We start from the raw sequence: 278734 nt of genomic DNA, 5'->3' as shown, positions 1-278734 counted from the left end.
CCAGAATTTACTTTGTAGAAAAGTAAGTTCTAGAGATGATTACAAAAACCAAAGACTTTTTTCCCATTCTTTCCCCTTAAAGAGAAAAAAATAAGGTTTCAGTATAATTAGCAGTTCTTGACCTATGGGGTCACAACCATTTGGGGATTGCATATCAGATATTCTGCATATCAAATAGTTACATTATGATAAATAACAATAGCAAAATTACAGTTATAAAGTAGAAAAGTAAATTTGTGGTTGGTGGTCACTACAACATGAGGAACTGTATTAAAGGGTCATAGCATTAGAAAGATTGAGAACCACTAAAATGATGGGAACCAGGTAGGACCTCCTCAAGATTAGATCCAGAGCTACATACTTTCATTTGATGGCTAAGCTGGTACTTCATTCAACATGGGATCCTGGACAAAGAGTATTTAATCAATTTCTTCTCAGTTAAAATCAAAAGTTCATATAACACACACACACACACACACAAACACACACATACACACACACATACACACAAACACACACATACACACATACACATGAGATTATAATTAAGCAATGGCTCTTGTCAATGCTGTAATTATCCCAAGAAATGTATAAACTATGACTTCTCCATCACTGAAACCAGCTCAGCAGCCAACACATTTGTACACAGTGCCATTGAAGGAGCAGTTTCTGATGACATCAAAGGTCTTCCTTAGATGGTTACTTGAACTTTTCATTAAAATAAATACTAGAAAATGGGTTCTTGAACCTTCTACTAATATAAATAATAGAAATTAGAGATCAGATAGCAAAACATAACTGAATAGTGTAAATAGTGAAATGAATAACTCTGCAATGGGCCAAATATTTGCTTCCTCTCAAAGTGCATGTGCTGAAATCATGACACTCAGTGTGAGGGTGTGAGCAGTGGGGGCTTTGGGATGACGTGGGTCATGTAAGGTCATGTAAGGGAAGCCTCTGTAAGATTAGTGGTCTTATAAGAAAGACCCCAGAAACCCTCTTGTGAATTTTGTCTCCCTTACCCCCCCCCCCCCCCGACTTCACTCCGCACCTCCATGCTTCATGTGTTTCCTTCTCTTTCTTTCCTGGTACCATGGTTAGAACCCACAGCCTCAGACATGATAGGCCAGCAATCTAACATCTGTGTCACCAGCTTCTCCTGCCAATGTCTTCAATGTGAAGATCCATGAAAAAATCAGGAGTCTGAAACCAAAAAGTGGGTTCCCACAAAAGCTGATCATGCTAGAACTCTGATGTTTGGCTTTTAGCCTTCAGAACTTTTAGAAATAAATATATCTTCTTTAAAAGTTATCCAGTCTCTGGTAATTAGTTGTATGATCCTGGATAGTCTGTAGAACCCAGAATCTTGCTCTGATTTATGCTATACTCCTTGAAACCATGCTTCTTTCAGCGTGGATGAGTTAGTTTATGATGATTATGCCTTTATGTTTCATAATGATTATATTTTATTTGCTACCATATCATTCTTATGTCTGTTTAGGGTTTAGACTTAAATGCTTTGTACAAAATAGTCCTGCTTCCTGGAAGAAATTAGATGAAGTGGGTCACTTGGAAGGGCATTATTATTATTATTCAACATGTTGAGTTGCCTTCTCTCTGTGCAGTGCTCCAGCTTCCAGGTTTATGATCTGTCAGCCAAGTTACGGTATACACTTCAGTGATACAGCTGTCTTTAAAATGCTTATTCTGCCATAAGTAACCCATCTCCTGTATTCTTATAAGTGACCACAATAAAACACATTGGTTCACCAATTTGGACTTTTGGTGGTATCTGTACTTTATTCTGTTATAGGCTGCCTACAAGCTCTACTTATAAAAAGCTCCTGAAAACACTTGCAAATTGGGGTTTACTTTCAGGGAAAACTGAGTGATTGTTCCTGAACCATAGAGAATCATGTTTCACTCAAGAATATTAACCTGTCCCTAATTTTCTTCAAAGTGAATGATGTTTTGGTTGGCAATTTTGATATCTTAACACAATCCACCTTGAGAGTTGCCTGGACCCAGTTACAAAGAGGAGCCATTTGTGCACAACCTGATGGAGTTGTGAAAGTAAGTCATCTCCAGGGCCTACTCTTTCCTTTGGTTTGATAGACATAATTGGTTCATCCTGAGCTAGTTGGATAGTTTCATTTTTCACACAGAGTGTTCATTTTTAACCAAAAATTCAATAATCAAACTTATTATCAAAGCAAAGTTTGCTACAAAAGTATCAAATCAATCTAGTGCATTGTTAAGGACAGCACTTCAAAAAATAAAATACAGTAGAATATAATATATACCTGTGCACTGCATGTTCTGTAGGTCAATATCATTTCATGAACTTTTCTTCAAATACACATCAATGAAAAAAGAATGTGTGACATTATAAGTATATGTTATATTAAAACAACATTAAAATATATACTCTATAGATTATCTCAGTAAGTATTTGATGGAAATAATCTTACTAGAAGTCATAAACTCAGGTAATTAAATGTCAGTTTGATTAACATCCCAGAGTAGAATCTAACAGACACATCACATGATTCATGAAGTGGAGCAAACTTCTAAAGAAGGAAATAAGATTTTCTTGATCATCAGAGTGTTCTGGAATACATATATTTTTGGTCATGACAATAGGTGCATAATGATCTATTTGTTCTACAAATCTCACATTAAAAATAGCTATGGGGAAGAGTTCTCATCACTGTTGTTATATTGGAAGAACAGTCCCAGCATCAGAATTATCAGCTTCTTTCAGTCCTTTTCTCTACTTACTTCAAGGTGATGCTGTAGGCCAACAATATTCACAGATACATTTCACACGTTAGCTCTGTGATCTTATCCACAAACTTATTTGAACCAGCCCAGGTTGTTCTTTAGTTTTGGTATTACCTATTGATTAGAAAATTGATCAATGGCCAACACTGGTTAATATTTGCTAGAGATTACAAGCTAACCAAACCGTAAAGCTATAAAAAATACATCTAAATGTTAATGATTATTTTAAGACCTACTCATACAGTTTTTTTTAAAAGTTGCTTATTTACTAACCAAGGGGCACCAAAGTACATCTGATGAATGTGCTCATGTACTGCTACAAGTCCACATAGTTATTGACATGGGAAATACAGGAGGATGATAAATCACAGAACTTTCTATAGAGGTCAATGTCCTACAATAAGTGGACAGAATGCAAAAGATTTTTCCAACGTGTCTTTTATTTCCTAACTCTTGTGAACATTTCTTTCTCAGAAAATTCATCATAATATAAAGTTGTTACTGATATTTAATATTTTTTGATCTTTTAACTTAACTAAATTTGTTTCTTCACTCCCCTTCAGTGTGTGTTCACGTGTCCTAGTATGTATGTCTGTGGGTGTGAAGTTTTTATGTTTTGAAATTTAAAAGATCGTCTTACTCACAAATGGAAATCATTTGACCGCCACTTTTTTATTTAAGACCCTTCATTTATTTCTCTTGATAGGACTTTGAATAGGACTTGCAATATGACACCGAATCAGACCAATGGCAGTGAACAGACTGTCCTGTGTCTTCTTCTAGAGGATAGAACACATATTTACCCTCAGCTGGATGCTGGCTACGAGTTTGATAAGTTTCTATGGAACAGTTTTCTATGATTCATTTGTTGATTTGTTTGATCATTAAAGGATGCTAAATTTTATTAATTTAAAAGTTTAAAAAATTTTTCTGAATCAAATAAAAAGATTCTTTTTTTCTCCTTTCTGTTAAGCAGTGACATTTTGCATTCATCGTTTTATATGGTAGTTCATCATTGCAAGTAGAATGTTCACAATCTAACAGTAGATCAAAATTCTGGCTCAGGTAGGTAGTAGTATCTTTATTTAAACATGCAGCTAGGGTTCTGGGACACACCTTCCAGAGGTAGAAAAATATGGAACTGAGTAAGAGATATGAAGCTTTTGTATATCCCCACATGCTTCTGGTTGTAAACAGGACTTTCAGCTGAGAAGCCTGTCTTTCAAGATCTAAAATAGATATTTTCCTTTGGACTTCATACACTCAAAATTATTTTTGAAGTATGTATTTGTCATAGATATAATAATCAGAATTCTATTATACATTTAGAGAAAAAACAAATGAAGCACTAAGATGAGCTTTCCCATCTTCACAACCTAAAAATTATTACACATAACTCAGCGATTAATCTTGATTGTCAAGGTGAGGAAATTTGACACAAACATGTAAAAAAAATCTTTAGATATGTCTGTGTGGAAATTTCTAGATTCAATTAATTGAGGTGAGAAAACCACCCTGAATCTGGATGGCAATGTTCCATGAACTGAGTGCCCAGAGTGGGAGAAAAAGAAACAGAGGAGAAAGAGGGCATTGAAGCACCTTTAGTCCCTCTCTGCTTCCTGCATGTGAAGGCAATGTGATCCAGCTAACTTGGGCCTCTGCTAACATGATGTCTGCATGATAAAGCATACCTTTCCTTGTCAAAAGAAACCTTTTCCTCCTTCATATGATTGGGTGAAGTGTTTGTCAGAGCATGAGAGAGAAAATTAATACACATGTAAATGGTTAAATAACAAGGGACTGATATGCTTTCATGTTAATGATATGTGGATGGTCAGTTCTTGCCCATAGCCATATTAGTGTGCACATAAAATTGTCGATCTCTGCTTGCCTTGCTAAAAAATATATGAAAAAATTTTAACAAAAGATTTTTAAGAGCAATCTTTGTTTGAAAAGCCAACAGGTAGGTACCTGATGATTTTTGCTTGCTGACATTATGGGCAGTGAATCTGAGGGTAATCCCTTCTGCGATCAGGGTAACAGTAACGTACCACTTTGTAGAGAATGAGCTGGGAAGTCAGCTGTACATTCATAGTGTCTGTTGATGAGCATTGATAGCATTGATGATTGCTTATCGTGACAACCCTGCCCCAGTATATTGTTGAGCAATGCTGCATTCAAATCACTCTGTCAACAGACAAGAACTGGGGTCATGGTAGTTTGCTAGTAAAGTCCTTAGTGAAATGACTTCGCTATTTTAACACTTCCTCTTCTTCAGCCCCAGAGGCATACTTGATGGTAGATTATTATTATTGATATGTAGTTTCTTTCAAAAGGAAAACATTTAGCCTTAAGAGTAATAGTGAATTAATAAAGGAATATTTTCTAAGATTGTGTTGCTTTTGTTTATACTAAGCTATAGGAAAGGGAGTTCTTTAAAGTGAGAGTCCTCCAGATACATACTGAACATGTGCCATGTAAGTCATTTATAGGGACAAGTAAATTCAGTGCATGGTCAGTACACACCCCACAAGTCTTCCCTCACTCACGCTTTCTTCACAAAGTCAGATGAACTCTGTGAAGTGAAGACCCACTGGCTGTTCAGTGGTTCCCACTGCTCTTTGGGAGGTGAAATGTGAGGTTCTCGGCAGGCTTTGCTAAAGCAGCTTCAGAGTAGGCCTAGCTCACCTGGGGCTCATTTTGTGACTTCTCCCCCCATATATACTGAGCTTCAGGTCACTTCCAGGAGCATAAGCCTCTGTCCAACTAATAAATTAATTAGTTACCTTGTCTCGTGGTTTTGACATCTTGACTATGGTATTATTCATGGAGAGCTTCATCACAGGGCATGGAAAGGTTCTTCATTGATCATGTTTATTCGCAGTTATAAAGTTATAAGTTTGTGAAATTATGTCCTGCTGCAATTTTATTGGCTGCATGGATGGTGCTCTTAGTTACCACAGTGCCCACTTCTGTCCCATGAAATATTCAGTTAAGACTCTTGACTATATCACAGATTCTGAAAAGTTTTGCTCATTCCCATGTTTTACATGGGTTTTTTTACGTGGATATTATTATCTCAACTTTGACCTTCATTTCTGAAATTCACTCTTCCTCTTGGCCTTTTCTGTTGATGGTGCATTGCGTTGTTTATTTCACTGATTGATGTTCATTTCACTGTAATTTTTGGAGAATCTCCAAATTCTTGGTGAAGATTTTTTCTTACTTTTGAATTTTGTTTTCCAAATTACCAATCACTTAACATGATCTGCTTACTTTCTTTTCTTTTTTATTTTGGACTTTTTTATTACATATCTTCTTTATTTACGTTTCAAATGTTATCCCTGTCCCACATTTCCCTCTGAAAGCCCCCTATTTCATTCCCCCCTCCCTCTGTTCACTAATCCACCCACTCCTGCTTCCATGTCCTGGCATTTCCCTACACTGGAGCAATGAGCCTTCATTGGTCCAAGGGCCTCTCCTCTCATTGATATCCAACAAGGCCATTCTCTACTACCCATGAGACTGGAGCCATGGGTCCCTCTATGTGTACTCTTTGGTTGGTGATGTGAATTTTTCTTCATATCATTTAGTTCATGAACTGAACTTTCAGAAACACAGTTGGTGATTAAGTCCCTGGGAGCTCTGGATAGACTGGTTGGTTGTTATTGTTGTTTCTCCTTTGGGACTCGAAAACCCTTCAGATCCATGGGTCCTTGTTCTAGCTCCTCCTCTATTGGGGATCTTGTTCTCAGTTCAATGGTTGGCTAAGAGCATCCACCTCTGAATTTGCCAGACACATGCAGAGCCTCTCAGAAAACATCTATATCAGACTCCTGTCAGCAAGGACTTGTTGGCACCTGCAACAGTATCTGGTGTTGGTATATGGGATAGATTTCTACATGGGGCAATCTCTGGATGGCTTTACCTGCAAGCTCTGCTCCACATTTTGTCTCTGTATCTCCTCCCGTCGGTATTTATTTATATATTCTAAGAAGGACCAAAGAGTCCAGCATTGGGCCCCCCTTCTTCATGTAGTCTGTGAATTATATCTTGGTTATTCCAACCTTCTGCACTGATATCCACTTGTCAGTGAGTGTCTACCATGAATGCTCTTTTGTGGTTGGGTTACCTCACTAAGGATGATATTTTCTACTTCCACCATTTGCCTAAGAATTACAAGAATTCATTGACATTAATGGGTGAGTTGAACTCTGTTGTATAAATGTACCACATTTTCTGTATCCAGAAAAAGAAAGTCAGAAACAGCTGATAGCAAAAAGGGATAATGTAGAAAAGGTAAGTACACAGTCTCTCCCTTAGGGCCTCAAGGACAAATATGTTATTATTGTCATCCACTAAACCTGGTTTCACGTCTCTTGGTTCAAAAATCTATGATTTTACCACTTTTATTTCTTCAATATAAATGAATCAATCAATGTCTTTGAAAATGCCTTGATTTCTGATTTTCTTATGGTATATATTTTTGGATGACAGCTTCCTCTGTGAATGAAACATTCAATCCTTTAGGGAATCAACTTAAGACAGAAGATAAACCACTCAAAAGAGTTTCAGGAAGTTCCTGAAACTGACCATATTCACCAGGTCCCTCTCCACAAAAAGGAAAGAATAAAGACTATGGTGAGTCACTCTATTACAAGCTAGGCTGCAGAAGAAGGCTCTCAGATGAGGTGAACTGCAAAAAAACTTTGAGATATCACTGGATGCCTGAAAGATGCAAAAAATAGCCAAGCTTCCTGTCCGAGATTTAGACTTAAGTGGGTCACTTAGACTAATGGGTTATTCAACATTTTAAGTTGCCTTCAGTCTGTGCTCCAGTGTGCTCCAGGTCCCAGGGTTAGGATCTGTCACCAAGTCTAGGGTACATATGTCAGTGAAACAGCTATCTTTGAATTGTTTATCCTCCTGTAAGTAACTCATCTCCTGTATTCTTATAAGTGACCCCAGTAAAACACATTGCTTCACCAAGTTGGACTTTTGGTGGTATCTGTACTTTGCTCACTTCCAGGACGCCTACAACCTATACCTATAAAAAGTTCCTGAAAATATTGGGGCTTGCTTTCTGGGCAAACTTAATCCATGTTCCTGAATCATAATGAATCATGCTTCACTCAAGAATATTAACCTGTGCCTTAATTTCTTTGACATGAGTGATGTTTTGTTTGGCAATTTTGATGACTTAACACAATCCACCTTGTCTGTAAGAGTTGTCTGGTTCTCTCTGGAGGAGAACATCTATGAGCACACAGGGCCTATGATCAGAGGAACTGCTGGGACATGAGTTTTCCAGCATCCTTTTCCACCTAGGAGCCAGGTGGCTCCATAGCCTTCAGTGCAAGGCCCACCGGGATCTCCCAGCAGTGCTTTCACTTCTATGTGCAGAGGTGAGATCTCCACTTTTTATCTGGAGGGGAACAGCTAGGAGCACACCAGGGCATAGGATTAGTGGAGCTACTGACACAGGAGTCTTCTGGTCGCCATTTGAACCAGGGAGGCAGGTGACTTCATTGCATTCTGTGCACAGACCCAGCCAGAAGAGAGTCAGTCTCACAGGAGTATGGACACAAGCTTACAGGCCCACAGGAGGGAGAAGCTCCAGTCAGAGAGAAGACCAACTAACGCCAGAGATAACGAGATGGTGAAAGGTGAATACAGGAACCCTACCATCAGAAACCAAGGCTACTTCCCAACATCAGAACCCAGTTCTCCCATCACAGCAAGTCCTGGATACACCAACACACCAGAAAAGCAAGAGTTAGATTTAAGATTGTATCTCATGAGGCTTATAGAGGAATTCAAGAAGGAAATAAATAACTCCCCTAAATAAATATAGGAGAATATAGGTTTACAGGTAAAAACCCTGTAAAGAGGAAACACAAAATCCCTTAAGGAAATACAGAACATAGGTCAACAGGTACAAGTTCTCAAAGGGGAAACATAGTCCCTTAAATAATTATGGGAAATCACAAACAAATAAGTAAAGGAACTGAACAAAACGATACAGGATCTTACAATGGAAAAAGAAACAATAAGAAATCAGAAAGGGAGACAACTCTGAGGCTACAAAACCTTGGATAGAAATCAGGAGTCATAGATGTAAGCATCAACAACAAAATGCAAGAGATAAAAGAAGAAATCTCAGATGCTGAAGGTAGTATAGAAACTTTGACTCTACAGTCAAAGAAAATGCAAAAGGCAAAAGGCTTGTAACCCCAAACGTCCAGGAAATCCAGGACACAATGAGACGAGCAAACCTAAGAATTATAGGTATAGAAGAGAGCAAAGATTTACATCTTAAAGGGCCAGTAAATATCTTCAGTAAAATTATAGAAGGAAACCTCCCTAACCTAAATAAAGAGATGCCCACGAACATACAAAAGCCTACAGAACCCCAAACAGACTGGACCAGAACAGAAAGTCCTCATATCACATAATAATCAAAACACCAAATGCACTAAACAAAGAAAGAATATTAAGAGCAGTACGGGGAAAGGACAACTAAATATTCTTATAAAGGTGTATCAGAATTACACCAGACGCCTCACCAGAGACAATGAAAGCTAGAAGATCCTGGGCAAATCGCATACAGACCCTAAGAGAACACAAATGCCAGCCTAGACTAGTATACCCAGAAAAATTCTCAATCACCATAGATGGAGATACCATTTATTCCATGATAAAAACCAAATTTACCTAATATCTTTCCACAAATCCAGCCCTACAAAGGATAATAGATGAAAAACGCCAACACAAGGAGGGAGACTACACCCTAGAAAAAGCAAACTCAAAAGAAAGTAACCACACAAACATAAAAATAATACCCAAAATAACAGGAAGCAATAATTACTATTCCTTATCTTATTCCTATCTCTTGACATCAATGGACTCAATTCCCCAATAAAAAGGCATGGATGAACAGAAGTATTTTTCATGTAAATCTTCAATTTTATACAAGTAAAGTTTGTAATTCATTTTCCAATTAATTTAGAAATGTTTTTATGTCTACCATTTTGCCTGTATTATTTTTGATAGTAATCCTCAATTTTAATATGTTTTTCTATATGTTTTCAATTTTATCAGAAATATTTTCCATATAAATCTTCAATTTTATCAGAAAAGGTTTATAATTCCTCTTTCAATCAACTCAGAAATACTTTTATGCCTATTTTATCTGCATAGTTTTCCATAAAATAGTCAATTTTAACATGTTTTTCTACATATTTCTTCAATTTTATCAGAGATAATTTCCATGTAAATCTTCAATTTTATCAGAAAAAGTTTATAATTCCACTTTCAATCAACTTAGAAATATTTTATGCCTACCATTTTTCTGTATAATTATCCATGATAGTCTTTAATTTTAACAGGTTTTTCTGCATATTCCTGAAATTTAATCAGAGATATTTTCCACGTAAATCTACAATTTTAGCAGAAAATGTTTATAATTCCAGTTTCAATTAACTTAGAAATATTTTTATGCCATTACATTTTTCTGTGTAATTTTCCATGACAATCTTCAAATTTAACATGTTATTCTACATTTTTCTACAATTTTATCACAAATATTTTCACCCAAAATCTTCAATTCAATCATAAAATATTTCTAATTCCTTTTTCAATTAATTTGGCAATGCTCTTTATGTCTACCATGTTACTCTTTAATTTTTAATGACAATTGTCAATTAATGTGTTTTTCTTTATTCTTTTCAGTTTTGTCAGAAATATTTTCTGTATAAATCTTCAATTTATCATAAAATGTTTTTACTTCCGTTTTCAATTAAAAAAAAAAAGAGGGAAAAAAAAGAGTTATGTGGACCCAGTTACCAGAAGGAGCCATTTGTGCACAGCCAAAAACATTGTATTTTCTGATGGTGTTGTCCAGGTAAGGCATCTCTAGGGTCCACTCTTTCCTTTGGTTTGGTAGAGAGATAATTGGTTCATCCTGAGCTAGTTAAAGACAATTTCATTTATCACACAGGGTGTTTACTTTTAACCAAATAATCCAATAATCAAAGTAATTATCAAAGTAAAGTTTACTCAAAAAGTGTCAAATAGCCTAGTGGGTTGTTTAGGACAGCACTTCAAAAAATAAAATATAGTAGAATATAATATACACCTGTAAACTGCATGCTCTGTTGATCAGTACCATTCTATGAACATTTCTACAAATACACAACAATGATAAAAGAATGTGTGGCAGTGTAAGTATATGTTATATTAAAGACAGCATTAAAATATATACCCTATAGATTATCTCAATAAGTATTTGTGGGAAATAATGTTGCTAGAAGTCATAAACTCAGGAAATTAAATGCCAATTTGATTAACATCCCAGAGTAGAATCTAACAGAGAAATCACATAATTCATGGAGTGGAGCAAACTTCTAGGGAGCAAAATAAGAATTTCATGATCAGCATGGTGTTCTAGAATATATATGTCTTTTGGTCATGGCCACAGATGCATAATGGATTATTATTTCTACAAATCTCACAGTAAAAATAGTTACAGGGAAGATCTATCGTCAATGTTGTGATCTTGGACAACCAGTCCCAGCACCAGAACTGCGTCTTTCAGTCCTTTTCTCTACCTAAGTCAAGGTGATGCTGTAGGCCAACAACATTCACAGGTACATTCACAGGTAGCTCTGTGATCTTATGTCTGAACCTATTTGGACCAACCCAGGTTATTTTTAAAAGACCTTTCAAACCTCCCATGCTCATGGATCTGCAGGATTAATATAGTTAAAATGGCCATTTTGCCAAAAGCAATATACAAATTCAATGCAATACCCATCAAAATCCCAACTCAATTCTTCATAGAGTTAGAAAGAGCAATTATCAAATTCATCTGGAATAACAAAAGACCCAGGATAGCTAAAACTATTCTCAACAACAAAAGAATTTCTGGAGGAATCAGTATCGCTGACCTCAAGCAATACTATTGAGCAATAGTGTTAAAAACTGCATGGCATTGGTACAGTGACAGGCAGGCGGATCAATGGAACAGGATTGAAGATCCAGAAATGAACCCACACATCTATGGCCACTTGATCCTCGACAAAGGAGCTGAAAACATCCAATGGAAAAAAGATAGCCTTTTCAACAAATGGTGCTGGTTCAACTGGAGGTCAGCATGCAGAAGAATGCAAATTGATCCATCCATGTCTCCTTGTACTAAGCTCAAATCCAAATGGATCAAGGACCTCCACATAAAGCCAGACACTCTGAAGCTAATAGAAAAGAAACTGGGGGAGACCCTTGAGGACATCGGTACAGGAGGAAAGTTTCTGAACAGATCACCAATAGTGTATGCTCTAAGATCAAGAATTGACAAATGGGACCTCATAAAATTACAAAGATTCTGTAAAGCAAAGGACACCATCAAAAGGACAAATCAGCAACCAACAGACTGGGAAAAGATCTTCACCAACCCTATATAAGATAGAGGGCTAATATCCAATATATACAAAGAAATCAAGAAGTTAGCCCTCAGAAAACCAAATAACCCTATTAAAAATGGGGTACAGAGTTAAACAAAGAATTCTCACCTAAAGAACTTCGGATGGCTGGCGGAGAAACATCTTAAAAAATGCTCAACTTCATTAGTCATCAGGGAAATGCAAATCAAAACAACCCTGAGATTTCACCTTACACCAGTCAGAATGGCTAAGATTAAAAACTCAGGAGACAGCAGGTGTTGGCGAGGATGTGGAGAAAGAGGAACACTCCTCCACTGCTGGTGGGGTTGCAAATTGGTACAACCACTCTGCAAATCAGTCTGGTGGTTCCTCAGAAAACTGGGCACGTTCCAAAAGATCCTGCTATACCACTCCTGGGCATATACCCAGAGGATTCCCCAGCATGTAATAAGGATATATGTTCCACTATGTTCATAGAAGCCCTATTTATAATAGCCAGAAGCTGGAAAGAACCCAGGTACCCCTCAACAGAAGAATGGATGCAAATAAATGTGGTATACATACACAATGGAGTACTATTCAGCCATTAGAAACAATGAATTCATGAAATTTTTAGGCAAATGGATGGAGCTGGAGAACATCATACTAAGTGAGGTAACCCAGTCTCAAAAGATCAATCATGGTATGCACTCATTAATAAGTGGATATTAGCCTGGAAAACTGGAATAACATAATCCACACATCAAATGAGGTACAAGAAGAACAGAGGAGTGGCCCCTGGTTCTGGAAAGACTCAGTGTAGCAGTATAAGGCAAAACCAGAACAGGGAAGTGGGAAGGGGTGGGTGGGAGAACAGGGGAGGGAAGGGGGCTTATGGGACTTTCGGGGAGTGGGAGACCAGAAAAGGGGAAATCATTTGAAATGTAAATAAAAAATATATCGAATAAAATAAAAATACATCAGAAAGGAAAAAAAGACTTTTCAGTAATACATAGTCATCCTTAGTTTTGATATTATCTAATGGATGCATGTCCAACTTTGGTTGACAACTGCTAGACATTACAAGCTACCTAAACGTCAGTGCCCCAAAGATGACATCCAAATGTTAAGATTATTTTAAGACCTACTCATACGGCCTTTTAATGAGTTACTTATTTACTGACCAAGGGGCACAAAAGTACATCTGATGAATGAGCTCATGTACTGCTACAAGTTCACCTAGTTATTGACACGGGAAATACAAGAGGATGATAAATCACAGGACTTTCTACAGAGGTCAATGTCCTGCAATAAGTGGCCAGAATACAAATGATTTTTTCAGAGGTCTCTCATATTCCCTAACTCTTGTGAATATTTTGTTCTCAGAAAGTTCATTATAACATAAAACTGTTGTTGATTTTTATATATTGACTTTTAATCCCATAATTTAACTAAATTTGTTCTCCACTCCTCTTTAGTGTGTGCTTGTGTGTCCTTGTGTGTGTGTGTGTGTGTGTGTGTGTGTGTGAAATCTTAATGTTTTGAAATTTACAAAACTGTCTTACCTATGAAAAGAAAACATTTGACCACCACTTTTTTATTTAAGGTTTTTCATTTATTTCTCTTGATAGTACTCTGAATAACTTCCAGTATGACACAGAATCAGAGTAATAGGAATGAACATCCTACCCTGTGTCTTCTTCTAGAGGACAAAACTCACATTTTCCCCTCAGCAGGATGCTGGCTAAGAGTTTGATGGGTTTTTATGAAACAGTTTTCTATGCTTCATTTGCTAATTTGTTTGATTATTAAAGGGTGGTAAATTTTATCAAATCCTTTTCTGAATCAAATGAAAAGATGCTTTTTACCCCCTTTCCGTTAAGCAGTGACATTTTACATCCATTCTTGTATATGGTAATTCATCATTGCAAGTGGTACGGTGAAAACCTATCCGTAGATCAAAATTCTGGCTCAAGTAGGTAGTGGTATGCTTATTCAAATAGGCAGCTCTGGTTCTGGGACACACCTTCCAGAGGTAGAAAACCTGGGGCTGAGGAAGAGAAGAGAAGCTTTTGTTTATCTCCATATGCTTCCAGTTTTAAACAGTACTTTCAGCTGAGAAGCCTGTCTTTCAAGATCTACAATAGATACTTTACATTGGACTTCATACACTCAAAGTTGTTTTGAAGTATGTATTTGCTATAGACATAATAATCAAAATTCTATTACACGTCTAGCAAAACCAAATTAAGCATGAAGGTGAGCTTTCCCATCTTCAAAACGTAAAACTATTGTACATAATTCAGAAATTAATCTTGATCATCAGCGTGAGGACATTTGAAACAAACATGTGAAAAAAATCTTTGGGTATGTATGTGTGGAAATTGCTAGATTCAATTGGTTGATGTGAGAAAACAACCCTGGATCTGGATGGCAGCTTTCCATGGGCTGTGAGCCCAAAGTGGGGGGAAAGAAACAAAACAGAGGAGAAAGAGGACAGAGACCCACATTTCGTCCCTCTCTGTTTCTTGTGTGACCCAGCTACCTCAGGCCTCTACTAACATGATGTCTGCATGATGAAACGTGGCGTCGAACTGGGTCAAAAAAAAAACCCTTCCTTCCTACATGTGATTTAGTGAAGTGCTTTGTCAGAGCATGAGAGAGAAAATTAATAGGCATGTAAATAGTTAAATAACAGGGGACTTGGATGCTCTCAGTTTAATGATATGTGGATGGTCAATTCTTGCCCATAGCCATATAAGTGTGCACATAAAATTATTGATCCTTGTTTGCCTTGATAAAAAAAAATATATGAACATATTTTAACAAAAGATTTTTAAGAACAATCTTTGTTTCAAAGGCAACAGGTGGGTACCTGATGATTTTCACATACTGGCATCATGGGCAGTGAATCTGAGGGTGATCCCTTCTGTGATTAGGATAACAATGACCAATGACACGCCACTATTGTAGAGAATGAGCTGGGAAGTTAGTTGTACATTCATAGTGTTTGTTGATTAGCATTAACACTATTGATGATTGCTTATCGTGACAACCCTGCCCCAGTATATTGTTGAGCAATGCTGCATTCAAATCACTCTGTCAACAGACAAGAACTGGGGTCATGGTAGTTTGCTAGTAAAGTCCTTAGTGAAATGGCTTTGCTATTTTAACACTCCCTCTTCTTCAGCCCCAGTGGCATACTTGATGGTAGATTATTATTGATATGTAGTTTCTTTCATAAAGAAAACATTTAACCTTAAGAGAAATACTAAAGTAATAAAGGAATATTTTCTAAGATTGTGTTGCTTTTGTTTATACTAAGCTATAGGAAAGGAAGTTCTTTAAAGTGAGAGTCCTCTAGATACATACTGAACATGTGCCATGAAAGTCATTTATAGGGACAAGTAAATTCAGTGCATGGTCAGTACACACCCCACAAGTCTTCCCTCACTCACGCTTTCTTCACAAAGTCAGATGAACTCTGTGAAGTGAAGACCCACTGGCTGTTCAGTGGTTCCCACTGCTCTTTGGGAGGTGAAATGTGAGGTTCTCGGCAGGCTTTGCTAAAGCAGCTTCAGAGTAGGCCTAGCTCACCTGGGGCTCATTTTGTGACTTCTCTCCCCATACATACTGAGCTTCAGGTCACTTCCAGGAGCATAAGCCTCTGTCCAACTAATAAATTAATTAGTTACCTTGTCTCGTGGTTTTGACATCTTGACTATGGTATTATTCATGGAGAGCTTCATCACAGGGCATGGAAAGGTTCTTCATTGATCATGTTTATTCGCAGTTATAAAGTTCTAAGGTTGTGAAATTATGTCCTGCTGTAATTCTATTGGCTACATGGATGGAGCTCTTACTCTATCTCAGTGCCAACTTCTCTTCACATGAAATATTTGATTAAGACTTGAGTATATTCCAGATTCTGGAAAGTTTTGCTTATTCTCATATTTTTGCATGGGTTTTTTACATGGATATTGTTTTTCAACTTTGATCTTCATTTCTGAAATTCACGCTTCTGCTTGGCCTTTTCTTTTTTTTATTTTATTTTTTTTATTTTTTTAAATTTTTTTTATTCGATATAATTTATTTACATTTCAAATGATTTCCCCTTTTCTAGCCCCCCCACTCCCCGAAAGTCCCGTAAGCCCCCTTCTCTTCCCCTGTCCTCCCATCCACCCCTTCCCACTTCCCCGTTCTGGTTTTGCTGAAAACTGTTTCAATGAGTCTTTCCAGAACCAGGGGCCACTCCTCCTTTCTTCTTGTACCTCATTTGATGTGTGGATTATGTTTTGGGTATTCCAGTTTTCTAGGTTAATATCCACTTATTAGTGAGTGCATACCATGATTCACCTTTTGAGTCTGGGTTACCTCACTGAGTATGATATTCTCTAGCTCCATCCATTTGCCTAAGAATTTCATGAATTCATTGTTTCTAATGGCTGAATAGTACTCCATTGTGTAGATATACCACATTTTTTGCATCCACTCTTCTGTTGAGGGATACCTGGGTTCTTTCCAGCATCTGGCAATTATAAATAGGGCTGCTATGAACATAGTAGAACATGTATCCTTATTACATGGTGGGGAGTCTTCTGGGTATATGCCCAGGAGTGGTATAGCAGGATCTTCTGGAAGTGAGGTGCCCAGTTTTCAGAGAAACCGCCAGACTGATTTCCAGAGTGGTTGTACCAATTTGCAACCCTACCAGCAGTGGAGGAGTGTTCCTCTTTCTCCACACCCTCTCCAACACCTGCTGTCTCCTGAATTTTTAATCTTAGCCATTCTGACTGGTGTAAGATGAAATCTTAGGGTTGTTTTGATTTGCATTTCCCTAATGACTAATGAAGTTGAGCATTTTTTAAGATGCTTCTCCGCCATCCGAAGTTCTTCAGGTGAGAATTCTTTGTTTAACTCGGTACCCCATTTTTTAATAGGGTTGTTTGGTTTTCTGGAGTCTAACTTCTTGAGTTCTTTATATATATTGGATATTAGCCCTCTATCTGATGTAGGATTGGTGAAGATCTTTTCCCAATTTCTTGGTTGCCGATTTTTCCTCTTGATGGTGTCCTTTGCCTTACAGAAACTTTGTAATTTTATGAGGTCCCATTTGTCAATTCTTGCTCTTAGAGCATACGCTATTGGTGTTCTGTTCAGAAACTTTCTCCCTGTACCGATGTCCTCAAGGGTCTTCCCCAGCTTCTTTTCAATTAGCTTCAGAGTGTCTGCCTTTATGTGGAGGTCCTTGATCCATTTGGATTTGAGCTTAGTACAAGGAAACAAGGATGGATCAATTCGCTTTCTTCTGCATGCTGACCTCCAGTTGAACCAGCACCATTTGTTGAAAAGGCTATCTTTTTTCCATTGGATGTTTTCAGCCTCTTTGTCGAGGATCAAGTGGCCATAGGTGTGTGGGTTCATTTCTGGATCTTCAATCCTGTTCCATCGATCCTCCTGTCTGTCACTGTACCAATACCATGCAGTTTTTAACACTATTGCTCTGTAGTATTGCTTGAGGTCAGGGATGCTGATTCCCCCAGATTTTCTTTTGTTGCTGAGAATAGTTTTAGCTATCCTGGGTTTTTTGTTGTTCCAGATGAATTTGATAATTGCTCTTTCTAACTCTGTGAAGAATTGAGTTGGGATTTTGATGGGTATTGCATTGAATCTGTATAGTGCTTTAGGCAAAATGGCCATTTTAACTATATTGATTCTACCGATCCATGAGCATGGGAGGTTTTCCCATTTTTTGAGGTCTTCTTCCATTTCCTTCTTCAGAGTCTTGAAGTTCTTGTCATACAGATCTTTCACATGTTTGGTAAGAGTCACCCCAAGATACTTTATACTGTTTGAGGCTATTGTGAAGGGGGTCATTTCCCTAATTTCTTTCTCAGCCTGCTTATCCTTTGAGTATAGGAAGGCCACTGATTTGCTTGAGTTGATTTTATAACCTGCCACTTTGCTGAAGTTGTTTATCAGCTGTAGGAGCTCTCTAGTGGAGTTCTTTGGGTCACTTAGGTAGACGATCATGTCGTCTGCAAATAATGATAGTTTGGCTTCTTCCTTTCCAATTTGTATCCCTTTGACCTCCTTAGGTTGTCGAATTGCCCGAGCTAGTACCTCAAGTACAATATTGAAAAGATAAGGAGAAAGGGGGCAGCCTTGTCTGGTCCCTGATTTCAGTGGGATTGCTTCAAGTTTCTCTCCATTTAGTTTGATGCTGGCTACCGGTTTGCTGTATATTGCTTTTACTATGTTTAGGTATGGGCCTTGAATTCCTGTTCTCTCCAAGACTTTAAGCATGAAGGGATGCTGAATTTTGTCAAATGCTTTTTCAGCATCCAATGAAATGACCATGTGGTTTTGTTCTTTGAGTTTGTTTATGTAGTGGATTGTATTGATGGATTTCTGTATATTGAACCAACCCTGCATTCCCGGGATAAAGCCTACTTGATCATGGTGGATGATCGTTTTGATGTGTTCTTGGATTCGGTTGGCAAGAATTTTATTGAGTATTTTTGCATCGATGTTCATAAGGGAAATTGGTCTGAAGTTCTCTTTCTTTGTTGGATCTTTGTGTGGCTTTGGTATCAGCGTAATTGTGGCTTCGTAGAAGGAATTGGGTAGTGTTCCTTCTGTTTCTATTTTGTGGAATAGTTTGAAGAGTATTGGTGTTAACTCTTCTTTGAAGGTCTGGTAGAATTCTGCACTGAAGCCATCTGGTCCTGTGCTTTTTTTGGTTGGAAGACTTTCTATGACTCCTTCTATTTCTTTAGGCATTATGGGACTGTTTAGATGGTCTAGTTGGTCCTGATTTAATTTTGGTATTTGGTATCTGTCAAGGAAATTGTCCATTTCCTCCAGATTCTCCAGTTGTGTTGAGTACAGGCTCTTGTAGTAGGATCTGATGATTTTTTGGATTTCCTCAGTTTCCGTTGTTATATCTCCCTTTTCATTTCTAAGTTTGTTAATTTGGATACTTTCTCTGTGCCCTTTGGTCAGTCTGGCTTAGGGTTTATCTATCTTGTTGATTTTCTCAAAGAACCAGCTCCTGGTTTTGTTGATTTTTTGTATGGTTCTCTTTGTTTCTACTTGATTGATTTCGGCCCTGAGTTTGATGATTTCCTGCCTTCTACTCCTCCTGGGCGAAATAGCTTCTTTTTGTTCTAGGGCTTTCAGGTGTGTCATTAAGCTGGTAATGTATGCTCTCTCCATTTTCTTTTTGGAGGCACTCAGGGCTATGAGTTTTCCTCTTAGCACTGCTTTCATTGTGTCCCATAGATTTGGGTATGTTGTGTTTTCATTTTCATTGTGTTGTAAAAAGTCTTTAATTTCTTTCTTTATTTCTTCCTTGACCAAGGTATCATTGAGTAGAGTATTGTTCAGTTTCCACGTGTCTGTGGGTTTTCTGTTGTTTCTGTTGCTATTGAAGACCACTTTTACTCCATAGTGATCAGATAGGAGGCATGGGATTAGTTCTATCTTCTTATATTTGTTGAGGTCTGTCTTGTGACCAATTATATGGTCGATTTTGGAGAAGGTACCATGAGGTGCTGAGAAAAAGGTATATTCTTTTGTTTTAGGATAGAATGTTCTATATATATCTGTTAAATCTAATTGGTCCAAAGCTTCAATTAGTTTCATTGTGTCCCTGTTTAGTTTCTGTTTTCCTGATCGGTCCATTGAGGAAAGTGCAGTGTTGAAGTCACCCACAATTATTGTGTTAGGTGCAATGTGTGCTTTGAGTTTTAATAAAGTTTCTTTTACGAAAGAGGGTGCCCTTGCATTTGGGGCATAGATGTTCAGGATTGACAGTTCTTCTTTTTGTATTCTTCCTTTGACCAGCAAGAAGTGTCCCTCAGGGTCTCTTTTGATGACTTTGGGTTGAAAGTCAATTTTATCTGATATTAAAATGGCTACTCCAGCTTGTTTCCTGAGACCATTTGCTTGTAAAATTGTCTTCCAGCCTTTTACTCTAAGGTAGTGTTTGTCTTTGACCCTGAGGTGTGTTTCCTGTAAGCAGCAAAATGTAGGGTCCTGTTTACGTATCCATTCAGTTAGTCTGTGTCTTTTTATTGGGGCATTAAGTCCATTGATGTTAAGAGATATTAAGGAATAGTGATTGTTACTTCCTATCATTTTTGACGTTATTTTTTAAATTTGAATGCTTAACTTCTTTTGGGTTTGATGAAAGGTTACTATCTTGCTTTTTCCAGGGTGAAGTTTCCCTCCTTGTATTGGTGTTGTCCTCCTATTATCCTTTTTAGGGCCAGGTTTGTGGATAGATATTGGGTAAACTTGGTTTTGTCATGAAATATCTTAGTTTCTCCATCTATGGTGATTGAGAGCTTTGCTGGATATAGCAGTTTTGGTTGGCATTTGTGTTCTCTTAGAGTCTGCATGAGATCTGCCCAGGACCTTCTAGCCTTCATAGTCTCAGGTGAAAAGTCTGCTGTGATTCTGATAGGTCTTCCTTTATGTGTTACTTGGCCTTTTTCTCTTACTGCCTTTAGTATTCTTTCTTTGTTTAGAACATTTGGTGTTTTGATTATTATGTGACGGGAAGTATTTCTGTTCTGGTCCAGTCTGTTTGGAGTTCTGTAGGCTTCTTGTATATTCATGGGCATCTCTCTCTTTAGGTTAGGGAAGTTTTCTTCCATAATTTTATTGAAGATATTTGCTGGCCCTTTAAGTTGTAAATCTTCACTCTCATCTATGCCTATAATCCTTAGGTTTGGTCTTCTCATTGTGTCCTGGATTTCCTGGATATTTTGGGTTACAAGCTTTTTGCATTTTGCATTTTCTTTAACTGTTGAGTCCATGGTTTCTATGGAATCTTCAGCATCTGAGATTCTTTCTTCTATCTCTTGTATTCTGTTGTTGATATTTGCATCTCTGTCCCCTGATTTCTTCCCAAGGCTTTCTATCTCCAACGTTGTCTCCCTTTGAGTTTTCTTAGTTGTTTCTACTTCTGATTTTAGATCCTGGATGGTTTTGCTTAGCTCCTTCACTTGCATGTTTGTGTTTTCCTGTAATTCTTTAAGAGATTTTTGTGTTTCCTCTTTCATGAGCTCAGCCTGTTGACCAAAGTTCTCCTATATTTCTTTAAGAGATTTTTGTGTTTCGTCTTTTATGACCTCAGCCTGTTGACCAAAGTTCTCCTGTATTTCTTTAAGTGTTTTTTGCATTTCCTCCTTGTTGGCTTTTGTATTCTCCTGGATTTCTTTCAATGATTTTTGTGTTTCCCTTGCAAGGGCTTCTAACTTTTGATCCATTTTCTCCTGAATTTCTTTAAGTATGTCCTTCATGTGTTCCTGTACCAGCATCATGACCAGTGATTTTAAATCCAAATCTTGTTTTACTGGTGTGATGGGGTATCCAGGACATGTTGGTAGAGGAGAATTGGGTTCAGATGTTGCCATATTGCCTTGATTTCTGTTAGTGACGTTCCTGCGTTTGCCTTTTGCCATCTAGTTCTCACTGGTGTTAGTTTGTCTTGTCAGTGCTGGACTCACCAGTGCAAGCTGCCCCTTCCCAGTTGGCCTCTGGTGCACAGCTTACCTCCTGCACTGCTTGTAGACTGGGTGCTGCTGTCCAGGCTGTTCAGATCCCAAAGCAGGCACCCGAAGGCTCCCGCTGGGGCCCGCTGGATTCACTGGAGCACACTGACTTCTCCCAGCTGGCCGCCCAGAAACCCAGCTAGCCACTTGCAGGACTTGGAGATGTGGTGCTGCCGCCCAGGCTGATCTGGGCAGCAGAACTCCCAACCGGGTTGGTGCACACAAGGCTAGCCTAGCTGCTCAGGCCCTGAGTCTAGGCAAAAGCCTGGCAGGCCAATGTCGGTGCAAAGTTCCCCTCAGCTGTAGGTGTTAATTGGGTCTGTCAGGTGGCTAGGATGGTGGCGTGCGCGAGTTCCCTGAGAGTGCTGGGAGAGTCTGCTGGGCTAACAACCTCCTGGCTGGGTCAGCACACAGATGGCCCAACGAGCAGCCCAGGGCCTGGGGGCAGTCCAGGGCCTGACCGTCTGAGACCCCTGCTATGTCCGCCTTGGACTATGCCTGTTAGCTGGTTTGGTTTTGCCTGCTAGGTCTCTTTGGCTTCCCGTAGGCAAAATGGCGGTGGTGTGCAAACTGGCCCGGATAAACAACCTCCTGGCCGGGTCGGCACATAGATGGCCCACCGAGCAGTCCTGGGCCTGGGGGCAGTCCAGGGCCTGACCGTCTGAGACCCCTGCTATGTCTGCCTTGGGCTATGCCTGTTAGCTGGTTTGGTTTTGCCTGCTAGGTCTCTCTGGCTTCTCGTAGGCAAAATGGCGGCGGTGCACGCCGGCTCAGGCAAACAAGCTCCTGGCTGGGTCGGCACACAGATGGCCCGCCGAGCAGCCCAGGACCTGGGGGCAGTCCAGGGCCTGACCGTCTGAGACCCCTGCTATGTCCGCCTCGGGCTATGCCTGTTAGCCGGTTTGGTTTTGCCTGTTAGGTCTCCCTGGCTTCCCGTAGGCAAAATGGTGGTGGTGCGCGGGCCGGCCCGGGAGGAAAAAAACCTCCTGGCCGGGTTTGCACCCCGGTGGACCTCCGATCAGCCCAGGGCCTGGGTGCAGGCCAACGCCCGTCGGGCTTAAACCCCCGCAATGTTGGTCTCGGGTTATATTTGCGTACCTCAGTCTGATTTCTCTGGCGACCGAGAACCAATATGGAGCCCTCGTAACTGACTGGCGGGAGGCAGAGTTCTGATGTGGCTTCTGTGTGGTGAAAGGCACCGTAAATCCGCCGCTGCTTGCAGCCTGGCTGGCCAGCGATGGCCAGTGGTCGTGGGCGCCGGGTCTGCCTGGACCCTGTCCGCTTGGTTCTACTGCTGATGGCCCTTCCTCTGGACCAGCCGCTGCTGTTGCTGCTGCTGCTGCTGCCGCCGCTGCCCCATCTCCCTGCTTGGCCTTTTCTGCTGATGGTATATTGTGCTGTTTATTTGAACACTTGATGTTCATTTCTTATATTTCCACTGTTATTTTTGGAGAATCTCAAAATTCTTGATGAAAATTTTTCTTACTATTGAATTTTTTTCCAAATTACTAGTTGCTTAATATGCTCTGGATTATTTTTTTGTCTTTCTTCATTATATATTTTCTTTATTTATATTTCAGATGTTATTTTCTTTACATGTTTCCCTTCTGAAAAGTCCCTATCCCCTGTCCCCTGTTCACTAACACACCCACTCCTGCTTCCATGCCCTGGCATTCCCCTACACTGGTACAATGGCCTCTCCTCTCAGTGATGTCCAACCAGGCCACCCTCTGTTACCCAGGTGGCTGGAGCCATGGGTCACTCCATGTGTATATTTTGGTTGGTAGTTAAATCCCTGGGAGCTATGGAGAGGCTGGTTGGTTCACATCATTTTTTCTCCTATGGGACTGCAAACCCCTTCAAGCTCCTTGGGTCCTTTCTCTAGCCCCTCCATTGGGGACCTTGTGCTCAGTTCAATGGTTGGCTGAGAGCATCCACCTCTGAATTTGTCAGGCACTGGCAGAACCGTTCAGTAAAGAGCTATATCAGGGCCCTGTCAACAAGCACTTGTTGGCATCCACAACAGTGTCTGGGTTTGGTATATGGGATGGATTCCCAGGCGGAGCAGTCTCTGCATGGCCTTTCCTTCAGTCCTTGCTCCATTTGTCTCTGTATCTCCTCCCATGTATGTTTAGTTCCCCCTTCTAAGAAGGGCCTAAGTATCCACATTTGGGTCTTCCTTCTTCTTGAGCTTCCTGTGGTCTGTGAATTATAACTTGTTTATTTTGAGCTTTTGGGCTAATATCCACTTATCAGTGAATGCATACCATGTGAGTTCTTTTGTGGTTGGTTTACCTCACTCAGAATGATATTTCCTAGCTACATCCATTTTCCTACGAATTCCATGAATTCATTGTATTTAATAGCTGAGTTGTACTCCACTGTATAAATGTACCACATTTTCTGTATCCATTCCTCTGTTGAGGGACATCTGAGTTCTTTCTAGCTTCTGGCTGTTATAAATAAGGCTGCTATGAATACAGTGGCATGTGTGTCCTTATTACATGTTGGAACATCTTCTGAGTATATGCACAGGAGTAGTTAGGTCCTCAGGTAGTACTATGCCCACTTTTCTGAGGAACCAACAAACTTATTTCCAGAGTTGTGTTACCAGCAAATCCTACCAGCAATGGAGGAGTGTTCCTATTTTTCTACATCCTCGCCAGCATCTGCTGTCACCTGAGTTTTTGATCTTAGCCATTCTGACTGGTGTGAGGTGGAATCTCAGGGTTGTTTTCTCTGCTTACTTATTTACCAGCATCTTGAACAGACTCCCTTCCTTTATCCTCACCTTTGAGTTCTCTCCATGATCACTTCCCTTTAAAGTCAGGGCTCCAAGCACTTGTCGGCATTGCTGTGACATCATCTTTTGATATCTCTGATATTTTAGGGTTAAAAAGTGGCTAGCTTCTGGGGAGTACAATCACAAATTTTTGTGTCCTAAGTGTTGTGTTTTGTTACATTTTCTGTTCACATGTTCTTTTGGGATGAACATGTGCTCCCTCTGGCTTTGCTTGTCTCTTCTACTTTCTATGAACCGTCTTGCTACTTTGTCATTTGGATCTAGTTGCTAGCCCTGCATATGTGTGTGCTGTGAAACTGTTCCTGGGGACAAATGAGTGTCTACTCATCCCAGATAGAGAACTCATGATCAAGCCAAGTAAGGATACCATCAAAGCCTAATTTGGTGAACCAAAGATGTTTATTCTGATTACTTAGAAAAATATAGGTGAGGGGTTACTTACAGAAGCAGAAATGAGTCAAACATAACTTCATCACCAAAGCCCACTAGAGATCATGAAAACTGAAAATTTGCAGTGAACTGCATAGCCTACAGGCAACCCAATGCAAATAATTATTTGACTGGGTTCCCAGAATCAACTTGCAGTAGAAGGCAATTGTATACTTTACCAGTGATTCCATTAAGGTTTAGAAAATGTTACAGGCATCTTAGAACAAAAGGAATGGCAAGTGATGAAATGAAAGAAAGTGAAAAAAAGATGAAAAGAAAATATGAGTCAAAAAAAAAAAAAACGTGGAGGGGATGGTAAGAAAAAAACCACTGCAGCAACCAATTCAGAAAAGACAGAAGCTTAAACTCAATTAAGAATTAAAGTACACATCAAAGAAGAGTATAAATGTATGTTAAAATCAATAAAATGACTGCATGTATTATATCTGCAGCCAGTGTTTCTTCCCAGACTAGAAAGTGTGGTGGGTTCTTTTCCTCCTGGATTCTCTTTTGTAGCAATCTCAGTACAGTTAGGCAGGAGGCTGCTGTTCTCAGTAACTCAAGCATGTCATTGTGTCCTTCTTGACAAAAGAGTTGTATTAGAAATCCTCTTGCTAATAGAATTTCTGAAACTGAGCGCCACCCTATGCCTACCCTTTAAGTTTTATCTTCTGTGTTTTGTAGGTTGCTTTTTTTTAATTTTTTATAAATGAGTCTTTCTGTCATGGACAAATAATATGGGTATGAAATTCCTATGTATCTGTGTTTACCTTTCCCACTGAAAGGTCTCTTGATGTTCACAACCTCTGAAATACCAAGTCATGCTCAGTTGTGTATGTGCCAAATTTCTGTTTAGTTAACTGTGGCAATAGTCGGGGCAGTACCTCTTACTGTATTATATCCAGCGTACTTGTCTTGTAACTTTTTTACTACTGTGATTAAACACCATGAGCAAAAGCCACTCGTGGAGAAGAGGGTTTAATTTATCTTTTTTTAAAAAAGAAAACATTTATTTAATCTTTCTTTTTACCCTCCAGATTTCATCTCCCTCTCAGATCACCCTCTGACTGTTCCCCATCCCATGCCTCTGCCTATACCTACAGTGCCCTTCCCTGTCTCCATGAGGATGTTCCCTCCCTCCCACTCCCCACCCCAGCAGACTTCTCCACTCCCTGGGGCCTCCAGTCTCTTGAGGATTATCTTCTCTAACTAAATCCAAACCTGGCAGTCCTGTGCTGTATATGTATTGAGGGCCTCTTATCAAATGGTATATGCTGCCTGGTTGGTGGCCCAGTGTCTGAGAGATCTCAGGGGTCTAGGATAGTTGAGACAGCTGGTCCTCCTACAGGGGTCACCCTCCTCCTCAGCTTCTTCCAGCCTTTTCCTAATTCCACAACAGAGGGCAGTCACTTCTGTCCATTGGTTGGGTGTAAATATCTGCATCTGACTCTTTTAGTTGCTTGTTGGGACGTTCTGATGGCAGTCATGATAGGTCGCTTTTTGTGAGTGCTCCATTGCCTCAGAGCAAGCAGCTTCCCTGTCACACACGCTTGTCGTGATGCTTGGCAACAGTTCAAAAGCAGTGAGGTGGACTATGACGATTAAACCTGAAGAACTGCGGGCAGAACTGTGAGCAAATCAGCCTTTCTCCTGCGATGTCACTACTTTAGTACTCAGTTATAGTCACAGAGGCCTAACTAATCTGGGATAGCAGGCGAGCACATCTTTATTTCAGCTCAGCTAGAAGCAGAAATTTCTTCTTTTTTTACCTTTAGATACCTCCTTTTTCATTCATATGTATACATTGCCTAAAATTATAAGATGTTAAATAGGCACTCCAACTAAAGCTATGAAAAATCCCACTTTATAAATCCTTCAGTCACACTCATACTCATATATGTTTTTTATTGGCATTGTTCTTACTGCATCTCCAAATTCATACCAGGAATAATGTTACCTGAAAATAATTCTCAGTTAGGTTCATTTTCTGTATTTCAGATAGAATTTGCCTCTGGTGGATTATATCTGATATTGTACATGTGTAAATGTGCAGTTATTTTGCCCTTATTTTTACCATATAACTTTGATCACATTAATTAAAAATAATGTAGAAAATACAATTCCATGGTCTAATGCAATATTCTCCTTGGCGAGAAATAACAGGACAGCAACTCTGCTACCACTTTAACAACTCATCCCCATGCTACATTCTTCTTTTGCTGTTGCTGTGCAATCAAATGCTGATCTAAAGACTAGTTCTTTGAACTTCTCCGTTGTTACTCTAGGCATTTTCTTCTCATTGGCTTCATCAGTATTGCTGCCTTTACTTTACCAAAATGTCCTTATAATTGGGTTTCTACTGCATCAAGGTTATAAAACTTCTTGAGTCTGAATCTGTTCCTCTGCATTTGACTCTGTTCCATGTCTCTGGTCCCTCTGGGACCCCAGCATGTGTAATGGATCACACTACTGATGCCAGTCTCATCCATCCTCTCTTATCTGCTTTTAATTGTTCTTTCCATGATTCACTCTGGAAAGCTTCTTCTACCCCAATCAGCTCATCTTGTCTGCCCTCAACTATGTACTATTTGTCACAAAGATTGATCCACTCTATTCTTGACATAGATCATTGGGTTCAGAAAATAGCTCCTTGTTGAGGTGGGCTTTGTTTATTTGTTTGTTTGTTTTTTGGCTTCAATTGTTTGTTTTAATTACCATCTATCTTCTCAAAATTGCACATCAACATTTTAAACATGGATATTTGATAATTGATGTAATTCTACCTAATTTTGTTTAGATGATCTACCGATTTACATAGTTTTGTACATGCTTCTCTCTTACCATATGGAAAAAATGTGCTGGACATTAATTTAAAATTTTGTTTGTAGGGGTAAGCAGAGAGTTAGGATGATGTGATCTCCAGAACAGTATGTGTTTTTGATGCTACAAAGCTCCCAATGTCTCCAGTTATTTCATACATCTGTTGTCACTGGTATTCTGAGGTCAAAGTAAGAGACACCCATTAGTATTGTTCTTCACTCTTTGCATGCTGTAAGCTAAGTAGCAGAAGGTTGTAGGGGTGTAGCATAGCATCAAAGGTACTTGACCCTCTGTAATTAATTAGAATCACCCTGAGATCTATATCCTTAAACCTTGTCTTAGTTAGGGTTTTACTGCTGTTAACAGACACCATAATCAAGGCAACTCTTTATAAGGACAACATTTCATTGTGGCTAGCTTACAAGTTCAGAGGTTCAGTCCATAATCATCAAGGCAGGAGCAGGGCAGCATTCAGGCAGGTATGGTGCAGGCAGAGCTATGAGTTCTACACGTTCATCTGAAGGCTGCTGTGAGAAGACTGACTTTCAGGCATCTAGGATGAGGCTATTAAAGCCCATGCCCACAGTGACACACCTACTCCTAGGTACTCCTAATAGTATCACTCCCTGGGTCGACCATACACAAATCATCACAAACCTCACATTCCTCTTCAAAAATCTCCATGCATCCATGAAATGTGCTGTGATGCGGAATCTCAACTTAGCACATTTCATAGATGTTAGAGATTTGTTTAAAAAAAGGAATTTATTTTGAGTTACAGTTCTAGAGTTCATAATCATAGAAACAGCATAGCAGCAGTCAGGCAAGCATGGTCGTCCAGCTCTAGCCCAGATTATTGGTTCTGCCATTATCAGAAGTTACAGCAGCTCTTCCTTTTTGCCTGGAATTCTAGGGTAAATGATACTTCTATATTGCCAGGCTATTTTTTCCCACTCAAAGTCTGCTGTTCTCTTTTTTGGATGCTTTATTTTTGTTGTTATTATTTTTACTATGCTATGTTTAAAAGTATTTCTATGGTATTTGTTGACACTTAAATTTGTTTTGTGACCTGCATTCATTTTGCAGATTTCTTAGTTTTATGGGGAACCATCTTATTCTTTTTTTTAATATAAATATTTTTTATTCGATATAATTTATTTACATTTCAAATGATTTCCCCTTTTCTAGCCCCCCCCCACTCCCCAATAGTCCCTTCTCTTCCCCTGTCCTCCCATCCACCCCTTCCCACTTCCCCGTTCTGGTTTTGCCGAATACTGTTTCACTGAGTCTTTCCAGAACCAGGGGCCACTCCTCCTTTCTTCTTGTATCTCATTTGATATGTGGATTATGTTTTGGGTATTCCAGTTTTCTAGGTTAATAACCACTTATTAGTGAATGCATACCATGATTCACCTTTTGAGTCTGGGTTACCTCACTTAGTATGATGTTCTCTAGCTCCATCCATTTGCCTAAGAATTTCATGAATTCATTGTTTCTAATGGCTGAATAGTACTCCATTGTGTAGATATACTACATTTTTTGCATCCACTATTCTGTTGAGGGATACCTGGGTTCTTTCCAGCATCTGGCAATTATATATAGGGCTGCTATGAACATAGTAGAGCATGTATCCTTATTACATGGTAGGGAATCCTCTGGATATATGCCCAGGAGTGGTATAGCAGGATCTTCTGGAAGTGAGGTGCCCAGTTTTCGGAGGAACCGCCAGACTGATTTCCAGAGTGGTTGTACCAATTTGCAACCCCACCAGCAGTGGAGGAGTGTTCCTCTTTCTCCACACCCTCTCCAACACCTGCTGTCTCCTGAATTTTTAATCTTAGCCATTCTGACTGGTGTAAGATGAAATCTTAGGGTTGTTTTGATTTGCATTTCCCTAATGACTAATGAAGTTGAGCATTTTTTAAGATGCTTCTCTGCCATCCGAAGTTCTTCAGGTGAGAATTCTTTGTTTAACTCTGTACCCCATTTTTTAATAGGGTTGTTTGGTTTTCTGGAGTCTAACTTCTTGAGTTCTTTATATATATTGGATATAAGCCCTCTATCTGATGTAGGATTGGTGAAGATCTTTTCCCAATTTGTTGGTTGCCGATCTGTCCTCTTGATGGTGTCCTTTGCCTTACAGAAACTCTGTAACCTTATGAGGTCCCATTTGTCAATTCTTGCTCTTAGAGCATACGCTATTGGTGTTCTGTTCAGAGACTTTCTCCCTGTACCGATGTCCTCAAGGGTCTTCCCCAGTTTCTTTTCTATTAGCTTCAGAGTGTCTGGCTTTATGTGGAGGTCCTTGATCCATTTGGATTTGAGCTTAGTACAAGGAGACAAGGATGGATCAATTCGCATTCTTCTGCATGCTGACCTCCAGTTGAACCAGCACCATTTGTTGAAAAGGCTATCTTTTTTCCATTGGATGTTTTCAGCCTCTTTGTCGAGGATCAAGTGGCCATAGGTGTGTGGGTTCATTTCTGGATCTTCAATCCTGTTCCATTGATCCTCCTGCCTGTCACTGTACCAATACCATGCAGTTTTTAACACTATTGCTCTGTAGTATTGCTTGAGGTCAGGGATACTGATTCCCCCAGATTTTCTTTTGTTGCTGAGAATAGTTTTAGCTATCCTGGGTTTTTTGTTGTTCCAGATGAATTTGATAATTGCTCTTTCTAACTCTGTGAAGAATTGAGTTGGGATTTTGATGGGTGTTGCATTGAATCTGCATAGTGCTTTAGGCAAAATGGCCATTTTAACTATATTGATTCTACCGATCCATGAGCATGGGAGGTTTTCCCATTTTTTGAGGTCTTCTTCCATTTCCTTCTTCAGAGTCTTGAAGTTCCTGTCATACAGATCTTTCACATGTTTGGTAAGAGTCACCCCAAGATACTTTATACTGTTTGTGGCTATTGTGAAGGGGGTCATTTCCCTAATTTCTTTCACAGCCTGCTTATCCTTTGAGTATAGGAAGGCCACTGATTTGCTGGAGTTGATTTTATAACCTGCCACTTTGCTGAAGTTGTTTATCAGCTGTAGGAGCTCTCTAGTGGAGTTCTTTGGGTCACTTAGGTAGACGATCATGTCGTCTACAAATAATGATAGTTTGACTTCTTCCTTTCCAATTTGTATCCCTTTGACCTCCTTATGTTGTCGAATTGCCCGAGCTAGTACCTCAAGTACAATATTGAAAAGATAAGGAGAAAGGGGGCAGTCTTGTCTGGTCCCTGATTTCAGTGGGATTGCTTCAAGTTTCTCTCCATTTAGTTTGATGCTGGCTACCGGTTTGCTGTATATTGCTTTTACTATGTTTAGGTATGGGCCTTGAATTCCTGTTCTCTCCAAGACTTTAAGCATGAAGGGATGCTGAATTTTGTCAAATGCTTTTTCAGCATCCAATGAAATGACCATGTGGTTTTGTTCTTTGAGTTTGTTTATGTAGTGGATTGTATTGATGGATTTCCGTATATTGAACCAACCCTGCATTCCCGGGATAAAGCCTACTTGATCATGGTGGATGATCGTTTTGATGTGTTCTTGGATTCAGTTGGCAAGAATTTTATTGAGTATTTTTGCATCTATGTTCATAAGGGAAATTGGTCTGAAGTTCTCTTTCTTTGTTGGATCTTTTTGTGGCTTTGGTATCAGCGTAATTGTGGCTTCGTAGAAGGAATTGGGTAGTGTTCCTTCTGTTTCTATTTTGTGGAATAGTTTGAAGAGTATTGGTGTTAACTCTTCTTTGAAGGTCTGGTAGAATTCTGCACTGAAACCATCTGGTCCTGTGCTTTTTTTGGTTGGAAGACTTTCTATGAGTCCTTATATTTCTTTAGGCATTATGGGACTGTTTAGATGGTCTAGTTGGTCCTGATTTAATTTTGGTATTTGGTATCTGTCAAGGAAATTGTCCATTTCCTCCAGATTCTCCAGTTGTGTTGAGTACAGGCTCTTTTAGTAGGATCTGATGATTTTTTGGATTTCCTCAGTTTCCGTTGTTATATCTCCCTTTTCATTTCTAAGTTTGTTAATTTGGATACTTTCTCTGTGCCCTTTGGTCAGTCTGGCTAAGGGTTTATCTATCTTGTTGATTTTCTCAAAGAACCAGCTCCTGGTTTTGTTGATTTTTTGTATGGTTCTCTTTGTTTCAACTTGATTGATTTCGGCCCTGAGTTTGATGATTTCCTGCCTTCTACTCCTCCTGGGCGAAATAGCTTCTTTTTGTTCTAGGGCTTTCAGGTGTGTCATTAAGCTGGTAATGTATGCTCTCTCCATTTTCTTTTTGGAGGCACTCAGGGCTATGAGTTTTCCTCTTAGCACTGCTTTCATTGTGTCCCATAGATTTGGGTATGTTGTGTTTTCATTTTCATTATGTTCTAAAAAGTCTTTAATTTCTTTCTTTATTTCTTTTGACCAAGGTATCATTGAGTAGAGTATTGTTCAGTTTCCACGTGTATGTGGGTTTTCTGTTGTTTCTGTTGCTATTGAAGACCACTTTTACTCCATAGTGATCAGATAGGAGGCATGGGATTAGTTCTATCTTCTTATATTTGTTGAGGTCTGTCTTGTGACCAATTATATGGTCGATTTTGGAGAAGGTACCATGAGGTGCTGAGAAAAAGGTATATTCTTTTGTTTTAGGATAGAATGTTCTATATATATATCTGTTAAATCTAATTGGTCCAAAGCTTCAATTAGTTTCATTGTGTCCCTGTTTAATTTCTGTTTTCCTGGTCGGTCCATTGAGGAAAGTGCAGTGTTGAAGTCACCCACAATTATTGTGTTAGGTGCAATGTGTGCTTTTAGTTTTAATAAAGTTTCTTTTACGAAAGAGGGTGCCCTTGCATTTGGGGCATAGATGTTCAGGATTGACAGTTCTTCTTTTTGTATTTTTCCTTTGACCAGCAAGAAGTGTCCCTCGGGGTCCCTTTTGATGACTTTGGGTTGAAAGTCAATTTTATCTGATATTAAAATGGCTACTCCAGCTTGTTTCCTGAGACCATTTGCTTGTAAAATTGTCTTCCAGCCTTTTACTCTAAGGTAGTGTTTGTCTTTGACCCTGAGGTGTGTTTCCTGTAAGCAGCAAAATGTAGGGTCCTGTTTACGTATCCAGTCAGTTAGTCTGTGTCTTTTTATTGGGGCATTAAGTCCATTGATGTTAAGAGATATTAAGGAATAGTGATTGTTACTTCCTATCATTTTTGACGTTATTTTTAAAATTTGAATGCTTATCTTCTTTTGGGTTTGATGAAAGGTTACTATCTTGCTTTTTCCAGGGTGAAGTTTCCCTCCTTGTATTGGTGTTGTCCTCCTATTATCCTTTTTAGGGCCGGGTTTGTGGATAGATATTGGGTAAACTTGGTTTTGTCATGAAATATCTTAGTTTCTCCATCTATGGTGATTGAGAGTTTTGCTGGATATAGTGGTTTTGGTTGGCATTTGTGTTCTCTTAGAGTCTGCATGAGATCTGCCCAGGACCTTCTAGCCTTCATAGTTTCAGGTGAAAAGTCTGCTGTGATTCTGATAGGTCTTCCTTTATATGTTACTTGGCCTTTTTCTCTTACTGCCTTTAGTATTCTTTCTTTGTTTAGAACATTTGGTGTTTTATTATGTGACGGGAGGTATTTCTGTTCTGGTCCAGTCTGTTTGGAGTTCTGTAGGCTTCTTGTATATTCATGGGCATCTCTCTCTTTAGGTTAGGGAAGTTTTCTTCCATAATTTTATTGAAGATATTTGCTGGCCCTTTAAGTTGTAAATCTTCACTCTCATCTATGCCTATAATCCTTAGGTTTGGTCTTCTCATTGTGTCCTGGATTTCCTGGATATTTTGGGTTACAAGCTTTTTGCATTTTGCATTTTCTTTAACTGTTGAGTCCATGGTTTCTATGGAATCTTCAGCATCTGAGATTCTTTCTTCTATCTCTTGTATTCTGTTGTTGATATTTGCATCTCTGTCCCCCAATTTCTTCCCAAGGCTTTCTATCTCCAAAGTTGTCTCCCTTTGAGTTTTCTTAGTTGTTTCTACTTCTGATTTTAGATCCTGGATGGTTTTGCTTAGCTCCTTCACTTGCATGTTTGTGTTTTCCTGGAATTCTTTAAGAGATTTTTGTGTTTCCTTTTTCATGACCTCAGCCTGTTGACCAAAGTTCTCCTGTATTTCTTTAAGAGATTTTTGTTTTTCGTCTTTCATGACCTCAGCCTGTTGACCAAAGTTCTCCTGTATTTCTTTAAGTGTTTTTTGCATTTCCTCCTTGTTGGCTTTTGTATTCTCCTGGATTTCTTTCAATGATTTTTGTGTTTCCCTTGCAAGGGCTTCTAACTTTTGATCCATTTTCTCTTGAATTTCTTTAAGTATGTCCTTCATGTGTTCCTGTACCAGCATCATGACCAGTGATTTTAAATCCAAATCTTGTTTTACTGGTGTGATGGGGTATCCAGGACATGTTGGTAGAGGAGAATTGGGTTCAGATGTTGCCATATTGCCTTGATTTCTGTTAGTGACGTTCCTGCGTTTGCCTTTTGCCATCTAGTTCTCACTGGTGTTAGTTTGTCTTGTCAGTGCTGGACTCACCAGTGTAAGCTGCCCCTTCCCAGTTGGCCTCTGGTGCACAGCTTACCTCCTGCACTGCTTGTAGACAGGGTGCTGCTGCCCAGGCTGTTCAGATCCCAAAGCAGGCACCCGAAGGCTCCCGCTGGGGCCCGCTGGATTCACCGGAGCACACTGACTTCTCCCGGCTGGCCTCCCGGAAGCCCAGCTAGCCACTTGCAGGACTTGGAGATGTGGTGCTGCCGCCCAGGCTGATCTGGATCCAGAAGCGGAGGGAGTAGAGCTGAGGGCTTCCGCCTGAGGCCTTGCCCCAGATTGTGTCTGTGGAGCAGATGGAGCCCGTGTGCACCCCCAGGGAGTGCCGATGGTGTATGCTGCTGTGATCTCCCCTGTGTTCCGCTCACTCCACTGGGCAGCCAATCCGCCAACCGGGCTGTCGCACACAAGGTTAACCTGGCCACCCAGTCCCTGAGTCCAGGCAAAAGCCTGGGAGGCCAAGGTCCGAGCAAAGTTCCCCTTGGGCTATGACTGTTAATTGGGTCCGCCAGGTGACTAGGATGGCGGGCGGGGGCGCCCGCGCTCCCTGAAAGCGCCGGGAGAGTCTGCTGTGCTAACAATCCCCTGAGCCGGTTGACTCACAGATGGCCCACCAAGCCGCCCAGTCCTTGGGGTCACTCCTGTGCCTTTTGGGGCCTAGACCCTCGCTTTGTTAGCCTCAGGCTATGCCTGTTACAGGTCTGCCCGCCAGAGCTCTCTGTCGTCCTGCAGGCAAAATGGTGGCGGCGTGCGTGCAGGCCTGGGCAAAAAAACCCCTGGCTGAGTTGGCACCCCGATGTCCCCCTGACCAGCCCAGGGCCTGGGTGCAGGCCAACGCCCGTCGGGCTCAGACCACCGCGGTGTTGGCCTCGGATTATGTTTGTGTACCTCAGTCTGTCCGATCCCCGGAGTCCGGAACCAAGATGGATGCACCTCTCCTGACTGGTGGGAGGCCGAGTTCTGAAGTGGCCTCCGTGCAGGAAAGGCACAGCACAACTGCAGCTGCTTGCCGCCTGGCTGGTCAGCGAAGGTCAGTGGTCGTGGGCGCAGGGCCTAACTGGTCCCTGTGTCGCCCTGGCTCCACTGCTGAGGAACCATGTTATTCTAACTGTGTTCAATCTAACTGCTTTTGATCTCTTTGAAATACCATTTTCCTGCGCTTGCACTGCCTCTTTAATTAACTTAGCAGGTCTCTTGTTCACCTACTCTGCTTTCAGATGTCCTTAATTAGCTGCTTAGATCACCCGCTGTATTTTTTTTTTAATGATTTTCTTTTGCTACAGGCTTATGTACACTTCTGGTAATTTCTAATGCTCCGGTTACATTTTTTTTAAATATTGATTTAACTAAGACAAATTGTCCAAAACCATTGCTTAACTAAAGGATTCTAGGGAGCATTGGTTATATTGTATCTTTATGCACACATGGTAAAGAAGAAAGACTGAAGTTTTCCTCTGGACTGACATTAATGAAAACACTAAAGTATCTCTTTAGACAGTGGATGTGGCAAAGGCCCATGCAGCCTCATTTGCATGAAGATATGTTTCACAAGACACAGCAGCAGCAACTTCCAAAATCTGAATGTCTAAAAGGCTTATTTGCTTAAATAACTCATCCAAAGATGTTTTAGAGACTTTTTCCACAGATCTCCATGTGGGCAAGGAGACTCAAACTAAGATTTTTCTAAATGTTCTCAACTTACATGGAATCAAAAGTAAATATAAGATATAGGATTATATCTCTTGCTGGATGATTGTACAGGAAGAAGGAACCGGTGTAACCTTAACTTCCTGATACCCCTTTCTTTGCAGTTGGGAGTCATTATAGTACTAAGTACCGAAACGCCAAGAACCCTGTCAAGAGTTTCATCTGTGTTAATCAAACATCAAGCAAGGAAGAATCTTTTTCCACACAGTCTTGGCTGAGGCCTTGGCCACACCCCTGTCCAGTCATTCAGAGAATGTTCTTCTATTATATTCATGAGTGCATAGGAATAACTGAAAGCTGTGAGTCTTAGTCCTCTCTCCTCTCCAAAGTTTTACTGCTCTTCTTTCCTGGATGTTCAGACCTTGGTCCCTCAAGGCTGAATACCCTGAAGAAGATAAGAACTTGATTTTCTCCAAATTTTCAGATTCCTTCATGGTTTTATCTTCTGCAATTTCTCAACTTTTATTATTGGGCTAATTATGTGTTTGATAGCAACACATAACTTTATTTTTTTTTAGATATACTATGGAGGTTGAATTCTCATGTAACCTAGTATGCTGTGGTAGATGAAATGGCAATTGTTTTTTTTCAATTAGAATAAAAATACAGTCATTAGGAAAGAACTTGATTGATCCATAGATTATAGATTATGTACTTGTTTATGATTATGTACTTGTTATGAACTTGATTGGTCCATAGATTATAGATTATATACTTTTTTGGTTTTACAGTTTGGCAAGTTGTCCATCTGAAAAGCATTCACATTTTGAATGCTGTCATGCTGTAGCTTTTTCTTGGTTTTACACTCAGATGTATATTTTGGGTAAGGTCTCTGTACATCTATGTAGGCATGAATTTTTTTTCAACCTGCTTTAATAAGGGTTCAACCCCTCCTCTTTCCCACCACCTGTCATCCACCAGAGGTAGTAGAAGAGAACAATTATTAGGACACCAGGGAAGAAGACCTGTTTAAAAATAGTTCTTCGGGGGCTAGTCCAATCTTCGTTGTCAGGATATCAACAGTTCAGTCAAGAAGAAAACACCAAATACTAATCAATAGCTGCATTCCAGTCCACTCTGCAGTCACCACACACAAACCAACAAGGGCAGTTCAATCCTGAAGAAACCGCAAGACTCACCAACTGGCCCAAGGCTGCAGAAGCAGCCAGAATCCATAGGACCCTCATGAGTTCTTTGGCAAGTTTCTCTCCATGGTATCATCACCACAGGTGGAGCCCTCAACAGCGTAATATAAAGTGAACTGATACATGCATGTAGTCAATGAAGAATACCAAGGGCAAGAAAAACAAACCAATGTTATATTCCTTCCTCATACATCTTGTCACACGCCTGCTTTAGCAAAACATCCTTTCACCTGTGTGCCCCAGCAAAGCATCATTTGACATAACTGATTTTCCAAAGAAACCAGAAGTTTTCCCTTCAAATCTGATCCTTTTTCTCTGCACCTGTCCCTTTCACAGAACTTCTGGTCAATCTAATATTAAAAGTTATCAATCACCTCACTTTGTAAATCCCTAACATGAAGTTTTCACTTTCATTTAAATTTCCAAGGCTAGCTTCAATCAACTTAAATTCACTTGTGTTCAAATGCTTTTCAGCATGTCTCAAAATCATTTTTTTCTTTCTATATATTCTTTATTTACATTTCAAATGATTTCCACTTTCCTGGATCCCCCTCCCCAAAAGTCCCATAAGCCCTCTTCCCTCCCTCTGTTTACCAATCACCCCCTTCCCATTTCCTTGTCCTGGTATTCCCCTACATTGCTACACTGAGTCTTTCCAGAACCAGGGGCCTCTCCTTCCTTCTTCTTGGGCATCATTTGATATGTGAATTGTTTCTTGGGTATTCTGAGCTTCTGGGCTTATTAGTGAGTGCATACTATGTGTGTTCTTTTGTGACTAGGTCACCTCACTCAGGATGACATTCTCTAGCTCCACCCACTTGCCTAAGAATTTCGTGAATTCATGAATCACGGTTCTTCCTGTATCCTGATCACAGTCTATCTCTCAATCAAGTGAAGATGCTTCTGCTAGGAAAGACCTTTCCCTCCAAAGATGCAACAGTGTATTCCTGCATGTTTCTGCATGAAGACAAGTTCCTCAGATGCAAGGGTCATAAACCTTATAAACACAGAACCTATTAAAATGATCTGTAAACACTCCAAACTCTTTGTTCAAAGAACTTGGTTTCTGCAGTCCCAAGTCTCAGAAGGACTCTGGTGAGTGCATTTAGCATGAACATCCTGTTGTTTCAGCTATGAACTGAGCTTTGCAATTCAATTCCTACAACCTGCAAAATGCTCAGAGGCACTCCGTTAACATACACATTTGTTGCAGTATTCAGCGCTTGGGACAGACTCATCTCTGAGTCATGGAACTGTGAATTCTTCACTGTTACTTGACTGACATACCCTAGAAGAGGAACTGACATCAACAGCACTGGCCTACCTTCCTTCAGCTACTATTGGAATCAGTCCAGAAAGTGCGCCTAGATGGACTGCTTACTTATGTTCCCTCATACCTGGGCTGTCTTTGATAATGTGAGTGGAAATTTTATCTCAGCCAGCATACTGGAGGTCACACAGAGAACAAAATGGAATTTTCATAAAATGTTTAAAGCAATAAAGATAATTTTAAGTCTGATGTTTGTGGGTTTTCATTAAATATTTAGAAGAGTAAAGTAAAATAAATTTATAACCATTTTTAAATATTTTGAATAGATTAACTTAAATACCTGTTTGATTTAAGCCTTGTAATATTATAAAAATATTTATATCACTTATGCTTTTTCAATGTTTTCATGACTATTAAAAGAGTTTGAGGAAATACAGCATAAGCTTAAAAAAGAAAACATAACTTAAAGAATGCCTCATGGAACTGCAGAATCTATCCACACCTATGCATTTATAAAAAGCTACACATAGAGAGGATGACATATTATTCTTTGGGGTTAGTGAGTGAACCTACCGACTCATCTGTGTCTCCTTTAACTAATGATAAAGAGAATTATCTATCAAAGACCAACATTCTAGCTTCCCTGAGGCTTCAGTGATGCCATTTCAGTTTTCTGTTTCATATTTCTCCAAAGAGTGTCTGAAGGAGATGGAAACTGGCAGACATGATCACCCAGAACCATTGTGACGTGAAGTCTTGCTTAGAATTTATACCCAAGTTTAAACTCCACTAACTAGTTCTAAGGTCCATACATCTTTTTGTGCCCACTCCCTGACACGTACTAAATCATCAATGAACATTTTTAAAGAATTCATAGAGGCCATCCTTCTATACAGACTGGAAGTGATAGAAAAGTCGTTCCTTTTTGTGGCCATTCCTATTTGAAATAGTGAAGCCAGTCTACCTGGCATGAGACTTATTTGCTTAGAAACAGTATCTTAATCTTTTTCAGTTTTACACTCTACCAAGGTCATGAAAAGTTTTTTGATATTAGGGTTTTCCCAAGCTTAAACAACTCTTCTAGAGCCCACCTGTCTGAACTAATTTCCTCTGACATCCTTGCTTGCTGTCACTCCTCAACCAACAAGCCTCCTGCTGACTTCATAACCAAAGCTCAGTTAATTGAAAACAAACAATATCATTGACTTTCTGAGAATTTTTAGGATCTGATTTTAAGAAGTAAATGGCAGCTGTTTTATTTTAAACAATATCCTCACATGCTCAAGTTCATGTGAGTAAAATTATTAGTCATGGGTCAAGATAACTCTATATCTCAATGCTAGCAGGTAATCCAGTCTCTATTTTTAAGATAATGACCCATGTTTGCATAGAACAAAGGGTGATATCCATTTATTGTCTCACCTATTGTCCTTTCATTCCTCAAACTGCCTTTGAGTGTACTAGGCAGCAAGGAGAATGCCCAGCCCTGTAAATTACCTCTGCACACTCCAACGAGCCCTGGTGTCCATAAGCAAACTCATTTCAGTATCTCAGATGCTCTTTTCTCCCCGAAGTGCCTATTCTGGCTCTTGGGAATCCTGAAATTATCACAACAATGAAGGCCTAAATGTGTCACCCAAAGTTCATATGTTAAAATGTAATCTCCAGTGCAGCTGTGTGGAGAGGAATGGCTCTTAACATGACGAATTTAACTACCATTCATAAATGTTATCAGAGAAATGGTTTAGCACAAAAGTATCATCTCTTTTAAAAATAACTTTATATCTGTGTTCATTCTCCTATCCCTGTGTGCCATGTTTCAATGTATGATACAACAAGAATATGTGTCCTTGGACTTGGATTTCCTAGCCTCCAGCATTGTGAGCTTGTTATAATAACTGCTTGTTATTTCTAATAGCTTTACATGTGTATATGATTGAACATAAAAGCAACTTCAAAAAGAAAAGTTTTTGAAATTTGAGAAGAGCATTCTGTCAAGGTAGAGAAGGCACAGTTCCTGCAGTGAAGGAATGCGAACATTGCTGGAGAATGGGATCATAAGCAGGTATCTGTAACCAGTCTTTACAAGTTTGCAGGTTCCTTCTTCCACCCTTCTTCACTTTTTCCACCCTTTCAACCCCCAAGACTAGATAGTAGAGGTAAAAAGGATAGAGGGTAAAAGGGTGGTATTATTTTTGGACTTCTCTAATCCCCACTGCCTCTCAGGGACCTAGTATTTATACATCCACACAATCACAGAAACTACCTGCACCTGGCAAAAATCACTTCTCTGCTACAGCATGGGTCAAATCACAGTCAGCTGCTGTGGACAATCTGAAGCAACCCCCATACTCCCACATCTGGAATTAATATAAAATCATATTCTTACTTGTGTTTTTATTAAAGAGACCAAAATTCTCACTAGAGGTAGCCTAAACATCATGCTCCACATGAACCTATGGAAAACATTTCACATTAAAAATTAAGTAATCTAATCTATTATATTCTGCTTATGAAACTGATTAAAACAAGCACATATTATTAGTGATATCATTCATGGTCTCGTGGTCATATTTTTGTCACCAAAAAAAAGCAAGTATTGAACACATACCATGTCCATGCACAGGATTTTTAAATTTCATTAGTCATTTTTGAGAATTCAGTACAATATATTTTGATAGTATTCACTCCTTTCTCTCTATCTATCATACACACACAAAATACACACACACACACACACAAAGTCCAGTCCAATTTGTGCTGACCATACATTCTTGTCTGTGTGACTTTCCACTAGAGTGTAGTTCACTTCATACAGGCTCATTCTTAAAGAAAACTTACTCTTCCTATCCTAGCAGCAATCAGTGACTGATAGTTCCTCAGGAGTGGGTAGGAATTTGTGTCAACCTCACCTCTCCACACTGGGTTTTGGTCTGGCTTGGGCTTGCACAGGCCATAAATATGTTGTCTCAATAAATATGGGTTCGTATGTAGAACTACCCTCCTGTGTCCAAAAGAGATTGTTTCCTTTTTCTCAGTTACCACCTCTGACTCTTATAATCTTTCTGTCTCTATCTCTCCCCCATCCTTCAACCTCTGGAAGAGGGGTCATGATAGAGATGTTCTATTTAGAGATGAGCATTCTGTAGTCTCTTTTTCTCTGTCTCTTGAAAATGAAAACTTCTCTGCCGAGGGCTGAGAAACTCATTAATTTATGGGAACAATGATAGGCTATGAGAACCATGTCCCTTTGGCCTATGACCTATCTAGCCACAGATTCTTGGCCCAACAAAGGTGCTAAATCTGTTTCATTTTGTGGAGCATGACTTAAATCCAATCACAACCACTTTGTGATTGGATAGCCTATCAGGGATTTATCTTCAGACAAGACTGATCCCCACCCAATTACCTATAGCCCTTTATCCCCATCCATGTCAGCATGTCAACTAGTGTTGTATGTCTTGTTTAGGCAGCCACATTTTAGAGATTTCATGAGTGCATCTTCTCTTTATATGCAGAAGAGACATTTTGAAAGCCCAAAAGATCAACAGACTGAGCTTATGCAGAAACTCCTAGTACACACTACATATGTTCATTGGTTCTTTTCCTCCCTCCTCTACCCTCTAGTTAACCATGTTGTTCCTCTAGACAATATGCAACAAATATTATGGTAAGTATGATAAGGTTCTAGCAGGAGACGTGAGAAGTGCATATCAAGGTGTCTACTCTGGATTTCAATGTGGGTCACCATAAATAGAGAATAAACAAAGAAAATACAATTTATATTTACAATGGAGTTTTCAACTGTAAAGAACATTGCCACATTGTTAAATATCACATGTTCTCTTATTTAAGTGGCCTAGATTTTTTTTATAAATACATAAAACCACGTATGTATATATGACATGAAACCAGAGTTGAAACTGTCTACCAGAATAAACAAGATTAACTGGAAGTTAGAGGAAAGAGGAAAAGAAGTATGTGGACTTATCAGGGATCATATCCAAAGAATATTATGTACTTGTATGGAAATATCCTTGTGTAGCTCAGTATCATGAATAATGAATACAAGTCAATTAAAAATATTGCAAAAATCAAAAGAAATAAGTGTCTCTGAAGATTCTGTAAGAATCATCTCCGCAAAAGTTAATAAATTCACATGTATGTGATACATGTGTGAGAATCCCAGAGTCCTCGTCTCATCCTCTCCTGTCCATTCATCTGTTTACTTTTATTGGACATAAAACTGGGATGTCATGTTCAAAACTCATGTTTATGGTACTCAAAAAAATACTAATGGATTAGAGTTATGTATCCTACATTGAAATCAAGGCTAGTCATCTTTAAACTCTATTTTAAAGGTAATTGAGAGTAAACTAGTAATAGTATGACCATGTGAGAGAAAGCAGTTAAAGTGATGGGGACACTTAGAAAGACCTGAGGGAGAGCCACAGATTTCAAGGAGGCTTGAACCAAGAGTTGTTTTTGAAGACACACCAGATAAGCAAACAAAATTCCGGTGCAACCAACAAAGGTCCTTGAGGATAACAGAACAAGTTGGTGGTACACATTAAACAGAATATTGCTACAAGGCAACGGTGTGCCAACAGGTGTTTTCAGAAAGTGATGTTCCTGGAGGTTCAAGCTTAGTCATAGGAAATATAAGCAGAAACGAAGAAATGTGTTCATTTTCTCTTTAAAATTAGGGTTTGAATTGCAATCGGATAAGATCTCAACAGCTGGTTTCTGTACTGCTGTCTAAAACATACCTCATAAAATAAAAATATATAAAGCAAAAGCAATACAATGAAAAAATTTAGGGTACTTTTTTGCATTTTTTTCTTCTGGACAGGGGACAATTCTGAACAAAACAAAACTGCACACAATTTCTACAAGCAATAAATAGCCTAGGACGGCCAAGGTACAGTTTTCATTCTCTAGCTTTGGCTCCATGAAGAACTTTCCGAGAAGTTTCAGCGCCACCTTGTGGTGACATATTTCAGACCCAGGCTGAAGTCCCAATTCTAGGCTGAGAATAAAGCTTGTAAACCAGGAGAAAAAAAATTCTTTTTCAAAGAAGGAGAAAACAAAAACAAAAACAAAGAACAAAAAAAATTTTAATGAATAGACTAATGAATAGAATAAGCAAACTATTTACTGACAGAAATTCCAGAAATTCTCTTACCAGAAATATTGCATTTTAGAGCCTCTCCCCAGTAGACTGTGAACGCTTTATACATACTAATTAAAATTTTAAGTATTTAAGGTGTGTGTATTGCGTGTGCACACTTGTGAGTGTACTAAGCCTTCTCCCCAGCCCCCAAGATCGAATATGTTCAGATGTGATGTGATAATTCAGGTTTTCAGCTTCTGTATAACTGAGATTCCTGTGCTCTTTGTGAATAACAGCTACAAAGAACTACTGTTTGATACATGTATAATGTGTACAAGCAGTTAGACTGTTATCTAAAGAATGGTGGTAAGAAAAGTTCTTGCATATGACCTGCACTTTCAATATATGCTAAGAATCAGAGTACAGGAGAACCTGAAGCCTGACATATCTGCTCTCTTCGTTATATTATAGCCCACACCAGGGAGCTTCACATTTGTATAAGTCTGTTATTGACTATTACTGGCATCTTGGTTCGTGATATATTTTACAGGAGGAAATACAAGGAAAAACGAAGTATAGTTCCCATGCTGTTGAAAGCATAAATTTGGAATGCCTCTCCTGATATTTGCTCCTCCGTGTTCATTCCTATTCTATTTATACTACCAAGAAATTAGAAATAGCCTAGGTGTCCATCAACTGATAAATGGATAATGAAAATATGGTACAATTATACAATAGAATATTATATGGCTGTTAAGAAAAATGTAATTATGAAGTTTTCAGATAAACAAGAAATTAGAAATAGCCTAGATGTCCATCAACTGATAAATGGATAATGAAAATATGGTACAATTATATAGTAGAATATTATGGCTGTTAAGAAAAATGTAATTATGAAGTTTTCAGATAAACAATTGAAACAAAAATACAATCATACTGAGTGGGTATCTAAAGACCCAAGAGACAAATATAGCATGTTCCTCTTTTATGCAGATGCTAGTTTTTAAACTTTTTGTTTGTTTGTTTGTTTGTTTGTTTTTCAAGACAGGGTTTCTCTGTGTAGCCCTGGCTGTCCTGAAACTCACTTTGTAAACCAGGCTGGCCTCGAACTCAGAAATCCGCCTGCATCTGCCTCCCAAGTGCTGGGATTAAAGGTGTGCGCCACCACCGCCCGGCCATTTTTAAACTTTAGACTCTAAAACTTAGGAAATTTTGTTTCAAGAAGGAACTAGAAAGGAGAAGGAGATCTTGCAAGGAAGGAAAACTAGAGTATAGTATTATAAAGAGATTAAGGGGAAAGTGTCAGAGGAGAATAAACAGGGGCATGAGAAAGGGTAAAAGAGGGAATACGGGAGGAGATGACTAACACTAATGGCCATTTGAAAAGGCAATGGAAACCTACAACTGTAGATGTGTCCTCAAATAAACACATATACTAAAGGAATTTAAATGAAGGCATTGCTTAGCGGGATGACAATGCCCCCCCACCCCCAGAACACCAAGTAAAGAATCCAGTTACAACAGCCAATTAGAATGTTCCGTCATTGACCAAAGAGATCATGGAATCCCCCTAAAAATCACAGCCTCTTGGTATTGCTATTGGCTACCTTCCACAGCCTGGTGATAAGGTTCTATTGCCAAAGACACCATTTACTTATGCCATTGAAGATGGAGACGTTGAAAAGCTTCATCCTCCTGACTAGTGTTCACAGTGCTGGGAAGCACTGCCAGAGAACAGCAATCCTCACTCTCATACTGCTATAATACACAGGTGTGATTTTGGCGAAAATATTATGGGAGTAGCCAAGTTTGGGAGGCAATTTAAGACCTCCTTCAGAAACAGAACCTATATTTGGTATTCCTAAAGTGGCCAACAACCTGACAAGTTTGTTGTTCATGGGCCTTGTGGGAAAAACTAATACTCCCATTTTGCTAAATGAGAAAAGCAATATAATGACTCCTAATGACATCGCTATGAATTTCCATAGGTCAGTATATCACTAAACCCTACTCCTTCATCAGAGAAGTTTATTTTTACCATAGGTGGTAATTAGCACAAAGATCCACAACTGAACAAGGTTTAGAGAGTGAGAGACTTTGGAAAACTCAGCCCTCAAACCAGATGTCTTCATCAAAGCATTCCCCTCAAGGCTCAGAGATCTGTCTGGAAGAGAAGGAGAAGAGAGCCAAAGGTTATGAATGACTCTGAGGGAACAATGTCTTCCAGACACAACAGGACTCACAGAGACTATGATAACACACATAAGTCCGATATAAGTTCAAGCCGGATAAAGTCCCAGCAATGAGAACTGGAGGTGAACAAAACTTTCTAGCCCTACCAAGAAGCTATTTGAAATTGATAGCTGCTGGTAAAATCAGTTTTCTCTATTAGAACATCACTGACACATCACTACACATCACGACAGCCTAGTGCCCAGAAGTAGTTGACTAACACAAAATAGACTCAATGCTTTTTTGTTTTGTTTTGTTGTTATTGTTGTCTTTTGGACTTTTTGTTTGATTGATTGATTTCTAGTTTGTTTTGTTTTGGTTTGGTTTGGTTTAAGAGAAAGACTATGAAGGTGATGCATTGGGAGGAGCTATGGTGGGAAAATATGATCAAAATATTTTTCAAATGGTTAAGAAATACAAAAATATTAAAATAAATAAATAAATAAATAAATAAATAAATAAATAAATAAAATGCCTCTTTTTTGTTTTATCACTTTTCAGTCTGGTCATGTTACTACTCTATCCTGCTATGAATTGTTTAGTTTACACAATGGTAGGAATAGAGCACTGTGCAGAATATTCTACATTTTATCAATGTGTGCAAATCATAAAATAGTGGGGTTCATGTGACATTTTCACACTGGAAATGTACTTCAATCGTATTCACCTGTTTGGCCTATTTGTTACCTCTAGTGCTGTTCTCCTATCTTCCTATTCCATAATAAATACAACTCTTCTATTTTTTTTATCATTTCCCCTAGATTTCACCTATGAAATATTCTAGACAAAACTTGTATTTTTTGTTTGTTTGTTTGTTTTTTAATCTGGCTTATTTCAGTAACAAGATCATCTTTTATTTTTTATAGTTTATTATAAATAGCATGACTTGATTCTTCTTTAGGAATCAATAAAACTACATATTATGTGTTAGTGCACCTATGTGATTATTGTTTTCACTTGGACTTTTATTCTGGAATGAATTACAATGGAGAACACAGGCTTTTGATCTGGATCTTGAGGAACAGTGGCCATACATGGCTTAGGTCCAGGCATGGTAGTACATGCCTTTAATCCCAGGAGATAGAGGCAAGCAGATCTCTGATTTCAAGACCAGCCTAATAGAGTGTAATTAGAGAAAAGCTTAGATCCAGGTGTGGTGGTATATGCCTTTAATCCCAGCATTCAGAAGACAGAGCCATGCAGATATCTGAGTTCAAGGCCAATCTACAGAGGAAGTTCCTAGACAGCCAACCTTAGTCAGGGAAGGAGCTAGAAAACAGAAAGATGGCTATAATGTGATAGAACAAGGGGGCCATATTCCAGCCCCAGCAAGCTGCAGAACTCAGCAGCTTTGGCCATGTGGCTCTGACTTTTAGGGTCAAGAATAAAAGCGACAATTGATGCTAGCTGGAGATAAGAAATTAGTGGTGATTAAGAAGAGACCAGAATCACTAAGGTAAAATTTTCTGGAAAATGTTTTCTTAGAGCACAAAGAAACTGTGTTCCAGAGTTAGTTTATACCTCATGCTGCAGCTGAATGTGTAAGACCCTCCCAGATAATACTGGTTTTGAAAGCATACAGCGGTCATGGAGAGCAGCTAAGGCTTGGCACTGTGAGAGGCCATGGAAGGCCATTGGTGAAGGTTCAACTTCAGTCATAGTTGATGGCCCAGAACTGAAAGGGTCATGGAAAGAAGTTGAGTCTTGGTGTCATGAATAGAGCTATGAGAAGCTATTGGTGATGCACAGTTGCAGCAGAAGACTCTATGTCAGTACCATGGGATGACCACCAAGAACAGCAGCAGCAGTGGAATGGAGTCAACCAGAGCCCTGCAGCAGCTCAATCACATTGAACTTACTGTATCCTACTTTAGCTATCATTAGTTGTGGATTGTTTAAATTGTGCAGGCATTTGTGTCATTTGTTTTTGTGATGGTTTATTGTTTGTATTCTCTCTACAGAAAGGGGTCTGCTGTTTGATTCTGGGTTCCAAAGACTAATCCAGTGACTGGCATCCATTTCCCATAAACTTTTCTAAGCCTAAGGAATCCTTACCAGATGAGGATATACGGATATCCATTCATGCTCTCTCCAGATAAGGTAAGTGACATGTGTCTATCTCTACCATTGGTGAAGAGGAAGGTTCAGTAAGAAGCTTGCTGCCAAGCCTGAAAATACACATGACAGCAAAAGAGAATAGACTCCTCTGCAGATTGTCATCGACCTTAATGTGTGCACTTGAGTGTGTATACAACACACACACATACACACACAACACTCAAAAGAAATAATATAAATACATAAGTAATGTGGGAAATGGAAATAATTACCCTTGTTGAGCTGTGGGAAACATAGCTCAGTAGTCAGCCAGGCCCTGAATGTGACTCCAAGTTTCCCTTCAAAAGTTCTTACTGGATTTAACCAAGAACACTTGGTATCTACACTGACTGGTTTTGTGCAAACTTGATACAAGCTAGAATTATCAGAGAGGAAGAAGCCTCAGCTGCAGAAATGCCTCTAGGAGATCCAAATGTAAGGCATATTCAAAATTACTGATGAGTGGGGGTGGGCACTGCCCATTGTGGGTGGTGCCATCCCTGAGCTATTGGTACTGGCTTCTACAAGAAAGTAGGGTGAGCAAGCCAGGGTTAGCAAAGCAGTAAGCAACATCCCTCCATGGCCTCTGTCTTCTGCCTCCAGGATTCTGCCCTGTTTGAGTTCCTGTCCTGACTTCCTTCAGTGATGAACAGTACTGTAAAAGTGTAAGCTAAATAAACCCTTTCCTTTCCAACCTACTTTTTGGTCATGGTGTATTCTCACAGCAAATGAAACCCTAAGACAGGAGCACTTGCTATTTTATAAATTTTTTTTTTACAATTTGCTGTTCTTGTTTCTGCCCAACCTCTAAAGTCTGAAATGTGGATAAAAGTTACAGAATTCTGAAAACTGAGAGGATAGTTAGTGTGCTTGATCTTAGGGCCAGCCTCCTTACTGGTGCTGTAGTGTTTCATGGTTCAGCACATATATCAGCAGCACAGACCACACTCCAGGACCTTGACAAGCATGTATAGGAAAAAAAATGTACTTGTCAAAAAGTGTTTTGTTTGGTTGCAAATGCATAGGTCTGAGAAATGGTACATGTTAGCCCTGAACCGTGACATTGCTTCAAGACTATGATTTGTGCATCCCAGAGAAAGAGCCTGGCATCCTAATACACCCTTGATCACACCAAAAAAGAGCAGGCAATGCAAAAGTTGCCATGCATATCTGTAGCACTTCCTTCACGCTCCACACTGTAGGCCACACCCTCAGCCAGACAATGAAGACATCACAAGACAGTATTTTCCTTGATGACATTTCAAGAAATTTATTGGACCATGGCTCTAGACTGCTGGCAAGTTTTAAAGGTCATTACTGTTGTTTTGCTAAAATTAAAAATTAAAATCATGCAAACTTCCATCTTACAACTTGAATCTACAGTTTCTGATTGGCATAACAGGCTTCCCATGTGGTTTGCCCCGAGGCTCTTGCTTCCCTCCTTCTGTCCTTCATTCCAGAACCTGTCTGGCCTTGGTTTCTTGTCAAGAAAAAGCCAGAATCATTTCAAGTGGACCACTGGCTGTGCTTTCAAACAGCCACCAGATGGTTGTCACAGGGTATTGATGCTCTGTGCCCTGGACATAGAGCTTTGCTTCCAAAGCACCACATCTGGACCACATGTGCTCCACTACCTCAGAATCTCCTTCCAAACAACTCCATCAGTTTTTTTTTTAAGATTTATTTATTATTGTATGTAAGTACACTGTAGCTGTCTTCAGATGCACCAGAAGAGGAGGTCAGATCTGCTCATGGATGGCTGTGAGCCACCATGTGGTTGCTGGGATTTGAATTCAGGACCTTTGGAAGAGCAATCAGTGTTCTTACCCCCTTAGCCATCTCTCCACCCCCGTCCATCAGTTTTATCTTCAAACCCTGTATCCAGTGGATTCTAACTCATCCCAATCCACATGAGTTCAGCAGCTTTCTATCACTCTAACAAAATACCCGAGGGAATCAAACCATTTACATCATATTTGAGAAGAAAAGGGGGTAAAGGGGTGGAGTGCAGAGCCCAACAATGCATTCTGTGAACTCTCCCATGTTGACCTAAATACTCCTCTGGAGGCCCAGCCTCCCACAAGTATTGACTTGGAGACCAAGCCTATAATGCACGTGGCCCTTGGGAGGCATTTAAAATTCAGTCTTTTCCAGACTCCCCACACATCTTTGCTGCTGGGGAAGCAAGCAGAACCATCAAAGTATTAGAAGATTTCCAATGACCTAAATCATAGTGTTCAGAATGATTATTAAAGCCCTCACCCAAAAGACTTGCATAATTTCAGAGTACCTCAGAATAAAACCCAATAGAAATGAACAGGAACAGGAGCCACAAATACAAGACATAGGCCCCTGTGAATTTCTTGGTAATCAGATTATCAAAAAAAAAATGTAATTAATTTCACCTTTGTGTTTCTGAACTAACCAAATATATACAACATAGTGTCTCTTCATAATGAAACCTAGCTTCAAATCTTATTAAATATAAATGTAAAGTTAAATGTGTCCTGGGATTTATAGTGTCCAGTATGTATTTTGTTTCCAGAACACACCTTAAACTTCCAGCCATGTTGTAGGTACTTAATAGTCATAGGTGACTGAGGAAGACGATACTGGGCAGCCCAAGCTAAGTGCGGGACAATGACCTTTAAAAGTCATGTTATGTAACCTCCTTGTCATTTTCAGAGATTCAAATGCAGAAACAATATATATTTTCCAAAGGTCAATGAAGCTAGGGCAGAGACTAGCCTAGACTCTGAGACACTAATGTTCAGTTGTCGTCCCTGTAATGTATTAATGTTCTTTCTCCTAAATTTAATGTAACTCTGCCACTAAATGTTCCCATTTAAAAATAACTATAAATGCATCAAACATATGGGCAATTATTTTATTAAACCTTTAAAAAGTTAGGCTTTTACAGTGAGCAAATTCTTCCTTGAATATCCTTCTGATTTAAAATTCTCTGAAACTATTATAAATTCTCATTTACTCTGGTGTTTTTATGTGAGTAGTGTGTTTAATGAGTAGTATACATTGTTCAGTGGTGTATGGGTACATGTGGCCATGCAGATACATGGGGAGGCCAGAGGAATATGTTAAGTGCCTTTCTCTATAGCATAAAACAGGGTTTGTGTTCTTGATGTTTTTGTTTTGTTTTACCTCTTCTCTCATATATCATATCTAAGCAGCAGTTTGCCCTCCCTTTCCTCACCAGTATCTTCCCCTGACACACACCTTCTTGCTCTCCCACATGCCACTCCCACTTCCACCTCCCCTTAGAGAAGAGCAGGCTTTCCAGGAACATCAATCAAACAAAACATAACAAACTACATTAAAAGCAGGTGCATAGCATCACATCAAGGCTGGACAATGCAGCTCAGTAGAAGGAAAAGGGTTCCACAAGTAGGCAAAAGAGTCAGAGACAGCCCCTGCTCCCTCGACTAGTATTGCCACAAGAACAACATGCTACTCAGCCATAACATATATGCAGAGGATCTAGGTCAGACTCCTACAGGCTCCCTGACCTATGTGAGCCAGCATGAGTCCTGGACAGATGATTCTGTGGGCTGTGATCTCATGGTGTCCTGGCCCCTCTTGTTCCTGGAATTCTTCCTCTTACTCCTCTGCAGGACTGCCCAAGCTCCATCTAATGTTGAGCTGTGAGACTCTGCTCTCATCAATTGCTCCATAAGTTGCTCTGGTCTCTTTGATAATTCTGCTACACTCCCATGCCAGATCACTCTGCAGGCAGCACAAACTGTAGGTGGAAGGTTTGTTGGCTGGGTTGAATTCCCAATACCTCCACTTGAGGCCTTGTCTAGTTACAGAAGATGGCCACCTGAGGCTCTGGGTCCCTCGTTACTGGAAGTCTTTGCTAATGTTACTCAAGTAGATTCAGGAGTCTCCCTTGAATCCCGGCCACAATCCCCAAAATGTCCCCTAATTCCAGTAATTTCTGCCAGTATTTCTGCCTCCATACTCCCATCCAGTTCCTCCCCAGTTCACCTTAGAAATCTATTCTATTTTCCTTTCCCAGGGAGACCCTTTTATGCTCCCCAGGCCTTCCTGTGTCTGTGGAGTGTAGCATGATTATCCTTTACAGCTAATATCCACATATAAGTGAGCACATACCATGTCTTTCTGTGTCTGAGATACCTCACTCAGGATATTTTTTAATTCTGTTTATTTGACTACACATTTCATGATGCCATTCTTTTTAAAAAGCTGAGTAATATTCCATTATGTAAATGTACCACATTTTCCTTATCCATTCTTCAGTTGAGGGACATCTAAGTTGTTTCTAGTTTCTGGCTATTATGAAGAAAGCTACAATGAACATAATTAAGCAAGTGTCCTTGTGATATATCCTTCGGGCATATATCCAGGAGTTGTCTTTAGATAGACTGATTCCCAATTTTCTGAGAAAACACCGTGTTGACTTCCAAAGTGACTGCACAAGTTTGCACTTCCACCAGCAATGGAGTGTTCCCCTTGCTCTATTTCCTCGATAGCATAAGCTGTCGCTTGTGGTTTTGATCTTAGCTACTCTGACAGGTGTTAGATGGAATCTCAACCATTTTGATTTGTGGTGCTTGCTTTTAATGTGAACTTGGCACAAATTAGGATCATCTAAGCAGGGAGCCTACCCAAAAGAACTGTCCTGATTGCCTGGATTAATGTAGGGAGTCCCAGACTGATTGTTCGTAGCACCTAATGGGAGCACCCCAGTTAATAACGGTGTTGCAGAGACAGATTTAGCCTGCTCCTTGCTCACAGGACCTTCCTCTACCTTCCAAGTTGATTGGCCTTTTGCCAGTTTGTTGCTGCCAGGGCTGATTTCTTTGCTAATAGCAGGATCTGGGTTTCCAAGTTTTTGTCAAGGAATAGGAAGCAGTTGCTCTCCAGAGACTTTCAGGCCTCCCAGAATCAGAATGTGACTACTGAGGCAAAGGCAAATTGGTTGTCATTCCCTAGGGGAGACAGCTGTTCTTCCACTACTCAGTCTGTTGAGACATTCAGCCTCAAGGCCCAAGTACCTACCAGATTCCCTGTCTCAGATTTGGCCATGCTTATTAGTTTAAGGCATATATATGCTTTGATGTGTGTGTGTGTGTGTGTGTGTGTGTGTGTGTGTGTGTGTGTGTGTCACAGATCAGAGAAAACTGGAAACTTGCTATCTCATCTAGAATGACCGGCCAGCAAGCTCTCTCTATTCCCCGGCATACCCCTGCAACCATGCTGGGCTTTTAAGCTGGGTACTGGAGATACCCGGGTCCTCATGATTATACAGCAAGCACTCTTATCCACACAGTCATTTTCATGGGCCTAAATTTTAACTAATTACTCACCAAATCTGTAAAGAGAAAAAAAAACAGAAACTCTAATTCACAAAAAGGAAGTTTGTGCGTGATGTCACCTCACCGTGACTCAATTACATTTATGCTCACTGCTCAGCGATTTGGGAAACCACCTCATGTATTTCCTTCTGAAACCACAGTGGGCATGCTTTTTAATCTGTCTTACAGATGACGTGATTGAAGCTTAATGAGGGGAATGAGCCCAATTCAAAAGACTAATGATATCTAAAAACCAGTGGCTGATGGGTGACAATAGTCAGAAACAGTTACAAAGCATTTCTTAGCAGTGTCTTCAGATTCATGTTCCAGCCACAAAATTACGGTAGTGTGCAGAGATGAAACATGGGGCACCTCTATTGTGACACAGTCCAATGGAGTAGTACTTCTGGTGAGCACAATCTATCATTCCACCAGAGATGGACATGTCTCATAGATTCATCTCATCCTGTGTTCCACTGAGATTGGTTGTGAGTCCCAAGGCTCCTTTTAAAGCAGGCTCATTTCTACCCAGTAATCTATTCAGTAGCTATTTATACAGATTGAATTCCACTCCCAATGTGCTTTGTAAGTTTGGGGTCTGTGACCCAAACACCTAATTCTTTAGCTCTCTGTTTCAGTTATCCTCACCATGTTTGACAAAATAAAACTGCAGAAAATACATCTTACTCATCGGCTGTTTGATCTGCTTTAACACATACATGATCATTGAAAACATGTATTAAATTCTCTTCCATGATAGACTTCTACAATCAAATTTAAGCAATATCCTTGTGGGAAAAGAATTTTGATCTCCAGAAGAAAAGAGTATTGCTCTTAGGATTTTAGCGCTCCTGGTCTCTGTTGACTGTGACTAATGGGACAGGCTCTGCCCACTGTAGATGGTGCCAACCTGGGCTGATGGTGCCGAGGAGACAGAGCCATCCACAATGACAATCTAGTAAGCAGCATCCTTCCTTGGCCTCTGCATCAGGTCCTCCCTACAGGTTCCTGTCTTGACTTCCTTTGATGATGAACTGTGCTGTATAAGGATAAGTGAAATAAAGCCTTTCCTCCTCAAGCTGATTATGGTCATGGTGTTTCAAAAAAAAAATCAGTGAAATCCTAACTAAGACAGAAATGTTAAGTAATTTCTGAAAAGATATGTAATATATATTATCTTTGTCTGGGTATTTAACATGAACATTCCTATATTGGCAAATATTTGATAGATTAATACATAACTTAAAAACTCAGTTGGAACAATGGTTCAGCGGACAAAGGTGGCTGCTACTAAATATAACAACCTGAGTTCCATTCTGGTGACCTATACATTGAAGAGAGAGCATCAACCTCCAGTCATTGACCTCTGACCTTCATGTGAGAGCAGTGGTAGGCACATGTCCTCACACATACAAAAATGCAAATAAAATAAGTAAAAATATAATAAAATCAAAAGAAATCACTTTCAACTGGTGAAGAAAGAAAGAAGCAACAAATAACAAATTGAGGATCTATTATCTTCTGGCTTCTAGAAAAGCCACTACTCATGGGTGGTTTTTTTCTGCGACTAACCCCTTACCTCAACCCACAGGGAGCAGTCAGATACTGAGCAGTGAGACCATTTCAAATGAAAATATGGCAGCTACATTTGTACAGTATCTAGCTCCAGGAGACTTGAGGTCAGAGTGTTTCATACTCTATGACAAATTGGTGTTTCCTCTCCTATCTGAAGCAATTAATAATTTCTAATTGTCTTTGCAATTCACCCTGCTTAAGTATAGTTTGTGTAAAATGTTTTGTATTAACTGAGGAAAATTCTCACAGAAATGGACCATGATAATGAAGTCCTCCAGATATACTCAGCTGGGGACCCATGAGTTGCTGCATCCCATCAATATGTGAAAAAAAAAAAACTATTCTAAACTTACTTAAAATGTTTTGCATTTTTAGTAATTTGTTTTTGACCATGAATTTTGTTGATGGCAATGCTGTGTTATGTAATGTTATGTTATGTAATGTTATGTTATGTTATGCTGTGTTATGTTATGTTATGCTATGTTATGTTATACCGTCGAAGGTTGGGTACAGATGTAGGGAGATGAGTCAGTGGGTAAAGTGCTTGATGCACCAACTTGAGGATATCAAGTTGAATCTCCATCAAAGTTCAAATGTCATGCAGGCACGGGCATAGGCGGATATAGATGCGCGTGCCAATAATCCCAGCACTGGGAAGGCAGAGACAGAAGAAGCCCAGAAACTGGATGGTCAGAAAATTTGTGTGGTCCAGGTTTACTGAGAGACCCTCTTCCAAAAAGTAAGGTGGAGACTATAGAGAGAGATACCCAACGTCCCCTCCAGGCTTCACACATGAATAAGTGCATGCACACACACATGTGCCTAACTCACAACATAGAATTAATTTTTAAAATAAGAATGGACTGGTCTTATCCACTGCTTTTATACTCTCAGAATTCTATCAGCCATGAGGAAGTAACTGATAAATCTGAGCAATATTCTCAAAGACTCTATGTGTAGTTACAGTTTCAGAGTTTTACAGTGAACATGAATATTCCAATCTGCTTTTACAACACCTTCCCTCCTCCTCCGAATTTGGCAAAATTTCTTGATAAACCATCAGGAACCCTAGAGCCTGCACAGCCTGTGAATTCACCTAGAAACACTGGGCATACTGTGATCTATTTATAGTAACCAGACAGTACTTTGTTACACTATAAATTACTGTATGACTTCACTTGAATTTAAACCATTTCTGCTGGCTTGCACATGATGCCAATGCAATGTTCTGAAAGAAATTTACTCAATACCTATCAACATGGAGATCATGGATAGTCAATCACAGTCATGACTCCTAAACTTTTGTTTTGAATTGTAATATTCACCTGAGAAATGTGCCCTTTGTGAACAATGGTAACACAAAATGTCAACATAAGAAAAATTAGAAAGTGTACCTGTCTTATTTGGGAACAATAATTTTGAACCAGTTATAATCTAAATAAATATAATTTTGAACCAGTTATATATAACAATATAGTTATAATCTAAACAGAAATATAACTATGAAAAATGTTTTACGTATCAAATAAAATAAAAGTTTGCATATACAGATAGCATGTTGGCTTAGCTAAAAAAATATGGATAATACTTTATTTCAAACTTCAGAATTGCTATATCACCATGATGATACCAGTTCACCTAAATGTAAAACTCTTAATAACTTAGATAGTTCCTGAATGGACCACTTTATGTAACCACAAATAAAACAGCATTGTGAGAAAAATTTTGGGGTCTTCCGAATAAGTGCTATAAAATAGCAAACATATTTTAAGTAATAAGAAAGACTATAAATATAGCAACAAGCTGAGTTAAACTGTCCTGAAATATACTGACATAGTAGTCTACACTCAGTGTTTTTACACACAACTGTTCTAAAAGGATGCAAACTTTATGATAGCATATTAAAATCTAAACCTACAACTCTGCAATAGTTAAGCTATACAATTAAAGAAGTTTATATATAGTTATGATGGTTTATATATGCGTAGCTAAGGGTGTGGCACTATTAGAAGGTGTGGTCCTGTTGGAGTAAATGTGGCCTTGTTGGAGTAGGTGTGTCACTGTGGGTGTGGGCTTTAAGACCCTCATCCCTAGAAGCCAGAATTCTGATATCAAGACAGTAAGTAGCATCCTTCCCTGACCTCTGCATCAGCTCCTGCTTGTGGACTGGCTTGAGTTCCCAATCCTGAATTCCTTTGGTGATAAACAGCAATGTGGAAGTATAAGCTGAATAAACTCTTTCCTCTCCAACTTGCTTCTTTGTCATGATGTTTTGTGCAGGAATACAAACCCTGACTATGACAATTTTCATTAAAATATTCTGAAATACTTTCTATGGCATGGGATATGTTAAGAGAAGAAGTAAAATGAAACTAGGTATGCCATTTGATCTAAACTATTGCTTTTTAACTCATTCATAACTCTCAAAGTCTTCCAAAAATTTAAGTGCAGACACATGCTGAAGGCTAAGAACATTCACCAAAACCATTCTTAATCTTCTCATATTTGAATCCTGCTGAGTTATCCTTTTGGTATATGTTCCTGTCTCTAGGTCTTGTGGGGACATATTCATATTAGAATAAGAAAACAGTACAGAAGCTCCGGCGGGCGGCGGCGGCCGCGGCGCCAGTGCAGCAGTGGCTGGTCCAGCTGAAGGGCCATCAGCAGTGGAACCAAGGCGACACAGGGTCCAGTTAGGCCCTGCGCCCACGACCACTGACCTTCGCTGACCAGCCGGGTGGCAAGCAGCTGCAATTGTGTGGCGCCTTTCCTGCACGGAAGCCACTTCAGAACTCGGCCTCCCACCAGTCAGGAGAGGTGCATCCATCTTGGTTTCGGACTCCAGGGATCAGACAGACTGAGGTACACAAACATAATCCGAGGCCAACACCGCGGTGGTCTGAGCCCGACGGGCGTTGGCCTGCACCCAGGCACTGGGCTGGTCGGGGGGCCATTGGGGTGCCAACCCAGCCAGGAGGTTTTTTGCCCAGGCCTGCGTGCGCGCTGCCATTTTGCCTGCAGGACGACAGAGAGCTCTGGCGGGCAGACCTGTAACAGGCATAGCCTGAGGCTAACAAAGCGGGGGTCTAGGCCCCAAAAGGCACAGGACTGACCCCAAGAACTGGGCGGCTTGGTGGGCCATCTGTGAGTCAACCCGCCCAGGAGGTTGTTAGCACAGCAGACTCTCCCGGTGCTTTCAGGGAGCACAGGCGCACGCCCACCATCCTAGTCACCTGGCGGACACAATTAAAAGTCATAGCCCTAGGGGAACTTTGCTCTGACCTTGGCCTCCCAGGCTTTTGCCTGGACTCAGGGACTGGGCGGCCAGGCTAACCTCGAGTGCGCCAGTCCGGTTGGCGGATCTGCTGCCCAGCTGAGTGAGCGGAACACAGGGGAGGTCACAGCAGCATACACCATCAGCACTCCCTGGGGGTGCACACGGGCTCCATCTGGTCCACAGACACAATCTAGGGCAAGGCCTCAGGCGGAAGCCCTCAGCTCTACTCTCTCCGCTTCCGGATCCAGATCAGCCTGGGCAGCAGCACCACATCTCCAAGTCCTGCAAGAAGCTAGCTGGGCTTCCGGGCGGCCAGCTGGGAGAAGTCAGTGTGCTCCAGTGAATCCAGCGGGCCCCAGCAGGAGCCTTCGGGTCCCTGCTTTGGGATCTGAACAGCCTGGGCAGCAGCACCCAGTCTACAAGCAGTGCAGGAGGTAAGCTGTGCACCAGAGGCCAACTGGGAAGGGGCAGCTTACACTGGTGAGTCCAGCACTGACAAGACAAACTAACACCAGTGAGAACTAGATGGCAAAAGGCAAACGCAGGAACGTCACTAACAGAAATCAAGGCAATATGACAACATCTGAAACCAATTCTCCTCTACCAACATGTCCTGGATACCCCATCACACCAGTAAAACAAGATTTGGATTTAAAATCACTGGTCATGATGCTGGTACAGGAACACATGAAGGACATACTTAAAAAAATTCAGGAGAAAATGGATCAAAAGTTAGAAGCCCTTGCAAGGGAAACACAAAAATCATTGAAAGAAATCCAGGAAAATACAAAAGCCAACAAGGAGGAAATGCAAAAAACACTTAAAGAAATACAGGAGAACTTTGGTCAACAGGCTGAGGTCATGAAAGACGAAACACAAAAATCTCTTAAAGAAATACAGGAGAACTTTGGTCAACAGGCTGAGCTCATGAAAGAGGAAACACAAAAATCTCTTAAAGAATTACAGGAAAGCACAAACAAGCAAGTGAAGGAGCTAAGCAAAACCATCCAGGGATCTAAAATCAGAAGTAGAAACAACTAAGAAAACTCAAAGGGAGACAACTTTGGAGATAGAAAGCCTTGGGAAGAAATCAGGGGACAGAGATGCAAATATCAACAACAGAATACAAGAGATAGAAGAAAGAATCTCAGATGCTGAAGATTCCATAAAAACCATGGACTCAACAGTTAAAGAAAATGCAAAATGCAAAAAGCTTGTAACCCAAAATATCCAGGAAATCCAGGACACAATGAGAAGACCAAACCTAAGGATTATAGGCATAGAGGAGAGTGAAGATTTACAACTTAAAGGGCCAGCAAATATCTTCAATAAAATTATGGAAGAAAACTTCCCTAACCTAAAGAGAGAGATGCCCATGAATATACAAGAAGCCTACAGAACTCCAAACAGACTGGACCAGAACAGAAATACTTCCCGTCACATAATAATCAAAACACCAAATGTTCTAAACAAAGAAAGAATACTAAAGGCAGTAAGAGAAAAAGGCCAAGTAACATATAAAGGAAGACCTATCAGAATCACAGCAGACTTTTCGCCTGAGACTATGAAGGCTAGAAGGTCCTGGGCAGATCTCATGCAGACTCTAAGAGAACACAAATGCCAACCAAAACTACTATATCCAGCAAAACTCTCAATCACCATAGATGGAGAAACTAAGATATTTCATGACAAAACCAAGTTTACCCAATATCTATCCACAAACCCAGCCCTAAAAAGGATAATAGGAGGACAACACCAATACAAGGAGGGAAACTTCACCCTGCAAAAAGCAAGATAGTAACCTTTCATCAAGTCCAAAAGAAGTTAAGCATTCAAATTTAAAAAATAACGTCAAAAATGATAGGAAGTAACAATCACTATTCCTTAATATCTCTTAACATCAATGGACTTAATGCCCCAATAAAAAGACACAGACTAACTGAATGGATACGTAAACAGGACCCTATATTTTGCTGCTTACAGGAAACACACCTCAGGGTCAAAAACAAACACTACCTTAGAGTAAAAGGCTGGAAGACAATTTTACAAGCAAATGGTCTCGGGAAACAAGCTGGAGTAGCCATTTTAATATCAGATAAAATTGACTTTCAACCTAAAGTCATCAAAAGAGACCCTGAGGGACACTTCTTGCTGGTCAAAGGAAAAATACAAAAAGAAGAACTGTCAGTCCTGAACATCTATGCCCGAAATGCAAGGGCACCCTCTTTCGTAAAAGAAACTTTATTAAAACTCAAAGCACACATTGCACCTAACACAATAAGTGTGGGTGACTTCAACACTGCACTTTCCTCAATGGACCGATCAGGAAAACAGAAACTAAACAGGGACACAATGAAACTAATTGAAGCTTTGGACCAATTAGATTTAACAGATATATATAGAACATTCTATCCTAAAGCAAAAGAATATACCTTTTTCTCAGCACCTCATGGTACCTTCTCCAAAATCGACCATATAATTGGTCACAAGACAGACCTCAACAAATATAAGAAGATCGAACTAATCCCATGCCTCCTATCTGATCACTATGGAGTAAAAGTGGTCTTCAATAGCAACAGAAACAACAGAAAACCCACATACACGTGGAAACTGAACAATACTCTACTCAATGATACCTTGGTCAAGGAAGAAATAAAGAAAGAAATTAAAGACTTTTTAGAACACAATGAAAATGAAAACACAACATACCCAAATCTATGGGACACAATGAAAGCAGTGCTAAGAGCAAAACTCATAGCCCTGAGTGCCTCCAAAAAGAAAATGGAGATAGCATACATTACCAGCTTAATGACACACCTGAAAGCCCTAGAACAAAAAGAAGCTATTTCGCCCAGGAGGACTAGAAGGCAGGAAATCATCAAACTCAGGGCCGAAATCAATCAAGTAGAAACAAAGAGAACCATACAAAAAATCAACAAAACCAGGAGCTGGTTCTTTGAGAAAATCAACAAGATAGATAAACCCTTAGCCAGACTGACCAAAGGGCACAGAGAAAGTATCCAAATTAACAAACTTAGAAATGAAAAGGGAGATATAACAACGGAAACTGAGGAAATCCAAAAAATCATCAGATCCTACTACAAGAGCCTGTACTCAACACAACTGGAGAATCTGGAGGAAATGGACAATTTCCTTGACAGATACCAAATACCAAAATTAAATCAGGACCAACTAGACCATCTAAACAGTCCCATAATGCCTAAAGAAATAGAAGGAGTCATAGAAAGTCTTCCAACCAAAAAAAGCACAGGACCAGATGGCTTCAGTGCAGAATTCTACCAGACCTTCAAAGAAGAGTTAACACCAATACTCTTCAAACTATTCCACAAAATAGAAACAGAAGGAACACTACCCAGTTCCTTCTACGAAGCCACAATTACGCTGATACCAAAGCCACAAAAAGATCCAACAAAGAAAGAGAACTTCAGACCAATTTCCCTTATGAACATCGATGCAAAAATACTCAATAAAATTCTTGCCAACCGAATCCAAGAACACATCAAAACGATCATCCACCATGATCAAGTAGGCTTTATCCCGGGAATGCAGGGTTGGTTCAATATACGGAAATCCATCAATACAATCCACTACATAAACAAACTCAAAGAACAAAACCACATGGTCATTTCATATGATGCTGAAAAAGCATTTGACAAAATTCAGCATCCTTTCATGCTTAAAGTCTTGGAGAGAACAGGAATTCAAGGCCCATACCTAAACATAGTAAAAGCAATATACAGCAAACCGGTAGCCAGCATCAAACTAAATGGAGAGAAACTTGAAGCAATCCCACTGAAATCAGGGACCAGACAAGGCTGCCCCTTTCTCCTTATCTTTTCAATATTGTACTTGAGGTACTAGCTCGGGCAATTCGACAACATAAGGAGGTCAAAGGGATACAAATTGGAAAGGAAGAAGTCAAACTATCATTATTTGCAGACGACATGATCGTCTACCTAAGTGACCCAAAGAACTCCACTAGAGAGCTACTACAGCTGATAAACAACTTCAGCAAAGTGGCAGGTTATAAAATCAACTCAAGCAAATCAGTGGCCTTCCTATACTCAAAGGATAAGCAGGCTGAGAAAGAAATTAGGGAAATGACCCCCTTCACAATAGCCACAAACAGTATAAAGTATCTTGGGGTGACTCTTACCAAACATGTGAAAGATCTGTATGACGAGAACTTCAAGACTCTGAAGAAGTAAATGGAAGAAGACCTCAAAAAATGGGAAAACCTCCCATGCTCATGGATCGTTAGAATCAATATAGTTAAAATGGCCATTTTGCCTAAAGCACTATACAGATTCAATGCAATACCCATCAAAATCCCAACTCAATTCTTCACAGAGTTAGAAAGAGCAATTATCAAATTCATCTGGAACAACAAAAAACCCAGGATAGCTAAAACTATTCTCAGCAACAAAAGACAATCTGGGGGAATCAGTATCCCTGACCTCAAGCAATACTACAGAGCAATAGTGTTAAAAACTGCATGGTATTGGTACAGTGACAGGCAGGAGGATCAATGGAACAGGATTGAAGATCCAGAAATGAACCCACACACCTATGGCCACTTGATCCTCGACAAAGAGGCTGAAAACATCCAATGGAAAAAAGATAGCCTTTTCAACAAATGGTGCTGGTTCAACTGGAGGTCAGCATGCAGAAGAATGCGAATTGATCCATCCTTGTCTCCTTGTACTAAGCTCAAATCCAAATGGATCAAGGACCTCCACATAAAGCCAGACACTCTGAAGCTAATAGAAAAGAAACTGGGGAAGACCCTTGGGGACATCGGTACAGGGAGAAAGTTTATGAACAGAACACCAATAGTGTATGCTCTAAGAGCAAGAATTGACAAATGGGACCTCATAAAATTACAAAGTTTCTGTAAGGCAAAGGACACCATCAAGAGGACAAATCGGCAACCAACAAATTGGGAAAAGATCTTCACCAATCCTACATCAGATAGAGGGCTAATATCCAATATATATAAAGAACTCAAGAAGTTAGACTCCAGAAAACCAAACAACCCTATTAAAAAATGGGGTACAGAGTTAAACAAAGAATTCTCACCTGAAGAACTTCGGATGGCGGAGAAGCATCTTAAAAAATGCTCAACTTCATTAGTCATTAGGGAAATGCAAATCAAAACAACCCTAAGATTTCATCTTACACCAGTCAGAATGGCTAAGATTAAAAATTCAGGAGACAGCAGGTGTTGGAGAGGGTGTGGAGAAAGAGGAACACTCCTCCACTGCTGGTGGGGTTGCAAATTGGTACAACCACTCTGGAAATCAGTCTGGCGGTTCCTCCGAAAACTGGGCACCTCACTTCCAGAAGATCCTGCTATACCACTCCTGGGCATATACCCAGAAGACTCCCCACCATGTAATAAGGATACATGTTCTTCTATGTTCATAGCAGCCCTATTTATAATTGCCAGATGCTGGAAAGAACCCAGGTATCCCTCAACAGAAGAGTGGATGCAAAAAAATGTGGTATATCTACACAATGGAGTACTATTCAGCCATTAGAAACAATGAATTCATGAAATTCTTAGGCAAATGGATGGAGCTAGAGAATATCATACTAAGTGAGGTAACCCAGACTCAAAAGGTGAATCATGGTATGCACTCACTAATAAGTGGATATTAACCTAGAAAACTGGAATACCCAAAACATAATCCACACATCAAATGAGGTACAAGAAGAAAGGAGGAGTGGCCCCTGGTTCTGGAAAGACTCAGTGAAACAGTATTCAGCAAAACCAGAATGGGGAAGTGGGAAGGGGTGGGTGGGAGGGCAGGGGAAGAGAAGGGGGCTTACGGGACTTTTGGGGAGGGGGGGGGCCAGAAAAGGGAAATCATTTGAAATGTAAATAAATTATATCGAATAAAAAAAAAAGAAAACAGTACAGCTGAACTTTTTGTTATTATAAATCCCCAGATATAGCCTAAATTATATGCCCCCTGGGAGCAAAGGAAATCATTCAAAGAGTGCATTGAAGTTCAGCTTATTTTTCAAGCATGGTAAATCTCTCCAGATAATTAAAGTTATTTTAAGTATATTTCTCAGAGATTTTTTTTTATTCTACTCAGAAAGAAAATAATTTACAGTCTATTTTTGTTCCCTTGCTTTGACCATAGAGACAATGTAGAACACTCTAGCTGTGTGATCAGCCCAGTGGAAAGCTATACAGAACAGCTTTGGACCCAGCATTTGGAACTGCTCCAGACCTTTGTCTATGGAGTCAATCATATAGAAATGCTTTCAGGAGCTCTCTGGAGACTGAAAGATTACAGTTTCTAAAATGCTCAAGTTAAGCAGGAGAGTATATATTAGTACTTTTAAAACACAAGGTTGACTTTCAATATGTGGAAAGACTGAAACTTGGCAATGAGTGTTTATAAGATTAAAATTCTCTCTAAAGGTAGACTGAGTTTAGGACAGGCTCACTGTTAGAGATATGTTGTCTTCTCTTTCATCCTTAAGAAGCAGATCTAGAGCAACAACATTGACTTCTGAATTTAGTGACACCATAAACTAAGTTTCTATATTACCACACAGCGCAAGAACAACCCTCATAGAAATCAACACAACCTTTATTTACTCATCTGCATTACAGTCTAATGATAACAAAAGCCTGGCATCAGTTAATCCATTTCTTATATCATAGAATATTTTCCATGCATCTAATACAAGTTTTGTCTCAACTGCGATAAGTCAAATTGATTCAATTTAATTAAGAAGTGTTTATGCAGTGTCCAACTGTGCATAGCACTGTATGAGACATATAAAAGAATGAGAAGATATAATCTATGTTCTTATAGATCTGCACTTTAGATAGGAAAGATCATCTATGTGTGTAAGAATCAATAAAAACCATGAAAAAAATCACAGAAAGTATACAGATGAAACAGTGAAGATAAAGATGCAAGATTCTAAGGAATCCTGTTAGGAGAGTGATTGAGACTAGGTGCCAATCTGGACAAAGTAACTGGAGGAACTGAGTCAGGAACTGGCAAGAGAACAGTATGATCATTCCATGGCCAAGAGAAGATTAAAGAGAAGGAGTAGGTCAAAGGGCAATAAAACTCAGCACATTAATTGCAGAGAATTGAGTTTGGCTTAGCTCTGGAAAGAGAAGCTGTGAGTTAGAAGAGGCTACTGAGGTCACAGCACAGGATAAGGAAGGCCCTGAGTGCTACCTTTCAGTGAACTCAAACTTTAGATAAACATGCTTAAACACGGCTACAATCTAAAGCTTGTAACTAAAGGTCTAGTCTCAACAAAAAAAGCAAAAACAAATACAGACAACAACAGTCTAAATTCAGGAATGATTTTCCTTGAGGGTTCAATGAGGAGGTTCTGACTAGACAGCAGTCATTTATGTTTCCTTCTTTCCTTACACTCATAAAGGTCCAGTTTGTCTAAGAACCCTGTGCCTCCTCATAGTTGACTATTGTCAACTTAGCACTAGAGGGGATATCAAATCACATGTGACATTTCTTCTGAAAAGCCTTTTTTTTTTCATACTAAGTACAGCTGCAAATACAAAAGGACTGATATGAGGGTTGGGCTCATGGGTAGAAAGACCAAAAAAAAAGGGGGGGCAAAGGAGAATGTTATATTTTTAAAGTGAGCCAATTCTCTTAAAATGAATGTGACATTTACATAGATAAGAACCAAGTCAACTCTCCCGTCCTGGTGAATTAGTAAGAAAAATACTACACACAAAGCAGTGAGTGATCACAATGAATGTCTCATGTAGATAGTTCCAAATATAGAGGAGAAAGGATATTGAATAGCTTTCCTCTCAATTTAAGAAACTAAACCAGTGTGTAAGAAAAAAGTCCATATGAGGATATGTTGACTTTTTAAAAATATTCGATCAATTTTAACCAGTAATTTGTATCATTATGCCACAGCCACATTTAAACTGAATTTGTTTGAGAACATGTCAGGGAAGTGTCAGAATCGGGACAAACACATAATTTCTATTTCTTGATCAATGAGGGCTGATGATTCCTTGATAGATGGTCATGACCTGACCATGGCCATGTTGACACATCGGTGGTAGAGCACCGAGCACCGGTTCACTGGCCGTAGCTCCGTCCATATAAAGATGAAAGTGAAGAGTACTTCTGGGAGTTCCCAGGACATTTGATAAAGTTACTGACCACCAGCAGCTGCAGCTGTTTAAGAGAGAGAGAAAGGGAAATGAAGAAGTGCAAATGAAAGTTTAACGTTCAGTTCGCATAATGGTTCTAAATGGCATGCTTCAATATCTGTTATCTTCCCAATTTATTCCACTTTATAACAATATTTGGAATTTTATAGTTAAACTATATGCCATTTTACAATGTACTTGCAAACTCTAGAATATGCTTATTTGATAATACTGTTTAGGCAATTAATATAGAAACCCATTGCTTTCAGATAAAAGAGTTCCTTTTTGTCATTAGGTACTCAGTAGGCATTCTCTGAGTAACTGTAAAAACATTATTGGAACCAGATAATTATCATATTATACATTATACCATTATTTTAAGCAATAAAGATGATAGTAAATTATCTTAACTAGAATTTGTGTCATAGAAATCAATACTTTCCACTCACAATTTAAAACACTAACTGGTAATATTAAGTTCCCTAGGAAATACCAGGATGTTTCTAACTCCTCATGTCTTTTGAAAATTAGGCAATGCTCATCAATCCCCTGAGGCAGATGTGTCCCAATAGGTAAACACTCTCCAAGTAATTGTGTGGATTAAGCAGAATCATTATGAAGAAAAATGAACTCACTGCTCTCTTGACATAGGAGACAATATTTACCTAAACTATGAAGGTAAATACTCCAGATTGAACAAACAGAACTTTTGCATGGAAGTAGGAATGCCTGCTCTGAAGGAGAGATCAGAAGCACCAGTTATTTTGGAAACAGTAAACCCAACAGGTAAACAAGAAACTTGTCAGTTTGACCAAATGGAAATCTTAAACCATTGGAGGAAAAAAAAATAAGAAGCAACAGAATTTACACAGAAAAATCTCCAAAGATCCAAGAGTTGCCAGGAACCGATTCTTCTAAAAGTGAAGAACCAAAATAGGGATGGGGGTTCAGCTATCTAAGAGGCAATTAGAATAAGGCTGAGCAGTAATACCTGGTACATGGCAGTAATTCCAGGACTTTAGAGACTCAAGACCAGTCTTGAGACACATCAGAAGTCTAAGACCAGTCTGAGGCACATAAGACTTTATCTTAGAAAATAAACAAAACAAAACAAAACGGCAATCAGAGTTTCAAATCAATTCCTTCCTTGGCACAGTGTGTAATCAACTTCCTGTACTAACAGAAGATTGATGGGCTTTTTTTTTTTCTGGGAAAAGGCTAAAAACAAACAACAACAACAAAAAGATGTTCATTACATAAATGATTTATAAGCTGAAAGTTGAGACCCATGTCCTTGTCTCCACCATTTTGCTAGACAAATCTGTTCTGCAGGCTGAAGTTTGACCCTAACTTTTCTAGGACATCAAATGTGCCTGGGAAGAAAATGTTGAAGATACTAACATGGGGCTCCTGAAGGTCTTTCCCCTCACCCCTTACATATACTCAGACTTACAAACTTGCTGTGTCTCTAAGATACCCAGAGCCACAGATAAGCTGAAGACAATTGTAATGCTAACACGTATGGGAGGAAGACAAAACAGCTTAGAGAAAAGAGACTATGAAAATAATGAAACTTCAAAAAGAGGAACTAATATTTTCATGAAGAAAAGACAATACGCTGCCTTCTAGAAAAACAGGATGTCATTTAGACACTAAGATGGTTTGGCAAAAGTCAAATTATGATAGCAGAAATGAAAATACCAAAAGAAAATTTCAAAATTAAATATATGGGAACAGTAATTGTTAAAGCAAAACAAACAAAAACAAAAAACAAAAATAGAGTATAATAAATAAAATAAAAATTTAAAGAACTGGCCCAAGAAGTCAAGTATTAGGAATCCCACAAGTAGAAAATGGATAGAACAAAGTTACTAACAAGTAATTCTGAAAATTCCATGCAGTTAAAGAACCTGAGTTTCCAGAGTCAAAAGGCCCATTGATAAGAGTCAAAAACTGCAGAGATAGAATACGCAAGAGTGTGACTTGATGAGTAGCAGAAATTTAGATATTAGATTGGTGAAATATAAAAAAATATTAATCTTGAGAAAGTTAGTATGTGCAAAAATCACATCTCAACCCAAATAAGAACATATGGGCAGAGTGCTTAGAGAGTGGATATGAAAGAGCTGAATCCTTCTTTCCACTGTAATCAATGATTAATTGATAATAAAAACAAGGGGTCAAGAAACATTCTTGAGATGACTACTTCAAGAACCAAGTAAAAGAGCCAAAAAATGTATCTTGCTGTAGTTGGGTTTTGGATGCTGAGAATGGGGCACAGGTGTCTAGAATAGGGATGCGGTGTTGTTTGTTTTAAAGGAGTTCACAATAATGTTCATTTCTGCTGCAGTGTTCCTAGGTAGCTTTGGTTAGGAAAAGACCAGTGCATGAAATGTACATCACTGTCATCACTCATGTCAGCTCGTCATCATTGATGCTATATTTCCTCATGTTTGGAGAAAAGAATTATGTTTAAAATGTTAAGTTTAAAGGGGACAAAAAGCAATGTCTTGAGTTGTGATCTTTGGGAGTACCTGGCACCTTTCCCCTTTCCTTAAACTTCTGGGCCCTGCTCAGTGCATTCTGGATATGGTGGGGAAGCTGAACAAGTCTACCTCCTGGGACAAGCCCTCATGGGCTGCAGCCACTCACTCTTCTGTTGCCCAGATCCAGTGATTGCTTCCGAGGAGAATAGGATGACCGTAGTGGTCTCAGTCTAAAATGGTCTTGGAAGTGGATCAAATACTTCCTTGGTACCAGTCAGCTGCAGTGGAAGAAACCTGTTCTTGATTGGTTCATATGGAAATGGGCTTCATGCTGAGCACATTCTAAGTGCAGGATCTAAAGTACCAGCTGAGGCTCAAGATTCAGCCATAATCCCAGCTGCTTAGGAGGATGAAGCAGAGTAGCAAGTTCAAGGCCACTTAGGCTGCACAGTGTAAGACACCAGAGTGTAAGACAACAGCCTGGGCAAGTTAGACCTTGTCTCAAAATTTCACTAAAAGCCAACAACAAAAACAAAACAAAAAAATAGTTTCTATATTTAAGGAAGGACATATGGAATTTCAGCCCAGTGATTTACTCAACACATACAAGGCCTTAGAATTTTAACCTTCAGTTTGGCAAAAACAACAACAACAACAACTAAACAGTTCTAAAGCCTTGTTCATGTGGTTTAATAAATGTCTCTTTTTAATAATTAAACTGATTTAAATTGAATATTTTCAAAATTACTTATATGAGGTTTAAGTTCTATCAAGAAATAAGTTTAAGGTTCAGAATGAAGTCATAAATAAAGTTAGAAACATTGGAAAAGATTTTCACTGAGGTTATTTGGTATCTTCGTGCTCTCATTGTGATGGTGGTAGAGGTAGGAGTAGCAGATCAAGACTCATCACTGGTGTTTACCAATATGAGTAAACACCAATAGGTGGCCTTTATTTGAACAACTTTTCACTATCATATCTCTAGGGGATTAGGTGTAGACACACCCCTACTGACACACAAATCCTAGTTGTAATATTGTGGAATAGTGTCAGTAAATAAAAACGCCTATATGCCCAGTAAATTTGCAATTAATTTTTCTTACAAATTACAGCACATAGCACGTCTATAGATGCAGGATCTCAGCAGTTGGAAGATCAACTATATTTCAAACAGTGAAGAGGGTTTAAAAGCAGTATAGCCCAGCTGCTAACATAAGGAGGGAATCCTAGCTTTATTTTATTTATTTTTTATTTTTTATTTTTTATTTTTTGGAAGCCCAAAGCCAAAAGATTTCAAGTTTAAGGAAATCCCTGGTGACAGACTGCATATAAGGCCAGCCTTGGAAACAAAATGGCATCCCAGGGCAAAATAATCAAATAAAAAGAAGGCAGAGAATAAAACTTTGTAATATAGCAAAGTTTTATATGGGTTGACAATGTGTTCAATCCTCAGTGTAAGATAATAATAAAAGGGAAAGGTAATGAGGTAGAACAGACTTCTGACAGCAAAGATGGTGACTTCAGAAGAGGATTCCTTTAGTAATCTCCCAATTTTTCCATGCATAAAACTAGTCTGGATGAGCCCTAATGTACTTGCTATTTGTATGCTATGAAGGGAAAGTATTCAGAGTTTTCTGTCATTTGTTAAGATAACCTTTCGTTATCTTAAATTTTGAAATTTTATTGAAATTTTCCATCCTTTTTTACTGGTCACCATGGAAAAGAAACCAATGCCTCAGACAAGATGCTTGGGAAGATCTGAGACAATGAATGGTGGGAAGCATGGGATGATCTCCCAAGGGCAATGCTGCCTGGCCATCAAATGCCTCCTGGGGAGAGCAAGATGTACTGTGAGGAACACAAAACAGCCAGACAAAGCCATAACTCCAACCTGCTCGAGCCGCTGCCATTTTCTTGTTTCGCAATTTGTTCTCCAAAGCTTGCTACACAATAAAAAGGAGAGAAGAGTACATAGTACATTCAGATTTCTTCTACTTGACATTGGTAAGCATCTCTCTCTCTCTCTCTCTCACACACACACACACACACACACACACACACACACACATTATTAAGGAAATGGCTGAGCCTTTTCCATATATGTATAATATTTAAATAAATTATACCTGTTTCATCTTCTTTTTGAGATCCAGATTCGCTGCTTTCTGGCCCTTGGCAGTAGCATTGAGATAATAGATTGTCAGACTAAAATTTAAAAATAAAATAAGGTATAATAAAATTTATATCATTTTTCAGTTTCCCTTGATTTTCCTTAAGATTATATTAAGCAATGACAGCCTGAAAATGGACAGAAGGTACTTTCTATTCAAAAGGTGATATCCTGCAAGTAAGAACTGGGGCCCAGAGAAGTAAAGAGGTATACCTAGAAACCAGATTTCAGTATGCCCAGTTACTGGCTAGGCTACATTGCAAGTTCAAGGCCAGGTTGGGAAACTTAGCGAGCAGCAGTTGTCTAGGATAAACCCATCAGTTCAATCTCCCAGTGTCATTGATAGAAGTATAGTTAAAATTATGCAATGAATAAGATGAGACCAGACAGTCAGTCCAAAGGTTTTTGATCTGCCATCTAGTATGACATCCACCATGCCTTATTGTCAATTTAAATACTAATCACATCTACCTTCTGAACAATGGCAATAACAACAATAAAATGACAAGTCTGGGCTGGAGAGATAGCTCAGTAGTTAAGAACACTGTCTGCTCTTCCAGAAGTCCTGAGCTCAATTCCAGCAACCACATGGTGACTCACAACCCAAAGGCTCGGAATACCCAAAATACAATTGACAGACCAAAAAAGAAGCTCAAGAAGAAGGAAGACCAAAGTATAGATGCTTCTGTTCTTCTTAGAACAGGGAACAAAATACTCATGTAAGGAAATAGGAGACAAAGTGTGGAGTAGAGACTGAAGGAAAGGTCATCGAGAGACTGGGGATCCATCCCATATACAATCACCAAACCAAGACACTATTGTAGATGCCAAGAAGTGCATGCTAACAGGAGCCTGATATTGCTGTCTCCTGAGAGTTTCTGCCAGAGCCTGACAATTACAGAGGCAGATGCTTGAAGCCAGCCATTGGACTGAGCATAGGGTCTCCAATGGAGGAGTTATAGAAAGGACTGAAGGAGCTGAAGAAATTTGCAGCCCCATGGGAAGAACAACAATATCAACCAGCTAGACACCCAGACTTCCCAGGGACTAATCCACCAACCAAAGAGTACTCATGGAGGGACCCCTGGCTCCAGCCACATATGTAACAGAAGATGGCCTTGTCAGGCATCAGTGTTGGGAGAGGCCCTTGGTCCTCTGAAGGCTTAATGCCCCCGTGTAGGGGAATGCCAGGGCAGGGAGACAGGAGTGGGTGGGTAGGTGGGGGAACACCCTCATAGAAGCAGGGGGCTGGGGTATGGGATTTTGAAGGGAGGGAACTGGGAAAGGAGATAACATTTGAAATGTAAATAAATAAAATATCCAAGAAAAAATAGAAGTGTAATGGGGTATGATGCCCTCTTCTGGTGTGTCTGAAAACAGTGACAGTGTATTCATATATATAAAATAAATACATCTTTAAAAAAAAAAAAAGAAAATAATGGTAAGTCTGCTGAAGTCTAGGCAATGTGTTGAATACCTTGAACTTCCCCGTTTGGGCTTCAGCCTTTACAACTAAGAATACAACCCTCAAAGGCATAACTTCATTAACATGATTTTTCTCCCTTAGAATACACTGTTTGCATTTTTCCCTTCCTCAAAAAGAAACTGTTTCACTGATGAACAATTTTGGATTTTAAATGACATTTAGAATTCTAGAAAAAGCAAATTCCAGATCAACAATTCTGGCGAAATAAATATCCTCATCTTCTCTTAGGGCAAAATAAAGCAGCAAAGGGCATTGAAATAAAAAAGAAAGATGGCTGGTGCTGGCTCCCTGAAAATAACTGGAGATTGAACACATTTCTCTGCCTGCCCACATGCCAGAGAATATCCTTTACGAGCCATCTGGTGCTAGCAGCATAATTATTGCCTGGGTTTAGCTGGGTTTATTTCTTATGTGGCTAGCTAGAGCCTGCCTAAAATTACATACAAGAAAACAAACATCTGGTGCAGAGACTGGCATGAAAATGTGTGTGTGTGTGTGTGTGTGTGTGTGTGTGTGTGTGTGTGTGTGTATCTGTGTGGTTGTATGTATTTGTGTAGAATAGGAATATGACAGCTTCTGGATAAAGGTGAATGTAAGTCTTTCAGAAATCATATTAAAATTCTGTGATTCCCTGTAGATCTTAAATGAGTGTGCCTCATATCGGCTTCTTTGTCTTGCACTGACTGCCATCGCCTACAGAAAACTAACATAAATGTTATGTGAATACTGAAAACGATCCAAGTGGATTTAATATAATCTACTGGGAAATTCAAAATGCTTGTAACATTCTCTAATTTACAGTAATAAAAATCCAATCCAGTTCTAGGGGCTTCTTAAAGGAGAACAGGAGACCACGAGATTTGGGGAAAAAAATCATTAATAAACTGCAATTTGGATTTTAAGTCAGGACTCAAAGGTAAATTCAACCCATTCAAGGATATCTTTTTAACCCTTTCATGCTGCTGCCTTTCTTTTATGTCCAGGATGGTGAAACTATGACTCACACATCAGATTCAGTACCATAGACTGCTTTAGTTCTTGAACCAAGAACGCATTTTACATGTCATGATTGTTTCTTTCATCTGGACTATACTATTTACTCCTGCATCCTTAAGAGTATTCCCTGAACCTACCAGATATGCCAGTTCTTTTTGCCCTTGGGCCATAAGTGTCCCAGGAGAGCTACAGATGAGGCTCAACAGATGTGTAGCCCACAGTGCTATGTTACAGTGTCAACAGTTTCTTAACAGCCTTGGACCATACCCAACAAGTGACTTTTTGTCTTTCTCATAGTCCCATTGATTTCAAACTTTGTTGGTCCAAATGGACAGAAAAAACTGAAGCCAGAAGGAGAAAGGAGTCTTTGTCCCACTGATCAACCTCTTCATATGAAAGCAGAATACCCACGTGCTAATAACAATATAACTAGTACAGCTACTTAAGATTAGTGCAGTAAAAATTAGTCACTACAGGACACCTGAAACAACAGCAGTGTAAATTCCTGGAGTAGGTTGGTACAGCTTTATGGAGTGGCATTCCAATAGTGTTGCCATTTTGTTTAAAAACAAGTCTCCTAATAAATTACAAATAGAGTATCAAACACTGCCTTTTTGTTGTATGTCTCTCTATCTGTGTGTGTTGGACAAGATTTCATCTATACTACTAAAAAGAATTGGGAACCAAAGGCCACAAGATCCTTATTAACATGCTCTCAGAAGCCACACACTCGAGAAATTGTAAAGAAGAAAATCAATTCACGGGCTGCCTGGTGATTGATGCTACTAACACGTATAACTCAAAGACTGAGTCTCAGATTCATAATAAGGCTCTATGATGTGCAACAGTAATCTTTGTTACTGTTTAATAAGTCCTGAGTTATTATCTCTCCTATCTGGAAAGTGTAAGGGTATAAAGCTGTGGACACTGGATTTATTAAAAATGAGTGTGACTATGTGCCACTTTACCATGTTAGAATGTGTCTCACTTAGGATCGAGCATGCTGGGCCTAGAAGCTACTTTGTTAATTTATAAAAATGAAGATGGGCCTTGCTCTCACAACTTTCTGTGATTATAACCACGTCAATGACCAACAGAAATGGGCACAATAACTGGGTGAGAATCCAGCTTGTGCATTTCAAGCTAGTTGGAGTTTTGGCCCTAATTTTTGTTCCTTTCATCTTTAAGTAAGTCCAACCCAACATCAGCGTTGTAAACACAGCTTCCCTGGAGGTGGCTTCATGCTTGCTGTCCTTGACCTAAAGCAATGGCAATCTCAGACTTTCTCCTTAAGAGAGGCTGACAGGTGAAATGGAGAATGTCTGACTTGGTTCTTCCAGAGCAAGATTATTTTGTACTACGGAGGTCCAAAGTCCAAAGCCAGTGAAAGAAAAATAGAAAGAGAATTCTCCTGCTAAATATTTTTTGTAAATCACTCTGACTTTGCAGGGATAGACTAAAACTGGAAGAGTCTCTGGTCCTCCGATGCTGTTGCTATGAATGCACAGTTATTAACAGCCCTCTTTAAAAAAAAAAAAAAGAATGGAGTAATTTCTAATGCTCCTTAAGCCTTTAACCCTAAACTATAGCCTAGAGAGTCCCAAGGGGAATATTAACACAGAGGCTCATTTCTGTATTAGCAGCCATCTGCTTTATGGAACGAGAGATGGAGGCTGTGCTATGAAGGGATGCTCAACATGCTGATTAGATTTAGCATTTAGCATTTATGTTTCCCCTGCTTTAGCTGTTTACTGACCATTATTTCAGTTACTTGGGAACAAATCTTATCATCCTAGGGAGGCAGAGACAGATGCAGATGGCTGTAAATCGCATGCAACAGGAACAGAAGACAGTTTGAGTCATTTAGTGCCCACCCTCCTGTAGTCAGCAAGGAATTTGCTTAGGTTCCAGCACAACACTACAGGGACAAGAAGGGACTCCAATGGAGCCTGAGATCAGACACATACACCATCACCAGAATGACAGCAATGACAAGGCCAGGGTTGGAAAGCTGCCTCAGGATCTTCGCCATCCAGCTTGGGAAATCGTGTTCCAGGGTCTCACCAATGACTTCAAACATCCTGTTTTTACCACTGGTGGTGGCAGTGGGAGATTGAATTTAAAATAAAGGTTAAAAAAAACATGATTGCAGTATGATAACAAAATATATCTCCAACACTGTACAGTTTCTCTTTAAGAATCTGATATTCAGCAGCACACCTAATACTCAGACCACGTGTTGTTAACCAAGGAATGTGATACGAACAGGCTCATCCCAATGCACATGCATAGGCAAAGCACTTAGGACAATTATTCACAGCTTCAGAAGATTTTTTAATATTGGGCCTCTAAAAGTTGATTGAGCGGTATTTTGTATGTGGCAAATAAATCACTCCCAAGCCAGCTGCTCTGGAAGGAAGCTCTGGCTGAACTCTGTATGCTGTACTCTCACTTTTAATTGGCTTTGAAAATGAACACAAGAAATAGACAGGTGGAATAAAATGTGCAAATAATCTAACATCTCAGTTTACACAGCGGCCTCTACTCGTCGCCCATCAGAACTTGGGTTCAAAGAGATCAAAACAGAGATCAAAACAGGCAGCCTTTGCCACGCATGTCTCCGCAGCTGGACAGCTCCCAGTAAAAACCACCTGAAGGTTTAGGTTAGAGAAAAATCAGCTCCTATAAACTAGAAACTGAAATCAGCTCCTATAAACTGAGTGCAGAGTATTTTAATCCACAGTAGAATGTCTAGAATTGATGAACTGTTCATTGTGCCAAGTTACTCCCTTTGAATATGTATATTGATCCTGCTATAAAGCATAACTCACAGAAAAGTGAAGTAGATGTATTTTTGGTTTAAAAGTTAGTATAAAAATTATAAAAAAAGTTAGTATATTATTTTACATGTTCACTTTTGTCTTTGAATCTTTTAATGTAGGCAAAATTGATATGCCCCACAATCCCCAGATGACATGGAGATTTTCCCCAGCTACAGATTAGATAAATACTGTCTTTTCAACAAACATAAGTATGACCCCACCCCCACCCCCACCCCAAGTAGTTATCAGACTATGAAAGATAGTATTTTCCTTCACAAAGGACAGATAAACGCTGACACATAGCATCTAACTGTAAGTGACCAATGGTGGCAGTAACTGCAAGCACTGTGCCCACTGAAAAAGCTCGACAGAAGCTTGGATCGATTATCTGACCTCAGACTGATGACCTCTGTATAGATCCATTGTGCTGTTGTTTTGAGCCCTTGAGATCATGAATTGTCAAATGTTTCTAGACATTGTATGTTATATAGAGATGATTGTTTGAGGGGAAGAAAAATATAAAGTTGCTGCAATATAAGGAGAAAGGCAGGGAATTGCAAACAATAAACTGTCCAGAACTAATAATGTACAAGTGAGGAAGGTAGCTGACTGGAAGAAACATGACTGAACAATTAGAAATAGTGTCTTCATATTGTTATCAACGAACTCATTTTTAAATTACCCAACAGTTTCAATTAAATCTGCTTAATAACATTTTAAAACAATTTTCTAGAAAACTTGACAGAAGGAACTAAAAAATTGCTTTGCTAGATAGGTGATTGGCCTAAAGATATCTTAGCTGAAAACATAACAGTAACTTGAAAGCAACTGGACAGTTCAAATCTGAGGACAAAATTCATATTAACCTCCTTCAAATTCATTGTTGCTGGTTTGCTGCCCAACCAGATGTGGGCTAGCAACTCATCATCTGCAGGAGGACAATGTTTCAGTTTCTAAGCATGACAAATCACAGGAAATGTATTTTCTAGTCTCATTCTAGAACATAATAGCTTTTCTGATCCACGGAATGGGGTGGGCATGAGGTATGATGGGGTGAGGTAAACATTGGTGTGCTCCAAAAGGAGCTGGCAGGAAAACTAATTGAACTTGACATATACCTTAATGATGTTCTACTTCAAACATCCAGAGCTCCCTGATTTCAAAATAAGGATATTCATACAGTCATTGCATCTGAATTTGCCAATCAGAAACTTATAGTAAAAGTCACACACTAGGCTCTTGTTACAATATTTGGTTCCCAGGAAATAAATCAGTGTAAGTTGGTAATGCTGAGGAATCCAGGAAGCCAGTGGGAGTGTAGCTTAAGAAGATAAATTGTTCAACCAAATACAAAATCACAGGGGTTAAGTGTCAGTTAATGGAAGATTTTTTTCAAGAGCTTCTGTTTTGAATCTTGCTCATAGACTAAGATCCCGGCTTCAAGACTGCAATCTCTTATTCAGTCTCCAGATGTCACTGTCGGCATTATTTATTTCAGCCTACTTGCCAACAGATAGGTGAGCATATGTATGCTTGCACATGCACACACAAGTACACAAGGAGCAATGCTTATCAGCGTCAGCGTCCCCAAATCTGATGAGCACCAGCTACTGCTGAACTACTCTCTGATTTAGTTCAGATTTAACATCAATTTTCTTTTCCATTAAAACAATAACTGAGCCAATTATTAGTATGAAAATATGCCCCTTTTGTATTTAGTTTTAGGCAACACATCTTCTGTTAAAAACCTTTAGTTAAATCTCTTGGGTGTGACAGCACAAAGGGAAAATTCTATTTGACCAGAGCATTGGGTCTTACATTCTCAAGGCTTCCTGCCTTCACCTTTTCTTCACATCAGATGCATTCCAATCAATGAGAACATGTGGAGGTAACTGGGGGACCCACAGTAGGTTTATGAGTACCTTTTAGGGAATGAAAGTCCATCTTCAAGATCCCAGAAACTCTGCTTTTTGATGTGTGTCACAGAGAACTACAGAAAAGCTAGCTTTAACATGAGTCAAGATACTTGCCTGAATCTGGATTACCAACTTGAGTGACAAGTAGATAGAATATGGATGTGGAACTAAGGACCACACAAATTTTCAGAAGATGGAGGCTTTTGGGATCACAGTGTATGTAACTCCCTTTCAACACATATCATTATTTTATGATGATCCTACCTATTTTTAATGAGTGGGAATTTTTTTCAAGGTTCACATGAAGTCTAATGATAGTTAATTTATGTATGAATGTGATGATGTACTAGTATCAAGACAGCATTCATGTCTAGACTAATAGAGTCAAGCCTTGCTCCTGGCTATCTCAATGTAGAAAGAGATAGATCTGGCATCTCTATTTTATCTTTATAAAATCTAGAGCAGCATAAATATTTTCCCTTTTTGTTTCTCAGTTGACATAATACATGGAAGTTGTCTGAGGTATTCTGTGTCACATGATGACATGACTCCAAGGAACCTCATTTCTACCAATGAAAATGCGTCATTTTTTTAAAAGCCTATATAGCGAGCAGACATTCTCATTTCAACCCCTAAATGAATACTATGCCCAAGTCAAATCTGAAAGAAATACAAGAGACCTGAAGGGCCCACAATCAAAAGATGGTGGGAGTGAGACAATCATGTACAGCACGGGCATGGTGGACAGGAAGAGGATAAGTAGCAGCATGCCAAGGTAGAAGTTGTTGGATCTCGAAGCTTTGAAGACCCTGGCCTCGGGAACATTGCAGCACATCACAGCCCAGCACTGGAAATACATGGATGTATGGAGTCGAAGGATGTTGATGCCTGGGAGGCTAGGTGCAAAGAAGGAACCCATCCTAGGAAGGAATCAGAACACTGCTCAGTTCCACCTCTTTATAACCGAGTTGTACATACTTGCTCATTTTATATTACTCTTCTTACCAAAATCAGAAACCATGTTGCCAGATACAACCATAAAGACTGCGTGGTTGTATTAAATTAAATAAATATTCCTTACTAGCCTACTACCACCCCCTAAACATGTTTTACTATTCCATTTGTATAAGTATTTTCTGTAATTTTTTCATAAAAATTATAGACAAAATCTGTTTCATTAGCAAATACAAGCACTATGAATTGTAACAAATGTTAAAATTCTTCTTTATTTCTTCTGACCTGAACGTAAACTTAATTCCAAATACAAGTTTTCAAATAATAGATCTTTACAGGCTCTCACTCTGCTTAAACAAACTAAAATTTGGTCTTATTTTCTACTGATAATTTTTGCTTACTGAAAGAGGAAAATAAAACCAATGTAGTCTAATGACATTGTTATCCTTGTAGTAACTATTGTGCTTGAGAGCTGATGAGAAAGATGTTGGTGGATATCTAACATTCTGCATTCATTTGATACCCATTTAAATTTAGTTTTTATTAATCTAGAAAACACTGTTTTCTGTAAGTGACTTTCAAAAACTACTATAAAATACTGTTTTAAACTAAAGTTTTTTAGGTAACGTCATTGTTTACTTGATGTCTCAGTCATTTCAGGAAAAATTAATTTCAGTTTTGTTTGATGAGAAAGTTTATTTGTACTGTAATCTGTGTTTCAATCTGTTTCAATTAGTACTAATTTCATAAATAGAATGATGACTTATTTTTAAGCTGTCCCAACTATAATAAAGCCTTTAGAATTTCGGTGTTAAAAGTTTGTACTTTCTGAGAGCACATAGTAGCTGTTTGAGTGGTTAGATTAAACTGTCAACTTGACACAAACTGGTATTGGCTGGAAAAGAAGTCTCGATGAGGGATTGTTTAGATCATGTTGACTTGTGGGCATGTCTGTGGAGAATTATCTTGATCGCACTGATTAAGTTGTAAGACCGGCTCACGTTGGTGTCACCCTTCCCTATGCAAGGAATCATGAACCATACAAGTGAAGAAAGAAAACTGAGCACATGTATTTGTTTTCATTCATTTTTCTTTGCTTTTTTTGTGATAGATGGAATATGATGAGTTTTTTCAATTTCTGCTACATTGACATCCCTGATATGATGAGCTGTTTCCTGAAATTTGGACTATAATAAATTATTAGTCCTGTAAATTGCTTTTGTCGGGGGTATTTTAATGACAATAATGGGGGAAAACTAAGGACATATGTCTAGGAAAGTGTAAGGAGGCTAAGGAGACAGGTTTTAAATTAGAAACAGAAACAATCTTCTGCTTCAATCACACTTGAAACATCCTCAAGTTAATCCTTTGAAAGATGAAATCTTGCCACAATTTCAATTATTTTGTTTGTAGGATGCCAAGCAACAAATCTAAATAATGTCATAATGAACTGACTGCAAACTTTGTAACAAGATATGTTTTAATGGGAAGATAAGATTTTAAAACAGCACTGTATATCTTTGCCAGAAACTAGCAAGAAGAAAGTTGGAACTCAACAACAACAACAACAAAAAGTTGCCAATGCTTGGTACCTGGCGCTGATCATGTCCACCTAATTCTAAAACTCAGGATTGCATATATGACTTGTTAGGACCCATAAATTATGATTACACATAAGATCCCTTGGCTCTGGGTGAAAACTTTGCCAGTCCTATGTGATTTTGTGTTCTCTTTCAGCTACCCTGAGAGCATTGCTCCAGGTAGAGGGTATTGCAGCAGTAAGCATCTCTAAAGTAAGGTTAAGGCATGGAATCAGAGTTCTTCCTCACCCTGCACCAGATATTTCCTTTAAATTTTGAAGATGTAAGGGGTTCTGTTTCACTTATATACAACCTGAGTCCAAGACAAAATTCAAAAACCTAGATTTTCCTAAAATTATCTCTCTCTTTCTCTCTGTTTCTGTCTCACTTTGTCTGTCTCTATGTCTGTGTGTGTGTGTGTGTGTGTGTGTGTGTGCACAAATACCATATGTAAGTGATCTACAGTACCAAAAGAATGTCCATCAAGGAATATTATCAGTTACTCTATAACACATTTGTGGTTGAATGTGAAATAATTATGCTAAGCATAATTATAATTTGATTACTAATTTTATTTGGAAATTAAACATGATAGAAAGAGATTGTGTGTCAAGTTAACAAGAGTTAGACTTGTGGACTTGTGACTTGTGATTTTGGTTGTCAACTTGACTCCATTTGGAAGTAACTAGAACCCAAGCAACGTTAGCATACGTGTGAATGGTTTTTATTGGTTTGATTGATAGTAGTTGGAGACCCAACCTGAATCTGCATCATTTGAAATCAGAAGAGCTATCTTAAATCTGAGCCACACTTTCTGGTGGCAACCCATATAAAAGGACATGGAAGAAGGAAGCTTGTGCTTTCTATCTGCTTGCCTTTAATCTCACTGGCAAGCTCATCTATCCTGAGCCATCCCTTCACTGGTCTTAGAACTTATTTCTTTAGAATTCCACAAACTGAAAATTCAGAGCTGTATAGGCCCTTCCTGAGACTGCAGCACCAGACCACAGCTGCTGAGAAATCTAATCTCATAGACTGAATTATCACCAGAACTTTGACTTTTCTGTGGAGATAACCAGACCCAGCCTGTTTGCTGCTCTAAAAGAAAAAATATACATACATGTATTTCCTTCTATTTGTTCTGTTCCTTAGAGAGTCCTGACCTAATACAACAGGTACTCGATAGTTTCAAAATAAACACAAACATGAGGAGCCTATGACTTGAGAGGCATAACATAGAAAAAATAAGTCCGGGCATAATAACGCCTCAATCTTAATGCTCATCTCATCTTGGTCTCTGACTTAGAATCAGTTCATCCCACTAAGTCCCTTACCCAGACTTAATGACATCATCTGTCAGATAAAACATCAGTATACTGTCTTTGTTTTATAAAATGGCTTTCTTCTCCGATGACAGAAAGCAAAGGGAAGTGTCTTTTATTTTGTTCCCCTTATTGCTACAAAGCCATGCATATATTAGGTAAATTACTCAAACTTGCAAAACTGAAAGAAAAAAAGACAGGAGAAAGAAGACAGGACTAGATGGAAGGAACCCAATGGATCTGAAACCCTTGTCTCTCACATCACTGTTTAATGCCTGCTGTTCCTTCTATATTCTGTTTTAAAACTATTATGTGCTTTTCACATTTCATCATAATATTATAGAAATGTATGGTATTTAGTATTAAACTAAGTGTGCAAAAATAAGTTCTGTTGATCATTAAGTTAAACCATAATTAAGTTAAACAAATGTTTTCACTTTAATAACATGTGTATAAGTAATTATAATCTTCAACTCAAAGCAATAATTGAATGTCTCTAGTCACACACCAATAGAATGGAACATAAAAGTCCCTTTCATGTTTTGATTATTTTGATAGAAAATAGCTAACTTGGGCACTAGTTCCTCGTGTTTATGAAGTAACAGAATCACAGTGTGTATAGACCCTGTGCAGAAAGAATCTACTATTCTTACATATTCCCTCCTACAGTTTCCTACCATACTACTTCCCTAGACCATGAGGAACCTCTTGGAAGTTGGTCAAAAGTACTGACCTTGTGGTAAGTAATAGGATAATAGTTTGCCTCTGGGACTCAGGAGTGTGTGTTTCTTTGGAATATTCACAAAACATAAATCACTTCTTGAATTGTAAAGATCTAAAGTGTTCTGTTTCATTTGTGCACAGCCTAATTGACTCTCAGACAAAATTTTGTATGTAATTTAAAACCTAGACTTTCCTAAAATTATATACCCTTGTCCCTAAAGTCCTAATTAAATTCACCCTAAGAGATCCTGCCCAGTATAGAAGAATGAGCACAAAGTGCCAATGCAGATTTTAAGCATGCAGTTTTCTACCCACTAACAAACTGTAAAAAAAAAAAATGTATTTTCTCAGTATCGTAGTATGAATAATAGCAGACTAGTCACAAAATTACAAGCAAAATCAATCCAGGTGGCAATTACAATGGCTTTTCTGACAATAAAAGTGATTTCTAAGCCAATCTGTTGTGTTAGCCCAGAAAGGACACAAGAGACATTCATTGTAAGTCTACTCCTGAGCCCTCCCCAGTTCGGAGGCACTGGGAGCATTGTATGGATGCCACAGGTAGGAGGAACAGAGTCTATGTCACTTCAGTAGCTGTGCATCTCATTCCTGCTGTGCCAGATGCTTCCTCTCTGGGAGGTAAAGATCAGAAGCCATAGGAAATGCTTCCTCCCTCTTCTGCCTATCAGTGCTCACTGGTAGACAACTGTAGCATTCCTCCCTACATAAACCATAAAGGGTGTGTTCCACGCCTTAGTGACTGCTGGAGTCATATTTGCAAAAAGTAGAAAGTAAGGGAGGAAGCAGGAGTTACACTCTTAACCATATCTGACCTGACAACCAAGAAAATAAACTTTTTTATATTATTTGGACTAGTTCACCTATGGAGGCACAAATTTGACAGCTCCCATTGTCATGGAGATTAGGGGTGGGCCATATGTTACTGTTTTCATGTGTTCATGTTTTCAGAGGACTCCAGAGGAGGAGGAGGAGGGGGAGGAGGAGAAGGAGGAAGAGGAGGGAAAGGAGAAGAAAGAGGAGAAGGAGGGGGAGGAGGAGGAGAAAAGGAGAAGAAATGCTAACTAAAACTACCCTGGCATGTGTGGTAAGACAGCATTGCAGCTGGTAGCACAAAATACTACCTTCAGCACATCCCTAGGAAGAATATGTAGCTCTGCTGTAACTGCCTGTGGGCTGGGTGCTCTGCAGTGAGAGACAGATTCTAACACATCATCCTCAAATAAATCACATGCTGCAATTCAATTTTGAAAAACTCAAAACTGATTTTCACTCTATCAACTTATCATAACCTGTCAGAATTCATAGTGAAAATGCTTCCACTTAATAAAAAATATGACAAATGTTTCATATCAAAATAGAAATTCCCTTGTACAAACGGCTCTGTTCAACACATTACAAAATGAAGATCTTATTTTTAACTTGAACTATAAGCTGTTTGATTTGGTAAGGTTTTTTTTTAAGAATAGTTATCAAATATGCTTTTTGTATGTTTAGTAGTGACAAGAAATCTTTATCAGTTTTACCAAAGCAATGTACAACAACTTAGTTCATTCCTTACAGGAGATGGTGGGATTGGTTATTGATGAGTGATATTTTCCTATTGGATCATGGAGTGACAGAAGGAAAGAAGAGAATCTTCAACTCACCCCAGTATAAAGATCATAGACTACTAAATTTGACAGAGGAGAACTCTGCTGGTTGACTGATGATTTCAAATGTGGGGAGAAATTAAACTATCCACACCATCTATCAGTACCTCAGATCATAAAGAACTGGAACTCACAGAATGGGGGTATTGCTTGACTCATAACTGCAATTCCTTTTCTAAAATAATGACCTTGCAGACTTTTCCATAAATGCTCAAGTGCCCAACAGCTGACATACCAGATCATGCCTTGGTTGAAGATCAGAGCGAGGACGTTGCCACTGATGTCGAATTCTGTGTAAGAAGGCTAGAGAAAACACGTACACTGGGTTAGCATCTTGAACTAAGGCACCCAAATAAGTGGTTTCACATCAACATGCCTAGACCCACTGCTTCCCTTAACGACAGGAGCAGAATAGTCTCTAAAATACACAACCTTTTCAACATATGGAGACTCATGTTAAAAGCCAATCATAGGGCTGGTAAAATGGCTTAATGGCTATAGGTACTTGCTGCCAAGCAATGGCAACTTGCATTCAATCTCTTACTTTCTTTGACCTGGTGAGTCTACTTGTTGGAATTTATCTTAACAATGTTATCAGAAATGCTGATAATCTAATGAAGAATGATGAACCCATTTAAGTGGCGAATATTCAGTACATACAATATACTTGTACCACAAAATAATGTTCTTGATAACTTTGACCATTTTGGGGAGACTATTATATCAGTGAAAAATGTGCTTTCACACATGTCTATAAGATGTTAAATAAAAATATATTAGTCTAGTTAGTATTTTCACATATTATTTTAAGCAACGCTATATGGTTTCTTAAGAATATATAAGAAAGCCCTATAAACATTGAAAAAGGCCAGTAAGTCACCAGCAAATGGGAATGACACAGAACTTTTGTATATTTAACATTTTCAACAAAAACATGAATTAGCTTTACAATAAAGTAAATATAGCAAAAGAAATATAACAAAATACATAAAATACTAAACCAAATGCTAGGGTATCATATCATAAGCATTCTTGTCCAGCTTAGGAAAAAGCTGCTCTTGTAAAGGGACCACCAAAAGTAGTGCAGTAGGCATTTGTCCCAGGGCAGCCCTTCCACAAAGTCTTCCTGGTAACACCTCAGCCATCCTAGTAGGAAAGCTTCTACACTGATGGATTTCCTGTTAATTGGCATGGTCAATAAAACTGGTTCCTACTTACTTTTTGATAGATTAGCTCAGCATAGACAAGCAAATAAATTGAAAACACCAAGAAGACTGCGCAAGATAGAGATGGAAAGAGGTAGATTCTTAGGAATAGTTCAAATCTTACTCTTTCTAGCTCCAATAATAACTTCATCCCTCAACACACACATACATATACCTATATACACACATACACATGTGAGCACAAATACACAAATATAAATATGCACACATATCACATGCACATACATATAAACATACATTCATACATGCACATACATACATACATATACATACATACACATAAGCATACCACTTTGACCGAAGAGTATCTCATTGTTTTTATACCTAAGAACTTAAGAGGCAGATTTAAAATAAAGTGTAAAAGAAAAGAATACCAGCATGTATTATATACACATCTGGCATTACCAAAAAACTAACTTAAATGATGTGGGGATGTATGTAAGTAAACTAGTCTGATTTGAATGCCCAATAAACCTATGCTTTTCAGGGATTCTTCTGACAAGTCTTATGAATTCCAGACTCATTTATATCATTTCCTCCACACCCAAATACTATTTTTCCTTCATAACATAAAAATGTGGACAATCTACCTTGAAAAAGATCTAGGTCATAAACAGAAAACATGGCAAAAAAGGAATTAAGATGAAACATAATAAAAATATAGCCCTGTGTGTTTAATAAAGACAAAGAAGGACTAGGTAATTTTAATATTAACTCATTCAATGCAGTTGATACATGTAAAGTATTTAGCCTGCAAATGTTTTTCTTGGAATCACAATGGTCACAAGATACAAAACAGCCTAAAGTTTATATTCAAAAATCAATAATAGCAAGTGTTCTTCACTTCAAATGCTCATGAAATCAGAGATCTACCTCAACTGACATGCACAAAACCTCAGCTTTCTACCCTAGTTCCAACATAAAGCATGTATGGAAGTGCATGCCTGTAATCTGAGCATGTGGGAGGCGAAGCAGGAAGACTGGAACGGTCAAGGTCATTCTTGGGTCTATGCGCCAAGTCATAAGCTAACCTAGGATAGGTAAGATCTGATATAGAGAGATCAAAAATAAGAACGGGGCCTGCGGCCATATTCGCTGCCTGCTGGGGCAGAAGAGCATCACTAGGTACTGTAGCCCCCGAGCTTTAGATCTCTGAGGGTACAAACCGCCAGGGGTCTGCCTGCACTCAGGAACTGAGCACATAGGCGGTTCATCTGCCAGAATTCCGGGCAAGCGGCCTGCCTGGAGAGCAGCAGAGGGAGAGAATCCCTGTGGCCATTCACTGTCTGCCAGGGCAGAAAAGCGTCACTAGGTACTCTATCACCCCAAGCTTAAGATCTCTGGGGGTGCAAACCACCAGAGGTCTGCCTGTGCCCAGGACCTGAGCACATAGGTGGTTCATCTCCCAGCTGGTCGTGGGGCCTATGTCCTAAGCAGAGAACAGCAGAGGGAGCAACTCCCCATGGCCATCTTCATGGCCTGCCAGGGCAGAAAAACATCACTAGGTACTGTATTATCCTGAGCTTAAGATCTCTGGGGGCACAAATCTCCAGGGGTCTGCCTGTGCCCCAGGACCTGAGATCATAGGTGGTTTATCTGCAAGCTGGTCGGTCATGGGGCCTGTGTCCTACGTGAGAATCAGCAGATGGAGTGACCCCCCATACACACCATCTTTGATTCATAACAGAGCAGTCTGAGAACACCTGGTTCACCTTGACAACCCAAGTATAACATTTCTTGAGGTAAGTCTGAGCAGGGCTCCAAAGGCACAAAAGAGGAAGGCAGCATATCCGTAATCTGTGTCAGAGGAAACCCAGTCATCCAGTGTCACGGAAATAGCCTTAAAGGTCCACAGTAGGTTGAAGCACCAGCCAGTGACAATAAGACTAACACCAGTGAGAACTAGATGGCTAAAGGCAAGCGTAGGAATGTTACTAACAGAAACCAAGGCATTATGGCAGCATCTGAACCCAATTCTCTAACAATAGCAAGTCCTGGATACCCCAACACACCAGAAAAACAAGAGTTGGATTTAAAAGCACTGGTAAGGATGCTGTTAGAGGAACACATGAAAGACATAAATAAATCTCTTAAAGAAATTCAGGAGAAAAATGATCAAAAGCTAGAAGCCCTTACAAGGGAAAAACAAAAATCACTTAAATTCAGGACAGTATTGGTCAAAAGTTTGTAGCCAATAAGGAGGAAATGCAAAAATCACTTAAAGAAATACAGGAGAACTTTGATCAACAGGCAGAAGTCATGAAAGAGGAAACACAAAAATCTCTCAAAGAATTAGAGGAAAACACAAACAAGGAAATGACGAAACTGAGCAAAAACTTCCAGGATCTAAAAACAGAAGTAGAAACAACTAAAAAAGCACAAAGGGAGAAAATTTTGGAAATAGAAAGCCTTGGGAAGAAATCAGGGACCATAGATGCAAATATCAACAACAGAATACAAGAGATAGAAGAAATAATCTCAGATGCCAAAGATACCATAGAAACCATTGACTCAACAGTCAAAGAAAATGCAAAATGCAAAAAGCTTATAATCTAAAACATCCAAGAAATCCAGGACACAATGAGAAAGTCAAATCTAAGGATTATAGACATTGATGAGGGTGAAGATTTACAACTTAAAGGGCCAGCAAATATCTTCAACAAAATTATGGAAGAAAACTTCCCTAACACAAAGAGAGAGAGATGTCCATGAATATACAAAAAGTCTACAGAACTCAAAACAGACTGGACCAGAAGAGAACTATCTCCTGTCACATAATAATTAAAACCCCAAATGTACTAAACAAAGAGAGAATACTTAGGGCAGTAAGAGAAAAAGGGCAAGTAAAATATAAAGGAAGACCTATCAGAATTACACCAGACTTCTCACCAGAGACCATGAAAGCTAGAAGATCCTGGGCGGAGCTCATGCAGACTCTACGAGAGCACAAATGCCAGCCAAGACTACTATACCCATCGAAACTCTCAACCACTATAGATGGAGAAACCAAGATAGTCCATGACAAAACCAAATTTACACAATATCTTTCCACAAACCCAGCCCTACAAAGGATAATAGGGGGGAAACACCATTACAATGAGGGAAACTATACCCTGGAAAAAGCAGGATATTAAGCTTCTTTCATCAAACCCAAAAGAAGATAACCACACAAGTATAAAATTAACATCAAAAATGATAGGAAGCAATAACCACTACTCCTTATTTCTCTTAATATCAAGGGACTCAATTCCCCAATAAAAAGATATAGACTAACAGACTGGAAAAGGAAACAGGACCCTACATTTTGCTGCATACAGGAAACACACCTCAGTGTCAAAGACAAAAACTACCTTAGAGTAAAAGGCTGAAAAATAATTCTACAAGCAAATGGTCTCAGGAAACAAGCCGGAGTTGCCATTCTAATATCAGATAAAATTGACTTTCAGCCTAATGCCATCAAAAGAGACATGGAAGGTCACTTCTTGCTGGTCAAAGGAAAAATCCAACAAGAACAACTCTCAATCCTGAATATCTATGCTCCAAATACAAGGGCGCCCTCATTCATAAAAGAAACTACTAAAGCTCAAAGCACACATTGCACCTAACACAATAATTGTGGGTGACTTCAACACTCCACTCTCATCAATGGACCGATCAGGAAAACAGAAACTAAACATGGAGAAAGTTAAACTAAGTGAAGCTTTGGACCAATTGGATTTAACAGATATATATAGAACTTTTCATACCAAAGCAAAAGAATATACCTTTTTCTCAGCACCTCCTGGTACCTTCTCCAAAATCGATCATATAGTTGGTCACAAGACAGACCTTAAAAAATATAAGAAGATTGAAATAATCCCATGCCTCCTATCAGATCACTATAGAGTAAAAGTGGTCTTTAATAACAATAAAAACAACAGAAAGCCCACATACACATGGAAACTGAACAATACTCTACTCAATGATATCTTGGTCAAGGAAGAAATAAAGAAATCAAAGATTTTTTAGAATTTAATGAAAATGAAGGCACAACATACACAAATCTATGGGACACAATGAAAGCAGTTGTAAGAGGAAAACTCATATCTTTGAGTGCCTCCAAAAAGAAATTTGAGAGAGCATAACACTAGAAGATTAATGGAACAACTGAAAGCCCTGGAACAAAAAGAAGCTAATTCACCCAGGAGGAGGAGAAGACAGGAAATCATCAAACTCAGGGCTGAAATTAATCAAGTAGAAACCAAGAGAACCATACAAGGAATCATCAAAACCAGGAGCTGGTTCTTTGAAAAAGTCAATAAGATAGATAAACCCTTAGCCAGACTAACCAAAGGGCACAGAGAAAGTATCCAAATTAACAAAATTAGAAATGAAAAGGGAGATATTACAACAGAAACTGAGGAAATTCAAAAAATCATAAAATCCTACTACAAAAGCCTGTACTCAACACAACTGGAGAATCTGGAGGAAACAGACAATTTCTTAGACAGATACCAAATACCAAAATTAAACCAGGATCAACTAGATCATCTAAACAGACCCATAACCCCTAAAGAAATAGAAGAGGTCATAAATAGCCTTCCGATCAAAAAAAGCACAGGACCAGATGGTTTCAGTGCAGAATTCTACCAGACCTTCAAAGAAGACTTAACGCCAATACTCTTCACAGAAACAGCCAGAATACTACCCAACTTCTTCTACGAAGCCACAATTACGCTGGTACCAAAACCACACAAAGATCCAACTGAGAAAGAGAATTTTAGACCAAATTCCCTTATGAATATCGATGCAAAAATACTCAATAAAATTCTTGCCCATCAAATCCAAGAACATATCAAAACGATCACCCACCAAGATCAAGTAGGCTTCATCCCAGGGATGCAGGGATGGTTCAATATAAGGAAATCCATAAATGCTATCCACTACATAAACAAACTCAAAGAAAAAAACCACATGATCATTTCATTAGATGCTGAAAAAGCATTTGACAAAATTCAACGTCCTTTCATGCTAAAAGTCTTGGAAAGGACAGGAATTTAAGGCCCATAATCTAAACATAATAAAAGCAATATACAGCAAACTAGTAGCCAACATCAAACTAAATGGAGAGAAACTTGAAGCAATCCCACTAAAATCAGGGAGTAGACAAGTCTGCCCCCTCTCTCCATATTTTTTCAATATAGTTCTTGAAGTCCTAGCTAGAGCAATTAGACAACATAAGGAGGTCAAAGAGATACAAATTGGAAAGGAAGAAGTCAAACTATCACTATTTGCAGATGATATGATAGTATACTTAAGTGACCCAAAAAACTCTACTAGAGAACTCCTCCAGCTGATAAACAACTTCAGCAAAGTGGCTGGCTACAAAATCAATGCAAGCAAATCAGTAGCATTTATATACTCAAAGGATAAGCAGACTGAGAAAGAAATTAGGGAAATGACACCCTTCACAATAGCCACAAACAGCATAAAGTATCTTGGGGTGGCTCTAACCAAACAAGTGAAAGACCTATATGACAAGAACTTCAGATCTCTGAAGAAGGAAATCGAAGAAGATCTCAGAAAATGGAAAAATCTGCCATGCTCGTGGATTAGCAGGATTAATATAGTTAAAATGGCCATCTTGCCAAAAGGCAATCTACAGAGTCAATGCAATCCCCATCAAAATCCCAACCCAGTTCTTCATAGAGCTAGAAAGAGCAATTCTCAAATTCATCTGGAATAACAAAAAACCCAGGATAGCTAAAAACTATTCTCAATAGTAAAAGAACTTCAGGGGGATTCAGTATCTCAGACCTCAAACTTTACTACAGAGCAATAGTGATGAAAACTGCATAGTATTGGTACAATGTCAGGCAAGCCAGTCAATGGAATAGGATTGAAGACCCAGAAATGAACCCACACACCTATGGTCACTTGATCTTCGACAAAGGATCTGAAAGCATCCAGTGGAAAAAAGATAGTCTTTTCAACAAATGGTGCTGGTTCAATTGCAGGTCAGCATGCAGAAGAATGTGAATCGATCCATTCTTATCTCCTTGTACTAAGCTCAACTCCAAATGGATCAAGGACGTCCACATAAAACCTGACACACTGAAACTAATAGAAAAAAAAACTGGGGAAGACCCTTGAGGACATGGGCACAGGGGAAAAGTTCCTGAATAGAACACCAATAGCTTATGCTCTAAGATCAAGAATTGACAAATGGGACCTCATAAAACTACAAAGTTTCTGTAAGGCAAAGGACACTGTCAAAAGGACAAAATGTCAACCAACAGATTGGGAAAGGATCTTCACCAACCCTAAATCTGACAGAGGGCTAATATATAATATATACAAAGAACTCAAGAAGATAGAAATCAGAGAACCAAATAAGCCCTATAAAAAGTGGGGTACCGAGCTAAACAAAGAATTTTCCCATGAAGAACTTTGGAGGGCTGAGAAACACCTTAAGAAATGTTCAACATCATTAATCATTAGGGAAATGCAAATCAAAACAACTCTGAGATTTCACCTCACACCAGTCAGAATGGCTAAGATCAAAAACTCAGGAGACAGCAGATGCTGGCAAGGATGTGGAGAAAGAGGAACACTCCTCCACTGCTGGTGGGATTATAAGATGGTGCAACCACTTTGGAAATCAGTCTGGAGGTTCCTCAGAAAACTGGGCATGACAGTTCCGAAGGACCCTGCTACACCACTCCTGGGCATATACCTAGAGGATTCCCTGGCATGCAATAAAGACACATGATCCACTAAGTTCATAGCAGCCCTATTTGTAGTAGCCAGAAGCTGGAAAGAACCAACGGTGTCTGGTTTATAATGATAAACCAGAAGCAATGGATACAAAAAATATGGTATATTTACACAATAAAGTACTATCCAGCCATTAGAAACAATGAATTCATGAAATTCTTAGACAAATGGATGGAGCTGGAGAACATCATACTAAGTGAGGTAACCTAGTCTCAAAAGATCAATCATGGTATGCACTCACTGATAAGTGGATATTACCCTAGAAGCTTGGAATACCCAAGACATAATCCACATATTAAATGATGTTCAAAAAGAATGGAGGTGTGGCCCCTGGTTCTGGAAAGACTCAATGCAACAGTATAGGGGAATACCAGAACAGGGAAGTGGGAAGGAGGAGATGGAGGAACAGGGGGAGGGAAGAGGGCTTATGGGACTTGCGGGGAGTAGGGACCCAGAAAAGGGGAAATCATTTGAAATGTAAATAAAGAATACATCAAATAAAAAAAATATATTAAAAAAACTATTAAAAAAATAAGGATGGGAAGGAGGGAGGAAGGAAAGGAGGAAGAAGGGAGAAAGGGAGGGAGGAGGAAAGAAGAGAAAACTGGAAGGGGAGTGGAAGGGAGGAAGAAAGGAAGGAAGGGAGGGATGAAGGAAGAAAAGAGGGAGGGGAGGGAGGGAAGGAGGGAGAACTGGAGAGAAGAAGGGAAGCGAGGGAGAGAGGGAGGGAGGGACAGAGTTAGGGAGGGGAAGGAGGGACGAAGGTAGGAAGGAAGGAAGGAAGGAAGGAAGGAAGGAAGGAAGGAAGGAAGGAAGGAAGGAAGGAAGCAACAATTTCCTCCATTTGGACACTATGAGCTCTAGATCTCCCTGTCACAGGAGGGCTTTGTCCTGTCCTCTCTATGCTTTTTGCTCAGAACTTAATATTTTGCCCAGAGCCTGTGTGATCCCAGGACACATCTGAACAGTGCTCAGTTGGGTAGTCTGCACCATTAGTGACCTGAAAGAGCTTCTCCCCATCATTTCAAGAATCAGACTTTCAACTGTGGTCTCTTTTGGTATCAGGATTTAGCCAAGCGTGAGATATCTAACAAACTCAACCCTTCAGGTTCTCACTCTTTCACTCTCCCACAAGGTCACTTTGAATGAGACACTTGACACTTAACTTAGTTGACTGGAGAAGCAGAAAGAAGGGGCTGGAGTGTTGGCTCGGTGACCAAGAGCACTTGTGGCAAAAGGCTCAGTTCAGTCCCCAGCCCTTACATGGCAAGGCTCACAGTTCCCTGTAATTGCAGTTCCAAATGATGCAATACCTTCCAGTTTCTGAGGGTACTGACACACGTGTGGTGCACGGGCATATAGGTAGATACTCACACATTCATGTAAAATATAAAAAAATAAATCTTTTAAAACAAAGCACAAAGGACACCCTGGGAATGCCCTAGACTCTCCAAACACAGTGAAGGCAGGTAAAGGAATAAAGAGTTGGCTATCTAAACTAATGGAAAACAGGAAGAACGTCAGGGTGTCCTTTGGGCCCTGGAGTCTTTACATACAGACATCTAACTTGATTTGAGGAGGAAGCTTTGTCCCAGTGTTTTCTGACTACATGAGCTGGGTCAGTCACTCATCTCTTCAGCACCCAGTCTCTTCACAGATAAACTGATAAAATAAAATAAGTACACCAGGAATCAGCATGGTATAGTCCATAAACCCAATGTGATGGCCGTCTGCTTTTGTCTCGGATTTTTTTGTTGTTGTTAATTAGGACAGAGCCGCACCTCCCCCTTCATGCATTGTCTCTCACAGATTCAGATTAAAACAGAGCTTCCTGCCAGAAACTGGAAAGAACTCAGATGCCCCTCAAAGGAGGAATGGATACAGAAAATGTGGTATATTTACACAATGGAATACTACTCAGCAATTAGAAACAATGAATTCACAAAATTTTTAGGCAAATGGTTTGATCTGGAAAATATCATCCTAAGTGAGGTAACCCAGTCACAAAAGAATACACATGGAATGCAATCTCTGATAAGTGGATATTAATTAGCCCAGAAGCCCTGAATACCCAAGGCACAAATCGCATAACAAATGACTCCCATGAAGAAGTATGGAGAGGGTCCTGATCCTGGAAAGGATTGATCTCGCATTGGAGGGGAATATAAGGACAGAGAAAAAGGAGGGAGGTGATTGGAGAAGGGATGGAGAGAAGAAGGTTTATGGGACATATGGGGAGGGGGATCTGGGAAAGGGGAAATCATTTGGAATGTAAACAAAGAATATAGAAAATAAAAATATAAAAAAAAAAAAACAACACCCAGAGCTTCCTGGCTGAAGCGGAGAGTACAGCACTTGCAATGTCTAAAATATCACCCAACCGTTTCAGAAAATGGTCATCAATTCCTTAACTAGAAAATTTCTGGCATCCCTCTGCAACCTAAAATCTCATATTTATTGACATCTAAGCCCAGCTGTTTAAAAAACATTGCTTCTTTGTAAACACTTTAGAAATATAATCCACTGTATCACAGAGTAGATACACAACACCCCACTCTAAAAAAGACACATTTGTGAGAAGGCAAAATAGTTATGCAGATATGTGGATAACTCAGGAGTGCCTTTCTTTTGGAGGTAGGCTTTCTGAAAACATGAGATTATATTATATTTTAAGTATTAAAACAATTAAGAATGCTATGTTAAGTATCAAAACAATAACTCATCAAATATCAATTAATTTATAATATAATTGTTTAATTGCCTCTGAAGTAGGGGAAATGCATTAAAAAATAAATGCATGAGAAAGGGAGAAAACAGCATGTCTCCTTGAGACCTGAGATGAGGTATTGAGAATAGTGTAGGAAGTTTACCTGTGGCCATTCCCCACACCGACCCTGTGAGCAACAGAAGGACTCATTTGTATTTGGTCAGAAGAAGACCAAGGGAATGGAAAACATATTGTTTTACTTTGCAGACATGGCAGTGGGTTAGAATCAGGCATCTACCCAGGGAAAACATATGGTTGACTGGGCAAACACCCCAGGGAAAACCATTGTGTGCCTGTAAATTGAGTTATCTGGAACAGAATGCCACCATACAGATGTTACAAAATGTAATTCAAGATCTCAGAGTCAATATACTCTGCCTTTGCAATGACCTTCCTGACCATTTTCACACAATTTCCAATTCCTACAGCTGAACAACTCCACTCTGTGCTGCAGACAAGTCTGGGTTGTGGATCCAGGGCAGCATGGTCTACAAACTGGGGTGAGCAGATCAGCTGACCTGCTGGTAAGAAAAGTTAATATCTGGGCCCTGCTCCAGAGCTATTAAATAGAACTACTATATTCTCCTAGGTCCTGTGTGGACTCTGATCTATGACTAAATTTGAGCAGCATGGATTTAGAATAAGCTTGGGCTTCAACTCCCACAATTCAACCCCTGAGGCTTTGTCCTTCAGCCTAGCTGAAAAGCAGGATCATGCTACCTTCAGATTGACTCTATCCACACACTAGGGTGCAACATCAAATGAACTCTGTTCACTAATTCTTGCTCCATCAAGGTACACCCAAGCCTTCTTACTGCCTCTGCATCATGCTGTCCTCCTCATGGCAATTTCAGACATCCTTGTATCTACCTAGGAAGAATCTTTTATCTTCTCTCCTCCACCCATTTGTGTTTGGTCCATTCTATTGAATATGTCTAATCCAGGTAGCACTTATAGTTTTAAAAGCCATAGACAGCCTTCAGTCTTTCCAGAGTCTTTAAATACCATGGGTTACAGAGAAAGTTGAACATGGTGGAAATCCAGTGAAGGGTTTGAAATAAAATAGACAGAGATTTTAGTTTTAACTTCATCTGGCTGTATGTCATCAATTTAACAGTCTTAAAGCCTTTATTTGGAGTTTATTATGGAATAGAAATAAAAGTTCCTTCACAGCATCAACAATTTATTTACTTTGAATGAGGAAGTAATTTACAAGTGTAAATTATCTGTATTACTTCAGATATGTAGTAAATTCTGTATAAAAATAGACTGTTATGGAAGGCCAAATGACAGAACTCCACTCAGATAGTCTATCATACATGCTTATGGAAAACCTTGAGCCTCTCCATCAGATCTCAAGGAAATCTCTCGTGGTTTCAATTGTTATTAATACAGAAAAGAGCTCCTTTAAAATACAAGTATAAAGATGGTTGTGAATTTGTTCACACATGCCAGCATTCAATTCTACATCTTTTGAGCTCTCTTGACTCAGTTTGTTGATAAACACCAAGCTTATTATCAGTGTAAATTAAATGCTAGCTAAAGATATTTTCATTGAATTGTTGAACAACAACAAAAACAAAATAAAAGAGAATTTTAGAAGAGAAAAAATACCTTTATCTGACCAAGCAAATCAACTTAGGTAAATTCATTATAAAGAATAAACTTGTGGCTACCATAATGGTATGGCTAATGATATCTATATTAATATAATTAAATATTAGAAGTTATTTTAATAAAATAACTTATTCTCTCCTCCACTGCTGGTGGGGTTGCAAATCGGTACAACCACTCTGGAAATCAGTCTGGCGGTTCCTCTGAAAACTGGGCACCTCACTTCCAGAAGATCCTGCTATACCACTCCTGGGCATATACCCAGAGGATTCCCCACCATGTAATAAGGATACATGCTCTACTATGTTCATAGCAGCCCTATTTATAATTGCCAGATGCTGGAAAGAACCCAGGTATACCTCAACAGAAGAGTGGATGCAAAAAATGTGGTATATCTACACAATGGAGTACTATTCAGCCATTAGAAACAATGAATTCATGAAATTCTTAGGCAAATGGATGGAGCTAGAGAACATCATACTAAGTGAGGTAACCCAGACTCAAAGGTGAATCATGGTATGCACTCACTAATAAGTAGATATTAACCTAGAAAACTGGAATACCCAAAACATAATCCACGCATCGAATGAGGTACAAGAAGAAAGGAGGAGTGGCCCCTGGTTCTGGAAAGACTCAGTGAAGCAGTATTCGGCAAAACCAGAACGGGGAAGTGGGAAGGGGTGGGTGGGAGGACAGGGGAAGAGAAGGGGGTTTACGGGACTTTCGGGGAGTGGGGGTCTAGAAAAGGGGAAATCATTTGAAATGTAAATAAATTATATCGAATAAAAAAATTAAAAAAAATAAAAAATAAATAAAATAACTTATTATCATGGAAGTTATTTTAATAAAATATAGTTCAAGTGACAACAAGTAAACTACTATAAAGTATTCTAAATCCTTCTGTAGAGTATCACAAAACAATTTAAAAGAATAAAAATATGTGATTAGTGGAAAAATTGATGAAAGTAAAAATCATTATAATAAAAATGATAGACTCATGAAAATAGGGTTTGGATGGTTTTCATCATGTGTGGAATGGAAGGGGTGCTAAAATGGATAAGATATTAAAATCTGGACAATCAGCAGTATTAAGTGGGGAAATGGGTAAGAATAAGCAAGCTGTGACTATGATAAAGATATATTATATGCTTGTTGTAATATATGCTACATTTAAATATCATGGAAAATTACATTGTTTTGTATAATTAATCTATGATAATAAAAATAGATGAATTTATGATCTAGAGGACTAAGGTGGTCATTTGGTGGTAGAGCACAAGTTAGCATGACCAAGGCCTTGTGCTCAGTCCCCAGCTCTCAAAGAAATTACATGTCATAGTCTAGCAGTTAGTAACATGAAGATGTGGTAACACAGCCAGTGAGGTTACCAAAATAGACACATAGATTATGTATCCCTATATGAACGCACATGAATATATACATACACAAATATACTTATTGAATATATAATGGGATATATAAATACATAATATTTGTACACATATAAATAAGATTTACTTCAGATCATTTATATTGCCTCACTAGGATTATCTGTATTTATTTATTTTTATTATATTATTTATTTATTTTACATCCCAACTATGGTTTCCCCTTTACTCTTCTCCCACTTATTTCCTCCAAGCCTCCCCTCCCTCTGTATCCATTCTTCCTGTTTTTATTTTTATATATTTATTTTATTTTATTTTATTTTATTTTATTTTATTTTATTTTATTTTATTTTATTGAGACAGGGCCTCACTATGTAAATCAGAGAGGACCCCAACTCACAAAGATATGCTTGCTTTTGTCTCCTGAGTGCAGCAATTAAAGACATGTGCCACCACATCCAACTATGATTTTTTTTATATTTAACTTGATTACATTTTCTAATTTTTCTACAATAATCTCACTATAGTTTTGGAATTCCAAGAAGTAAAGAAAAAATATATTGTGACAGAAATGGTCCCGTTTCCTCTCAGTTCCCGAAGATTCTTGGGAATCTCTCCTTACCTCATCTCAAATTTTCCTTCCATTCATGGCAAGTGAATTACAGAACAAATTGTCAATTAGCAAACCTGAAGCAAGAGCAGAGAAACACTGTACACTTCACCTCTGGGACCCTGTCTCATTTGTCCCTTCTGGGGAATGTCTTCCTCATCTCTTGAAATCCTACTCAACCTTCAAGATCAACTCAGATGCCTCCTCTTCCACAAGGTCTTTGTATTCTCTCTCTCTCTCTCTCTCTCTCTCTCTCTCTCTCTCTCTCTCTCTCTCTCTCTCTCTCTCTCCCTCCCTCCCTCCCTCCCTCCCTCCTTCCCTCTCTCTCTCCCTCTCTCCTTTTCTATCTTTCTCATTTCCTGTATACACACACACATACACTTCAAAGACCCAGAACAATTACTCTGTCCTTGTCATTTATGTTGGCTGTGTATTCTTCTTGATTCTCAGAGCTTGCACAATGGAAAATTGAGCAGTGAATATTCTAACAGTAGACAGGGGCATTTCTACACTTAAGGCTATTTTTCCCATTTGGAAATACAAGTCTAATATGATCAGGCTTCCTAACATGTCAACAAAGATATATTATGCAGAAGATCCCAGTTTTAAAAGTATTAGATCATTTAAAAAAATTTAAACACTGGGCAGAGAAATTAAAATCAAGGCTTCAGGTTGAAGTTGCATCCTCTCTGTGGACTTAAGCTTCCTCCTTACTATGTCCCTCAGCACCTTGAATAGATTTGACCAAAGTAGCCAGCCCCAGCCGGCTGGCTTCCAAGGAAATTAGTCAGCCAGTTGGCAGGATGATGTGATCCCCCCCAAAACAATATGTCATCCAACATTAACATTTTATAACTTGTTTTGATGCTATGCTTTCCCTTCAAAGAACCTTCCAAAGGTAATAGGAGAGAAAATTCTTTATGACTTAAAAACAGAAACTTGTTTCCTGTGCTTTGTACTAACCCAAGAGCTCTGTCAGCACACCATAAATAATAAATTTTAGTCATTTAATTACAGCTTTTATGCATCCAGGTCATGTTATATTGACTTCATATCCACAGTCAACTTTTCTACCACTTAAGAAGAAGGCATCAAAGGATAAAAATCAAACAAAAGAGAAGCCATGATCTAAGAAAAAGATGGCAATTTTTATGTCTGCCTTGGAAGAGCTGAATCAGGCACGGAAAACAGAAATGATTCCAAGCCAGAAGAATACCTCATAGCAAGCAATAGGAGAGCTATACAGGGCATCCGGGAGCTGCTGCATTACCTCATGGCCATGTACCAGAGAACATTACCTAACTGCTTTTGCCTTATCCAAGGGGGCACCTTAAGTGAGGGTGACAGAGATGATGTAATAAAAAGCACTTTCAGAAAGTCAGATAGAGAATACCTCTTCACTGATAGGGAGAGACTCATTGCTGACTTAGAACACAGAATCAGATCAATTGCCTAAAGAGAGACAAGAGTTCTTCAAGCTAGCACGAATGTCCTGATGGTATCAGGATGTGGAGGTACAAGTTCAACTGCACAGTCAGAAGAGAACACTTGCTATGTGACAAGCCTGGTTCAAATAACAGACATTTGTTTATTTGTTTTGTGTTTTAATGTGGTGGTGATGTTTCATGAATGCTTCATTGTAAGAGGAGACAGGTAATAGCAGTTTGAAAAGAAATGGCAAGTATTTGTGCATCTTATACATAAAACAAAACTGTATGTTACAATAGCATGTGATGGGCGATGTTAGACTGGTGACTAGAGAAGAACTCTGTGGAGGTGACATACTAAAGTAATACCTAATGACAAGCAGGAATTGGCCATGTCCACTTCTAGGATAACAGCATTCCTTGGAAGGAGAAATAGTAAGTGCAAATAAAATGACTTGAAAATGTCTTTAAAAGTCCACATTGGAGGAAATTAGAATATAGCAACTAGACTGAGGTAGAAAGAAAAGAAACAAACTTTCAGGTACTGAGAGCCTTTAAACGGTATCTGGGGCACATTCATAGTGCACACAAAGACATTGGGGACTTTAAACACGGGGTACCATCGGTTCTTCAATTCCCATTTTGAAGGACTAACTGAAACCAATTTTATTTGCACAAATGAACAGTGAAGGTCTATTGGCAGGTTTAGACCAAAGAACCATGTATGCTTGCTCTGTCCCTTTCCTTACGTTTGAGAGAGACTTTAACTTAGGCTTAAAGGAAAAGCTGATAATAAAGTCAATACCAGAGAAACCTCTCCTCAGCTATTGTTTCAGAAAGCTAGACTGGCCACTGGTCTCTGTTTAGTAAAGCCCTGTCAGCAAACTGGGTCTTCCTTGAAATCTCCAGTCTCCTGCTGTTGCCTCTGCCAGGCTCTTATGAGCCTGTGAGCCTCATAAAGCAAACATATTCACTGAGTCCTTTCAGGCTCTCATGCACCACATAGCAACTGGTGCATGGTAATTACCTAGTCCCACAGCAAAATTCACAGGGAGATACAAAGTATACAGTTTATAGAGATCTTGGATCAGCACAAACTAGCTTCATGGGAAGGGAACTGTCTGTAGAGCCAAGATTTCCTTCAACGATTTAACTGACAATCCGAGATCCATTATCATAAAGAGCCTGAGCTAATTTTAATTCAGTATTGGAAAATGTGATGCTCAAGTCTGGGCTCTTCTGAGTTATAACTGTACTGATGGCATCTCACAAGGTAACCTCACTCATGTAACTCGGAGGCATCCTGCCACTTGTAGATGTATCAACAATGAACAACAGACGACAAAAATCTAGCACAGGAAGAGTCAGTACCATACTTACATATCCATATTCTAAATCCCAGCACCAGCAGTAATTGCAGAACCTCACGAAGCATGCTCTGAGGAAGTCACCAATGAGGATCGTGACATAAGTGGTCAGGACATCAGAAACAGTTAGACGCACAAATTCCTGGTAGGATACAATCTTTATTAGTGCACACATTCCTGTCTTCAGATTACCTTAATATTGGTATCAAAACTGTCGTGTTTCTGTCACTGGCTGGAAAACTACAGCTAATGATAAAAGAAAAAAAGAAAACATATCTAGTAATTGAAAAATAACTTCCTCGAATTGTTACGCTCAAACTGTCTCCATCCTTGAATCACTATACTGGCATCTTCTTTTGAGTCTAAGAGCACATAGAAATATACTGGCCATGAAGAAATTTTAGATTTGTACCTGGGATTGAATTGTATGTTTTTAACATGTAAATTGTGTGGTAAGCAGAGTATACTTCAATGATGTTCTTTTATAAACTCTTGTATTAGTTTCCTTACTTGTTAGCCAAACTGATTACCAGAAAGTATGTAAGAGAGTAGGGTTTCCCTTTGGTTTACAGTTGAGGAGGATATGGCCCATTAACCAAGCTAGTATGATAGCATAAATGTGAGGTAGCTAATCACATTACCAACACTATTAGCAAGTAAAGACTGGACAGCAGTAGGGTTGAGGCTAATGCGTCCCCAGAATTCCCAACAGTTAACCACTTACTCCAGCATGGTTCTAATTGCTAAATATTCTACCACCTTTCAAAACAGCACCACCAGCTTACAACCAAGTTTTCAAACACATTAGCCTATAGAGGATACTTCACATTCAAACCACAACAGTGATCTTTTAACAATGTTTTGAAAATGAGTTATTAAGAATCTATAGAACAAGATATGTAGGATGAATGTAATTTCAACAAATTACTTCATGTAATATGGATATATGTGTATATGAGTATATATAATATGTATACTTGTATAAAAATAAAAGTTCTAGAAAAATCAAGTCATTTTTTGGTGTGGGTTTGAATTTAAATATGAAGTATATGCTTTATGAGATGGACAGGAGAGTCATTATTACCTCATAGAAACATAAGACATTAGATATTAATAAAAAGTGGCAATTACAAAGTTTCCCCACCACGGTTCATTCCTGCTGTACCTTTTCTGTTTCTCTCCAACAATTTGTGCCTTGAAGACTAAAGACACTGAATATATGAAGTTATAGTTTTGCAGTTCTGCTGCTCAAGGATGGGAATTTGGTTCAGTTGAAAGAGTGATCAGCTAGGATATCCAGAACACTGGGCTTAACCCCCAGCACTGTGTAAATCAACTGGGGTGGAATCGGTGACTCTAGCACTCAGGAGATAGATTCAGGAAGATCTGGAGTTCAAGGTCAGCCTCAGCTACACAATAAATTCAAATCTAGCCTAAGGTCTGTGAGACCCTGTCTCAAGGAAAAAATATGACAAAGTACTATTAGTCCGTATGAAGTCCTTGATTTGACCTTCATCGATCTACATGGTTTCCTCTCTAAAATAATAAGTGCATTGTCTCATAGAGTAAGTAAGCATTTGACAATCAGTTATCAGGGAATTTCCAGCCACATGCTTCAGACCTAGGCATTCCAAACTCCCAGCCTTGTAAGCCACTGTTACCTTCTTTGCCATGTTGGAGTACCATCTGAAATCTTAATAACTAACATTTGGTTTAAAATATAAATTAAATATATACCTCAATTCCCTTAGGTACAAGTTAACTATAATGTAAATCAAATAAAAGCAAAAGATTATTGAAAACTTAATGCGTATTTTTAAATTATTCTAGCATTAATGCCCATGCAAAGCAACATCCATGACAAATGACTGTAAGCAGAAGGTCATTTTGACCTCAAAGCAGAGGAATAAACAAACAAACAAAAAAATAAAAAGGAGAGAGAGCCTTTGCCCGTAGGTGTTTTCAAACTAGGACAAGTGGTTCCCCATCCTTGCAGAGGGTGGGGGTTGGGGCAGGAGATCCCTGCGTACAGCTCTCTGTATTATTCTTGCATTACTCTTCTTTGTTTGTTTGTTTTTTGTTTGTTTTTCAGTCCCAATGGCCTTCTTTCAGACCATCAAACTCCTTCCTCTTTCAGGGCACTCAACCCTGCATACAGTCTTCATCTAGTAACCTCACCTAATTTACTTCCTGTCTCAGTCTGTACCAACAGATAGCCATTATTGGAGCATGACTGGGGCAAGCCTCCTTTGCTTGGTGCACACAAAGAAGTGCTATAAAAAGCACCCAGTTCCATTCATGTTATCTTTGCCTCATTGCCAATGTACATTTGAAATCTTTTTATAATTATATTGTTAATGGCCTTGCCTCTTTCTGTAAAAAATAGGTCGTAATTTTCACAAAACTGTGATCCATATTTTAACCCATTTATACCTCTAGTATCCAACAATGCTGGGTACATGTTATCTATCCATTAAGTAAATATGGAGTGAATGAATGAGTGCTAGTAACTCCTAGCTGTTCTGGACTGTGACCTTTCTTCTTTTACATTCTCATTCTCCCTTTTGCTCCCTGGTCAATGTTAAAACCAGATGGTAGGTTAAAACCTACCATGAACTAGAGGTAGATTGGAAGAATTTTGTTTTTCTATGTCCAATCTGAATTTTAGTCTTTATCCTTTCCCAAGGTGTAACATTTACATAGAATTCCTAGGGAGGATCTGAATATAGCATTGTGAACTCTAAGTATCTATTCACAGATTGGGGAATAGACACAAGGCTATCAAGAAAAGAGAACCCTAAAATAGTTGCTCAGCCACCTCAGGAACATCATCCAAGCTCCATTCCAGTCACACTGGACAAAGCCCCCTGAAGAGCTTCTCACACTTCACAACTTTAGTCCTGGGCATTTACCTGAGATGTCTGGATAGCTTAGGTCTGTAAACCAAAAACAACCAACAGCTCAAGGAAGAAAAATGCATAATAATAGTATAAAGTGATACATACACTGGACATCAAAGGAAGAAGCCTTAGCTTCTTATTTTTCTTTAAAACACAATGTCAGCAATAGCTTCGCATGCCTACTTGGCCCACAATTAAGGTTCTGTTGTCTATCTTTCAAATATCAGTAAAGGTAATAATTACTATTTGAGAAACACTGCAGAGATGAAAGGAAATCCAATTTGTTGGAAGGTTTCATTATTTGTTTGTTGTTTGTTTGCTTGGGTTGGTTTGATTCTTATTGTTGTTTGTAGAACCAAGAGAGCTTTGAGTGCCACAGTATCATGAAAGAGGACAAAGTGACAGGTATTCATGAAAAGGGGGAGCAAACATCTGGAATAATCCCATGGAACCATGAGCTTTAAGGGTACATCTTCATAATTATGTAAACTACCTTTACTACTTTATCACTTAAGTAAAAATGGCTAAAGAGTTGGCATGTTTCCAGACGCAGTGATGGAGATATGGATACCATGAGGCTCAGTACTTACCAGCACTCATAGCTGTTGTGTCCATGTTGTCTTCACTCTCCCAAATCCCATGCACCTAGTCAACAGCTTATAGCTCCCCTTCCTTCTGTCTTTTTTCCCCTTCAAATGGGTATCAAAGACTTATGGGAGACAGAACAGCCAAATTCTAGTGTTGTATATATGTTACTTAACTTTCCCTCCTATAACTGGAATCACGGTTGGCTTAATTGTAGCCTCATGGACATCAGAGTGAAAATGCTGATGCCTTTTGAGTTCTCATTTGCTTATATTGCATTACTTCCGTAAAACTTGTGCTAATATATTGATTTTCTTATCCTACAGAAAATACTACTTAAAAATCTGTTCAAATAATTCACAAAGACTGAATAACTGATACAGCTGAACTGCTATCTTCTAGTAACACTAAAATATACTTAAACTTTACTTTATTTGATAAACTAAGATTGAATGCACATTAAGCATGTTTTCTCCAATGATATAAAATTATTAGCTTCACAAAGCATAAAAAGAATCTGTACAGAAGAGGGAGAGCTGAACCAGCATCTCTGGTTGGTTTTGCTCAGTTTTTAATTTCCTTTATTGGACAGTAAGCATTGAGATCTTATTTCTTTTATCTAGTAAGATATCACTAGTCTTAGGCTAGGGTCACTTGCATAACCATTATAAAAACAAATAACTTAAAATAGCATTTCCTTTAAGGCTTAAGGACAAATTATTAGGTGAAAATTGATATCATAAAACAACTAGAATATTATACTCAAAGAGCACTTTTTTTTTATAAAAACAATACTAAATAGAATTCCACATGAATGCCATTTGAGTCTGTATCTAAATTTGGGTGCTTTGTTAGAATATAATAGGAGGCATGGTTCTTTTCACACGATTGTAAGCTATCCTTTTATGCACAGCTATAAAAGGCTGTAAAAAGAGAAAGTATTTATATCAGTCTCCCTGAGCTAATACATTTGAAATTCAGAGCCAGCAAATGCTAAATACTCAATAAACAGCTCCCATTTTTATTAATAAATAATAAACAAACAGCCTTAGAATTTTGGAAGAAATATTCAGCCCATTGGTCTACTAAGGACTTATACTTCTCCTTATAATGTTACCTGCCCCACCATTGTTTCCCAGCAGGGACCTCGAGGTACATCTGCAGGATGAACAAAAAAGGGTGGTCCTGTGGTATTCCCAGAGAGAGATTCATTGTAAGCCTTAATCATGTTGGCCTCCCACAGGGTAATATTGGCCTTCACAAGCTTCTCCTCTTCAATCTAGAAATCAAAAAAAAAAAAAAAAAGTGGAAAGGAAAATAACACAGCACCATTTCAAAGGCAATTCTGGAAATCTACTGACTGGGAAACTGGCACACTGATGGGAAGGACAATCAAGACCCTAGACTCACCTTGTTGTTAATCTCATCCATCAAGGCAAGAATGAACACATATAAATTGCCTAGAAGAAGAGCAAAAATACGCCCCAGGAGCCACTTCAGAGCAATGAGAGGATGGTAATCTTCCAGTTCAGCAAATAAGTCAAACAGTGTGGGACAGAACATCCCCAGGAGGGACATAACCATGTTCATCTACAAGGAGACACAGTTGGAAAGATTTTCAGAGAGCTCCCTTTAATATTTTATAAAACTAAAGGTTATGCAATACATTCTTAATATTTGGTCTCTATTAAACAAAGGCAATATCCAACTCATATTCACAGGCTATGAATTCATAGGCATATGAGTTTGTGTGTTTGCCCATAATAATGCTAGTGTGCAAGTTTTATCACTCTTCCCAAAGAACACACTGTTCTATGTGGCTACTCATTCTAATATGCTGATGTATGGCACTTTGGAAATAATCTGTTTGACAATGAAGTAAAGAGAAAGAAAAGACTGAAAGCAACTCTTGCGACCTGTTCTCTAAATACCAGGCCCTAACTCTCAGCATTTAACATTTGCTTATTTCTCCCTGTACACTCCATATTTTGAGTGATTAGAACTACCAGAATATATATAGAAAACAGTTGCTATTTTTCCAAGTTTTAGTAAGAGTGCCTTATTAGGATGATCAAGAAGATATACAGCTCAGGATGATATAATATAAAACAGCATGAAATATTTCCATCTGAACCTAAAAATGTAGCATATTTTGTGCAACTATGTGCAAAGACAATTTAACATTTGTATGGGGTTATGTTTGAGTTCCCATTATTATTTTCATTTGTATATAGATATCACAGTTCCTCTAAAACAGATATTAAACTAGTTCTTACAAAGACTAATTCTTTTCTGTATATTGAGCTAAGCTGGCCTAGAATTCACTGTGCCCAGATGGCTTCAAACTCACCAAACCTCGATCTCAGCCTCCCGAGTAAAGGGATGAAAGTGAATGAGAAGCAACTATTCGTCATTTGGTGCACTTCATTTATACTGAATTATGACCATTGTGCCATGGGCCAAAGCAGACTGAACATTTCACTCACACTAGCTATTAACATTATGTCAGTATTTTGAAAACAAATATGGCAAATGTTTTATGCTGTTTTTTTAAGGGGGAAATCTCTCTGCCACTTTAGAGGTTTACATGGAACAACTGGGATACTGTTATCTCTAAATGTTTTGTTCCTCTCTGCTGTTACCACTTCTTAAGTTTCTATACTGTTTTGATGTAGAAGCATTTTTATATTTCAACTATCACTTGCCAGTCAGGATGTTTCTAAGAAACTGTACATTTATGAAGAGTCATCTCCAAATTCTTCCATCTACAAAGCTTTGCAAAATTTCCATTTGGAAAACCTAAGTATCTCATGGCATAAATCTGTACAGGCTTTGAAAATGCCCAAGTTCAAATTAATATCATGTGATACACAGAAATGTTTTATGAAAGTGACCAGGCTCTAGCAACAACTCAGGATGATTTGAGTCTCTAATTCTAAATATGTACTGTAATTACCTCTCTCCTACACACTAATTGAAAAGATTCTCTGTGGCCAAAACTGGCTAAGAGCTAGCCTTCCTCATTTGAATAGCTGAGGGTCAAAGGCTTTGGTAAGAAAGAGACTAAGATATGCCATTAGAATTCATGTGAAAAGCCTAGAAACACAAAATCAGGCAGGCAGTATGATGCTTCTTTTGAGATAGGTATAGGAACGGTAGACAAGGGAATCAGGGCCTAGCATTTCCGTTGTAGAAGTGACATCTTTGGAGGAAGCCATGTTGGGTTATAGAAAGAGCCTTAGATTTGAAATCAAACTTTCAAGTTGTCACTCTGGTTTGCCTAACTTTGCCTGCCACACAGTCTACTATGATCTATCCTTCTCTCTGTAAAATATTCTTTTCTCTTTTGCCATTCTAACTTCCCATCTTCTCTGACATCAAAAATCCAACAGCACAACAGAAATGACTGCACTGCAGTGGAAAATGTTCAGTGTGGAGGTGAGCCAGGGGCCAGGAACAGGGAGTAGGCAGAGAGCATCCTGGTCTCACACTCAGCTACAGAAGCACAACCCACAAAACATCAAGTCTCAGTTTCTAGGCACATCAAAAGCACGCAGAGACGAACTTCATTTTTTTCCCACCACCCAAGGGTGTCAGGATCTTGCTGGGCAAATTCCTGGGATCGCTTCACAGCCCAAAAGATGAGGTATCCACTTGCACCAAGTGTTAGGAACACGAAGAAGTTAGCAAGAAACCTCAGGAATCTGATGAGGTGGATGTTCTCCTCCACCTGGGCTGCTCGCTCCTCTATGATGGCTTCCTGCAGCCAAAGGCAGAATGGGAGAAAAACACAGCTGTGAGAAGGATCATTAGTTGAGAAAAAATAAGACACACAAAAAAAATCTAAGCTAAATCTGAAATCCTGTAAAGTTATCTCTAAATGAGGGTGAATATGGAGAGAAAAAGACAGGTAAGGCTGGAGGGTCATAAGTTTAGGGCCAGCATCTGCTAAATAGCAAGTTTGAAGCTGGCCTGGGCTACATTAAGACCCTTCTATAACATCACAGCATAAAAAAAAATAACAGAGAATAAACGAGAGCAAGAGAGCATACTCTGAAATCACAACACTAGGAGAATCTTCATTCCAACTGGCAGTCTCCCGGTCCTTTTGGGGGTTGGGGGAGAATGGAGGTAATGTAAGGCTTGACTTTAATGAAATAATTTCATATAGCTTACACTGGCCCTTACTTTGTAGCTGAGGTTATACTTGAATTCCAGATACTCCTGCCTCCATCTTCCAAACACTGGGTTCACACGTCTGTGCAACCATGCTCTGTTCTCCCAGTATTGTTTTTATAGCTATTTTCTAAGGCTTTAGAATCAATTTACATACCGAGCCTACATGTTTCTGTAAAGAGCTGGTGAGCACTGTCTGGTGAGCATTATCTGAGCTATCTGATTCTAATATCCAGTGAACTATTTTAACCAAACAACATTATTTTATTACTAAATTTAGAGAAGAAAAGTCACAGAGACAAAAATACAGCTGCTCTGGGTCACAGGATATTTTTGTTGTAATCAGACCCGTGTCCACCTCATGGTCTGCAGCAATGAAAAGAGCATACGTCTGATAACTGTCAAGATATTTGATGACTGATGTAAAATGCCTCCCTATGTTAGTCTTGGAAATCAAAATAAGCTTCTGGGGTCTGTGCCTTTACCTTAAAGTTCATCGTGATAGAATTAAATTTGTTGTCAGCTGTTTCAGGGTTCCCAATCAAATAGTCCCAGCTACAGAACACCTTCCAGCTGAAGTTGAAAGTGTTGTCATCGCCACCGCCATCGTCACCGATATTTTTGGTCATCCTATAAAAGTGAGAGTTTAATTCAGCAACCAGAAAGGAGAAGGAAAGGCAGGCGAGGGAACGAGGAAACAGAAGTCACAGGGAAACTGGAAATGCAACATCTGGGAAACATCTCTAAACAGGTTTACTCATATAAATAGACAATGGGAATGCTGATGTTCCCGTTAATTTTTATGGGTTTTATATTACTTAATTTTCTCATTCTGAGATGATCAAAAACTACTACTCACTGACGATTTAAATACCTATAGAGGCTGGCAGGAAGTTGACAGAATAGATTCTCTAAAGAGAGAAGGTGAGATTATTTAAAGGGTGATATACAAAGCTCCCTGAACTGTACTCTTCCAAAGAAACTGAGACAAAGACTGGATTGTAAAAAAAAATAAAAACAAAAACACAACTCCCCCCAAAACAACAACAATAACAACAACCACAACAAAACAAAAAACAATGCAATAAAAAAAGTCATAGGACCGAGGCAGGAATCATTGGCCCTGCCTTTGCTTACCATCTACGTCCCTCCCTGAGAACCATGACAGCAAAGACTTCATCCTATCCATCAGTAAGTTCCCAGGCACTGATAGCTTCCTAGATTGGTCCTTTTAAAGATATCACACATTGCTTTTAAATAAATAGAAGTCAGCTTGGCACTGGGAAAAGCTTTGCCACTAAACACATACTTCACGAATAGCTTTTTGTATACACGCTTGCTATGGGATTGCTTTCCAGTCTGTCCTTGACATTATAAAAGGGTTGACAATGACAGCTTCACTTTGTAAATACTTGCCATTCACCCTGGATCATGTTTGTGAGAGGATAATTGTGCATTTTGAAACTCCTAAGTCCAGATCCAGCTCATAAAACAGTGACAAGAAATGGAACATGGTGACCTTAGGTCTCTCATACGTCACTGCCTTTCTGTTCCAAGCACCTTTGAAAGAAGGTCAACTGCAGTTTGGAGAGGAGAAGGAGGAACCAGTCAGGTGCTGTGTTGGAACTGCCAGGAGGTCATGTCCCCATAGGCAAGGAACATGAGCCTTTCTCATGCTCTCACAGAGCCTTTAAAGGTGGCCTTAGCATCTGATGTCATCATTAGAAACAGCGAACAATATCATCTGCAGTAAAAATATTATGAAACTGTCTTGTAATATACTTAGGTTTGATAAGGTGGTATTGAAAGGAAAATTTAGCACAAAAGCCTTATCAAAGCATTTTAATTCCAGAGGGACTTAAAATGGACAAAAGATGCTACTTATTTACATAAATTAGTATTATGGGAGAGGGCTTTACTGTGTAGTCTTGGCTGTCTGTTCCCATTGTGTTCTACTTCTACTGTGTCTGTTCTACTGTGTAGATAAAGCTAGCCTTGAACACACAGACATCTGCCTGCCTCTGCCTTCAAAGTGTTGGGATTAAAGGTATGTGCTACTGCCACCCAGCAAGATTAATTTTTAATATGGATCATAAAACTATGAGTGTACCCAGACATGCTAGAGATACATCTTTGTCAGCATAAGATGGATGAATCCTACTTAGAGAACAGGAGAATAAGACTGCAGGTTGAGCAGTAATTCCCAACCTTCCTAATGCTGAATCCCTTTAATATAGTTCCTCATGGTGTGTTGACCCAGAACCGAGTTAATTCATAACTGTAATTTTGCTTTTGTTATGAATAGTAGCATAAATACCTGTATCTGTTTTTCAATGGTCTTAGGGGACCCCTATGAAAGGTTTGTTACACCCCCAAGGGGTCAGGACCCAGAAGTTGAGAATCGCTTAGTTAAAGACTAGTGTTTAAATCTCTGTTCTGGACGAGTGAGCTTGGCCTGGTCATAAAGCCACTGAACCTTAAATTTTCCATCTACTCTGTGAGAATAACTGATATGTCCTCAGCTCACTTCTCAAAACATCCTGGAGGAACAAATTGGTCCAAGGGAAGATGAAGCGCACAGGTGGTAAATAGTGGGTCACAGAGAACTTTTCACCTACAAAAAAAATGGTTTCAAACAAGTCCTAAGGGCAGATGGTCTGCAGTCCTCTTTTATTTAATAGTCTGTAAAATGGTATTAGAGTTATTTTGTAATGTTTAGGAGGTAAAGGTTTTCTCTGGAGATGGAGCTCAGTAGAGTGCTTGCCTCACATGCATGAGGCTTTGCACTGAATCCTCACTATGTCGTAAACCAGGCATGGTTGGACATGCTTGTAATCCCATCGCTCTGGAAGAAGTAACTTCTTCCAGGTCAGCCTGAGATACATGAGACCCTGTCTCAAATAAATAAATAAATAAATAAATAAATAAATAAATAAATAAATAAAATGAGAACAACAAAAACAGAACAGCCACAGGTTTTAATGATATATGGTAAGTATAGGTTAAACAAATACTGATAATTATGTAAAATATAAATGATGGTTTTGTTAAAGATTCAGAAATATGGATATTGCCAATTTTCCCACTTTAAAATTACTTGTGCTGTGCTTGCTTATTCCAGTTTATGATATATGTTGGCTTAGGATACAAATAAGCTAGTTTATGTAGAGAAAACTTTACCACCATTTACAGCTTACATATGACAATATAAGATACAGAAGGATGTTCTAGTCTATTCTATGAGAACTATTATTGACAGGCTCCTAAACAGAAGTGAATATAGGCACTCTAAGGGAACCTTGCGGAAAGGAAGCCTTTGGAAAGCCTCCTGTGCTAGGGTGGCATTAGTAAGCTCCTCATTTGGCATACCTTCATGAATTATTCAGATCTTTCCAGCAGTTTGATAGATGTGAGCTATGCCAGTTAAATCCAGACATTTTAGCTTATAGAATTGCTGTGGGTAATAACATCTAGATTTGAGAAGCAAATAATTTTTAGTTTGAGATTATTAGCCTCAAAATCTATAAAGAAACTGATGGTTTCCTATCTGCGGTGAGCATTACAACATTCATCTGTGCTAGTCTGCCTTTAAAACGTATTTATGTACTGCATTAATGACTGGAATTTCAGATCTGTGGAGATGAAGGAAAAGGGAGGAAATGATGGAAAATTAAGGCAACCAACCACCCATTTGTTGCCAAGAATTCCCATGACTTCAGATCTAAAACAGGAGAGTCCTGGGCTAACAAAGAATTCTACTTTGAATGCTCCAAATATTTTTTTTTATTTTACTTCCTAACTCAGATAATTTAAAGTAGATATTTTCTACCAAATTGTGGGTGAGCGTAAGGAAGTGCAGGCAAGGTGACAATGTTATGATATTCTCTCCATAATTTTAGGAGTCAGGTCTTGCAGAGGTTGAATAAGCTTGGCCCAGGGAGTGGCCCTATTAGGAGGAAGTGTGTCACTTTGGGGGTGGGTTTTGAGACCCTCTTCTTGGGGTCTCAAACTTCCTGGAAGTTAGTCTTCTCCTAACTGCTTTCAGATTAAGATGTAGAACTCTTGACTCCTTCTCCAGCGCCAAGTATGCCTGGAGCCCGCCATTCTTATTGCCACAATAATAAACTGAAACTCTGAACTTGTCAGCCAGTCCCAGCTAAATGTTGTATCCTATAAGAATTGTGTTGGTCATAGTATCTCTTCTCAGCAATGGAATGGGCAGGTCCATGTCTACTCAAGTGATTAATTTCATAAATCCACTATTATCCCAAAAGTATAGAGGATTTGAGTAGGAGGTGGGGGTAGAAAACATGACAAATGATTTGACATGATATCATCTGTTATTCTACCAAATGTTATTTCCAGTGTTGGCAGTGGAAGTGGAAGCCATGAGTATCCTGATAGAGCTAGGTCATTCAATCACATATAACAAGTCACCAAAGCTCCATGACAAGAGGAGGTCCAAAATCAGACTGGCCTGGCTCAAATATGAATAAATTTGAGAGAAAGTGGAGTTAGTACCTAGCCACCCTCTTAAATGGTATCTTTGAGCAAACTTGAAACACCGGTCATACCTCCTGGAACATCTATTCCAACGTGAGCTCTCAAGAAGCAAGAGTTTGCTATATAAGCACCACAAAAATAATCCATGGACAGTCCAACAGACACTAAAGACCTAGTTACCGCACTCAGAAGACAGAATATCACAATGATAATTTTATATGGATAATATGATGAAATGTTAATACTAATTAAGTAAATTATATTATCAAAATTACATATATTTTCTCAGTATTACCACTAAAAGCATTTCACATCTATTGTGCTTACCTTATTCAATACTTTGAATTTAGATAATCTGAATTTTAAATAATTTGAATTCACTTTCCAGAATATTATTTCAGTTGTCACAAGTCTATTAATGCAAAGCATAGTTCTAGGTAATGACTCTTTATTCAGGCCTAGGGGCAGAGCCCAAGGCCTTGCACATGATATGCAAGGACTCCACCACTGATTGTACTTCCAGCCTTGCATGCTGCCACCCTCTGACCCCGTGGAGTGCCCCAAGGCCTGTGTTTGTGTCAACTTTTGATTTGAGGGCATAATAGTTTAACATCAGTGTTGATTCATCTCTTATACACTTACCATTCTCTAAACATGAAATAGTATCAAAATTATATCCAGTTCTCAAAATTATTCTGATTGATTCCATAAATTAGATTAAAAACTTACGCTTTGAGGACAACCAGAAAGCTGTATCCAATGCACATAATCCCCACCAGGAAGTAAGAAAGAGGTAGCCGGAAATTCAGCCATCCGATAGTGCGTTTATTGTCGTAATAGCCATAAAAGAGGACAGAGTACTGTGCCAGGCCCTAAAATCCAACAACAAAACCACTTAGCAGATGCTGTGAAGAGCAACACAAAGGGAAAAAATGGACTCTAAGAGACTTGACCCAGCAGGTGACACAAACAGGTACAGACACCCACTGCCAAATAGTGCCTGGAGCTTTGGGACTCTTACTGAAGAATAGAAGAAAGGATTGAGGGCCCCTAAGGAGGTAGAAACTCCACAGGAAGACCAACAGAGTCAACTAACCTGGACCCTTGGGGTTCTCGGAGTCTGAACCCCTAACCATAGAACATGCCTGGGCTGAACCCAGGCCTCATCGCACATATGTAACAGATGTGTAGCTTAACCTTCAAGTGGGTCCTGAACAACTGGAGTGGGAGCTCTCCAAGAGCTGTTGCCTGTATGTACGGAATGTTCTACTAACTGGGCTGACTTGTGTGACCTCAGAGGGAGAAGAAGCGCCTAGCCTTGCAAAGTGCCAGGGTGTGGGTCATACCCAGGGGGCCCCCAACCTCTCAGAGGAAAAAAGGGGGATGGGGCAAGGTTTGTAGAAGGGGTGGCCAGGCAAGAGGCAGTGAGATCCGGGATGCAAAGTGAATAAGTAAAAATAAATGAATACATACATACATACATATATACATTTTTAAAAATAAAAATTATCTTAGGAAAAATGAATAAGAGTGACATTAACTTTGACTGAGGTCAGCCTAACATGAGCCCTATTGTTCTATTTCGTAGAGTTAATGTTTCAGTCGTCACATTGATTGACAGCTTCTTGATTCAGCGGAACTTCAGTGACATCTAAATAGATACAATTTTTAACCAAGTGTTGGCTTGGCTCCACTGTGGAGCTATTACTGTAAAATGTCCATTGAGTTAAATATCAAAGCAATCATCATGGTACCACTTAAAGAATTTGCATAACATACATGCAGGGGAACTCTCACACTGAGTGTCCATTTCCTGTCACTTCAGACATAATTAAATTGGTTCCCTCTTAACCATAGAGGCTGAGTCTCTGTATCGTTTAGCAAAAGTAAGCAGGTGAGATGATACTGAAACCAATGGGCATCCTTCGGGCACACTGATACCACTCCTTCATAAGAGCCATGCTCATTCTGTGCATATATCATCCCTCCAAATTATCGGCCCGGGTACAGTCACCATCTCTTGAAGCCATCAATGCTGCCCCCGTCCTGGCATACAGACAGAACTTGGAAGTATTCTGATGCTACTTTCTCTACTGTCACCTTTCTCTCTCACACTTTCAATCTTGAAGCATTCTTTCCATAACATCCTATCACATATCCACTCCCTTTGAGAATCGCGTAATTGTTTTGATTTATGAAATAATTGGACAGTCTGGGGGTAATCTTTTTGAAATCAGGTGACTTGCTTTTGAAACTCTTACAAAAGCCAGTTGGCTGTCTTAGATGTCATTTACATCAACCCAATGGTAGGACTGTAAGACCTGCTGTATAGAACGAGGAAATGGAGGCACAGCCAGATAGAGAGAAAAGGGGGAAAGTGCCCTGGCTAATAAGTCCTAGAAGGAGAATGAAGGAAGGGAATTAAGAATGATGACTTAAACAAACATGATGGCTAGCTCCAATATCATCTTAACAAGATCCAAAACTACTTTTTTCAACTTTTGTTTTTAGTACCTTAAGAATCAGCAGAAAATAAAATGTTCACACACACACACACACACACACACACACATACACACACCTCAAATGAGTTTGGGGATTTGACTAGGGCAAGATAAGATGTAAGAGCTATAGGCAAATAATCATCTGCTAAGACCCTCTGTACTATATAGGTCTGTGCCTTCAATTCTTTATCTTAAGAAATGAAGTCCTTCTGTGATGGTTAAGTCTGTGGGTGAGTGGTTGCCAGAAATCCTGTTAAACAGTTTCTGCTGTGTCATTGGACGTGCTTCTGATGATATTAGCATTGGTGTAGGTGAACTTAGTAAAGCGAATTGCTGTTCCCAGCATCGGAACACGATGTCCAATGAGAGCCTGAGTAGAATAAGAATGGACGGAGGGGAAATGTGCACCCTGCCTTTCCTGTCCCAATGCTTGAGCTGGGCCGTATCTTCTCATCACCTCCTGCCTTCAGCCTGCAGCTCACAGAGTGAGTTTCCAGGTGCTCATGATACTTGGAGTTAATCTACAGGCTTCAGAAGTCTCTGGCTTATAGATGGAAGATTATGGGATATATCAGCCTTGATAATTGTGGGTCAATTTTGTAAAATAATTATCTTCATATCTATTACATATGAGTATATTATAAATAATATTCTATAGGTTTTATTAATTTTTAATTATGTGTAATATATGAACACATGTATAAAATGTAAATGTAAACTATATTTCTATGTATATTGGTTATTGGTTATCTACCTGGCAAACCCTGACCAATTCAACCTATCAGAATATTTAGAGTTAAACAATCATACAAACTTCAATTAGGGAGTAAGGAGATAATCTTATGTCCAATAATAAATCAAATAGGGTGAATGGGCAGAATGCCAGTGATACAGAAATCCTCATCCCTGGGAACTGTGTACTGGTGGAAGTTTCTGGCTCCCTCTTGCATGCCAAGTTGTTTTACATTCATCTAGTTGAGGTCTCTTCTTGCCCATCCTGAGCCACTGTGCTGGTTTCTTTATGTCAGGACAATGAGAACAGAATCTGATGAGACCAGACATTTGACCTCTGGTTCAATTTAAAGGTTACATCCTCAGCTCTTTATTTGTTTATATTTTTTTATAAGCGTGGGGCAACACATATCGTTTTCTACACCATTTATTTTTCTCAGCAACCAGCCCTTACCCCTTTCCTTATGCAACCCTGGCAATCTGTAGTACTCACTACAGTAACAGTATCAGCTAATATGTTTTGCTAATAATTTAGTAGCAGTCAATCACCTTATTTCTTCTTACAGAGCTGTCTGATGAACCCTGAGACATTGTTGCTTCTGATCCTGCATTTTTCCACACCCAAATGTTTCTTTCACAAGTATAAATTCTCTAGGTATAACATCCCTAGCCTTTCTCAAATTCCTCACTGCAGCCCAAGGAGCTCAAGGAGCAGAAGCAAGTCTGAGGGGAGAGCGGCTGTGATAAGAGAGAGCTCATTCTTCCCTTCTGGGAGCAAACACTGACTTTGTCTGCCCATGCAAGCAGACACCTGCCTGGGCGCAAGGTCTGGCTGCGGAACCTACTTTTCCATAAAAGATACTGCACTTTTCACACCTGGCTTAACTTTACTGTTTCCTCTGGTTAGCTCACAACTTAGTTACATGATGGAAAAGTTATTTACCACAACATTGCCCCTCAGCTAACGCATATGAATATTCAATAGCTGCTACCCTCCCTGATACATATTTTTCAGGTGAACAAACTCGACCTTGAAAAAGTTATGAGGCAGTTTTTTTCGCCACATCTCATGCATTTGACCACTGAGCTACTCAATTCCCCCGTGCATTCTGTCTCTCAAGATGTGGATTACATTAGCATGATATCTTCACAGGGAAAGAAAAAAATGAGACATGTCATCATCATCAATCTAACAGGAAATGGTCCTTGGACATCCTATTTTTTTGAAAAGGTTTCAAAGTGTTTCACCTCCATATCCATAAATAGTATAGGCTGACATCTTTTATAATTCATAATCCCAATACTACCAGGGTTAAGAAGACATCCTGAAACAGCATGAGAAGAGAACAGAGAGCATCAGGAGCAGCTCACTAAATCAGGCCAACAGTAACTACAAGCAGCTGGGTCATCTACAGCACTTCCCAGTCAGCATATGTTCAAAGCAGTCACTTCATAAATAGTAGATTGTACCAATGTAGGGGAGATGCTCATGTGCATGGGGAAAAGAAAACATGACCGTGCGTGCTGACTATTCACAAAGCTTCCTTCTATTCACCTATTGCTACCCATGCAATTGTGTACATGAGCATCGCTAAATTCAATTTTTATTTCAAAAGCTTTACCAAATCCTTCTTAGGAGTATAGTGATGGTGAGATATGAGTTAACAGTCCTAGGAGAGGAACATCCTCCCCAGACAAGCAGTGGGCAAGCCACGAGCCTTTCCCCTTCCCTCAAAGGCTTTAAATTATAGCGGTGCACATCTGGAAGTGACCAAAATAGCAATGGCTCCTAGGCCAGCCATGGTTATATTCAGTTTGCTCTGTTAGTGGGCTCTGATTTCCCTGCGGGAGAATTCTCTGCTCCACCCCCAAATCTGTGACAGATAAACTACAGCCACAGCCAAGTTTCAGATCAGCACAGAAAATTCCCTTCTAGTTCTATGCAGTATGCTTGTGTGTTCTTGTGTGTTCTATGCAGTATGCTTGTGTGTTCTTGTGTGTTCTATGCAGTATGCTTGTGTGTTCTTGTGTGTTCTAGGCAGTATGCTTGTGTGTTCTTGTGTGTTCTAGGCAGTATGCTCGTGTGTTATTGTGTGTTCTACGCAGTATGCTTGTGTGTTATTGAATAAAACCAGTCTTGAAGGCTGCAATTGGTCTGGCCCATAGTCGCCCATGTATCGCCACAAAAAGAAAGAAAGCTAGAAGATTTTGATTATCTTGTCACTAGAAACTAATGTGTGTTTATGCAATATTTACTGAGAACTTAGAATTTGGCAAATACAGCACAAGAGATAAAGGAGAAAACTGGATTAGTGCTCTCCTTAAGAGTTCTGCATGCAAAATATCCACATTAGAAGTATTGGTGATTTCACATAATTCTAAATAAATAATAGCCCCTGTGAAAGACAAAACTCTATCTCCATAATGGTAAATTTTAAATTTCACCATTTTTAGCAACTCATTAAATTATAGTAACTGCCAAACAACTACTTTGTGGGCAAAAAAGACAGAAAGTTACAACTGGTAGACAATGAAGGTAGGTTTTATGAAGCATGTCACTGAAGGCGGTGACTGTTTTGCAGGAAGTGAGTCCGTCTACGTTTCCACACTAAGGTTTTTTTTGTTTTGTTTTGTTTTGTTTTGTTTAATCTTTTACCTCTTCCAATTAATTAAGAAGGTTGGAAGTATGAGTGAAAGAGAACGGCAAAATCACTTACTGTCCAAAAGAAACAAAGAATGTGGAGGCTGAAAGTACCCAACAGGAGCCTCAGTTAATGTCATAGAACAGCCTGGTCCTTGTGGGAGCTACCATGGGTACCACTGTGTTCCTAATCAGGCCCACTGTCTCCCGCCCAATGCTTTGCTAACCTCTAAGCTTCCTTTGTTCTTATGGAAGCACAGACCCCAAAACCTAGACCAGATGCCATAGGGCTCTTATTTGTTTATTTATTTTGTTGTTTGCATTTTAATTAGTATACAAGGTAATGAGCTTCTCTGTGACATTTTGTTTCATTGTTTCTGTTGTCTTTCCTAGCCCATCCCTGTCCCCAGAACCCCTTCTGTCTAGTCCTCTTTCTCCCCACTAGCTCCTTTGCAAGCTTCATGTTATATGTATTCTATAATCCTACTCTTCTGTCCTCTCCAAACCTATCCTAAGACAACATTTTTCCCTTTCCTGGACCCTAAACCCACATGCAAACATACATATATTTATCTTTCTGTGTCTTAAAACTTTGCTTAACAAAATACTTTTTAGTTCATTTTCCTCTGAATATTGTGATTTCATCTTTCTTTGCAGCCAAATAAAATCCCATGGTGTATATACTCCATTTTTCTTACTTGTTCATCTGTGGCTACCATCAGTGACAACAAAACCTATTAAGGCTGTGAAGGAAAGGACTCCTTGTTCACTACAGCAGGACTATAAATCCATGTAGCCACTATGGAGATAAGTACAGAGACGCTACTCTAAAAACACAAAACTAATATTAGCATATGACACAGTTATACTACTCCTGACATATACTCTGTGTCCTACCATAGTGAGACTTGCTACATGGTTTTTGATGCATAATGTGTGTATTAGAGAGATGAAGCAGGACATAGCCTCCACAATCTATTTCTTTAGCAGATTAATATCAAAGATTCCATTCCTCAAAGCTGTGACAAAAAGCATTTGTTTGGTTGTCTACCTGTGGATCGATGCCCTTGTCTCTCTGCCTCCTGAGCAGGCCAGAGATGCTGATCCATCTTTCTTTGGTTTCTGACTAGTCCATATCAGATATTTATCTTTGGAGCATTTATTTTTTTCCCTCTAACAAAAGAATATCTTCTTAAGCTAGATACTCAAATTAGGTGTTTAAAATATCTATACTGTGCTTAGGATATATAATTTAATTTAGTTTTTCTACCTGCCTGGTATATTATTAGTAAAATATTTTACATGTGGCTGTCAAGAGGTCAGGGAAGTTGTCTGGCATCTTAAAGGTAATGTGTAGTTAGATTCCATCTGGAGTGTATGTGAATCCCATGATGGTGTTTCTTTCATTAACTGCACTGTATTATATATAACTTGTGCATTTTGTAAAAAGTATTTGCATTTTCTCCCCTGGAACCTCCATGCCAAGATACTTTTTGCCCATAATTAACATTATGAGCTCATAGCCCAGTGTCGATGGCATATTTCATTCCATCATGATGATCCACAGGTGAGAATTCGCACATTTCAAACAAATTGGATTCTTTTTCCCTTCTCAGAGAATGGCCCCATGTTACCTCTGCTAGAAACCTGGTGATTTACATTGCTGACCCATTTTTGTTCATAGACTATATCTAGTCACTAGCTAAATCCTACAGTTTATGCCCCATTTTCCCATTGTTACAGAGATTCCTTCTCTGCACTGCTGCCTTTTGAGGGTTCTTCACATGACTGAACCATTCCCAGTCCTGAAGTGTCTGAGAACTTGACTTGTAATTCCAACATTCACACAAACGCTGAGTCTTGGGTTGGAGAGGTGGTTCAGTGGTTAAGAGCACTTACTGCTCTTGCAGAAATCTTAGATTAGTTCTTTACACCCATATCAGGTAGCTCATAGCCACCTGAAACTCCAGTTCCAAGGAACTTGATGCCTTCTTCAGGTTCCACGGGCACCTGTACCCACAGGTGCATGTGTAGAGAAGCAAGCAAATATATAGACGTTAACAAAAACAAATACATTGTTATAAGGTCACACACACACAAATACACATGTACACACACATACATACACACACACACACACACACACACACACAATTATAATCACAAGGGTCTTCACTGAGTATCTCTGTGTGTTTGCAAAATGCTTCAAGATCCTCCTGTATCATCTGCTGTCTCTTGGATACAGTCCGTCTCTGAACATACTGAAATTGCCTTCTTGGGCTGTACCTTCTGCTGACTTTTCAAGAGCCAGTTCTTAAAGAGAAACATTCTCTCAGGATCTTCAGATGCACTGGGCTCCAGGAGTCAACTAGCCCTCCTATCCAGTTGGGAAAGGTGCAATGGCTTCTCTGCTTGGTAAATGAAATTTCCTGGACTTGTTCAGTCCAAAGGTAACTCACTTCTCTAGGGTATAAGCACACCTCAGGGTCAAGTGGCCTAATTAATGCTTCCATATTAGTAAGACCATGTGGCTATGGGTCTCAAATTGATCCTCTAATTAGGTTTCTATAAGCAATGAACATGGAAATTTTTTATGGCTATATGCTTCTCCTTTCCAAATAAATTATTCAAAACTCAGATACGAAGTAACTACAGTTTGACAGACTTCTCTCAAAACTCTATGTAATAAAATTCCAGTAAATTTGAACACTGGACGCATAAAGAAACAGCATTGTACTTTAATATGCCCAAAAGATGGATCTGATCATTTGAAAATGTAGTGTTGCATAACAACAGTTGGTTTTCACAGCCAATTAGACTGTAGCACTGCCATGGGCAGGAAACAAGTTCGTTGCTTCAGCACTCTAGTTTCTCCCATTTGATTTTTTCCCACCAACTGAGGAAGTAGCTTCGTGACAAAGCATTTACCTATACATGTACAAGATATGTAAGGCTCTGGTTTTGATCTCTGGACACATACACATGCATGCACACATAAATACATACCATGCACACATACACACATACACACTCATACACAGATACACACGTGCTTTTCCTTTGCTCTGCACATTGAAGGTTGACTTTTGAATTTGTAAACATATCTTAGTAGGATGTGGGATTATAATCTAATATGTCGCTGTTTAAATACCAGCGAGCTGTACCAGGTGAATTCAGCTTTTCACACAGCCCTCATCACTAATCAGAATATGCTGATGGCATCCCCTCCACTCTCCTCTTATTCAGCTTACCCACCTTTAATCTGTTCAGTCCCTGGGCCTCTCAAAATTTAAGCCTGATGATGTCACAACTCATCAATAACCCACTTAAACTACTTTGAGTTACTATAAGGGAAAAAATATGTAGTGGATTGGAGAGGATCTCATATGGTTTCGCGTTCTTTATCTCCCCACCACAAGCTAGTTGCTATTCTCCTCTACTTACTAGAATGCCCCACCTTTCTCAGGTCAGGGCATCATGCAGACTATGCAGAGTGCAATTCAAAGGTTATTTTCTAAAAAATAGCCTTTCCTTCCATTCACCTCTTTCCTTTTTCTGTGCCAGGTTCCCCAGGACAGTTCTTCCAATACTCGATGTCTCTTTCAGAGCAGTTGGTATGGTTGTGGTCACATTTTTGGGTGTTATTTGACTGCTCTGCTAAATTTTTTATATTCCTGAAGACAGAGGTTTGGTTGGGCGTTGCTCACCTTTGCTTAATGCCTGTCACCTGGCAAACACTTATGGAATGTTTGCAGAATGATGCAAAAGAAGAGTCATTTCTGTTATTACACACAAAGAAAGAATCCTGTTGTCCTGGTGTAAGTACAGCAGACGCCAGCCTCCAAAGCTGTCCATCCTCATCTTTGTCTAGCTAGCTGTGGCTTGACTGAAGTGATAGAATCTGGTATTTGTTGCTAAAGCAAAGGAAGCCATGATGGAGTGTGACATTCCCAATTCCACAGGTCCTGGACAAGATGAAATCTAAAAGCAGCTTGAAGAATCTCTCTCACCAGTTACACAGGTTTTAATGAAGTCTTAGAGTAGCAGAATAAGAAACTAATGAACCAAGAGAAAAATTTAGAATGTAAAATGGGGTTTCAGTTGTCTCTTCCTTTAATGACTCTTTATGAGCCTATTGAGTAAATTGCACTAGATATTGAGAAAATGAAGCAAACATATTAGCTAAGGATTAACATCCCTCAGATACTGCTAATCAGTCATCATGTGCCTACACCACATTCTACCCTGCTCCATGCAGTCTACAACAATGTCATCATACACTCAGATGAGAGGATCCTCACCTCTTCCAGTCATAGAATAACCAAGGAAGACTCACATCTCTATCTAAATGGAAATTTACAAGCTTGGTTTTTTTCCACAAGAAGCATAGCTAGATTTGTTGGGTCATATCACCAAGGGAGGATTATGAAGAACTGCTGACCTAGTCCTGGATTAAGCCCAAACAATGGCTATGCCAAAACATTCATGTTGCCTGTATATTTAACCTGTTAAAGGTCAACAATGGAGATGCTAAGTGCTCTGATATAAACTGAAGGAGTAATGTCACTTCCAAGCCAACAGACTCCTTGGGCAGAGGTATGCTGCTTATATCTCCTTCCAGAGACAGCCTCCAGCTTTTCCACCAGAGTACATATGATGCTTCACACTGAGTCCACATACGATGCATAATGCCAGTCCATTAATTAAACATATGGGGCAGCTACAATAGAACCAGGTTATGGTAGATATGGTGGTTTGAATAGGAATGCCGCTCCCCCATAGAGTCATGTGTTTGAATGCTTGGCCATCAGGAGTGGCAATATTCAGAGGTGTGGCCTTTTTGGAGCAACTGTGGCCTTGTTGGAGAAAGTTATGTCACTGTGGAGAAATGCCTGGACAGTGTCATGCTTCTCACCGTGATGATAATGGATTAAACCTCTGAAACTCTAAGGAGCTCAATTAAATGCTTTTCTTTATAAGAATTGACATGGTGGTGGTGTTACTTCACAGCGATGGAAATCCTAAGACTGTGGAGTAATGCAGATTCTCCCAAATAGTCTTTCCTCTTCAGTTTCCTTTCCAGCTGTCAGATCCACTGCTAATTTGTGGATGTTTTATTTATCTATCTTTTGCTTCCTTCTCCTTTCTTCTCCATAAGAATTTCCCTCAAAATACCCTCTCATGTATTATAGATTTTTGCCTATTTCTCAAGAACACTAATGCCATTTGCCTTTTAAAATTGACTCTCTAAAAATAAAGATGCATTTGAACTACTGAGATATGGGATAAATTATTCTACATGGACAACACAAAAATCTCTCAGAGTGTGCAATACAATAAGAAAAGAGGAAACTGACATGAACTACATCTCAAAGTAAGCACAGTTATTCTGAAAGATTATTTATAAGAGATGTTGACACTGGTTAAGAAAGAAACCAAACCCCCATCCAAGAGCTTTCTACTATTGCAAACCAAGGTCCTTTAAGGACAAGCTTCAAGGCTGGAATATGACAGAACTAGGCTTGAGATGAGATTAAAGTAAAGCACACAACTTGACATGGAAGTCCACCAGATTTCAGTTAGAATTCCAGTGCATCCCTTAATTATCTGTGTTGTCTTTGGCAACTGTAAAAATATTAATAGCTTCTTTCTTGAAGGCTGGTTATGAAAATAAAATGTAATGTTAAATGCCAAATTTAATTTTTATGATTATGTTATCTCTTCTCTCCTGACCTTCTAAAGCCTTCTTCTAACTCCCACATCCTTATGACCTGTGGAAAAATGGAAGACAAAGCCAACTCATTGTTTCCCATCCACACTCTACAAGATGCTCCCAAGCTGAAAAACTGACTGTATTCCCTTTTATTCTAAGCATATTTCCTCAATGCTGTGATCTCAGTGTGATCTCAATGCTGTGTCTATTGTCAGCTTAAGCACCTTCCAAATTCTACCTTTCCCTCCCCTCCTTCCTTCCTTTCTTCCTTCCTTGCTTCCCCTTACTACAGTATTGAAGCTATGATTTCTCCCCTTTTTCCCACCTCATCATTTTGTCTTGAAATATCCTGTCAACAGAGATATCCTCTTTGTTACGAGTTGCTGCAGGCCGTATCTTGTCTGCTCACCCCCAACACCCAAAGCCCATGTGTTAAAGGTCCTCAGGCTGAGATTGGTGGGAGATAGTCTCTAAGGGGAGCTGCTTGTTGTGATCATCAGAAAGAAAATCTTCAATTGGTGTTGACTCTTCTTCCGCTTTTTTCTTTGAGGAATGAGGTGAGTAGTTTGTTCCACAAGCTACTCCCTACCATTGTCATCAGATGCCCAGAGCCACAAGTCTATCTGACCTTGAAATAAACTCTCAAGAACAATAAACAAAATAAATCTTTTCTCTATAGTAATTATCTCTATATAAATTGATAATCTCTATATAAATTAATATTCTCTTAGAGTGACAGAATGATGATTAACACAGACTTAAGTTCATTTTTTTCTCATTCTACTAATTCTGGTTATAAAATTTCTGCTTACTTGGTTTATAGCATACATATTACATAGTCTATTTCTTGCAATTTTAATAGAGTTCCCTCCTGAACAGTAAGACCTATCATTTGGTGCTCAATGAAAGGATCAAAACTACCTTGCTCTGTGGATGATATTTTGTGTCTCTGAGGAATCATAACACTGGTTATTCTCACATGTGTTACATGATACTTGTCTGTTACTAATTAGAAGCATTGATAAGTTGAGGAAAATGCTTCCAAGTGACAGAGCTGAACTGGAATTGGAACTCCAAGATTCCCAAATGAGGTTTAGTAAATTAGAAGCTACTTACAACATCCCACTCATCCCACCCGTTTTTCTGACCCTTTTTATTTAGCAGATTCTTCTACCACAAGAGGTCATACTTGCATCTGCTTTTAATGTTTTGTAAATGCAGACTTAAGGACTTTCTTTTCTTTCTTTGCCTGGGTAGAAAGGCCTAGCTAAATTGACATGGAAGAAATAATCTAATCTATGGCCTAACTGTCCATCTACCAGTCATCTCTAACCCAGACCCAAGCACAGTTTGTAGAAGCTGCCCTTGGCTACTTTGTAGGTTCTTCTACCACCCTTCACCTCTTTTCTTCTACTCTTTCAAACCTCTAACACTAGATAAGAGAGAAAAAAAGAGAGAAGAAAAGAAAGAGATCCCTGAATAAAGTCCAGATTGGAAAGCGGAAATGCAATTGTTAAACTACTTCCTGCTAATTAGTAGCATCAAGGGCCTTGGGGGAAGCATGATCTTCACTGTCATGATATTTAATTTCTTGTAGTCTTCTTTGCGCACAACTTGCCAAATTGCAACCATAAACAACCAACAACCAAACCACAGCAACCCTACCTCTCAGGGCCTGAGCATTTATATACCTTCTGAAGAGTCTCCAGAATTCCAAGCATCAGATAATCACAGAAACTACCTGCATCTGGTGAAATCACTCTCCTGCCAGAGTACAAGGCAAATCATAATCAGCTGCTGTGGACAATCTGAAGAATCCCCATATCCCATACCTGGGATTAAAATGAAAATATATTCTTATAGTTATGTTTCTTAAACCAAAACTCAAGAATTGTCACTACACTCTTTTTCTTCCTCGTGTCTTTGGAAGCCAGAATGCAGAGCTTCTTCTCTGAGGAAGTGTGGTGGGATTCTGGACTCACCTTGTGATATAGAGAAAATTTCTCTGTGAAGTCACTGTTTAGATGATTGAGTCAAAGCCCAGGAAAGAAAAGTAAGAAATCTGCCTTTGTATTTGAGGGGCTGGCTTGGAAATTGCAAGTTTACTATCAAAGTAGAAAATGTGATCCAAAAAAAAATTTTAAAAAAGAAAATGGGATCAAACCTCTTCCGTTCCTTCCCTTTGGTTGGACACAGAATTGAACAAAGCCAATCAATTTTCTAGAAACATCCATGAGAATTCTACTGAAAGCTAGGACAGAAATGTTGCTGCTGGCACACACGACATGGGTAGAAATTTGATTAGGGCTTGCTCAGCCAAAGACCCTGATCTCACTTTTCCTCATATTTAGAATGTTGGTCATGGGTAGATAATTTCTACAGTAACTCTGTGTATGAGATTCTCCTACTTTCCTAATTCCAACTTAAAATTCTAGTTGCTTCAGGGCCCTCTAGCAGTTCATATAGAAACAATTTCTAGCTTCAGCCTGGGCTAAGAATCACAGCTCTGTCATTTATTACCTGAAGAACTGAGGAAAAAAATTGCAAAGTTCAAGAGCCCTTAGTCTCCCAAACTACAATGTAGGAATGGTAAAAGTTATCTTTCCTTGAGTAAGGATTAGTTACAAATAAATTATCTTCTAGTTGCTAAATTCTTTGATTTTAGGTCTACACTGATATATATTAATCTATAATTATCATTGGCTACATAGATATCTAATCTATATAGCTGTTAGCCCACCACACATACTCATTACTGTTTATGCTAGTATGCAGTGAATCTTTCTATTGACACAAACAGAAAAACAGAATATTCCTGATATTAGGCAAGTTCTTTCCTTGCCAAAGTTAGAATAAAACCTTCAAATAAAACAAAGGAGACCAAGGCTCTCAAACTTCAATGCCCATAAAACTTAAATGTCTCATAAAACAATATTAATTTCTCTGTAAGAATAATAATATTCAATGAGCAATTTGCTAATTTTATTTCCCAAGGATTCTTCAGTGACTCCTCATTAGAGTCTGACTGCATTTATTTCTTTTGTTACAATAATGTAAAAGACCTCTCATTACCTTGCCTGAAATACAAATCCAGCCTTGTCTGATATAATAAGCCTTGTGCTGCTGTTCTGTTTCCTAACTGCTCCTTGCTTTCTAAGCCAAACAGAAAGACAAATACCACATGTTCTTGCTTATGTGCAATCTAATCAACAAACCACAGAGAAAAGAAATGGAATGAAGCTTCCAGAGTATAGGGAAAGGAGGAGTCAAGTAATGATAATTAAAGGACAAAAAGAGTCACTTGGGCAGGAGCAACATATATAAGATTTTTATATCTATATTTATATGTATTGCAAAACATAGCAAATAACTGAGTACTGCACACTTAAATATTATTAAGATAGTGTTCTTATCATAAAACTTATTAATATTTGAGGTCCATGATAGGTTAATTAGCTTGATCTAATCATTTCATTCCATATTAAAACACTGCAACATCACTTTTTACCTCATGGTCTAAACAACTATGCTGTCAATGTGTAATAAGAAATTTTGAACTTAAAAAAATGTTATTATAATGTCAATAAAGAATACTAAAATCAAAAAGTATAAGAATGTCAACTGTTAAAGATGTGGATGAATATTAATCCTTATGTCCTACTGTGGAAAGGTTTAATGTTCAACCACTCTGGACACCAGTAATTTACTAAAAAGGTAGGCACATATTTACTCAGTAACTCTTTTCTAATTTATCTACACAGAGAAACAAAAGCATAAGTCCACAAACAACATTCAAGTAAATACTCACAGAAGCAGCATCAAAATAGTCAAAACATTGGAGAAACACATCATTCACCAGTGAATGGATAAACAAAGAAAACTAAATGCATGCAATGCAGTGTTCTTTCTGTGCAATAAATTATGGCCCATGTGTAGCATAACCTAAAACATAATAAATAAAAGATTCCAGACTATAAATACAATGTGTCATATGACTGCATTTATTCCTACAAAAAAATGAAAAAGGCAAATCCATAAGAGAAAAATAGATGCAAAAATTGTGTGAGATTGGGAGGTGAAGGCTTGACTGCAGACAGGCACAAAAGATGGTTTATGCTTACTGCCACATAGATTAACTTTAAGTTATCAAGTCTCAGGCTTACATGGATGAATTTAATGGTCTGTAAATTATACCACAATAAAACTGAAAAATGTAAAGTCTCAAGATAAGAGGACTTTTTTTTTTAAGTCTTTAGAAAATTATCTCCTATAAAAATGCAGCCCTTCTCAAGCAGAATTAATCATATATGGTGGCTTGAAAGAAAATTACCCTCATAGGCTCATATGTTTGAATGCTTGGTGCCCGGTTGGTGGAACTGTTTGGGAAGGATTAGGAGGCATGACTTTCTTGGAGGTGATATGTCAGTGAAGTTGGGCTTTGAGGTTCCAAAGGACTCGCATTATTCCCAGTATACTCTTTCTGCCTCCTACTTGTGAATCAAGATGTATAATCTCAGCTGCTGCCCCAGCTGCCTATTTTCCTGCCTTCACTATATCATAACTGTAACTAGCCCTTTGGAAACCTAAGCCCAATTAAATTCTTTCATTTATTCCCCCTTCTAAGTAGGACTGAAGCATCCACACTTCAGTCTTCCTGCTTCGTGAGTTTAATATGGTCTGTGAGTTGTATCACGGGTATTCTGAACATTTTACCTAATATCTACTTATCAGTGGGTACATACCATGTGTGTTCTTTGAAGAAGAGGGAAGGAGGAACCTGGGAGGAAAAGAGAAGGGGGAAGGAAAAAGGGGACAGGATCAGGTGTGGGAGGAGACAGGAAGAAGTACAGAGGGTTCAAAAATTGAGAGGAGGTATGTAGCAATGGGGGAGGGGAACACGGGGTGGCCATTAGAAAGTCTAAGACACTAGGAAAGCAAGAGGCTCCCAGGACCCCACTGAGATGACATTAGCTGAAATGTCCAACAAAGGGGAGGGAGAACCTGTAGAGATCATATTCAGAGGTTAGGCACAGCCATCAGTTGAGGACTGGGCCACCCACCTATCTCAAAAATATTAACCCAGAATTGTTCCTGACTAAAGGAAATGCAAGGACAAAGAGTGGAACAGAGTCTCAAGGAACTGCCATCAGAGACTGCCCCACTTAGAGATCCATCCCATCTGCAGACACCAAATCCAGACACTATTGCTGATGCCAAGAAGCGTTTGCTGACAGTAGCCTGATACAGCTGTCCCCTGAGAGGTTCTGCCAGTGTCTGATCAATATAGATGTGGATGCTCTCAATCAACCATCAGACTGAGCATGGGCACTCTAATGGAGGAGCTAGAGGAAGAACTGAATGAGCTAAAGGGGTTTGCAACCCCATAGGAAGAACAATAATATCAACCAACCAGACTTCCCAGAGCTCCCAGGGACTAAACCACTAACCAAAGAGTACACATGGAGTGACCCATGGCTCCAGCTGCATATGTAGCAGAGGATGGCCTTTTCTGGCACCAATGGGAGGGGAGGCCCTTGGCCCTGTGAAGGCTTGATGCTAGGGCAGTGGGGTAGAAGTGGGTGAGTGTATGGGGCGTCACCCTCATAGAGGCAGGGCAGGAGGGGAAATAGGGAAGGGGGATAACATTTGAAATGCAAATAAAGAAAATAACCAATAATAAAAAAGAAAATCTCAAAGAAAGAATTCTTTCTTTTATAAGTGACTTTAGTCATAGTTCCCTGACACTGTAATAGGAAAGTAACTAAAACACTGCACCTAAACAATACTCCTCAGGCCCCTCTTATTGTTATTCTTGTTTCGGTTGTGCTAATATGGTGTGCAGCACGTTATATTGCCTATCAGTTGGAGACTGGTTCTAATGCTTTGATTCTCTCTGGAATCTGCCCATCCAGACACTGAAGGTCCTTGTCCCCGATGGGTTTTCCATTGATCAATAAAGATGCCAATGGCTAATACCTGAGCACAAGGTGGGACACTTAGAGTTGTATGAGCAGGATGCACAGGAATGAAAACAATTCACCAAGACTCAAGGGAAAGAGTATGGAACACTGTAGCAGCAGGCGATAAAGCCAACCAACCATGTAAGATTTCAGGTAAATGGCCACTGGACACTTCCCCGACTGGGCCTGGAGTAGCAGGGAAAGGTTTAGGAGTGCCCAAAGATAGTTCCTGGGTGAGTGCATGAGTGCCAGAGTCAAAGCAGTATAGCCACCCAGGAATTACCTTTAGATCCATTAATGAAAGGCAGACACACACACACACACACACACACACACATTAGTTTGCTTTTTAATGCCTTGGGTTTCTCAAAGGGTAGGCACTCCTAAACCTTCCTCCATTACCCTAGGCCCAGTCCAGGAAGTAGCCAGTGGCCACTTACCCCAAATCTCACAGAGCTGCTAGGCTTTATCTCCTGAGGCTACTGCATTCCCCTAATCTTCTTCCCCTAGTCAAGGTGAATCTATCTTCTTCCTGTTAAAAAAGTATGGTGCATCAAGAGCCACATTGCAGTCATTTCTTAAGGCCAATGCATGCTGCTTATACTCAATGAGTAAATGCCGACTTTAACAAAATGTTCAACTAAGATGACTTAAGACTCAAAATGGCAGACTTTCTACTGCTTCTGTGCTTCATGCTTCCTCGGTAGCTTGCTGTGTCTTCTTAAGAGACAGGAACTCTGTCTTAAAATCTGTGTCTTCTGGAACTGATCACATAAATTTATTTCTGTGGTTTTCAACACATCGATATAAAAAAAAAATCTCCTCACTCAGAATTGTTATTCGATGAGATTCATAAGACTAAATGTCAGCTGATTCATCTATTTGAGAAAAAATCTAGAAACAGCCAAACTTTGAAGACAGAAAACGGGATTCATGAGAGCCATCTGCCAGTTTGATGAGGACCATATTAGGAGCTGAAACGAATGTGGGGCAGCCATTTCTCATCGCAAGAAACTTAAAATTTAGAAATCAAAATATCTATAAATGCACAGATTGACTATAAAGAGAAAATCTGGGTTTTTTAATCCTTATCATGCATGTCAAATATGCAAAATTTGATTTCTCATTCGCAAGTCTCCAGAAAGTTGATTGAATTATCAATTTCCTAGACTCTGCCCCAGAGGCTTTCTATTCATAAAATTCCAAACCTCTCTGATCTTGTTAATATTTTAAAAGGAATTTATAGAATCGCACCATCACAGACATGCTTTATACCCCGGCAGCAATAAATCTGTGCCACAATAATTAAATGTTCTATCTTATTATTGCTGTGATAAAATACTGATCAAAACCAACTTGGGGAAGAAAGATTTATTTCAACTGACAGATTATAGTTCATCATCATGGGATTCCCTGACAGTACTGAAGGCAGGAGCCTGGAGGCAGGAACTCAAAAAAGTAGAAATTTATTGAGAAATGCTGACCACTGGCTTGCCTTATCTGGCTTGCTACCTTTCATAAAAATGCACAAGCCCATCTAACCAGGGATGACAGCACACACAGTAGGATGGACTTTCCCACATGAATCATAAGTCAAGAAAATGCCCTATAGACATGCTCATAGGCTAATCTGATAGAAGCAATTCGTTAGTTTAGGTTCTCTCTAGCCTGGTTTGTTTAGGTGACAAGTACAGAAAACCATAGTATTGAGTTAAACTAATGTTAGTGCTATAATAAAATACTATTTATTTTATTTATTTATAGTATTACAGTGAGTTAGTACTTTTTTTAGTATTTTGTAGAATTTGATATTTCAGTACATAATTGTTTTTTATTTAGTAGTGACTATTAAGTAATTGTGTATTCTTGTGTAGGATAGTAAAGGGGTTAATATGGATAACCAAAAATTCCATAACATTTTTCAAAAAGCATGTTTGGAAATAATTCTCACTCTTCATTCAAGGAGAGGAGAAAATTTGATTTAAATCTTTGGGATCTGAGCTCATCTTATTCCATATTTAATATTCCTATTTCATCATATTTGATTATGTAAACCATATTCATACACACAGACACACTTTGACACATACAGTCTTTTATAAACAGGAGGCAGAAATATCTCTCTTAAGACCCTAGCACTAACTCTAACCCTCATATGTAAGGGGGTATAGAATATCCAGATCACAACAACAAGGTCTCCTACAGACAGATATGTGGAGAAGTTGCAGTGGACTTACGTTGAAGTCATATAGCACGCCAAAGTTGGCTGCAGATGCCTCTTCAGCTCTTGGGACTGTTTTCCTAGGTAAGCTGCCATATGGTAAACCCCAGAGGTACTAGAGACAGGAAAAAAAAAAGAGAGCAGTTAACAAAATCTGAGCTCCACGTGTGATCACAAATGGTTTTATTTTAAAAAATACTTTGTAAAGTTTCTCATTCGGACACTGTGGGTCTCCATGTGGGGGTCTCATTTTCTGGGAATTCACTGAATCCAGAATTAAGAACAAAGGCTATAAAGACCTTACACCCTGAGTTCACTGAATGAAGAGCAGAGCAGGCCCACCAAAGCCCCCAGAAGGCTTGCTAAGAAGTCCTGTGCTCACTCCCACCATGAGAGTAAGCATATTCAGTAGAAAGGTACCAAACTGTTCATCCAAATGGTACTACCTACAGTTTCATAAGAGAACGCCCCTTAAGAGGGGAGATGGAAAGACGGTTCACAGGAAGGGACTGAAGCGTCAGGAAAAGCAACCATGTGATCAATAAGAAGATGTCTACCAGAAGCAAACACTCACATCCTGATTACAGAGGCATCTGGGCCGTCTCCAGATCAGGGATTCAGCCCTGAATCTATGCTGTGGACTACAGAGAGAACGGCGCCAAGAGTAGCAGACTAGGAATAAGGCACAGTTAGGGTCAAAGGAAGGACCCACAAGGGCTCCTCAAGCCCCCATAGCTTGCCAACCATAAGCTGCTTCACAGGCAAAATGAACTTTCCCTCTCTCTGAGGGAGTTGGTGGGCCTGACTGCAGAGGCTGACCTGCCAAAGGCTAGAAATTAGTCCCTGCTGATTCCCTTTGCACAAATGCCATGATCTTCCACTACAACCCTTTGCAACTGCTTTGGTTTCTTCCTCTGACCAGAATAGAAAGTACTTTCTTCCCACACAGCTTCACTCCAAAGTCAGAAGGCCTAGAGAACAAAAGTAATGGAGGAACCTGGCTTGAAAGGACACCTGTAAGTTTGGGACAAAAGGTCACATGCCTCAGAACAATGCTAGCTGGGGCTGCTGAATAAAGGCAGCTATGAAATAAAATGACGACGTGGTTGGAAAATGCTGGTGTTTCTGTTAACACACAGGGGACTCATCCTCCGTTGTTCCTGTTCTGGAGTAAGAAATAATTGCTCAAGAAACAGGGTGTCCTATAGTATCTGTGACCAGGCATCCAAAGGCAGGAGGCTCCCAGCTCACCCCCTTCAGTGCAGTGTGCTTTATGTCATCTTGTAGAGTTCAAAGGAATCACCAACAGCCTTCCACTTCCTTCACAGGAGCTTACACAGAATGTGAGGAAAGGACTCCTGGATCTACCTGCTGAGGAACTTAGGAGAGCAGCAGTGGGCAGAGATGGAGTGCAGTTTTTTGGGTTACCTTAAATAAAGAAGCAAAAATGAAGTCTGGCTTCCTTTGAAATGGGTGAGAGGCACACATTTGGCTACATTGCCTGAAACTTGTAACTTGGAAGAATCTATTCCCACTGTCATCTGAGCCAACCATACTCAGATATTCCCTGGAATTGTCACGGGAATTATAAAACTAGTTGAGTCACATGCAAAATCTGGGTGATAAATGAGATGTCGGTCCTAGAGCCAGACCAAATTATCCAAAATAATAAATAACTAGCAATTGTCACTGAATTACCCAACACCTAATGCAGGTATTCGAGGATATTTCAAATGGGGATGGGAAATCTCCTCTACAATGTATCCTGTGGAATGTGAAGATATTTTTGCTCTGTGGGAAGCCAGTCTCTTTAGGGCTAGAAGGCAATATTATTGTACTAAATAGGAAGCTTACTACAAATGTAGAAGTCACTGATTTATAATGTCATTCAAATACACAGTTCAAGCCATTGATAATCTAGTATTAAACAAATTGGTTTTAAAATACTGGTCCCAGAACAGGTCCTTTGTAGGTTAAACAAAGCCCCCCACCCCCAAGCTTTTGTAGAGTAAGTACCCAAAGAAGTCAAAACTTCTTCATGGGAGTGAAGCTTACAAGTCCCTGTGGTTTGGCCTCCACTCATCCTTCCCTACATCCACTCAGGGTTTTGTTTATTCTCCAGGCTGAGCCCTCTATTTTTCCGACTTTGATCCTAACACCCTCCCTGACCACTGACTCCATCAACTATGTACTGGAGACAAGTGAAACCTATTTTAGGAAAATGTAGCTAGTGCTATGCTCCTCCAGGTAAGAAAAACTACAACTCTCAATTGTGTGAAGAACAATTTTGAAAGCAAATTTGACAGAAAAAATAAGAGTTCAGTATTTACAATAAGTCTCCTCATTGACCAATAGTACTTAGCATTGGAGGTAGAAACCGATATGGTTCTGGCTAAAGCAATGAATTTTCCCACATAAAGTACATACTTAGACATAAGCACTGTATGTTATTTGTAATTCCATGAGGGTCTTATACCCTTGTACAAGGATTAAGACCTTGGGTTATAGGTACTATTTTGAAGGTTAAGCTTGTTGTAAATCCTATAACTTAAGAAATGGCCATAGTTAGTTACTCTATTTAAGAAAGAAAGAAGAGTGAACAATGGGGGAGGGGGTTGAAGTGTGGGATTCACAGAAATCACTTAAGACTTGTTTCAGTATCCCTTACTGGAAGTCAGAGCTTACCTCTGGCAACATGATGAGGCTGAACGTCAAAACAAAGAGAACCATGTTGACGCCATACATCCACCTCAGAAACAGGAAGTACGAGGCCACAGAGGAACCAAACTGACCTATTACAAAGAAAATTAAAAGGCTAAAGGAAAGTCAAAACAACAACAGCAACAATGAAAGCCAGCTTTCTCTTAGTGGTAGCCATGCTTAGAACTGGACAGATAGTTCAGCAATGAAGAACATTTCTTGTTCTACCAGAGGATGAGAAGCTTAGCTCCCAGCACCAACTGTCAGGCAACCTTAAGGTCAGCCTTAAGGCCAGCTCCAAGAGGTCAGATACCCTCTCCTGGCCAGTCAGGTACCTGCACACATCTGCTCCTCACCCAACACACACACACACACACACAAATAAAAAATAAAATATTAAAAATGCAAGTACATCGATTAACACATAGGACCACTTCACAATGGCAATTGCTTTTCTTTCTCTCAGGAGAGGACGTTCAGCACTTCTTAGGAGGTAGCATGAAGCTTTGCAGAATGTCTCTGTAAAATGCAACCTGTGCCTTCAGGGTTCATCTGGGGGAGAACTCCCTTTAGCAGATGCAAGCTGCTACACCTACAGCATGTACGGGACTTCAGTAAGTAGACACATGCAAAGCTGTAGCTCTAGTGCCCAGCCTGCTGTTGGGGACAATCATGGTGACTGCAGTGCTCTTTTTCTTGGACAAATGATCAACACACCAAGCAAGCCCTTCTCACAAACACATTGACTGTACCCTTGCAGATGGTTCAAACTGCTTGCATTTTGTGGAGATAGATGTTGAACATCATAGCACACAGCCTAAGTACCTTGTGGCAGAATTTTTCATCAATATAGAACACAGTATTAAGGTAGTGTGGCTGCGCCAAGGAGTGATGTTTCAGTGAGGTAAACTATAAATCTACTGTATGTACCCAAACACATATGAAGACTTTATAATGGGTGTGTGAGTGAGAAGTATACCCAAACAGGTCCTATAGGAAGGGAATCGAAAGGAGTTTCTTTTTCTTTCTTTCTCTTTCTTTCTTTCTTTTTTTCTTTCTTTCTTTCTCTTTCTTTTCTTTTCCTTCCTTGTTTTAATTTTTAGTTTTTATTGTTTTCCCAAGATATGGTTTCTTTTTTGTAGGTCTGGTTATACTGGAACTCTCTCTAGACAAGACTGGCCTCAGACTTAGAGATCACATTGCCTCTGCTTCCTGAGTGCTAAGATTAAGGCATCCACTACCACTGCCTAATAAGATACCAGGAGCTGCTTTAAATCTGTTTGTGTAGGAATGTGTTAGAGAAGATGATACTGAAGCAAAAATCAAAGGTAGCAACGTTCTCAGCTAAGAAAAGAGGCCCCAGAACAGAGTGAAGAATAAGGTCAAGAATCCTGGGACAGGCACAACCTTTTATCAGCAAAACAAAACTACAGTCTGTGCAGCTGGAGTCTAACAGAAGAGAGAAAGAGCAAGAGAGGCAGTTGACTGGAGGCTAAACCATGCCTGGGAAGCATGTCCTAAAGTAACTGTAGCATTTTGTTTTAAAAAGTCATAAAAGATAAAGAGCAGGTGCTAAGTAATGGGGCTGGAGGTCAGACATGTGCATGCCTTTTCAAAATCCGATTTGAGCTTTGGGGGACACAATTGACAGCATCAGGCTAGACCCTGTCAAGTCACACCTGCTCAGAGGAAAAGAAGAGATCTGTCCGATTCTCACTGACTGAGGAGAAAATAGATGCATAAATAGAACGCATCTTAAAGCTGAGATTAGTGAGGGGAAAAAAAGTAAGAATTCTAGACTGGAGAGATGGCTCAGTGGTTAAGAACACTGACTACTCTTCAAAAGGACCCAAATTTGATTCCCAGGATCCACATGGTGGCTCACAAACCATCTGTAACTCAAGTTGCAAAGGATCTAACACCCTCTTCTGGCTTCCTTGAGCACCAAGCAAACATGTAATGCACAGGCATGCATGAAAACAAAGCACGCACTTATACACATAAAATTTAAAATTAAGAAGAAAAAGAAAGAAACTCTAAAACTCAGGATGAGATGTGGTAGACTATAGAAAAGCCCCGGATTCTTTGGTGATAACTTCAGGCTCAGCATCTAGGTTCTCTGTCTCCCAGTCTTACTGATTACCACGTTCAGTCATTTACGGAAGGTCAGAGTACAGCTTCAGAAACTCTGTGTCAGTCTCTTTGATTTATTGAGCAAATGTCCTGTAGGGACCAATGGTCTTCTTTAGCCCTGGCTTTGAAACTTTCCTATTAGAGAAGCCTTCCTACAGGTAAGGGAAGGCTCGCATCAGTGGAAAGTCCAGCCTATGCTTGCAAAGGTGAGTCTGACGTCACACACACCTCTCATTCTGAAGCTTGGGCTGTTCTTTACTTGCTGTTCCATTTTTTCCCACGATACAGGAGCAGGGTTTGCTGTTGGTTTTGTCTTTTGTGGGTTTTGTTGTTGTTGTTGTTGTTGTTTTGGTTTGGTTTGGGGGGTGGGTGTTTTTTTTTTTTCAAGAAACTTGAAAAGAGGTCACTTTCTAAGCAGACATTTAGGAAAGAATCGATGAATTTGACGTCTAAGAATTTGTGTTCACATCCATGAATGAGCTTGGACTTATAGCACATGGTAATGGTTATCTGTGACCTGCCCCTGCCAAGGAACCGCAGTCGTGTTCACTGGCCTGCCAGCACAGCCCTGGAGCAGGCCTGACCCCCAGGGACATCTGATCATCTCCTTGGCTCCCAGTGGTTTCATACCATTGCACAGCTCTTATCTCTGTTCTCTGGTAACAGCTACCTGAGGCTTCTCAGTCAGGCTCACTCATCATGTTTTATTGAAGCGGTCCTCAGTTCCTGGAGGAGAACAAGCAACTGCCTCTAGGCGGCTGTGGCAAAGCCTTCTGTGCACACACATGGGAGATGCCCTAATGAAGATGCTCAGTACAGAGGATGCAATCTCCCTTCCTTCCTCCATCCCTCTCTTTATCCCTATCTTCCCTCCTTCCTTCTTTCTTCCTCCTTCCCATTTCGTTACTTTCTCTTCCTTCTTCCCATATGTCCTTCCTTCCATCCTTGCATCCTGCCTTCCTTCTACCCTCCCAACCTGTTTGTTCTTATTTAGCTTTATTCATCTTGCTACCACAATGCTTTCAGTTCTCACACATAACCATAGGCAACACGTAAATGCAAAAGCAAACTGCGTATCTGAGAAAGCATCCCCTCCTCCAACCCACATATCTACACTATAGACTAAACATCTTTTCTAAGTCTAAAGCATCCAAACTGAAACTTGGGCTCTTTGAAAGCAGTTCTATGACTCTTTCATTTGAAAGCAAACTCTTTACAGAATCCTAAGTATAAAGAAAATGAACTTCAGTAAAACTGACTCCATCAAAATGAGGATGGGTTGAGAAAAGACTCAGACATAGTCAGAGGGACTGGGGGATCCAGAGGCCATACATGTTCCATCCACATTTACCCTATAGTGGGCAAAGGTGAAATGGCAAGACAGATATACTATAGGGGATACAGTGGGGAAATTGGTGACATCCAAGGACCAAGGTACCTTTTCCTGACTCAATAAAAAAAGGGAAAGCAATCATATACATATATGTATATGTATACGTATATGTATATTCTGGGAGTTATGTAATACTTGAAGTTGCTGGCACTTGCTAAAGAAAACCCTTATTTACACAGTGTAGCTGAAAGAGTGCAAGTGAAAAATCGCCTTGCCCACCAGTATGATGATGACAATGATGACTGAAGCTTGCATCCCTAAACAGTCAGCCAGTCCAGTGTACTAAGAACTTCACCAACAGCCACTTTAGCTGCCTCTAGATGCTGATGGTGTTGAGCTGTTAGTCTCTCTCTATCGCTGTCTCTGTGTCTCTGTGTATGTGACTCTTTCTGTCACACACATACACACACACATACACACACACACACACACACACACATTGAAACAGAGAAAATGAGTGAAGCAGAGTTGATTAATTGTAATTTAAATGCATCGAATCAGTGTCCTAGCCCATCTAGTCAACAAGTCTCCATGAGCTGGGAACACTAGTAGTAAGTAATAAGCCAGGCTGCAAAGCCACACTGTGCTCATCTGCAAGTCTTTGTTTCCAAATCTAGATCCCTCTTAATCATAATGTGATCTCTCCTCAAGTAGAATTATAGTTAAATTATTTTTAAACATAGTTTGTAAAATAATATGAAATGAACATGCATCTCTAAAAGAATATAAGTAATTTCTAAGGCTACTTAAATTCACAATTTGCTCTGCACCCATAAATAGCTCATTCTTTTCATTTTTTAACACAGCTGATAACTGCTGCTTTTATAATACATTATAAATGTGTTAAAACTCTTTCATGTGTATTAAAGTGAAAATTAAGTACATGCATATTCTTGTCATGAATTTTCTTGTGTCTCTTTTAAATTAAAGATTTAGGCTTCACGTCTCCCTCTGGTTATTTATTATTAAGGAATGTAATTTGTAGACTGTCATTATACATAATTTTCTCTTGAACAGATGGGTAATAACACACACACACACACACAAGTCAGAGAGAGAGAGAGAGAGAGAGAGAGAGAGAGAGAGAGAGATCACATGTTTCGGAATGGAAAAGGACAAACAATCTGCTTTATGCTTACAATGTAAATACCATCGTTCAACTAGCATACAAAGCAATATTTTTTCAAGTGAGCCTAGAGGTAGAAAATCTAGTGACATGCTTGCTTTGTGTCTCCTGTGGTGAATAGACCAACAGGGTAATATGGGAGCTAGACTCTGTGCTTTTGGTTACTTTTGTGAATCAATTTCTAGTCTGAGAAGCACAGCTATCACAACAGATTTTTGTTACTGGGATCAATCCAGGACTCTATAAAGAAAATTGTGGGTCATGACCCCAGGATCACACAATTGATGTGTGATCATGAATAATTTGTCAATAATAAAACAGAGATTAGGGCACAGAGACAAGAAGGATTTCTGAGTTTTAGACCCGCCTGGTCTACAGAGTGAGTTCTAGGCCAGCCAGGGCTATACACAGAAATCCTATCTTGAACCGTGCTTTCCAAAATGGAGTGGCACACTACTGCTTATTTGGCATGTGGGCACATGTCACTTACCATAATCCATACCATTTTTATTCTTTAGTTTATATTTTATTGTCCTTTTCACCCAAACTGCCCACAACATTAACACATGCCGAAGTAAGCCAGTAAGGGCAGGCTTTGTTAATATCAATAGTGCTTAGAAACATACCTAGGACACAGTAGACTTTCACTAAGCATTTTTAAAATTAGCAAATGCCAAGATCATTTTGAAAATAACATGAGATATATATTCAAATGGTCCTAATATTCAAAGTAATAAAATAATCTTTCTAAAGCTCCTGTATAATTAAACTGTCATTTCTTTCAGAGAAAAGCATTCATGTTACTTTTATTGTGAAATGTATTTTATAAATATGGAACATATTTTGCCAACTTAATTCTAAAAAGAATTGGGGAATATAATTAAATAGGCACATAGTAAAAATCTGTATTCCATTTAAATTTTCCAATAATTTTCATTCAAAAGCATAAATAATTTTAAATGTCACTATGCATCAAAACCTCATTATAAATTATATATAATGTATTGTTGGGCTGGAAATGGCTTTATATAACAACCAAACCTTAAAAATTCATATGAAGCCCTGGATATAACAATAGAGGACCAGAGATAAAAATAGACCATCTCAAGTATACAGATGGCAAAGACAAAACGGCCTTAACCTTTAGAGAACAAAGCCCATGCTACATTGCTTTTCATTCTTCATTCAGTTCAGCCTCAAAGACCATCCTAGAAACATACTTTCCAGGCAGAGTGATGCCTATAAGATGGTTATTACATTCAATAGCTCAAAGATCACAGTCCTTCACATTTCATGAGCTTTACCTCAAACTATAATCTGAAAGTATATGGTGTGCTTATTACTATAATAGTACACTGGACTGCTACAGAATAGACATGTGATGAAATTACATCCTCAGAGTAAATGGCTGAGAAATACAAAACACATTCCCCAGATATAATAACTGTTCATAGATTCTGCAGCACTCATCACCTACTGACCTGGCAGAAATGCTAGTCATGTACAAAAAGCAAGAGGCTTCTAAAATCTTGGTCAAAATAAACAGCTACATAGGCTAGAACTAGGCATGCTTTCTCTCTCAGCTGTGCTACTATACTCAACTACTACAGTAGTGCTAGGTACTAGGAAGGAAATGTACATCCTGTAGACACATTATAACCAAATGAAGTAATGCTGGTGGGGTGTTGGACCCACATGCCACTGGGTAAGTCATAGCTAAAGTGGTGGCTGATAGGCCAGTTCTTCATAGCTGAGGAGAAGAATCAGTCTCAGTGCAGAAGTAGGACAACCACTCAAACAACAAATTATACATGGGAAGGGAAATAGTCCATACTTGATTAACTGACCACCTTAGATGCTTCAAATTTATTGGAGGAAGAAGGAATATACCTGAAAGAAGTGTGAGTTTCTGGTGATGTCTATGACACAATGGCTAGCTAGTGATTGTGTGTGTGTGTGTGTGTGTGTGTGTATGTGTGTTTGTGTGTGTATAAATAATTCATATATATTAATATATAATTCATATATATGAGAATATATATACATATTTCACTCCTGTATTCAATTATAATCAAGATAATTTCACCTTTCTTTTATAAAACACAAATTAATACAGCATTGCAACCAAATCAGGCTAGAACCTACATGTTCTAGTGTATTTTAAAAAGAAAAGAAATATTTCTTTGTTATTGTAATTTTTTTTACATATCTTTACAAATAACAAGTTTCTCATAATACATCTCACATCTGATCTAGAAGTCTAGTAAAGACCCAAAGTTTTTTCCATGTAAATGGATCAAGGTCTTTCTTTGGATATGTTTTCTAATTTCTAAATCATATTAATCTTTTATCTCATTGTGTTCATACCATAATGCATATGTGTGAGTCAAAAGGCACCCATGGGTCTGGCTCCCTCCTCCTGTGGGTTGGGAAGAAGGAACTCAATTCATCAGGCATAGTACTTAGTACTAAGACTTAGTACTATCGTAATGATCCATATGTGCTGATCTTTGGGACCAGATTATGTATTTCAGCTGCACCATTGAAACCTAGGGAATCTGTAATATCACTTATTTTTGGTTTTTGGTTTTTTTTTCAAGACAGAGTTTCTCTGTGTAGCTCTGATAATCCTGGAACTTACTCTGTAGACCAGGCCAGCCTAGAACTCAGAAATCTGCCTGCTTCTGCCTCCCAAGTGCTAGGATTAAAGGTGTGTACGACCACTGCCTGGCCACACTTTTTTTTCCATGTACATGAAACCCCTCCTACTAATGAGTACCGCCAGGCTTCTGCACCATGTCCTGACCGGTCTTGGCACTGGATGACTCACACTGCATCCCAGCTGTGTTTCCTCTCCGCCATAGACTCTGTAAATGGTGGGAATCCCACGCTTCTGCCCAGCACCCACTCCTTCCATGTATCTGGTTAAAGCTGCTCTGCTAGTCCAGTCTACCATGCCTCCCTCTCTCTCCCTTCCTCTCTCTCTCTCTCTCTCTCTCTCTCTCTCTCTCTCTCTCTCTCTCTCTCTCTCTCTCTCTCTCTCTCTCTCTCTTCTCCACTCACTTCCCTTAGCTCCTACTCTCTCCCCTCCAATCACTGGCCTCTCACAGCCTCAATGTGGATAGATAGGAAATATCTTGCAACAAACCTTTGGAAAATACATTTGCAATTTAATTCAATACATATTTGTTGAGTGCCAAGTGGGCTCTGGGTATAAACAAAACAAAATACCTGCTTTCATGTCTATTAAGAAAAATAAGCATAAAGTGGAGTGAGATTATATAAAAAAGATTCACTTTAAAAATAGAATTTTGGATAGGGAGAAACACTGGAAGGAAATCTGGCAAAAGAGGCATGCTATGAGGAATACATGGAGAGACATGAAAATCATGAGCTGATAGATTTTAATTCACTGCCTTTAATGACTCATTTTATAAGGGGCCAAGGCCTGAGAGACAGCCACTCTAAACATGCCCAGTCTTGTCCGTGAAATAGGTATCAGCTGTTTCGTCTTCTGTATCAATTATGCAATGTCATATTTAGCCAGCAGGAAAGCCAGCTGCAGATCTGGATAGGCACGGATGAAAGTCATTATCTTTGCTGTAACCCTAGGAACCACACCTGACAAAATTGTGGTCTTTTTTCCCCCCAAATATCCATTTTTCTCTACATACAATATTTTTACTGATGTACTCTCTTATACAGTTTTTAAATTTTAGTTTTATTCTATGCAAATGGAACTATATTAAACAAACTTTGGCATTTCTGTCTATGCTGAGTGTCACACAGAATGAAAGTTCATTATGACATCAAGATAGCAAATTCTTTGTGTTTACTCTTCTTTATAAGTTTGGATGTGAGATATTAAGTCTCATTTTTTAAAAAATGGCCCTTTTGGTTATCGTCTAAAGTTCCAAAGAGTAGGTGTTTACAGTATATTATTCACTGCCTTCCCAATATGGGTAATGTAGTCGGTAACAACACTACCTTTCCAGCCTGAGAGAGATGTACTTTTGCCTAGACTGAAACAAAAAAGTGACATCTCCAGTGTTGTCCTTGATAAGTGCGGGTACAATGACAGTTTGAATCTGGAATACATCCCATCCGTGTTGCACAGAGGTTGGGGTATCTTTAGGAGGAGAAGGCTAGATTAAGGAAGTTAAGTCACCGAGAACACAACACGGCAAATAAAATGGAACCAAGGCCCCTCCTTCCCTCTTGTTTTGCATCCTCACTGCCTTGTGCAGGGATCAAGCTACTTGACTACACAATCCCAGTACTATGTACTAAGCAGCCCTGGCCCAGAGCAACAGGCCCAGGTGACTATGTCCTGTAAACTGAAGCAGCGAGCCAGAACAAACATTCTGTCTAAATCTATTAGCTCAGGTGTTTCAGCTCAGCATCCGGCTGACTAATGCAAACCTCCACGATGTTTTGCTTTGTGAAGTCGAGTTTTGCTTTGTTAGTCGTGCTGGCAGTTTGGTTGGTTTTCATTTTCCCCAAGAGTCCCTAAATGGGGAAAGGTCTGTGAAAAGCTTATGAGACTTAATTCTCAGAGAGTTTTCCTTGTCTAATTACATCTGGTGAATACTTACTTTCGATTGCCTTGATTTTGTTTTCCCATGGGACACAAGCAGCTTTGAAGTTCTCAAAATCACGGAGGAATTTTGCCCATTTCTGGAAACAAAGTCAAATACTAGTAATGTACAATCTCTTGTGTTTCTAGATATCTGTTCTCCCATTTCCCCAAAGGCTTTCAGAGAGCTCTCTGACACTCAATACTGCTGTTTTGGAAAAAAGCAGCAGCATTCACTTCTGTCTCTATTTACCACCATTCCCACATAACTTAATTCAAAAAAGAAATATTGATTGTCAGACATGCTTACACTCACAGTTACATGAGAGACTGACCAACAAAAAAATAGCAATGTCAAGGACAGTCTGAGCAACATTGTCACATACCACACACCAGTTCTAGAACACACACACACACACACACACACACACACACACATTGATTCTGTTTTAGAGAGACTATACTGAACACTCAGAAAGATCTATATATATTACCAGACAAGAAAATCATACTTGTGTTAGGTGATTGCCATAAACTCCATGCTTAATATTCAATACATGAGAAACTGAGAGACTTATGAATAAGACATAGTATCTTCCTTCAAACACTTCTGGTCTCCTAAAGTGGTCTGTATGAACATGGGTCATTTTAATTCATGATTATCATTTACATGGGACACTTCACTTTGAGAAAAGACAATAGTAAGCTAAATAGAAAGAGATGGTATCACAGAAAAATAATGAATTCATTTTTCAAAGGTCTTCCTTCCACTTTACTCCATAGTTTTTTGGGTTATCCATGGTTAAGAGGACTAAGGAAAAATTGGAGTGAAGCAGAAAATCTTCCATATGTGTTCATTATGACAGGACAGTGTGAGAGCTAAGTAGACACAACAGTCTAAATCTAAAGTTCAAAAGATTACTCAAACCTAGGAATGGCCCAAATGCCCATCTGCAGTAGAATATGTAAATTGTGACATCTTCATACAATGCATAATGCATTACTTTTAAACATGAACTGTAACCCCCACAGCAACAAGAGCTATATTCCACAACCCCAATTATGCAATAAAGAAGCAAGAAACAAAGCTTAGTCACACACAGAATGACTGAGTGCATTTAAAAGATAAAAGGCAAATAAAGTTAACTATTTGTGTGCATTTAAATGAAAATGAAGATCTTCAATTTCCTTGCAAATTTCTCTCCCAATAGAATACACTTAGATGCAGTTTTTACAGAATGCAGAGAGGCTAATAATACCTATGTACCTCGTTCACTGTGAGAAGTGTGACCTTATAGAGAAATTCAGTGTTATGCTTGGCCACAATAGGTGCATATAAAACAAGCTTCTTTCCTATATTTCTCTAAAATCTGTATTTGTATGACTATATTATTTTCTCTTCTTTCCAGTTTATAATTGATGTTCCTGATAGAAAAATGAAAAGGGTATGGGGTGGGATGGGGGGGGGGGTATGGCCCTTAAGCAAGACACTTAGAAAAAAGCCTTAACCCTATAACCTTCAGAAAATAAAAAGGGACCAGCTGCAGTCTTTCACACTTAGAAGTGGTTAAATCATGCATATTATAAATGACATAAGAGTTATAAATGGTATAAAATCAGTGTTTGCAACTATTTAAAATTTTCACTCTGCCTTAAAGGATAGTCCTAAATCCGCCCCCACCACACACACACACACACACACACACACACACACACATAATTTTAAACCAACAGCAATAGACCATGCATTTACTATACAAGCCTTTGCTGTATGAAAAAAAACAAAAAAACAAAAAAAAAAAAACAGTTAAGACTGGGTCTGCCCACTCAGAACAGACACAGTGTTCTGTCTTTCTCTCTCGGGGTCACTGTGACACTGACCAGACTGGGTTAGGAAAATGCTTACCTTGGCCATCATCATCTTAAATGCAAACCACTTCTTTCCCTTTCCTTTCCCAAGAGCTCCTTCATTCTCACTCACAAATTTCTTTGCTTCCCTATGACAAGAAAAGAAGAGGTAGGTAGACATATGTTGACACACAAGTAGGAGACATTTAATTTTGTTGGGTCTTCTATCTTCTTTCTTCTGGTTTCTCTGCAACTGAATCTACGCTATATTTTATAACCTAAAGACTCTTTATTCTTGGAAATGTTATGTGGAATATAGAATATATTTCTCTATTCCTCCCACAGTCTGGTTTGCACCCCTCTCTCCCATATACCACCTTTGAATACCTACCCAGTGACACTTCTACCTTCATGTTAAATATGCAAACATGATTTTAGGTATCTTTGTAAAAAAAAATCTATAACCCAGAAACATTTCATGCATGTTTAATTTTTTATTAATTCTGACCAGGAAGAATAAGGCATTTTTAATCTCACTTGTTAATCACCTGGAGTCATCAGGAGGCAGGGGATTTTGTGCCAAGTGTCAAAACAGAGGATGTTCCTCCTCATGTCAAATACATATTAAATTAAACCTAATGGTGATATCAGATTCTGGAAACAGAAATTTTATTTTTTTTCTCTTAAAAAATGATTCCTTTAAAATAAATAATGAGAAAAAAAGACAAAAGAAATCAAGAAAAAGTTGAGGACAAATTGACCTGGTATATAATTTCATGAGAGCAGTTCTGGCTTAAAGCACGAAAGTCACACTCCAAAACAGATGGAGTTGAAGAAAGGGAGAGAAAGGAAAAGTTTAGGTCTCAAATTCAGAAAAGGATTTAATTTAAACTTTAAATTTAAATGTGCTTTTAATTTTTTAAACTTTGAATTTTAATTATGACTCCCAAATAGCAATACATTTTCAGTACTCATATCAGTGTCCATTAAAAAGTACCCCAATTTATCAAAATGTAGAACACGAACATGTTAGGTACATGCTTTTGATTGTTGTTAGGTACCAAATGCTGGCTCCTCTCACCCCACCCTGTTAGTATAATCCCCAGAGTGACAGCTATAGAGTGGTCACTTCAGGATCTACAGTCCTGAGTCACTGAACAAGACTATACCCTAACAAGGACACACTCTGAAGGAATATGAGCTGAGAAATACATCACTGGTCAATTTTGCATTTGTTCAAATGTCACAAAATACATGTGCACAAACCCCATGCTGACAATGCCATTTTATGGGTACCATGGTGTCTGAGGACATCAACTAAAATAAGACACAAATGACAATTAGGCTGTGAAGGGAGAACGCTTAGATAGTTGAAGAGACTGCTGTCTCACAGTGAGAATTTGCTATCCTCTATCAACCATGTGAGGACAGGAGACATTAATAAGAGCACATGACTAGTTGTCTATCTGTAACTGGGACACTGCGAGCACCCTCACTGTAGATACACAGCCAACAAACTTGTTGCTTTTGCCACCCTGTCTAATTCGATCAGCCCTATCTGGCTAACATATTCATTTTGTTTTCTGTTCCATGAAAAGAACTCTAAATTCAAGGTGGCTCTGGCTGCTCTCCTCTGGGGGGCCTAGAGAACATGTGACCTAGAGAGAAGGACAATTTAAGTAGATTGCGATTCTGCAGGTACAGTTTGATGGACACTTGAGTGGCCTCTAAAAGTGTGGTTTTGCAAATGAAAACCTTCAGGCATGACTATGAGAACTCACGCCCATGTGGAGTAAGTCTTTTAAGATAAAGGTTAGAGAAAGATTTTTATAGATGTTCCTTAGTAACCTCACTAAAGCACAGAATCTTGTAACATACTATGATCAAAAACTACCAATCATTAGCTACCTTATCTGAGATAGGAATGATCCTTCCTTACACACCTGAGGGCAAGTGTCCAATGTATGGTCTGGCATGCAAACATACCATGGTGAAATCTCTACAGCCAGCAAACAACAACCAAAGTCATTCATGAAGAGCAAGCCAATTGGTTGACCTGTGTTGTTGATCTTGGCCATAGAAGATACTCAATAAAATAAATAAAGTTGACTCCAAAATTGGAGATAGTGATTGTAAGTTCCACATTCACAAACAGTAAGGATATTTGTTTCCAGATATTAGATTGTCCTCTTCATAATTATTCTCTGAGATTTAATTAGCAATGCTCTAGAAATGTCAGAGAGTTAACTCCTCTACCTTTGCCAAGAGCTCTGATATTTGGGATGACCTCTGGGTTAGAAAGATTATTGAAAAATGATATCTAAAGCAGTTGCAACATTTTAAAATACTCAACTAAACCATGTAAGACACTATAAACTGAGAGCTCATGACTCACTTTTCAGACCCTTGCAACAAAGCAAGCATCATATTTAAGCACCATTTGTTATACAGATGTTAAGAATGGAACAGGGGCACAGGCTTGGTAAAATGTTGAACCAGAGGCTCTAAGTACAGATGAGGTTATGCTAGCTCTAAGCAGCCTTTGTGGTCTGACTCCTCAGTCTTGACCATACTTATGCTTTAATCTCATATGTCATGTTTTTCAGATGCAAACGTCCATCCTCAGGACTCCCACTTACCTACCTGGTCAGGTTCTGGCACAAGGTCCTAGTTACTGCAGGACCTTTAGCAGGTCAAGATTTACCAGCCAACAATATCTTAACAATTCCTTCACTCCTTTCCAAGGTAGTTACAGGGACAAAATGCTGGGAGTTTTGAAGTCAGTTCTATTACAATGCTTATTTCCAAACACTAAAATTTGTTCTAATGCGTTGATATGTACCATGGATTGACTTGAGCAAAACATGTATCTTGGCTTTGCTTGTTTGAAATTTTATTCATCAGAAACATTGAGTATAGAAAAGTCTACTCATCAATGCCAAAAAGCATCAGAAATACCCAGAATGCACATAGCTTGTCTCACTGCCTCACTTACAGTACCAGAAAAGCCACACCCACTCACTGTCAAGGTGACCTCCCTCACACTTGACAATTCAAAAGCAGTAACCTTTATAAAAAAACTCCCAGGAGCAACTCCAAGTCCTTCTCAAAGCATTCTGCCACATGTACTGTAGAATGTATGGATTTCTTAACCTGTGTTGAATGCTAATGCTATTTTTTTTCAATTTTTTTAAATGTGTCACTAGAAATGTTTCTCAATAATTGTGTTCTGACTATGGGCTCCCTATAAAACTTGTGTTTATTGTTCAAGTTCATATACTGAAGTGAGCTTTTTGGGGGACATATATCTTGTATCATAGCAGAACTGACTATAAATCAATTATACAGCATCATTTTCTAAATCTTATAACTCATATATAATATAACTATACCATTGTTTATTATAATAAACACATAGAGAACAAAATATCCTTGGTAATAAAATCAGATTTTCTTATTTAACTATAATAAAATGATCAATTCATAAGCATACTGTACTGCCAATGGTAAACTATCACATGCTATTCAAGCCTGTTGAAAGGGAATTTTGGAAGCAAGGGGGGTGGGGGTGGTTCTTCCTTGTCTCCTCCAAAACATTTTGGCCTGGGTATACTTGTCCCCTAGTTGTGTGATAGCAAAAAGAGAAAGAATACAAAACCCAGCAAAAGTGGAGGGTATTAAAAACATGGCATTCTTTTTAGAACAACTGGAAGGCAAACTTTTAAAAACAGGTTTTTTATATCTCTACTGTAAAAAATGTTTTCTGTGGGAGAAGAAAGCCAAGAGCTCATCCATGGAGAGAGAGTTCAATGTGGAACTCCACCTGATGTCTTCAGCTTCCCCAGTTGATTTCTGCTTCGTGTCTGTAAGGCCCTGATTTAATGATGCTAACTTTGCTCTCTCAGTCACACTACTCCAGTCTTTTCTGGGGGTGTGGCTTACCTACCTGACCCTTCTCTCTGCTACTGTTTGTTCACTTACTTTTGCTTGCTGGATACTTCTCAATCATACAAAACCAAAACCAAGAGTCCAACTATCATAGATTACTTTCTTAAATATAAATAGCACATCCAGGATTGTAGATAGTTAATTTTATTATGAATCACATTCTGTTCACCCCTCTGAATTTAGAACACTTTCTACATGAATGAACCATTAGAAATGGTCTTTTTTTTTTAAATCTAAACAGCCAGAAGTATAAGAAAATAGCTATTCTACTCTCTATTGGGGCCAGGGTTTTTAATTGTGTGAACAGATAATTATGTTAATTTTATGAATTGATGAACACTAAACCAGTAAAACTTTAGAGAGAAGGAAGTGAATATTACAGCAAAATTACAATGATTAAAAAATTAACACCAAATTCATTTAATAATATGGCATCATATTTGTATGACTCTAATACAGATGTTATTAGTTATTAAAGATACACTTTTGTTTGAATATTTGAGTTTTTATTGCTTCTTTCATTAGTTACTAATAGTTTTCTTGTCCTCAAGTGTAGTGTTAGGTTTGTCTCTCAATTACCATCTGTGGTTATCTGAATGTGAAATGTCCCCCCAAAGCTCAAGCATCTAATGCTTGCCCGTAAGCTGGTAGAGATGATTGGTGAGGTTATAGAACCTTTTGAAGATGTAATCTTATGGGAGGAAGTATGACACTCAGGGCAGGCTTTGTGGTTTCATAGCTCCACACAACTTCCTGCTCTGTTTTCTGTGTAGATGAAGATGTAATCAGCCAGTTTTCTGTCCCGCTGCTATCTTGTTTCTGCCTGCTGTCATGGCTTCCCCAGCATCATGTGCTCTGTCCATCTAGAACCATAAGCCAAAATAAATCCTTTCTTCTTTCAGTAGCTTCTGTCAGGATGGTTTATCACAGCAACAGAAGAGTAACTAATGCAGATACCACCCTATCCTGTCTGGTTTTAAGAGGAAGTGCAGACCACTTGGCAACACAAAATCTAAAATCTAACATGAGCTTCCCTTTCTCTTAATGTCCTGATTTTTTTTCTTCTCTCTCTCTCTCTCTCTCTCTCTCTCTCTCTCTCTCTCTCTCTCACACACACACACACACACACACACACACACACACGAACAAAAGGATCACAGAACAGCAAACCTAGCTACTCCCCAGCTCCTAATATCATAATATCATAATGGCCAGAGTAGTTATTTAAGTAAAATAAACTTAATTTATCAAAAATCTTGGGGGTGCTTTTGAAACCCCCAAGAGCCAAAGGTCATAGGGTGAGCTGTGTGAAGAGAATTACTGTTTACAAGGAAGAGCTTCTTTGTTTGACCTCAAATCTGAAGCTTATAGATAAAAAGAGACATCATTGTTATGTGTGGGTCCAGAAGAGGGGACTTGGCTGTACAGATCAGAGATATGGTGGAGGAACAACTTCCCTTAACATTGTGTTTATGGCTGACCTTTGTCAGGAACCAGAACAATTTCAGGCTGAAGAAAACACGTACCTGCCAATCATGTGCTCCCTGATAACAGATTCATAACCAAAACATCATGCACTATGCAAATAGATACAAGGTACAAAAGGAAAATGCACGAATATGGAAATGCAGTGTCCTTCATGGTAGGATGGCTGAATAAATACCAGAAAGCAGAAAAACTGGTCATTATAAAACAAAAAAATCAAGAAAACATATTTATCTTTTTTGCTACAGTGAATTCACTTTCTTATTTATATGTCGTTATCTGGATATTTAAAGAATCTTTACTATATGGTTAAAATAAAATTAATCTTCACACGTAAACCTTGAACTTCTACAGGTTGCAAACTATCCAAATGTCTGACTGAAAGATCCGTGCTACCCCCCTTGAACTGCTTTCAGCAAATGCCATCTACCAAGACTGTAATCTGGTCTCTGGGTCTCAGATCCCTGGTACAGTGCGCACTGCACTCTGGACTGTAACCCCAGATCTGGGGATGAATAATTGAGTATGGTCTATTTAACGACAATAATACCTAGCTTCATCATTCTTTTATGAACCCCTTGTGATAGTAATTAGAATAATAATGCTTCATGGGCTTTCAAAAATGCTTTCACAGTTAGCAGAAAGAGCACACTTTGGCCTAACTTACAAAACAGATAATTTACCTGCAGCATATGATACAACCCTGAGTGCCCAGACCAGTCAGGACATGCTATTCTGCCTTTGACATATTCTCATTCCTAAAAGGTGCCCCCATGTGGTTAGGTTAACTTGACTTTTCTTTCCTCTTGTTTTTTGGTTGATGGTTGAGGGAAGCAAGCAATTTCTTGCTCAAACAAGTGAGAGACATTTCAGAATTGGTGCTTAGGCTAGCAAGTATAATCAAATTTTTTTGTTCATGAATACTTCACAGTGAAGGAATCTGAAAACAGAAAGTCTTTTGATAATAAGTACTGAAATTTCAAAAAAAACTAATTAACCAAATTATCTACAAAACTCAGACTTTTCTAAAATATTGCTGAGAAATTAAAAACAGAGTTACAGAAATAAGAAGTTATTTTCATGCACCATAAAGACCATAGACTTCCTCCATAACATATCTTCATAATTAGGCTGGCATAATTATTCAAGTTATCCTATACTTGAAGTACTAAGCCAATATATGTGTTCTTTTAAAGGGGATTCTAATGACATTAACAAGGATAGCTGAGATGCTCAATTGCTTCCTCTACAAAGTGGCAATGGCAGTGAGGGAGGGTACTTTTCACATCTTTTAAAGGCAATAGAAGATGCTTAGCTTAGCTCATGACAACTAGCATATGCACTATAAAATAGTTAACTGTGATTAACGGCACTTTGCTAACATGGCTGCCTTTCACTCCCATTTTAGGAAATTGAACTAGGTCATGTAAGAAAACACATGGCACAGAAATGAATTTCAATGCTTCTAAAAGAGTAGGTTAACACTGGTGAGAACACTGCATGGTAGTGTAGCCATGGTTTCTTGATGCCCGCATCTTTGCTGTCTGACCTTTAAGAGTTCCCAGCTGTAACTTCAAATCACTTAAGTCACATTTTCTAGGCATGAGATGAAGCTATGAATATTTTTTCAGTGTCCCAAATAAGTGCAATGTTAGAGGCAAGAACTGGCATTGAGTCAAATATCCTTGCCTAAGACTACCTTTAAGAGGTCTTCATATGGGGCAGTGGTGGTGCACGCCTTTAATCCCAGCGCTTGGGAGACAGAGGCAGGCAGATTTCTGAGTCTGAAGCCAGCCTGGTCTACAGAGTGAGTTCCAGGTCTTTGAGACAGGGCTACACAGAGAAACCCTGTCTTGAAAACCAACCAACCAAACAAACAAACAAAAAAAAGAGGTCTTCATATGGGTAGTTTAACTTTCAGAGAGTTGAGCTGAAAAGCTGTTATATGTATAATTGGTTTTTTTGTTTGTTTGTTTGTTTGTTTGTTTGTTTTTAATGTCCCTTCAGGTAATTAGTGCTCTACATATTGAGTCTTCTTTACTACATTTGTGAATAAATTTATTTTTATATCCCTGGTTCACTATCTCACACCTCTTAAAAGAGACGATTCAATTGACCAACTGATATAGCATCTGCAAAATAAAAAGAAAAAATAATTCATATGCATTTATATAACTTCTAAGCTTATATAGTTGGCTTATTTTAGTATACTTTTAAATAAATACCATTTAACATATTTAAATATGTAAATATATACATACATAAGATATATAATATGTAAGTATGTATGTATATATATATATATACATACATATATATATACATATAATTCAGATTATCCTTGTGATAAATAAAAGAGTAGCAACTGGAGCCTAGAACATGAAGGAGCTAAAAATTGCATGCTATTGTTAAGAAGCGTTCTGCTGTCCACAGGGCTAACGTTCTGGCTCCAGTTCCCGTGTTAGCCTTTAACTCCAGTTCTGACCTCTCCTGGCTTCAGTGGGCACCTTTACCCACATGTGCCTTAGGGTTTCTATGGTTATGAAGAGACACAATGACCAAGGCACCTCTTATAAAGGAAAACATTTCATTGGGGCTGGCTTACATGTTCTGAGGTTTAGTCCATTTTTCTCATGGCAGGAAGCATGGCAGCCTGCAGGCAGACATGGTACTGGAGAAGTAGCTGAGAGATTTACAGCTGAATGGGCAGGGAGCCAGAAGAGTGACACTCGGCCTGGCTTGGGCATCTGAAACCACAAAGGCCACCCCAGCAACACACTTCCTTCCATGGCCACACCCCGTAACAGTGCCACTCTATGAGCATATGGGAGACATTGTCATTCAAGCCACCACAACATGCCTGGTTTTGTTGTTGTTTTGTTTCATTTTGTTTCTTTCCCCCCAGGTTTCTCTGTCTCTGTCTCTGTCTCTGTCTCTGTCTGTCTCTGTCTCTCTCTCTCTCTCTCAACAACAACAACAACAACAAAATTAAAGTTTGCATAATAAAAGAATAGTAGAGGGGCTGGGGAGATGGCTCATCAGTTAAGAGCACTGACTGTTCTTCCAAAAGTCCTGAGTTCAAATCCCAGCAACCAATGGTGGCTCACAGCCCTCCATAACAAGATCTAATGCCCTCTTCTGGAGTGTTTGAAGACAGCTGCAGTGTACTTACATACAATAAATAATAAATCTTTTAAAAAAATGAATAGCAGAGAAGCACGAGATACCGTTTGCACCTGAACCTCATAAAGAATGGAATGTGACCAGAGCAGGTTGGTCTTGTGGTAAAGCAGAGAGCCTACACCCAAACAACCATTTTATTCAAACAGGAGGGGTGAGAGTCCTATGCTTGAGGGCTTTTTATCTCAGTTTACTAGCCTCCTCCTCTTCTCAGGAGTTTGTTCTCTCCTTTAGTGAACTGTCTCTATTTCTACTGATAACCATGGGTCACTGGTGCAGCCTCTGTCCCAGGATTCAAGAGTTTGGAATTCAATGCTTTCTGAACCCAAGCCATGGCCTGGAACTACCCATGTTTTTCTTTCTCTTTATCTCTTTTTGGATATTGATCAAAAGCTTTAATATGTGTTCTGACTCTTTTTCTGAAGTTCCCCATCCCTCCCCCCCCATCTTTTTAATTATGCACTAGCTTGCTGATCTTTATCCCTGAACACACCTTCCCTCTCTGGTCCTAACTCAAGGGCAAGAGAGCTTCACAGCTTGCCTGACCTATTTTTTTCCTCAGAAACTCTAACTAAACTCCTCAAGCCTCCTTAGTTCATTTTCAAATGAGACTAAGAACCTAAAAGGGAATTCCAATTCCCAGGAAGAAGCATGCTTCTTAAAATGTTTATTAGCAACATTTGAGTGTTCTACCATTGCACAGGACAATCTTCCCGGGCAGGCTTTCATCTTCAGGAGTTCTGTTGGATCTCCCTGTAAAGGCATAGCACAGCCAGGCCTATGGACTGTTGAGGCCTACTGACCTTCCCCCCTAGAAAGAGTGCACAGGAAGGTTTGTGGAAAGCCACCACTCCCAACCAGAAAAAAACAATTCTGCCTAACAGAATGTTAGAGAAGCAGATAGAGGATATATGTTGGAAATGGGAAGGGCAGGGTACTCCATCCAGGCAACTACAAGGAAGCCTTAGTCCACGCTGGGTAAAGCTTTCTAGGTGTGGTTTTTATGGGGGAGGGGAATCTGCATCACTTTAAGTAAACTCTCATCTATGCTCTATAAGGAAACCCAGGAAACTCATGGGTTCTCCACAGTGAACTTTGGTGGAACTGTGTTTCTGCTCATCAGAGACTTTAGGAAGAAGAAAGATACTGCTTATGTAGCCCCAAGGGAAGGAATTTTAGCAACATCTGCATGTAAAAGGAATTTTCTTCTCTTCTGACAATAGAAATCATGGAAATGTGTTACAAACCTTAGAGAGATCAGATTCTTAACAAACTAAATTTATTATAACAGAAATACTTCAGGTTTAAAATAGATGTCTTTGTTGTCTGAGTGAACTGGTTCATTTTTTGGCCAGTCTGACGTAAGTTATGGTCACGTGGAAAGAGAGAACCTCCAATGAGACAGTGCTTCCTTCAGACTGGCCTATAGGCAAATCCATGGGAGCATTTTCTTGGTTGATGGTTGATGTGGAAGGCCCTAGCCCACTGTGGGCAGTGCCAACCCTAAGCTGGTGGTCCTGGGTTGTATGAGAAAGCAGGCTGAGTAAGCCAAGGGGAGCAAATGAGGAAGCAGCACTCTATTCTCTGTTTTAGTTTCTGCCTCCAGATTGAGTTCCTGCCCTAACCTCCTCCAGTGATGGACTGTGACCTGGCAGTGGAATGGTGGAATAATACATTTCCTCCCTGAGCTGCTTTGGTCACGGTATTTAATCTCAGTGATAGAAAGCAAATTAGACATTGAATCTCTAAAACACTGCTGATTTTGGGGACTGTCTTAAAAGTCAAAAGAAAAATTCAAGTTTTATTGCTACCATGAAGGTCAACCAAACACCTCAGGGCAATTTGAGATGAAGTAAGGTAATAAAACAGAGGGAGATTTTTTTGTTTAATATTTTAAGTATAGTAATCTTTCCAATTGTAATTAAGTCTTCCCAACTCTACTCTGTACCTAATTAAGATTCAATTTCTATATTACAAAGAATCCTTTGTATTACAGTAGCAGGGACAGAAAAATATACATTCTTCCTCTGAAGCTAAGAGCCTATCCTGGGTTTCAAATGTTGACTAACATTTCTCTGTAGAAAAACACCAAGTAACTATTAAGACTGTACTACTCTCAGCAGGAGAAATTGAAAGCTAACAGAATCAATGCCCCAAAATTTTTCACCTAAGTGTATGCCATGTTATACAAAAGTATTCTAAAATGTTCCAGAAATAGAGCAAAAGGACTATTGTGAGCTGAAGCAAATGAGAAGCAACAAATGTAAGTTCTCTGTCTTCTTATTAGGCTAAAAGCAGGGTGGATATCCAAAGGTCTTCCCTCCCTTTTATCAACTCAGAACAGTCATCTGTGAATTTTACTATAGGAACCATAGCTTTCATTGGATCCTCATTGTATTTTATTTTCAGTTTGCCACTCTATAAAGTCACTCCTTTTTCCTTTTTCCTGTCCTCTAAACATGTGTCCTGTGGTTAAGATTCTAAGTCATGCTAAAGACATTCCTTGAGTTACTTTTGTGCAAGCTCACTGATTATAGCAATAAACATTGCTTTTCTCATGTTAATGTTTTTGTTAGTTTAACTTAGGGAGTCTAAGCCAACAAACATAAAAATGGAAGGAAAAGTACTACATTATTTCTTTCTGTCTCTACAGCACACTTCAAACCAGGTTATGAATTGACATTTAATGTGAAAAATTCTATAGTCATGATTTTATAAACATTTCACTCTATATTTTTGCTAAGTTGTGTGAAAAGGTTTTATGTTTATTTGCTGATGATGATCTGACCATTTGTTTTAATGAGCCCCTTGAATACCATGAAAGCAACACTGCAACCTAGATGTTAGGGAGTATGAGGTTATGGACCTCTGGATCAATTGCTAATCCATCTAGAGATTCTTCCATGGGCTATCATGGAGTTAGTTTTTTGTTTTTTGTTTTTTGATGAGAATGTGACCTTAATGCCACAAACGGATCTTAAAATCTGAAGTTTCAAGATGAAGACAGCAAACCAAGACATTACTTGAACTGATCTTGTCAGCAAAGACTTTGCCAAAGGGAAGGTTATGCTTTTCCTTCCATGGCAAGAAAACAATTCCCAGCAGCAACATGCAACACTGAAACAGATGCTGTCCATTCCTCTGGCCAAGCATAAGGAGACCACTACCACAAATTTGAGGCAACTTTGAAGCAAGTTTTATTAAATACTGGCTAGAACAATGGATACTGGCCAGGTCCGTATCTGGAATTCCCAGAGTATGGTGCTGAATTACATTAATCAGAGGCTTATAATAGCAAAATCCATAGGGCCATGTACTTTCAATCTTCATCCAATCAGGAGCAAGCATACATCCTAGTGTTCTGGCTTATGTACCTCCCATCTAAATGTGATCAAGCACATCCTGTGCAGTTGGGGCAAACAAACCTGCATAATAAGTGGATATTAGCCTAGAAAATTGGAATACCAAAACATAATCCACACATCAAATGATGTACAAGAAAATGGAGGAGTGGCCCCTGGTTATGGAAAGACTCAGTGTATCAGTATAGGGCAAAACCAGAACAGGGAAGTGGGAAGGGGTGGGTGGGAGAGCAGGGGGAAGGAAGGGGGCTTATGGGACTTTCAGGGAGTGGGAAGCCAGAAAAGAGGAAATCATTTGAAATGTAAATAAAAATATATCGAATAAAAGAAAAAGAAATGAACATGTGGCTTGTTACCTTACATGAACAGCAGCCCCCAGCATTCCAGGAAGCTATCTGTCCTTGAGCAGCTGGGGCTTATATATTGGATATATATATATAATTGGGGCTTATACACTTTGTTTATTTATTTGTTTGTTTGTTTGTTTTATAGATCACAGTAATTTAAAGTTAAAACCTACCTTTAGCCATCAATACTTCCATAACTACAAAGAACATCCATGCAAAATTCTGGTCAAGATGCTTAATTCTGTGTGTGTGTGTGTGTGTGTGTGTGTGTGTGTGTGTGTGTGTGTGTGTGTTGTATGAAGCATTCAGTGCAGACTGACACACCAGGAGAAGACATCAGATCTTCTGAACCAGGAATCACAGGCAGTTTTGAGGCATTCAGCATGGGTTCTGGGAACTGACCTTAGACCTTCTTGCAGAGAGCAGCAAGTGCTCTTAACTTCAGGATCATCTGTTTAATCCTTATTTTAGTTCTATCAGTGTTTCATTCTCTTATTAAGCCATCATTTCTACAGCATATTAATTGTTTAAAAACCCTTTATAAAACCTGGAGAATCCAGGATGGAGAAATGGCTCAGCAGTTAAAAGCACTGACTGCTCTTCCAGAGGTCCTGAGTTCACTTCCCAGAAACCACATGGTGGTTCACAACCATCTGTAATGGGATCTGATGCCCTCTTCTGGTGTGTCTGAAGTGATCAACAGTGTACTCAATATATGAAATAAACAAACAAGCAAACAACAAACAAATAAACCTGGAGAATTCTTTTTGTATCTTAATCTATACTAAGAAGAATGAGTATATAATTTGGATAGCCTTGGGGTTGCTTGTATTTTGATGCTAATTCTGCTTTCCAGGGAAGAGCTGTGACCAAGAAATGAGTAATATACTCAGGTGACTTCTTGTGAACCATCCTCTAATGAATAAAGGAGACAATCACTGGGTGAATAGGCGGGACTTCCAGGTAGGACAGAGGAAAAGAGGAAGCAGGAAAGAGTGACACTCTTTTGGACAGGGATAGTGTGAGAACAAGATGTAATTACCAGTGTCTCCTGGTTTCAATAGTGGATCCATTAAGATTTAGATTTAATAAGACTTACAAGATTAGGATTTTAGTTGTTGTGCCCAGAGACTGAGTTACCATTGTTTCTGAACTAAGTTTGTATTGTGTTTTCCTACATGTGTTGGATTGTCTGGGTTCAAGAGAGAAAGTTACAGCATTAAAGTGTGGGTTTGCCTAATGTGTGCCACAAAGGTTGTGGGGGGTTTTGAAGCATGGGGTTGGCCTGGTAGCAATTCTCCAGTAGGAATTTAGCAAGCTGGGTGGAGAGATTTTGGAACTCTGAGTCAGAGTCTCCACGAGATAAGAACTGGCTGCCAAGACCACCAAGGCAAAGAGCAACAGGGTCAAGCAGGAACTTGCCATTATTTTTTAATATTTCTCACAACAAGTATAGGCCTAGAAAATGTTTATAATAACAGTAAAAGGATAAGAACAGTGGAGGCTTAAAAGCTGTGGGGATGCAGTTGAGACTTTGGGTAGTAAGTAAACTGAAGAGCTTGAGGAACATGAGGCTCATAGAACTGAATAGGAAGAAAAGGCAATCTAGGCATTGGTTTGCAGAATTTCTCTAACAAAGGTTGTATTTCTGCCATGTGTGACACAAATCTATAATCTTAGATTAATACATTAACACTAAACTCTTTCCAAGATCATGGATGTGACTTGGAAAACAAAGTGCTTATTCTACTTCTGGCATGTAATTTTCTAATTAAGTATTTTTTAAATGAATTCTGAATGCTGTTAAAAAAAAAAAAGGAACTCTCAGGATGCTTCCTGTGAATAAGAAGCATTCTGCTTTTAAAGACTGGCAAAAATACTTTGCTACAATACCTATTTAAACAGTTGTAAGAATTAGGATTTTCTTTTTGAAAGTGCTTCTAGTGATATCCGGGACTGTTTGGGTCTAAATTGTTCCAACAGAAATCTCCATTATCTGTTAGAACTATGTGTTCTGTATCTTGATTCATGAGTGGGCTAGCAATTTAAAATGATATTTTCAAAATCATGGTAGTCCAGTCCATTCTGCAGCAATCAGGACTGCCTGGCAAATCTGATTGCTACAAACTCAGAATGGCAGACTGTTCTCTGTACTAGAACCAAAGCTTAGATAAGGTCATCCACAGAGTACATTATGCTTCTACGTGGGCTGGTCTCTGATGAATTGACTTGGAATACTATTTCACAGAGTCCTTCCATGGCTTCCCCATTAAACTGTATTAAACCCTATGACCAAGTGTTTGTCATGAAATACAATGACGGTGTTTGAAAAACTATGAAAATCAGTTTATATAAGTCATAAATATTCAAGTAAATATCACAGTCCCTATATGAATACGTTATAGAAGTATCCTTGTAAGTTTATGTATATATATGACAAACACAATCCATACAACTATTTGAAAGCAATGATTCTTCTCATTCAAAATTTTCTAATTTTTATACCTAAAAAAGAAAATCTTAAATGTGTTATATCGGGACTATGCAATTATTTCCATTTTTTACTCTCCTCTCAGCTTGTTATGATATTCTAATCATGCTCTCCAAGCATGCATTTTCAGGATGTATACCTTAATAAAGTATAACCATTGTTTCACCCACTAACAAATTCCTTTAAACACACCAAAATACTATGCCACTTTGTATTGCTTCATCACTGCCATAAAGACAGCCTCAAAAAGGCCTAGTTGTTTTTATTATAAACTCGATTATATCTACAATATATGCCTTATCCAAGGTCAGTATGATGTTTTCCAAAGGCATCAAAAGCTCATTTTTTCTGATTATTGGTATTCATGATTAGTAGGTTCTACTGTTAATGTATTAGATCAAATATATTCAAAGTCATTTCTAGATAATCTTAAGTGATAACTAATGCATCTTGTTTTATCACCTTTCAAATTAACATTATATTTTTAGTCTAAACAGGTTGTGAAAACGAGCTGTTACTTACAGCCAAACTGCTAAAGAATGTAAGTCTAGTTATTTGAGTTTTATCAGAACTTTTTGGAAGGTAGGGAGCTCTTAAATTCTAAGAAACTGAGTCAGTGGGTTTTATCATGCATCATACACTGAAAGATAAGGTTATAAGAACTATGGATTGATTTCTCTTCCTCTCTTGCCTTCCTTCTCTTCCTTTGTCCTTTCACCTCTCTCCCCCCATCTCACTCCATTCCCCTCCCTCCTTTCTCTCCACATGCTCATGGCCAGCCACCTCTACTTCTCTGCTCTCTCTTTCTTCTCTTTCTTCTCTCTTCTCTCTCTCTTCTCTTCTCTCTCCTCTCTCTCTCTCTCTCTCTCTCTCTCTCTCTCTCTCTCTCTCTCTGCCTTTCTCTGTGTCTACTACCTTCTTAACTCCCCTCCCCATGTCCTGAATAAACTCTATTCTGTACTTGAAGAAATAAAAATGGATCTATGAATTGCAATTGTTATGGTTGTGGGTATAATTCGGCAATAGACCATGCTTAGCATGTACAGTCTCTCGTTCCATCCACCATATTAACTACATGACAGTAAGCGAACTTTTATTTATCTGGAAGAAAACATTAGGACTTTATTATCCCTAGCATTTATTATTTATGGTGCTACATTAAAAAACCCTATTTATTTGAAATTCATAGTCCTTTTTAGAAACATGAATAAAGTAATAAACTTTTTTAATAAACTGAAAGCAAACGTGGCAATTATTGAGTAAGGTTTATAACCAACAACATTGGGAAAATACCCTTGAACATTAGCATATTTAGAGTCATTTTCCATGACTCATATCTTTCCATTGTCCACTCATGCAAATTTTTTGGCAGATTTAACCAGCCCAGTTGCTTGAAACTTTAAAACGGGTACAAAAGCAATAATCAGCTGCACCACTTTCCCAAGGAAACAAGAGCAGCAGCCCCAGGGTCACCTGAAAATCCTTCCTATCCAAAGCAGGGATCAAAACACCTGTAAATCACTATGGTCAAAGGTGCAGTGGAAATGAAGAAGGTGACTCTTGAAACAGACAAAGGTTCCTGATAGAGCCAAGTCTACTGATCGTACATTTCACAGCTCATCTTAGCAAAAAAAATTTAAAAAAATAAAAATTAAATAAAATTATAAAACTTGTAAGTTCCAAGGGGAAAGAGGAACAGATTATTTTGTTGGTATTACTCATTTCTACAGCCTCTAAAAGAGAGTTTCAAAATATTTTTTAAAAGTTAGTAAAATTAACCATAGCAATTTGTTGTAGTAAAACACCAATAGTACTTTTTAAGAAGTTAAGTAATGGGCTGGTGAGATGGCTCAGTGGTTAAGAGCACAGGCTGCTCTTCCAGAGATCCTGCGTTCAATTCCCTGCAACCACATGGTGGCTTGAAACCATCTTTAGGAGGATCTGATGCTCTCTTCAAGCAGGGGGATATAAATGCAGCAGAACAATCATACATTAAATAAATAAAGTTTAAAAAAAAAAAAAGCTGGGCAGTGGTAGTGTACACCTTTAATCTGAGCATTTAGGAGGCAGAGGCAGGCAGATTTTAGAGTTCAAGGCCAGCCTGGTGTACAGAGTGAGTTCCAGGACAGCAAGGGATACACCAAAAAATATAGTAAATAGATTTGTATAAATATAGAAAAAAAAGTTAAGTACTCACAGATGAATTATCTATCAATAGACTAAATCCTAAGACAGGAAGTTACTTGTACATTTTTCTTGCTTAACCAGAGTATATAAGGTTCATGTGAGGTATTGATGTGGAAAGATACATTCTGATGCAGCATCAATGAGGCTGGAAATTGGCACAAGTGAACTCTAATATTTAATAGGAGCTTTTGGGTATTAGTCTGGAACTAATTTCTCTCAATAAAATGTTTTCTTCTTTGATTTTAAAAGGAATGAAAAAAGAGGAACTAAAGCCAACTGGAGAAAGACAAATTATTCACAATAAGCAATATGAGTGAAAATTCTAGAAGACAAAATAAAAGCTTTTATCAGGGTCTTATATGAATCTTAAGAGGTTCACCAAGCTAAGAAAATACAAGAAATGAATAATCCCAGATAAGCAAATATAAAAAGACACTATAGCAATCAAATAATAGGAATCAAGAGGCAATGCTCATTCATATCTCTTAACATCAGTGGTCTCTTCTCCAATAAAAAGACACAGACTAGCAGAAAAGATGATATTACAGAATCATCCTTCTGCTACATTCAATAAATGAAGTTTAACATCAAGAGTAAACATAGTCCATGTAAGAGGATGAGACTAGGTATTTCTAAGACAATGGGTCATTTTCTTCAAAACAAGACAAAAAAAGCTGTGAAACAAAACTAACCTAAAGAGACAGGGAAGGACACTGCAAAGGAAAAACCCACCAAGACAACATAGTAATTCATACAATTTATGCATCAAACACAAGGGCACCCAAGTTTCTTAAAACAAAAACAAAGAAGAAACACTACTACAGCTAATAACATATATTAACCCTTACACCTTAATAACACTATTCTAGCTAAAATCATATACTGTTCCACACTCTGATAATGGGAGATTATAAGACCCTACTCATACCAATAGACAGGTCATCCAAAGAAAAACTTGTTTGACAAACAAGGGAAAAAATGAAGAATCATTATGAAGTGTCCTTCCTTATCTTTTTTTGACTTTTGGATGAAAGTTGATTTTGTTAGATATTAGAATGGTGACTCTAGCTTGTTCCTTGGGACTATTTGCTTGGGACTTTTTTTTTCTAACCTTTTACTCTGAGGTAGTATCTTTCTTGGTCACTGAGGTGCACTTGCTGTATGTAGCAAAATGCTGGGTCCTAGTTACGTATCTAGTCGGTTAGTCTATGTCTTTTTATTGGGGAATTGAGTCCATTGATGTTAAGAGATATTAAGAAAAAGTAGTGATTGCTGTTTCCTCTTATTATTAGTGGTAGAATTATGTTTGTGTGGCTATCTTACTTTGCCATACAAAGGAAGATTTGTTTGTTGAAAGAATATTACTTTCTTGCTTTTTCTAGAGTGTAGTTTCCCTCTTTGTGTTGGGGTTCTCATTATACTTTGTAGGGCTGGATTTGTGGAGAGATATTGTGTAAATTTTGTTTTGTCATGGAATATCTTGGTTTCTCCATCTATGGTATTCATCAGTCAGAATGGCTAAGATCAAAATCTCACGTGACAGCAGATGCTGGCGAAGATGAGGAGACAGACAAACACTCCTCCATTGTTGGTGAGATTGCAAGCTGGTACAACCACTCTCGAAATCAGTCTGCCAGCTCCTCAGAAAATTGGACATAGTATTGCTAGAGGACCCAGCTATACCACTCCTGGGCATATATTCAAAAGATGCTCCAACATACAACAAGGACACATGTTCCACTATGTTCATGGCAGCCTTATGTATAATAGTCAGAAGCTAGAAAGAACCAGATGTCCTTGAACAGAGGAATGGATACAGAATATGTGGTGCATTACCCAATGGAGTTCTACTCGGCTATGAAAAACAATGAATTCATGAAATCTTTAGGCAAATTGATGGAACTAAAAAAGATCGTCCTGAGTGAGGTAACCCAGTCACAAAAGAACACACATGGTATGTACTCACTGTTAAGTGGGTATTAGCCCAGAAGCTTGGAATACCCAAGATACAATTCACAGACCAAATGAAGCTCAAGAAGAAGGAAGACCAAAGTGTGGGTGCTTCAGTACTTCTTAGAAAAGCTCAACCAGACTCAAAGAAGAGTTGATGCTAATACTTAAGTTATTCTACAAAATAGAAACAGAAACCATATTGCTTAATTTATTTTATATGACCACTTACTCTGATACCCAAACTACATAAAAACACCAACAAAGAAAGAGGATTACAGGCCAACTTCCCTTATGTACTCAATAAGATACTTGCAAACCAAATCCAAGAACACAACAAAAAGATTATTATTCACCATGATCAGGTAGGCTTCATCCCAGAGATGTAGAGGTGGTTCAACAAACATAAAATGATAAATGTAGTCCACCATATAAATTAATTGAAAGATAAAATCAATGTGATCATCACATCTGACACAGAAAAGGCTTTCAATAGACCAGGCCTTCATGATAAGAGGCCTGGAAGATAAAGGATACAAGGGATGGCCTCAATATTATAAAGGAAGCTACACCAAGCCCATAGCCAACATCAGCTTAATAGAGAGACACTCAAACCAACTCCACTAAAATAAGGAAAAAGGCTCTCCCCATACCTGTTCAATATAGTACTTGACATCTTAGCTAGAATAATAAGAGAACTGTTGGAGGTCAATGGGAAAGTAATTGGGAAAGAAGAAGTCAAAGTATATTTGCAGATGCTATGATAATATACATGAGTGACCCTCAATATTCCACAGAGCTGATAAACACTTTTAACAAAGTAGCTGGATATAAAATAAACTCAGAAAAATCAATAATGCTTCTATATACAAATGACAAACAGACTGAGAAAGAATTCAGGGAAGCAACACCTTTTCTATTAGCCTCAGATAATATAAAATGTCTTGTGGGTAACTCTAGCCAAGCAAGTAAAAATCTTGTATGATGAAAACTTTATGACATAGAAGAAGATATCTGAAGACAGAAATATACCCAGTGCTCATGGATCAGTAAGGTTGATATAGTAAAAATGGCCACCCTACCAAAAGCTATCTATAGATTCAATGTAATTATCATCACAATTTCAACTCAATTTTTCACAGGTCTTAAAAAAACAATTTTCATCTTCATATGGAAACAAATGCATACACACACAAAACTAGCATAGCTAAACAATCCAAAATAATAATAAAAGAACTTCTAGAGATATGACCATCCTCGCTCTCAAACTGTACTACAGAAATATAGTAATAAAAACAGCATAAGATTGGTACAAAACAGACACATTGATCAACATAATCAAATTGAAGATCCATATATAAGTCTGCACAACTATGGACACTTTATTTTTTTATAAGGAAGCTAGAAATGCATTCTGAAAAAAAAGACAGCATCATCAACAAATGGTGCTTGTCAAACTGGACACTAGCATGTAGAAGAACCCAAATAGATCCAGACAAAATTCAACTCCAAGTGCATCAAACACCTAAACATAGAATCCAATATACTGAACCTGAAAGAGCAGAGAGTATGAGAATAGCCTTAAACACATTAGCACAGGAGCCAAGTTTCTGACAAAGCAGTTACACATCTGACCAAGGGCTAATATCCAAATATATAAGAACTCAAAAAACTTTTAAGAAAACAAATGACTCAGTTTAAATGGGGTATAGATCCAAACAGAATCCTCATAAAAGAAAACTCAAAAGGCTGAGAAACAGTTAAAGAATTGTTCAACATCCTTAGTTATTACGGAAATGCACTTTATGATTTCATCTTACACTCATCAAAATGTCTGAGATCAGTAAAATAAATGACAGCTCATGCTGGCAAAGATGTGGAGTAAGGGGAACATTCATCCATTCCTGGTGGAAGAAAAGAACTGTTAGATTGTCAAAATCAGTGTGGTGACACCTTAAGAAAATGGAACTCAATCTTCCTCAAGATCCAGCTAAACAACTCATAGACATATACCCAAAGCACACTTCATCCTACCACAGAGATACTACTTACTCAACCATCTTCAGTGCTGCTCTATTCATAATATCCAGAAATGGGGAACAACCTAGGTGTCCCTCACAGAAGAACGAATAAATAAAAATGTAGTCCATTTGTACAACATAGTATTATTACTCAGCCATATTTTTGTTGTTTCATTTTGTTTAATGAAATCATAAGATTTGGAGGTAATTGGATGGTTAGAAAAAAATCATCTTGAGTGAATTATCTCAGACCAAGAAATCCATTATGTATGTGCTTCTAGATGGATATTAGCTGTTAAATGAGGATGCAATCCATAAATTAGGTTAAGTATAGACTAAGGTAATGGGAGAAACAGATAGATCTCATTAAGAAAGGGAAATAGAACCAACAGCTATGAATGGATGGGGAAACTGGAATGGAAGAATCAAGTGGGGAAGGAGAGGAAAGAGGGGGTTGAGAGAATTCAAGGAAAGACAGTTAATATTAAGGGCTATTTGAGGGGAAATATGAAGAATATTTTCCATATTTACAATAGAACTTTCCTAAATATCTTCATAAATGAAGGTGGCCTAAATGAAATTGCCAAATAGTAGGAGTGACAGACCCACTGCTAGCCACCTCTTGTCACCAAATGAAGCTTCCAATAGTGAGATTGGGTTATATATAATTGACTTGTTGTCCAAAGGGGTTTCATGGGAATGCCCAAACAACACAGGCCATTGCCAAGACTCTAGGCTGTTCTCCAGAAACTGACAGAAAGGACCAGTTGCTGAACACAATACCTTCACAACTCATTGAACATGGAGAAATTGATCTGGTGCCTACATAGAGCCTTTACTTCTGCATGCTAGTGTCTTTGGTACAGGAAGTTACTCTGCACACTACCAAAAGAGAAGCGTGCACCGAGCAAGCCACAAACCCCGTGATCTACAATGGTGTCCTACCTGAAAGTTATGCTAGGGCAATGGCGGCACAAATCTTGTGAGATAACCTATATTTAATTTGACTTGAGGCTTACTCCAGGAGATAGAACCTACATCCCACAATGCTTACGCAGCCAAGAAACAGACTAGATAGTCAAGGAACCTAGGCTAAAATCAATACTATAGTTCTAAAATAGTAATGATGATGATGATGATGATAAAATTAGCAATAAGATGACTCCTAATGACATTCTGCTAATTCTGCTCTACTCATGATCAGCACCATCATCACAGAAGCTTCCCCCTGTAGCAAATGGAATCAAATATGGAGAACAATAGTCAGACATTGTGAAGGAAGTGTGTACTCAGCTCTAAAGAGGATGTTTCCATCAAATCCCTCCCTTCACAGGGCTCAAAACCCTGTGGAAGAGGAGATGGAAAGAGTTTAAGAGCCTGAGAAGATAGAGTATACCAAGAAAACAAGATCATCTAAAACCAACACAATGAAAGCTCATATGAACTCACAGAGACCAAGGCAGTACACACAGGGACTTCAGGGGTCTGCACCAGGTCATTTATGGATATATTATGGCTCCTAGGTTAGTGTCACTATGGGATTCCAGAGTGGGAGAACAAACGCTTTCTCTTGCACTCTTTCCTTCTATTTGTTGGTTTTGTTTTTGGTTTTTTCCAATTATCGAGTGGTTTTTTTTTCATTTTATCTAATTATATTTTATTGATTCCTTAGAAGACTGTTTGTATTATAGTTTGTTTGTTTGCTGTTTGTTTGTTTGGTTGGTTGGTTGGTTGGGGGTTTTTTTGGGTTTGTTTTTCCAGGCAGAGTTTTGCTGTTTAGCCCTCCCTGTCCTGGAACTTGCTCTGTAGACCAGGCTGGCCTGAATCTCAGGGATTTGCCTGTCTCTGCTGGGACTAAAGGTGTGTCCTACCATACCACGCTGCTGATCTGCTTTTTTATTTTCTAATCAGAGAGGAATGAAGACAAGAGGGGACATGGAAAACAATTGGGAGAGGAAACTGTTGTCAGGATAAATTATGTGAGAAAATAAAACCTGTTTTCAATGAAAGGGGATTTTTTTTTTAATTATAAGCATCTCAAAACTGGTCATAACAGAAGCAGACATGGTAAGATGTACCTGGAGTTCCAGCTCTTGAGACTAAGGAAGAAAGACCTAAACTCAAGGTCAGTCTAATAGTGTGACTTTCTTACAAAAACAACTCAAAATTAAAATGAATTAAAATTAAATAAAAATGTGGACAGCTGAAAGCACTTTCACTATACAAAGTAGCAGACACTGGGGCACTTCAGTCAGCACAATACTGTCCACTGTTCACCTGGTCACCAACAGTGGAGCTGCCCAGATCAGCTGTGGCCGTAGTTCTCTTACCTTGAGAATGCAGGTCCAACTGATTTTAATTTAGCAAAAAGGGTGAAATGCCACAGGAATTTTCCCGGCAACATCAGTGCAGATAAGGTCTGTGATTGGGCAGGGGAAAAGGGGGCAGAGTTAGGAGTTGTGGGGAGAGGAGGGAGGAGAAGAGAGAGGAATGTGAGAGGAGACAGAGGGTGGCAGGAGAGAGGGAGGAATAACGGAAATGGCTTCAGATATGATGTTATCAAAAGGTTAGAAATATTGGGATAGAGATTCATCATTTTCAATTGGCTAAGTTGTTGTATTAACATCTTGTAAATTGTGATTATAATACACATACATCTTATTAGCTAGCTAAATAAGAGTCATGTTTCTACCAAGTAATTGAGGTGAGAGTTGGCACGCCGTGGGATGCACAGACAAGTGAGATAGATGCCTCAGGTCCCCTGCCAGAGAGATGGCCAGGCCGGCAAGACTGCTGGGGAACAGGGCGCACATGGAGCAGGACCCTGTTGAGATATGGTGTTATAAAACACCAGTGGCGATACCAGAGCAGGACCGTGGCCTGGTGTGGCAGGAGAGATGGTGGGTCAACTTTTTTGATATTTCCCACAACATATATTAGTTGTTTTCCTATGAACCAACTCCATGAAAAAAGGAAACATGGAGAACTCACTCATATTTGTTGATTTATGAAAAGCTAGAATTATTCCCTCCCTAAACTAAGCATTTGCAAGTACACAGACAGGAGTCATTTTAATACCCACAGAAGCAGTCTTTCTCCCCTGAGTGTTTCATAGGCAAACACAATTAGCACAACACAGGCCTTTTCTAGGTGGGAAGAACCAAATGGTGGCCTTCTTCTTACCTCAGACCTTCCTTGTACTGAACTTATTTAAACCACGCGACTTCTGAGGACAACAATTTGAAAACTACAGCCAATCTACCCTCTTGGATTTGTAAAGTGTTGAAGTTGAAGATAGCCTTAGATAACAGTCCAGTCCCTTGGGATGTTTGCTTGTGTTCATTGTTGCTTTTTGCTCTTTGTTTTTTTCTTTGTTGTTGTTGTTGGTTGGTTGGTTTTTTGTTTTTTGTTTTTTGAGGCAGGGTTTCTCTGTATAGCAGAGCCCTGGTTGTCCTGAAACTCATTTTGTAGACCAAGCTGGGATAGCCTGCCTCTGCCTCCCAAGTGCTGGGATTAAATACATGTGTCACCATGCCCAGCCAGTCCCTTGTTTTTTTAAGGCTACATCCTAGCAACAAAATAATGGTTGCAAGTTAGCTTTAGTTGTAATGCTGCGTTATACTCCAAGGCTTTAGTTTCTGATGAGTAATAAAGTACAGCAATTATTTTCTGCAAAGGTGTGTTATTTCACCCTAGGTAGTTACTAACAGGTAAGTGTGCCTGCCTTTATAAGCAAGAAGATCTTCCATTTAACCTCTGAAAATTTGTGAATAACTAAAATATGAAACATGCTTATTATTTACAATGGGAAGACATTTGTATAGATAAGTAATATAAATTACCCTTGACTTCAGATCAATGAGAAATACAGCACCATTTCCTCTTCACCCTGCACATACTCCACAGAGTGACAGACTTAATATTTTCTGCTTCTCAGAGCTCAACAGTATCTCTAGATCCTGTTCTTGTATTGGTGATTTTTAGAATTAAAAAGAAAACACTCGCATCTTGGACCATCTATGTAAAGATGTATACACATTTGGTCACAGAGTACACACATTCTAAACATTCCCACAGCTTCCTACCTACACAGTAACTGCTTGCTCATCTTCCCCGCTCACCCATTTTTGCAGTGCTGGCAATTAAACCAGGAGCCTCACACGTGCAAGGCACGTGCTCTGTCACGGAGTGACAGCCCTGGCTCCACTGCTGTCTTTTCAGTGGGATCCCTGAAGATGCTTATATTCCTAGTGCAAATGTTTCCTACAAGTTCATCCCAGAAAACATATATACAAGTAACAGTATATAAACTGAAAAGCTGTATTTACACACACACACACACACACACACACAACCATGACAACATTGAAAAATGGGGCCACAAATTTGAAAGGTAGGCTATAGTGAAGAGTTTGGAGGGGAGAATGATGTAATTATATTACAATCTCAAAAAAAATTAAAGATTTGAGAATGATTGCTGAAAGTCCAAAAGCCTTGATCCTGTCTGCAATCAATTTTAGAAATGCTATACATTTTTAGAGTCCAGAGCACAAAGGGAAGCCTTGGGTGGGATAACACAGAGCTAAACCTGTGAAGAAACACCTGTTACCACAATGGCGAGCCTAAGAGCTTGGTTCCTCAGATGTAGCAGCAACAGTGTTTGAGGCTGCTTCTGGGAAGAAAGCATAAGCCTGAAAACATTTCTCAAATAGATTTTTCTGTGTCTTAATTAGAGTTACCACTGCTGTGATGAAGCACCATGACTATAAGCAACTTGGGGAAGAAATTGTTTATTTGGCTCACACTTCCACATCACTGTTCATCATTGAAAAAGAGTCAGGACAGCAACACAGACAGGGCAGGAACCCGGAGACAGGAGCTGATGTAGAGAAGACCATGGAGGAACACTTCTTACTGGCTTTGCTTGTACATGGTCAGCTTGCTTTCTTATAAAATCCAGGTCTCACACATCAATAATTCATTAAGAAAATACACCCAATTAGTATATCAAGTGATTCTCAAGAAGAAGGAAAGGGACCTGGTCCTGGAAAGGCTTGATCCAGCATTGTAGGGGGATTACTAGGATAGAGAAATGGGAGGGGGTGGTTGTGGAATGGGTGGAAAGAAGAGGGCTTATGGGACATATGGGGAGGAGGGAATCGGGAAAGGGGAAAGCATTTGGAATGTAAAAAGAATATAGTAAAGAAAAGAAAAAAAGAAAAAAGAAAATGCCCTACAGGCTGAATGTAGGCATTTCCTCAATTGAGGTTCCCTCCTCTCAGAGGACTCTAGCTTGTGTCAAGTTGACAGAAACTAGCCAGCACACTCTGAAAGAGAAAGAAGCAGAGGAAAGGCTGCCTGTCTCCCTTGCCCTAGCAAAACTGAGGCAGAGGGACCTCCAGGCATTTATTCTATGAGGCAGTGAGCACTGGCTAACAGTGCGGTTGGAATCTATACGGGAGAAGCTAGCTCACACAGCTTCAAAGCCTGCAGAGAAACATAAATGCAACATTAATATTAACATCTTGTGCCCACAGGAAAACTAGGGAGGCTACAACCCTAGGCACCACTCGTACATAGAGCCATGGACTCCGAGTCAAGTCATCCAGGCTTGAAGAATCATCTTGAGAGTGAGCTATGGCCACAAGTGAACAGCCACAGTCTATCTCTTCTACACCACTGCTGACTGATTGTGACTAGGCTGCTCTGAATCACTGTCATGGTACCCAGCTGATTTCCCAGCTGCCCTCTCAGAAGGCAGAGAACCTGAATGCCTGCAAGAGCCAGCCAAGCTGAAAACCACAACAAAGGAATAAAAACTAGTGCAGAATCTGGCTCAAACCAAAAGTGAATAATTTACAGAGGGCAGTTCGGGCTTAACTCCAGCTGTTTCCAGTAGGAATGCAGTGTGCCCCATTCGCCACTTGTCTATAAGAAGCTGGACATAACATAATTTTTTAAACATAAAGTCTTCTGCATTTAAAAGGTATACATAAAAGAAAATTATTATTATTAAAGAAAAAGTGACAAAGTGGCTAATTTTGTTAGCGTCCATTTTACTATGATAAAAACAATAACTTGGGGGCTAGAGAGATGGCTCAATGGTTAAGAGCACTGCTCTGCCAGAGGTTCTGAGTTCAATTCCCAGCAATCACATGATGGCTCACAACCATCTGTAATGGGATCCAATGCCCTCTTCTGGTGTGTCTGAAAGCAGTAACAGTGTACTCACATACATAAAATAAGTAATTTTTTAAAAAATATTAAAGAAAAAATGAAACCACAGGGGCCAATACCTTTGTTCTGTATTCACTCTGAGTTCTCATTTTCAATTCATGTCATGGTGTTGTGGCTAAGTTTGACCTTCTTTTTACTCTGAGTTCTGTTTCTCTGTGTTTTCAAAAAGCCACTAATTTCTAGAGTCCAGTCTACGACCTCATACTCTGAAATCCACAAGACTATATTAAAAGCATATTAAAGGCATTCAACCTGGGCGTGGTCTGCTTCAGATTTTGCCAAATTGTCAAGATATCCTCTATTTCCTTCTGTTAACACTTTAAAATTAATCCATATATCCCCAGTGGGTCACCATTCTCTACATTCCTGGGACACCAGTAGCTAGGGTTCCTCCTACCTAGCCTTGTCAGGTCTCAACTCTCCCCTGTGTTCTATCATACTGCAGGGCATGCGGCAATAAGTCTGTTGTCGGTGGCACTTCCTAGACTTGTGCTGTAGCTGACACTATGCCAAGTGCTTTCCATGGCATATCATCCTATAAATGTAATTTCATGGGAAACAGTTGGGAAGAAAGATGACAGTCGTCCTCCAATTTTGTTCAGTCAATAAACTGAAGACAAGAAATTCAAACTCGAGGTTGAAACCCATGTCTATTCAACTGTCCTATTGTCCTACATGGGGATTGCAAGTGAAAAAGCTGTGTGTGCATGTATAAGTGTGTGAGGGTATGTGTGTACGTGAGTGTGTGTGCATGTGTGGATGTGTGTGCATATATGTATATGCATGTGTATGTGTGTGCATGTGTGTGAGTGTGTGTTAGTGTGTGTATTAGTGTGTATGTGTGTGTGAGTGTGTGTATGTGTGTATGTGTGTGCATATGTGTGAGTGTGTGTGTGTGTGTGTGTGTGTTAGTAAATTGTTCTTCTATAGCACCAGGCTGCTCCTTGACATTCTTCCTCCATTTTATTCTTTGAAACTCATGACTCTATTACTTCCTAATATTTGAACATTTGTATATAATTGCATGTATATATCCCAGGTTGGGGGGATTTTATGAGCTATTTATATCTCAAAATATATTTTAGGAGCCAGAAGAGACTTCTAATTTGCCAAATAGAAATACTTCAAAATCTATGCCAGTGCATTACCATCTCATTAAATGAAAAGTATTTTGACAAGTACATGGACTATGTGCACAGACATACACAGATACTACACACATACCACACACACACACACACACACACACACACAGCAGGAAAGAAGTGGTACTTACCACTGGAAACAATATTGTTTGGAGCACAGAGAGCCTTAATCCATAAGGTAAAACAAGACACAAACTCTGTAAAGGACATCCAGATCCAAAACAAAGAGTAGGCTCTTCTTTCCTTTTCTTTTTTTCTTTTCTTATCTTTTCTTTTCTTTTCTTTTGTTTCTATCTTTCTCTCTTTTTTTCTTTTAAATGAAATAACTGGGCTAAGCTAAATGTAAAATAATTTCCTGAAATAACAAACACGCCGGCTCTCGCAGACTCAGGTCTAGAGGAGAAAAGTCCTGATTGCCCCTTCGGTCCCTTTAATCAGGACCAGTTACAACTAGGTGTTCCTACCACTTGACAGCATCATTAGGGAAATGGGCTGGAAGGAAGATAGTTTCAGGAACACACCACAATATATAAAGTAGTCTAGTGGAAAAATACAACATCTGTGGCAAAATTGAGAGAGGAAGACATAGGCATCAATCCAGATGTCTTCTTTTGTACAACATGCCACCCCCAAAGTCACCACAAGGAAACAATGTTATCATACACACATGCACACATACATGTACTCACACGTGCCAACCTCTGCCCCAGAAGAGATTCTAGTTTCATTTTGCACCCAAGAAGTTTAGAAAGCCGTGTGCTGGGTGTGTTTGCACCCACCTCAACAGGCAACATGAAACTGAAATTGGGTCTCTGACATGTGACCCAGGTAGCAGACGCTTTAATCAGAATCCTGTGCACTGTTCTGTCAGTATAGCAGCCTCCCTGTGTTTTTTCCAAGAGCCACAATGGAAAAGTTCATTAAGTCTATAAACTCTACAGAGAGACAAGAGCAAGTAACCACGCAACCCTATAAAGTTCAAACATACTGTTCTACAGAGAAATAGTAAGGACAGTAACCCATTTTGAGGAAGAGATGATTCAAGGTGACCACAAAGGTTACAAGAATCCACATGCTGATTTTGCTCAAAATTGTTTTCAGATCATAACTATAAACCCCAAATCTCTCTAGCATGTGCATATATGTGGCTATAGCATCATCTATAATATACAGGTAATCAGGTTTCTGAGATTTATGTTTCTGTATGTGAAAAGGAGCAACCTACTTGAGGACTTCAATTTTCTTCTCCATTTTCCAAGGTTTACATTTGACAGTAGCAATCATTTGTCTATTCTCATCTAGCAGTGCTTTTAATCGTTCTAATTCCTCTTCGTCAATTTCTTCTTCTTCTTCCCTTTAAAAGAAAAATAAAACCAAAGGTTAAACTCTGCTACATTTCTAAAGCTAAAAGGACCCCTGTCAGATAAGCAAGCAAGCACCCTTTGCCAACTCAGCTGCCTAGAGTCAATGGGGAGTTCCTAAACTCTAGAATTCACATCTCCACACTTTCAATCTGGCTTGAGGATTATTATAACCTTCAACAATTCCATTTGCATTGTAATGCTCAAAATGGAACTGTTCTTTTATGTCCTCAACCTCCTGCTGTCAGAACAAGGAAGCTGTGGAAAGGAAAGTTACAGATCCATCAAGATACACACATCTCCCCTCTGTTCCCTTTGGCAGCTATCCTCCCCAATTCTATGTTTCATTTAAGAACCTTATTTTTCAATAGGATAATAAATTAAAGGTGAAGATGTCTTTGAAGTGTCCTTAGAAATTTTAAATTAGCCCTGTCTCAAGAGAAAAGGAGAAAAAATTGAAACAGGGAGAAGGAAATTCTGTTTCTCAAAGGAAGCCTAATCTGTTAATTATACCCAAAACTTCATTTGATAAAATTCAACTTGAAATACTTTTGGTGGAAGCAAATGCTTTGAAGCCCCCTTCAAAGGAATTTCTCTTCTCTCTAAGCAGATACAGCTTTCTTTATTTCTGTGATCTTACTGTTGAAAAACTAGAAGCTAAAGAAAACAAAATCTATACAGAAGCCACATGGCTTAGCGGAGCAATGTAATACTTTATTATAGAAATCAAACTGTTGGCAATAGATTGTTTTAATTATTAGGCTAGTGTCTCAATTTTAAACACACCCTTTCATAGTTAATATTATGGTATGAGACTGCTGCTCTGTTAACAGTCATGTGTTTGCTTTCTCAACCTTACGTTCAGACTGTGAGAATTACTAAGTGCCTTCCATCTTTCCCGGTGGCTTCCTGCCTCCCAGGCTGACACTTCCTCCCTAGCATCATTTTACTCCAGGGGCTGAAAGCCCCTCCCAGAGCTAGAAGTGATTCTATTCTGCCAATTCTAGCAGAATTCTCCCAGGGTTAGTAGAATTCCCTTCATCATCTCCCCTAGTGGAACCCAGCTTCCCTGAGTTTCTCCTTCTACACTTGACAAGCTCCTTCTAACCCTTCCCAGGATTCCAGCTCATGTCTGCAAGCTGCCCTTTACAGCTAGTGCATCCTATTTAATATTCCTGCTAGCCTCCTCCAAAGGCCTAGTTAAGAATTTTACTTATAACTGCTAACAACTCTCAGACATGATTCTCAGTATTCAACTCACTGTTGAAGTCTCTCTCCTCACTAGCCCTAGACTAAAAAAGAATTTGTAAATTATTCATTATTATTTTTTTAAAAAAAACATATTTTATAGTTCACTAAGCTTATTACTGGACACAATAGGAATATGGAAGAATATGGGGAATATTTAAAAACTATTTTTAAATGATTATAATGTAGGAAGACACATTTACAGACTTGTGAATCATGCCTTTATTACTCATATTAAATAAAATTCACATTACTCATGTAAAATAACACCTTTTAGTGATAGTCTGTTTGGAGGCAACACAAATATTATGATGGGTAGCCTTGCTTGTCATCTTGATACTTGAGAAAAAGGAACCTCAGTTAAGGAACTGCTTCAATCAGACTGGCCTGTAGACTAGTCTGTTAGGCATTTTCTTGATCTTGGTTGATGCAGGCCTGCCCAGTCTACTGTGGAGAATGCTGACCCTTGGCAGATGGACCAGGGTATAGGAAAACTAACATCACCAGCCATGGGGAGCAAATCAGTAAGCAGCTCTATTTCATGATTTTGTTTCAGCCTGATTACCTGCCCTGACTTAGTCTTAGAAAAGTTAGATATGTTTTTAAATTTAAATGTTTTAAAATAATTAAACTTGTTTCCATGTAGGTATAAAAAGGAACACAAATCAAAACATGCCTCTCCTGAAAAGAAAGAAAGCTAGCACATGGAATGGATGAGTGAAATTATCAAGTCTGGAGTCAATTTGCAGTAAAAGATCTTTAAGATTAGTGACTTAATTATTTGATACTTCCAACCTTTACCTGAGCCACCATTCCTGAATAATCCATATGTATGTACATTAACCCAGATAATGTACTTCATTGTTGAGTTCCACTATGAATCATGTGTAAGACAGTCTTCGGTAAGATAAAAGAATGAGCCAGTCAATGCCTGAATGATCTCAAAGGTTACAAATTTACAAGCCAAATCTCAAAGACAATCTAAGAAAGACTACTAATACTAAGTACTAACACTAATACTAAGCCCCTATTTTCTATGCAGCACTGAGATTCATTTTCCAGGAACATTTACTTCTCTCAGTCTCCAAACACTTTACTCCTCTTTTCTCTTCAGCCCATCTATTCTCTTATTCCACCATAATCTGTGTCTAAGTACCCTCTCCCTTACTATACTATGAATTTGGGGGTCTGCATAAATTATTTATTGAAGAAACACTCATGGATTATTAAACTTTTTTGACTAGCATTGAATTACCATCCTGAACTCAGTAACTGAATCAAAGAATCCTACAACACCGCAATGCTCCACAAGGTCACAATGACATGGGAAGATGTGCATTCTACCCCACATGACCTGAGGCTTCCATGTCTTTAAAAACTTTGTTGTTGGGGAAATCATTTGAAATGTAAATAAAAAATATATCAAATAAAAAAAGAAATAAAATAAGAACCCTCAAAAAAAAACCTTTGTTGTTAGCTGTTTATAACTCCAAAAGGATCCTGATGTACTTCAGAGTATACCCATGTAACTAAAATATCACTCTCATCAGCATTACATGGAAACTGCTTATCTAGAAACCACTTAAAGAAAGAATTCTTCATATATATATATATATACATATATATTCATATACATATATATGGCATATGTTCTATCTTCTGAAATTCAGAAGTTCTCTGTGCAAGAAAGACTTTCTATCTTAAGCTTACCAACAGTTGTGAGGCAAAGAAATATAACATACTGAATTCTTTTTACTACTATGAACATTTTGCTTACTCGTTTAAATGTGGGTCAGGAAAAGCCTGTGATATCACTAGAAATACTCTACAGTATCTACCAAGGCAGTGTGTCTTAACCATGGCCAAAGATAGCATTACAACCCTTTAGTTACTTGATTTAAAATGCGTGTGAGGGCAAGGGAAACTCCCTGGGGCTTTGCTAGAACATCAAAAGAAAAAGATTCTGAATTCATTCACTTAAATCAGTCTATCCTCAGTTGTCTGATAGGCTTTTCCAAGATACATTTCAAGAATATATTCCTTTTTAACAAAAGATTCTCATCTACAAAGACAACAATAGAAGGCGGACCCTAAAATGTTAGTCAGAACTAATCGTGGTAAATAATGCTGATACTGCACATATGAAGCGCTATAGTTTGGGCAACATAATTTGAAACCTGTGGCGACTGAGGTTGGCTATACAGAGGATTTGTGAGATGGGAAGTGACGTAAAAGTGCTTTGAGTCTTCTCAAAGCAGAAGTGAGATGAGCTGAGGTGAGGTACTCTCATAGAAGAGGATCAAGTGGATGAGCACGGAGCTGTTTCCCAGAGGCTGAACATTTTAAATGAAAGTCTTAAGGCAGAAAAATTCCAGACCAACTTACCTTCTTAGAGAGATTTTCCCCTTAGGCATAAATGAGGAGAAAGAGCAAATTCAATTATGGAATTTATGGCACACATGTGTACATTGAAGATGTTTTAGTGAGGAAATACCTCCAAGAAAGAACAAGCTTTGCTGACAGGAAAAGGATGTATAGGGATGGCATTAACCCTCAGAGCATTACACGGTACTTGAAATTGGATTGAATTTTGATTTTTTTTTAAATCCTTGCTGAAAAGAAAATACAAATAAAAGTATCAGAGTTAAATTTCAAAGCAAATGATATCATGGTGTTCAAGAGGAAAGATAAAGTTCAGGGAGGAAAAAGAATTAACAGTGGAAGGGAAACTCAAAACTAAAGCTAAAACATTAAGAACCAATCTGGTTACTTGTATTCTAGACAGAAATACATCTTTGACTCTCTACCTGATAAATTTCCATATGGTTTCATTTAATAATGATTATTTCAGGGATAGCATCATAGAGGTATCAAATACTGAAAGGTATCTTCAGGGGTGGACAAGGTAGAGGAACATTGCACCCACTGCCCCATGGTAATCCACAAAGCCCTGCAACCTTCGAACGAATGTATGGAACAGACTGGCTTGTCACTTGACTCCTTTCCAAGAGGGTCTAGGTTTTCTATGATTAGCTGTGTGCAGGCACACTTTCCCTCCCTGCCATCTGTAAATTTCTAGTAATCCAAGAAATAATCTTTTAAAAATAGCATTTAAACACATTATTCTCTACAGTGTCAGAAGTAAAAATTTTGGAGCTTAAAAAATGCTGAATATTTTTAATATAAATATGAGCTGTGTGTGGTGGCTCACACCTTTAATCTTAGCACTTTTAAAGCCAGCCTGATTTACTAGTGAGTTCCAGGCCAGCCAAGGCTTGCATAGTAAGTCCCTGTCTTCAGAACAAGAACTAATAAATTACTGGAGTGTGTGTGTGTGTGTGTGTGTGTGTGTGTTAAAATGGCACAACAAGATTAAGCCTGTCTTACTAAAAGTAATTATAATGACTGATGCTAGCCCAGTGGAATCCCCACATGCATCAGCCTTCTGTCTTGTGCCTTTACATAACAATACTGTCAGTTATACAGAAAGAATAACTTACGCTCCTCTCCTCAGCCTCCTCCGCCTTTCTTTTTCTCTTGCCTTTCTTGTTTCTTCATCCTCTGGCTCTGGTTCTGGATCGTCTTCATTGATGACATCTCTGGTCCGTTTCCTCTTTGGTCTCAAGCTCTCTCTCCTCGGTAGTTTATCTTCTTCTTCACCTGAACACAGCAGTTGATACATCGGAAAGTACTAGTTGTCTCTCACTAACAAACATCTTGCTTTTTAGTAACTGTGTCACAAACTGGTGATGGCAATCATCAGTCCCCACCCCCAGTATAAAGAGAAACACTATTCTACACAAACACACACACCTAACTCAATCTTTTCTGTGGTGCAAATATGTAAAAATGGAGTCTGTGCATTATAATTAATACTTACAATTTCAGTCTTTATTTTTTAAGATAAATCAATGATTTCAACATATTATGTATGATTTCTAAAACCACTGAAATTAGGTTCAAGTTTGGAGATTACCGTCTAACAGGTAATAGTGAAATTATAAAGCACTGTATATTTATTTATTACTATTTTTTCCTAGTACAGAGATCAGGGCTCACAAGGAAATGTCTACAAACCAAAACAGTTTTAGAGAAATTGATAAATCCTTTATACTCTTCCACCCTTGTTTCACTATTTTATTATTCATTTTAAGAGTTTGCTTAATATGACCAGGCTGGCACAAACTAGTAGGTTCAATCCATTATCCTGCTTCAGTCTTTCAAGTACCTGGGACTATAGATACGACACCTAACTCGTTTTCATTGTTAACTCCAAATAATTCTTTCTTATTTTTCTAAACCTGTATTTTTATATCCTTTTAAAAATGTATTGTTTATATATTTACTTGTTTGACAAGTAAATTCCACAAACTTTAAAGAAAAGTTAATGATTTGTCAATGAGGTCTAAAGATGGTTCAAGATGCCAAAATCAAATAAGGTGACATTGCTTCATTGCTACACTGACAGAATAAAGGACAAAGGTCACATCAATAGATGTAGAAAGGCACTTAACAAAAGTGAATATGTAAAGTTTCATGTAAAAGATTCTTACAAAATAAGATTAACAAAAATCATCTTACCATAATAAAGGTCATGTATAAATACTACCAGTATGGTCAATAGTAGGGGAAAATAAAATAAAATCTTTCCCTCTAAAATACTGAATAAACCAAAAAAAACAACTCTTGTAACAGTGTATTAAAAAAGGCTTCACTATAACCATCAGGTATCAAAATGAAAGAAAGAAAGAAAGAAAGAAAGAAAGACTCTCAATCGTACAAACTATCAGTTTGCAGATGTAATCATCTTACATGTGGAAAACCTCAAGACTCTGCAAACACGTTAGAATAAATAATTGAATTTAGTAAAGAATCCCAGAACTTACAAAATTTATATTGATGTATAAAATTCAGTTGTACATTTTATACTAAGAATGAATGATCTAAAAAAGAAATTAATAAGGCAAATGTATTTAGAAGGGCCTGAAAAGGAATAAATTACCTTTGAATAAATTTTACTGACAAAGTCCAAAACTTTTTAAGCACTAGAAAATTATTTTATTTTTATTCGATATATTTTTTATTTATATTTCAAATTATTTCCCCTTTCCTGGCTCCCCACTCCCTGAAAGTCCCATAGCCCTCTTCCCTTTCCCTGTTCCCCCATCTACCCCTTCCCACTTCCCTGTTCTGGTATTGCCCTATACTGCTGCACTGAGCCTTTCCAGAACCAGAGGCCACTCCTCCATTCTTCTTGGACATCATTTGATATGTGGATTATGACTTGGGTATTCCAAGTTTCTAGGCTAATATCTGTTTATCAGTGAGTGCATACCATGAGTGTTCTTTTGAGACTGTGTTACCTCACTTAGGATGATGTTCTCCAGCTCCATCCATTTGTCTAAGAATTTCATGAATTCATTGTTTCTAATGGCTGAATAGTATGATGACCCAAGTAGAAAGACATATCACATTCATGTCTTAAAATATTTAGTATTATAAAAATGTCCATGGTAGTATGTAATATTCAATGAAAACAAAAATACAGTCTCAATATCAATTTTTAATAGGAAATAAACTAAAAACATTCATATGAAATCATAAAAGGACCAAAAATAGAAAAAGTGTTCATGATTTAAAAGAATACAATTGGGAATCCTGCAAACTACAATACCAACTTCCCAGGCAAAATGAATCCAGTGGTGCAATAATGGTATGACTCCTGTGGATGTAACCAACTACTTCCTGATAAGAGTTGAGATACATTCCACAGGACAGGTTTCATGCCTTGTACTGTACACCTGATCAAAATCCCATGACTGGGAGGTCTTCAGTCCTTTAGGGATTTGGACCTACTACTGTCATTTTTTTTTTAAGCAGACATGTTCTCAAACTGCTTTGTAATTATATGCTCGTACTCATGGACTAATAGTGCCATAACCTTAGCCAAATAAACTTTGTTTGTTTGATGATTGATTGATTGATTTATACAGTAGGTATAAAGCAATGCATAAACTCTTTAAGTGATTAAAGCTCTGAGAATAAATGACTGTTGAGTGCTCAGCCTTAAACAAAGAAGATATCTATATTAAGCCCATTTTAGGATCATGGAACACTGCAGATGGGAGGGACAAAAAGAATGTCAGAACCAGAGTGTAGGAAGAAGTGCTGTGAAAAACTTATTCCCAGACACAACAAGACTGTTGTACCTATAAACTCAAAGCATCAGTGGCTACCTGCACATTCCACGTGCATGAAGAAGGAGGCTCCTAAGGCCCTACCCATCACTAAGGAACTATAGACAGTTACTTGTTAAAAGAAGGGAACTCATATATCTCAGTGATATAGTGGCTAGTAATTTGCCCTGATCAAGTAAATAACAGCTAACCTTGTATATCCAGAGGACTCTAACTATATGCAGCAGATCATAAACAAAAATGATATCAAAATAGGAGGTAGGTGTGGATTGGGAGAGGAAGGATTTCATTAAGAGAGAGGAGGATAACCAAAGATAATGAAGAGAATATGATCAAAACACATTACATAGCTGTGAAATTAGAGGAGAATAAATAAAAATCTAAAAAGAATAAGAAATCTGTGTCACACTATCTAATGTCAAAAAATAAATATTAATAATAAAACCAAAATGTTGACACACACACACACAAAATAAATCTATGTATTCCAATAGAAGGGAACAGAACCCCAAAGTAAACACAAATACATACAGCCAAATGATGCTCAAGAACATTCCAAATTACATAAAATAAGGTCACCAACAAATGACACTAAAAAAAACTAGGGAACTCTATGAAAAAAGAGACGCAAACCCTAGTTGATACTACATACAAATTTCAATTAAAAGTGTATTAAATGTGATGTTAAGACACACAATTTTAGAATTCCAAAAATATATCCTGGAAAGGCTTTATAATATTGATTTTAGTAATGCTTTCTTGGACATAACATCAAAAGTACAAGCCATAAAAGAAAATAATCGTAAGTAGGGCAGTTAAGAGCCAAGAAAGGAAGGTACCCTTAAGGGCAAAGTCCTACATTAATACTACTTCAATATCTCCTTTTCCTATGATTTCAGCTAAATACATTTGTGAGAAAAGCACTTTAGTGTACTAAACCATTCTGTCTGCCATCTTTAGGATGCCTTGTAAATGTGGCTGGAGATATTTTTGTCCACCATTGTAACATTTTTAATATATGCCCATGACCTTTAACTAATCATACCCAAGAATGTGTTGACTGTTTCTCCTTCTTGACTTATAACCTTAACCCGAGCTTGCTCCAGAAAGCACATCATAAACCAAGGGTGCTCAAGATTTACCGCCTCTAAAGAGCCGTCTTAGATCAATAGGTTTAGGCTCAGTGCACCAATTAGACTCGGGTTTTCTTCACTCAGAGAAGGCATTGCTTTTGTAACTCCAGTGCTCTTTTCCAAGCTGCAGACAGTAAACCTGTCTCTATTTCTCTACCTTTGGATCATGATTACCGGCTTGGCACTCACCAAGAAAAGAACCATTGTGCTTATCCATAGGACTTTATCAAAGGAAAGCTTTTATGTAGCAATGGAAACACTTTGCTAAAAGATAATCTACAGAATAAAATTTATACTTGTAAACCATGTATCTGACAAAGGACTAATATCCAAAATGCATAAGGAACTCTTATGGATAAATAATAAAAATAATAATAAACATAATGGTTTATGTTTTATGGCCTCTAATAGAGATTTCTCTAAAGAAGACTTTCAAAATGACCAACAGTCATATGGAAGTGTGTGCTCAACATCTTTAATTATTGGAAAAATGAAAACCAAATCTTCTCTGAGACATTGGTTCACTCCTTAGGACGAGTATTATCAAAAATATAGCAAGTGATGGCAAGGATATTAAAAAAAATTAGAACCCACGTGCAGTGCTGGTGGGAAGATAAATCATGCAGCCACCATGAAAAACATGGAATTCTTCAAACAGTAAATAGAAGTATATGATGTTCAAGTAGTGCCAACTGCAGGCAAGCATTTACCCAAAAGAACTAAACTGAGATCCTGAAGAGGTGTTATTATTCCATAGTCACTAAAGTGCTATTCACTACAACTGAGATATAGAAAGAGCAAAAGCATCTGTCAACAGAAACAGAAAATGTATTATGTTCATATAATAGGATATTCAGACTCTAAAATGCAGGGAATACTGCTGTATCTTATGTATGTGAACGTTGAAGGTACTACATCCAGTGAAATAAACCACGCATAGAAGGAAAATACTGCATGATTGCACTTAGATGAAAAGCCTAAATTATTCAAGTTCAGAAGTAAATAATGGAATTGTGACTGCCTGGGGCTATAAAGAGCCAGAAATGGCCTGTTTGTATAAACAGACATAAAATTACAACTGCTGAAAAATAAGTCCTAGTGATATACTGTATGATATAATGCTAGCATAGTAAGTTGTTCATATCCTTGCATTTTGTATCCATAGCTTCAATTAACCATGGGTTAAAAAGTACTTAGGAAAAAAAAAATAAAAAGCTGTCTTTACTGAATTTGTACATTTTTTTTTCTTCACCATCATTCCCTAATACTATTTCCAGAGTGTTTCCACCATCTTAGACAAGATAAACTTAGAGATGATTTAAAATAAAACACAGCTGTCCATAAGTAACAAATTACTACAGCATTTTATAGAAGGCACTTGGCCATCTACAGACTCAGGGTTTCTTTGGAATCCTGAAACCAAACCTTATAGGTACAGTAATATCATACTGTACACTTTATGCAAACATTATCAGGATACACCTCTTATTATATGTATGTTTTATAAAAATAAAAATAAGTAAATAGAGATAAATGTAAATACAGTTTACCAGTTTGACCTAGTTAACATCTTTAGAATAATCAATCTGCCTAACAAACAAATATTCAGGGAACATTGAATATCCACCTGAGTAAGTCCCATTCTGAGCTATAAACAAGCATCAGTGTGAATAAGAATTCTGCTGTTACACAGTGTTGTTTCAGTCTAAGTGGAACTAATTTGTAAAACAGCTCTTAAATATGTGAAGTCTGTGATGGTGGCAGATAGAAAGTCTCTAAGCTTCTTGGGCCTCAAATACTGGTAGGTCCACTTGGAAGAACTCTGGGTATCAAAACTCTTCTGTCTGTGATTTTATATATATATATATATATATATATATATATATATATAAATGGGGAATACAGCTCATATATATATATATATATATATATATATATATATATATATATATATATATATATAAAATAAAGCTGTATGGAGAATAGGGGAAGTTCTAAATAAATTTGCTTGAAATATTCATGAAAAATCTATTCTACTAAATCTGCATGGTTTTACCATAGGTTTTATATCTATATATATACATATATAATTCCAATTACCTGCTTTTATAATTTACCTAGTTTCTAAAGATCTAAAGTATAAGCAACAGTGAATGTTTAAGGTTGTCTATTAAATGACATTTTTTAAACAGACTTCTCATTTAAGCAATGACACCAAGACATAGTGAGGTTCCAGGCTGTGTTCATTTGGGCAGGGGGCTCTTAGTAATACACAATTGGTGGCCTGATTACCATGGGCGTGTATTAAATTATCTGCCTTGTGTCCCTTAAATGAACTCTTCTTTAGATACTATTTCATTTTTGGTTTAAAAAATTCAAAACATCTGCTCATACAATGGTCTTTTTAATATCCCTGCTCATAAGTGGCCTGGGTGCCTGGAAAGAGCTGAAACTAGTCAAAGTGAAAACAATAGAGCAAAATTTACATAGACTATCTAGGAACTGGGCATACAGGGCAGACTAACTATTTTGTTTCAGTTGAACCATCTGGTCAACCCAAACATCCTAGTATATAACCTGGAATTCACTATATAGTCAACTCTAGCCTTTAACTCAGAGATTCAGCTACCTCTGCTTACCAAGCCCAGCAAAAAATACTAGATGATATGATAGTTCATTGCAAGTCAATCCATTTTGTTATCAGCCATGGCTTCCTCCAAAGAAAGTAGAACAGAAATGGAAAAGAAAATGTTAAACATAAATGTTTACTTTCATGAACAACCTAAAAATTGTATGTGTACGTGTATCTGTACCCATATATATGTATATATTCAGGTTATTTATGTACCCATTGAACAAAAATTCTCTTCAGTGATCAATGATACTAGAAAAAGCAAGCCCACACACTTTTGTGATTTTATGTAGTAGTTCAAGGGACAAGATGGCCAGGGCATTCCCTCCCACCCACAAGAACCTCTTCCTAAGGAGCCGACTCTTGCTTACTTGAGCTTTCCTCTGTATCATCTTCTTTCTCCTCCACTTGGATTTGAACTGTTGAAGAAAGGAGACATGAGCAGTAGTTACTTGAATGCCTGTGTAACTATCAGTAACATCCTATATCTTAGTCATTCTCATCATAAGGTCTTTGTGAAGGTAAAAACACATTTTTTTTTCCTAAAAATGGAGAAATGGCTCAGAAGTTAAGGGTACTTTTTATTCTTACAGAGGGCCAAGATTCAATTCCCAGTACCCTCATGGCAGCTTACAACTGTCTGCAATTTCAGCTCCAAGAAATCCATTCTCTTCTGGCCTCCAAATATACCAGACTCACAAGAGGTATACATGCATGCATGCATGCATACATACATACATACATACATACATATATACATACATAAATACACACACACATACATACAAAATATACACAAAATCTTCATACACACAAAATAAAAAATAATTTTTAAACGTTTTTCTATTTCCATTTTGGAAACTACAATTTTACCTGATTGTGTGATAAATATAAAAAATCCAAATCTTACAAAATATTTGACTTTTTCTGCTATTTACTAATTGGTGTTTCCTCAGACTCTCTCAGGGACAAACTGACACAGAATTACAGAACTAAAAACACACCCAAAATCAACACTCAGGCGAATGAAGCAGGAAGACCAGGATTTCAAGGCCAGCCTGGGCTAAATAGCAGACCCTATCTCAAAAACCCAAAACAAACCAAGGCGTCAGAGTCTACACACCTAGGCCACTTGTGGGTAGAACAGCTTCCTCTTTCTACACAACTATAACCAAATTTATTATTTTAAAATGGAGAACAATTCATTCTAACCTATTTTACCAAATATCCAAACAACAAAACATCCTGTATAAACATGATCAAAGTTGGATCTTTCCAATTTTAGTTACATATATTTGCCTTATATCCATGCAGATAAATGTCTCTGCATGTGATTTTCCATGACCTGTTACTTTAACACTCAAGATTTCTATTTGTTCCATACCCAAACTCATGCAGCATAAAAATGCTGCTACATTTTTGTAAGGGAATATAATGGTCTTATAACAGTTTTAGAAGTATAATTATATGTTGAAAGTGTGGAATTTTGCAGAATCTTACTAATATTAACCCCTAATGTTAAACTTGAATCGATAACTTTAGGCATCACTATTTGCCAGAGGTTGAGCTCTACAAATAGTCTTATAGAAAGTAGGAGCTAGGGGCTGCAGAATAACTCAATCAATCAAGCACTTGCTGCTGATGTACAATGATTGGAGTTTAGACCCTAGAACACCTTCAAAGCCAGGCATGTGTGGCAACCTTCTGCAATTCCAGTACTCCAGATACAGAGACTGAGCTTCATAGGCTACGGGCAGATTGACTATCTGACTAGCTAGACAAATGGGAATCCCTGAGCTCAGGCTTCAGTGAGAAACTCTGCCTCAATACATAAAGTGTGGAGCAATGGAGGAAGACATCCAATGTCAACTCCAGACTGCACATTCATCTGCCCATGTGTGCACTCACTTATGGGAACATATATACACATGCATGTATATATAAGCATACCACCTATAAACATACAAGCAAAATTTAAAAACATCAGAAACCCAACGTGTAGTAATTTGTTATCATTTAAGGTGGGGTAGCATAAATCTAAAAATTCCATGAAGGCAAAAAATGACAGCGTGAGTGGAAGAACAGCTTCTGATTGTGGTTTTGATCTTCTGTGTCAAAGTCAAGTCTTCAATCACAGCACCCAGGAAGCATAGACAGATCAATCTCTATTAGTCTGTATCCAGTCCCATCCACACAGCAAACTCCAGGCCAGCTAAGACTATCTACTGAAACTCTATCTGAAAAACAAAAGGCCCTTTTTCAGATGACAGGCATATCAAAAATGCAATACACACCCAGAGATGTAAATTCCATTCACAAAGCAGATTATTGTGAAAGCACTTTTTGCTTTTAAATATTATCTCCATAAAAAGTTTAAGACAGGCCAAAATCATTATTTGTCAACATCAGCCTTGGGCTGTGGAAAGAAATGTTCTTTTGTTCAGAGTGGAACACATGCCTTCTGTTGCTAGCTGGAACTTGGCCTGCACAGCGTGGACATTTTATGTCACTACAGAAACTTTTAATAATTAAGGCAGACACAGGTGAACAGACTACATTCTATAATAGGCCATATTCCTTATTTGCAATTAACGACACCTCCAAGCTTCTTTAGTTTAATAATTTCCTAGCAAGACATTTTGATGCTGTGTGACTATTCTTGGAGCAGGTGCTTGCCAGCATGTAGAATATGGAGTCACCTGAGGACAGAGCCCATTCTCCAATTGTCTTAGTTTAGATTGCTATGGCTATGATGAAATACCATGATCAAAAGTAACTTGGAGAGCAAAGGGTTTATATGACTTATGCTTCCATACTACACACTGGTTTTCACTGTGAGTTGCAACCCCCAAAGACCATCAGAAAACACAGATATTTACATTATAATTCCTAACAGTAGCAAAGTTAGTCATAAAGTAACAATGAAAATAACTTTATGGTTGGGAATCACCACAACACAGGCAACTGTATTAAAGGGCTGCATCATTAGGAAGATTGAGAACCAGTGATATAACAGTTTATCATCAATACTAGTGAGCACAGGAATGGTAGCAGGGCAGAAACTTGGAGTCAGGAACTGACTCAGTAGCCATGGAGGGGTGCTGATTACTGGCTTTTTCTCCATGGCTTGCTAAGCCTGCTTTCTCAATCTGTGGGTTGCAACTCCTTTGGGGGGCGGCATATTACATATTCTGCATATTACATTACAAGTCGTAACAGTAGACAAATTATATTTATGAAGTAGCAATGAAATAATTTTATGGTTAAGGGTCGTTATGTATTAAAGGGTTGTAACATTAGGAATGTTGAGAACCATCGTTGTAGAACCCAGCACCACCCAGAACTACCAGTTCAGGGATGGCACCACCCACAATGGGCTGGACCCTCCCCCATCAATCCCTAATTAAGAAATGCCCTACAACTGGATCTTATGAAGGCATTTTCTGAGTTGAGGTTCCCTACTTTCAAGTAATTCTATAGCTTGTGTCAAGTCGACATAAAACTAGCCAGCACACCAATTTATCCAAAGCCATTATTTAAAAAAAAAAATGAGTAATATTGTGCTGATTTATAATGATCAACTTGTATGAATGTGATTTGATGGTTAAAAAATCAAGATAGGAAAACTATGAAGTAAGCAAAACTATGATCCAATCTTTAAGAAAGGCCACATACTAAACAAAAATATCATCAGAAGAAATTGGGTTTTCTCTAAAAGCTGGTGGGGGTGGGGCACAGTTGGAGTCCAGGATTATCTTTCTTAGTAAAGAAACGATTATTCTAACTGCCCATCAAATAAAACCCATGTATCCCTGTGGTGTCAAGTAAGAAACTAAAACTGTGGCTCCTAATGCCATGAATCTTGCAGATTCAGCTGTCCCCCTCCTTCTGAGTGGACTGGTCTGTGTGTGATCACCTCCCATTCTCATAGAGTACTGTATTTACTCTAATATTCCCTTATCTAACAAGAACATTTTTATAGTCACTGAGGTAATCCCTGATTTGTTCCCAAACCCTCAGCTAAGGTATCACCAGCATCAAAAACTAAATTAAGATTTAAGATTATCAAAATTCTTAGATCAAGCTTCAATTTAATAGAGCACCCACTGCTCTGTATTCTGTGCCTTTGAAAACAATGCTGAAGAATCAAGTTAAGTCATCTAAGGCCACACCCTGTGTAAGGATTGTTCTTCCTTTCTCCCACAATCTTTAGGAAAAGACTGCAGCCATATTTTATCTTAGCAATTTTCCACAGCTTATTCACAATCCTGTGACCCCCTCACTCATTGGCTGCTTTGAAAACTCTATTGATCTGTAAAATAACCCTTTTATCTGAGAGTAATGAGAAGACAGTGAAGGAGAAAAGACAGCAAGATCTGTCCAAATGTTGGAGGCAGTAAGGGAACTACACCAGAGTGTGCCTATTTAAAAGAAGAATATGCAGTAGGAACAGATGAACTCCTAGGCAACCCAGATCCTCATTTCATGCAAATAAAATCAGTAATTAAAAGAACCATAAAAGGAAACAACAGCAAAATGTCATATTTCAGGAGCACTGGAGTTGTTCAGAAAAGCGGATGTTGTCTGGGGCTTTCTTATTTAATCTGCAGTTCTTCTCAAAGTCATTCTTTGTATTTCAGGATGATAGCAACCAAGTGGGCAGAAGAATTCAATATTGCTTATTCCTTTGACCAAATACAGCTTGTAAAGTGATGTTGTTGCATCAGATTATTCTTTTGGAAACTGAAAATTCTATTTTTTATTAATAAGTGTATTTCCACAAATATACACAGAACAATTGCTTAGGGTGGAAATGTATAAAGTCTTAAAGAAAATACCCTTGACTTAAGGCGTGTTTTTATCTGATAAAAGAATTTTTGAAAATGCCTTTGTAATTTTTTTTTTGAGATCGAGTTTATATATGAGATGCCTATAATACATTCAGGCATGGCATGAAGTAGGTGATTGAGTATTTGAACCTGAAGTTCAAAAGAAAGATTAGGCTAAAAATCTGAACTTAAAATTATTAGCATGGAAATCTTGAAATCCTTAAGACCAGATAAGAACGCTAAGAGAGTAAAAAACAAACAGAAGTGAAGGGCAAAGAAAGCACTGAGGACAAGAGATAGGAAAGGGTAGTGTAGGGACAGGGATCTCCATTTGTGTCTCTGACTATGAACTGAAAATGGCATTGGGCCTGTCCGGACAGAAGGACAGGAATACCAATGTTTGGGTACTCTCATCCGTGATCTGATTCCTAAACATTTTAGGGTAAGCTCTTCAGAGATTAGAATGTCACAGTAGTACTTAGGGACCATTGAAGGGACCTATTTCTACTCCTGGTCAAGAAAATTAAATCTCTGGCCTGACTGAAAACCTAAAATGCAAGAATAGGCAGGTCAAGAGAACATGTTTCAGAAAGGTAGAACCAGCTAAGAGAACACCCTTCAGAAAGGTAGGACCACTCCTATGAAGATAGACTCATCTTGCAAAAGGGATAGGAGAAATAAATAGCCTTTAAGGAGATAAGGTACTTTTCTTACCAGAATTCTGCACTCTAATGCAGTCCCTAGCAACCACTGTAAGGTTCTGTTGAGTCCAAAGACATTTTTGAGTAAGGTAAGGTAATGATTTTCCTTTTTCTTTTTTCTGTTTGGTTTTTGTTTTTTTCTTCACCTTCCACTTACTTTATAAGGTTATCCAGAACTCAAGTATTTATTTCTGGTACTTTTCTTCTCTAGCACATAGCTGCTTGTCTTCCAAGTGTCTGACTTTAGTGATATTTCATGTTTTCTCCTCTTCATCTTGTTCTTCCGTGCAACTGATGAAATTTGCAGCTTGCCTGCCTTAGGGTTTTTCTTTTAAATTATAAAATTGTCATAGCTGCCTGTTCACCATAATTTGAACTAGAAATTGACCAGTGCTTTTGCCAATAATGAAGTCAATCAACCAATATGGTGGCCATAGAATCAGGGAGATATTGTAGACCAAAGTCTGAATTTGTATAGCAATAGAAGACAATAGTCTGTGGCTAGACCCAGGAATCAGTAACTCTTGGATCCTCTGAGAAAGGCAGGGATAATGGCACAAATCTTTAATTCTAGCACTCCTAAAGGGAGGAGAGAGAAATACAATCATTGAGAATCTCAAGGGCCAGCTAGCATGGGCTATGAAAAAAGACATCCTATCTCATCAAAGTGAACGGTGGGAAACTACCACTGAAAAGTTGTCCTCAGTCTTCCACACATTAGTACACACACAAATAAAAAACAAATAGCAGCAGGCCTTGCAGTGAAGAGCTAGTTTTTCTACTTAGAATATTCTATGCAGATGGGAAAGCATTTATCCAGGTACTATAGAGACCAAAAGAGGGACTCAAAATTCCCCTGAGCTTGAGTCACAGGCATTTGTGAGCCATCCAATATGAGTATTGTGAGCAGAACCCACTGGGGTCCTCTGCAAGAAGTGCTCTTAACTGCTGAGTCATCTCCCCAGTCCCTTGCACCTATGCTTTTCCTGAATAGTTTGGATCATGTTTCCTGAACTCAGGGAGGGGAAAAACACAAATCAAGGGAGCCAAAGGTATTCATATGAAATGAACTAGTATAATAAAAATAATACATCTGCAATCTAAAGCCACATATTTAATCACTATTTTTGTAAATTATTTAGGTTAACAAATGGGCCATTTCCATCTATTTTCACTACCAATACTTTGCTTCAATGAGAATTTATTTTGCAAAGCAAAATACTGAACAATTAACAAAATCCTGAAATCCCTCCATTTAAGGGAAAAGAACAGAAAACCAGGAGAAGGTAGCCATTTCTTACATCAACTCTAAACTTGTAAAATCCTCATGAATAGACAAGTTGGGGAATTTAATCTTCTCAAAAGTGCAGATCTGAAGCCATCTAGGGGACCCTTAAATCATAAATTGTGTTTCACAAGAAAGACAAAAGTAACATAAGGCAGAAACCGATAGAGAACACAGTTGATGCTTCTGTGTGTGTGTGTGTGTGTGTATAATCATGTAAACATGTGTGTGCCTGCCCTAAGTACAACTGTTTCTCCTAAAAATTAGACAAAAAAGTAAATCCAAATTTCAAAATGAATAAATTTAGCTCTAGAGAATCATTTCTAGACAGTGAACCTTGTGTATTCAAATCAAAGTCACCAAACCACAATCAAGTGTAATCTCTCTACAGAAAAAGGTCCAACTCTGTTTCTATTGATTTATTCTAACTCTATTAGTGGAAATGAAACAAAGAAAAGCCACCGTTGTTTACAAAATTGAGTGACAATGGCGTACTAGGCATCTCTTTCCTCTACTTCCTTTGATTTTTCTCTGTTTTTAGTAAGAAATGTTGTCTGTGACATTCCCTGCAGCAGGTCTGCTCCTCCTAGGAATGGGATTTGTTAATATTCTGCCTAAGCTCCACCCCACAGTTACCTGGCAACAGCCAGGTATCCTCCTCTTCACAGTTACCTGGCAACAGCCAGGTAGGCCTGGCCCACTATAAAAGGGGGCTGCTTGCCCCCTTCTTCCTCTCTTATTCCTGTTTCCCACTTGCTTCTCTCTTGCCCTCTTGGGCTCTTCCCTGCCCACCCCCTGTCTCTCCATGTGGTCATAGCAGGCTTCTACTTCTCTCTCTCTCTCTTTCTCTCTCTCTCTCTCTCTCTCTCTCTCTCTCTCTCTCTCTCTGCCTCTACTACCCTCTTAACTCCCCTCCCCATGCCCTGAATAAATTATTCTATACTATACCTTCATGTATCTGGTCCCTCAGGAGAAAGGGATGCCTCAGCATGGGCACACTGAGGCACCTTCTTCCCCCACAACTCACCACACCCCATAGAACATATTCTTATACCGCTTTATCTTTTTATAATCACAACAGGATTGAGCATGATAATTTTAAAAACCACTGAGCAAAGAGAAGAATTCCTTGATTCTCTTGTCAATAAACTATCTTAATAAACCTGCAAACTAGAAGACATTTCAAAATTCTCAGGGGTGAAAAAAACAATGAGATCATCACTGTTGAGCTTTATAAAAAATAAGCCAAGAATATGTTTGGTAGAACCAGGCATGATGCAGTGGGAGGGGGGGTCTGTGGGCCCATGCTTAGGCATCTCTTCCCCCTGAGGTACCAGCCATAGGATTGATCAATAGAGTATGGAATAGAGTTTGTTTAGGGCATGGGAAGGGGAACCTGGGAAGGGAAAGGAGGAAAGAAAAAGGGAAGGAGAGTAAGAGGGAAGGGGAGAGGGGAGGGGAGAGAGGAGGAAAGGAGGGGAGGAGAAAGGAGAGGGGAGGGAGAGGGAAGGGGAGAGGGGAGAAGAGGAAAAGGGGGAAAGGAGAGGGGAGGGAGAGGGAAGGGGAGATGGGAGGAGAGGAAGGGAGGAGAAAGGAGAGGGGAGGGAGAGGGAAGAGGAGAGGGAAGGGGAGAGGGGAGGAAAGGAGGGGAGGAGAGAGGAGAGGAGGGGAGGAGAGGAGGGGAGGAGAAGAGAGGGGAGAGGGGAAGGAGAGAGGAGGGGAGGAGGGGAGAGGAGAGGAGAGGCAGGGAGGGGAGAGGAGGAGAGGGGATGGGAGAGGAGAGGCCATCCAGGAACACATGGAGGGAGAGGGAAGGAAAGAAAGAGGTCAGGGAGAGAAAGGGCAGAGGTGCAGAGAGTAAGCCAGCAAGGAGGGGGCAGGCAGCTGCTTTTATAGTAAGCTAGGCTTCCCTGGCTATTGCCAGGTAACTGTGTGGCAGAGACTAGAAGGAATGCTAACAATTACACTTCAATATTATCAAGGCTGGAAGAGGATATAATTTGGCAGTGCTAGTCTGATGACCTTCCTACTTGTACCAGCATCTTATCTTCCTCAAGAGAGTTTTCAGTTTCATTGGGACACACATATTCAAAAAATACCATAATGGGAAGGAAAGGGGAAAACCAGTAAGCAAGCAAACAAAATATCTCAAAATCCCCCAATAAAAAATTTACATTAAAAAACAATTTTAAAATGGTCATATTTTCTAATATTATAATGTCTAAATGATACTATGAAGCTGTTTTAAGTTTCTATAGTTTTAAAATCATAAGGAGAATAATAAGCTGGTACTTGGGTAAGGTGTTTTATGCTCCAGTGTTCTTCCTTCTCTATCATGCCCATTTGTTGAGCCTCTGGGATACCCAGAAGAAAAAACTAGCAGCTGATCTCTGCCTTATTAGAAATACAATATAAAATATTGAAGTTGCCTAGTTGAACAGAAAAAAGTCTGTGGAAAAAAACATGTTTTACTATGAGATTAAAGACAAAGAGTTGTCAACTCTTAGAAGAACAGAAAGAAAACAGAAACCCCACTCAAGATATTCTTTAGAATGGAAGTAACTCATTGCTTATGTATATTTGCATTTATATGTATATCTGAATTTATACATCTGAATTGTTGCATATGTATTACTGAATACATAAGTTATTCTTATTTATATACATACACACACACACACACACACACACACACACACACACACACACGACTAAAAAAGGGAAGAGAGGGCACATTAAATCATTGCCCTTTTTCCTTTTGCCTTTATTTTACAACAAATTATAATTAAACCTAGGCTGAACTGAATAGCTGGTTTGCTTCCAAATTCTCCCACCCCTACATTGGAAGAGAAACCTAAAATGCTGAGGTGGAGTTCTTCAGATGGAGAATTACATACTGAAGTGCATGTGGGAAACTACAATTAGATACTTCATGATACCAGCCGTCTACAAAAAGACAAACAACTCTGTATGCTTTGTGGTTTGGACAAGGGTTTTTTCCTTTTAAACTACACCTATTCAACAAATAAATAGCTATTTTTGAAGGCATTCAGAGTTCTTTGTGATTGCAAAAATAAAAAATAAAAATTAAATAAACCAACCAAACCAAAACAAGAAGTAGTGAGTGTTACTCCTTTCATTGGGTTAGATTGTTTGGAGGAGGGGGAGTTTCTTATTGAAACCATGCTGTCATAATACATAATCAGAGTGTGTGCTCCAGCACTGCAATTACCTCCATGCAGGGCAGTCCCTGTAAATAAGTGTAGTGAGATGAAAATGCGTTCCCTTGGGAGCTTTTTGTGACTACAGTCTTTTATAGTAATAAGATACCAAAATAACAACCAGACGAAAGTACAAATGTGTGCTGTAAAATCTGGGACCGCTACCCTTCTATCTTCGGATTATTTCGAGCAAAAAGGAAATATTTTCTACTCTCCAGAGCATGCCTATAATATTCCAAGTGGTGAAGAATGGCTGTCAGAAATCCTGGATAAATGGAATAAAACAAAAAACACTAAGGAATTTTTAGAGGCAGGAAAGCAGAGAAGGTCCTCGAGGGGAGGATGTAGGAACACCCCTTCCCCCATCTGGATCCTTTCTTTGTGGTACTGCTTTTGTTCACAGCAGAGATGGTAATTAATGGTCATTAGCATACATTAGCAAATGTTAATCAGCATCTTCCAGAGAACAAACTGGAGTGGTGGCTGGCAGGGAGAGTGAGTCGGTAAGGAGCTGAGGATTGCAAGTGAAGACTGCATGGGGGAGGGAGGAGGGAGGAGGAAGAGAAAGAGATTGGAATGTTTACTATTCCCTTATCTCTTTGAATATAGAAATTCTGTGATGAAGGATGAGATTCTGTGGAGGTTCATTTTCTTCTAAACAACAAAAGAAAGGGAGGCATAGAAAAAGCAAATCCAGTGAGTACTAGACAATCTCTTTCTCCTGAGGTTAAAAACCAAAGATTTTTCTACCCAAGTGTGGACAAAAGTGGGAAACTTATCATTCATCTATGACCAAAATCTGGTAGTAGCTAAATGAATTCCCTCCCTAACAAACTCAGTTACTCTGAACCACACTGCTGATCTACTTTCCCAAGGTCAAGGATTTAGACAAAAGCTCCCTTTCCCTCAGGGGTTTAAAGAAACTTCCTGCTTGCTAAAAAGAGTCATTCTCCTTACCTCTGGCCAAAGAAACTTGTGGCTTTCCCATTAACATACAACTAAGGTGCCTATTGTCAAGGTCAGTGCTTGTCAGCCCAGCTCTCAAGCCCCCTTTCTAAACCCTCACCCACTTAACTCTGGAAGCCTCGGTCGCTTCTCCTTGCTTCCCCAGAAGAAAGCCTTGACAGTTTGTAATAAAGTTTTTCCCTTTTCACCCACGGAGTAGCTATTTTTGTTTCTTTACTATTCACATTATCATTCATCTATGACCAAAATCTGGTAGTAGCTAAATGAATTCCCTCCCTAACAAACTCAGTTACTCTGAACCACACTGCTGATCTAGCACTCCCAGGGTGCCTGTGAGTCCCGTGCTTACTCTGACTTTCACCTTATCAACCTTGATTCTAGAGTCCGCCTCTTCTGCCTCTTCTTCCCCCTGTCTTTCTAACTATCCATCTAGCCTCCTCGTTACTCAGTGTCCTCTCTCCCTGCTATGCTCTTTTGGGCATCTTACTGCTACAACTTTGGGGGTCCCATTAAGTGGGCAATTCTATTTACTAAGACACTTACTCCTCTCCGTCCATTGGAACCTTCCTTTTTCCAAAAGCCTCTCTAGCTCTTTCCTCCTCTAACTACTTTGTCTCTCCTCATCTACTGGGTGTTGCTACAGAATTCGCTGCTCTGTCTGCTTTTACTACAAAAACCTCAACAGTCTTCCAGAAAGCTTCCTCTTGCCATACTGGCACCTATCACATGGAAAGGGTTAATTTTCCTCTATGATTTGGGACATTTCTCTCTGACATGTCTCTCAGTCCTCTTGGGGATGCCCTGGATTGAAATTCTTGTTACCACAACACCTATGCCTCTGCTCCATCATGGCTCCATAATTCCTTCCTGGAACTTCCTCACCTCCCCACAGAAGCTGCCTACAAACTTCTAGGTCTGCAACCCATTCATGGTGACCTTCCCCACAGAACTACCTGTCCTATCTCTCCTTGTGCCCTCCTAGGGCTGTATATTTGAGTTTGCTCACCTTCCCCTAGGAGCTGCCTGCTAAGTCCTAAAGCTGCTCTAGGCCCTCATGGATTCTGAAATACTGGAACCCTCCCTTAAGAGGTAGAGTTCCTCCTTATTCCTCTTTGTCCCTTGTGACTACACTGTTTTCTCTCTCTCTTAGCTGCCCAGTCCTTCCTATGATATGTTTGGTTTCAGACTTGGGGACAAGGGAGTGGGGTGCATATTTTACATATTAAATAAACCTGGCCTCCAGGTTCTCCCAGCATCAGTTGGTCCCTACCTGCATACTTTGACAACAATCCCGAACTTTCCAGCTAGGGGCTGGGCTAAGAACCCCAGAGGTTCTTCCCTATATAACCAGATACTTTGCTTCTCCTTCTCTTTCTTCTTCTCTACTCTGCCATGTTCCCTTTCTCTCTTCCTCTCCTCCCCCCAATCCCCCTTTACTCTCCCCATGGTGACTTCCCTAGCCTCTGGGCCAGGGAAATGTCCCACAGACCCCATCCCCAGAACAGTGTCCCAATAAACCTGTATTTACCATAACATAATCTTGTTTGACTTGGCTCATTTCACCTGCAGAGAAATAATCATCATGATGGAATTCATTCATGACCTTTCCTACTTTTCCTAGGACTCAATTCCTTTCTCACACTCAGAGATGTTTTTAAAGCCCAGCTGTCTTCCTGAAAATGGCTTAGTCTCCATGTAGCTCAACAGCCAACGATGGTACACTCAGAGTTCCAAATTCTTGCATATTGTAACAACTTCTGCCACTACACAAGCAAATAATCTGAAACTCTTGTCTCTTAAGATTTTACAACTTTCCACTCTTGAATGTTTTATCTTTATGACTTCTCTGTGCTCTGCTCTCAAGGAATCTTAAAGAATATTGTGTAAACAGTCTATCTCAGATTTTGTAAATTTACTGGGTGTGGCTAAAGAATGTATAACAAAACTTAGTTTAAAACTTATAAGGAAAGGCCTATAACTTAAAATCTACATATAGGTATATATGTGACTCAGCTCTTTTCTAGAATATACTATATTTGAAACTTGAATTCAACTCTTACTTTAAAAATAGATCTACTAGGAAAACAGATGATTTAAATAGCAACCATGTGGATCCCCTCCATTTTGGCTGATTGACCTTCAAGTTGTAAGCAACACATCCCTGGCAGCCATCTTTACTAAGGTTAAAAGGGACTTGCCATGTGATTACTTAAGATGACCACATGGTATAAAGCAACAATTATAAAACATTTCAGTCCTATTGGGCCCTTAGTTTATTATTGCATCCTTTTTTAGACTAAAGCAACAACTCTCCAAAATATTTTAGACTAGTATGGATTTTTGTATGATGACAAAAATTTAAGGTTACATTTGTTAAAACATACTGTATATGTAGTTCAACTCTGGCTTACAGTATACCCTATATGGTAATAAAATGTTAAAGTTATAAAGGTCTATTCAGGTTAACAAAAGCCGGCTTAGACACACCTAACTACTAGTGTCTTTGTTAACTGTTCAAAAACCAGGCTTCTAAAACATTTAGCTAAGTAACAACATATATTTAATAAATAAAGTATATTCGACAATCAAGATTTATAAATTCCTAAGGTCTACTTAGATTCACAGTTATACTTGTCTAGTTTCTTTGTCTTTGCTCATGTCAAGCTGTAGCTATTTAGATAAAGTAAGCCATACTAAAAACTGCAATGTTCTATAATGGTGTACTATAAAAAGATCAGTAATGTTGCCAGTCTCCCTACGGACTGTGTCTATGATTAACAGTTTTATTTTGATTCTAAAAGAATGTCAATTCAAAAATTGTTGTCTTTTAATGATAAATCTAACAGGGATAAAAATGTAAAGACTTAGTCTCATTTTTTAAATTATTAAACTTATTGGAAACTGTTAAAGTTAATTAAGACATGAGAGTTAATAGTCACTTTATAAATGATAAAATTCTTTAATTTGTTCACACCAGTATTTGATGTCATGCTAAGCACTAATGTAATCGAAAGAATAGAAAATACAGCCTAACTCCAGCCTTCTAAGGAGCCCCAAACACTTCATATTCCAGAGCCTGCTCTTTATGCTTTTTGTTAGAAACTAGGTAAAAGGTCACATTCCAGAGTCTGCCCTTTAAGACCTAGGCAAAAAGGCCTTGAATAGGTAATCCTGGCCCCACAAGGTTACTGGAAATGAGCTAAGCATCTTGCTTCTGTAAACTGCTTATGCCATTATCTATCCAGGAGTTCACGCAGCTATAGGCTCCAAAAAAATAGGAAACTAATTGGTCCACTGAGCTCGGGCTCTGATAATTTAAACTGATTGGCCTAAAAACTATGGAGTGGTACAAATTGATTGGCTCACTTTTCCCGGCTCTCGATGCTGAGGAATGATTGGTTGGTGATTCTCGGGCTCTTGATGCTAAGGAATGATTGGTTGGTGATTCACAGGCTTTGCTGTGAACTTATAAAAGCTGTTCCAATTCTGTACTTGGGGTCCACAGTCCTCTAGCCCTGTGTGGTGTATGGCTGTGGAACCCAGAATTCTGGAATAAAGAAATCCTCATCTTATTGCATCGAGACTGTTTCTCACGAGTGATTTGGGTGTCTCCTGAGGCATGGGGTACTGGGGCACCCTCGGTTTTAAGGGGGGGTCTTACATTTTCTTGGTGCATTGGCCGGGAAGTGTGACTTTCCTTCACATGTGAGAAACAACTTGGAGGTAAAAGGGGATCCCCTATGGAATATGTGTGTGCCGGCTAGTGTCTGTCCTGAGTGTCTGTCCTGCTCTGTTTTCTGAATCTGAATCTTAGGAGCGTGTTTTTGGTAGGCAGCTATTCTCTCAGCTCATGGGACCAGAGGACCGTGGTGAGTAGATCACAGGCTGCGACCCTGGGAGACGTCCCAGGTGTTTTGGGGGAACTCCAGGGACTGTGGAAGATTCCCGTCTGAGTTTCAGAGAGGACACAGTAGTTCTACTGAACTGGCAAACTTATACACCCTCCCGGCCGTCTGGTTTTCTGATCTGGTTCTGTCCATCTCAGTAGAGGCGAATCCTTGTCAGTTTTGTGTCTTTGTCTACAGTTTGACCACTAGACAGACAGGTGCCGTGGTTTGTTTTGTCTGTCTCACTGTGTGTCAACGTCTGAATCTATAAGCCTTTCTGAAAATTTCAGTTTTGCTTGCAAGCTTCTGGGGCTCGGAGAGCCTGTCTGGTGTGGTGTGTTCGACTGGCAGCTGCTAGAGTCGAGACCGTGGGGGTCTGGAGGAAACTTTAGATCCTGGAGAGAGCTAAATAAGGCTCTCTTCCATCTGTAAACAGCAAGTCAGTAATGGTGGAAGACATGTTTTGCTGAAATCTGTTTTATCTGGTCCCTGCAATGTGTGCAGGGAAGCCTGGTGTCTGAAACTGGGCCCCTCTAGGGGTAAATTGTGTGATTTTCCTTGCTCGGTGTTCTTGAATCTAAAGGCCTGACGGTGGCAGGGTCAGGCTGTCTATGTGCTGTTGTTTTGTGTTGTGTTTTGCGTTCTTGGACTTAGATGGACGGTATTATTTTGACTTTAGACTGACTGAAAAGCAATTCTGGCCCCAAAATCAGGTCATGTGACTCAAGCACGCCAAAATCAGGTCACATGACTCAAGTGCGCCAACTTAGAACAAAAGGACAGACAAAATACTTGGACTCTGACACCCCCTGATGGGGAAAATAAGTCTTGATAAGAAGCTCAATGTGGCAGTTGTGAGTATTCTGGTACATTAAGTTGGTACAAATGGTTTATTTCTTTTATTTTAACTTGTTGAAATTGTTATGATCAATGTGATGTTAAACTTTGTGGTTATATTGTTCCTCTGAGAGAGAGGTCAAAATAAGGGAGACTTCCAGAAGACTAGATTCTAAAATATCAAATGAAAAATCTGTCTTTGTGATACTAAAATCTTGTTTTGAGATTTACATTACAGAAAATACCACTCCCCTTCATATCTCAACATCCATGTTCAGATTGAAGAAACAGTCTTTCTAGAGAATATAGAAATGGTCAGATTTAAAACGGAGAGAAAATGAAATTAATTTCATTTGATAAAAATATTTATAATTGTTATTAAGTTCAAGGCATAAGTTCGTATTTGATACAGGTTTTATTTTGATACAAAATCAAGGCTTTCATTGGTATAAATACTAAATTTGAAAGTACAGGATTTACACCCAGTTCTTTGTTATTATTACCGATCTGAGATGTTTAAGCCTATGAGTTTAGGGCTAAATAGAAATATAAGGCTCTGAGTTTATTGTTAGGGTGTGTTCTAGGTTTTAATCAGAAATAGCTGAAGATAGTTTAAAAGACAACAGTCCACATTACTTTACATAGATAGTTGGTTTTCAAAAACATCAAAAATCCATGGTATATGATGTTTAAGTCTTAAAAGCTGTGTTAAGCTTTCTGTATATTTTTGGTTAATATTGGTCACTCTTAGATTTCTGATGGTATTGAAGACTGTTTGTCTCATAGACAGCGCAAGCTGTTTAATCCTGAGAACGCTGATATAGATTTAAAGAAATGATTTTCAGGTGACATAAAATTTAAAGTCAGGACATGAGTCAATTCTTACAATGTTAATTCTTAAGTTGTATTGCCATATTCTTAAGCCATATTGGGGAGTCATGCCTCATGGTAGGAACTTGATATTGGCCAAGGACAATCCCTGGCTTTGGGCAGGAATCTGATGTTGGGGCATAATAGTGAAGTAGGTTGCAGTAGGAATTTTTATACTAGGGTGGAGTGCAAGGAGTATACTTGACATTGGTCAAGGTGAACTTCTCCCAGCCTTTGTTGAGCTTGGATTCCTGTGCTAGTCAGGATCCTGCTCCACCTAGGGTGGAGAAGCTCAGAGTGAAGGTTAAACTCTTTGTTCCTCCAGGTCTACGAATTCCTGAATTAAGCAGGTGACCCACCCAGCTGCCTGAGCAGTAGAGTCAAGAACCACCAGATGACTTCGCTGGAACTCCAGAACTCAGCCTGGGGTCTGGGGGGGGGGGGGGGGGGGGAGGAAGGCTTGCCCAAACTGTTAAAAAGGTCTGACTGACATTAAAGTTCCAGCAACCCAGTTTGTAGTAGCTGCAGGCAGCTACAGAATACAACATTAAGTGTTAATTCTGACAGTCTTTTAAGATAATACAGATGAAAAGGGTTCTGTTTAATTGACAGGGATGATAAACTAGGTGTTATGTCTATCTTATAGTTTATAATTTATAAAATGGTAATAATTATGCTCAATTGATATTTAGAGAGGACCTGAGACCACCTATCCTGATACCATGGTAGCTCTCTCACTAAGGGTATATTTCACAAGAGACTAATTAATCTCTTTGAGACTGTTTTATTTGTAATACAGGAAGCCAAAAAGATTACCCCTCAGACAAAAGGTAAGAGGCACCTGAAAGACCAACACCAGACTCCATTGGCAGGTCTCAAGGGCATGACAGCCCACAAATTTGACCAAGGTATGTAAGGTTAAGCAGGGACCAGATGAGTCACCTGCAGCTTTTCTAGAGCAGCTCATAGAGGCATTCTGCCAATATACACGCTATGACTCCAGGGGCACAGAATATAAAGCTACTATGACAATGGTTCTTATAGACAGGGCTAGTAGAGATATCAGGAAAAAGCTTCAGAGGCTAGACGGATTTGGTGCAGGTTGCTGAGAAGGTCTGTAGAAGGATTTAATATAGGTTGTTGAGAAAGTCTATAGAGAGATTTAGTTCAGTTTGCTGAGACAGAGAGACAGAGGAGGAGGAGAAACAGAAAATGAAAGATATACTTAATAGATAATGGTTCTCAAAACTTTACGGAGATCTGCTGAAACATTTAAAATGTTTAATAAAAAAATCTTTTTGTAATAGAAAGAAGTACTAGCCTGTGAAAGCACCCCTACAGTCTTCTCTAAAGAAGAATATGGGCACAGAGGAACTCCACCCAGAGCATTAAATGTGGCAAAACTGGATGTTAGGTGTAAAATTGCCTTTCCCCTCTCCTGCTGCCAGGACCCAGTCCAAATTGTGGACAAGCAGGGCACTAGGGAGTTGATTGCCTTGCTTTACCTAGATGGGGTAGGGCAGTCCCCCAAGCTCCTATTCCACAGGAAAGTCTGTCAGATCTTCCAGACCTGGAGGTACTAGACTGACACTTTCCTGGGACCTCTAGTCCCAATGGCCCTGGAGGAACCTAGGATGACTGTCTAGGGAGTCAGTAAGTACCATTTTTAATAGATTTAGAAATTGCTTGGTCTGAACTTCTCACTTACTCTGGTGAAATTTATCTTTCTCAGATCCCTTAGGAATTGGATGGCTAGGCCAGTGGCAGATTTGTCATTTTAATGGCAACAGCCAAGGCATCATCTGCCTTCTCAGTTCTCTTCATATGGAAAAATCAGGTCTCAGGACTCACTTTCCTAGGCCTACTACTGAGTCTAGACACAGTTTCCCTTGTTACCAGACTCCCTTACAATTGTTGCAATACTAAGACTTAAAAAGTTTAGAGTTTTAACATTAATCAGTGGCATTCTGATAAGCTATTAACCTAGCTCTAGTAGAGTTCAGATAATGTTATCACAGTCACAAGGTCAAGATTTTAAATTTCCTTTGGACTGAACACTATTTCTCACTGTGCTAAAAAAAACATCTCTGTCCAATCTATATCCAGCCTGCTGAAAAGAATGTTAACTCTTTTAACCCAAAATCATTTTAGGTTTCTTACCGTGAATCAAAGACAGGCAGGAATCTCCTGCCTTTTCTACAATTTGCATTTCAGTACAGATTACAACACATGGTGTTGTACACAACACAATGGTAATACTAACACATCTAAAACTTATCTCTTTTTGTAAACTTAAAAATTCCTTGTAAGCTTCAGGGACTTGACTTGTAACCACCTCTCACAGGTCACATGAATTTCATCTAAGTAGTGTCAGTCAGAACCAGTTTCTCCACCTGCATATTTCTAAAGGCAAGATCTCTCCTCCTTTCCCTGGTCTTGGGACTCCCCTCTCCCACTATTGGTCTACAAATTTCAAATGTACAACTAGGAAAACATTTCCCTAAACTCCTCAACTTTATCTTCTGCCCCTAATATGTATTTATTCCAGCAGCTTTCCAATCAATTACTGACTGCAAGATGCTCTAAGTTTTTCATGCATGTCCCTAGACCCAAAAGGTCCTGCAGATTCTGGAAAGTGAGTGAAACGGCCTACTCTTCCAAGACTTGGCCAGTAGTCCAGCATTTTGGGTCCCCAACAATTATGCCCTGATGTCAACAAAAGGTAGTCATAGATGATTACTTAGCATTCAGTTATCAACAAAAGTCTGAGGTATTAAATTTCAAACCCAGGACAAACATCTGAGGTGCCTATTTAACTGCCAAAGCCAACCTAGCCTGCAGGTTCTCCTAGCATCCTTCAGGCCCTAGTTGTTACAGGGTATGGCTGGCATATCATATCTTTTACCCTGAAGTCCCCAGCCCAAGGACTTGGCAGCCCTTCCCCCAGAGGCTCTTCCTTGTATAATCCAGACATTTTAGTTACCTGCCCTTTTTGTGCCTTTGGAGTCCTGGCTCCTCTGTAACCTCTTCCTTTCCCTCCCCCATCTCCTTATATGGCTCAGAGTTATGACCACTCTGGACTCACCCAGCCCAGATAAGCCTGGCTACTCTCTTTTATCAACACCAAGCTTTCTTATCCATATCTAAGCAGTCATATGCTTTCCTTTACTTATTTCCTTTTTTTATTCATAGATAATAGTTGATGTAATCAATATATACTATAAAATGTTTCTAATTCCTAGGTTCTCATACATTATAAGAGCTTTGACCATCCATCTACCTATATAAACTATTCCCTCATAGGCTCAGCAGAACTTAAGTATCTGAGATTTGCCTTAAAATGTCATCTCAAACCTAGGTCTACTGATTTTATTGCCATAGTCATTGTCAGTATTATAAGCATGTTACCATCTCTTCAGTCCAGGAATACTGAAGTAAGTTCTCTTGATAGCTGCAAGGGGAGGTTTTAATATAGTGCATGCAATTACATATAGTCATAAGTACGATTTACATCTGCTCATAAGATTGTGTTCACTTGGTCAACACATATACTAATAATTTTATAGACACTGATGTTTCTTCATATCCAATGAGGTAAATTTTGTCATCTATCTATTTTAGATATTATGACAAAAGGATTGAAAACAGAACAATTTCTATATTCATAAATGTGTATGGATTTTTCAAAAACCATGTAACTAGACAAGACAATGCAGATGTTCCTCCTTCTTGTATTCTTGCTTAGGACATTTCAAGCTTAACTAGAATTTGATCACCTTAATGGAGAATCCTATAGAAAATTATAGAACTCTTATTCTAGGAACCCAAGGTCAAAATGTTCCAGCTAATTTATCTTAACTTCTGTCAAACTGCTTGGTTCCACAAAACCTCCCCTTGCAGCTATCAATCAAGATACCAGGATGTAGTTTTTGCTTTTAAAAAATCCTAGCTCTAAATTCTCAAGACTATACTGATGTCCCAAATACCTGAGACATTATACCTAGCCAGCTGGAATAATGCCTTTCAATTGGCTATAAATTTCATCTGAGTAGTTATCTCTGTTAGGCTCTCTGTAACACTTTGGAAGCTCCTTGTAATATTTTGGAGGCCGCAGTGCAATTTCAGAGACCTCTGACACTTAAGGTGCCTTGGAACTTCCAAGAGCAGAGAAGAGTGACTGGAGATTGACACAGAGCAGATGTAGAATCTGAGATGTTCCTGGGACCCTGAAATATCCTCTCTGATCACTGACAAATCCATTTAGAGGAATTTTAATAGAGCAGCATGGATATTCTGGCAAAGGATCACATCCAAAGTCCTAGATCTGTGTGATCTGGCTGGAATGCAAATAAACTCTTAGTACCTACCTTTAAGGTAAAATTAGTTTGTAGAAGGAAGCAACCATGCTTGAAAGTGACATTTAAGCGATGAATCAAACATTTGACTGAATGAATCAGAGATGGGGTACACCCAATTCTCATGAGAATAGTACATGAAAGAGATACTATATAAGAGCAGTTCAGGGAGCCAGGCAGTGGTGGCACATGCCTTTTATCCCAGTACTTGGAAAGCAGAGGCAGAGGCAGGTGGATATCTGAGTTCGAGGACAGTCTGGTTTATAAAGTGAGTTCCAGGACAGCCAGGGCTACACAGAGAAACTCTGTCTCAAAAAACCAAAAAAAAAAAGAAGAAGGAGAAGTAGTAGTGCAGGGAAAAAGAGTTGCCAGTGAAATGAGTGCAGTGCAGTGGAATTGAGTTCATTTGTAAGTTCATACAGTTCATTACAGATCAGCAGAGGCTGTTAAATAAAGATAATAAGGAGCCAGATTAGAGCAATTTGCCAGAGTTAGAGGCCAAGCAGAGCAATTTGGTAAGAAGCCAAGAGAAGCCATATTGGATCAGTCAGCTTAGAGAGGCGTTCAAGATAGAACAGCTAAGTCGAATTAGCCAGCCAGAGTTCAGAAAGACCTAGAAAAAGTAACCTTACTCAGCAGTAAGCCTCCAAGACAATTACGTTGACAAAAAAAAGTTACATTTACATGCCAAAGGGACTCCTACACTGCTATTCTAACGAACACAAAGGTGTATCAAACATCATCTGCTCTAAATACCCCTAGAGGTAAGTTTAGTCTGTACTCCTGGCTTGGACACAAGAGGTAAGGTCATACATGAATATAGATTCTGTGTCCAGTATCCATGTGGAGTGTCACCAGACTTCCCTGGTCTACTCAAGTGTATGAGTGTGTGATAGCCAGTCCTGGTTGTCTTTACTTTGTTTCTCTGTTTGACTAGGTCTCCCTGTGTGTATCTATATATGTCTCTCTGTATTTTTGTTAATTCTGCTGGTTGTAGAAAAACATCTAAAATGGAAGGGGAAGTGAACTATCCTGAGTCCTTCACCATTTCTACCACCAAGGTGGTATACAATTTCCCCTGGCTCAAAGGTCACACATGACTATTCACAATGAAATGACCCTCTTCTAGTGGAAACTGTGGCCATGACCACAGTGATAGCTGCCAATGTTGCTATGGTGAAGCTGGATACTTCCAAACACTGAAGGTAGCATTCAGTTTCCCTGTAATAACCAATGACCTCTACTGTATGCACATCGGTCTATGTTATCCCCCAGGTATAAGCCTATAATGGAGAAGAGGGGAGAGTTCATACTGGCCTTGCCCCAATGTTAATGAAAGTCAAACAGGCCACAATTGGTTCCAATCTTTCTAGGGGCAGGAAGAGTCAATTCAACTTCCAAGGCCCTGCAGCCTTGATTGTTGAGAACAAAAACTTTAGGAAACTCAGTTCCTAGATAGACTTGACATTTGAAAAATTCTATTTCCTGGCTGGAGAGTCAAGTAGACTCCCTCACAGAGATAGTCCTTCAGAACTAAAAGAGGATGGGTTCCTCCTCACCCCACCCCCTTGTTTTGAAATGGGGAGAACATTGCATGATTTTGGAAAAGACTTGCTGGTTCTATGCTGTCCAATTAGGACAGCATTAGGTTAATTAGGAAAAAACCTTGTCATAGGCATAGAAACATTAAAGAAGGAGAAGGAAAGAGACGTAGATCAGATAATTGGTACCATGTTCTGTTTATTTGATCTCTGTGGATGAGCATCTTACTGTCAGAAATATCTAGACTTGCATCTCATTCTGATGCTGGGACCTTGCATGCTCAACTGCATGGCTAACTACATCAAACACAAAATAAACTCAGTTACTAGTCGTTAAGCCACCAGAAACAAGACAAGTCAATAATGTGACTCATGCCCATAGAACCAATAGGGAATGTGGCAGGGCATGACAGTAAATAAAGGCCATTTAAGTTTAACCAAAATTTACCAATTCTATTCCAGAAACCTTGATGTCAAGGCATCCCAGCTAACTTACCTTCTATTAAAGTGCTTGCTACACAAGGCCCTCCCCTAGCAGCTAGATTCCAGGATGTGAAATCCAGAGCCTTTGAAGGCCCCTTTACTCTAAATACTCAGGGCTGCACTCCAGTCCCAGATACCTTAGTGTGGTCGCAGATGGCTAGAATAAAGATTTTCAATGGGTCATAAACAGTGTCTGAGTGCTTATCTGTGGTGGCCTCCCTGTAACACCATGAAAATCACATTTAATTGCATAATGTAATGAGCCAATAAAATTTTATCCTTAAATATTTATATGGATATATTTATGTTCTTCCCCAAATTCCATATTGAAGTCTAAGTCCCTATTATGCTAGGATTAGTAGTGGGGTTCTTGAGAAAACAGAATACTGAATTCAACATAACAGACTTCACAGATAGGAATAAGTAAAGAACTAGATATGCAAATTGTGGTTGATATGAGCAGGGACAATTGTTACAAACGAGGATACAATAAATGGTACATGTAGATGTATTACTAACAATGGTCAACATAAGAATAAGAAAAAATGTCTATGTAAGTTGTATTTCTGAAATCATGTTGGTCACACCTCTTAAGTATTTGACTTGAGGATTATTCTTGGAGTTATCATTATCTCATTTTCTGAAGCACAAGAATCTGTGTGATTAATAAATATGTATCTCTCAAGAACTGTTTCTGGACACAATTAACATTTGGCTCCTTATACTATGTAAAGAAGGTTTTATTCCCATTGTGTGGTGGCCCTCATCTAATCCACTGAAGATCTAAATAATGCAAAGGTTAAACAGGAGCATATTTGACTTCTCTACCTAATTCTGAAAGCTAGTGAGTTACTTCCAGCCTTAAAACTCTAATTGAAAATTCATATCACTGGAGCTTCTAGTTTGCATGCTTTTGGGCTGACACTCTTGGGAATTCTTAGCTTCTAAGAGTCAGTGTATGTGTGCCTGTGCATGCATGCATGTGATTTAAATGCAATAAAATTTTCTCTATGTCATAAAATATTTCATTATTTCAGTTTCTGTGAAGAACCCTAGATAATGCAAAGAATCTCTCTCTCTCCAAGATTACATTGGTGGAATCAGACAAGTATATTAGATCTAAGACATGGGCTGGGGCTAACAATTGCTACAGTATTCGCTGAATAAGCATTGAGACCTGAGTTTGATCCTTGAAGCCACATTTTAAAAAACAAACAAACAGGGCTGGAGAGAAGGCTCAGTAGTTAAGGGCACTGACTGCCTTTCCGAAGGTGCTGAGTTCAAATTCCAGCAATCACATGGTGACTCACAACCATCGTAATGAAATCTGACTCCCGGAAGACAGCTACAGTGAACATAGATATAACAATAAATCTTTAAAACAAACAAACAGACAAACAAGTGTGATGGTGGGTAATTGCAGTTCCATCCTTGAACACTCATAATAGACAGGTGGATCCTGGAACTTGCTAGATATCCTAGCCTTATCTGTGGGCTCCAGGACAATAAGAGCTTCAGAGTCATAAAAAATAAAATAAAGTAAAATAAAATTAAAAAAAATAAAATCAGACAAACAAATGGCTTGTGAGGATTGATACTTGAAATTGTCCTCTGATCTCTATACAGAGACACAAATACATGCATTTGTATGTCCCCCATACACATGTACCTATGCAAACATGAACACTTAAATCAAAATACATACATAATTACAAAATGTAAAAAATTACAGGATATAGGCTGAAAAATCCCACCAGGGAAACATCCACAAAAGACCCGTGAGAATGGGAGAAGTAGCAGATCAGGCTTATTAGCAGGGATGAGGTGTAGAGGGTGGCACAATGGGGGCTGGGCAGGGGTGGGGAGATGGTGGGTATTTCAAGCTATTTACTTTTTGTTATGGTTTTTCAAACATTTACCAAACAAAGCAAAAGAATAGTCCACATGAATTCTACTATTACTTCTTTTGGACTAACTAATCTCTGTTTCTTGAAGATCCTGGACACAGAAAACAGTCTATGACCTTGAATACTACTAAGGACTGTGGCTAAGTAAAGATTCTTTTTCATCTCTGTCTCCTTGGTTAACTATAGAATTTGTCCCATAGAATTTGGAAAGAGGCACAGCTCAAAGGTCTCTGGTCTATAGTCGATTCTAATAGGAAGAGCCTATCTCTCCATGTTTTAGAGAACTGAAGGAACATCAACCTTTACGTTATAAGCAGTGAGGGTTGAGAAGGTCTCCAGGGATAATTAAGAGCCCAGATGAAAGAATAACATAATAGTTTCCAGATTCTTTTGGGCATCAGAGAGTATAAACACAAAAAGAACCTGAAGAAAACACATAGGGAAAATGCACAGCATAGGAAAAGGTGCTAACAGAAAGAATTATTTGTGCTGGGTTCAAAATGGGACTCCAAATGTGCACAAGCCACAATGTCCTAAACAGCAGGACTCTGGCCAGATAATCAGGAGGATTGTCCCTGGGTAAACAGAAGCCTAAAGTCGGGCTTCGCACACAGCAGGTTTCTGTGTACAAGGAAAACCATTACCTTCCTTATCTGCCCCAATGGTCAGTTACCTCAGGCAGGGACATATAGTCCCCAGTGAATCCTAGCAGCCTGCTTCAGCTCATCCCGCAACCAGACTCTCCTCCTGCTCTCATATAAAACGTGCTTGCTTTCCCACCCAGCCGCGCTCCTCTATTCTTAGACGCTAACTAGTAGCATGTTCTCTCAATAAACTTTTCTTTCTACCCACAGAGAGGTACTATTTGGAGGCTTCACTGTACCCTCATGATTTGTTAAGGGGGAAGAGGGAATGACAAAACTCCTGAAGAGCTTGGCCCCTTCAGGAAGTGGGTCTGCTTCTTTTCTGTCCTCAGAAAAGGATGCAGTTATACTGTGGCATTAGATACATCATAGAAAGAATTCTGAATGACTAAGGGTATAGAGATAATGCAAAGGACACTGCTGGCCATGCAGGCTTCAGGGCAGTGTGGGTGTTCTCTCTTACTGAAGGTGCCCATGAATGCTTCTGTAATGCATCTCTGCTGTCTCTTCCTTCCTTGTGCTGCCTATGCAGCCTCAGGGGTTCTAAGCAAACTAAATTCAATAATAAATGCATGTACTCACCACAATATAGTATCTGGCACTAAAAAAAAATTGTAATAGCCTATACAAGTTTGGGGCAAATTCATCTAAAATTCAAGAAGAAAATACATTTATAGTGTATCATGCTTATACTTTGGATTCTACAAGTAGGAAAATTGTTATCATATTTGATCTGAGATAATATTATAGGCTACTGGCTAGGAAAAATATATTACTCTAAATTCTGTCTCTTGACATTCATAGCTCCTCTGACATCCAAAGCTGCTAATGATAAATGCTAAAATAGAGGCAGCCATATTCAAACTTACGTCACCTAGCCAGCAGTCCACTTCATTGTCCAGTTGCTGTCATTAGAAGTTAAGGGAAGAATTGTGGTACAGACTTTGATCGATAAACAGGGGGTGAGCCACCATTAGGTCTCTCAGTAAGACAACAAAATCAGTTCAATTCAAAGAAAGATGCCAGCAGTCAATGGCGTATAAAAGAAGAGACGTCTACATTCTTCCTCACACAGCTTCAAATTTCTTTTCTTGGCAGTATTCTGGTACTCAGAGGACAAATTATCATGACTATGTATCAATAGATAAAAAGGAGATGTGGGGTAGGGAACACTTTAGTGAGGGCTGGACAGGCTGCCAAATCCTGGAAGTCTGGACCTTTTCCTTCCTGATACATTCTGCATTAAGATTATGAGACTTTTTTAAAATTTATGGTAATCAATTTTATTTTGATTAAATGCCAAAAGGCTGAGACTATAATTGCAAACTTCACATCCTGCAAGGAAGGACAATGGTCTAAGATTGAAACCTAATTTTCTAACAGATAGGAAAGAGAAAGGAAGGTGATGATAAGCGTATGTGTGTGTGTGCGGGGGTGGGGGGGGGTGGGGGGGGGGTGGGGGGGGGCAGCGGGGGGTGGGGTGGGTGGGTGGGGTATGTGTGGGATGTGTGTGTGTTGCATATAGTGTGTGTATGTAGTATATATATGTGTAGTGTGTGTGGGTTGGGGTGTGTGTAGTGTGTGTATGTGTGGTATGGGGGTGTGTGTAGTGGGGAGGCTGATGTGTGTATCTATGTTTGGTATGTGTGGTGTATGTGGTGTGTGTATATCTGTATGTGTGGTGTATATGAGTATGTGTAGTGTGGTGTGTATGTGTGTGTGGTGTGTGGTGTATGTATCTGTGTGTGTGAGGTGCATATGTGTGATGTGGTGTATATGTGTGATGTGGTGTGTGTGTGTGTGTGTGTATGTGTGGTGTGTGTGGTATGTGTATATGTGGTGTGTGTGGTGTGTGTATATGTATATGTGTATATGTGGTGTGTGTGGTGTGTGTATATGTGTGTGTGTATGTGTGTGTGATATGTGTGTAGGTGTAGGTGTAGAAGAAGCAGAGTTCCTTTCAGATTCCTTTTTACCCTCCTTACCCTTTCCTTTGTTTTACATGAGAGGAAATTGCTTTGACTAGTAGGAAAAACCACACCCTTCTGCCAGAACATAAGACCACACTGTGAACCTGCTTAATCATTCATTATTTCTCAGATGCTTGAGTTAAAACCAGAAGCAGTAGGTTAGCATCAGAGCTACTCAAATTTCTAATACATTTAAATGCTCCTAAAAAAACTAGTTCAGAGCTCAAAAACATACCCCAGAGAACTTCACCTCTGGTTTTTAAAAGTGGTAAAAACAACCCTTGTATTCCGTGTATGAAATATCATTATAAATATATATGTGCTTATATTGTATGCATGCGTGCATGTGTGTGTGTGTGTGTGTGTGTGTGTGTGGAAAAGGGATTTTTAAAGATATAGTGTAGAGTTTAGAATTCTGAGTTTCCTAAGCATCTATTTACAGAGCGTTAATTCTACGAAACATTCTGTGATAAAGCTGTTTGCTTATCATCAAGCACAATTATCAGTGTCCTCATGACTAGATCTGAAATTATCCGATTTTTTATTTATCAGCTCAGCCTGGCAACATTTGGAATAACGCTTAATGTAGATTTCATGGACAAAGGCCATCAGCCTTCTCTTCATTCTGAGTCCCTTAAGTCTGCCATTGTCTGCAAACCTTTTTTCCTGTCTCCCAAATATTGACAAATTTCTAGCAAGGAGAAGCTGGGGTAACTCTCCACCTACTTTAACATGCATCATTGACACCCAGAACGCCTGTGAAAACAGACACCAGCATCTTATGTGGACTGTATGGCTAGTAGCTCTTGCATAAGCCCAGTAAGGACATCTTCTCAAAGGCCTGGGGGGGGGGGGGGGCTTGCTGGTACTGAGAATAGGTGTCTGGGAACCATTGCTTTGAAGCAACCTGCTGGGCAAGTTAGTGAGTAAACAGCCCCTTGTTGGTCCAAACTTAGCTCCCCTGTCCTAGAAGTGATCTGTCTTAGGCAATATGTTGCTCTAATGAGGCTTTGATTACTGTTGCAAATATGTGTCTCTTTTTCTTTTCAAAATTTGTTTCCTGGAGGTTCTTTGTATTTTTAAACAAATCTTAAAGCTGGGCTGTGAATTAATGTAAGCATTTTGAAAGGTGTCATAGGACAGTGAAATTGTGTTAACTGACTCAAGTCACAGATACCTCAATAGCGATCTTCTATTCACAAATTAGGTGAGTTTAGTTCTACCATCTTTAATTTTCTCTCTCTCTTTTTTTTAAGCAATATTTTGTAGTCCTCAATGGTCAAATTTTATGCTACTTTTTCATTTCAGATTGAGGCCTCATTACTTTGTACTTCTTGTTTGTAATATTGTAAATGATATGTTTCAAAATTCTACTTCTACTTGTATACCTTAGTGTTTAATTTCGTATACTGGAGGGATTGGAGGGAAGAAAGGGAAAGTAGAAATGATGCAATTATATAATAATCTCAAAAAGAAAAAATAAAATTTTAAATTGACACAATAAAAGAGAAGACCCTGCCTCAACAGGGTAGAAAGTTTTCATAGGTAACACACACACACACACACACACACTGTGCACACACTCACAAATAAGCAAATAAAAATTAAAAATAAATAATGCATTTGTCTGATTTTGATATTAAAATAATGCCATCTCTCAGAAATCTGGAAAATATTCCTACCTCCTCCACTTCCTGGTTTTTACATAATTAGAATTTTGCCTCAAATTTTTTGGCAGAATAGTGAAGTAAATAGGTCTCAAGAGATTTTTAATCATAAATTCAATTTCTCTAACAGATACAAAATGTCTTGAATGACTTTGATAAGTAGTATCATACACGTAATGAATTTAGACAGAACTAGGAGAAACAGCTAAGTAGTAACATTCATACAACTCACTCTGTAGACCAGGCTAGCCACAAACTCTCAGAGATCTATCTCTGCCTGCCAAGAGATGGTATTAGAGGGCTGTGCCACCACCATTCAGCCATCTTGTCTCCCTTCTTTCTTTTTTTTTTTAATTTTCTATATTCTTTGTTTACATTCTAAAAGCTTTCCCCTTTCCCAGTCCCCCCCCCCCCCCCCCCCCCCCCGCCCCATATGTCCCATAAGTCCTCTTCTCTCCATCCATTCTATCTTTCCCCCTCCCTTTTCTCTGTCCTGGTACTCCCCTACAATGCTGGATCAAGCCTTTCCAGGATTAGAGCCCTCTTCTTCCTTCTTCATGGGAATCATTTGATATGCTAATTGTATCTTCAGTATTCAGAGCTTCAGAGCTAATTAATATCCCCTTATCAATGATTGCATTCATGTGTATTCTTTTGGATTACGTTACCTCAGGATGATATTTTCCAGTTCCATCTATTTGCCTAAAAAATTCATGAATTCATTGTTTTTAATTGCTGAATAGTATTCCATTGTGTATATATACCACATTTTCTGTATCCATTCACCCACTGAGGGATATCTGGGTTCTTTCCAGCTTCTGGCTATTATAAATAAGGCTGCTATAAACATAGTGGAGCATGTGTCCTTACTAAATGCTGGGGAAGCCTCTGGGTATATGCCCAGGAGAGATATGGCAGGGTCCTCTGGAAGTGTCATGCCCAGTTTTCTTAGGAACAGCCGGACTGATTTCCAGAGTGGTTGTACCATCTTACAATCCCACCAGCAGTGAAGGAGTGTTCCTCTTTCTCTACATCCTCGCCAACACCTGCTGTCTCCTGAGTTTTTAACCTTAGCCATTCTTAACTGCAGATGTAATGTGACCAGCTACCTCAGGTCCATGCTGCAACTTCCCTTCCTCTTCACCTTCTCCTTCCCCATTTCCCCCTCCCCTTGCTCCTCCCTCTCTCTCCCTCTCCCTGCCTCTCTCTCAAGCATACTTGCTCAATAATTAAAAACTTGAAGCAAAAGAAAGACAGAAATATGGATAAGAAATTAGGCCAGGAAATTAAGATTTTAAAAAGAAAAAAATAGAGACATAATGGACATGCTCAGCAAATCAAATCAAATAAAAACAGTAGAAGAGCATCATGAACAAACTATAGGAGAGTATTATGGATGGATATCAGTTATGCATGTGCATACAGGTGAATTCAGTGGGGCCTTTGGTTCTTGAATGGCCCTCCATAACAATGACTTTTCTATGTTATCCTACAGGTGACTTTCAAACTTTTTACTTTATTAACATATACAATGCAATGCCTTTCTTACCTTGAGATATATCAGCCCCTGCTATTCCCTTTCCCTATCCGGGCAACTGCCTTTGGGGTCCTTTCTCGGCAGGCAAGAGTTTTACCTTTACTTTTGGACTAAGAAAGCTTTCTTTGTTTACTTATTCCTCATAGTCTGCATGTCTGTCCCATTCTTCAAGGCATGAAAAAGAACAATGTAGCATCAAGAAAATTCTGCCACCACTTCAATAGCCCAGACTCTTTAATATTTATATCCACACTAAAATTAAATTTCAGATTTAAGCTTTGCCATAGGTATCCATAGAATATATACTGCATTGACTTTTGCCAATTAGAAATAACATATGTCTTTTATCCTTCCATAAGGCACTGACAATTGAGCTTATTGGGCTTGCTTAAGATGCATGGGTGATACTAGGTCCAATTTTCTGAGGAGCCACCAAACTGTTTTCCAGAGTGGTTGTACCACCTTGCAATCCCAAAGATGCTTCAACATGTAATAAGAACATGTGTTCCCCTATGTTCATAGCAGCCTTATTTATAATAACCAGAAGCTGAAGAGAACCCAGATGTCCTTTAACAGAGGAATGGATACAGAAAATGTGGGACATTTACACAATGGAGTACTGCTCAGCTATTAAAATAATGCATTCATGAAATTCTTAGGCAAATGGATGGAACTAGAAAATATCATCCTGAGTGAGGTAACCCAGTCACAAAAGAATGAACAGGGTATGCACTCATTGGTAAGTGGACATTAGCCCAAAAGCTCAGAATACCCAAGATACAATTCACAGACCACATGAAATTCAAGAAGGAAGATCAAAGTGTGGGTTCTTAGGTTCTTCTGAAAAGAGTAACACAATACTCACAAGAGTAAATATGGAGATAAAGTGTAGAGCAAAGACTGAGGGAAACTTCAGTTTCCAGAGACTGTCCCACCTGGGGATTGATATCATATCCAGTCACCAACCCTGGCACTATTGTGGATGCCAAGACATGCTTGCTGAAAGGAGCCCAATATGGCTATCTCCTGAGAGGCCCTGCCAGACAGAGCCTTGCAAATACAGGCGGATTCTCACAGCCAACCATTGGACTGAGCGCAGGTCCACAATGGAGGAGTTAGAGAAAGGACTGAAGGAACTGAAGGGGTTTACAACCTCATAGGAAGAACAACAAAATGAACCAACCAAACCACCAAGAGTTCCCAGGAACTAAGCCATCAAGAAAGGAGTACACATGGCTCCAGCTGCATATGTAGCAGAGGAATGCCTTCTCAAGCATCAATGGGAGGAGAGGTCCTTGGTCCTATGAAGGCTGGATAGATAGATGTCCCAGAGTAGGGAAATTAAGGGCAGGAGGTAGAGTGGGGTGGGTGGAGGAACACCCCCATAGAAACAGGGGGAGGGAGGATAGGACAAAACATTTCCGGGAGGGGGAACTGGGAAAGGGGATAACATTTGAAATGTAAATAAAGAAAATATCCAATAAAAAGAAAGGAAAAGAAAAGACAGGACAGGACAGGACAGGACAGGACAGGACAGGACAGGACAGGACATGACATGACAGGACAGGACAGGACAGGACAGGACAGGAAAGGAAAGGAAAGGAAAGGAAAGGAAAGGAAAGGAAAGGAAAGGAAAGGAAAGGAAAGGAAAGGAAAGGAAAAGGAAAAAGAAAAGACACACCGGTGAGGAGTTACTTATCTAGGTGACCTCAAAAGAGCTGCATCACTGCAAAGAGTCACCTCATCATAGATGGCGACTTTATAGACTCAAGTCTGAATTATGGGAACATGCTCTAAGTTAATCTTCAACTTTCTATCTCCTAAGTATATTTTTGTTGCTTGATTATATAAATAGTTTATTTCTGTTCACAGCATCATGTGGGGTGGGGGGTGGGGGGGCGGGGAACAAATAAAAGAACAGTGAAGACAGAGTTACAGAAAAACTAAAACCGGAAGCCAGAGTTTCCAACACTGTCACAAAATGTGTGAAGAGAGCAGCTCTCAATCTAAACAGGCTTCCCTGTGTCTATTAAAAACCATTCCAAGCCTCGTTTGGGGAGGCCAAATTCTTCTGCTGGAACCCAAAGGGCAGAAGTATCACTAGGTCTGGCAGGCATGTGATAGGAACTTTCCCATGAAACTACCACTGTGATGTTCACTGGACTATGTGCTGTCACAGATTAAATGGGCATTTATTGGGTCAAGCATTATAGAAGTCAACCGAGACTCTTTTTAACTATTTACTAATAACACCATAGGGCTTAACTTTATTGCACAACTACTAACAGTGGTCTGCACCCATAAGTATACTGGTGATGGTGGAGGGAACATCACAAAACTATCCTGAGCCATTGTTCAAGCAGGATCAGAACACTTACCCGGATGCATAAAAACTGGACCCTCTAGGTAGAATCTAAAAATCTCTCAGCTTACTGATTGGTTCGGAGGACCACACCAGCTACGGATGTGTGCTGAATAGTAAAATGGTTTTCTTAACAAGGGGGAGGGGGTCTGATAATAACCACGTGGTGATAGGTTTGAGACTTTTTTTTTTAAAGCACCTCCACAAGTAAATATCTTCACCTTAGGAGAAAAAGACTTTGCCCTTTTGTGGCCCTTGGCACTGCAAGTGCAGACATGTTCAGAGTTCTGAGCTGGGTCTTTATAGCCTGTTTGATTTTAGTATTTTACTCAAAATGTGTGGTTAGAATATTTGATGCCATTCACCAGAAGAATAAAACCCCACCTTGTAAAAGCTGACTCGGTTTGTATGGAATTGAAGAGAGGAAAAGCCTGGAGGATGAAGTCCTTTGGAAATCACCTTTGTAGGAGCAGGTTAGGCCTCAGCACTTCAGTTAAAGACAAACAACAATGAGTGCTTGAGAAGATAAGGAAGTGGGCTGTGACGTTATGGTCACTGGTCCTCAGGCACTTCACAGTGTACTTGAAAGAGGAAAATAGGTAATGTGAAAAAATAAATACATATTTTTTAATAAGGTAACTTTAAAAATCCTTTATAATCAGGAGTAAGTCTTGGCTTGTTAAATCTGTCACTTATCTTGAAACACAGTGTTAAAAGAGAAATTTACAACCTACTTTGTTTCTTTTCTTTTAATTTCCCCTCTGAATCCATGTTTTTAGGGTAGGGTTTTTTTGTTTCTCTCCTAAGTATCAAGATACTTCCTGGAGTATCTTCTAGGATCACTTGCAGCTAGGGTGTGGTATAGAGTATCTAATACCTGGAATACTAATGAGTGACCCTCCTATTCCTCCTGTTATGAAGTGTTAATGACTCAGTGTTATCACAGATGTAGCTATCTAAGTATTGTTTTGATTATTTTGTTGTCATGACTACATGCCTTAGGTATTCTGTACTCCAAGATAGTGATGGGACACTTATGCCCAGAAAAAAAAAAAAAGACATTACATTAGTATTGCATCGAACTCTTCTTAGCAGCCCATGAAACTTTCTTCAAAGTAAATAATGTTTTAGGTTATAAAGAAACTCCTGGGTTAGAGGGATGGTGGTTAAGAGCACTGACTGCTTTTTCCAGAGGTCCTGAGTTCAATACTCAGCTACCACATAGTGGCTCACGACCATCTGTAATGGGATTTGATACCCTCTTCTGTTTTATCTGAAAACAGCTATGGTGTACTTGTATGCATAAAATAAATAAATAAATTTTTTAAAGTCATAACAAATTCAAAAGAATCAAAATGTTTTCTTAAATTTTTCAAATCATAGTGTAATATAACTAGAAATCAATAGCAAGACAAAGTAACTATGAAAATGTCCATATGTGGTACAGTACCATAAACAATGATATAAACAATGAGGATGTTTTAATTAACTAATTTTTTAAATTCAGAGAAATCTCAAATGTCTATCTTGAAGTACTTCAATGCATTTGTTGAACAAAAGTAACATGAATTCAAAGGCAATACATGGAAAAAATAATAAAGATGAGGGCAGAAGTTAATGGAGACTAAGAAAATGAAACATAGAATGAATTAAACAAGGAGATGGTTCTGTAAAACCACAAGGGAGATTGACATATTCTGTACAGAGAAGATCTTAGTTAATAAATTAGAAATTAAAAGAGGCAGCATAACAGCACGTACCAATCACTTCAGAGGATCATTAGGAAGTAGTTTACAAACATATTTCAAAAATGCTAGACAGCCTAGAAGAAAAAAGAGATGAGTTTCTAGACATAGTGGGCTTGTTAAAACAAACCAATGGGATGTAAACCTAAGAAGATCAACAACAAGCAATGTTATAGTCTCCCAACAGAAAAAGCCAAGAACTGAAAAGATGCAACATCAGCTTCTACCAGACATTAATACCATTATTCTGTGATCTATTGCACTTAACAAAAAGGAAAGGAATACTACTCAACTCATTCCATGAGTTCAGGAGATTTACATAGACAAAGCTGTTTTTCTTATTTTTTTAAAGACTAAAATGTTCTACCATGTAACAGCTCAGAACTAAGCTTTTGGAAGTATTCCAGAAACTTAGAGATGTGATAGGTTTTAGTCAATTAATTCTTTCTATTGATCACCAAATTACTCTGTTAGACCATTTTATTCTTACATCAAATTCTGTCATGATCTTTGTTACTCCCAGCTACCACCATGATGTTCTAAACAAAAGAAATCTGACCAGATAAAGAGAAGGGTTATTACTGGGTAAATTCAGCATTCCTTGGGAATCCCGTAAGAGGGAGATTTCTGTGTTATGAGGAGAGCATATTTCTTTGTGTGGAGTTCTGTTTATAAGAAACCTCCCTTAATTCTCTCACAAAGGTCAATTATCTTGGGCAAGGGCATCTAGTTCCAGGTCAATGCCAATAGCTTGTATCAGCTCAAAGAACTTCACCTGCCGTCATAAAACTCCTTGCTTTTTTGCCATTTTGCTTCTTTCTGTCTCCTGAGAGATAACCTTGACCGTTTGTTCCTCAGACTTTTCTTTCCACCTACAGAGTGGTTTAGTCCAGTGCTTTCACTGTGCCCTCCCTTACACTCACTTTCCAAAGAAAACAGAAGTACATGCACATGTATATAATCACTTAATAGAATATATTTAGCTTCAAGAGAAGTCATGTGCTTCAGTTGAAAGAGCAATATTTTGTTCTTAGAATCAGGTAAATGAGTTCATGTTTTACATAAAAAGCAGCACCTTTTTAATCTCTCAGCATCTGGTTCCACTTTATTAATTTTCCAAAATCATAATCTCCTAAGAGTTCTCTAGTGCATAAATATTAAATGTGTCAGTGCCTAATGGAGGGAAAGGCACTCCAATCTACATTAATCGAACAAAAACGACAATTATAAAGTAAATACTTTTTTTTAAGATTTATTTTATATGTAAGCTCACTGTAGCTGTCTTCAGACACTCCAGAAGGAGTCAGATATTGTTATGGATGGTTGTGAGCCACCATGTGATTGCTGGGATTTGAACTCAGGATCTTTGGAAGAGCAGTCAGTGTTCTTAACCACTAAGCCATCTCTCCAGCCCTAAAGTAAATACTTTAATTTCAGAATGTCACAATGTCACACCCAGGAAAAAAAAATAAAGATAAGCACACATAAAAGAGTTGAAGAGAAATGTAATCCTGTGCCTTGGTAATTAATGTCCAGGACAGGATCAAAGAGGAAAACAGGCAACCTAGCATCAGAAATGGCCAGACACACCCATAGCCAAGAGAGAGGCAGAAATGGAGGCTCTAGATGTAAGGAGCTATTTATTCCACCTTCCAAAAAGCAATAAAATTTCGATAAGTAAGTTAGCTGATCAACTTGAAAATCAACCACTTCTTAATTATGCCTAGAGATCTGACAGAGAGGAAGGACTGCATTATGGTAAAAGGAAGTAGGTTGTTTGCATAAATGTTACTACCTCATTCTTTCATTGCTAAGATATTTTAAAATTACAAAGTTTAGGCTGTGCTACTTTCTCAGCATTAAGCGACAAAGAAGTCAAGAAATCTGATGGATTGTCCTTTTTTTTCCCCATACTTCAATATCCAAGTGTATCATAAGGAGGAAGAAATCAAAAGACAAAAGGAATGAATGGCTTATTAGGCAGTTTTAAAATGAGAAAACAAAGAAAGGGGTTACCCAGGTGTGATAATTTGAATAAAAATGGCCACCATAGGCTCTTAGATTTGAATGTTTGGGAATCAGGGAGTGGCATATTACTGGGTATGGTCTTGGTGGAATAGGTGTGGCTTTGTTGGAAGAAGTGTGTCACAGGGTGGGGGGAGTAGGCTTTGGGGGTTTTTAGAAGCTTAAGCCAGGCCCTGTGTCACCTGTCTTCCTGCTCCCTGAAGATTTAGATATAGAACTCTTACCTCCTTCTCCAGCAACATGTTTGTTGGCTAATAATGGACTACACCTCTAAAAATATAAACAAAACACAATTAAATGCTTTCTGTTATAAGACTTGTCATGATCATCGTGTCTCTTCACAGCAAGTGAACACCGAGACACAAGGCAAAAGGACTCCTAAGTAAGCCAGGAGAAGGAGGCTGTGTTTCACTACAGAATTTGAAACCAGATCCCAAATGTCCTAGAACAGAGCAAAGTCTCAAGGAGGAGGAAGAAAGCATATTGGGAATATAGATAAACTAAGCTAGAGTACGCAACTTCCAAGGGATGGTTAGAGCAGATTCTGCATCATTCTTGGCTTTTATATTAATGTAGCGATTGCAAGTCGGTTTTTGTGTGTCTGCTGTCACCTCATTGCAGCACTCTGCAGTCTGTCAGCTTCCACATTACCATAACCCAGATCTCCTCTCAACAGAGTAACCAAAGATTATCAGAGAACCATTATGATGCTCCTACAAAACAAAGGCTCTTTGCTCACGCGTGGGGTGTTTTCTCCCAGAGCACAAGTGCCCAGCACCCTTACCTACTTCCAGCACACACCAATACAAATTTGGTGGACAATAAAAAAGATACACATAGGAAACAAACTTCTGTACGGTTGGGTCAGGCGGCCTCACTATGCCAGAGTGTAACTTATGATGCCCAGGTCTCCTCAGGAGAGGATGAGCTACTGCACTCCACTCTTAGGTTACTGCCTGGTGAGCTTGCTTTGCAACTCAGTCCAGCTAAAACAAAGGATGGGGGTCTGTGGGCTTTCCCTACATAAACAAGGTGCTAACTCTTAAACTTTGAGTCTTGGTCAGAAACCTTTGTCTTGGCTTCATTCTTCTCTCACACTGTCCTTTTTCATTTCCTAGCCCCCCCTTTCAGGTAGACCCATTTCATCCACGGTTGCTAGACAGCTTCAAGATATCAGTCTCACAAACGTGAGCCATGGCTGAAAATACATCAGTAGGCAACCAGAAATTTCTATATCCTAGGGTACAGACAATGTGCCAATATTTTTCATCAAGATTTTTGGATGAAAGTGAGAGACCCCAACTCAAAATTTTTAAACCCCTAGCAATTAGTCTAGGCATAGTGCAACTTAGAAAACCAGTCACCCTTAAGATAGAGCTCCTGCTGGCTTCAAAGACTAGCACTCCTGCTGCCTTCAAAGAATGAGTACTCCCCTTGCTTCAAGGACTAGCGCCCCATCCCCACTCAAAGTAACTGTGCTTCCACAAGATAACCTGTAATCTTCCGCAGAGCCATGAATTGCCCTTGATCTCCCCATTCCTTATGACATAGATCACTGTCTAAGCAGTGCGGCCCCGGTGCACCTGAGAAATAAACCTCATGTGTTTGCATCAAGAGCAGTCTCTGGTGAATTTTCTGGGGTGTTGTCCTATCCCAAGACTTGAGTGAGGATTCCCCAGGATTCTGGAGTCTTTCAAGAGCAGGCAAACATAAAACAACACAGAGCTCACAGGCACTGGGTTCTGGAGAACAGTGGTATTGTGCAGATCTTTACCATGGCCTAAAGAAATACTTTTCCAAGAAAAGTGTCTATTTATGCAGTTAAGAAAATATTAAGAAATAGAATAAATGTATTCCTCCAAGGATTCAGTGGGAGGCTAGTATTGTCAACACATCTTGTTTCTGTATTCAGAATCTTATGTGTATAGTCAGGCACTTAGTAACTCTCTTAAAATTGTGCCTTTGGGGAGGAGCAGAAGTAGAGAAGAAAAGGTTTCTTTGTTTTTGTTTTAATTGGATAAAGAGCAAAAGAGAATTGGGAAACAGGTGGTCATTCCCTTAGACCTTACTTCTCAAATACTAGATGTCTAAGGACTAGACAACTGACCCGAATATATTACAAGTTAAGGAAAGGGAAATACATATGAGAACTCTGATCTCATGGTAGAGAACTGTTTCACAAGAATGACCATATGTGAAGCCTCAAGCTATTCACAAGTCACTTGTACACAATACTGGCTGTGAAGTATAAAAACAAAACAGTAAGGACTGCAGGCTAGGATGCTGAGTTGTTTATTACTTAGAAAAGACCATGATGTTCCCACAAATGAGGGATACAGTTGCAAGCCCAGTTTTTAATAAGCAGAAGAGAACAGTGGCGTTAAAGGTACAGGAAGACCTGTTGAATATACACAGCATAGGGACCACCCACCACTTCAAGGAGAAAAGGAAGATGTGCAGGATAAACTAACAGAGGGCAAACACTGGGAGAAGAAAATGACTCATGGTATCATTCTCAAGGTTAGAATGCAATTGACTGGCAATGCTCAGCAATCAGTAATTAAGGCCAAATGGAAATCTTAGCTAAGATTAGAACAAAGGCTGAAGAGAGTGGGCGGGCCAGTGGATGAGCTCTCCATAAGAAAATTCTTTGATCCATAAGAAAATTCTTTGATCAGATGGTTTAACTACTTCCATCAAGAGGAAGAAACAGTTGTTTTACTTAGTTGCTTAGTGTGGACCCTAGAACTGCACTTATCATTCACGTTGGTATGGAAATATACTGTAAAATGTAAAGAAGCCATCCTTGTGGGCTGGAGAGATGGCTCAGTCATTAAAGGCTAGGCTCACATCCAAAAATATAAGAAACCCTCCTCAGTCCTTTCTCCAACTGTGGACTATGCTTCTCTCAAATGTATCCCATAGCTCTCTGGACATTTTCAGTGAGACGAACCACTTTATTTTGAAAATGTGGATCCATTTTCAGACATTAAAATACCCAGTCCAGGCTCACATCCTATTGAAGCACACCTCACCCAGCAGCTCTTGATGTGAGTCCTTTGCAGTTATCTCCTTCTGCCTATAGGGAATCATCACATTATGGGTTCTCCTAGTCATTCATTACAACACTCTCCAAGTATTACACCAAAGTTAACCCTGTAGGCTGTCTCCCATAGCCACACAGCCCTCACCTAAACAAGCAAGTCTCAAGAAAAAAAACAGTCATCATAGCAATTTCACCTACGTGGTCTTGGCTCAGGAAGAAATCATAAATTATTGCCTTGAAAAATGACAGGACAGTAAGCTATTTATAACATTTCAGTTTTATCAGAACATATTTGCAGTTGTATGTTCCCTTTAGTGAACAAATTTAACAGAAAGCTATCTAAGGCAAAGAATGCAAAGTTACAGACAAAGAATGGAGAGTTGGGGAAGAACCTAGGGTTCAAGAACTTCATGTTGTGTTATCAGTTATGGCACTGTCAATTGGGCTGCATCTGCATTTTACAGATGAGTAAGAGGGACTGAAAGGTGTGGAATGTTTAACAGTGGTGAACAGTTATCCTTTCTTTGATTCAGCTTCTCACACTTACAGGATTCTTCTACCCTACCCCAACATTTTCTGTAACTTGAACCTTGACAAAAAACATGTACATGTATATGTAGTCACATGACTGAGAAACCAAAAGCCATGGACAAACTCAGCATCAGGCCTTCCTGCCATGTCTACTACAAAAGAGAACTCTTACATAACCTGGACAAATGAAGCAGATTGGCAAAAGTCAAAGAGCTCTCTCTCTCTCTCTCTCTCTCTCTCTCTCTGTGTGTGTGTGTGTGTGTGTGTGTGTGTGTCTGTCTTTGCTATGGCTCTAGCTAATCCCAGGGTACACTGTCTTTCTTGCTTTTTTTTGTTCATGAATTATTTCCTGTTATCCTCCTGAAGTCTAGGCTGCTTAGAATATTTTGTTCTTAACCAACTTGCCGTTCACTAACACAGCGACTTGAGGTATAATGCTTGTAGAGACTCATCTTTGTTCCTTATGATTCTAATATCAGTTTCACTACTCAAGCAAGCCCAGGTCGGAGATGCATGAACCAAATGGGAGCAAGGAGAACTGTGATCGCCTAATACAATCAGAATATATCTAGTTCCCAGATGCTGTTTCAGCTCTGCAACCAAGAAATGACCTAAACAGGCTGAAAAACATCCATTATACTTCTGAGACTCTTCATCAGAGAAGCAGAAAAAATAGAGTTTTGGACAAAAGAAACAGTATTTTTTCTGTTTCTCTTTCAAAATAGGCTGATACTTCATCTATGCAATCCTCCACACCTCCTACCTCTTCCAAAACATTCATTGTAATACATGTTATTTTCAACTTATCCTATGTATTTACCTTATCTACCCAAATAGGTTTCTGAGTTTCTTAAACTTAATGAGAAGCTGTTTATGTGTTGTGATATTTGATAATCAATAGATTTTAGACACTACCTTAGATGAATTAAAATTAAATTTTTACACTTGTTAAAACAGGAGCAAATGATGTGAGCTCTCTCTCTCTCTCTCTCTCTCTCTCTCTCTCTCTCTCTCTCTCTCTCTTCTCTCTCTGTCTCTCTTTGCTATGGGGTTTTCTGGCTCTAGCCAATCCCAGGGCACACCTTCTTTCTTGATTTTTTTTTTAATTTAGCCAATACACTGTAACCCTTCACCTTGATGGAAAGTGACATTTCACTGTTCCACCAGAAGAATGGATGAATTATCACATTCTAAAGTGAAATGTTTGAGTTAATATTAAGACTCCAAAGAGAAGCAACTGTTGAATTCTGGAATTATGGTATGGGAGAAAACGTTTAAGGAATTCAGTTTTGTCATTATGGTGATATTTTTTCACTAGAGTAAATTTGTTTTAGATTATGTTAATGTTCTATCACTTAATGTGAGTAACAGACTTCATGACTCTCTTCTGAGTCTCTCCAAGTCCAACGAAGATATCAGACATAAGCAGAATATCATCATTTTTGCCCCATTGTACTGTATCACATGGGTAGATGTAAAATTTACAGACGCCAGCAGAAGGAACCTCAGTTGTTAGAAACTGTCATCCTTCATAAAAATGTAGATTGTGAGAAGTCTATAGTTTACACTAGAAAAAATGATTTAGAGAAATTCTCACTTGCATCTTCAGATAATTTAAAATTTATAATAATTAAAAAGTATCTTCACATAATTAAGCAAAGTTATAAAAGCAGGGTTTGAATTTCACTTTGGGTACAATATAAATAACTGGAATTCTCTACCTTTCTCAGGCAGGCCAGAAGCCAGATAAAATATACATGATATCTCTTTTTCATAGCTTGCTCAATAGGCAGCCCCAATCATGACCTCTGAAAGGATGAAGGTGGATGGGATGAGCCACCAACTACTCTATCTTTTGCCTAAAGAAAAATTTTCTAACTTTCCAACTTGGCTGAGCATTGCAATGTGTATGCATGTGAGTGCAGAAAAGGATACACTGAAGAGGATTAGGCAAAACAGTTCCTGGAAATCACAATGTTTAGAAACAGGTGACCTTATTAATATGAGGGAGGAAGGAATTCATCCTTTTGTTCAAAGTTCCAGACCAAATTAGACAAACTCACTGGAAAGAAACACAAAACAAGTCTTCGAAGCAGTCCAGTAATTCAAAGATGAATCTGTGTACTTTTTGTCTCAGAAGAAAACATCAGGAAATCCTGACTAATTCAGCACATTAAATTTGACAACAATTATATAGCTACTCTAAAAAGCTCGATGAATAAATCCAAAAGCTATGACATGGAATGCCAAGAATAGCATCTCTTCTCTTCAGAAACTAAAAAAGATCTTTAAAGTACTAAAGTTAACAGCCAGAGTTCCATTTCTCTTGAGCTTCTAAAATATAGGCAATGTGAAGACCTTCAAGAATTCAAGGGTTTAGAAAATGACTGCCAACAAGATTTTACCATCCAAAATATCATTGGAATATATTCCAACAGAAAAAAAAAAGTGCTAGGGAGCTGGTGAGATGGCTCAGGTGAGAAAGTCACTTGCTGCCCAAGAGTGCAAACACAGTGGCTTGGATTTGATACTGGAACCCACATAAAGGTTAAGGGAGAGAGCTGAGTATATAAATCTGTTCCCACAACTCCATATATGCGCTGTGACATGTGTGTATGTCATATATGCAGACAACCACACGCAAAATAATAAAAACCCTTTGAAAAAGGAAATAACACCAGATGGATGTTTGAAACTGAAATTGAAGAAAAAAACCACTAGAAACACTAAATATAGATAAATAGAAAAACTTTCCTGATTTTTTTAAGTATTTAAAAGAAAAAAAAAACTATTGAATGTTTAGGGTTGAAACTGCACCTCAGGGGTAAAGTATTTGGTAAGGTATCCAGCACTAGATAAATATATATTATACATTCCTGTATATATTACATACCTATGTATGTATGTATAATTGATGTTTAAAGCAAAGATGATAGGCTATACAATTTATCATAGATGAAAATGTATATAAAAATAATAACAAGATACAAGGGGGGACATATAGAGTAATATATAATATATATCATATGTAATATATGATATAATATATAATATAATATAATATAATATACATTAGAGTAATATATATTACTCTATATGTCCCCTCTTGTATCTTGAGAGAGAGAGACAGAGACAGAGAGAAAGAGAGAGAGAGAGAGAGAGAGACTGTGATAAATTTTTGTAAAGCTACTAGAATAACATAACAGCACACTACAGATACCAACTATGGAGATAGAATGTAATAAAAGAAGTACTTAATCTAAGTGAAGATAAGAAAACAAAAGACAAAGAACAGATGAGGATAAAAGAAGAAGAATGAGCATATTAAATATATTAGCCATTAGTAAAATGCAAATTAAAGCCACAATGAGGCTTCACCACACACGTTCTCAAAAGGCTTAAATTAGATCCATTCATAAAACCAACTTTTGAACATGTGGGTCAACAAGACCTCACACACTCTTGGCAGAAGTATAAAACAAATGGCACAGTCACCTTGGAAAGCAATTCTACAGTGACTTAAGAATTTACTAAAGCACAGCAACAAACCCAACTCTTTTAATCTACAGATTCACCTAGAGTCTCACTCAAATGTTCAGAGAGATATATTCATCCCCAGATTGAAAACAACTCTAATATTCATCAAAAGTTGAATGGATAAACCATGTATGAAATACAAGGCAGGTTGTGCTTCGCAATACAACCAGCAAATGACTAATGTATCTGACCACAAGGGGGAGGGGCTCTCAAGCCTTATACTATAGACAAAAGCTAACGCTTGGTCTGGTACACTTATTTTAACTGTACTTTCACAGAATACGTGCTGACCTAAACTCATTTGACTTTGCTTTTTAATTGTGTGCACTTAAAACCAATGAAAGTGATGTAAGTTTTCTTTAGATTCCAGATAGAAGAACCGTGTTTACTGTTTCCCTTTATGTAAAATTGGGGAAAACAAAAGCTAATCAATAGTGAGGAAAAACAGCTAATAATTGTTTGGTTGTAGGAGTAAAGAGTGTACAGGGAAGTTGTAGCTGTTGTTTGTAGCTACATTTATGGTCATGATTACAAGACATAAAAATGTATCTATACTTTTTAAGTGAATGCAGTTTGTTGGGCATTAAGTTCCTACATAAAGTAGGAGAAAAGAAATGTACATATGCGCCGGGCGGTGGTGGCACATGCCTGTAATCCCAGCACTCTGGGAGGCAGAGGCAGGCAGATTTCTGCGTTTGAGGCCAGCCTGGTCTACAGAGTGAGTTCCAGGACAGTCAGGGCTATACAGAGAAACCCTGTCTCAAAAAAACCAAATCCCACCCCCCCCCAAAAAAAAGAAAGAAAAGAAATGTACATATGCAACAGCATTTTATCAGTCAATGGGACATTATCCCTTAACAACCATGCTTAAGAAAGACTCTTGACTCAGAGGCACCTTGAGAACACTGGTTACCTTAGAAGCAAACACTTCACATTGCTAATTTTCAAAGACTCGCTCTAGTGTATAACATGTTTCTGAGTGACTTTATTCCAATACTTGCTGAGTACTACTTTAGCACTGAATGTGTGAATTCTTTGTGAGTTTGTCACAGCACATTCTTCCTGGAGCACTGTCTTCTTTTCTATTATTGTGGGGCCTAAAGTTTCGGAGAGTGAGTGTATGACCATCATGTCAGTAGGCAGACAAGAATGGCCCTGGAGCAATTGCTAAGAGCTTACATCTGATCCACAAACAAGAATGAGAGTTTCAAATGAGGACCAAGCACTCAAACATAGAAACCTATGGTGGACATTCTCATTCAAACCACCATTTGTTCTTCCTATTTGTTCTATAAGAACAAATGAAATATTGGTCAAATGAACTAATAGATGGTCAAATTAATTAATGGGGTAAGTTTCTATGATGATTTATGAAACCAAATATGTACACACATACGACAGCACTATATCTGGTAGAAAATGTGCTCTATTTGCCTTAGATACATAAGGATATCATCTGAGCTCAGGAAATTCAGTTTTGACTAATTTGCTCAATTCAAAAAGAGGCCTATATTTGCATGGTTAGGAAAACATTCTTGTAACAACCAACACTATAGCAGCATAGTGGTGACCAAAACTTTCATTAGTATATCACTTTGTAATTTACAAATGTTTTGCATGAGCATGGTTTCATGGTCTCGTTTATGAACACCATTTAATTACTAAGTGTCTTTTAGTTTTAGCATTCCTTGATGTACTGGTGGGGATCTTCTAGATACCTTTTCTAATTAGCATTCTGTTACTGTTTCAAATGTTAAGAGAAAGAGTAGTTATATTTTATATGACAGTCCAGAATAGACACTGTTTTCACAAAAAGTAAAAATATATTTATATAAGATATATATCCTTATATATGGATATAGATTAAATAGGGATATCCTGTTTCTATGTTGCAGATTTCTCTGATGCATTCTGAAGATTTTCGCCGATCACCTGCCTTCCTGTAGCTCCCAGTTACTGAGCTTTCCTTTCTACATTAGCTCTTCTCAACTCCCTTGTTCATCTTTTCAGCTCCCTCAATAAGTCACCCACTGTCTCCCCTACCTACCACTCAGTGCTGCTGTTGTCCAAGGTTCTATTTGTCTGTTTGTCACCTTCTGTTGTCATTTTATATGCTGTTCTTAGCAGCCACGTGAGGCCTAATAAGTGGTATAGTGCCTGCCTAGTATGACCAAGGCTCTAGGTCCAATCCACAATACTTAGTTATGTTATAATGTCATAGTCTCTGATACTACTAAAATCATATTTCCAACACCCACCTCACTTTACAGCTCCCTCTCCACTGGTCCTTAACAAATGGCTTGCAGACAGCAGCTCAAGTCTCACTTCACATTCCTTGTCAGCTGTGTTTTGGTTTTATTCATTGGAACTGAATTCTACTCAGTTGACTTGGAGGTCATTCACGGCACCCTCCCTTGCTCATCTTTCCATATTAAACCTCACAAAGGACTAGGACTTACGTGGATCAGATGTTTCTAAATTTCTACTTTTCTGTGTTACAAATCTCAAGTTCATCTTATAACTTCCTCAATTATGTCCTTCTCAAGACTCCAGCTGAATCCCTCTCCAATGAATTACTTGTTGAAAGTGTCAAACAAATAGCAACATGGACCACCAGAGTTTGAGGACCCCTGCCACCCCCACACTTGGATGCAACACCATATAATAAGTACAGGATGCGACATGTTAGGGTAACGTTCCCCCCAGTGGAGAGAACCAAGAGTACCTTTGTATTGTTAATGGAAATATGAGCAGGACCCAGGCAGTCAGATTTGCCTCCCATCCTCTCTCCATTAACTGCCCAAAGACACAAATGCATTTCCACATACTGACCCTTGCATGCACCATAACTGATAAACTATATCCTTTTATAGATTGTTGGAAGTGGCAGAAATGCAATAAGTAATTGCTTGTCATTGCTTCACATCTAGCCACTATGGTGAATGACTAAAATACATCATCTAGAGCCTGGCATGTTGCAAGCCCTCAGTTACATAGTTGTCATGACACACTGACAGCCCATCAACCAAAAGAAGCAAAGCTATCATTCTTTCCTTAAACAGCCTAACTAAAGTTTATGGAATTACTTTCATTTGCTTATTAAATTAATTTGCATCTACCTCACTTATTTGAATAATAATTACATATGCTATATATTCATGGGACCCAAAGAAATGTGGATATTATACCTACTTTATTAAATGTAAACCAGACATGATTATCATAGAAAACCCATCTGGAAGATAACCAAATGCTTATGTTTCTCTTTCTGTATAGGATTCTATCTTTTCACAAGAGTATTCTAAAGAATTTTGCTGTAAATTTTATACATTTTGTATGACAGCCTATTACATTTTTAATACTCTATCAAACTATAATATATTATTGTGGAGAAAAATTAGTAAATGAAATAAATATGATAGAATTAGTGGAAAGCAAGACCCTTCTGACACTGCAGACGTAACTCAGTTGGAGAGCCCTTACTGGGCATGCGTGAAGCTCTTGGTTTGATAGCCAGCACTACATTTGAGTATAAAATTATTAATTCTAACATTAATAATTATAGATTTGAAAGTATTATTGGAGAGCTAATAAAAACAAACTAACCAAAAAAAACCAAAGCTCTCCAACAGCAAACTAGGTAAACCTAGAAGCCTGAGGACTTCAGGCTAGAAAATGTTGCCTAAGATTTTATTCTTGCCCTTATTACTGGAAAATCAATTCCATACTCCTAAAATACATGATTTTGTAAAATTTTCTCCTCTCTCTCTCTCTCTCTCTCTCTCTCTCTCTCTCTGTATGTGTTATTTTTCTAAAAAAAAAAAAAACTTCAAATACTGATATAGCTATGATTCCCCAGGTGTTAGATGTTAATAAAAACCATTGAGCATATTAAATAGGATACTACTGCTACTCAGATCTCCAAGATACAAGCTGAGGGCAGATAACTTTCATAGATTATCTCTACGATGAGGTCTCAGCCTTCACTTTCCATTGTAAGATTAAATGAATTAGCTAATAACAAGACTATACGGATCAGCACAAAACAAACATGCATGTCCAGGCTTTTTCATTTGAAAATTCTACCAGTTTCTCTGTGAGGGAGCTTAAATGCCACCAGAAACAAATTCAAATGAAAGCTGGTCAAACACTGCAAAATGGAACACATCACGCACTATCCATGGATGCTGCAAATGTACCTTATGTCCAGTGGTAGCTTCTTACCTCTATTTATCACCCTCTAATATGTGATGTCATGTCTTTTAGCTTTCCCTTAGTCTGTTTTCTCTCCTGAGCTGCATTTAATTCAGGACTTTGACATTTACATCTAAACAGCATAGGTATTTCAGAAGCCCTCATGCTGATCTGACCATAGGTTTTGTCTGCAGAAATCCCAGTTATGAGTTGCTACACCAGAATCTCAATGTTCATTGCTTCCTTAACATAAGAAAACTAAATGTTAAGAAGAGAAACTGGAGAACCATACAGGAAAGGACATTGAAGAACTGTGGATGATGTTAAAAATCACTCCAAGTATTCAGGAAACAAATTCAACCACAGAAAAACAGAAGAAAAGCCCAAGAGTGGATAAAAATGCTGAAACAAAATCTGGAAGAAAACAAATCTTCTAAGGAATGCACAGAATACCACATACAGATGATTATTTTGAAATACCTTTTTTAGGTGGCATCCTGAAGGTATCCTGTTAGAATGTCTCCAATCAGGAATTGAAAGTTGAAGGGGCAAAACCTGCAGGTTTGATCTAGTACCTCCACATACTGCCTACTATCTGCCACAGAGTCTCCCTGGTGCCATTTCACAGTCTGAAACATAAGAAGGTACTAATTTCCTCACTATTAAATTTTCATGGCTGTTTAGTTTACCATTTAAAGATGAAGCAATCAGGTCAAAGGGTCCCATTTTTACCTTATACTCAAAATCAAATTGGTGTAATCCTGTTTGCCATATTCAGCCTAAATCTTTTTTTGTTTTGTTTTGTGTGGACTTTCCTGTCTCCCTTATAAAGTCTTACATGCTAGGGCTTTGTCCTAATTACATATAATGAGGGCAGTGTCAGTTCACTCTTAGTAAGGTGAGAAATACTAGCCACTAGGTTTACTTGGTAAATTAAATGAGTAAGTAACGAATCTACACCCATACCTGAACTCCAGGTCAAGGCTGCACAGCTAAGAGCTTTCAACTTAGTATTTATCTTCAATGTGTGGGGCATAACTTGATCCACTGTATCCCCCCTTTTCAGCTTTTGTGAAGTTAAAACTTTCTGTAAAAGAAAATTGTTATTTTGGAGGGGTAAAGGGACCTCAGATATATAGCTTTTTGCTCTCTATTAAAAATTTAACATGAAAAGGAAGACAATTACATTTTAGAATGATCAAAAGGTTTTCCATCATTGAAAAGAAAGAAAGAAAAGGACAAAAGGTGCTGCAGTGCTATTTTCAAATGAAGCCAGGTTTTGAGCCTGAGGAATCCGGCATTCTCTGGTTACTTTGGTGATAGCAGGCCTGGCACGCTGACCTTGGCAGAAGGAATTGATGTTTTGAAATAGATCCTGTTGGCGCATGTATACCAGAGCAGCCCTTGGCTTTGCAAATTGATTTCTGCTCACACATGATGCTTTTGGAATTTATAGGCTCCTGTGTAGACTTTAACCTATGCAAGTTCCAAATGACAGCTTCAAATCAACTTCAATTTTATAAAACAGCTTCTAGATCTTTCCTTTGTTGGGCACTTATTTTTTTTTTTTTTTTTTTTTTTTTTTTTTGTCTTTTTTTTTTATTTGATATAATTTATTTACGTTTCAAATGATTTCCCCTTTTCTAGCCCCCCCCCCACTCCCCGAAAGTCCCGTAAGCCCCCTTCTCTTCCCCTGTCCTCCCTCCCACCCCTTCCCAGTTCCCCGTTCTGGTTTTGCCAAATACTGTTTCACTGAGTCTTTCCAGAACCAGGGACCACTCCTGCTTTCTTCTTGTATCTCATTTGATGTGTGGATTATGTTTTGGGTATTCCAGTTTTCTAGGTTAATAACCACTTATTAGTGAGTGCATACCATGATTCACCTTTTGAGTCTGGGTTACCTCACTTAGTATGATGTTCTCTAGCTCCATCCATTTGCCTAAGAATTTCATGAATTCATTGTTTCTAATGGCTGAATAGTACTCCATTGTGTAGATATACCACATTTTTTGTATCCACTCTTCTGTTGAGGGATACCTGGGTTCTTTCCAGCATCTGGCAATTATAAATAGGGCTGCTATGAACATAGTAGAGCATGTATCCTTATTACATGGTGGGGAATCCTCTGGGTATATGCCCAGGAGTGGTATAGCAGGATCTTCTGGAAGTGAGGTGCCCAGTTTTCGGAGGAACCGCCAGACTGCTTTCCAGAGTGGTTGTACCAATTTGCAACTGTTGGGCACTTATTTTAACTGGGATTGTTACACAGCTATCAGAGTACTTATATTTAGAGACGTCCAGGGTAGTCTGATAAAGAGATGAGTTTCTATTGCAGATTGATGTCCAATTTGAACTGACCTATATTAACAAAAACATAAATATAAAATTACTCTTAGAAATGAATGTATAAATAAGTCAACAAAAGATATTTAAAAGCTTTGCACCTACAAAACTTTGTCATGTTCTGGGATATACACAGAAAAAATAATTTGTTATATGTAATAAGCCAGTTCCATAGAGACATGTTTTGTTCAGCTAGAGACATGGGTAGGTGAATGAGGCCTTAAGGTAAAAGAAAAGAAAAGGAGCCTTTTAAACAAATGCATGCAGCTTGTGAAATGTAACAGAGCTGGGAAGTATGATATTAACATTCATTATATGTATATACATGAAAATGTCATACTGAAACTCCTCACTTTGTACAGTTAATATAAACACAAATTTTACAATAGGAAAAATATAACCAAAGTTTAAAAGTCAAACAAAAATTGTTTGAAAATAAAACAATTAATGATCAAGAAAATAAACTCAAACTCCAAAGCAAAAGCAGTTAAACGAATAAATAAAATGAAAGAAACACATCAATGCTCAAACTAACAAACTGTGAAACTCCTTATGTCAGGTACCAAAGATTGGAAACTTCAAGTTGATCAGCACCAGGAATGGAGACCAGCTGTTCTCCAACCAACACCAGCTTCTCTGAAGTGGGAAGACAAAACCCAGTCCATCAGTACCTTAATGTCAGGTGTCTATTACTCCTCACAATTGTTCTTTGTGATGTCACAGCAAGGAAGAACCCAATCCAGCTAGGCACAAGCCAAAGAGGTTCCTCTCACCTTCTCTCCCCAAGCTGCATTACTTTCTCCATGGCTGTGACCAAATCTCTGGCAACAAGCAACTTAAAAGAGAAGGGTTCAATTTGAATGAGGATTTCAGCAGACATCCTAGGAGGAGCTGGTGGCTCAGGAGAGGCATCTGAAGCAGTTGGTCACACCACAGTCAGGTTATTATTTTCCTAGTGACTCCATTCTTCCTGCTAAGTGCCCACCTCTCAAGAGTTCCTTAGCCTCTTAAACAGCACAAGCATTGAAACACATGAGATGGGGTGAGACCTTTCAACATTCAAAACATGAAAAGAACATTTTATCTAAGAATAGCATAGTTGGACATACCCTTTGTTCCAGCACTTGGAAAGTAAAAGCAGGAAGATTCTCTGAGTTCCAGGATAGCCTAGTCAATATATTGAGTTCCAGACTAGAGTTACAAGGTGAGAACACGTTTCAAAAAACAAAAACAGTAGCAACGGGGAGGAAATACTAAATTTTGTGCCTCTCTAGGGTATGGACATGGTTGTTGACAGAAGAGTAGACTTATAGTCTGATTAAATGGCCTCTTGGTAAAGATGTAAAAACAACCATGATATTGAATTCTTTTTTCTTAAACTCTTATTAATGGGCATCAATTGGATGGTAGCTCTACAGTGATAATGATACTATAACAAAATGTGCTGTTCTTCATGTTACCCAAGAGCATTTCTAATGAGTGACATGGTTTTGGGGGGGGGGGGTTGCAGACAATATGATAGGGAAAGTCTTAATACCAGAAATGACTGGGTAAGTTGTAACAGAACAGATGAATATAACCCAAGTGAATGCTATAACGCCATTCTTTATTTTATGTACAAAATACAGAACAGCAACATTTTAAAACAGAATATGAACAAACCAAAGCAAAGTTGAGACAAAAAAAAAAATAGTCAAGGAAAAAAAGGGTGGTAATTTTAAAAAACTGGAAAAAGATTAAACTCAAAACCAAAACAGTAGATCAGAATATAAACCAAATCCAATAAATCAGGAAACAAACTCACTATTCTTATATCAAAAGAGCTTGTCAAAGTCCAATTCAAAAGACACTGTGCAAGTGTATCAGAAGAAAAGAAAATTCAACCTCTATGTAGTCAATCAAGACATCTTTGCAGTATCAGAACAAGATTCAGCCACAGCCTGTGCTTTACATAGGTGGACAACTACCACTTCCCATAATAGTTCTGGAGGTCACAGCCAAGGTGGACCAGCCATAGCTAGTTACAACCCATAATTTTTTTTCCCAGGAATGTATTGGTTCTGCTCTGATGTCTGTGACCAAATCTCCTGCAAGGAGCAACTTAAGGGAGATAGGTTATTTTGGCTCAGGATTTCAGAGAATGTGAAAGGCATTGTCATGGGAGGAATGGTGTCTTGAGAGATGGGTCTATAGCATTGTTTACATGACTTTGGCAGACCCCCATTCATCCTTATGTCCCAGTTCTCTTGCCCTGATAGGTTATGCCTCCCAAGAATTTCCTTATCTCCCAAAACAGCACTGCCTAACTGTGCTTTCAAGCACAGGACAGGTTGTGAGAACATTCACTTTCAAACTATAAGTACATTTGGACTATCAAAATAATAAAAGCAGTAGTGACAACAAAGTCAGACTCAGAATGCTTCCTGCTTCCCGGGGTTATTAGATGTACTGGTTACAAGATAGTTAACTCACAGTTCCTACAATGTTCTTTTCACTCTAGTACTAAAATTCCACAGGAACTTTGCCTTTGATAGAAAGCATTTTAATACCCAATGTTTTCCATTCCTTTTCTTAAACTGGTATTTATGGACATCAAGAGGATGGAAGTCCCTCCATGACACTGATGCTATAACAAAATATAGTGTGACACAAGACACTCCAGGGTATATTTTGTCTGATAGGTGACGTGGTAGAGTGATGATTAACTGTTAAATACATGGAAAGACTGGATGGAAATATGAGAGCAAGTATATAGATATGTTCAAGGTACATGTCACAATGAAATCTTTTATTCTGTACAGTTATTAAGTACTAACAGAAGTTTTTACATAAGAAAAATAAACAAGTAAAAAAGTCCAAGAAAAATAGATATCTAATAAAATAGTGCTAATAATAAAAGAGCTGAAATGAAAGCATTGATTAAACTAAAAACCAAACTAATAAATAAAAAAAGAAACTAAAAACCCACAAACCAAAACCAACCAATCAGGAAACAAACTTACTATGTGCCTATCAAAGCAGATCACTGATGTCCAATTCCAAATGATCAATAACATAAAAGTCATTCAGAGCCAAAACCTAACCCAATTGCTTTACAACAGCCAACACCTGCTCTGTAGAACAGGTTCTAGCTCCAGCCCCAGCCAGTGCCTTATATATGAGATGTCTATCATTCCTCACAATGGTTATTTGTGATGTCACAGCAAGGAAAGAATCAATCCAGCAGGCCATAAGCCAAAGCTGTCTTCTCACTTTCTGCCCCCAAGAACTCTACTCATCTCTTTTCCCATGGCTGTTACCAAATCCCTGCCGAAAGCTACTTAGTTTATTTCTGCTGAGGATTTCAGAGGACAGGAAAGGACATGGTTGGATCGACTGATGACAAAGGCAACAGGAGAGTGATGTAATCAGTTCAACTTCATTGACAACCCCTCATTACTCCCAGGGACATACCTCCACCTCACCTGTAAACACAAGGGTTCTGCAACTTCCTCAAACAGTTCTGCTACCAAAGAAACAAAACATTTAAGATAATGTGAGACATTCAGCAGCAATCCAAACAAGCTTTACCACTTATAAATAGTGAATGCATTAGTAATGATGACAATAATAGCCTCAGGAAGCTTTGTATTGCCTGGGTGTATAGAAAACAGAGTGTATCAATGGTCTTATGACTTAGGCCCTAAAATTCATAACATGGTCTTTTATAGACTTCATAATCTCTATATTCAACCTACTCATTTCCTTTCACTTTAAATGTAGACTGATGGGTTGAAATAGTAGTTAGTAGCCCTTAACTGACACTGTTGTTATAAAAAAACAAAAATATGCTCCATTTCCCAGACACCCTTGGCCTAAGATATATATTGGCCTAAGAGAAAGACACCATTACAACTCCCTACTAAGACCCCTTATTAGAAACATAGGATTCATTTACATATGCAAAATATCAGTTCAACTTCTTATAGACACAAAATGTGTCCTCCCTATAAACCAAGGTGCCAGGATTTGTAGTGTAGAATAAATCTTCATTTTTCTAACATGACTCTCTCCTGTTGTCTGTACGTGGCCAATAAAAGGATAGAATACAGTTCTCTGAGCTCTATTTTAAATGCAGTATTATTGTCTTGATTGAGAGAGCCTAAAGGCCTGTCGCTTTCTGAAAGCCCTATTTCATATTACTGCTGTTAGGATTGATGTTTTAACATGGAATTGGGGAGATACATATTAATACCTGAAACCCACAAGCTAGAACTGGCTTTCCCTAGAGATGCAGTGAATGAGAGGAGTTCTTCAAGTTCAGCTGAAGAGCAGTAACAACTCAAAACAAAGGCAGAAAGGTCTCTGGCAAAAAATGAACACATGACAATTGTAAAAGTGCTCTTGGCAGATGAGGACAGGTGGAGGGCAAGGTCATCTTTAGTTATATGAAATAAAGTAATAGATGAAAAAGTAAGTACTCTTTATTTTCTATGTGACTTACATGACTAATATATGAGAAAGAAAACTACTCATTAGTTTGGGGCCACAGTACACTTATAAGTGTGAGAACAGCAACTTAAGGGTCTGGGTTGGAGCTGTGTCTTCCATATTTTTTAAAGCCACACTGCCTTGGTTAGGGTTACTATTGCTATGATAAAACACCATGACCAAAGAAACTTGTAAAGGAAAGGTTTATTCAGCTTATGCTTCTATATCCCATAATTCATTATGAAAAGAACTTAGTTCAGGAACTCAAGCAGAGCAGGGACATGGAGCAGTATTTGCCACAGAGGCTGTGGAGGGCAGCTGCTTGCAGATTCTTTCTTACAGCTTGCTTGGGCTGCTTTCTTAGAGAACCCAGGGCCGTTATCCCAGGGATGGCACTACTCATAATGGGTTGGGCCCTACTGCATCAATCACTAACCAAGAAGATGCTCTACAGGCTTGCCACAGCCTGATCTCATGGAGGCATTTTCCCAATTGAGGCTTGCCCATCTCTGCCGACTCTAGCTTATGTCAAGTTGACATAAAACTAGCCAGCACACATGCTATTGTGCCATCCATCATATGGGCATATGAAATGGAATCCCCACAGGGACCAGCTAGAACCATGCACACAACATATATCAAGCAAACTGGATGGAAGATTCACAAGAGATCAAGAAGAGCTTTCTCTATTCTAATAGGCTCAAATAAGAACATGAGACAAAATATTTCTTCACATCACCACATTTAAGACTAACCAAAATCTTTACCCCAGGCAAAAGGAGTAACGAGTCTGGGATATGTAAATATGGAGGCATCTGATCTGAAGCAAATCTGAGGGAGGGAACATACTCAGTTGTGCAGATACATCCACAGAGTAGGTAAAACTTCAGGAATGACCACACAGAGACTTATATGTACAGCTGGAGGAATCAGATCCCTCTATGGCTGATCAATGCACACTGTTCTAAGGGAGGATACCACTTCCCTCACACCAACCCAGTTGCAGAAGGTCTCCATCAAATGTAAGGGTGTCATGTGTTGTAAAGATGCCAAGGTGCCTACTGCCTCATAGGCATAGTCTAGAATGGTCATCATTTTGGCTCTCTGAGCCATCTTCTTCTGGACCTCCCTTCTTCAAAGCTTTGCATCAATCCTGCTTACCTAATATGAACTTACAATGTTCATTTCTGTCCCTGGAGGCATCAGAAATTTTCCCACATTCAAACATCATGATGACGTGTACTACGCAGGTCTTCCCTTGTTTAGGGAAGGTTTACCCCTCCCTAGAGGAAACAGTAACTGCTTATACGCCAGTGGTAGTAGTGTCTGGACAAAGATAAGAGTTGTGTAATTTTAGCAGACTTGGCAGGGTTTCAACAATCCAGGCTTTTCCATCGCCCCCTATAGGATTACAGAAGACATCAGTCCAGAAGCACTGTCCTGAAAATTTTTAAAGGATTAATTGACACAACTTTAACAGCAGCTATAAACTGCAAAGCTCCCCAGTAGAGGAAGCAACTGACTGCAGTTGAAAGGAAGATGCATTTTCATCCTATGCCCTGTCACACACTCAGCTTCTGGCTAAAGGCCAGATGAGCATGCTGCCATGACTTGAGACAAACACAATGCAGAGATGTAGTAGATGCTTTCTATTTACAAGATGTCACAGTTACCTGCATAAGCCACCCTCAAGAGGACATTTCTACAGAGCTAAAATACACAGGGTTCCCAAGATAGATGGAGTGAGTTTGTGGCTTTTAAGCTATCATAAGAGAACTGGGTTTATGATGTGCTAGACACAGACAAAGGTCATGGTAGAGGTGGCCATGAAAGGGCTATTATTTATGTATTCAGGTTGTTTGTCTAAATCGCAAGGAGAAACCATAGGAAGCCTCTGGGAGAACATTCTAGAAACAATTAACTAAGGGGAAAATAACTTTCCAAGAAAGTGTATGGTACCATCCAACTGAAGCCTAATGCAAAGAGGTCTAAGGAAAAAATGAATATGTGTGTGTGTGTATGTGTGTGTGCACATATACACATACATATTTACATATACATACAAATTGTATACATGTCTGTGTTTGTGTATATGTATTCCAACCTTCCCTGACATCAGAAACCCAAGATTCTTCAGTCTTCCAAACGAGAAAGAAGATCAGTGAATATCCAGGAATTCTCCAAGTCTTCCTCATTTCAGGGACTGATAATGTATCTAGCCTGATGGACTTAGCAGCTACAGAGATCTGAGTCTCCTTTGGGGAAATAAGCATTGCTATCATGTAAGTCAAGCCAATAACCCCCTTCATAATACATATTATATTGGTTCTGTCTTTTAGAGAACAGTGGACTTATCATATAAAGAACTCTATGATGACACAGAGAATTGATTGTGTACACACTGACTGCTCTGCTCTGGTAAACTTAATTCCTCTAGGCTCTTCTGAGAAGATATGATCAAGAGACAGCTTGTAGCAGACTATGGCCAAGATGCAGATTAGATCTGAGGAACAGAATTCCCGTTCTTACTTAGTGTGTATAAGTTACTTGACCATGAAAATACCCAGCAGGCCAAAGGGAGACCACCCATGATGCTAGAACAGGGCAACACTACTAGCATTTGATCATGGGCTGTTCTTCCTACTAACAGTTGGTCCTGAGGTCTCAGAAAAGTGGCTCCTACAACCTTCCATGGGAGCTCTGAACAGGCTCACATGTACCTCAACCTGTGTTTTTTGTGTCTTTTTATTTTCTTGCATCTAGTGCCAATATCTAATTCTTTGCCATAATTTGGAAACTCATTTTCCCCTTTAATCTTTTACATGAAGCAACCATATATACTGTGGTAGTTTGATTATACTTAGCCCAGGGTGTGGCACTATTAGGAGGTGTGGCCTTCTTGGAGGAAGTGTGTCACTGTAGGGGTGGGCTTAGAGAGCTTCCTCCTGAGGACATCATCAGTCTGTTCCTGGTTCCCTTCAGATTAAAACGTAGAACTGTCAGCTCGTCCAGTGCCATGCCTGCCTGGACGCTGCCGTGCTTCGTGCCATGATGATAAAGGACAGAAACTCAGAATAAGTCAGCCAGCCCCAAGAAAATGGTGTCCCTTATATGAGTTGCCTTGGTCATGGTGTCTCTTTACAGCAATGGAAAGTGTGTCTAAGACACATGCCTTCTGATTAGAGTTTTTAGTCCTCCCCTTTGTTTTTTGGTTGACGTGTGTGTGTGTGTGTGTGTGTGTGTGTGTGTGTGTGTTACTAAGGATTTAACTGAAGACCCCACTGAGCCTAGGCAAGGCCGGCTAATATATACTTCTATAGCTTTAATCACGGCACACTGAGGATTTATTACCTCCAGGTTTCTGTGGACCAGGAGGTAGGCCTGAGCATTGTTGCCTGTCTCTGACTCAAGGTCGCCTACAGGCTGCAATCAAGGTTCCAAGCATCCAGTGCCAGTCATTCCGAGAACTTGGGGCAGGGGGATATCTGCTTCTTTGGTTACTTATAACTTCTACAAGCTCTTCAGTTTCCATCTAGCTCAAGACCATGTCGTACAAGTAGTTTACTACATAGCAGTATGCTCACTGTGGGCACTGGAAAGGAAGAAAACTATCCAGAGGCTGTCACCATGTAACAAGAGCAGACAGAGAGGAACTTCAGAACACTATGATAAGAAGAGGCTCCATACTCAGGCCCAAGTCCCCCCACCTACAAATGGAGAGCCTAGAAAAAAATCGGTGGGAAACTGTATGTAGGCATACTGAGTACATGGCAGGGATACTGACACCCCCCCCCCCCACACACACACACACAGCAAGGATACCTTTTGGGTAAAATACCCACTCAATGGCAACAACACTGACCTCATGGCAGAGATGTATACCACACAGCAGGGACACTGACTGTAGTAATCCCACCAATCATTACAAATGATAAACCTCAGGACTGGTGAGATGGATCAGTCAGTAAAGTCCTTGCTATGTAAATAGAGGAACTGAGTGGAGATCTCCAGCACCCAAGTAAAATCCATACACAGTGTTAGTTGTCTGTAATTCCATTATTGGCAAATCAGAGATTTGCAAAAGCAAAAGCAAAATTTTTTTAGAGAACTTTTTAAAAAGTTTTAGATTGGTAGGATTAGATACTGTCTTAGTCAGGGTTTGTATTCCTGCACAAAACATCATGACCAAGAAGCAAGTTGGGAAGGAAAGGGTTTATTCAGCTTATACTTCCACATTGCTATTCATCATCAAAGGAAGTTAGGACTGGAACTCAAGCAGGTCAGGAAGCAGGAGCTGATGCAGAGGCCATGGAGGGATGTTACTCGCTTGTTTTCCCTGGCTTGCTCAGCTTGCTCTCTTATAGAACCCAGGACTACCAGCCTAGGGATGACTCCACCCACAATGGGCCCTCCTTCCCTTGATCACTAATTGAGAAAATGCATTACAGCTGGATCTCATGGACGCATTTACTCAAGGAAGGCTCCTTTCTCTGTGATAACTCCAGCTTGTGTCAAATGGACACATAAACCCAGCCAGTATAGATGCTATATATTATATAATAATAGTATATATTTATGCTAAAAATTTAACAATAAATTGACTCAAATTATTTTGATATAAATTGATATTGATTTTAAATATTGGAGTTAGAAAATAGACAGTGCCTAAAATAAATAAATAATGAAAAAACTTATGGAAATTTTAAAAGCTAGATAAAGCAATTTGAACGTGGCATATTGTAGTGGCTATTCCTGGTTGTCAACTTGACTATATGTGGAATGAACTACAATCCAGAATTGGAAGGATCACCTATGATCCTAATCTGGAAGCTGAAAGATACAAGTTTTTGACTTGGATCTTGGCATGGGGTTCTTGAAGCATAGTGGCTATGAATTCTAGAAGATTAAGACAGGGAGATCTCTGAGTTCAAGGTCATCTGGGTTTAAAGGCGTGGTGGCATGGGCCTTTAATCTGGGCCACGCCCTCTGCTGGAGACCTATATAAGGACATTGGAAGAAGGAAGACTCACTCTTCTTTGCCTGCTTGCTTCATGGGACTCAACAACTGTAAGATCCTTGACGTCCATCCACAGCTTCCTTCTGGGACTGAGCAACTGCTAGATCCTTGGACTTCCATCCACAGCTACTGCTGACCATTGTTGGGGAGCTGGACTAGAGAATATAAGTCATCAACAAATTCCCTAACTGTATAGAGACTGCCCATATGTTCTGTGACTCTAGAGAACCCTGACTAATACACATATCATACTAAAATAAGTTCATTCCTGCTTAATTAAGAAAGGATTAATTTATTATCAGATTGTTTTCATTTATTCTTCTATCTATTAAGTAAGAATGCTTATTGTACCAACAAGTGTAAAACAATTAAGTATATTTCACATGAGTGATTCTGTCAATACATATGTAAACCAGAGATAAAATATGTAAATTATTGTAGTCATTATATATAATCTCTCTATATTTAAGCAACATATTCCATATATGCATTTTTGCATAAAAATCCATAGAAAAGTCCAATGCTGTATGGATGTGTTTGCGTGCATTCGTGCATGTGTGTGTGTGTGTGTGTGTGTGTGTGTGTGTCTTTAAAGGGTTATGCAAACATAGCTTTTTCTAATAAAATGGCTATAAAGTTTGTTTTTCCTTTGTACTAATTGTTAAAGAGTTGCTATAAAAACTCTTTGGATTAGAGGTACAATGCCAAATGTCTTACATTTATTAATAGTGCAGCTCATATTTAAAGTTATGAAGTCAAGTCTTTGAAATGCATAGTTAGTATTCTCTAAAATGTCTTCCTATACATTATAAAAATTCACATCACACAATTTCCAAGGGGAAACCTCAGAAAATGGAATGAGTTGCATTAAGGATAACCAGCAGTTAGCTTCCAGCAATAAAATTCATAATACCTCTAAATAATTTCACATATTTCCTGACTATAAAAATAAATGCACACTTTAGATAAATAAATGTTATCAGTGCATGGAGAAACATAAAGCTGGAAGTAGACCCAGATAGGGCTAATTTATAAATTGCTCCTATTTTCAGAGCTCTTCAATAATTTAACTGCTTTCAGCAACAAATAAATATCAATTTTCTAGTCAAAACTAAAAATTATGGCATATTAAAGTGAAATAAAATTCTACTAATTTGTTGGTATGAGAAAGAATGAAGAGTTATGGCAGCATTATTTTCCATAAATTAGCCCCTGACTGCTCAAGAAAAAAATGGATTTGTAATCTCTAATCTGACAGAACACTAAGCAATTGTTGCTAGTGCTCTTTGTTAAGAATGCCTGGAGAGACTTTCTGGCAAGTCGCTTCTTTGCAGTTTTCCACCCTTTCAGCCACTGCAACAAAGAAGTCCTAGGTTGGTGCTCCAGCAGGGCAGTCATCAACCTGCTCTGCATTCATATCATATCCTCCTGGCTTCTCTGTGCCAAATAGAGCTACTATTGCTCTGATAAAACATTATAATGAAAATCCAGCAGGGAGGGAAGGTTTTATTTTGCTTACACTTACATAGCATCATCCATCTTCAAAGGAAGTCAGGGGACAGAAACTCAGGCGGGGGAGAGACCTGAAGGCAGGAACCACTGAAGATCCATGGAGGGGTCCTGCTTATTGGCTTTCCCAGTGTGGCTTCATCAGCTTTCTTATAGAACCCAGGACCACCAGCCCAAGGATTCAACAATGTGGGGTAAACTGCCATTAAACACCAGTTAAGAAAATGCCTTACAGCCAGATTATATGGAGGCAGCTCTCTCAATTTGAGGTTCTCTCCTTTTACATACCTCCAGATTGCATCAAGTTGTCATAAAACTAGCTGTGACAGGCACAGTGAGTGCAGGAGAGCCTTCAGGATACTCCTCACACAGGTAAGCCTCAACCAATCCTGGATAGGCGTGACAGTAGGAGATAGTGGTAGAGAGTGTTCAAGATGCTGGCATTAGAACCATCAAAACTACCTGACAAATCAGAGAAGTTACAGAAGAGAGAAAAAAGACAAAAAACAAACAAACAAAAAATCAAAAATACTGAACAAACAAACAAATGAATAAAGAAACAAACCAAACACAAAGGAGGACTCCAAAAAGATAAAAGGCCTCAAGTTTCATTCCATGGGGATGGAAATCACAGCTTAGAGTGTCTCAGAAGTAAGAAATGTAGGGCATTAATATATGAGGGAATGAGTAAGATTCTTGTGAATAAAAAGTTAAACAAAGGAGCCAATTAGAGACGGGTTGGGATAGTATGAAAGGCAGTGGACAAGGAGAGAAGGAATTTGTTTTAAATGAGAAGTTTGCAAGAAATCATCTTACTAGTTGCTTTGAACTAAGATCTCAATGAAGCTCCTAGAAGCTGGGTGGGCAGTCATCACACACAATAACTGTCACACTTAAATTGCAAATACCTGAAATTGAAGCAGGGAGCCTATAAGTCCAACTGGATCCAGTGACATACAAGTGAGTAAACAGAATCAGGAACTGTGGGCAAACCCACTTAAAACCAGTGACCATCATCAATCCTGTATCCTAAGAAGAAAACATGTGTCTTTCTTCATAGATGCTCTCCTTACAATAGTAGCCTACTGTAGCATATTTCTGCAATAAATCTTTGCTTTTCTTGTGCTTTAGGACTGTTCTTTTTCTTACTTCTATTCTCCATCAGTCAAAAAACCTATCCAGGCAGCAGCAAAATAATCCATACAACCGTTGCTAGCAGTCTTGTCTTTCTCTGCCATATTTCTTCTCATTATGGATTGAAAAAAAAAAGCACAACAGAAATTCAAAAGGATGGCATGGGTCACTAGCTTGACTAACTCCATCTTGTCCCTCACTGGCTTTGTTTGCCTTCTTCATCTTTCATGAGTCATTTCCAATTATGGGAACAGCAGGACTGGTTGATAAACGTCTTTGAGAGGTGAGATTCAAACTAGCCCCAAACAGTAGACTACACCCAAATGAAGACAGTTATCTACCATGGTGGAGCAATAATCCATTCAACCTCATGAAAACCTTCATTGTGCCCCTCAAGCAGTCATGATTTTTACAAGTGGGAATGAGAGAGCAGTTGACAACCACACACCTGATCATAAAGTGCTTAATTATGCGTGCCCTGCTGGATCCCAGGCTTTTGTCCTGAAACTCAAGTTCCTGAGCTAATCTTCTATACAGCAGTTTCTCAATTCCAACACTATTGACCCTAGGGACTAAGCAGTTCTCTTAGTGAAGCTGTCTATGGAGCTCTACAATGTTTAGATGTTTCCTTGGCTTCTGCCTGCCATGTGTTAATAGTACTAGGGTCCCATGTATAACAACCAAAATTATCTCTGAGCACCTAAATGTTCCCTGAAGGACAAATCATCTGTGATTGTGACACTTAGCTTCACGTGCTAAAGAATCAAAGTCACACAGGCTGTTGTCTTTATCAGTAAGACACTAAAAGCATAGCTGAAGAGCTGAGACAGAAAGACACAGAACACTATCCCCACACTAGACCATGTTCAGTGTCCATTAGCTCAATGTCAGTCACTTTAGGAAATGAGTCTTCTTTATTGTCTCAGGTCCCATAATCACTCACTCTTAGAATGGTTCAAATCTGAAAGATTTGAAGATGTTCCTAGTAGAAGTATGTGCACATTTCTTCACAATACATACTTACAAAGTCAGATAAGCCTCAAACTAGTAGAGGCAGCCCTGACTATATGTGTAAATTTAATCTTTTTTACTCTTCCAGAGGGAGAAGGCAGGTAGAAATCACAAGAAAGGAAGACCATGTGAGTCCTATTCAGGACATTGATTCCCTTAGTGTTCTTTTACCAAAGGTACCTGGGAAATTTCTTTATATTCTTTATAGTGGAGTTTATAGGATCCAGTGGTCACTATAAGATGTCTCTCACTACTGATTGCAACCATACTAAAAGCTGTGTTTTAAGAGTTGTATTTGGTGAGGCATTTAATAACCCACGCAACCTCATTAATTTCCATTATTTCAGATTTCCAGTCCTGAGACTTGCAATCCTAAGTAAGCTCTTCATGACTCTTGTCCAAACTCCTTTTCTACTGCTACCCAGTTGACTTCCTGCATTTTCTAAATGAGACTCACAGAGAGAGACCTTGATTGATTGTCTTTATAAATCACAGGAAGAGCAATAGCATGACATGACATGGGGGATCTTTATCTTGGGCATGTATTTGAAACTTTCTGACCTGTCATGGTACCTGGGAGGTCAGGAAGATAGACACCCAACCAGATGGAGAGAGAAGAACCCAACCTCAGAGACAGGCAATAGGCAGGAGAGCTTGAGCTTTGCCAGTCCCATTGACTGATAGGAACACCTAGCAGACAAGAAGTTCAGACCTAGTTAGACCTGAGACAGATGGACCCAAGTATCAACTCCCTGAAGCTTAAAAGATTTTGTTTTAAATTGGCAAAAAGGCGTAAGATGTTAAGATATATCAGCAGGACCATGGTCTATTTTAATTTCTATTGAAGTCTTCATTGTTGAGGAAGCAGTTAGTATCTTCAAATAGCTTGAACAGACTCATGGTTTTTGAACCTTAGCAAAAAATAAAGCCAGGGAAGCTATCAGTGTAAATTTGAACATTAATCTGTAATAAGAAAGAAATTTCCTGACAGGAAAGAGAAAAAAATGGAAGAACTTGAGGACCAAAAGATAGTTGCAAAGATAGAAGCATGAACTCTTTTATCTGTCTTATCATTCTCACACAATCACCTTAAGAGGAGTGGATACATATAGACAAGACAGTGCAGTTTTCAACATAGTAAGTATAGACTTCTTAAGTCTAAATTTAGAAAACAAAAGAAAATGGTTTGAGCTTCTGACTATGGTCATTTTAATTATTTTTAAAATTGTCATAACCAATACAACTGTTACTAAAAGCAGATTAATCACTTACGGCAACTCTTGATTTAAATACCTGTTTAATATTAATGTGCTGTATTTTAAACTTTGAAATTTTAATATCACATTATCACCCTTAAATCTCATTTTCACGTACTTTATATCACTTCTTCAGACTCTCACAACTTACATAAACCTTCTATTTTTCCTTTCCTTTCCTTACTGATTCTGTAAGCATCAGTCATCTTAACCTTTACCATAACTTGCATAAGCTTTACCGTCTCCTTTCCATTTGGAAATATTCAATTATTTACCATGAGAGGTTTTTGATTACTGAGAGTAGTCATTGAAAAGCAAGTCCTTTAAAATCATCATTGGTGCATAAGAGAATAAAGAAAAGGATACATTTTAAAGTTAGTAACAATAGTGTAGTAGTTTTGAGTTTGCTTTTATTTTTTATTGAATATCATCTTCATTTACAATGCCAATGGTAAAACCTTTCCCCATATTCCCTCTCCCCTAAGACTCCCAACCCTTCCCCCTCCTCCTTCCCCCCTGCCTCCACATAAATGCCCCTCCACTAGACACACTCCCACCCCCCCTCGGTTTCCCTTTGTTGGGGCCTCTGTGGAGTCTTTACCTGACCAAGGACCATTCCTCCCACTGATGCCCAACAAGGCCTTCCTCTGCCACAGTTGAGTTTGCTTTTTATTGAAACCTGTTTGTGACTTTACCAACTTCAGGAGGAAGCTTATTAGCTTTTAAAACTAATTTAGGCTGGAAGGTAATTGAGCCTCAGTTTTGAACTTTTTTAAGGGACTTAGGTAATTTAAACTTTGTTGTTTTGTTGTTTGTTTGATTGATTTTAATTCTCAGATTTATATCATCAGCAAGAAGCATGTCTATCCTTAGCACCCAAAGATAAGGTAAGCCCAGCATTGACTGGACAGTCTCTGAGGATGGGCTAGTTGACGCTAGCTTATTGCTCTAGCAGCAGGTGGTAGGACTGCTAAATTGTCTATGAAAATATGGCCTGGAACAAGGTGAAACTGGCCTTTAATGACTGTCACAGAGATCTGAGAAGGATACATTTTATTAGAATGAGCAGGAAGTAAGAACCAAGTAGTCTCAATATCAACATGACAGAGACTTACCAACTAGTCAGCTAGCTTCTCCATAATAATTTTGTTGGTATTGGCAGGAGCCAAGGTTCCAGGGCAGTGTCAATTTTGGGGCACAAGGCTTAGTAGATACAAGAGATTTTCCTGTGGAGGAGGAACTTGGAGGACTTGGAAAGGCAAAGAGGGGAAGTCAATCCTCCAATGTTCTGCCTGTTTACAGTTTGGACCTGGTGGCAGGTGAAACTTAAGGCAGTTTCTCACCAATGACTCATGTAGCCACATTTGACGCAAGCTTTAAGTAAAGTCAGTTGGTGTCCCATCTTCTTTGGAGGTAGTCTCAGGGCTACTACCAGAAGCTGAAATTCCTGTGGAAAACCTTTTCTTTCTTTTGCTATCTCTTCCTTCAAGCTTGCCCTGTGAATGAATTACATTTGCAACATAACTACAAACATGATCCTGAGGACATTAAAGCTTTTGGTCATTTGTAAGGTGACTGACCTTTAATGGATAGACCTTATTATTTTTAATGGCTTACAATAAGTTGGTTTTAATCTTTTAAAAGATTACAATTTTACAATTTTATCCATCTTAAGTTTGAGCCTTAAAATTTATAATTTTTGAATGGAAGATCTTTCAGTATCAAAATAAACTTTAAGTCATAAATACAGTCTACAGAGAGACTGGGAAGCGCTTTATCGTGATCCTTCCAGAGCGTGTTTTTACAGAATATCAGTTTAGTTGTATAACTAGGTTTTTCCAAATAACTAAAGCTTAACAAAGTTAGTAAAGATGTAAGTGGTTAAACAACACATCTTTAAGTCAGTTTCTGTTACCCTTAATTTATAAACTTTAATCACCAATATATGTTGTTAGTAAGTTTTGTTTTTCATAAAGTTTTTATTAACAGTTTTCTCTTGATATGTTATTTCTTTAGTCTTAGGACCAAAATCACCATGCAAAAGTCCATCCTTACCCAAAATATCCTAGAGGTGTGGTGTTGCCTAATTAGTCTACGGAAAATAAAGCAAACCCACACCTTGGAGACCTATTGTTGTCTCCTTACCCCAATACAATCTTTTTTCTTAAAGATGAGTTGAATCCTAGCCATATATATATATATATATATATATATATATATATATATATATATATATATATATATGGTATGTTTTTAGAAGATTAAGACTAACTATACACAGCTTTTTTTTTTTAGCTATCAACCTTTTTGTTACAAACATTAAGTTGACTATTATGCTTGGAATTTTACAGATTTTTTTAAACTATCTTACCGTTATCAGTCTTATTCTGAGATAGAGTTTACACCTTAGCAAAAACGTTAAAGATGTCCATGACCTTAGTAAACAAAGCCAAGAAATAGCAGTGGGAAATGTCAGCAAAGCTAAACATCTGTGATTATTGTACTTATCCATTAGTAACCTCTTTTAGACAAAGTTTACCTCTTAGCTGTTCTCAAGCACATAATATCTTCTCCTAAGCTTTTTTGGACCTAGAAGCTAGCTTGACCTAGAAGAGAAGATTTAGATACAATCATGCCTGGGTCTTACATGGGCAAACCAAATCCCATATCCAGCACCAGCTTTTCAGTAGAGTGAAATAACATGGCAGAATTTCCCAATATTATCCAAAACCAAATGATACTTAAATCTTTTTAAGACTATACTCAGTGACCAGAAGAAGAGATGGAAGCAGATGCCACAGAAAGTAGAGGAGTGAGGAGAGAGTGGTGAGCAGGCCTGGAGATAATGGATTTTCAGATCATTTGCTTGTGTAGTAGAAACTCCATCGGAATCCGGAAATTGAATGTGCCATTTTCCAGACTGTCCCTGTAGTGGATAAGAGAAGCAATGGATTTTCATGGATTTTCTTTTTTCTTTTTCTTTCTTTCTTTCTTTCTTTTTTTTTTTGTTTGTTTTTCGAGACAGGGTTTCTCTGTGTATCCCTGGCTGTCCTGGAACTCACGCTGTAGACCAGGCTGGCCTTGAACTCAGAAATCCGCCTGCCTCTGCCTCCCAAGTGCTGGGGCTACAGACGTGTGCCACCACCGCCCGGCAGCAATGGATTTTCATGACAAACAGAAAGCTGCTTCACTGGATTTCTAAGGAATGCTGAATTGGGATTTCGTTTATTTTCTAGCAATCCTTCAGTTTACCTGCTTATAGTCCATTCTGAGCTCAGCCCAGTCTGTCATTTACGACATTATCAGAGCCACTGATATTGGAGTGCCCTTTGGACCTAACAAAAAGGAACATTACGTGTTAATAACAAGCCCTCTCAATTACACGTGGGTTTAAGTTTTAAGGCAACTTTTAGCAAGATCTGTAGAATGGAGTGTGCTAGTTGCCAGAAAAACAAACTATGTCATTAGAGAATCAGGAGGGAAGAAGGTTGGAGCTGACAGCTGCCAAAGAGCAAGCAAGATGGGTCCTCCAGAAGCCTCAAAGGAATAAGTTGAGAAAGCATCTGTGCTAATAGCACATGGAAGTTCTGTAAGGGGACTTCAAGCCAAGAGGCCAGGAGCTCCTTGTCCTTCTCACACACTGTCACTCTCTACTATCTGTCCCTGATGTAAATTCCTTTCACAATGCTCCAGTATAATATAATAAATATAATATATTATAATTATATAATTATATAATAATATAATTAATATAATATAAAACTGATTTCTGTGAGTCATTCTAGCAAAGAAAAGGTCACGGGAACTTCTGACTTATAGCCACATAAGTGACTATCTATATTGCCTTTTTTCACCTAAAAGGGACATTTTTAGGGAACTGAACTTTTAAGACATGGGATTTGTGGCTATTTGGGGGTATTGTCAGAACTGAGCTAAATTATAGAACACCTTAACTATCTGACAAACTGAATTGGACAGATTTAGGGAACCCCTAACATATTTGATCACCAAAGGTTGTAGTAATAATGGAGGAAATAGTTTTCTGCCCTTTAGTTGATGTGGAATATTTTTAGGTGTTTTGTTTGTTAATTACATTATTTTTTTTTAGAACATGTAACAAGGTTGTTCAGCCAGTACAGACAAAAGGTGTTGTATATATTGCTCATTTATTCCTGAATTCCAAAAAAATTGAATAAAAATTATCACTAATCTCATTGTGTAAAGGAAGAAGAGAAGGAAGTCAGAAATAAAACAGGTTAACCCAAGATTTGAACACAAACTGAGTCCATGTGGGTTCGTTGTCCGCTATGGCCCCATTTTGTCTATCCTTGAATAGAGCAAAGCATGAGCTAGCTCCCTTAAATACTAGCTGAGAGCAGGTCGGTCATTGTGAATGCTCCAGGATCATGGCATCAATTTGTGTTTGATTTCTGCAGCTGAAGAGTGATGCCCCACGGCAGAGCAGCCTGCCTCAAATGGCCAGCAAAAACGAGATTTTATATTGACTTGATCATCACACACGTAATACATACAGTTCTCCATAAATACACACAAATACCATGTGTCAGTTGAAAAGAAAAGATATATTTCCTATACCAGGAGATGGGGGAAAAAAAGAACAGGTAAGGCCAAACTTTCCCATTAAGCATCACAGGCTATCTCAGTAATCCCATAGTACTAGATCCATTAATACTGAACAGACTGTGGCAAACTCTACTTGTTCTTTTAAATACTAACCAATAATTCTTAAAATTATTCTTTTACATGGTCTCTCAGTGACTGAAGTGCAGAGTAAAGCCTGTTTTCTTTATCACAATGGTATAGCTTGTTGCATAAAAATACATGTGGCTCATCAAAGAGCTTCTGTTCTGAAAATTTCCATTCTCTTATCAATGCAGGATGTTGGCCTAATTTTAAACATATACATCCTAATCTAGTCATCTATAAACTTGTTTGTCTGTTTTTAAATTCTTCAGAAACTCAGTTACATAAGAAAAAAATAGAATTTATGTTAATTTTGCCCCATCCTTAGAGAATGTTTTCTTTTGCCTAACTGCTGATTTTAAAATCCCAATTTTATATAAGTAATACATTTAATTTTTATTTCATACTATCTGGATGTTTTGTTTTAGATAAGCTTGTGTACCACTTGCATGCCCAGGCCAGAAGAGAGTGCCAGATCCCTCCAAAACTGAGGGTACAGACAGCTGCCCTGTGGGATACTGGGGACCAAATCTAGGCCTTCTGGAAGAACAGTCATTGCTTTTAATCACAGAGCCATCTCTCCAGTCTCTAATTAATACATTCTTGAGACTGTTACTTTTATGTCTTTGTTCTTTGTTCCAATCTGTATAACATACCTTTCTTAAATACAGTGTCTCTTTATTTCATGGAGTCTTCAAATTTTGTGTTCTTTTGCTTCTTGGTCCCTCATGAGCACTTACAGTATTTAGTTTTCATTTGTTTGTTTATCTGAGGCATATTCTCAGTATATACATTTGGCTGGAACTCATAGAAATCCAAATGGCCCTGTCTCTAGAATGCTAGGATTAAAGGTGTGCTCCACCAATTCTGGCCACTTACAGTGTTGAACTTTTGACTCCTCTGCTCCTATGTCCATGTCCTTATGTCCAGACTGGGATCTTCTGTACTCTCTCAGCAAAGGTGTCTTCATTGCCATTCAACTACATAGGAAGGTGGCCCTTCCTATGCCCACCTTCATCTTCCTCTGGTGGCTTTGTACCTTGCCCTGCTCTCTCTTAGCAACTTCATGGTCCTGTTTTGGCTCTTCTTGCTATTGTTAACTTTATGGGGTTCATTGATGTCTTTTTTCATTGTTCATCTCTGAACAATGAGATATAAATTCAGATTTGGTGTCACTTAATAGACAACCCTGTGTAGGACTAACACAAAACATTGTTCTTACACCTGTAACAATTTATCTTTAAAGAAACATGACCTTTTTGAAAACACATAGTGAGCCAATGTGATAATTTGTGGAAAATACAGATGATCAAGATCCCTTTGAACTAAGATATGAACTAGAGCTGGAGAGTTACTATATCCTTGAGATAAAACTACAAAGATATACTGTTAGTGTTGCCACTTGAAAGCTATTGTGGAAAATATTAAAAAAGAGAGAGCTGGCAAGGCAACTGGTAAACCACAGAGCTCACACCAGGCCACAGGGCTCCTGTCCAGTGCGTCTCACTTGGTAGTACCTCTGCCCACCATTTCTCCAGCAGGGGACCCCGAGTTCCTCTCGATACCACACAACTCCCCACACACCCCACAATCTGCCACCTCATCACCTAACTACCTGGTAGAATCAAGACTCTTAAGGCTTAATTAACCAATCAGATTTATGTATAAATAATATCACAATTTACAAGATGTCAATTTAATAATTTTAGAGCCAATTGTTAATGATAAAAGCTTTATCTCAACGTTTCTAACCTTGTGAAAACTTAGCTACTTCTGACTGGAAATTGCCACGCAGGTTCACATCCATGATCATGATCATCGTTCTTCCTCCTTCCTCTCTGGCACACTCCCTCTCTCTCCAACTCTTAGCTCTGCCCCCCTTTTCCCTGTCCAATCACAGACCTTCTCCGTATGTATGTATGTAATTAGACAGGGAAAATTCAGTAACAGAATGCAAATTCTTCCAATGGTTCTTATGGACAGACAGACACAAATAAAACAGCATTTGGTAGGTTGGACCTCCTCAAAAGACCTCTACGGTCCATGCTGCCCCTGAAGGTTATATTGGTATTTGTGGATCACTGCTCTAGGCCATGTTGAAGCCTGAGATTCATGTAGATGCCCATGGTGTTGGATGTTACTGGAGGCCATGTGGATGTCTGAGGCCTTTGCTACCACTAGAAGCCAGGTGGACTTCCACAGTCTGTTCTAGCATAGGAGGCCATATTAGTGCCCATGCTCTGGATTGCTGATGGAGGCCATGTAATGTGAATGACCTATACGAACATTTTGGTCTATGATACTGCTGCAGCTAGGAATTATGTTGATATCCATGGTATATGTTACCTCCAAAAGCCATATGTATCTCTATGGTCTGTGCCACATGCCTGAAGTCATGTTGGTGTCTATGAACTATGCTGTCACTGGGGGGGCCATATTGATATCTATGGTCTGTCCTGCCAATGAAGGCCATGTCTGGGTCTGTGGTCCTACTGATGACCAAGGGCTGTGTTGCTATTCATGGCCAGTGTTACCACCAGAGACCATGTGGATTCCTGTGGTCTGTACTGGCGCCAAAGGCCATGTCTGGGTTCATGATCTTACTGTAACCTGAAGCCATGTTGATATCCATCAGCTAGGCTGCCACCAAGGGCTATGATGGTATCTGTAGCCCATTGGTATCTATGGCTAATGTTTCTCTGGAGACCATGTTGATACTCATGGCCTATTCTGTCACCAAGGGCTATGATGGTGTCCATAGCCTATGCTGTGGCATAGGGCAGTGTTGATGTCCATGGTGTATGTATTGCCACCAGAGACCATGCTGAGGTCCAAGGAATGTGCTGATGCTGGAGATTATGTGGATGTCATGGGTTCATTCTGTTACCAGAAACCCTGTGAAAGTCCATGCTCCTGCTGACTGTAACATGCAAGGAAGCTACTTTTGCAATGCTATCAATGACTTCAGGCTCATAGTTAAGAAAGAGGGACATAGAGGGTTTCTGTGAGAACCCTTCCTCTCCATCACAACCATACCTCCACCTCACAAAAAAAGCAACAGTCTAGACTGTAAATTAAAGAGAACTCTTTAAAAATTGTGATAAGAATGTTGATGTAGGCCTGGAGTGATGGCTCAGTGGCTAAGAATACTGACTGTTCTTCCAGAAGTCCTGAGATTAATTCTCAGCAATGACATGGTCGCTCACAACCATCTGTAATGAGATCCAATGCCCTCTTCTGGTGTGTCTGACAACAGTAACAATGTATTTATATACATTTAAAAAAAGAATGTTAATGTGTAGCTCTCCACAATTAATGGCTTCTGGCAGGGATGCGGGTATGCAAAGACTCAGTTATCTTTAAGAGGCTGGCCACCAGGAGTTGGTCATGCTCCAGTGAGAATATGGGCAACCCAAATTGGACTTGTGTTCTTTGTTTTCTTCTTCTTCTTGAGGGAAAGAGGTGTCAAGGGTTGGGGAAGACCTAGGAGGACTAAAAAGTGAGGGGATTGAGGTACACAGTATGGAATTTCCAAATAATTAATAAAAATATTATGTTGAAAAAAATCCCCTCACCAACACTAAGCTAAGGGATAGCAGACATCTCCAACTCTGTCTCAGTATGCTATATTTTAACAAATGCTTCAGCCAATCATTCAGACTTTTTTTGACATTTTTAGTTAAAAAATCTATGCCAGCTTCCATTAAACCTAGAATCTCTACTCATTTGGCCCAAACTCAGCCTGATCCAGTTTTATGTTCCTTCCACCATTATCTTACACTCTTAAAACTCATGCTCATACATTCCTGAGATGTCTGCTTGAATGAATTAGCAAGCTCATTAAGGTCTTTCATGGCATAGCATACCTGGAATACATACTTTGTATCTCCCCTGTATGAGTTTACTTAGCTTTAAGCCTGATTATAGGTCTAGTGTCAACTATTGGTGGGCCCTAAGGAACATCATCAGAATGGTCTTTCCTGGCCTTTCCTTCAGAAAAAATCTGGTTTAATAGACAAAGGAGAATTAATATCCTCAACCCAAGGCTGAGAAGGCATATTTCAAGGGGTAGTAGTGGTAGTATATCTTCTGCTGAGGCTGGAAAAACTACTGCCTTGGGTATCCTTGAGAATTTGAGTGCTCAAAGTTCTCAGCTTCAATAGGGTCCTCCCACACATCTCCACCCCAGGTTATAGGATCCCATTCTTTACCAATCAATACCTTTTTTCTAATGGCTGACACCCTCTGAGACTAGGACTTTGGGTTTGGCTGTAATTCAGGCAATCTTATAATAGGGGCTTTGGTTTGATTTTCTGAAACTTGAGCTCTGTGGGTACTGGAAATAAGATTTTCTTCCAGGGCATACTTAGACATTTTAGACTATATGTGCATCTGGAGCTGGTCAATTTTATTACTGATTTCATTGTTGTCTCTCACTACATTCTGAAGTTGGTTAGTTCTATTATGGAACTCACTCTTTTCTTTTGTCAATTTATCCAGACATGCTTTGAGCAACCAACCAGCATCATCATTTTCTTTATTTTTTTACAAATTGTCAAAAGATTTATAAAGAGAACCACTGCCTCTCACAATTGGTAAATCAGGATAATCTAATTCATTTGTCTCCTTAAGTTTGTAAAATATTCCATACCATGGGATTTCAGTAGTCTCTAAGCTTCCCAGAGAGATTTCAGCAATTGGAGAGGCTTTAATAACTGTAGGTGTTGGCAAAAACCCTCTTCCAGATATTTAAAATATTCATCCTTATGCTTCTGTTGCTCTAGAGTCAGTTCTAACACCAAAATCCCTATTGTTCAAGGTTCTCTAGAGAAATAGAATGTATTGAATGAACAAGTACATGATTTATTAGGATGACTTATAGGCTGTAGTCCAGCTATTCCAACCTTGGATGTCTACTAATGGAAGATTCAAGAATCCAAGAATCTAGATGTTGTTCAGTCCACAAAGCTGGATGTGTCATCTTATTTTGAGTATATACTAGAACCCTAGTATAAGAAGTAGGCTCTAATACCATTGAAGGAATAGACTTACCCAAGAGAGTGAGAACAAATAGGCTAAGAAAGCAAGCTTCCTTCCTCCATGCCCTTTATTCAGGCTGTCAGAAGATTGTGTGGCCCAGACTAAAGATCTATCTTTCTACCTCAAAAGAGCTAGATTAAAAGTGAGTCTTTCATTTAATAAAGAGGATCATTTAATTAAATTAATTCATCATTTAATTAAGAAAAAAAATCCTTCACAGATGTGGCAAAATCCCTGGATTTTACTTAATTCAGTATTCAACCAAGAATAGCCATCACACCTTCTTAACAGAAGTGTGGCCTCTCCTTGATGATTCTGTCAGTGGGAGGGACTTTTTTATAGAACAAGAAGACCTTAAGTTAGCCAGACCCAGGTCCAAGTTTCCAGCTGGACTGCTGCTAACAGAAAATGTCCTTGGAACAACTGTCTGATATCCCATCTCTACATCCTTGAGATTCTGTTAGGATATAGGGAGGGCTTACAGTCTCTGCTGAATAGGATCTCACTAAATAGAAATGAGACAATAAACATATACAAAGATATATGAAGTTGTGGCTCAACAAACGGGAAACATTTTTCTAGTTTTTGATAGTAAGAGTGTTTTCATTTTACTAAGCAATATCACATGTAAAAAGAAAAAAGCTAATGGTACCGCATATGCTTTGGCTTCCCAGACAAGACTGCTCCTTCTAAGTCAGCTGGAGAAAACAATTCAATTTGATCACAGTTTTAAAGACTTAAAATTTAAAAACTCAAACTCGTTTTAAACTGAGTTTTATATTTTGCAAAGTTAAAAGAAACAAAATGCTCTGTAAATAACACATAGTCTGGTCATCTGCTACCTTGCGTGTTTGTACCATCAACATTGCTGAAGGTATTGTGGACCCCTAGATCACTATAAATAAAAACAGAGTTGGCCTTGATGGTGGAGAAAAGAACTTCATACTCATTCTGCTTCTACAGATTAGATGCATACATTTCACATGGGCCATACTAAGATGGGATATGAAATTCGGGGGGTTGTAAATCAGATTCAGGCTCATGGCATGTTCAGCACAGAGACATGTCCTCACACATGCCTAGGTGCACACACACCAGGAGCCCTCAGAAACTTGACTGTGTCTGTCACACCATGCACTGTGATTTTTATGTCCCTTTGGAGAACCTTCCATGGGTACTAAAAGATGTTTTGTGTCCATCTACCTACTTCATGAGCCTGGGAAAGAATCATAAAAACTATACAATTGAAGATCACATGAGTACTTGTGCACAAGGCATTTGCCAAGATCCTACCCCTAAGCCCCACTACAGGCTGCCTTTTGGCCCTACATGCTAGTTTTCTCTTCAGATCACTCTTCAGACTATCAGCCCCAGGATTTTGCAGTTCTGGTGTATATTCCAAGCTATCATAGATGATTAAATATATTGTATAAAAGTCTCTGTGTAGCACTAAGCATAAAGACACGCCCAGCAAGTGACTTCTATGAGTGTCATTAACACATCTAGTCACTCCATGACTGTGCTTCCTTCCCCACAGGGTGGGGTTGGTGTTCAAAGCAAGGTTCTTCAGATCCTGAAGAATATGTAGAAAGTTTCCATATTAGGTATTAAATGATCACCTAAAATAGGAAGAAATGCCCAGTTTTGCCCAAAAGCATTTGCTACTTAAACCTTCATATACATGCAAAACAGTATTTTTTTTTTTTTACCAGCAATGTACTCTGGTGCTAATAGTCCAAGGTAACTACAGGATCTGGAAGAGATGCTAACTTCAGTATAGCCCAGATATCTGGCTGCAGTTTAAAATGTGTACTACTTACTAGTACACATTCTAGTTAGTAGACACTAGTCGTCTAACTCTAACAACCATATTATTGTCTGTTTAGTCTCATTTAGAGATTGCATTTTAGACATAACTAAAAGTTCTGTAAAATAAGAACCCTTCATTTAAAGGCTGTAGTCCCACCCATTCCTATCCTTTTGGTGCTTTCCTCTATGCAACTCCTGCAAAGAAAGCAAAAATGAGCAGTAATGAGGGAATGAGTGAGACCCTAAAGGGAAAAGGGAAAAAGAATTGATGGAGGCAGACAATGTCTTAAGATCTACTTATGGGTTCAAGAAGAGGAATTTCTGTCCATAATTCATTTGTAACTCATTCACTGTAGCCATGGGGGCCTTGACCTCCATTTTTATCATGTAGCCTCCTAGGAGAGCCTACTGGACTGGAAGCCCTGACAACTGGGCCAGTGAACCAGCAAGGTCAAACTAGAATGATTATCCACAGACTTCTCTGGCAAAAGCAAGCTATTTCTACAGCAGTTATAACTTCTAAACTGCTATTATTTTTCTGAAATAATTACAAGGTACCAGGGAACACTGAATGCTAGGTACTATTTTAAATGATGGTCTATTTTAATTGCCAGGGAAATAAACACGAGAGATTTAAAATGATTATAATGAAAGACTCTAGTCTCAACAATACAGTAATACATTTATGAGTGGTAATTCCAACATTAAATATGTCCCAGGAGATGACCTATGCATGGTGTTATAGAATTGCAGGTTTCATGGCATGATGTAATTGCTTCAGGTGTTATTAAATGGTAGAAAAAGAATTATGTATTGACATGGAATTATATATTGACTGGATAATAGCACCATGATGTATGGTAAAAAGGCATGAAGACTAACGTTCCCTTTCCCATTTCTCTTTCCAAATTGGACCTTTTCAACTGGGCTTCTCTTCCCAACATTGCCTATGGCACTTCTCCCCAGCAATGAAAACTCATTGCTGCTAAATCCAAAGGACATTTCAAGGCTTATTTTACTGATCTTCCACAGCTGAAACTCTAGATAGCACTCCCATCCTTCTGGAATGTTCTCATGGCTGGTTTCCTGCACATCATCTTTTGTGCATCAACCAATCCTTACTCCTGCTCCAATCTCCTTGCAAGTGAATCCTTCTTTCCTGATTCTCTCAGCTCCACTACTAAGGGTGCTATTTCAAGCTTTGGTGTTAATGCTGCTTGTCTCCTTATAAAAGAACTTCCTGATCTAAGTGCTCAGGCCAGATGTTCATGCTGAACTCCAGAGATCCATAAAAGTTATCCCTGTTAACAAACAACGCAAGATGAATCTCTTAAATTAGTAATAATTTCTTTAAATTTCAGGTGGGGATGGTAACTAGGCTCAGCAATTCTCCTTTATGAAGTTGTGGTCAAACTAGCTGGAGCTGTGATTGTATCAAAGTCCTTTTTATTCAAAGGTCTATTGTAAGAACTGAGACTACTACACTTATTGGGGGTTTGAACTCAGCACCATTTTTCCTTATATTTATGAGATCACTTCATACATTATATAAGGGTAGCCAGATTTCTTACATAAAGATAAAAAGCAGGAAAAAGACAAAAGCCATCCCTTATATCCAGAAGTGATCTGACTATGCAACTAAGCCATAGTATTCTCTCACTAGACATAAACAATCTTAGAGATTACAAAGCCGCTCTGAAACCACTTCATAATTTTATGTAAACCCAGATAAAAACGAAGGCCATTATACTTCCACTGTCTTAGTCACTGCTCTATTGCTGTGAGGAGACACCATGACCAAGGCAACTCTTTTAAAAGAAAGAATTTAATTGTGGGTGTGCTTACAGTTTCAAAGTTGAGTCCATTACTATAATGGCAGGGAGTGTGGTAGCACACAGAAAGGCATGGTATTGGAAAGGTAGCTCAGAGTTCTTCATCCTGATCTGTAGGCAGAGAAAGACTGGGCTTGCTGTGGGATTTTGAAATCTCAAATCCACTCTTAGTAACACACTTCCTCCAGCACACTTTCTTTTTGGGGGGGGGGTGGTTTTTTTTTTTTGGATTTGGTTTTTTTTTAAGACAGGGTTTCTCTGTATAGCCCTGGCTGTCCTGGAACTCACTCTGTAGACCAGGCTGGCCTTGAACTCAGAAATCTGCCTGCCTCTGCCTCCCAGAGTGGGATTACAGGCGTGTGCCACCACCACCACCCGGCTACACTTGATCTTAGCTGAAAGGCCGAGAAGCGATAAGACCACACTTTCTAATCCTTTCTTTTATTTTTTTCTAAATTCTTCATTTACATTCCAAATGATTTCCCCTTTCTCGGTCCCCCCCCCATATGTACCATAAGCCCTCTTCCCTCCACCCTTCTCCAATCACCTCCCTCCTTTTTCTCCTTCCTGGTACTCCCCTACAATGCTGGATCAAGCCTTTCCCAGACCAGGGCCCTCTCCTTACTTCTTCATGGGAGTCATTTGTTATGCTAATTGTGTCTTGGGTATTCAGAGCTTCTGGGCTAATAAATATCTACTTATCAGTGATTGCATTCCATGTGTATTCTTTTGTGATTGGGTTACTTTACTTAGGATTATATTTTCCAGTTCCAACCATTTGCCTAAAAATTTCATGAATTCATGAACATAGTAGAGCATGTATCCTTATTGTATGTCAGGGACTCCTCTGGGTATATATGCACAGGAGAGGTATAACAGGGTCCTCTGGAAGTGTCATGTCCAGTTTTCTGAGGAAATGCCAGACTGATTTCCATAGTGGTTGTACCATCTTGCGATCTCACCAGCAGTGGATGAGTGTTCCTCTTTCTCCACATCCTCACCAACACCCGCTGTCTCCTGAGTTTTTAACCATTCTGATTGGTGTGAGGTGAAATCTCAGGGTTGTTTTGATTTGCATTTCCCTAATGCTCCATTATGTTCATAGCAGCCTTATTTATAATAGCCAGAAGTTGGAAAGAACCCAGATGTCCCTCAGTGGAGGAATGGATACAGAAAATGTGGTATATTTACACAATGGAATACTACTCAGCAATTAAAAACAATGAATTCATGATATTTTTAGGCAAGTGGTTGGAACTGGAAAATATCATCCTGAGTGAGGTGACCCAATCACAAAAGAATACACATGGAATGCAATCACTGATAAGTGGATATTAATTAGCTCAGAAGCTCTAAATACCCAAGACACAATTAGAATAACAAATGACTCCCATGAAGAAGTAAGGAGAAGGCCCTGGTCTGGGAAAGGCTTGATCCAGGACAGAGAAAAAGGAGAGAGGTGATTGGAGAATGGGTGGAGAGAAGAAGGCTTATGGGACATATGGGGAGGGGGGAACTGGGAAAGGGGAAATCATTTGGAATGTCAACAAAGAATATAGAAAGTAAAAAAAAAAAAAGAAAGAAAGAAAAGAAAAAAAAGTTTCTAATCCTTCCTAATCCTCTCAAATAGTGCCACTGCCTGTTGACTAAGCATTCAAATATAATGAGCATATGGGAGTCATTCGTATTCATACCCACAAAGTCAAATCATTTAAATATCCCCATCTTTGAACAGCACCAAATCTAGACCAAACCTTGTCCTTAAATCTTCTTCCAAATCATCCAACAAGAGCCCAAATGCTATAGTAGGTCCTCTCTAATGGCTTCTAAAAAAAAAAAAATAGCTAAGCAAATTTCATAGTGTGTGTACTGGTACTACAATGAGTAGCAAGCCAGGCTTGCTTCACTACAGACATGTCCATTGTACATTTAGCCAAAAGGACTTTGTCCATAACAATACCTCTAAAGAAACAAACATGGTCTTTTCTTAATATTGAGCACAATACAATATCACCTCTACATTCTCTTCTTCAAGGTTCTCACAAAGGCTGTCCATATTCAAGAAGAGATAAAAATGCCATCTCATAGCAATGAAAATGCATCAATTTGCTCATTGTTATGAGAGTCACTAGTCCTAACAGTTATTCTTTGGTTCAGAAATGCCTGGAATCATGGAATAGCCTAGTAAAAAGTCACCTAAGTCTAAAGCTTAGACACAAGGTCCCGTGGATCCAGAATTTCTGTCATAGTGACATTTCATATACAAAAATGTAATAGTTGGGGCTGGAGAGATGGATCAGTGGTTAAGAGCACTGACTACTCTTCCAGAGATTCTGAGTTCAATCCCTGCAACTGCATGGTGGCTCACAACCAACTGTAATGAGATTGGATGCCCTGGTGTGTCTGAAGACAGCTACAGTGTACTTACATATAATAATTAAAATACATATTTTTTAAAAATGTAATAGTTGACTCATGGTTCCACCCAATAGCTAAATGCTCAGGCCAGAGATTAAGAGGCAGGCTCCAGACAAGTCTTTCTTAGATATCCCTCTTCTTCATCACATGCCCTGTCCTGAAAGCTCAGGTTTTACTGGGTTAACACTAGCCATTCTGCCAGCTGGCACAGAAAGATTCTAAGCCCAGCAAATGTAGATTAACAGCTCAGAGACAATTTAACCTTTTAATTGCCTCTGTGGATGTTTTCAATGACATAACTAGAAGTATGATCAATATTCATATAATTCCTTATGGGTACCATATAGCTATCTTACACAGAATAGATTTCAATAGATGAAATTGACAAGGCAAAAGACTTACAGGGTTTTATTTTAATGTTGGGACATGTAACATGTAACTACAACACTGTGCCAGTTTACACCCTATTCAGTAGCTTACAGATGTGCATAACGTAAGACCTAGAAGGACATCTTGGGGATTGATAAACCAGAAAATTCCTTAGACAAGAGTGATCAGATAATTGACCAGTTTGGTTAACTCAAGTTCTCACCTCATTTACAGTGCACTCTTCAAGCAAAGTGATTATTTTTTTTTGAGTCTGCCTGTTTGCTAATGAAAATGGCTATGAAGGTGGAGATAAGGTTAGTTCTAATTTTGGGGAAGTTATGCTGCATAGAATGAGGTTGTCTACAGGAGACATTCAGTGTTTGGCAGGAATACAACTCGGGAAGCTACCTGTTACAGCCATACTCAGGGGATGGAGGACCTTAGGAAATATACAACATGTCTTTTCATTATGGCAATGTTCTGCTCCTACATACTAATTTTCAGTGTGATTGTGCAGACTTATAATAATATAGGTAAGGTACACACAGAGAGTGGATAAACACCACCTTTATGTTCTGTTTGCAATTCTGGGAAAGTGCTAAGCATCTAATGTATGTTTTTAATGTTGCTAAAGTTGTTTTCATTATGGATGTAAAAAACATGCCTTATACTCTAGCTAAAGCTGCCTAGCAATAAATTATTATTCTTTGACGACTATTAGCTTCAGATTCAATAGTATTTCTTCTCAAGTCTTGACAAAACACACTTCTCCTTTTATTTTACTATTTTTACTGAAGAAAACCTCAGTGCAATGAGCACCCTGGAAGGCAATCAACTATTGAATGATTTTGTACTTGCTTTTGTTCTCAATGCATTTAATTTGTAGTGTCATTAGAGCATGTACAATATGTGCATCCTCATAAGCTCATTGTATTATATCTCTAGCTTGAGAATCCATTGAGTAAGAGCCTCCACCATTACATGTAACTGCATGTACCATTATTACTATACCTACTATTCTGATTTGCTTATAGAATATTCTTAAATATCAAGAACTTTTATGCTTCTGTGTAAACTTCAGAAGTCAATTAAAGCTGAAATATTACTAAGATAAAAACCAGATTGACCAAAGAAAATGAAGCTTTCTCATCTGGGTTCTGAGTTAAACTATGGCATGTGATTTGTCTGTCTCTGTCTAAAATTGCTTTCATAGGCCAGGAAATCATCACAAATTAATGAATTAGGAATAATAAAAAGTAATAGATGTGGAAGTGGAACTGGACCTTATGGTGTACATCTGAATTCCCAGCTTTGAGGCAGGAGGGTTGTCATGAATTAGAAGACAGCATAGACTACAGAGTGAATCCCAGGTGAGACAGATTCAAACCTTACTTCAAAACAAGAACAACAACGAAAATGATTGGAGAGAGTATGATGCAATCAAAGATTAAATTAAAAAGTCAGTACAAAATGAGACAATTGTGAGGCCATTACCTAGGCTGCATAAAGTCTAATATCAGCTAGCAGATAGCTAATGGCTTCTGTGTCAACTTCAGAGGTCATTAAAAATTGAAACAGTACTAAAATAAAGACCAGATTAACCAGAGAGCATGAAGTGTTCTCCACTGGGCGATAGTGGGGTGTGATTTGTGTCTCTGCTTTAAATCGTTTCTCCTCCATCTCCATGTGACTTTGTGGATGCCAGCGCTCCCTGTTCTTTATATCCTCCTGTCCAAGGTACTCCATTTGCAGATGTTTTCCACACAGTAACATTTACTGTTGTAAGCATTTCAAGGCCAACAATTCAATGTCATTAGCACATCAGTAAGGCTATGTAACTGTCTCCACTCCCTAATTCCAGAGGATTTCACCCCTTCCAAAGGAGCCCTACTGTAGTAAGATCTCACACTGCACATCTCTCCCCAGCATATGTCAACCACACTGACTTTTTGTGAGAACTTGCTTTTCCTTGCAGCATCAAATCAATTTTTCCCAAAGAAAATCAGCACACCTGAAGTCAGATAAAGCAAGAAAGAGCAGAGGTCAGGCTGACCTCTCTAGTTATACTATTTGTCTTTAAACTCACAAAGGGAAAGCACCAATGTAATTCTTATTTTAATGTCCTTTAGCTGAAGAATCCCTCATCTCACCCAAAAATCAATATATAGAACATTTCCTGTCCATGCAGGCTTTAACTGCATAGATTTTACTCTTTCTCATTTCTTTCCTTTTTAAGGTAGGCATTTTTTGTTTAAAAAAAAAAAGACCTCTTTTTTAGCACAAGAAATAATGGCATCTAAACCCAGTGATATTTCTTTATTGAAATGTCTTTATTTGTTCTCTACTGGGCTGGGTATATTCTAACAACTTGGCAAGTACTTTTGCTTCATGTATGGAGTCACCTAAAAATGAACTCTCATTCACTCTGCTCTCTTTGACAAATGACTTTTCATTGGCTGCATTAGATTTGATTGAGATCAGTCTCCCTGGCAACCAAATAAGACATTTTGAAGCATCTGCCACCAAGGCTGATTTCTCTAAAATGATGAATTTCTCTGGTTTCTAATGACATTTCTTAGCATATTGGTGTAAGGGGAGATGCCTCCTAAGATGGTATGCAATCACCATAGTCTATACTGAGAAATCCTCTGGTTCTAAGAGGTCAGTTATTAGTTTCTTGTTAGTCTGTCATGGCAAATTCACCTGTGTCATATGTAGCCATTTCCCTTCAGGTTTTGGATGAATGTGCAAAGTCTTGTATAGAGATGCACATCAATTTCAAATTAATCCAAATCTAACGTTCAACATATCAGTATGTTTTCTATTCTTGGCTTTCCTTCTTTTGTTTGATACAGCCAGCATTGGGCCAATCACCTCACTTTTTTTGGTGACTCTGAAAAAAAGACAAAGTTGAACCAGATCAATAGTTTCCTAAGAACTAAGAAATTTCATTCTAATTAGTACTCAAATTATACCATCTCTAGACAGTATAACCTTTTTATCGTAGCCCTTGATAAAAGTATTATAGTCCTTCAGAGATACCGCAGATTTCCAGTGTGGTGAATGTTCTTATCATGTTTTGCATGTGTTCTGCTTTATAAAACTCACTTTTCCAAGGAGCCTTCATTTCTTCTGTGGAAAATGACCACGGGTGTTGCTTATTATCATCAGTATGGACTTGGTATGTGTTGCTTGCTCTTTCCAGTAGCTTGAACTAGAAAATAATTTTAATGTAGCAAACATGAGGTTTTGTTACTATTTCAGTTTTAATTTAGGTTTAATTTAGGTTTTAATTTAATTTTAGTTTTAATTTACGAATAAAGTATTTATTAACTTTTTAAATTATATTAAATTTTTAGATTTTTCCTCTTTAGTCTACAATCTTGATTAATTATACCAATGATGAAATCCATATACATTGTTCTGATTGCTAAGTATGTTGGTTTGGATAAGAATGGCCCTATAGGTTCACATATCCAAATGCTTACTCACCAGGGGATGGTACTATTTGAAAGCATTAGAGAGATTAGAAGGTATGACTTTGTTGGACAAAGTATGTCACTGGAGTGGGCTTTGAGGTTTCAAAAATTCACGCCAAACCCAATGTGTCTTTTTCAGCCTACAGATTAGGACATAACACTCAGCTACTGCTCCAGTGCTGCATGTACCACCATACTCCACACTATGATAATAATGAACTAACCTCAGAAAGGTAGGCATCCCCCCCTAATTAAATCTTTCTTTCATAAGTGTTGCCTTAGTCATGGTGTCTCTTCACTGCAATAGAATAGTGACTAAGATAGAAGTTGGTGCCATGCTTTTGTTTGAAGGAATATAGAAGACTTTGAAATGTTGGTCTAGAAAAGTAGTTGAATTTAAGTGGGATTTAATGGGCTATTTTGGTAGGGGCATGGAAGACAGTAGTATTGAGACTGATATAAATTAGAGCATCCCTGCTCAAAGGGATTCAAAGGAAAAAAATATTAACAAGTGTCCTGAGAACCCATTCTTGTGATATTTTGGCAAAAAAGCAGCTGCTTTTTGCCTTTGTACTAAAACCTGCCTGAGACTAAATTGAACAGTTTGAAGTAATGGTGTCTGAAGAGGAAGTTTCAATATGGCCTACTACTATTGTCTATGTCATGTGGTTATTAATAATAACTCTAATGTGAATCTATAATGAAAAAGAGCAAGCTGGGCAAAGAGAAAAACAAAGCATACAGTTTGAGGAGAAAAGCCAGGAAGTATAATGGAGCAAAGTCCAATGTTCAAGGAGGTAAACAAAGAAAAGCCTGACGTGAAATAGAATGAAGAGAGAGGTGAGCTCAGGGCAAGACCGCCAGCTAAGCTTCAACAATGTGAAAAGAAATTAATGACAGCTTAGATAGTGAAGGAAACCATCAACAACAGGCAGTTGATTCATCTGTAACTGAAGGAGGGAGTCCTTGTTCCAGCCTCATCATACAGCAGAACTTGTCAGTTTGGGCTATGTGGTTCTGGATTTAGAGTCAAGGATGCAAGGAAGGAGTTGTGGAATCTTCCTCCATAGTTACAAAAAGCAGCTGAGGCCAGGCATGTGTCAAGGGTGTCCCTACATGGAGGCTCAGAGAGGCCTTTATGTAAAGCTATGAAGGTGAAGCCCCAAGATTTTGGAGATACACAAGTCATGGGATACCAGCACCAGGAATCTCCAGACTAGATGTGGAACCAGCAAAAGAATAGCAGTATGATGTAGTATAAGAGTTGCCTTGGTCATGGTGTCACAGCAATAGAACATTGACTAAGACACTATGTATTCACCTTAGGATAAAGCATAAACAGGACTGGTGAGATAGCTTAGCGGGTAAGAACAGTGACTGCTCTTCCAAAGGTCCTAAGTTCAAATCCCAGCAACCACATGGTGGCTCATAGCCATCTGTAATGAGATCTGACTTCTTCTGGAGTGTCTGGAGACAGCTTACATATAATAAATGAATAAATCTTTTTTTTTTTAAAAAAAAGGATAAAGCACAGGCATATATGCAGAAAAGTGTCAAGAGTTTTGATTCATATTCCTATAACACAGAATAGCTTTAGAATAAAATCTTAATGTTATTTTTAATGGTCTGTCTTTGTTTGGTACTGTCTCAGTAAATATATTTGATACTTGCAACTATTATCATGCTAAGACTGAAGAAAATCTCTGACGTTGAAAAGGAGACTTCAGAGCAGCTTCCATAAACACGTTCACATCCCAAAGAGATACAGTCATTTATAGAGGAAAAATATTTGGCTGTCTCTAATTCTTTGTTAATTGTAAGTAAATACATGAAACAAAGACACACAGTCTTTATAATACTGTTTCATGCAAACAGCACTGTTCTCAGGATGTCTGTACTCCTTTGATAGCAGGTGCTGATTTGATTGTTCCCAGTTTATGGACATTCTTGTACTATCGTCATATTTGATAGACAGCAATTCAATATATTAAACACTGTGTATAAATCTCAAAAGGCTTTTTATGCCTGTTTATTATATTTATGGATATTTAAGGTTAGTATCTTTTATTGTAATAACGGTATGATTCCCAAAAGTAAAAATCCCTTGACAGCCACTGCCATCTGTTCAGATAATCAAAATTATTATATCATCCAGATACAGACCTTCTGTGTCCTTGCACTTCAGCTTGTCTGCTGACTAACAAGATGGGGAATGATGGAGAGCTGGGAGTTCCAGGGTTCAGTCATGAAACAGGAGCACTGGTTAAAGGAAATATCAGTTAAGTCTCAATGTTGATCAACATTTTGATCTGGTGTAATAGCTTTAAGATAACACATAGGCTCATTAAAACTCTTAACCCACTTTAGAGTAACCATGTCTTTTCACCCTTCTTCCGAAATGAGAGTTCTAGAATAATAACTCTGCTCTCCAGGTATGACATAGTCACTGCTGTCTAGAAATCGGGGCAGCTGTGATTATCAGAAGCTCCTCAGAAGATCATACTCACTAACATCCCCGTGGAGAAAGCATCAGACTTATGAGACAGCACATGAGGTGGCATGTAGAAGACACAAGTCTCCTCCCTTTTTTCAAGATGGGTAAGTTGTCAACAATGCTGGGGATAGGAACTCTTTCCCAGTTGTGGAGAACCATGACTTTAGGGATGTTGTTCCCATAAGCTGCTCATGCTTTTGTAAGTAGCTCAAATTAAGCTAACAGGTTCACCAAGTTAGACTTCATGATATTGCTTTATTGACCTATCATTGGCTCCCTACCTGAGATAAAGTAGCAGTTGTTCATGTCATGTTTCCCCAGGAAAAATCATGTCATGCTTGGCATATAAGCAGGGACTTGACACAATTCAAGGATTTGGAAATGTAGCTACAATCTCCCTGCTGTGAGCAGTAAGACATATAAGCAAATTTGTGCTAGCTGAGAATTATAAAGCACACCTGGGAGCAATCTTGATGTGACCACCCTTTCCCACATTGTATGCAATTGCATTTCTTCTCATTTTACTATTATCTGCATTGATCTTGCTATTGGTTGTAACACTTAAAGCTACACTTCTTTTAAAGGTAAAAAATTCATGACATTCAGGGGGAATCCCAGAGTGGTAATCTTCCTACATATATATATAAAGTACCATGCTTGAATAGGATCTAACCTAAAAGTTCTGGTAAACTAGAGAATATGTCAAAATTCATGAAAGTAGTATTGAGATGGGTGGGATCTTGAGCCAGCTATGACATTGGTTGTCTAGCCTTTTCTGTGAGTTATAAGACACACATATGAAACTCAGCTGTAAGACTTGGGGAGACTTAACTTACTGGAGACCCCCCTGAGTGAACAACTTGGAGACAGGAATCAATGCGGGGTTGCCCTGCACATGGGGAGAGAACGAGCACGCGCAGCCCACCAATATGGTTGGCAGAACACTGTTACCTTTAAACTAAATGGTTGTTAGGGGATGAGGTAGGTGGCTAACAGTCTAGGAATCACTCTGGGCCTCCCTTAGCCACAGGGACCTCCCTGTGGTCTGAGAAATGTAATTTAGCCCCTCCCTTCTGGGAGGGACACGTGTTCCATGACCTTTCCAAAGTTCCTGAACTAACCCTTTTACAGTTACGTTCCCAGAAATAACTTGTCCATGTAAGAAAGGAATTTCGACAAGAAAAAGACATGTAGATTCTTCATTTTTCTTGAGTTTACAGGACAAGTGGGAATGGGAGAATGACCTGGAGAGGCTGGCTTATTCTTTTTAGCTGTGTAATATGTAAAAAAACCAAAATGGTACAAATTACATCTATGCAAAATAATCCATTTTGTGTTTGAAAATATGGATCTCATGCAAAGAATTGGACAATGAGGAGATGGGGAGAGAGAGAGAGAGAGAGAGAGAGAGATGAGAGAGAGAGAGAGAGAGAGAGAGAGAGAGAGAGAGAGATTAGATAAAAGGTAACTTCAGGCCCATCATTATCACAGAGGAAGAGAAAAATCTGCAATTCAGCATGAAGACAGGAACCTTTAAAATAACCCAATACAGGAAACATTGATGATCAGGGAGTGTTTTGTCTCTGGACTGCTTCAATAGGGAAAGACATTTAAATGAAAAATGAAACAAAGAAATCCCATGGTCTTGCTCATGGAGTTGTGAGACCTGAGAGTTGATAGGATCAGACTGGGTGTTATAGGCATGGTCAGAAACTGAGAAATATAAAAGCTCACCTCTCTTTGAAACACTGACTACCCATTCTGAGACAATACAGGGTAAATTGTTTATTGTGAAATAGATCATCTGAGCTATTAGGAACAATTGGTTGTCACTGGCTGAAGTTCCAATAAATATTAGGAGCTAGAAGACATTAAAGGAAAGACATCCATTACTAAGGAAACTGGATATGCAATTCATCATGTCCAGTTAAGATCATGTCCAGTGTTTACAGGACAGTTGAAAAAGAACTTAAGTCTTTGTAACTGGTATAGAGCTTGAATGGCTTTACTGGGTGCTATGGTGGAACAAGCTCTTTATGATAGCCAGGCCTTGGCAAGTCACAATTGTTTATATTGTTAAGTAAATTGCATTTATAAAGTGCTTAAGTAATCAAAAGGATGTTCAAAAAAGTAAAAGCAGACGCAAAAAAAGGCTATTCAGGTCATTTGAAAGCAAATATGACCCAATTTCTGTGTAGCCAAAGTTCCTAGAAGAGAAAAAAATGGCATAAAGCCTCATTTACTGTTTGTGAGCATGGAGAAAGCTGAGACCCAAACAACAGTTCACCAAAAGAAGGAAATAAAAAGTAGTTGGCATAACAGTAAATGTGAAAATGATAAATTCCCAGAAGCAGGCAATTATTCTTCCAGAGTGTGGTATATACATTTCTCCTCTGGTTGTAGAGATTTTTCATCCAGCCCAGTGTCATTTCAGCATCTGGATGTGGCCAGTGCAGAGGTAGTGGACACCCACAGTGTCATCACAGAGCCTGTCAGACTCAAGAAACCAGAATCAAGGAAACAGGTGAAAGAACAGCCTCACATGAGATGTACTGTAGCACCAGAGAAAGGACCTCAAGCTAAAGAGGCCGAACAGATCATGGGGAATGGCTGTAGACACAGAGAGCTAAATAACATAATGTTTCCCATCTGTATGTGGTTTGGCACATCTGCAACTCCAGCATCTGTGAAGCAGGGGCAAGAGGAACATTGTTTCAAAGCTTTACATGCTGCTTAACAAGTTCAAATCCACTTTGGACCACATGAATCCATTTCTGTGACAACCCAATCACTGCTACCAAGGAAAATAGTAAGACAATGTGTCCCATCCATATACTGCTATACTCAACACTGCTCTTTGAGGAAACAATTGTTTCAAGTGATGTGATCTTTTCATACAGTATTGCCTTGATAAAAATTTGTGATGTATATGAAAACAAATTGGCATTTGCTTAGAATGGTAGGTGGCAGGCTTTCAGAGATCCTGTCTAATCTGTGTGTGGAGAGCTTTTGGGGCCCTTTGGCAGTAATCTGACATTGGGCCAGGACAAGGAAATGGGCTTCAGGCAGGAATCAGACATTGGGCCAGGACAAGGAAATTCAGATAGGAATCTAATTTTAGGCTAGAACAAAGAAGTAGGCTTCAGGCAAGAATATGACTTTGGGCTAGGACTGGAAAATAGGCTCAGATATCTTGACCATCCTGATAAGTCATTAGAAACACTGATAATGGGAGTGACCATGGGACTCTGTTTATGCTTGTTACTTTACTATTTGTGTTTATTGACTTGCTTGTTCCTTAACCTAGAACTGACCTTAATACTTGCATGTAATTAAAATGGTATTAAAGCATATTGGGAAAAAATAAACTCTGCTCAGCCTCAGAACTGGCTTGGGTCATGCTATAATGTTGTCTAATTGTCTTTTTTCTTTTTAATCCTCATG

The 278734-nt window shown here is 38.8% G+C and overlaps 1 protein-coding gene across 1 annotated transcript; it reads right to left on the bottom strand.

Annotated features, from left to right (window-relative positions):
* Window positions 1-66352: 66352 nt before the first annotated feature.
* Tmc1 (transmembrane channel like 1) lies at window positions 66353-259668 on the bottom strand. Its single transcript, XM_052183581.1, has 20 exons — window positions 259602-259668; window positions 188637-188684; window positions 181804-181963; window positions 176920-177048; window positions 147400-147490; window positions 145513-145594; window positions 136251-136357; window positions 133582-133680; window positions 114524-114666; window positions 109777-109921; window positions 108681-108875; window positions 106526-106705; window positions 106233-106394; window positions 101644-101772; window positions 84711-84778; window positions 78907-79146; window positions 75456-75581; window positions 70963-71041; window positions 70728-70779; window positions 66353-66375 (listed from the first exon to the last, which is right to left on the bottom strand). The coding sequence occupies exons 1-20, from the start codon at window positions 259666-259668 to the stop codon at window positions 66353-66355; spliced, it is 2325 nt and encodes a 774-aa protein (XP_052039541.1).
* Between the last annotated feature and the right edge of the window lie 19066 nt (window positions 259669-278734).

This window comes from Apodemus sylvaticus, chromosome 1, assembly GCF_947179515.1.
Source record: "Apodemus sylvaticus chromosome 1, mApoSyl1.1, whole genome shotgun sequence".
Taxonomy (NCBI): domain Eukaryota; kingdom Metazoa; phylum Chordata; class Mammalia; order Rodentia; family Muridae; genus Apodemus; species Apodemus sylvaticus.
The sequence above is the reverse complement of the archived record's forward strand: the minus strand, read 5'-3'. Positions and strand labels throughout refer to the sequence as shown.

What these genes read in the sequence shown, in the direction of transcription:
- Tmc1 (XM_052183581.1), bottom strand. Translation starts at nt 259,668, where the DNA reads ATGATCATGATCATGGATGTGAACCTGCGTGGCAATTTCCAGTCAGAA. An exon ending in TGATACAGAGGAAAGCTCAA is followed by an intron (nt 181,964 to 188,636) that starts GTAAGCAAGAGT and finishes TGCTGTGTTCAG; the next exon opens with GTGAAGAAGAAGATAAACTA. An exon ending in GGTGGTGGGAAAAAAATGAA is followed by an intron (nt 106,706 to 108,680) that starts GTTCGTCTCTGC and finishes GTCTCCTTGTAG; the next exon opens with ATGAACATGGTTATGTCCCT.